The sequence below is a fragment of the Capricornis sumatraensis genome, chromosome 2 (assembly GCF_032405125.1).
Source record: "Capricornis sumatraensis isolate serow.1 chromosome 2, serow.2, whole genome shotgun sequence".
Taxonomy (NCBI): domain Eukaryota; kingdom Metazoa; phylum Chordata; class Mammalia; order Artiodactyla; family Bovidae; genus Capricornis; species Capricornis sumatraensis.
In genome coordinates this window covers 200,748,386-201,024,748 of record NC_091070.1, presented here as the reverse complement: position 1 = coordinate 201,024,748, position 276,363 = coordinate 200,748,386, and the positions used below count along the sequence as shown (strand labels likewise).

The window sequence follows — 276,363 nt, the reverse complement described above, 5'->3', positions numbered from 1 at the left end:
AAGAAACTTACTCCTTGGAAGAAAAGCTATGACAAACCTAGACAGCACATTAAAAAGCAAAGACATCACTTTGCTGACAAAGGTCTGTATAGTCAAAGCCATAGTTTTTCCAGTAGTCATGTATAGATGTGAGAGTTGGACCATAAAGGTTGACCCCTGAAGAATTAATGCTTTTGTACTGTGGTGCTGGAGAAGACTGTTGAGAGTCCCTTGGACTGCAAGGAGATCAAACCAGTCAATCCTAAAGGAAATCAATCCTGAACATTCACTGTAAAGAATGATGCTGAAGCTGAAGCTCCAGTATTTTAGCCACCTGATGCGAAGAGCCAACTCACTGGAAAAGACTCTGATGCTGGGAAAGATTGAAAGCAGAAGAAGGAGGCAACAGAGGATGAGATGGTTAGATGGCCTCACCAACTCAATGGACATGAGTTTGAACAAACTCAGGGAGATGGTGAAGGACAGGGAAGCCTGGTGTGCTGCAGTCCATGGGGTCATGAAGATTTGGATATGACTAAGAGACTGAACAACAACAACAACAACAACTATTGTATTGCACCCAGAAATTTGAAAACTGGTGCTTTAGAACATATACCTAGAAGCAGAATTGCTGGAACATAGGATAGGATACGTGCATCTTCAATTTCAGTAGAAAATATTTCTTTTTCAAACTCCTTTTTCCAGTTTACATTTCCACCAGCAGTGAATGAGAGTTCCCTGGCTCCACATCCTTGCCAATGCATAATATCATTAGATGTTTCAATTTTGTATAACCTGATGAGTGCAAAATTATTATTTTTGTTATAGTATACATCTTCTGATTATTGAGATTCGGCAGTAAAAAGATGTTTATAAGCTGCCAGGGGACGCTAGTGGTTAAAGAACTGCCTCTCAGTCCAGGAGACATAAGAGACACAGGTTCTATCCTTGGGTGGGGAAGCTCCCCTGGAGGAGGGCACGGTAATTCTCTTGCCTGGAGAATCCCATGGACAGAGGAGCCTGGTGGGCTACTGTCCATGGGGTCAAAAAGAGTCAGATATGACTGAAGCGACTTAGCATGCATGTATGGACTGAATTTGTCCCTGCAGAACTCATATGTTGAAGTCCTAACTCCCAATGTGATGGTATTTGGAGAAGCACCTCAGATTAGGTGTTAATTTGGATTAGATGAGGTCATGAGGATGGGGTCCTGATAAAGGGATTAGTGCCCTTATAAGAAGAGATACCAGTGGGTGCTTGCTCTCCTTCATCCCACCCACACATGCACATGATAGAAAGCCATGTGACTATTTAGTGAGAAGGTGGCTAACCAGCCCTGATTTGCACAAAGAAGCAGTTGTAAGAGTCTCTGGGGGAACCTCTGGACCCAGAGATGGAACCCACATCTCATGCATCTCCTGCATTGGCAGGCAGATACTTTATCACTAGCACCACCTGGGAAGCCCATGGATTGGGATAAGGACCCAGTTTTTTCCCCATATGTATAACCAATTATCACATTATTTGTTGAATATTTCATATTTCCTCACTAATCTTAAATACTAGTTCTCTACCATATTACGTTTCCCTTGTGGCTGGAATCAATTCTCTATTCAGTTCCATTGGTCTATTCATATATGCCCTACTGCTTTAATTACTATAGTTTTGTAAGTCTTGATTTCTGGTAGAAAAAGTTTTCCCATCTTGTTCTTCTTCAGTGGTGTCTTGGCTATTCCTGGTTCTTCCAAATAGATTTTAGAACCAGCCTGTCAAGTTTCATTTCCACCAGCAGTGAATGAGGGTTCCCTGGCTCCACATCCTTGCCAATGCATAATATCATCAGATGTTTCAATTTCGTATAACCTGATGAGTGCAAAATTATTATTTTTGTTATAGTATACATCATCTGATTATTGAGATTTGGTATTTCAGTATTTCAATAAGCCTATAGGACAATTTGGAGAGAATTAACATCTTTATAATACTGTATATTTTTATCCATTAATAAAATTAAATTTTAGAAACATAGTTTTGTAATTGTATTCAAAAGGATCTTATATGTCTTTTATTGAATTTACTCCTGAGTACTTTTTCTTTGTGCTACTGTAAATTATATGTTTGAAGAAAATATTTATCTATTTATGTGGCTGTGCTGGATCTTAGTTGGCAGAGGGGACATTTGATCTTTAAAGTTGCAGCATGCAAACTCTTTTTTTAAATTTTTATTTCTCTAGTTAGTTAGTTACTTTGGGCTGACTGGGGCTTCATTACTGTGAGTGGGCTTTCTCTAGTTGTGGCAAGTGGGAGCTGCTCTTTTAGTTGCAGTGCTCAGGCTTCTCATTGCTGTGACTTCTCTTGCTATGGAACACAGGTTATGGGGCTAACTCAGATTTCTCTCCCATCTACAAATTAGGCTACTTCATTGCCTAACTCCCAGGGGTACAATGCATGCTTACATTATAAGCCATACTTAGAAATTTATAGCTTTTAACCTATATTTTAAAGGAATAAAACCTGAAAAGCCAGGAATGAAGCAACTGAAAAACTTGAGAAATTGATAAAAAAAGAAAATAGAATAAATTCAATGAAAGCTTAAAAAAAGAAATAATAAAATTTTTAAAAATTGGTGCAGTAGGAAACAAAGATATAGTGAAGAGAATGTGAAATTTGCAGTTTATGTCTGACTCTTTGCGATCCCATCCACTGTAGCCTGCCCAGCTCCTCTGTCCATGGAATTCTCCAAGCAAGAGTACTGGAGTGGGTTGCCAGTTCCTTCTCCAGGGGATCTTCCTGACCCAGGGATTAAACCTGGGTCTCCTGCCTTGCAGGCAGATTCTTTACCAACTGAGCCACTAAGGAAGGCCCTAGTGAAGAGGATAAACCAAACCAAAAGTTAGGTCTTTTAAAATAAAAAGATTCATATATGTGTGGCAAGATATATCAAGAAAAAAGGAGGATGCCATAAATAAATAGTATTAAAACTAAAACAGGAGCGATAACTATGTACATATATACATGAAAGTGAAATTGCTTAGTTGTGTCCTACTCTTTGGGACCCCATGGACTGTAGCCTACCAGGCATCTCTGTCCATAGGATTTTCCAGACAAGAGTAATGGAGTGGGTTGTCATTTCCTTCTCGAGGGGATCTTCCTGACCCGGGGATCAAACCTGGGTCTCCTGCATTGCCTGCAGTGGCTTTACTTCTGCCTGCAGAGGCTTTAACCTCAGATGAGGCTTTACCTTTATCTAAGCCACCAGGGAAGCTCTCTATATACACATAGTTATATATAATTATATTTAAATATAATTTATATTATATAATAAATTTATGTATATATGTATGTGTGTGTGTGTGTATATATATATGTATATATATATATATACCATCATTACCCCTACCATAGTTTGGCCTGAGGCATAACAACAGGGAGGGAACACAACCCTGCCCATCAACATAAAATTAGATTAAAGATTTACTGAGCATGGCCCCGGCCATCAGAACAAGACCCAGTTTCTCCCACAGTCAGTCTTTCCCATCAGGAAGCATCAATAAGCCTCTTATCCTTATTCATCAGAAGGCAGACACAATGAAAACCACAATCACAGAAAATTAACCAGCTGATCAAATGGATCACAGTCTTGTCTAACTCAAAGAAACTATGACCTATGTCGTGTAGGGCCACACAAGATGGACAGGTCATGGTGGAGAGTTCTGACAAAACATGGTCCACGGGAAAAGGGAATGGCAAACCACTTCAGTATTCTTGCCTTGAGAACCCCATGAACAGTATGAAAAGGCAAAAAGTATGACAGTGAAAGATGAACTCCCCAGGTTGATAGGTGCCCAATATGCTGCTGAAGAGTGGAGAAATAGCTCCAGAAACAAAGAAGAGATGGAGCCAGAGTGAAAACAACGCCCACTTGTGGATGTGACTGGTGATGGAAGTAAAGTCCAATGCTGCAAAGACAATATTGCACAGGAACCTGAAATGTTAGGTCCATGAATCAAGGTAAATTGGAAGTGGTCAAACAGGAGATGCAAGAGTGAACATCAGCATTTTAGGAATCAGTGAACTAAAATGAACCAGAATGGGTGAATTTAATTCAGATGACCATTATATCTACTACTGTGGGCAAGAATCCCTCAAAAGAAATGAAGTAGCCCTCATAGTCAACAAAGGAGTCCAAAATGGAGTACTTGGGTCCAACCTCAAAAATGACAGAATGGTCTCAGCTCATTTCCACGACAAATCATTTCAATATCACAGTAACCCAAGTCTATACCCCAAGCACCCATGCTGAAGAAGCTGAAGTTCAATGGTTCTATGAAGACCTACAAAATCTCCTACAACTAGCACCCAAAAAATATGTTCTTTTCGTCATAGAGGACTGAAATGCAAAAGTAGGAAGTCAAGAGACACTTGGGGTAACAGAGAAGTTTGGCCTTGGAGTACAAAATGAAGCAGGGGAAAGGCTAACAAAATTTTGCCAAGAGAACACACTGGTCATAGCAAACACCCTCTTCCAACAACACGAGACAACTCTGCACATGGACATCACCAGATGGTCAATACCAAAAGCAGATTGATTGTATTCTTTGCAGCCAAAGATGAAGAAACTCTATAAAGTCAGCAAAAACAAGACCAGGAGCTGACTGTGGCTCAGATCATGAACTCCTTATTGCCAAATTCAGACTTAAATTGATGAAAGTAGGGAAAACCACTAGACCATTCAGGTATGACCTAAATCAAATCCCTTACAATTATACAGTGGAAGTGAGAAATAGATTCAAGGGATTAGATCTGATAGACAGAGTGCCTGAAGAACTGTGGACAGAGATTCTTGACATTGTACAGGAGGCAGGGATCAAGACCATCTCCAAGAAGAAATGCAAAAAGGCAAAATGGTTGTCTGAGGAGGCCTTACAAATAGCTGAGAAAAGGAGAGAAGTGAAAGGCGAAGGAGAGAAGTGAAAGGCAAAGGAGAAAAGGAAAGACATACCCAACTGAATGCAGAGTTCCAAAGAATTGAAAGGAGAGCCTTCCTCAGTGATCAGTGCAAAGAAATAGAGGAAAACAATAGAATGGAAAAGACTAGAGATCTCTTCAAGAAAATTAGAGATACCAAGGGAACACTTCATGCAAAGATGGGCACAACAAGGAAAGAAATGATATGGACCTAACAGAAGCAGAAAATATTAAGAAGAGGTGGCAAGAATACACAGAAGAACTGTACAAAAAAGATCTTTATGACCCAGATAATCACGATGGTGTGATCTCTCACCTAGTGCCAAATATCCTGAAAGCAAAGCCAAGCGGTCCTTAGGAACCATCACTATGAACAAAGCTAGTGGAGGTGATGGAATTCCAGTTGAGCTATTTCAAATCCTGAAAGATGATGCTGTGAAAGTGCTGCACTCAATATGCCAGCAAGTTTGGAAAACTCAGCAGTGGCCACAGGACTGGAAAAGGTCAGTTTTCATTCCGATCCCAAAGAAAGCCAATGCCAAAGAATGCTCAAACTACTGCACAATTGCACCCATCTCACACGCTAGCAAAGTAATGCTCGAAATTCTCCAAGCCAGACTTCAAAAGTACGTGAACCATGAACTCCCAGATGTTCAACCTGGATTTAGAACAGACAGAGAAACCAGAGATCAAATTGCCAACATCCACTGGATCATCAAAAAAGCAAGAGAGTTCCAGAAAAACATCTATTTCTGCTTTCTTGACTATGCCAAAGCCTTTGACTGTGTGGATCACAATAAACTGTGGAAAATTCTGAAAGAGATAATTTAAGATTTGAATTAAATTTAATTTTTACCTGCCTCCTGAGAAATCTGTATGCAGGTCAAGAAGCAACAGTTAGAACTGGACATGGAACAAGGGACCTGGTTCCAAATTGGGGAAGGAGTATGTCAAGGTTGTATATTGTCACCCTGCTTATTTAGCTTATATGCAGAGTACATCATGAGAAATGCCAGGCTGGATGAAGCACAAGCTGGAATCAAGATTGCCAGGAGAAATATCAATAACCTCAGATATTCAGATGACACCACCCTTATGGCAGAAAGCAAAGAGGAACTGAGGAGCCTCTTGATGAAAGTGAAAGAGGAGAGTGAAAAAGCTGGTTTAAACCTCAGCATTCAGAAAACTAAGATCATGGCCTCTGGTCCCATCACTTTATGGCAAAGAGATGGAGAAACAGTGGAAACAGTGGAAGAGTTTATTTTCTTGGGCTCCAAAATCACTGCAGATGGTGACTGCAGCCATGTAATTAAAAGACGCTTACTCCTTGGAAGAAAAGCTATGGTAAACCTAGATGGCATATTAAAAAGCAGAGACATTACTTTGCCAATAATAGTCTATCTAGTCAAAGCTATGGTTTTTCCACTACTCACGCATGGGTGTATAGTTGAACCGTAAAGAAGGTTGAGTGCCGAAGAATTGATGCTTTTGAACTGTGGTGTTGGAGAAGACTCTTGAGCGTCCCTTGGACAGGAGGGAGATCAAACCAGTCCATCCTAAAGGAAATCGTCCTGAACGTTCATTGGAAGGACTGATGCTGAAGCTGAAGTTCCAAAACTTTGGCCACCTGATGCGAAGAACTGACTCAATGGAAAAGACCCTGATAGTGGGAAAGATTGAAGGCAAAAGGAGAAGGGGATGACAGAGGATGACAGGGTTGCATGGCATCACCGACTCGATGGACTTGAGTTTGAGCACTCTCTAGTAGTTGATGATGGACAGGGAAGTCTGGCGTGCTGCAGTCCATGGGGTCCCAAAGACTCAGACATGACTGAGGAACTGAACGGAACTGATATAAATGTATAACAAATATATGTAATGGAATGTTACTCAGCCCTGAAAAGAGTGAAATAATGCCATTTGCAGCAACATTAATTGACCTAGAAATTATCATATTAAAGTGAAGTAAGTCAAAGAAAGACAAATATCACATAATATCACTTATTTGTGGAACTTAAAAAAACATGATACAAATGAGCCTATTACAAAACAGACCCACAGACAAGAAAATAAATTATTTGCAGATTATTATTTACACAGAAGAATCCAAAAATTCTAATAGATAATTTTTTAATTAATAAGGGAATTAAGAAAAATTTTTGTCTATAAGATCAATACACAGAAGGAAAGAGAACTGACTAGGGAAACATAATTAACTTACTTGGTACTAATGGTTAAAGCCTCAAGCTCTGAAACCAAATGCCTGAGTTGAAAAATTTGACTCTGTCTCTTACTAGCTGTGTGACTTTTGGCTTGTTACTCAATTCTCTGTGCTTCAGTTTCATCATTAGTAACATGAATTGAATATCTATCTACCTTATGGTGGTGTTATAAGTATCAAATGAGTTAATGCATATAAAGTACTTTTGCCATTTTCAGGAATAAACATTGGCTATTACTTTTCTTACAGATCTTGTCTCTGTTGGTTGAAATGTGTGACCATGAATTTATAGTGGTATCAATCTACCCGTTGAATAATTTTCCTTCAACAGTGCTTCACAGCCTGCCTGGGTGCAGAAAATCAACCATTTGAATTTATGTAAAGGTACCATGAAAAGAACACGGGTCAAGGACCTTGAGGATTTTAATGAAATAGCGGTTGAATGAACTAGAGCAGTCGTTCTAAGAAGCCCCAGGAAACTAGTTCAATGGAGCATGTCAACATGTTCCAGGCCCTCAGATAAGTCCTAGGTCTACTGTTTGCTGAGATTTTCCTTTTGGTAACTTTCTATTTTTGCTAGATGAACTGAGGAAGGAAGAGAAATGAATCAAGATAGTGAACTTTATTTATTCATTTATTCAACTAATATGTAATGAGAGTCCACAATGTGCCTGGCACTTTGGGTTGTGGCAATAAAGCAGTGAACAAAACAAAGTTGTTGCTATTGTGGGATTATGTTATAGCTGAGGAGGCAGAAAATAAATAAATGAAGAATGTATGGTATGTCAGGGGATAATAAGTGCTATGAAAAGTAAGGGAACAGAAGGTGACATACTGAGTTCTCTACTGTTGAAAGTCTTTGAGGCACATTCATGTGTCCATTACAATTATAAAGTCATGCAACATGCCACAATCAAGATAAAAATTATTTCCATCACTCCATAAACTGAAGTAATTTTCAAAGATTTGTTTTTCCTTATTTTCTAACCACAAATATTTCATTATCTCTAAAGTCCTTCAGCAAATTGCTTGATGAACTTCTGGGACCAATTATCATAGTCAATTTCAACAGCTTAATATATGGTTTCCATTAATAACTGAATTCATCATGCCAAAGAGGCAGCTTTTTCACTCCCACTGGGCAGTTCAAGGATCAGAATCTTTGTAATATATAATCCCTTTTGGTATGGTGAGTAGACTTTAATACTTTCACACCAATTAGTCTTTGGCTTCCACAGGGATGGAAGTCATTGAACCTTCCAGATCCCTCTGGATGACACAGCTAATGTCAGTTATCAAGAGAAGTGCAGATGTGAGTCATTATCAGCCAACAGTCACAGCAGCTGGGGGATGGTTGCACTAGCTTAATAAAGAAGGTCTGTGACATCATCAGCTCTGCCCAATATCACGTTCAATTGTCACAAGAGTCTATCAATCCTATCCTCTTAATGTCTCTTGCTATATTCTCATTACCGTTGGGTTAGTTCCCATGCTCTATCATCATTTAAAAAAATATCATCTATTTTTGTCTGTGCTGGGTCTTTGTTATTGCACTTGGGTTTTCTCTAGTTGCAGCGAGCAGGGGCTACTCATAATAGTGGCTTCTCTTGTTGCAAAGCACAGGCTCTAGGCATGTGGGCTTCAGTAGTTACAGCATGAGGATTCAGTAGTTGTGGCTTGCAGGCTCTTGAGCTCAGGCTCAGTAGTTGTGGACACAGGCTTGGTTGCTCTGAGGCATGAGAATCTTCCCTGACTAAGGATTGAACCTGGATCCTCTGCGCTGGCAGGTGGGTTCCTAACCTCTGGACCACCAGGGAAGTCCCGCCATTTTTTGCCTGCAAAACTGCATGCCATTATCATCTCTCGGATTATTACAATAGCATCCTAACCAATCTCCCTCTTATAGACCTTAACTTTAATCTGTTCTCTACAGAGCAAGCAAGATGATCCATTTCAAACATCTTTTAAGTGTTTTCATGACAAAAACACATGACAAACTAGGAATAGACGGGAGCTTCTCATGACCAAAAGAAAAAAAAAACCCACACACACACAACAAACTAGGAGTAGAAGGGAACTCCACCTATTTGATAAAGAGCATTAACAAAAAACCCCATGGTTAACAGCATTAATAGTGAAACACTACTTTCCTCTTAAGATCAAGAATAAGACAAGGATGTCTCCTCTCATCATTTCTATTCAACATTCTGCCGGAGGTTTAACCAGGGAAATTAAGAAAGAAAAAAAAAAGGCATCCAAACTGGAAAAGAAGTAAACAGTTTCTATTTGCAGATGACATGATCTTATGTAGAAAACCCTATACAATCCCCCACACACACTATTAGAACTAATAATTGAATTTGGCAAGATTGCTGTATACCAGATCAATGTGCAAAAATCAATTATATTTCCATACACTAGAAATAAACAAAATAAAATAACTCCATTATAATAGCATCAAAAATAACAAAATACTTAGGAGTAAATTTAACAAAAGAAATATGTGTGTAACAAACTACAAAACATGATTGAAATAAACTGAAGGAGAGCTGAATAAATGGAAAGATGTCTTGTATTCATGATCAAAAAACAATCTGTTATAATAGAGATACTCCCCAAACTGATCTGAGATTCAATGATATCTCTATTAAAACAAAAAACAAAAAAACAACTGGTTTCTTTGTGGAAATTGACAAGCTGATCCTAAAATTCATATGGAATTCAAGGGACCAGACTAGCCAAACCAATTTTTAAAAAGAAAAACAATGTTGGAGGATTTACATTTTCCAATTTCAAAACCTGCTACTAAGTTATAGTAACTAAGATAGTGTGGAACTGGCATAGCATAGACATATAGATAAATGAATAAAATTGAGAGTTCATAAATAAATGTTTGTATCTATAGTTAATTGATTTTCTTTACTTTCATTTTTAATGACATTTATTGTCTTCTTTTTAATTTCACTAATCTAGAGCCAGACATCCTGGAATGTGAAGTCAAGTGGGCCTTGGAAAGCATCACTACGAACAAAGCTAGTGGAGGTGATGGAATTCCAGTTGAGCTCTTTAAAGTCCTGAAAGATGATGCTGTGAAAGTGCTGCACTCAATATGCCAACAAATTTGGAAAACTCAGCAGTGGCCACAGGACTGGAAAAGGTCAGTTTTCATTCCAATCCCAAAGAAAGGCAATGCAAAAGAATGCTCAAACTACCACACAGTTGCATTCATCTCACATGCTAGTAAAGTCATGCTCAAAATTCTCCAAGCCAGGCTTTAGCAATACGTGAACCGTGAACTTCCTGATGTTCAAGCTAGTTTCAGAAAAGGCAGAGGAACCAGAGATCAAATTGCCAACATCCGCTGGATCATGGAAACAGCAAGAGAGTTCCAGAAAAAACATCTATTTCTGCTTTATTGACTATGCCAAAGCCTTTGACTGTATGGATCACAATAAACTGTGGACAATTCTGAGAGAGATGGGAATACCAGACCACCTTTCCTGCCTCTTGAGAAATCTGTATGCAGGTCAGGAAGCAGCAGTTAGAACTGGACATGGAACAATAGACTGGTTCCAAATAGGAAAAGGAGTACGTCAAGGCTGTATATTGTCAGCCTGCTTATTTAACTTATATGCAGAGTACATCATGAGAAACGCTGGACTGGAAGAAGTATAAGCTGGAATCAAGACTGCTGGGAGAAATATCAATAACCTCAGATATGCAGATGACACCACCCTTATGGCAGATAGTGAAGAGGAACTAAAGAGCCTCTTGATGAAAGTGAAAGAGGAGAGTGAAAAAGTTGGCTTAAAGCTCAACATTCAGAAAATGAAGATCATGGCCTCTGGTCCCATCACTTCATGGGAAATAGATGGGGAAACAGTAGAAACCGTGTCAGACTTTATTTTTTGGGGCTCCAAAATCACTGCTGGTGGTGACTGCAGCCATGAAATTAAAAGACGCTTACTCCTGGGAAGAAAAGTTATGACCAACCTAGATAGTATATTCAAAAGCAGAGACATTACTTTGCCGACTAAGGTCCGTCTAGTCAAGGCTATGGTTTTTCCTGTGGTCTTGTATGGATGTGAGAGGTGGACTGTGAAGAAAGGTGAGCACCGAAGAATTGATGCTTTTGAATTGTGATGTTGGAGAAGACTCTCGAGAGTCCCTTGGACTGCAAGGAGATCCAACCAGTCCATTCTGAAGGAGATCAGCCCTGGGATTTCTTTGGAAGGAATGATGCTAAAGCTGAAACTCCAGTACTTTGGCGACCTCATGTGAAGAGTTGACTCATTGGAAAAGACTCTGATGCTGGGAAGGTTTGGGGCAGGAGGAGAAGGGGACGACAGAAGATGAGATGGCTGGATGGCATCACTGACTCGATGGATGTGAATCTGAGTGAACTCCGGGAGTTGGTGATGGACAGGGAGGCCTGGCGTGCTGTGATTCATGGGGTCACAAAGAGTCGGACACGACTGAGCGACTGAAGTGAAGTTTTAATTTCACAAGCGATATCTGTTCACTGCAAATAATTAGAAATACATAAAAGCATAAAGTAAAAAGTAGCAATCACCTATCATCCCCTCTCCCCAGAGACAACCACTATTAGCATTTTGATATATTCGTCTCAGTGTCCATGCATTTTAAAAAATTTTTATTTATTTATTTATTTCTGCGCTGGGTCTTCATTGCTTTGTGTGGGCTTTCTCTAACTCTAGTGAGTGGGATCTGCTCTTTATTGGGATGCGCTGGCTTCTCACTGTGGTGACTTCTCTTGTTTCAGAGCACAGGCTCTAGATTCTTGGGCTTTAGAAGTGGCAGCATGCAGGCTGTAGGGGTGGTGGTGGTGGTGCAGGCTTCAGCATTTGTGGCACACAAGGCCCAGTAGTTGTGGTGTTTGGGCTTAGTTGCTCTGTGGATGTGGAATCTTACTGGACTAGGGGTCAAACCATGTCCTCTGCACTAGCAGGTGGATTCATATCCATGGTGCCACCAGGGAAGTCCCATGCATTGTATTTTTAATTGAAATATATTATGGTCAGTTGCTTTTCCACAAAGATGCCAGGACAATTGAAAGGGGAGAGAAGAGTCTCTTCAACAAATGATTCTGGGACAACTGGTTACTACATGCAAAAGAATGAAGGTGAACTTCTCCCTCACACCACATACAAATTCAGCTCAAAATGGAACAATGATATAAATTTGAGAGCCACAACTCTCATATTTTTAAAAATTTATTTTTGGCTGTGCAGGGCCTTTGTTGCTCTGACCGGGCTCTCTCTAGTTGCAGCGCAAGGGCTTCTCATTGCAGTGGTTTCTCTTGTTGGGGAGCACAGGCTCTAGGTATTCGGGATTCAGTAGCTGTGGTGCACAGGATTAGTTGCCCTGCTGCATGTGGGATCTTCCCGGACCAGGGACTGAAATATAACATCTTAAAAGAAAAATAGGCAATTCCCTGGTGGTCCAGTGGTAAGGACTCAGTGCTTTCAATGTGGGGACCCAGGTTCAATTCCTGATCCCTGGCCGGAGGGAAAACTAAGACCTTCCAAGTCACTTGGCCAAAAAAGAAAAAGAAAGAAAACATAGGCACACATTTTCACATTTAGTACTCTTGCCTGGAAAATACCATGGACGGAGGAGCCTGGTAGGCTGCAGTCCATGGGGTCGCTGAGTCGGACAGGACTGAGTGACTTCACGTTCACTTTTCACTTTCATGGATTGGAGAAGGAAATGGCAACCCACTCCAGTGTTCTTGCCTGGAGAATCCCAGCCTGGTGGGCTGCCGTCTATGGGGTCGCACAGAGTCGGACACGACTGAAGCGACTTAGCAGCAGCAGCAGTAACACTTTAGATGTAACATCAAAAGCACAGGAGACAAAAGGAAAAATAGACAAATTGGACTTCATGCAAATTTAAAACTTTTGTGCTTCAAATGACACTATTAAGAAAGTGAAAATAATTAGGGATGAGATTTTCATATGCCTAATGACCATGTGCACACAAATAATGTATTATGGACACTTTACATAATCCGATCTATGCAGCATTGTAATGGATCATGTGACCCCTTATAAGATCAAGAAGGAATGCTGTCTTTTAAGGAATTGTCTTGTTGATGTTAGGAGAATTTTTCTCTTTATGGTTGGGCAAGTATTCCTGCCACTGGGGAAGATTTGGTGATGAAAAACACAGATACACAGGAGAAGGTGATGGCACCCCACTCCAGTACTCTTGCCTGGAAAATCCCATGGATGGAGGAGTCTGGTGGGCTGCAGTCCATGGGGTCGGGAAGAGTTGGACACGACTGAGTGACTTCACTTTCACTTTTCACTTTCATGCATTGGAGAAGGAAATGGTAACCCACTCCAGTGTTCTTGCCTGGAGAATCCCAGGGACGGGGGAGCCTGATGGGCTGCCATCTATGGGGTCGCACAGAGTTGGACACGACTGAAGCGACTTAGCAGCAGCAGCAGCAGCAGCTCACAGATACACAATGGACAGTGCAGGGAGAGAGGAGGCCAAAGTACAGAGAAAGTTTTTTGGTTTTCAAATTTCTCTTGTCATGCCATTAAAAAAAAAACTTTTATTTCACACTACATGTTACTATTATTATGAAATCATAGATTTTTTAAATATTTGATTTGGTTCAACTCAGTGAAGTTATTATTCTTGCCAATACTCAAATTATACCATTAGTTGGAATCCATTTCTAATTAACTCCTGAATCATTTTGACATACCGCCAGTAGTTTTTGATAATTTTCTTGCTTTGGGGCACAGCAAGATATTTCAGTCTCAGCATTTCTTGTCTGAGGCCTGGAAACCAGCAACTTATCCAAGGGGCTCTAGATCGTTTCTTTTTGTTTATTTATTTATTTTGGCTGTGTTGCACGGCTTGTGGAATCCTAGTTCCTTGACAAGGGCTGGAAAATGTAGTCAGTGAAAGAGTAGAGCCCTAACCACTGGATTGCCAGGGAATTCCCTCCAGTTTGTTTTTAATGAGAAATGGTATTTAGAAACTGCAGTCTGGGCATCAGTTCAGTTCAGTTCAGTCGCTCAGTCGTGTCCGACTCTTTGCGACCCCATGAATCGCAGCACGCCAGGCCTCCCTGTCCATCACCAACTCCCGGAGTTCACTCAGATTACGTACATTGAGTCCGTGATGCCATCCAGCCATCTCATCCTCTGTCATCCCCTTCTCCTCCTGCCCCCATTCCCTCCCAGCATCAAAGTTTTTTCCAATGAGTCAACTCTTCGCATGAGGTGTCCAAAGTACTGGAGCTTCAGCTTTAGCATCATTCCTTCCAAAGAAATCCCAGGAGATCTCCTTCAGAATGGACTGTTTGTATCTCCTTGCAGTCCAAGGGACTCTCAAGAGTCTTGTCCAACACCGCAGTTCAAAAGCATCAATTCTTCGGTGCTCAGCTTTCTTCACAGTCCAACTTTCATATCCGTACATGACCACAGGAAAAACCATAGCCTTGACTAGACGGACCTTAGTTGGCAAAGTAATGTCTCTGCTTTTGAATATACTATCTAGGTTGGTCATAACTTTTCTTCCCAGGAGTAAGCGTCTTTTAATTTCATGGCTGCAGTCACCACCTGCAGTGATTTTGGACCCCCCAAAATAAAGTCTGACACTGTTTCCACTGTTTCCCCATCTATTTCCCATGAAGTGATGGGACCGGATGCCATGATCTTCGTTTTCTGAATGTTGAGCTTTAAGCCAACTTTTTCACTCTCCTCTTTCACTTTCATCAAGAGGCTCTTTAGTTCCTCTTCACTTTCTGCCATAAGTGTGGTGTCATCTGCATATCTGAGGTTATTGATATTTCTCCCGGCAATCTTGATTCCAGCTTGTGTTTCTTCCAGTTCAGCGTTTCTCATGATGTACTCTGCACATAAGTTAAATAAGCAGGCTGACAATATACAGCCTTGACGTACTCCTTTTCCTATTTGGAACCAGTCTGTTGTTCCATGTCCAGTTCTTACTGTTGCTTCCTGGCATACATACAGATTTCTGAAGAGGCAGGTCAGGTGGTCTGGTATTCCCATCTCTCTCAGAATTGTCCACAGTTTATTGTGATCCACACAGTCAAAGGCTTTGGCATAGTCAATAAAGCAGAAATAGATGTTTTTCTGGAACTCTCTTGCTTTTTCCATGATCCAGCGGATGCTGGCAATTTGATCTCTGGTTCCTCTGCCTTTTCTAAAACCAGCTTGAACATTAGGGAGTTCACAGTTCACATATTGCTGAAGCCTGGCTTGGAGAATTTTGAGCATGACTTTACTAGCATGTGAGATGAGTGCAATTGTGCGGTAGTTTGAGCATTCTTTTGCATTGCCTTTCTTTGGGATTGGAATGAACACTGACCTTTTCCAGTCCTGTGGCCACTGCTGAGTTTTCCAAATTTGCTGGCATATAGAGTGCAGCACTTTCACAGCATCATCTTTCAGGATTTGAAAGAGCTCAACTGGAATTCCATCACCTCCACTAGCTTTGTTCGTAGTGATGCTTTCCAAGGCCCACTTGACTTCACATTCCAGGATGTCTGGCTCTAGATGAGTGATCACACCATCATGATTATCTGAGTCATGAAGATCTTTTTTGTACAGTTCTTCTGTGTATTCTTGCCACCTCTTCTTAATATCTTCTTCTTCTGTTAGGTCCAGACCATTTCTGTCCTTTATCGAGCCCATCTTTGCATGAAATGTTCCCTTGGTATCTCTAATTTTGTTGAAGAGATCTCTAGTCTTTCCCATTCTGTTGTTTTCCTCTATTTCTTTGCATTGATCACTGAAGAAGGCTTTCTTATCTCTCCTTGCTATTCTTTGGAACTCTGCATTCAGATGCTTATATATTTCCTTTTCTCCTTTGCTTTCTGGGCATCAGAGGGAGCTAATTGCTACTGTTAGCACACAGGTGGGTTTAGTCGCTCAGCCGTGTCCTACTCTTTGTGACCCAATGGACTGCAGCCTGCAATGCTCCTCTGTCTACGGGATTCTCCAGGCAAGAACACTGGACTGGGTTGCCATACCCTCCTCCAAGGGTCTTCCCAACCCAGGGATCGAACTGGGATCTCCTGTATTGCAGGCAGACTCTACCGACCAAGCCTCCAGGAAAGCTGTTAGAGCATACCTTATCTTAAAAAAGATACAGAGTTGTTAGTACACGGTTTGGATAACATCACTGCTTTCCTCAGATGGTTATATTAAAGACTAGGGAACGGAGACTTTACAATTTCATATAGAGAGAAGGAATGGAAACCCACTCCAGCATCCTTACTTGGAAAATCCCATGGACAGAGGAGCCTGGCAGGCTGCAGTTCATGGGGTTGCAAGTTATTAATCAGAAGCTCCATGTTGTTTGTTTTTCTATTTTTCATTTCTCCTGAGAAATAAAAGTTTGAGCTGGAAATGAGGAGTACGGAAGAAAAGTGCTTTTAGGTATGAACAGAAAATTTGTTGTAGAATTACCAGAGACAGACAAAATGGAATTTCTTATATTAGACAAAGAAATATATAACCTTGAAATGCAGAGGAGATAGAAGACATCTCAGTGGTTCCTTCAGGAAGAGGGCTATGGAAGAGGCAAATTATAGGAAGTACCTACTACCTCTTTTTGTTGCCTAGTCCACAAGTGTTCAATTATTCTGCAGAGTCACTGTATATACTAATTTGGCAAGCTAATCAATAGAGAATAAAAGGTTAGGTAAATAGCCTATTTATGAATGAGAAGAGAACTGAATTCAAAGTTCACAGTCCACCAGTGTCTCTACTTCCCTCAAAACTTAAAGCGTCTTAGATCTTGATTGAGGACGTCTGTTGTTTAGTTGCTAAATCGTATCTGACTCTTTTGCAACCCTATGGATTGGATGTAGCCATCCAGATTGGTCTGTTCATGGGATTTCCCAGGCAAGAATACTGGAATCGGTTGCCATTTCCCCCTCCAGGGGATCTTCCCGACCCAAGGATTAAACCCGGATCCTCTGCATCAGCAGGCGGATTCTTTACCGCAGAGCCGCCAAGGAAGCCGTGCTTGAGGACTGTGCTCAGGTGTTTCAGTCGTTTCTGACTCTTTGTTACCCTATGGACAGTAGCCCACCAGGCTCTTCTTCCATGGGATTTTCTAGGCAACAATACTGAAGAGGGATTGCCTTTTCCTCCTCAAGGGGTTCTTACCGACCCAGGGATCTAACCCGTGCCTCCTGTATTTCAGGCAGATTCTTTACCGCTGAGCCACTGGGGGATATCCTGATTGAGGACTACTCTCCATCTAATTCATGTTTGGTTTTGACCTTTGTTTAATATTCATGGCTTTATTTTGGTTATGAGAACAGAAGATGAATGCTGGCTGAACATTTTGTGATCTAGATATTTCCTCTAGGGGTCACTTTCAGGGCTTCCAAGGAGTTGTGTTTATCCAGGGAATCACACCTCAAACAGGATATTTTTCCAACTGGGTCTTTTTTCACAAAGTACTTTTCAAAGACAGTTGCTTATTTCAAGGCAGTAGTTCTCAACCATGTCTGCTTATTAGAATAACATGTAGAGTTTTTATAACAATACTGTGCCTAACCCCCAGAGACGCTGATTAAATTGGTTTGGGGTAGGGCACAGGCTTTTTAAGTTCTAAAAAGTCACAGGTGATTCTAATGTGCAGCTAGAGTTTAGAATTGCCATACTAAGAGTAAAAAACCTAAGGAATTTCGGGTTAAAAAAAGGTAGCTTTGATAACAGGGCAAGAAAGATATGCATAGAGGACATTATATTCCAAACCATTTGATTATATACTCCATCAGTAAGATATTTTAAATTCCTTCCAAATATAGGTATATTTATTGTTCTGTAAATTATATATAGCAATCACTATAAAATTAAAAGATGATATAACTATGATAATTTTCCCCCTATTTGTTAGCCATGTAGCTTGGCATGCAGAATCTTAGATCCCTGTCCAGAATTTGGACCTGTGTCCTCTGCAATGGACTCTGTATCTTGACCACTGGACTGCCAGGGAAGTCCCTAAAATATGACAATTTTTTTTTAAGTTTTCATTTCATGAAGAATGGTATTAAAAAACTCTAACTTCTTTCTACTGGAAGCAATGAAAGAAAGTAGACTTAATCCTTCTTAAATATCTTGATTAGTTATCTTGTGCAACAGTAACTCGAAGATCTAGTTCTAAGTGTTATTCATTTATATACTTGATTTTAATGGATATTGTAGTTTAAAAAGATCATTAGGAATAGGATCTATGAATCCTTTCCGTCTTGACACTAAAGATGTGAATCAGTTCAGTTCAGTTCATTTGAGTCGCTCAGTCGTGTCCGACTCTTTGCGACCCCATGAATCACAGCACGCCAAGCCTCCCTGTCCATCACCATCTCCCGGAGTTCACTCAGACTCAGGTCCATCGAGTCCGTGATGCCATCCAGCCATCTCATCCTCGGTCGTCCCCTTCTCCTCCTGCCCCCAATCTCTCCCAGCATCAGAGTCTTTTCCAATGTGTTAACTCTTCGCATGAGGTGGCCAAAGTACTGGAGCTTCAGCTTTAGCATCATTCCTTCCAAAGAAATCCCAGGATTGATCTCCTTCAGAATGGACTGGCTGAATCTCCTTGCAGTCCAAGGGACTCTCAAGAATCTTCTCCAGCACCACAGTTCGAAAGCATCAATTCTTCGGCGCTCAGCCTTCTTCACAGTCCAACTCTCACATCCATTCATGACCACTGGAAAAACCATAGCCTTGACTAGACGGACCTTAGTCGGCAAAGTAATGTCTCTGCTTTTGAATATACTATCTAGGTTGGTCATAACTTTTCTTCCCAGGAGTAAGCATCTTTTAATTTCATGGCTGCAGTCACCATCTGCAGTGATTTTGGAGCCCCAAAAAATAAAGTCTGACACGGTTTCTACTGTTCCCCCATCTATTTCCCATGAAGTGATGGGACCAGATGCCATGATCTTCGTTTTCTGAATGTTGAGCTTTAAGCCAACTTTTTCACTCTCCTCTTTCACTTTCATCAAGAGGCTCTTTAGTTCCTCTTCACTATCTGCCTTAAGGGTGGTGTCATCTGCATATCTGAGGTTATTGATATTTCTCCCGCCAATCTTGATTCCATCTTGTGTTTCTTCCAGTCCAGCGTTTCTCATGATGTACTCTGCATATAAGTTAAATAAGCAGGGTGACAATATACAGCCTTGACGTACTCCTTTTCCTATTTGGAACCAGTCTGTTGTTCCATGTCCAGTTCTTACTGTTGCTTCCTGGCATACATACAGATTTCTGAAGAGGCAGGTCAGGTGGTCTGGTATTCCCATCTCTCTCAGAATTGTCCACAGTTTATTGTGATCCACACAGTCAAAGGCTTTGGCATAGTCAATAAAGCAGAAATAGATGTTTTTCTGGAACTCTCTTGCTTTTTCCATGATCCAGCGGATGCTGGCAATTTGATCTCTGGTTCCTCTGCCTTTTCTAAAACCAGCTTGAACATTAGGGAGTTCACAGTTCACATATTGCTGAAGCCTGGCTTGGAGAATTTTGAGCATGACTTTACTAGCATGTGAGATGAGTGCAATTGTGCGGTAGTTTGAGCATTCTTTTGCATTGCCTTTCTTTGGGATTGGAATGAACACTGACCTTTTCCAGTCCTGTGGCCACTGCTGAGTTTTCCAAATTTGCTGGCATATAGAGTGCAGCACTTTCACAGCATCATCTTTCAGGATTTGAAAGAGCTCAACTGGAATTCCATCACCTCCACTAGCTTTGTTCGTAGTGATGCTTTCCAAGGCCCACTTGACTTCACATTCCAGGATGTCTGGCTCTAGATGAGTGATCACACCATCATGATTATCTGAGTCGTGAAGATCTTTTTTGTACAGTTCTTCTGTGTATTCTTGCCACCTCTTCTTAATATCTTCTTCTTCTGTTAGGTCCAGACCATTTCTGTCCTTTATCGAGCCCATCTTTGCATGAAATGTTCCCTTGGTATCTCTAATTTTGTTGAAGAGATCTCTAGTCTTTCCCATTCTGTTGTTTTCCTCTATTTCTTTGCATTGATTGCTGAAGAAGGCTTTCTTATCTCTCCTTGCTATTCTTTGGAACTCTGCATTCAGATGCTTATATCTTTCCTTTTCTCCTTTGCTTTTCACCTCTCTTCTTTTCACAGCTATTTGTAAGGCCTCCCCAGACAGCCATTTTGCTTTTTTGTATTTCTTTTCCATGGGGATGGTCTTGATCCTTGTCTCCTGTACAATGTCACGAACCTCACTCCATAGTTCATCAGGCACTCTATCTATCAGATCTAGACCCTTAAATCTATTACTCACTTCCACTGTATAATCATAAGGGATTTGATTGAGGTCATACCTGAATGGTCTTGTGGTTTTCCCTACTTTCATCAATTTAAGTCTGAATTTGGCAATAAGGAGTTCATGATCTGAGCCACAGTCAGTTCCTGGTCTTGTTTTTGTTGACTGTATAGAGCTTCTCCATCTTTGGCTGCAAAGAATATAATCAATCTGATTTCGGTGTTGACCATCTGGTGATGTCCATGTGTAGAGTCTTCTCTTGTGTTGTTGGAAGAGGGTGTTTGCTATGACCAGTGCATTTTCTTGGCAAAACTCTATTAGTCTTTGCCTGCTTCATTCCGCATTCCAAGGCCAAATATGCTTGTTACTCCAGGAGTTTCTTGACTTCCTACTTTTGCATTCCAGTCCCCTATAATGAAAAGGACATCTTTTTTGTATGTTAGTTCTAAAAGATCTTCTAGGTCTTCATAAAACCGTTCAACTTCAGTTTCTTCAGCGTTACTGGTTGGGGCATAGACTTGGATAACTGTGATATTGAATGGTTTGACTTGGAGACAAACAGAGATCATTCTGTTGTTTTTGAGATTGCATCCGAGTACTGCATTTTGGACTCTTTTGTTGACCATGATGGCTACTCCATTTCTTCTGAGGGATTCCTGCCCACAGTAGTAGATGTAATGGTCATCTGAGTTAAATTCACCCTTTCCAGTCCATTTTAGTTCGCTGATTCCTAGAATGTCGACGTTCACCCTTGCCATCTCTTGTTTGACCCCTTCCAATTTGCCTCAATTCATGGACCTGACATTCCGGGTTCCTATGCAATATTGCTCTTTACAGCATCAGATCTTGCTTCTATCACCAGTCCCGTCCACAACTGGGTGTTATTTTTGCTTTGGCTCCATCCCTTCATTCTTTCTGGAGTTATTCCTCCAATGATCTCCAGTAGCATATTGGGCACCTAATGACCTGGGGAGTTCCTCTCTCAGTATCCTATCATTTTGCCTTTTCATACTGTTCATGGGGTTCTCAAGGCAAGAATACTGAAGTGGCTTGCCATTCCCTTCTCCAGTGGACCACATTCTGCTATATTAGCTATCTATTGCTATGTAATAATTATGTCATGAACTTAGTGGCTTAAAACAACACACATTAATCATTTCATAGTCTCGAAGAATCAGGATCTGGGCCATGGATTAGTTGGATCCTCTGTTTCAGAGTCTCACAAAGTTATAATCAGCTGTCTTACCAGGGCTGTCGTCTCATCTGAGGCTCAATTGGATAGGGACTCGCTTCCAAGCTCATGTGTTGTTGGCTGATTCAGTTTCTTGCAGGCTGCTAGACTGAAGGCCTCTGATTCTAGCTGGCTGTCAACAGGAGAACACCCTCAGCTCTTCGCCAGGTGTTCCTTTCCGTACGGCAGCTTGTTTCTGTCAAGCCAGCAAAGGAACTATCCTCTCCAAGCAAGACAGGTACAGTCTTATGTAATGTAGTCATATAAGATAACCTTTGCTGTATTCTATTGGTTAGTAGCAAGACTTATGCACATCCAAAGGAAAGGGGTCACATAAGACAGTGAATACCAGGAGGCAAGTATCATGGAGTCCACCACAGAGTCTGTCCACCACATTAAATAAATATCTAAATATAAAAGTGAAGGAGGGAAAAGGGAAAGCTATTTTTCATGGTAATAGGTGTCGACCGAAGAAAATGCACAATCGAAAACTTGAGAATTAGGTTTTATTCGGTGGATATCTGAGGGCCTCAAGCCTGGGAGGCAGTTTTTGAGATAGAGCTGAGGGACTGTTCCCAGGTTATATAGGAGTTTTTGCAACAAAGACTAGGTAGTGAAAACATAAGATTACTGCTGATTAAAGAAAACCCGATATCTGAAGTTAATGAATTTAATGCTTTTCTATGTATGGGAAGCTGCAAGAGGCTGAGCTCACTGAAATCATTCCTCTGATGTGCACCTTAACTCTCTAGAGAGACTATTCTCTTCTTTCTCATCCTGAGTGCCCTCAGGGTGTACCACTGGGGTGGCTGCAGTGGCTGAGGGCTTGGCAGCAGGCAGCCTATTTATCTCCATCCTGAGTTCTCACAGGGGTTTCCTTCGGGGTTGGCTGCAGTGATAGCTACAGTATCATTTGTTTACTGAGAGGGTGGCTGACATTTTTCATTCACACAGGCCAACTAATCAATGTAGAAGGAATAATAGACAAAAATCATTGTTTTCTAAACATCATAGCAATAAATGATATAAATAAGAATAATCAATGGAATAAACACATAAAAAATGTTGGAGAAAAGGACATTTGCATAGTTTCAAAGTATCTCCTCAGAGACTTCTGCTTCCAACCATAATTTACCCTCTGGCATAAAAAAATCCAGAAATCTGAACAAAATATTTGAAACATTTTTCAGATGTTGGAAAACAGGCAGAACAAGAGAGTTATCCTTGAGAGAAAGGAAAAAAACAATATGAGCTCCAAAATGGCCCTGAGATTTCCGTGGTGGTTCAGTGGCTAAGACTCTGTGCTTCCAAAGTAGAGAGCCAGGATTTATTTAATCCCTGGTCAGGGAACCACAAGCTGCGACTAAGAGTTTATATGCTGCAACTAAAGATCTTCCATGCTGCAACTAAAACCTGGCACAACCAAGTAAATAAATAAATATTTTTTAAAAATAATAAAATAAAATTATCCCAGCTTACTTCATGGAGTACATTTCCTGCCACAGTTCAGCATTCTCCCTGAGTTGCAGAGACAAAGTTGAGAATTTGAGGAAGCCAAGGTGGACAGAATTTTCAGGATAAAGCACCAGAGAGGATAGAGCAGCAAAGAAAAGAAAGAGGTGAAAAGGGTGAGCAATATGAAAACCTTCAGAAGGTTCTCCTCACATCTTCATCTGGGTACTGATCAGTACATGTGCATAAGAAAACTGTCTAAGTCATGGAAAAATCCTCATCTCACATAGGCCAGAAACATTCTATGTCCCAAAGAGTCAGAATATGTCATCAGGTAGAGTACAACAGGAGTATGTCAAGGCTGTATATTGTCACCCTGCTTATTTAACTTATATGCAGAGTACATCATGAGAAATGCCAGGCTGGATAAAACACAAGCTGGAATCAAGATTGCAGGGAGAGATATCAATAACCTCAGATATGCAGATGACACTACCCTTATCGCAGAAATCGAAGAAGAACTAAAGATCCTCTTGATGAAAGTGAAAGAGGAGAGTGAAAAAGTTGGCCTGAGGCTCAACATTCAGAAAACAAAGATCATGGCATCTGGTCCCATCACTTCATGGCAACTAGATGGGGAGACAGTGGAAACAGTGAGAGACTTTATTTTGAGGGGCTCCAGAATCACCACAGATGGTGATTGCACCCATGAAATTAAAAGACACTTGCTCCTTGGAAGAAAAGTTATGACCAACCTAGATAGCATATTAAAAAGCAGAGACATTACTTTGTCAACAAAGGTCTGTCTAGTCAAAGCTATGGTTTTTCCAGTAGTCATGTATGGATGTGAGAGTTAGACTATAAAGAAATCTGAGAGCCAAAGAATTGATGCTTTTGAAATGTGGTGTTGGAGAAGATTTGAAAGTCCCTTGGACTGCAAGAATATCCAACCAGTCCATCCTAAAGCAAATTAGTCCTCAATGTTCATTGGAAGGACTGATGCTAAAGCTGAAACTCCAATACTTTGGCCACCTGATGTGAAAAACTGACTCCTTGGAAAAGACTCTGAAGCTTGCAAATATTGACAGCAGGAGAAGGGGATGGCAGAGGATGAGATGGTTGGATGGCATCACAGATTCAATGGACATGAGTTTGAGTAAACTCTGGGAGTTGATGATGGATAGGGAGGCTTGGTGTGCTGCAGTCCATGGGGTCGCAAAGAGTGGGACACAACTGAGCGACTGAACTGAGAGTACTCAGATAATTGCTTCACTTGTGTGGCAATATTAGCCCTGGAGTAAAAGTTGCTCTGGTCCCAGGTAAGAAAGCTTAAAAGCAAGCCTTGAAAGGAGCAAACTATTTCTTCAAAAAAGCTCAGGAATATTTATAGGAATACAAAAAATATCCGGCAGCCAATAATTGATGAAGTAAGGCATCCAACCAAAAATTACCAGTCATGTAAAGAAACAAAGACTATAACTTATAGCAAGGAGAAAAATCAGTCAGTAACCAACAGATCCAGAAATGACACAAATGATAGAATTAAATAGACAAGGATATTAAAATTATTGTAACTACACTTTATTTCATATGTTCAAAAAAGTAGAAGGAAGCATGAGAAGGTTAAACAGAAACATGGAAGATATAAAAAAGTCCCGATAAACTTCTAGAGGCAAAAAAAGAATGAAATGGAAAAATACAGTAAATAAGATTAACAGCAGATATTGCAAATTAGTTGACCTGAAGATATAGCGATAGAAACTAGCCAAAACGAAATAAAGACAGAAAAAAGACTGGTAAAATAAGGCCATAAGCACAAGCTGGAGCTTACAAGAATTCAGTGAAACTCATATCACTTCTCATTGTCTCTTACCTTGATGACATGTGTACCCTGCAGAAACCTTGAACAACACTATCAACACTTCACTTAATTGGCATTTATAAAATTCTATACTCAACAGAATATAAATCAGCAGAATAGATATTGTTTTCAAGTGCACCGAGAACATTTACAAAGATAGACTGTATTCTGCACTTTAAAACAAATCTCAGTAAATGTAAAATGATTCTTATCATTTAGAATATGTTCTCTGACCATAAATAAAATTAAATTAGAAATCAACAGAAATAATCTAGAAAATTCTCTATTTGTTAACTAACATATTTTAATAACACATGGTTTAAAGAAGAACTCAAAAGGGGAATTAGAAAACAATTTGGACTTATGAAAATGAAAATACACATGTCAACATATGTGAGATACAGGTAAAACAGTTAACATGGGTAAGTTTATAGCACTAAATATTTGTATTAGAAAAGGGAAAAACTTTCAATGGCCCAGGCTTTCAGCTTAAGAAAGTAGAAAAAGAAAAACAAATTAAACCCAAAGTAAGCAGAAGTAGGGAAATAATTAAAATAAGAGCATAAATCAATGATATAAAAAGGAGAAAAACAATATAGAAAATTGATGAAACTAGAACTGAGTATCTAAGGTAAATAACATTAATATTACTTCAGGCAAAGAGATCAGAAAAAAACGAGAAGACATAAATTACCAATATCAGAAATGAGAGAGAAGGCATCAATCAGTTCTTATAGATATAATTATAACACTGTACGGAGACAATATGAACAACTTTATGCAAAATTTTTGATAACTTAGATGAAACGTATAAATTCTTTGAAATACATTAACTACCAAAAAGTGAAAGTGAAAGTGTTAGTCGCTAGGTTGTGTCCGACTGTTTGCGACCCCATGGACTGTAGCCCACCAGGCTGCTCTGTCCATGGAGTTCTCCAGGTAGGAGTGCTGGAGTGGGTTGCCATTCCCTTCTCCAGGGGATCTTCTGGACCTAGGAATCAAACCCAGTTCTCCTGTAATCCAGGTGGATTCTCTGAGCCATCTGGGAAGACCAAATGTCACACAATAAGAAATGTAATGGGACTTCCCTTGTGATCCAGTGGTTAAGACTCCATGCTTCCACTTCAGGGGGCACAGATTCAATCCCTGGTCAGGGAACTAAGATCCCGCATGCCCAGGTGGTGCAGTAAAAACAAACAAACAAAAAAATCCATTATTTTATTGAAGCACAATTGCTTTACAATTGTACTCATTTCTGCTTTACAGCAAAGTGATTGTTTTACATATAATATTTTTCATATTCTTTTCCATTATGGTTTATTATAGGCTATTAAGATATAGTTCCCTGTGCTATACAGTAGGACCTTGTTGTTTTATAGCCTTTATTCATTTTATTTCTCAAATTATCCCAAAATTGGTCAATGAGAATTCCTTCAAACTGTCTCCTTGTGTTGGTGATAAGGAACTGTGGCTAATTTTAGTTCAGTTCAGTTCAGTACAGTCGCTCAATTGTGTCCGACTCTTTGTGACCCCATGAACTGCAGCACGCCAGGCCTCCCTGTCCATCACCATCTCCCGGAGTCCACCCAAACCCATGTCCATTGAGTCTGTGCCATCCAACAATCTCTTCCTCTGTCATCCCCTTCTCCTCCTGCCCTCAATCTTTCCCAGCATAAGGGTCTTTTTAAATGAGTCAGCTCTTCCCATCAGGTGGCCAAAGTATTGGAGTTTCAGCTTTAGCATCAGTCCTTCCAATGAACACCCAGGACTGATCTCCTTTAGGATGGACTGGTTGGATCTCCTTGCAGTCCAAGGGACTCTCAAGAGTCTTCTCCAACACCACAATTCAAAAGCATCAATTCTTCGGTGCTCAGCTTACTTCACAGTCCAACTCTTACATCTATATATGACCACTGGAAAAACTGTAGCCTTGACTAGACGGACCTTTGTTGACAAAGTAATGTCTCTGCTTTTTAATATGCTATCTAGGTTGGTCATAACTTTCCTTCCAAGGAGTAAGCATCTTTTAATTTCATGGCTGCAGTCACCACCTGCAGTGATTTTGGAGCCCAAAAATATAAAGTCTGACACTGCTTCCACTGTTTCCCCATCTACTTCCCATGAAGTTATGGGGCCAGATACCATGATCTTCGTTTTCTGAATGTTGAGCTTTAAGCCAACCTTTTCACTCTCCTCTTTCACTTTCATCAAGAGGCTCTTTAGTTCCTCTTCACTTTCTGCCATAAGGGTGGTGTCATCTGCATATCTGAGGTTATTGATATTTCTCCTGGCAATCTTGATTCCAGCTTGTGCTTCCTCCAGCCCAATGTTTTTCATGATGTTCTCTGCATAGAAGTCAAATAAGTAGGGTGATAATATACAGCCTTGACGTACTCCTTTTCCTATTTGGAATCAGTGTTGTTCCATGTCCAGTTCTAACTGTTGCTTCCTGACTTGCATACAGATTTCTCAAGAGGCAGATCAGGTGGCCTGGTATCCCCATCTCTTTCAGAATTGTCCACAGTTTATTGTGATCCACACAGTCAAAGGCTTTGGCATAGTCAATAAAGCAGAAATAGATGTTTTTCTGGAACTCTCTTGCTTTTTCAGTGATCCAGCAGATGTTGGCAATTTGATCTCTGGTTCCTCTGCCTTTTCTGAAACCAGCTTGAACATCAGGAAGTGTACTGTTCACGTATTGCTGAAGCCTGGCTTGGAGAATTTTGAGCATGACTTTACTAGCATGTGAGATGAGTGCAATTGTGCAGCAGTTTGAGCATTCTTTGGCATTGCCTTTCTTTGGGATTGGAATGAAAACTGACCATTTCCAGTTCTGTGGCCACTGCTGAGGTTTCCACATTTGCTGGCATATTGAGTGCAGCAATTTCATAGCATCATCTTTCAGGACTTGAAAGAGCTCAACTGGAATTCCATCAGCTCCACGAGTTTTGTTTGTAGTGATCCTTCCTAAGGCCACTTGACTTCACATTCCAGGATGTCTGGCTCTAAGTGAGTGATCACACCATCGTGATTATCTGGGTCATGTAGATCTTTTTTGTACAGTTCTTCTGTGTAATCTTGACACCTCTTCTTAATATCTTCTGCTTCTGTTAGGTCCCTACCATTTCTGTCCTTTATTGAGCCCACCTTTGCATGAAGTGTTCCCTTGGTATCTCTAATTTCCTTAAAGAGATCTCTAGTCTTTCCCATTCTATTGTTTTCCTATTTCTTTGTATTGATCGCTGAGAAAGGCTTTATTATCTCTCCTTGCTATTCTTTGGAACTCTGCATTAAATGGGTATATCTTTTCTTTTCTACATTGCTTTTCGCTTCTCTTCTTTTCACAGCTATTTTTTAGATCTCCTCAGACAGCCATTTTGCTTTTTTGCATTTCTTTTTCTTGGGGATGGTCTTGATTCCTGTCTCCTGTACAATGTCATGATCCTCAGACCATAGTTCATCCAGCACTTTGTCTATCAGATCTAGTCCCTTAAATCTATTTCTCACTTCCACTGTATAATCATAAGGGATTTGATTTAGGTTATATCTGAATGGTCTAGTGGTGTTCTCCACTTTCTTTAATTTTAGTCTGAATTTGGCAATAAGGAGTTCATGATCTGAGCCACAGTCAGCTCCCAGTCTTGTTTTTGCTGACTGTATAGAGCTTCTCCATCTTTGGCTGCAAAGAATATAATCAATCTGATTTCGATGTTGACCATCTGATGATGTCCATGTGTAGTCTTCTCTTGTGCTGTTGGAAGAGGGTGTTTGCTATGACCAGTGTGCAGTCTCTTGGCAGAACTCTGTTAGCCTTTGCCTGCTTCATTCTGTACTCCAAGGCCAAATTTGTACTCCAAGGCTAATTTAATGAAAAGTAATAATTAGTGCCACAATTCATCCTGTATTGATTACTATCAGGGTTTTTCTTCATTTGGATTCTCCTGAAAGCAGACCTTGAGACAAGGATTTGAAGTCAGATAGTTTCTTTGGTTGATGATCCTCAGAAATACAAATTAAGAAGTGGGGAAATGACCATGAAGGTTGTGGGTACATGGTAGAGAGAACTGAAGCAGTGGGGAGTGGGCTGCTTTATCCCAGTGCCCATTCCCAAACCATGCTTGTCTGGCCAGGAAGGGATCTTGGCCTAGCGGATTCCCAGATTCTGGGTTTAAGGTCTGGTCCCTGGTGGGAGTTTTCTTTCATTCTGCGGCAAGGATCTTTCTTTGCTCTCCAATCTGGGCAGACGCCTGCAGTCCTGGGCTTGACCATGGACCTGGGAAGGGCCTACTGTGTCTTGCATGAATGCAGATGCTAGACTCATACTAAAGAGAAGCCCAGGAATATTGAACGTTGAGCTGGAGGAGCTGGGGTGAATGCAAACGTTGTCTCATTCCATCCCCTTTCTCCATTCAGTGGCCCCTACATGTGAAGGTCTGGAGTGGATTCCAGGGCTCGGCAAGGAACTGGTCTATACTCTCTTCCCTCCTGCTCGACAATCTTTAATGACAGCAATGCCTCTGCCCCTCAGGTGGCCAAGCCTGTCTCATCACCCTCCTCTCTGGTCTCCTTACCCTCCTCTCTGGTCTCCTCACCCTCTGGTCCCAGCTCCAGAAAGACCTCTGGAAGTGAGGAGTACCCAGCTCTCTCTCAGCTTCAGAGGCCCCTTCAGTCTCTGGCTGTAGGGTAACTTGCAGGGATAAGCTGGCCACAGGTGAGTAAGTCAGGGGGCTCCAGTCCAGCCTCAGCCATGGGAGGCCTGCCTTGCCAACACTGGTGTGCCTTTAAAGACCCACATGTCATGTGGGGGCAGAGGTTGCCAGTCAGCTGCTGTCCTCCCTTCTCCATCAGCCGATTTGTCACTTGGGTTTTCACTCTGTGTATTTCATGTCCAGCAGCACTTGCAAGAAGGCATGGTCCCTTGAAGTCCCTCCAGGCCTGGATTTTAATAATTAAAGAGGATGGAGGATCCCAAGCAGAGGCCCCCCAGGACCTGGGTCTCCCTCTCTCACTTTGTCTAGCCTCCAGGCCTGTTTGTTGTGCTGATGAGCTGCTGGACCCTGGGTTCACGGGGAAGGAGCTCTGTATTCGTCCACCCAGCCCAGTAAGCCAGATATCCATTTGTAGTTTTCTTGACAACTGAGCATTTCTCTTCTGTACAGAATCCAAAAGAAACTTCCTATAATTTGAAAAAAAAAAAAAAAAAGAAGTGGGGAAATGAATCAGGGAAGGGAGAAAAGCCAATAAAGGGGTGTATTCATGAACAAATTACTACTGTGAGCAAATGGGGCTCAATCCTGCTGAGGACCCTCTGAAAAATCACCTAGAATGTGCCCCAGAACTGTCCCACACAGGGACAGAAATGAGGGGCTATTTACTCACCAACTCTCTTAGAACTACCCCTAGATTTTTAAATCCCAGCACTTCCATCAGAAGTTTGAGTTGATAAGAGGGCCCTGAAACTGTTCACTTCAGGTGAGCTCAGAGAAGGCAGAAGAGGTTGTGGGACAAGGGCATTCACAGAATGTACTGCAGGTTATTGGTTGCAGGTGCTTTCAAAAGACAGCACAGGCAGATACATTTTTTTTTTAATGAATGTTAATATTTCCAATTCAAAGTGAACATTACATTTTTTCCTTCACCTTAGAATTTTGTATTGTATCTCCTTTCTCTTATACTGAAAATCTTAGTTCTTAGTAACATTAATATTTACTTGTTTTATTCTGTAATATACTTTATTAGATTCAAATTAAAAATCATTGAATAGCATTTAAGATTTCTTTGCAGTGTATTTTTAAAAATTATTATTACTATTATTTTGGCTGTGCTGGGTCTTCGTTGCTGCGTGGGTTTTCTCTAGCTGTGACAAGCCGAGGTGTGGTGGAGGGTGGCGGGATGGGATGGTGAGGGGTATATGTGTGGCTACTCTTCCTTGCTATGCGGGCTTCTCATTGCAGTGGCTTTTCCTATTGTGGAGCACAGGCTTAGCTGCTCCAAGGCAAGGGGAATCTTCCCAGATCAGGGATTGAACTGATGTCTCCTGCGTTGGCAGGCAGATTCTTTACCACTGAGCCATCAGGTAAGCCCCTGCACTTTCTGTTTCTTTGGCAAGCCTTGCTACTTGTGGGCAGAGAAGGCAATGGCACCCCACTCCAGTACTCTTGCCTGGAAAATCCCATAGATGGAGGCTGCAGTCCATGGGGTTGCTAAGAGTAGGACATGACTGAGCAACTTCACTTTCACTTTTTTCGCTTTCTTTCAGGTTCTTAGACTTTCTAAGGTTTGACATAGTGGACTCCTGCATTTCTAAGTGTTCCTATATGTCTCTAGGAAGGGAGCACTGAGAAACGAATTTAGGAAAGGAAATGGAAGAGAGAGAATTTTCTGGCTTTGGAGTCAGACAAACCTGAATTCCAGGCCTAGCTGTGTCACTAACCAGTTATATAACCATGGGAAAATCACTTAACATCTAAGCTTACATGGCTTCATCTACAAAATGGATATGACACCATCTCCTAAAGGTCCAAATGAGGCTCAAAAAAGATAATACAGTCAAAGGGCCTCATAAACTCTTTGTCCCTGTGCAAACACATGACATTGTTATTGTGAAGGCGATTGCTTCCTGTATGGCCAAAGTGGCTAGTGAACTTCTGGTACGTGAAACATGCATCTGCTCAGACTCCGGCTGCTGTGCTGGGACCCAGGGAAGTCAAACTGAGTTTCTGCCTTCATCCAGTTTATTTGTAACTTGGCCCTGCTCCAGCTTGGACTGGCATTGAATACAAACTGTGCAGGATGTTCTGCCTGGCCAATGTGGACCTCCTGAGATAAGGGGTTAGAAAATCATTATCTGGATCCAGTACATCCTAGAGAAGAGCTTCTTGGTTCTGGGCTCTTGGCTCCAGTTTTTGAGCTGCCACATCCCACTCCTGACCTCACTTCCCTCTGCTTTCTCCATTTCCTGTCTCGGCTTCCCTTGTTCATACTTACCAGTGTATTCTTTAGGCACTGCCTGAGCTGTGCCTGGCTGGACCATCAGTCATTTATTTAGCCTACCACTCAGTCTCTATAAGTCTGGCCCCAAGTCTCTATAAGGGCTGCCTGAAAAACTTGCTTCTCTAATTTCTCCCAGATCTAGGATCACAGGGCAGCTTTGAAGGAGAGACCACTGGGCTTGGTACATGCTCACAGGCATACACACAATAACACTTGTCCATTGCATTCACATCATTTACATGCATAGAGACTTACACATAGATGTGATCACATATATTCATAAATACATACTGACACAAATACCTTAGGTCAGAAAGTCTAGGTGGAGAAGGGAGAGTGATAGGTTCTGATTCCCTCTTACTCCCCAAAGTCTGAGGCAGATATATAGAAATTTATACAAAGAAGGACTTGTCATTATGAGGAATATGCCTTTTTGTCTTTGATGACTTCTTTCGTTAACTGAGATCATAAAAGTAACAAAAGTTGCTTTTATTGAAGGTACATCTGTGTTCAGTACTGCCTTAGCCCCTTTCCCTCTACTTCTTTGCATCAATCACTTAGGAAGGCTTTCTTATATCTTCTTGCTATTCTTTGGAACTCTGCATTCAGATGCTTATGTCTTTCCTTTTCTCCTTTGCCTTTCACTTCTCTTCTCTTCTCAGCTATTTGTAAGGCCTCCTCAGGCAACCATTTTGCCTATTTGTTCTTCTTTGGCATGGTTTTGTTCACTGCCTCCTGTACAATGTTACAAACCTCCATCCACAGTTCTTCAGGCACTCTGTCTATTAGATTTAATCCCTCAAATCCATTTGTCACTTCCACTGTATAATCACAAGAGATTTGATTTAGGTCATACCTGAATGGCTCATAATGGTTTTCCCTACTTTCTTCAATTTAAGTCTGAATTTGTCAATATTCAGCAATAAAAATAAAGAGTTCCTGATCTGAGCCTCAATCAGCTCCTGGTCTTGTTTTTGCTGACTGTATAGAATTTCTCCATCTTTGACTGCAGAGAATATAATCAATCTGATTTTGGTATTGACCATCTGGTGATGTCCATGTGTATAGTTGTCTCTTGTGTTGTAGAAAGAGGGTGTTTGCTATGACCAGTTCATTCTCTTGGCAAAATTCTGTTAGCCTTTGCCCTGCTTCATTTTGTACTCCAAGGCCAACCTTGCCTGTTACTCCAGGTATCTCTTGACTTCCTGCTTTTGCATTCCAGTCCCTTGTGATGAAAAGGACATCTTTTTTGGGTGTTAGTTCTAGAAGGTCTTGTAGGTCTAGTCAAGGCTATGGTTTTTCCAGTGGTCATGTATGGATGTGAGAATTAGACTATAAAGAAATCTAAGTCCTGAAAAATTGATGCTTTTGAACTGTGGTGTTGGAGAAGACTCTTGAGAGTCCCTTGGACTGCAAGGAGATCCAACCAGTCCATTCTGAAGGAGATCAGTCCTGGGTGTTCATTGGAAGGACTGATGCTAAAGCTGAAACTCCAATACTTTGGCACCTGATGCGAAGATCTGACTCTTTTGAAAAGACCCTGATGCTGGGAAAGATTGAGGGCAGGAGGAGAAGGGGACGACAGAGGATGAGATGGTTGGATGGCATCACTGACTCAATGGACATGAGTCTGAGTCAACTCTGGGAGTTGGTGATGGACAGGGAGGCCTAACATGCAGCAATCCATGGGGTCGCAAAGAGTTGGACACAACTGAGCAACTGAACTGAATTGAATTGAGGCTCCAAAGCTTTCCTAAATGTACCCATGTCTCACAAAGATCTGATGTACACCACGCTCCAGCCCTTTTGTGGCAGATGCTGTTGGTGCCCTGCCCTTCACCTTTGACCTTATCACTAAGGGCTCTCTAACAAACTTCCACCTGCCTGCATCTGTATTTCTGCTGAAGGTTACACAGCCCCTGTGTCTGGCAGGCTGGAAATACAGTGGTAGGTGTGTGTGGAGGAAATCAATATCTTCTGGAGTAGTCCTCAACCAATGACTGATGGAAATTGGTGTATATAAGACCCATTTCCTCATCTTTAGCATCCAATTCCGAGGCCTGCATTTGATATAATTTCCCAGTTTCTGCATGGGGTTAAGCTCCAGTCACCCACAGTGATAGCTAGTTTGATCATTTGTTCACTGTAGACCTCCCTCCCTCCCTTCCTTTTCTCTCTCCTCACTTTACTACCAGTATTTCCTGCACAATCTACTAAACTACTTGGTCTTGAATTCTGTCTCTCAGTGTCTGTTTCTAGGGGAATTCAAATTAAGGCATCCACTTCAAGGAGATCGGTACCTATAGCAGTCTGTGACAGTGCCTCCATTAATCTCTTTCATCCCAGGAAACTCTTCATATGTGTTAACTCATGCACAAAGAGTACACACCAGCCCACTGATTCTACCACAATCCAGACTCTGAATTCAGTTTGGGTTTAGCTGGGATATCATGCTATACCTGTAATACGAGGCAACTGAGGGTCAGAGAAGGAAAGTGATATGCTTCCTTCTGGCTGTATTTGTGCTGAGGTTTGGTATATATGGGCTTAATAGTAGCTGAGGGGCTGTTGATAGTTGCTTCTGGGTGGAAGCTTTAAATGTGGAAACAGATGGGTTGCTGTATCACATTGCTGCCCTTAATCCTAGCAGCATGGTGACCTGAGGCTGAGGTTTTCAAGAAGACTTTACTAAAGGCTTGGAGTTCCCTGGTGGCCTAGGATTCCAGGTTGTCACTGCTATGGCCTGGATTCAATCCCTGGCTGGGGAACTGAGATCCCGCAAGCCATGTGGTACCACTAATAATGAAAAACCCACTACATTAAAAAAAGAAAAAAGACTTTGCTAAAGTCTATCAAGACTTTAATGACACAGGAAATAAACAGAGTAACATAATATTAGATCATCTGTCTCATAAAAAGTAATCTGTTCTCTTCACTCAAAGATATCTGTTCCCTTTCAAACTCTGAGCTCCCTCCATGTGGTATTCAGGACATAATCTATGCCTTATTGACCTGCCTGAGGCTGGTCACAGAGTTTCCATCTCCTGGACACGAAATCATCATGACTTTCCAACTGGGGTGACAGACTTGCAGTTTGTATCAAAATATATATTGACTATACAGGACATAATCACAATTCATCTATCGATGTCCTTGTATTAATACAAAGTGAGACCTAAAGCAAGTGTCTGCTTTTCCATTCTTGATTCAGCTTCTTTGTCAGCTCTGCATACAATGGCATTGGGTGTCTCAGAGGCCATTTGGCTCTTCATTTGTCTTGCTGCAGGTTTGTCTGTTTCTCTTCTCCATCACTGACCAAATGCCCAGATTTTATAAGCAAAACTGTAATGGGCCCATCATTTCTGCCTACCTTTCATTTATCCTGAGGCACTGAGGAAGATTTATCCTACCCTGTGGTGTACAGACTTCTCTTGTTGAGGAGCACTTCCTCCAGGGTCTCAGTACTCGTGGTACACAGGCCCACTTGCCCTGGGACATGTGATATCTTCCCAGATCAGGAATCGAACCTATGGCCCCTGCATTGGCAGACAGATTCTTAACCACTGGACCACCAATAGTCCTGGAGTGGATTGCCATTTCCTTTCCAGGGGATCTTCCCAACCCAGGGATTGAACCCGGGTCTCCTGCATTGTAGACAGACGCTTTACTGTCTGAGCCACCAGGGAAGTCGGTAAGTCCCATAGATGGTGTTTAATAAAATTATTTTTGAAGGAATAGATGAATGAATTTAATAGTAAGTCTCTTTTAAAAAGCAAGTGGAGGAAATTACTAGAGGAAGAGTGAGTCTTAATGGTCATCATTTAGTGAAGGAGGACTGGGAATGAGTGAGGTCAAACAAGTGGAGTGTGACAATGTTTGGGAAGCCCTGAAGACCTAGTGGAAGCAGAGCCACTCAGATGTGCTGACTATTTAGTTCTCTGCATTATTTCAGAACAGGCCCAATATTCAAAGCTTGGCTAGAAGTACACACTTTCTCTTAAGCAGAAATCTGAAAAGGACCCTGAAGATCTTTGAATCCACCTTATCAGGGCATAAGAAGGCCATCCTTAGAGAATAATGGTTAGAGTGTTAGAGAAGAGGTTCTCAAGGGAGACAACTGGCTCCAATACGCTTTAGCCCTGGTAACTAATGCTCTTGGCTGTCCAGCAAGCTTTCCTATTCCCTTTGCTCTTTTTGCCATAGGACACACAACTCAGCCACTTCCTTTCATAGTATTCCATCTCTCTGGATCAGTGATTGGTTTACAGGGGACAGGTGACAAAAGTAAAGCTAATCAGAGTCCTTTCTTGGCTTTACATATAGAAGAGAAGTCTTCTCCTTTTTTGGTTGCAAGTTCTTATCTGAGATAATGTTAAGCCTGGGGCTGCCAGCTACCAGCTTTCCTACAGTGCGGGGAGACTGACAGGGGCAGGAGAAAAACAAAGTGAGCGCAAGAGTATCAAAAAATAAAAATGCCTAGCATGTAATAGGTACTTTAAAAATGGTAGTTGCTCTTCATCATATGCCTTGTAAATTAAGTCCTCAGTCAAAAACCTTTTACTCTTTTAAGTTTTGGAATAACACATGGTTCTTTTTAGGCCTCTACTTTGCCTACAGTCTCTATTTTTAAATTTTCCCACCCAGGGAGCTCTGAGGAAATGTCAGGAAAGCAAATCTAGCAGGGAAGTTTCATAGAACTGAAGACACAGAGATGATAAACATAGGGACTTCCCTGGTGACCCAGTGGTTCAGTGGTTAAGACTCTGCACTTCTAATGCATCGGGAATGGGTTTGATCCCTGGTAGTTGGAGAACTAACATCCCACATGCTGTGCGGCCAAAAAATAAAAATAAATAAATACATTAAAAAAAAAAGACAGAGACTATGTCCTCATGGAGTTGATATTTAAGAAGGGTAAAAGTCATTAGCATGGATAATGGAGTGCGTGCATGCTTAGTTGTGGCCCTGTGGACCTATGGACTGTAGCCCACCAGGCTCCTCTGTCCATGGGATTCTCCAGGCAAGAATACTGGCGTTGGTTGCCATGCCCTTCTCTAGGGCATCTTCCTGACCCAGGAATCAAACCCACGTCTCCTGCATTGCAGGCAGATTCTTTACAGCTGAGCCATGGGGAAATAGTAGACATCTTTGGGGGTGTATTTTCAGCTCCCAGTGATTTATCCTTCTCTGAGAACAGAGGGAATCTATTCATGTCATCACCCTCCTTAGTTCAGTCTCAGAAGAAGGACCTTGATTTGTTGGCCACTGTTTATTGGACCAGGGTAAACACCTGATCAAACTAGGTCAATTATATTGTCTTTCTTACGTAGGAATTATGGTTTAGGCTGATATCTTGAATAGAAGGAGTGTGAAAATTGAGGAACTGTGTCAAGGCTGTTACCCTCCAGATGAACTAAAGAACAGAGAATACCAGTCTGCAGAGAGAGAATGAGGCTGAGTCGTGGAGAGACGTAGAGATAAGAGACAGAGAGAAAACATTCCTGGACGATTACATTGCACATTCTGGTGCTTTCTGCATTCCTTCTTCTTTATTCTAGGAAACAGTATTCTTATGACAGCTTATATATTTTCCTTAAGCTAAGTAGGTTTCAATTATTTGCATTCAAAAGCTTACTGTAGCTTTACAGTTAAGGGGATGGTTGCATAAATATAGATATTTTTTGTACAATAGATTATCAAACTGCCATTAAAAATGTTTTAGAGGACTAGTTAATGACATGTAAAATGCTCAACAGACAATAACAAATAAAAGTATCAGGATTTAAAATTTTCTGTATGTAGAAAAAATTTTGCAAACACACAAAACTTTTAGCAATGGCTACCCTGGAGTAAACTTTCAATTTGTACTTTATATAATTTGGTTTCATTTTAATTTACACTTGTAGCATTGTTTATATAATTAAGGTCATGTTAGAAGCATTTTCCACACTGCTATACAAATATTTTGTAAATGCTATTATTTTAGTGGTTGCATAATATTGTGTTTTAAGAGGGTATCATACTTTATAAAATCAATCCTCACTATTTATTGTTTTTAATACTTTTAACTATTTTAAGCAGTGCTGTGAAATACATTTTCAATGCACAAAGGTTATTTTTTTCTATATTTTGTATTATTTGCCTAGGATATTTTTTCAGAAGTGGAGTCATTAGAGCGGAACATTTCTACAGTTCATGAATAATTTTGGTCATGAAGCTTACTCTGGAGGTTGTGTCTACTTCCTTGCCATCTGAAACACAGATGATAGCCCAGTTTTAACTAACAAATTGCCTAAGCAGCCAGCCTTCTTGTTAGTCTAATGGGTTAAAAAAATACTAGTACATCTCTGTTTTGATTTGCATTTCCTTGGTGGCTAGTAAATTAGAACATTTTTTGTGTTTGTTAAATCCTTTACTTTCATCCTTTGTGAATTATCTGTTCCCTATGCTCTGCTCTTTCATTCATTAGAAACATTGTGATTTTCATATAGATTTCCATGGAATCTGTGTGAAACTAAGAATCTGTTGTTTAAAACTATGTGACAAAGTATGCAGAGAAGAATCAACATCATTCAGGCCAAAGTTACTGTTTATGATAACTCAATTGGAGTCAACCACCAATTCTTCTTTCCTATTCTTTTATCTTTTTGATTAGAAGCAAGAAACTTTGAAGTCATTCTCAGCTTCTCCCTTTCTTTCATCATCGCAGTCCTTAAGACAATCAGCCCCCGATTATTCCTTGAATCTCCCTTATCTCTAACTCTGGTACCACCACCCTAATTCAGTCTTTGTAGTAAACATCTCTTGTTTCATCTGTCAGACATCTCCTTTCTTGTGGGAATTGTCTCTCTTCCAATTCTATCTTCACAGTTCCTGCTGGAGATTGCAGGTTTATATTTGAACTTGGTTGCTTGTTTCTGGTTGATTTGTCTAGGGGCAGCCATCAGGCCCAAACTGGGCCAGTGAGTTTCTTCTTATCTTTTTATATTTAGGACCAAGAGATTGAGGTTAATCTCTCTTCAGTGACTATAGATATTTAATATTGTTGGCCATATTTTCTGTTACATGAATTGGGGAATAGAGAAAGCCAGATCAGAACAAGAAAAGAATATTAATTCAATACAGAGAAGAGTAATGAGATAAAGAAGGAGGATCTACAATACTACATACTGCAATCTCTTTCAAGAGCAATTTGTTGAACTCTAGTTCAGTGTGATCACCTGAGTTAAGACTCTTCCAATACATTCTCTTTATCAACTAGGAATGTATGCAATTGCAAGCAATTAACATGACTTAACTACATACAAATTTAATTTCCTCCCATAAAAAGTTTCATGGAGATAGGCAATCCAGGATAAGAGCAGCTGTACCAGGTTACAAAATATCATAAAAAACCGGGCTTCTCTGTCTTCCTATTCCATTATCTTTAGCGTGAGAAGAGATAGTGACTGTACCTCCCAGAGTCTGCTTTCTTATCATGAAGAGACGGAAAGACAAAGGACAAAGGCTGAAGGAATAAGCATACCTCTGGAAGTCTAACTCTAAAGCTTTCTTTTATTCTCTCATTGGCCAGAACTGAGTCATAGGGCCACCTCTGAGTACACATTATCCCCACTTGCACTCTAGAAGGGTAAGAGCTTTTAGCTACTTTTAGCTACTTCGTTTCAGCTACAATGCTGCACCAGTCCAGGTTCGATACAAAACTGGGATTCTCTTAGTATGGAAGACAGAGGAATGAATGTTGGATAGGTAACTAGCAGTGTGTCCCATGTAACTTTTGCTTGTCTGGTTGACTTAGGTTTTGATCACATGCAACCAGATAAGTTTTAACTAATTCAGGGCTTACTGTCTTGCTCCTGGATTTACTGTTTAGGGTCCCCACTAGTCTCCCTGTCACTAATTTCCACTTTGCTTGAAATGATAATGCTGATGTAGCCAGCCTTTCCGAAGCATGTCTCTGAGCCTGGCTATTCCGTTGCCTATCTAACTTACTGCTCCAGGAACTCTCTAGGCCCGGTGTTCTCCTTTCCTGTTCTTTGATACATGATTCAGTGGCATTAATTCCCATGCTTTATACACAATACTGATGTTAATTGTATCTGCCAGGGTCCTGTCAGAGAAACAGAGCCCATGTCAGCAGCTAAATAGAAGGAATTTAATATAGGTAGCTAGTTACAAAAGGGTCTGAAGTGAAACAGAGGATGAGTAAGCAACTCAGAAATTAGCAACAGCAGGAAATCTCTACCATTCCTAGGGCTGAAAGGTCAGAAGAGGAGGTTAACAGAACCCATGAGCTAAGACCACTCAGTGGGAGCAGAAACCACAGAGGGAAGGACCCTCTGGAAGCTGAGATAGGAAGGAAGGGACTCTGGTGAGATGTGACCATGGAAAAGACACGGTCAATGTTGGAGATGCTGCCTGAAGCAAACATCTCTTTCCACTAACCAAAAAAAGAAGACTAGGAAATTTTAGAAAGATAATTTGCATGAGCCAATCCTCTGCAAGACAGAACAAAGTAGAGGAAAGGCAAGAAATGAATTTGAGACTAGCAGTTAATAGTGGCTGAAGTTTACAAAGATGTTTGTAAGTCTGTTAGGATTTTTTTTAAAAATCTAACTTTCAAAGGATAAGGCTTTAACAAAACAAACAAACAAACAAAAAAACCCAGAAGTAACATGGCCAAGTAGATTTTCATATCATTCACTCAATTATTCACTGGAAGTCCATGGAATTCTCCAGGCCAGAATACTGAAGTGGGCAGCCATTTCCTTCTCCAGGGGATCTTCCCAACTCAGGGATCCAACCCAGGACTCCCACATTGCATGCAGATTCTTTACCAGCTGAGCCACCAGGGAAGCCCAAGAATGCTAGAATGGGTAGCTTATCCCTTCTCCAGCGGATCTTCCCAATTCAGGAATTGAACCCCGGTCTTCTGCATTGCAGGCGGGTTCTTTACCAGCTGAGCTAGCAGGGAAGCTTGCCATTAATTGCTGCAATATAGGCCATATTTTAAATTTGCTTCATCTTTGGAACATAGCTTTATGTTCTTCTGGAGATTCTAATAGCCTTTCTTTTTTCTTGTTGAATTAAGACACTAGCTTCCCTGTTACTTCAGGGAAGTTTCATTACAATATCAATGGAATTTTTCATCTTCATGACCATGTAATCATTTTGTTAGGGGAAGCACCCTGACTGAAACCACCCACCCTGGTCAGGCACCATAGTAACCATTTGCATGAGTTGTTTTAGGACAGGAGGTCCTGGTAAAGAACACGGAACTAATAAGCCACCACCAACCGGAAGAGTTCAGGAAAGGTAAAAAGGAGACACCACATGTCCAACCACCTCCCAGAATCCTTCTCTCTGGCATCCATCTTGGCTGAACAAGGTGTGCACCACCAGGAAGGACCCTGAGTCAGAATGATTGGCTAAGGACAACCCGGAAACTAATCCCATCACTGTAAAACCTGAGACTTCGAGCCATGTGGCAGAGCTGTTCTCCTGGGTTCCATTACTCCACCCGGGTGCCCTTTCCCAATAAAATCTCTTGCTTTGTCAGCACATGTGTCTCCTCGGACAATTCATTTCCAAGTATTAGACAAGAGCCCAGTTTCGGCCCCTGGGACGGGTTCCCCTTCCTGCAACAATATGAACAGAATTCATTCCATTTTAACTTTTGACTTCTCAGTCTATTAATATTTTGAACAATTGCATTTTAAGCCTCTGTTCAGTTCAGTTCATTTCAGTCGCTCAGTCGTGTCCGACTCTTTGCGACCCCATGAATCGCAGCACGCTAGGCCTCTCTGTCCATCACCAACTCCCACAGTTCGCCCAAACTCATGTCCATTGAGTCAGTGATGCTATCCAGCCTACTGTATAACAAAGTCTTGATATTTATTTTCATTGTACTTTTATGTTAGTCATCTATTTCTTCCCACATCCTCATCTTTTTGGTAGTATCACTTTTTTTTTTCTTTTTTGCTGGAATACACATTTGCGTTAAAGTTATATATATTTTTTCAAGAAGAGTAAGAAGACAACTTTAAAAAAATTCTGATTTATTACATATGTATAAGTGTAGCTAATAAGTAGTTTTACATTTGAGCTTGTTTTCTGAGGGAAAAAAAATATAATTAAAATGAGTAGGTGTTAGCTATCAAGACTTCCCCCACCTAAATACCAAAATAAGGAGTCTAGAGCATGAACTCTCCAAAGCAGGTTCTTCTTTTATTCTCAGGATGTATTCTGAAGTAAAAGGGAAACTAGTGGGTGCTTATGGAGAGAGAGAATGATGCTAAATAGTGCAGCCGTTCTCAGACAGTGTTTCAATTAATATTTTGATCTTTGCTTCCTTTCTCAGGAAGCTTTTTGCTCCTGGTTATTCCGTTTAGAAATTTCCTCTCTTAGAAAGTCTATTTTCACCTCCGTTTTAGCCTTTTCTGTTCATATTCTGGACTGTGGCTTCCTCAACTCTAGTTTAATCTATCAATATGATTCTATATGCAAATGAAAGGGTTTTGTTTTTTAAAATTTATGTATTATTGGGAGACGTCGCTGGTGGTCCAGTAGTTAAGAATCTGCCTGCCAATGCAGAAGACACAGGTTTGATCCCTGGTCAGGGAGGATTTCACATGCCAAGGAGCAACTAAACCCATGAGCCACAACTACTGAGCCTGTACTCCAGAACCAGTGAGCCACGACTACTGCACCCTCCTGCTGCAACTACTGAAGTCTGTGTGCCTAGAGTCTGTGCTCTGAAAGAAGAGAAGCCACTACAATAAGAAGCCCACACACCACAGTGAAGAATAGCCCGTACTCGCCACAGCTAGAGGGTCCATGCACAGTAATGAAGACCCAGCACAGTTAAAATAAGTAAATAAATAAAAAAAATTATTTTAAAATTAAAAAAATAAAAAAGAAATTATGATTAATTTTGTTAGGCATGATAATATGATTATAGCTCTGTTTTTAAAGTCCTTATCTGTAGAAATATGTCTTGAAATTATATGCTGACTGGGATTGCCTTTAAACTCTCCAGGAAAAAGCAAAAGATGTGGAGCAAAAACAAAACAAGAATGGTAAAATGTTGATAATTATACAGACTGGGTGGTAGCAGTATGTGGGATTTCATTATATGACTTTCTCTAAAAATAGAAGTAGGAAGTAAGCAGACATATAATATGCAACTGAGATATCAAATAAGATGAGAATTGATCAATGGTAAATATTGGTAACAATATGGTAACGACATGGTAAAATATTGATGATATGGACCAGTGAAGTTTTGGTGGAGTGGTCGTTGGAGGAGGCTTAATTGGAACGTATTATTTAAGAGGGAATGGACAAGCTGACTATATAAACACATTTTGGAGACAATGTGAACAATTTGGATGTAGCTCAGATATCAGATAAGTTTAAGGAATAGTGCTGCTTATTTTGTAAGAAGTGATAATGATACTGTGGCTAAAAGATTTTCCTATTTTTTTAAGTAGTACATTTGAGTATTTAGAGTTGAAATGGCATACTATCAGGGATTTGCTCTGAAATATACAACAAAGAGAAAAAAGAGATAAGATGAAGCAAATAAATATGGCAAATGTTCGTATGTATAGAATATTTTGATTGCCCACACAAAGATTTGCTATATTATTCTCTCAATTTTTGTGTATGTTTGCAATTTTTATAATTTTATAATAAAAAGACTTAGGGACTTCCCTGGTGGTCCAGTGGTTAAGACTCTGTGATCCCATGCAGGGGTGAGTGGGTTCCATTCCTTATAGAGGAACTAAGATCCCATGTGCCTGTAGCCAGGCCAAAAAATAGACTTACAAATAAGACAGAGGGGAGGGACTGGAGAGAGTGTATATAGACAAATATTCTTAAGACATTTAGCTACATAGAGAGCAAAAATTATTAAGAGTAGCTGGTGGCAGAAGTGAGGAAAAGAGAAATTTTAAGTATCTGTTGGAGTGATAGGAAAGAGATGGAAATTTATAATATAGGAGAGAGTGGGTAGCATTTTGTGAGTGATATTCTTGAGTAAATGGCAGAAAATGGAATTATTGTACAAGTGGAGGGCTTGGCTTTAGAGAGGAACATGGATAATTCATCTATGATAACAGAAAGAAAAAGAAAACATGTGAGTGCAGATGCTGACAGATGAGAAGATGTGATGATGGATTCTGTGAAACAGAAAGCACGAGGATGGGAGAGAACTGGGGGTTTGGTAAAGTGAAAGTGAAGTCACTCAGTCATGTCTGACTCTTTGTGACCCCACGGACTATAGCATACCAGGCTCCTCTGTCTGTGGGATTTTCCAGGCAAAGGTACTGGAGTGGGTTGCCATGTCCTTCTCCAGAGGATCTTCCCGACCCAGGGATCAAACCTGGGTCTCCCGCGTTGCAGGCAGATGCTTTACCATCTGAGCCATTTGGTAGGAAGTTATGAAGTCATCCTCTAGGAGAGGGGAGAGTGAATGAACTAGGGACATACAGTGTGATTGTTGGGAAACAGTAAGGCCCACTTGAAATGTATGGTTATGGCTTTACCTCATGGTCACACATTTTTTCCAGCTTCGTTCAGCTGAAACAGTTCATACAAGGCAGAGGCGCAGGATGGATTTAATCATGGTTTTGATTTTGCCAAATGAGTATACCAAAAAGAGAGGAACAGAAGAGTGAACATTTCTGTGAGCAAGTAAATAGGAATGACTGTGAAAGTCAAGCTGAATAAGAAGGGAGAAAAGTTCATTAAAGACATACCTCTTGAATATTTTTCCATGATTTCTCCAGAGGAGTGGGGAACGAGTCAGCCACATGACCTCCTTGGTGCCTACAAGTCACAGCATGACCTGTCCTGCAGTCTGTATGAGGACACTGAGAAGCAGGATGTTAAAATCAGCATCGTGAGCATGTTGGTAAACCAGCCTCCAACCACTGAACCCAGCTTCCAGGGGTTCAGGTCCACTGGGAGTGGACTCTGACAAAGGCTGTCAGGGTAAGGACCTGTCACCTCCTTGTTGGCCTAGTCTCTACCTTAGTGAGAGGTGGCATGAGAATCAAGGGTGTGTGAGTGAAATAATGAACTTCTTTGAAGGCGGAAAAAAAAAATTAGCTAGAGGAGGAAATGTCATAAAGAGATGGAGAAGGAAGGATCAGAGAAGCAGGAGGTAAACCCAGAAGGTTAAAGCCAAGAGAAGAAATTAACTTTTTATGAAAGAGACAGTCAGTCAACCATGTCAACAATTGCTGACTACTCTAGTAAAATGTTTAGAAAGCTAGAGCTAGAGAGACATAAAGCGACATCACTTTTGGGTAGAGAGCTCTGTCTAACTTGAAAAATTGTAAAGTGTGACAGTTGTCAAAACTGTCTAGTACTGGGTTACAAATTGAGGAATAGAAAGCAGAAATTAATAGACCCTCAAGACATAGACTTAAACCCCTATAAAAGTTGAAATCTTTCCTTGGACTACAAATTCACCAGCACAAAAGATCATGTTTATGTCAATTGGTTCAACAAAGGTAAGTCCTCACAGGTAGCAGGCACTTTGAATGTTTGTTGGATGAATGAATTCAGAAATAAATGAAGGTAACACAGTAAAATGTACAGAACATGAGCTCTGGAGTTATTTGCCTGGCTAGTGTCTACTCATCCATCAGACGAGCTTAAACACGATTTCTTCAGAGAATGTGACCTAACACAATGCCTAAAATAAGAGAAATTCAATAAATTTACACTGCTAACAAATGCCCAGGTGATATTGTGGTTACTGCTACTCTAGAGCAATGCTTCTCAACTCTCAGATTAAAAAAAATTTTTTTTAATTGCATCAGTTCAGTTCAGTTCAGTCATGTCTGACTCTTTGCGACCTCATGGACTTCTGCATGCCAGGCTTCCCTGTCTATCACCAACTCCAGGAGCTTGCTCCCCAAACTCATGTCCATCAAGTCAGTGATGCTATCCAGCCATCTCATCCTCTGTCATCCCCTTCTCCTCCTGCCCTCAATCTTTCCCAGCATCAGGGTCTTTTCCAATGAGTCAGTTTTTCAGGTGGCCAAAGTATTGGAGCTTCAGCTTCAGCATCAGTCCTTCCAATGAATATTCAGTACTGATTTCCTTTTGAAATCAGTTTGGTTTGATCTCCTTTCTGTCCAAGGGACTCTCAAGAATCTTCTCCAACACAACAGTTCAAAAGCATCAGTTGTTTGGCACTCAGCTTTCTTTATGGTCCAATCTCACATCCATACATGACTACTGGAAAAACCATAGCTTTGACTCTGTGGGCAAAGTAATGTCTCTGTTTTTTACTATGCTATCTAGGTTGGTCATAGCTTTTCTTCCAAGGAGCAACGGAAGAAGGATTTAATTTCATGGCCGCAGTCACTATCTGCAGTGATTTTGGAGCCCAAGAAAATAAAGTCTCTCACTGTTTCCATTGTTTCCCCATCTATTTGCCATGAAGTGATGGGACTGGATGCTGTGAACTTAGTTTTTTCAATGTTGAGTTTTAATCCAGCTTTTTCATTCTCCTCTTTCACTTTCATCAAGAGGCTTTTCAGCTTCTCTTTGCTTTCTGCCATAAGGGTGGTATCATTTGCATATCTGAGGTTAATAATATTTTTCCTGGCAATCTTGTTTCCAGCCCAGCAGTTTGTGCTTCATCCAGCCCAGCACTTTGCATGATGTACACTGCATATAAGCTAAATAAGCAAGGTGACAAATACAGCCTTGACATACTCCTTTACCAATTTGGAATCAGTCCATTGTTCCACGTCCAGTTCTAACTGTTGCTTCTTGACTTGCAAACAGATTTCTCAGGAGGCAAGTGAGATGGTCTGGTATTCCCACCTCTTTAACAATGTTCCACAGTTTGTTGTGATGCACACAGTCAAAGGCTTTGGCGTGGTCAATGAAGCAGAAGTAGATGTTTTTCTGGAACTCTATTGCTTTTTCTATGATCCAACGGATGTTGGCAATTTGATCTCTGGTTCCTCTGCCTTTTCTAAATCCAGCTTGAACATCTGGAAGTTCACGGTTCACGTATTGTTGAAGTCTGGCTTGGAGAATTTTGAGCATTACTTTGCTAGTGTGTGAGATGAGTTTGAACATTCTTTGGCATTGCCTTTCTTTGGGATTTGAATGAAAACTGACCATTTCCTGTTCTGTGGCCACTGCTGAGTTTTCCAAATTTGCTGGTATACTGAGTGCAGTACTTTTACAGGATCATCTTTTAGGATTTGAAAGAGCTCAACTGGAAGTCCATCACCTCCACTATCTTTGTTCATAGTGATGCTCCCTAAGGCCCACTTGACTTCACATTCCAGGATGCCTGGCTCTAGGTGAGTGATCACACCATCGTGATTATCTGGGTCATGAATATCTGTTTTATATAGTTCTTCTGTGTATTCTTGCCACCTCTTCTTAATATTTTCTGCTTCTGTTAGGTCCATACCATTTCTGTCCTTTATTGTGCCCATCTTTACATGAAATGTTCCCTTCGTATCTCTAATTTTCTTGAAGAGACCTCTAGTCTTTCCCATTCTGTTGTTTTCCTCTATTTCTTTGCATTGATCACTGAGGAAGGCTTTCTTATTTCTCCTTGCTATTCTTTGGAACTCTGCATTCAGATGAATATATCTTCGCTTTTCTCCTTTGCCTTTCACTTCTCTTCTTTTCTCAGCTATTTGGGTGAGAAAAGAAAAGGCTTCCTCAGACAACCATTTTGCCTTTTTGCATTTGTTTTCCTTGGGGATGGTCTTGATCACTGCCTCCTGTACAATGTCATGAACCTCTGACCATAGTTCTTCAGGCTCTCTGTCTATCAGATCTAAACCCTTGAATCTATTTGTCACTTCCACTGTGTAATCGAAAGGGATTTAAGTCATGCCTGAATGGTCTAGTGGTTTTCCCTACTTCTTCAATTTAAGTCTGAACTTTGCAATAAGGAGTTCATGATCTGAGCCATAGTCAGCTGCTGCTGCTGCTGCTAAATCACTTCAGTCAAGTCCGACTCTCTGCGACCCCATAGATGGCAGCCCGCAAGGCTCCTTCATCCCTGGGATTCTCCAGGCAAGAACACTGGAGTGGGTTGCCATTTCCTTCTCCAATGTATGAAAGTGAAAAGTGAAAGTGAAGTTGCTCAGTCGTGTCTGACTCTTAGTGACCCCATGGACTGCAGCCTACCAGGCTCCTCCGCCCATGGGATTTCCCAGGCAAGAGTACTGGAGTGGGGTGCCATTGCCTTCTCTGCATAGTCAGCTCCCGGTCTTGTTTTTGCTGACTGTCTAGAATGTCTCCATCTTTGGCTGCAAAGAATATAATCAATCTGATTTCGGTGTTGAGCATCTGGTGATGTCCATGTGTAGAGTTGTTTCTTGTGTTGTTGGAAGAGGGTATTTGCTATGATCAGTGCGTTCTCTTGGCAAAACTGTTAGCATTTGCCCTGCTTCATTTTGTACTCCCAGGCCAAACTTGTCTGTTATTCCAGGTATCTCTGACTCTACTTTTGCATTCCAGGGTTCTGTGATGAAAAGGGCATCTTTTTTTGGTGTTAGTTCTAGATGGTCTTGTAGGTCTTCATAGAATCGTTCAACTTCAGCTTCTTCAGCATTAGTGGTTGGGGCATAGACTTGGATTACTATGATATTGAATTGTTTGCTTTGAAAATGAACAGAGACCATTCTGTCATTTTTGAGATTGCATCCAAGTACTGCATTTGGACTCTTTTGTTGACTATGAGGGCTACTCAGTTTCTTTTGAGGGATTCTTTCCCACAATAGTAGATATAATGGTCATCTGAATTTAATTCGCCCATTAAGGTCCATTTTAGTTCACTGATTCCTAAAACGTTGATGTTCACTCTTGCCGTCTCCTGTTTGACCACTTTCAATTTACCTTGATTCATGGACCTAACTTTCCAGGTTCCTATGCAATATTTTTCTTTACAGCATCGGACTTTACTTCCATTACCAGTCACATACACAACTGGGTGTTGTTTTCCCTTTGGCTCCGTCTCTTCATTCTTTCTGGAGTTATTTCTCCACTGATCTCCAGTAGCATATTGGGCACCTATCGACCTGGAGAGTTCATTGTTCACTGTCATATCTTTTTGCCTTTTCATACTGTTCATGGGGTTCTCAAGGCATGAATGCTGAAGTGGTTTGCCATTCCCTTCTCCGGTGGACCATGTTTTGTCAGAAGTCTTTACTATGACCTGTCCGTCTTGGGTGGCTCTGTGTGGCATGGCTCATAGTTTCATTGAGTTAGACAAGGCTGTGGTCCATGTCAACAGTTTGGTTAGTTTTCTGTGATTGGTTTTCATTCTGTCTACGCTCTGGTGAATAAGGATAAGAAGTTTATGGAAGCTTCCTGGTGGGAGAGACTGACTGTAGGGGAAACTGGGTCTTGTTCTGATGGGCGGGGCTGTGCTCAGGAAATCTTTAATTCAACGTTCTGTTCATGCATGGGGCTGTGTTTCCTCCCTGTTATTTGGCCTGAGGCCCAACTGTTGACCCATGACTCCACCAGAGATTCCTGGACACTCACAGGAAGTCTGATTCCATCTCTTGTGGGGATACTGCTCCTTTGTCCTGGCTCCTGGTGTGCACAAGGTTTTGTTTGTGCCCTTCAAGAGTCTATTTTCCAAGTCCTGTGGAAGTTTTGTAATCAAATCCCACTGGCCTCCAAATTCAAATTCCCTGGGGGCTTCCCTGATAGCTGGGCTGGTAAGGAATCTACGAGACCCCAGTTGGATTCCTGGTTTGGGAAGATCTGCTGGAGAAGGGATAGACTACTCACTCCAGTATTCTTGGGCTTCCCTGGTGGCTCAGCTGGTAAAGAATCCGCCTGCATTGTGGGAGACCTGGGTTGGATCCCTGCGTTGGGAAGATCCCTTGGAGAAGGGAAAGGCCACCCACTCCAGTATTCTGGCCTGGAGAAATCCATGGGGTCGCAAAGAGTTGGACACAATTGAGCAACTTTTACTTTCACTTTCATTCATTCCCTTTGCTGGATCCCTAGGTTGGGAAATCTGTTGTGGGTCCTATGTTTTATTGCACAGGTTGATATTTTTTGAAATACAGTAAAAACAGCTTAAAAATGAGATAACACAAACACAGTTTATTACTATTAGATTCACAGACATAAAATTACTCAGCCAAACTGCTCTAAATGTTTTTTAAGAGCTTGCTCTCAGTTTCTTTACTTACCATTTTATAGACCAATACCAGTTAGTCAATAGGCTCGAGTTTAAGGACCACACTTGGAATATCTCTGCTCCCGATGATCTGTAATTTATTTCTGCTCTTAAGACTCAGGAATGTATGTTTTTAAAGATAATGTTACAATTATAAAGGTAACCACTGGAAGAACTAAAAACTAACTACAGACTTTCAAGTTAGCAGAAGGTTCATGCAACAAAGCAAATAAAAAAACTTTACTATATGATTTATATTTGCTATATAGTAAAGTTTTTTTATTTGCTTTGTTGCATGAACCTTCTGCTAACTTGGAAGTCTATAGTTAGTTTTTAGTTCTTCCAGTGGTTACCTTTATAATTGTAACATTTTCTTTTATTTCTTGAGACTTTATCTATTAACTCTCTGCTCTCAGCAATGACAAAATTACTATTCTTCCACTTTTCATTTCCTTACTTTCCCCTTTAACATGTAATTTTAGTGAGAAACATTATTTTAAAAGTTCTCCTGAAGATTATCTATATACCTTTAAAGAACCTTCAAATAAATGTCTGTCTCTCTTATTAGCTTTAAACTATCTCTTTTGCTCTCCTAATGAGAAAAGATGAGGAAATCCAATTTCTTTACCTATTTTTCAACATCTATTATATATATAATAATACATATTATTTCATGTTGCCACAGATTGTAATATTTGTGCTTTGAATTTTTAAGGCCCAGAGTAAGTCTGAAACTGCCATATCTTTGCAATGATGGAGTTTAACATGTTTTAAAACCTGTAGGCTTTCTCCCTTTTCGTTAACTAACTTTTCATTCATTCTCTGAACCTTAAATATTTGGCTCCATCCTAGACTCTTTTAATCTTTTTCTTCAATCATATACTCTGAGCATTTATATATATATATATATATATATATATATATACGCACACACATATATCAGTTCAGTTCAGTCGCTCAGTCACGTCCAACTCTTTGCGACACCATGAATCACAGCACACCAGGCCTCCCTGTCCATCACCAAATCCCAGAGTTCACTCAAACTCATGTCCATCGAATCGGTGATGCCATCCAGCCATCTCATCTTCTGTCGTCCCCTACTCCTCCTGCCCTTAATCTCTCCCAGCATCAGGGTCTTTTACAATGAGTCAACTCTTTACATGAGGTGGCCAAAGTATTGGAGTTTCAGCTTTAGCATCTCCACAACTTCAATTTCCATCTACTGCTCCCAAATTTTTAAGCAATTTTTAATAACTTTAAGTAATTTTAAAATTGTATAGAAATTAATATTTCTTCAGTTGGTCCCTTTCTCTTTGGCCCTGCTACTATAAAACTCTGACAAGTATCTGATCATGAATAAGGGAGGGCAACATGGCTCAACCTTGTATGGAATCGTTTTTAGAGAAGTTCACAGTTTAGCAACCAAAAATAACTTCAAAATGATGCAAGTCCTTTGCAGGCAATGCTTGGGAACTGGGAAGACGATTTGTAGCAATACTCATTACAGCTCCTCTTCCTCTCCTATCACTTCCCTTACACCCACAATACTCCCACTTACCCACACAGCCTTGTTTTCTTCTATCTGCTTCCCTACCTATCTTCCTCCTACTTTTCTCCTTTTGCTCCCCTTCTTTCCATGTAGATTGACTCAGCTTCTTGAACTAAGTTTTGCTTCTTTTATCCCTTTAATTATTCTTCCTATTTATCATTCTCCTTATCCTGAATTCCCAAGCCCAAAGAAGCAGTCTGGCATCAAAAGAACTCTCTCGGCCAGGGGAAAACTCAGGGGTGGGAGAGAATTTTGTGAGCATTTGCCTGTTAATAATTTTCATTCTGAAAATTATATATATATATATATATATATATACACATACTGAGAGCATTCCCTGAACTTTAGATCCATAATGCATCCTGTTTATCTCACGTGTGGATGCATGCTCAGTCACTCAGTTGTGTCCAGCTCTTTGCGACCCCATGGACAGGCAGGCTCCTGAGTCCAGGCAAGAACACTGGAATGGTTTGCCTTTTCGTTTTCCAGAGAATTTTCCTGACTCAGGGATCCAAACTGCATCTGCCACATCTCCTGCACTGCAGGTGGATTATTTACCCGTGAACTACCAGAGAAGCCTGTTTATCTCATAGATACCACAAAATCAACATGTCCCCAAACTGTACTTCTTTGTAAAGTTTATAAATTCATTTGTTCGATATTTCTCTTCCATGAAAGATTAAGCAACTGTTTGTTGAATGTGTGAATTGATGTGTAAATAAAATTATGAAACTTGTTCTTTCTTCAGTATTCTCTAGGACAGTGAAAGACACCACTGTCCATCTGGTTATTTAAACCATGATCCTGAATATCATCCCTGATTCATCCCATTTGCTCATTTTCCCTCTCTGGCTATTCATAAAACCCTGTAAACTGTACAGAAGTTAAAATTTCTTCACTCTGTCCCTTTCTCTCTAGCTCTACTATTATAAAACTCTGACAAGTACGTGATCACTTTTACCTGTTCCTTTGGAATAGACTCTTAAGGGGTTTCTGGTCTCCACTTTTATTCCCCTTCAATATACCCATTGAAGACATGTCACTCATAGTTCCTGACAAGTCTACCATCCCTCTTTATGGAAAATTCTCTCTTCTCACACCTCTGTCAAGGGGTAGTCCTAAGCAACCATGTTCTGTTCCACATGATACCATCTTCCCAATTCCTTGACATTGTTAATTAAACCAGGAAGGTACTCCTAACTGGGACTTCCAGGTGGTGCTAGTGGTAAAGAACCCACAAGAGACATGGGTTTGATCCCTGGAGATAGGAACGACCCCCTGGAGAAAGGCATGGCAATACACTCTAGTATTCTTACTTGGAAATCCCATGGACAGAGGAGACTGGTGGGCTACAGTCTATAGGGTCACAAAGAGTCGGACACAATTGAAGCGACTTAGCACAGCATACCCCTAACTAATGTGTAGGTTACCCAGCAGCTATTAAAGTAACTTGACAGGTAAAGTTTGGCCACTTAGTTTCTCATCTTTAGACAAAAGAATTAGAAAACAGGGAATGAATCGAACATTAGAAGTAATAAACAAAGTTTTTAAAATTGCATAAAGAGTCCAGTTAGCACAAAAGAGGTAATGACAAAGATAAAATTTTGCCTAAATAGAAATATTGGTAGATAGAAGTGATGATATAAAGCAGTAATACATAACAGAGGATAAATAAGGTGGTTGCTTCTGGGAGGAAAAGCAAAAAGACACATGAATTAAAGCAGAGATCAAGAGAGAAACTTAGTCATGGTAATGACAGAGCATGGAGTAAAATGCCCTACATTCCTGTTGCTGAGGGTCCTAGAGATGCTTCCTGTTCCAAATTTCCTAAGAGTCCTGTTTCCTTTATTGCTGAGTATATTCTAATGTATTTAATATGGCTTCAGTTTCCATCTGTAGCTGGTGCCCTGCTTGAGGTTACATTTGGATCCATCAGCTCTAGCAAAACAGGTACTAAAAATCATCATATTAAGTGATGACGATAGAGGTTTTGTTACATGTAATAGATAGCCCAAATTATAGTAACTTAAGATAGAGGTATATGTCTCTCTCACATAACGCTACAGGGGGCAAGACTGGCAGGTCTGATCCATTAGATTATCTTGGATCTTTCTACATTGTTGCATTGCCCTCCCTTAGATGTTTTCTTATCTGTGTGGTCCAAGATAGGTTACTACCATGACCACTTTCCAAGCAACAACCTAGAAAAAGGAGAAAAGAAGACAGGAAAGACATGACTTTTCCCTTTTAGACTGTAATTCAAAGGTTATGCTCATGCTCACAGCTCACTGGTCATAGTCACATGGTTACATTCAGCCACAAAGAAGGCTGGAAATTTTCTTTATTCTAGGTGACACGTGTCTACTAATATGAAAAGGGAAGAATGGATATTTGGTGACAAGTGTCTGTTTTTGCCATAATTGTAATAAGGAATCTTTGTAGTTAACTCTTAGAAAGAATAATGTGGGCCCCTTTGAATCTCCTAGGAAGTCTTTCATAGAAGAGTAGAGAATGTTAGTATCACTGAAAACAGCCTTTTCCAAAAGGGTATGTAATGATACCTTGGCCCCTAGAAGCATAAGAGTATCCTCCCTTAGGAGGATTGGCAAGCAATCATTGCCTAGGGAAAAGGGGCATAATTAGATACTCTCTCTTTTGAGTGTTTAAGAGGAAGAATTGCAGATCCCTAGGATGTGGGCTCCTTTGGAAACTTGGCTTGGCTTGCTTGCTTCCCTGGCAATTGATTGTGCTGTAGAAGGAAATAGAAAACATATACCACTAAGAGCTTCAGTTGTGGGAACTGTGACCTAGGCATCTTTGGCTGAGCTGGGCACCAAGGGAATGGGCTTGTCCTCTCTCAGAAAACTTTGCTGAACTGGGAGGACCTTGTTATGTGGTCTGTATTAGTCTGCTTGGGCTGTTATAACAAGGTACCTTATGGAACTCTGTGGTGGTCCAGTGGTTAGGACTCTATACTTTCACTGCCCTGGACCAGGGTGGAGCCCTGGTTGGGGAACTAAGATCCTGTAAGTTGCCAAGGAGCAGCTGAAAAGAAAAAAAAAAACACAACAAACATTAGACTGGATGGCGTAAACAATAGCAATTTATTTTCTCACAGTTCTGGAGGCTAAAAGTCCAAGATCAAGATTCTGACTGATTCTCTGGTGAAAGCTCTCTTCCTGGCTTGTAAGTACCCACCTCTTTGCTACACAGTCACATGTCCTGTTGTGTATATGTGCACAGGGTGGGCGTGAGCAAGCACCCTCTGGTGTTTCCTCTTACAACTTAGAACTTACAGGATCCTAGTTCCCCAACCAGGGATCCACCCTGGCCCAGGGCAGTGGAAGTGTAGAGTCCTAACCACTGGACCACCACAGAGGTCCATAAGGTACCTTGTTATGACAGCTCAAGCAGACTAACAAAGACCGCATAACAAGGTCCTCCCCGTTCAGATAATACTCCTGTTGGATCCAGTCCCCAACCTTATGACTTCATTTAGCCTTGATTACTTCCTCAGGGGTCCAATCTCCAAACATAACCACTTTGGTAAAACTTTAACATACAAATTATGGGAGGACACAGACATTCACATCATAACATAGTCCCAGGATACAATGATGCTACTGTGGAAACTGTACTGATCTTCCTGGAGTAGAATTTCAAAGATAGCTACACTCTTTTTCTCTTTGAATCCATTACCCCTTGCCATGTATCTTTAGTCCTTTTCCACACTGACTTGCTTTGGCAACAACTTGCTTTGTGATTTATGACTTGCTTTGGCAATGGCACAATTGCCAATGCAACACCAAGGAAGTCTTAAAAAGTGCTTACACATTGAGGCTTGCTGATTTTTTTCTGTTCTTGGGACCCCTATACTGCTGCCATGTGAAGAAATTCAATTTAGTCTGCTGGATGATAAGATATGTGACTTAGTTGGCTCCACTGCTATGGCCAACAGCCTGAAAACTGCCAGATGTCTGAGAAAGGCCATTCTAGATTATTAGCCATCCATCAATCCTCAGCTAACTGCAGATGCACTTGCAAGCCAAGCAGTGGTCAGCTAAACTGGTCCAGGCCATAAGAAGCACCCAGCTGATCTACAGAATTGTCAGCTAAATAAATGCTTGTTGTTTTAAGTCACACATTTTGAGATGGCTTATTATATAGCAATAGACAACTACCATCCTTACCTTTAGAATATGTAGGAACTTTGGAGTTCTTGCATGAGAAATAGATTTAAGGGCCTGGATCTGATAGATAGAGTGCCTGATGAACTATGGAGTGAGGTTCGTGACATTGTACAGGAGACAGGGATCAAGACCATCCCCATGGAAAAGAAATGCAAAAAAGCAAAATGGCTGTCTGGGGAGGCCCTACAAATAGCTGTGAAAAGAAGAGAGGCGAAAAGCAAAAGAGAAAAGGAAAGATATAAGCATCTGAATGCAGAGTTTCAAAGAATAGCAAGAAGAGATAAGAAAGCCTTTTTCAGCGATCAATGCAAAGAAATAGAGGAGAACAACAGAATGGGAAAGACTAGAGATCTCTTCAAGAAAATTAGAGATACCAAGGGAACATTTCATGCAAAGATGGGCTCGATAAAGGACAGAAATGGTCTGGACCTAACAGAAGCAGAAGATATTAAGAAGAGGTGGCAAGAATACACGTAAGAATTGTACAAAAAAGATCTTCATGACCCAGATAATCATGATGATGTGATCACTAGTCTAGAGTCAGACATCTTGGAAAGTGAAGTCAGGTGGGCCTTGGAAAGCATCACTACGAACAAAGCCAGTGGAGGTGATGGAATTCCAGTGGAGCTATTTCAAATCCTGAAAGATGGTGCTGTGAAAGTGCTGCACTCAATATGCCAGCAAATTTGGAAAACTCAGCGGTGGCCACAGAACTGGAAAAGGTCAGGTTTCATTCCAATCCCAAAGAAAGGCAATGCCAAAGAATGCTCAAACTACTGCACAATTGCACTCATCTCACACGCTAGTGAAGTAATGCTCAAAATTCTCCAAGCCAGGCTTCAGCAATACGTGAACTGTGAACTCCCTGATGTTCAAGCTGGTTTTAGAAAAGGCAGAGGAACCAGAGATCAAATTGCCAGCATCCGCTGGATCATGGAAAAAGCAAGAGAGTTCCAGAAAAACATCTATTTCTGCTTTATTGACTATGCCAAAGCCTTTGACTGTGTGGATCACAATAAACTGTGGACAATTCTGAAAGAGATGGGAATACCAGACCACCTAACCTGCCTCTTGAGAAATCTGCATGCAACTCAGGAAGAAACAGAACTGGACATGGAACAACAGACTGGTTCCAAATAGGAAAAGGAGTACATCAAAGCTGTATATTGTCACCCTGCTTATTTAACTTATATGCAGAGTACATCATGAGAAACGCTCGACTGGAAGAAACACAAGCTGGAATCAAGATTGCTGGGATAAATATCAATAACCTCAGATATGCAGATGACACCACCCTTATGGCAGAAAGTGAAGAGGAGCTAAAAAATCTCTTGATGAAAGTGAAAGAGGAGAGCGAAAAAGTTGGCTTAAAGCTCAACATTCAAAAAACGAAGATCATGGCCTCTGGTCCCATCACTTCATGGGAAATAGATGGGGAAACAGTGGAAACCGTGTCAGACTTTATTTTTTGGGGCTCCAAAATCACTGCAGATGGTGACTGCAGCCATGAAATTAAAAGACGCTTACTCCTTGGAAGAAAAGTTATGACCAACTTAGGCAGCATATTCAAAAGCAGAGACATTACTTTGCCGACTAAGGTCCGTCCAGTCAAGGCTATGGTTTTTCCTGTGGTCGTGAATGGATGTGAGAGTTGGACTGTGAAGAAGGCTGAGCACCGAAGAACTGATGCTTTTGAATTGTGGTGTTGGAGAAGACTCTTGAGAGTCCCTTGGACTGCAAGGAGATCTAACCAGTCCATTCTGAAGGAGATCAACCCTGGGATATCTTTGGAAGGAATGATGCTAAAGCTGAAAGTCTAGTACTTTGGCCACCTCATGCGAAGAGTTGACTCATTGGAAAAGACTTTGATGCTGGGAGGGATTAGGGGCAGGAGGAGAAGGGGACGACCTAGGATGAGATGGCTGGATGGCATCACGGACTCGATGGACGTGAGTCTGAATGAACTCCGGGAGATGGTGATGAATAGGGAGGCCTGGCGTGCTGCGATTCATGGGGTCGAAAACAGTCGGACACGACTGAGCGACTGAACTGAACTGGACTTGGAGTTCTTAAATAATTAAGGAGGAGATACTAGACTTCCTGATAACTTGACATGAGGGGCCTGAGTGACTAGAAAACAGAAAAGAATGTCATCACATGTATAACCCCAAGATTATTGAGCAGTTTGTATTTGTTATACATCTAAATAGTGGTAGCTCTCACTTCTGGGCTCTAAACCAATTCAATCAATAGTTCACTGTACATCCTTCCATAGATATCTCATTGGTACTTAACAGCAAATACATCTAAATGATCAATCATAATCTCCTTCAAACTTCTTTACTGTTCCATATATCAGTTGTCCAAGCCAGAATCTTGGAAATTATTCTCAAATATTGTTTCTTTGTCTCTACCTAGATGAATCAACAGTTCCTATTGTTTCTGCTTTCTGAATCTCTAAAATTCATTCATTTTCTTTCATCAGGACTATCACTTTCTTAGTACTTGTCATCATCACCTCTCTCCCAGATCATTATAACATTATCTTAATTAGGCTAGCATAGAATTTGCTAGTGGAATGGATGTGAAATGTGAGAGAAAGAAAATATTCAAGTATCATTCTGAGGTTTTGGCCTGAGAAACTGAAAAATATATTGGCTTGTCATTTATTAAACTGGGGAATATAGGAGTAAGAGTTGACTCAGGCCAGACTGTGCCACATGGCCATCTCTGACAGATAAGAGGCTGAGAAACTAAGTAGCTGAGTGTATTAATTTTCTATTACGGGGTAATAAATTACCATAAACTTATCAGTTTAAAATAATACACGTTTATCTCACAATATCTGTGTATTGTGAGTCCAGATATGGCTGCGCTATGTTGTCATCTGGAGAAATTTGCTTTCAAGCTCACGCAGGTTGTTGGTAGGATTAATGTCCTTGTGGTTGTAGGTTCCTTTGTTTTGTTTTTCTTCTGGCTCTTGGCCAGAGTTGCCCATAGCTTCTAGAGGTTGCCTGCAATTTCCTGCCACGTGACTTTCTCTATAGGCAGTTCAGAATATGGTAACTTGCTTCTTCAAGCCATTAGAATGAAAATGAGAGTGGGTCTGTTAGCAAGACAGAGTCTTGTACAAAAATAGAAAAAAAAAAGAGTCTTATACAATGTAATATAATATAATCACAAAAGTGATATACCATCTTTGCTATTTAAAAGCAAGTCACAGGTCCCACCCACCTCAAGAGAAGGGGATCACACAAAGGGTTAAACTGGAGAGGAGGTGGATCATGAAGGCAGCCTTACAGTGTATGTGCCACACTGATTTTTCCCAGTCCTATAGTGGAAGGTAAGCTGTTGAAGTAGAGCTCTGGTCCCTAAGTTGCCAAGGCTGAGTCAGGGAATTCTCTTGCCAGAGATTGTGAATATGGAATGATGCAATTAGAGAGAAGAGAAGGTTAGAATCCCTTTGTACAGGTATGTGGCAGCAGCACATTGGCTGCTGGTGGTATGGGAGCACTGGTGACAGCACTGTCCTAAAATTGTCTCTAGTGTGTTCTCTGGGGTGGTTCCTTGTTTCTTGCTAGTTTCATAAGCCTGATCCTCCAATTTCTGTTCTGTGAACCCTTCTATATAGTCGTCTAATAATTCCCCCTTAGGGTAATCAGAGTTTTTTTCTGTTTGTAACTGAGAATGCGTCAGACTCCGTAAATGCAGGGAAATATAAACAGTTGGCATAGTGAAAGTGAAAGTCGTTCAGTCGTGTCCGACTCTTTGTGACCCCGTGGACTATACAGTCCATGGAATTCTCTAGGTCAGAATACTGGAGTGGGTAGCCTTTCCCTTCTCCAGGGGATCTTTCCAAACCAGAGATCAAACCCAGGTCTCCCACATTGCAGGTGGATTCTTTACCAGCTGAGCCGCAAGGGAAGCCCAAACAGTTGGCATAACTATAAATAATTGCAGGTGGCTCAATGATAAAGAATCTGCCTGACAATGCAGGAGATGCGGGTTCTATCCCTGGGTCAGGAAGATCCCCTGGAGGAAGAAAGTGCAACCCATTCTGGTATTCTTGCCTGGAGAATCCCATGGGCAGAGAAGTCTGGTGGCTTACAGTCCATGGGGCTGCAAACAGTCGGACATGACTGAGCAATTAAGCACACATACACACAAGAGTTAATAGGAGAAGATGGCATAGACAGAGACCAGATTTCAGATATCCTTGCCAATCATACTAAGTTCAGTGGTAGACTTCATCTTGAAGGTCATGGAAACCTATTTGACTGTTTTAAGCAAGAAAGTAACATGTTTTTTGAAGATTCTTGTAAAGGCTTATTGGAGGACGGGTTTGAAGAGAAAAGGTCTGGATGTAGATGAATTAGAAAGTTTTCCTAGTCAAGTAGGTGAGAGAAGATAAGACTTGAAGTGAGGTAGTACTAGTATGATGGAAAGAGGAGCCAGATTGGAGAGATGGAAAGGTTACAGAAGAAGCAAGACTTGTTCATCAATTGGATGTGGGGACAGGAGGGGGAGGAAAGAAGTATAGGATGACTTCTAGGTTTCTGGTTGAGGCAACGAGAGGTGGATTGTGGTGAGAAACGGAAATAGGGAATACGAAGAGCAGATTGACAATTGGCTGTAGAAACATTGGTTGTGTGTATAGGCTTTGATATCTGATAGACCTTGGTCTGAGTCCTGGCTCTGCACTTATTAGCTGTGTCATATTGAGCATTTCATGTAACTTGAACCTCAGTTTCCTCAACTGTAAACTGGAAATAATACAACTTACCTCTTGTTCACATATGTGTGAATTGAATGCACACTGTCTGGTATCCAGTGAAAGTGAAGTCACTCAGTCGTGACCGACTCTTTGCGACCCCACGGACTGTAGCCTACCAGGCTCCTCTGTCCATGGGATTTTCCAGGCCAGAGTACTGGAGTGGATTGCCATTTCCTTCTCCAGGGGATCTTCTCGCCCCAGGGATTAAACCCGGGTCTCCCGCATTGTAGACAGACGCTTTACCATCTGAGCCACCAGGGAAGTCGTTTTGCTATAATGTTAATTATTACTGTCTTTCAAAAAAGGTTCATGGAGGAGGCTCAGGAAAAAAAGGGTGACCCCTTAAGGAAATGCTTCTGTGAAAGCATTCCCGTCAAGTCAAAAGAGGAAAAATATGGTGCTGTGGCAGACCAGAAGCCAGAAGGAGGAGGCCAGACAGGGCTGAGCTACAGCCACATTGCTGAGCAGATGAGTCACTGAAAGTGGCAGGCTGAGCTGCCCAGGCCACAGCTGGACTCGCGGTGGCCAGGCTGGACTGGGCGATAACGTAATTACTTCGTTGTCAGTGGGGAATCATGGCGATGTTCTGGAAGCTTGTCTTCCCTTTCCCCTTGAAGGAATCTATTGCTTCTTCCCCTTTTATAGGACTTTCCACATCCTGTCTTACTTTTTGGAAGCAGCAGGAAACCGTGGAAAGAGTCAGAAAAGCCAGAATTTGAGTTCTGTCCAGCTTACTCAGTGACCTGGTGCATGTCACTTCTCGTCGGTCTTCTTATCTGTAACAGGAGAATGAACAGACCTGCCTTCAAAGTGTGATGTGACGATCAGATGACAGTTGGTTGGCAGATGCTGAACAAAAAGGCATGCATCCGTGTTCTGTTCACTAGTTGTCTCCTTTATCTTCTTGCTGCTCCTGGTCCTTCTCCACCTACTTCCTTGAGGACGTTGATCAGTTCTAATTCATTTTCGATTCGCACCACTTAGCTTGGCCTGGCACACAATTTCATGAATGGACGAAAGAAAGAATCAATGAACCGTCCGCGGCTACCACAGGCGCTTCGGGGCCCCGCCCCCTTCCGCTCTCCGCCCCCTCCCTCCCACACCATGCGGTGGGGCCAAGGGCGGGTCTCTCGCGACCGTTCGCTGGCGCGTGCGCGGGAGACGGCGCGCGGCCGGAGGTGGCGGGCGGGCTCCCGGTGCGCGCGCGCGAGGGGAAGGGAGGGGCGGGGCCCGGCCAGAGGCAGGCGGGCGGGCGGCTGGCTGTGCAGCCGGCGGCGGCGGCGGCGGCGGGTGACCAGCCGAGCGTGTGCCGGCTGGGACAGGACGAGGCTGCGGCGATGCTGCCTCCTGCGTAAGGAGCGCCGAGGAGGCCGCGGCCCTTGAGGCCCCAGAAAGCGCGGAGGAGCTGCGGGCTGCGATCGGTGGCTTCGGGTGCCCGCCGGGCCATGGTGGCCGCGGGAGGTGGTTGGCGCGGTAGCGCTGCGGCCCGGGGAGGTGCGGGGCCGGGACAGTCGCGGCGCTGACGCCCGCAGGGCCCAGCCGCAGATATGAAGCGGAGCCGCTGCCGCGATCGACCGCAGCCGCCGCCGCCGCCGCTGCCGCCGGCAGCCGGCCGGGAGGATGGGGCTCAGCGGGCGGCGGAGCTGCCCCAGCCCCAGCCCCTGCCCCCGCGCCGGCGAGCGCCGCCCGGGAGGCAGCGACTGGAGGAGCGGACCGGGCCCGCAGGGCCCGAAGTCAGGGAGCAGGTAGGGCTGGCCGGGGTCTCGCAGGGAAAGGATGGGGAGGGGGAGCCTGAATGGGACTGATGGGGGAGGGCTGTCTCCGGCGGGAAGATTTGGGCTGGGGGAGTTGAAGGGGTGGGGATTGAATTGAAGTTGGGCAGGAGGAATGGGAGTTCTAGAGAGGCAGAAAAATGCGGAGTGGAGAAATGGAAGTATTAGTCTGGGGTTGAATGGGAAATGAGAGCGTAGGGATGAAAAATGGTCCTATGGGCGTTTGAGGTAAAGGGTTCTGGAGGAGAAGAAGAGACGCCGGAATGTGGGCTGGGAGTGAATGAAGTGCAAAGAGTAGGTTTACTAAAGGGGTATGGAGGAATTATCCAGAGGGGCAAAAAATGTAAGGTAGGGACAGTCAGTGTGATATAGTAAATGTTATCTTATTTTCTCGAGGTTGCCTTGACAGTTGTGAAAAAGATGTCATTCCTAAGCATTCTCTGGTTTGGCCATCGTTATAGTCTTGTTGGAATATGTTCCTAGCCATTGTTAAAGTTCTCTCCAGTAATGATTCATTTCTCGAGAAAGCACTTTTTAAAACATGTGCTTTGGGGATGCATGTGTGCAATCCAAAGGAAGTACTGTGAGCAGAGAATTCATAGATTTAGTCTCTGCCTTATAGGAGTTTACCACTGAAAATATCTTAGTGGGAAAACATACAAAGAAATGCAAAAAGTTCGTGGAGTTTCTGAATGGACAGGATGTGTTTATATATTAATTTTTTAATCAAGTGTGGGTTATTTAGAAGTAGGGGATAAAGGTCAGTTTTATGAGGGAGAAGTTGTCATTAGTAGCTGTAGGAAGTTCAGTGAGTACCTGCATGGTCCTTGATCTTGTGGGATTTACAGAAAAATGTATTGTAGTAATGGACTCCAGTGACAGCTTCCCTTTTGCACATACTATTCAAGACCCTACTGACTTCATCTTTGGAGATCTGAAGGGTCCTGGGTCCTGTTAGGTCTCCTGCCTAACAGGAGACCTTTCCTGTATGTTAAATAAGTATTTTCCATAGACATCATTATTATATAGTTTCAGTGATGCACATGTTAGCACTTGGACTTTCCCCCACTGTTGGTTTTTTATCTTGTATTCTCCACCCAGTGCTGAGTAGACTGTGCTATTGCTATCTTTGCCCTTACTTTGAGGCCGCTGAGCATTGTCCTCTTACTGTAATTTTCTCTCTCAACCTTGTCTTTTATATTCTCTGCAGTTCCTATTCAAAACATTTTAAAATGTACTTAAAACCCAGATCCTTTCCTGACTCAAGTTTACCTGGTCCAATTTACCTTATCCAGTGCTTCACTGAGGAGTTCAAGGTTACTTGATTTCTTCCCCTTTATCTCAGGATTTCTGTGTTCACTCATCCTTTTAAATCTCAAAGAAGGAAGTACTTATCCTCTTCCAGGCTAATTTCTCTATGTTTTTGATTTCATTACATCTTATCTTCTGTAGGCCCTTGTTGTCTTATACCTCAAATAAAAACAAAACAACAAGATTTCCATGAGTTTTGTAACCTACTTAAGCTACTTTGTAATCTCATTTTTGCTAACCAGCAACCTTCTTGAAAAATGAGTTTTTATATTCAGGAGTCTGAGAAAGCTCCAGGAGATGGTGAAGGACACAGAAGCCTGGCATGCTGCAGTCCATGGGGTTGCAGAGTTGGGCACAACTGAGTGACTGAACAACAGTTCACTGTCTCAGCTTCTTCACCTTATATACATTCCTCATATATTTGGCTTTTACACATAAACTCTCCCCAAACTGATGTCTTCAAGGTCATCAGTAACTTGTATGTTTGTTTATTTACTTTTTAATTGTGATGTGACTACAGAGTGCAAATCAAAGGTTCATTCAGCCCATGAATTTTTATAGAATGAATACACCTATGTCAGATAAGGATGTAGAACATTTCCAGTACCCTAGAATGTGCCTTTGTGTTTTCTCCCAGGTATTACTCATCTCTAGAGGTAACCACTCGCCAGCCTCTATCAGCATGGATTAGTGTTGCCTCTTCTGAACTTCATATAAATTAAATCATTCAGCTTAACTCTTTTATGACTGTACTCTTTCATTCAGCTGTGTCTGTAAGATTCATCTATGTTGTTTCTTTTAGAAAAAGCTTGTCCTTCTTCACTGCTGTATAGTTTTCCATTGTGTAAATGTACCATGATTGATGCTAAAACTTCCTTTTTTTAAGTTGAAAAATAATGTGTGGCTATTTGTTGAAAGTTTTCATTGTGAAAGAATTACACGGAAAGATTTGCAGCAGTCCTGGGGACCTTAAAATGACTAAATCTGATAACCTCCCTCTTCTCTGACCTCTGTGAACTATTGGTCACTCTTGACCATGTGTTTCTTTTGATGTTTTCTTCTCTTTTGTCATAATGTCTTTTCTACTCCTGTTTCTCTGACTGCTTCTTGGGTGTCTTTTTCTGTTTTCTGGCGCTGTCCCCAGTATGTTCCTTGAGGATGTGTTTCCTCTCTGTCCTTAGCTTTTTCTTTTTCTTTTTTCTGGTCATGCTGAGGCTTACAGGATCTTAGTTTCCCGACCAGGGAACCCAGGCCCCTGCGTGTGAAAACACTGAGTCCTAACCACTGAACCAACAGAGAATTCCCAGCTTTTTTCTTTTATCCTTTGTTTTAAAATTTTTATTTATTTATTCACTTTTGGTTGTGCTGGGTCTTTGTTGCTGCTCAGGCTTTTCTCCAGTTGCCGGGAGTGGGGATTACCCTCTAGTTGCCGAGCATGGGCTTCTCATTGGGGTGGTTTATCTTGTTGCAGAGCACAGGCTCCAGGGTACATGGGGTTCAGTAGTTGCAGCTTATGGGCTCTAGAGCATGTGGGCTTCATTAGTTATGACGTGAAGGCTCAGTAGTTGCGAGTGCAGGCTCAGTGGTTGTGGCACACTGGCTTAGTTGCCCCTTGGCACGTGGAATTTTTCCTGACCATGGATCGAATCCATGCCTCTTGCATTAGCAAGTGGTTTCTTAACCACTGGACCACCAGGGAAGTCCACAGGTTTTTTTCTTAATTGTATTTTGTTTTTTAACAGGTTTACCCTATTCATGGCAAGTACTTAGGATACGGAGTAGGGTCTACATGCTGTGCTTAGTCGTTCAGTTGTGTCCGACTCTTGTCGTGGGAATTCTCTGGGCAAGAATACTGGAGTGGGTTGCTATGCCCTCCTCCAAGGGATCTTCCCAACCCAAGAATCAAACCCAGTTCTTTGCATTGTAGGCATTCTTTACCGACTCAGCCAAAGGGTCTGTAGTTCTCTTTGTTCATGACATTGTGTTACAGAGCCTCCTTATAAAGTCGTCTGAGTCTCTAGGCCTGACCTCTTTTCTTAGCTCTATATTTCCATTTCTAGCCTTTCCACCTTTCTAACATTTCCACCTTAGACTTTCAGCATTTGTGATCTTAACATTAGTGGTTTTCATAATTTGATAGAGTCTTGAAATTCCATGACTTGAAATTATTTGTTGAAAACTTAAAAATTTTCAATTTTGTGTGTTATGAGATGGGATGGATTATTCCATTCATTCAGGGAGTAAAAACCTAGCTGATCACCAAGGTATCTACCTTTCAGAAATGACTTTGTTCTTCATTTCTCCTGACATGGAATAATGCTGTTATATGTTATACCATGCTGGTATTTAGGAATAATTTCTGAACAGGATGCAGAACTTGGATCTCTGGATGAGTGGCTTACTGTATCATTGAAATATCGATAGATTCCATTGTTCTGTTTCGAATTGCGCTTCTCCCTGTGTCTTCCCTTTCTCTGGTCCTCAAACTTGAAATTGTATCTGTGGTCTTTGTCTTTTCGCTCTCCCTTGACCCCCTTACCCAGATTCTGCTGATTCTGTCTTCATGATATCTTTCAAATCTTTATGCTTACTGTCATTACCTTAATCTACACCATTTATAAACTTTTGTCTTGGTTGTTGTAATATCTTAACTGCGTTTACTCTGCTTTTAGCCTTTTAACCTCTAATTTATTCTGTATTCTAATAAAGAAGATTGGAACTCCTTGCCTGTCTGAGTTGCAATAAGTATTTTTAAATGATCAATTCATTGCTTTATCTTCAGAAACTTTCATTAGCTTTTTAATAGCATAGAATAAAGTTTGAAGACCTTGGGATTCAAGGTCTACTTGAAACATCACTTTTTATTAGAATCAGTTAGAAGCCCCTTCTCTTGGTTCCCAATACTTTGCTTTGTATCCATTGTAGCATACATTATTGAAATAGCTTATCTCTCTTGTTAGCAAGTTCTTTGAGGCCCAGATTCTTTCATTTACTGTTGTATACCTAGGGCCTAGTATGGTATTTGAAACATAGTTATTAGTCTGAATACTTATTAGAAACATGGATGTGTGCTGGCACTTGAAATATATCCTGAGCAATATGCTAATTGGTTGTCAGTCTCTCATCAGAGAAAAAACTCCTCAGAGGCTGTCTTAATCATCACTGTACCAGCCCTTAGTGTTTTAACTGGTACATAATGGGCACTCAGTAAATATTTGTTTCCTCCTTAGGCACTTTCATATTTTTATTTTAATTAGTTATCTATCTGAAAAACTTTCTTCTCAGTCTTTGCCCATTGAAATTCTACTCAAGCTTCCAGGCCTAACTCATGCCACAGAAACTGTTCTGTGAAGTTGCTTTTCTATGATTGGGCTGTCATAAATAGCCCTTCTGTCCTTCTGTATTCATTTTATATTATTTCATATTTGCTTTTAAGTTGTAAATTATTGAGGGTGGGAACTATATCATCATTTTATATACCATAATACATAATCAAGGCCTTTGTCACAATAGGCACAATAATTATTTACTAACTGAATGAATGAACGAACAAGAAATGATTCAAATATTTTGAATTTGGGTGAGTTGAGTAATAACGGTAGTAAGAGAGAAATAGGTAAGTAAAGAAAATGAGACATTTTTGAAGATGGAAGACGATGGAGTTCAATTTTACTTTCTAGAATTCTCTCAGCACCATTAAGGAATTTTCAAAATTTTTTTTCATGAAAATCATTATTTGGCACTGTAATGTTATTGTATAGTCAAAGTGAAGTGAAAGTTGCTCAGTCATGTCCAACTCTTTGCGACCCCATGGACTGTATACTGTATAGTCCATGGAATTCTCTAGGCCAGAATACTAGAGTGTGTAGCCTTTCCCTTCTCTGGGGGATTTTCCAAGCCCGGGGATCATACCAGGTCTCCTGCATTGCAGGCAGATTCTTTACCAGCTGAGCCACAAGGGAAGCCCAAGAATACTGGAGTGGGTAGCCTATCTGTTCTCCAGAGGATTTTCCCAAACCAGGGATTGAACTGGGGTCTCCTGCGTTGCAGACAAATTCTTTACCAACTGAGCTATCAGAGAAGCCCAAAAGCACAGGGCAGAAAATACACAGAGGGAAAACTGCATGTATTTTTTAGGGAACTGTAATTGATTTGGTTTTGTTGGAATTTGAACTTGGAGGTGTAGATGATGAGTTTAGAGCCTAAAAGAGCCTAGATGGTAGAAGATCTTTACTACTGTTTAAAAAGAGTAAAGTAGGGGAGTAGGATGGTCTTACTTGTTTTTTAACCTGGGTTACTCTGGCAGCTGTGTGGAGGATACAGTGTAGGACATGGTGATTAAGACATGGGCATTTGAGAATTTTTCTGAGTTTTCCCAGGGGCTTTACAGGTGGCACAGTAGTAAAGACTCTGCCTGCCAGTGCTCGAGATGTTGGTTTGATCCCTCGGTTGGGAAGATCCCTGAGAAGGAAATGGCAACTCACTCCAGTATTCTTGCCTGGGAAATTCCATTGACAGAGGAGCCTGACAGGCTATATCAGATGCAGTTGAGCAGGTACTCACACTGAGTTTTCAATGGAAGATGTGTGCTTAGTTGCTCAGTCATGTCCAACTCTTTGTGACCCCATGGACTATAGCCCGCTAGTCTCCTCTGTTCTTGGAATTCTCCAGGCAAGAATACTGGAGTGGGTGACCATTCCCTTCTCCAGAGTATCTTCCTGACACAGAGATCGAACCTGAGTCTCCTGCATTGCAGGTGGATCCTTTATCATTTGAGTCCTTGGGGTGCTAGTGATAAAGAACTCGCTTGTCAGTGGAGGAGACATAAAAGACTTTGATCCCTGGGTCAGGAAGATCTCCTTGAGGAGGGCATGGCAACCCATTCTAGTATCAGTATTTTCGCTTAGAGAATCCTGTGGACAGAGGAACCTGGGAAGCAGCTGTCCATAGGATTGCAAAGAGCTGGACATGACTGAAGTGACTTAGCACGCACCTACTCCAGTCTGACCTCTGCAATGACAATGAGTTTTCAATACAGAGTGTTTGTTAACTCTTTCCTCCCATCTTGTCCTGAAGTAATATAAGTAAGGGCCAGCCCTGAAAACCTATTACCTTTGGGAGATTTGATTTTGTCAAAGGTCCTGGGAGCAGAGAGCCTGGGATGATTGAAGCAGGTTGGACAGTTTTCCCTGATGAGCGTAGGACACATCTGTACAGATTTTTCCCATCTTTGTTTTACTGGATGCCTCTTAGCCTAAGATCAGCCTAAAAGCTTTTTCCACCCCAGTTACTCATGGTGACCTATGATTAGGATTATCAGAGACAGCTTCATACTGCAATCCGTATGCCTCCTTCATTGCGGTCTTAGCTACTATATGGTTCTTTGCTAAATTTGCTACCTAGTTTTGTACTTTTTGGTAAAACCCCCATGGTACCTTGGTAATTATCTTTTTTATCAGCAGGTATTGGTTGTTTTTCTTCTCTTATATATGTACTTGGGGTTCCAAAGAGGTTTGAAAACCAGGTTGTTGGGTCAAGGGCTAGCCCTGGGGGTGGAGGAAAAAGTCCTCAGGGGAGAGCAGAGACTTAGGTGTCCCTGGGAGTCAGGACTTACACATGATGCACTGTTAGTCCGACATGGTTGACCACCTTTTTGTTTCAGTGTTGTACCTCATTGTCAACTCCCAAACTCTTTTCTCTGCACTATAGCCATATATACAGTGGTGATGTAAAAGTCAAAGTCGCTCAGCTGTGTCCGACTCTTTGCGACCCCATGGACTATACAGTCCATGGAATTCTCCAGGCCAGAATACTGGAGTGGATAGCCATTTGCTTCTCCAGGGGATCTTCCCAACCCAGGGATGGAAACCAGGTCTCCCACATTGCAGGCAGATTCTTTACCAGCTGAGCCACCAGTGAGGACCCTATATAAAGTGGAAATATAGTAAATAATTGATGAGGAAAATTGATATCAACCTGAGCTTCCTGCTTCCATGTTCATTGGGCATATTTCATCTTTACCAGTAATAGGTCCACTTCTAAAATCTTAGTTTAGAGCTTACCACACTCTGACCTTCACATCATCTTCTGTTTCTGTAGCTCGCATTCATTCATCTCCAAAAATTGTTCAAACTCTTTGTAACCTCTGGTCTGTTGATTTTTGTTTTTCCTAAATCATCTTTCATTGTTGGTCACCTCATGCCTCTACTTTCCTCCTTGTCCAACTAAGTATTTCATGGGCTATCATAATTATTCCTGTGTATGTACCTTCAGTACCTTCTGTCATACCTGTCATACTGGAGAAAATCCCAGCTGTGATTAAACCAACTCTTCTATGGTACACTTGTATCAGATAATAAAAGAAATAAGTAAAATATGTAGTGTGCTACAGAGTGATAACGGAGAAGGCGATGGCACCCCACTCCAGTACTCTTGCCTAGAAAATCCCATGAACGGAGGAGCTTGGTAGGCTGCAGTCCATGGGGTCGCGAAGAGTCAGACACGACTGAGTGGCTTCCCTTTCATTTTTCACTTTAATGCATTGGAGAAGGAAATGGCAACCCACTCCAGTGTTCTTGCCGGGAGAATCCCAGAGACAGGGGAGCCTGATGGGCTGCCATCTATGGGGTCACACTTAGCCGGACACGACTGAAGTGACTTAGCAACAGCAGCATAGTGTGATAAATACTATGAAGGAAATAAAGCAGGAAAGGGGGACATAGAGTGATGGGAGATTTTATGGCTTTAAATAGCATTATTATGAAAGACATCTCTTTGGAATGAGATGTTTGAGTGAAGACCTGAAGGATGTAAGAAACAGGCATTTCAATTTTGAGGGAAGAGTATACTTGGTAGAGGTAGAAAGCTCCTTAGGCTGGAAGCATACCTTTAGCTCCAAAATATTGTTTGAGGAACACCAAGGAGCCCAAGTATGGCTAGAGTAGAGTGAGTAAGAGGAAGAGTAGTAGGTGAGGTCAAAGGGGAAAGATGGGGAGAGGAGGGCTGAATTGTGGAGAGTTTCAGATGGGTAAGTGTCTTACAGGGTAAGGTTTTTGGCTTTTGTGCTGAAGGAGATGAAAAACCGTTGGAGAATTTTGAGCAGAGGAATAACGTGATCTGACATTCACTTTAATCCCATCTGTTTGACTACTCTAAGGAGCACTGGCTGAATGGGTATGTGGAAGCAGTGAGACCACTCAAGAGACTCTTGCAGTTATTCAGGCAAACGAGCAAGGGATATGAAATAATTGTCTGTGATTAAGAGAGTGCTTTTTTTTTTTTTTTTAAGAGTAAAACCACTTGAAAGAGTTGTCTGTATCTTCTTTCATTTCTTCTGCTCTTACTCTTTCCTGCACCCATTCCAGTCAAATCAGGCCTTAGTCTCCTAATTCCACTGCAGCACTTTTGTCAGGGTCATCATTGGTCAAATCCAGTGGCCAGTTTTCAGTATTCATCTCACTCAACCTGTTGCTTTTGACATGGTTGATCATTCCATCATTTGGCTCCTGGGACCATGATCTCTTGGTTTTCTTCCAGTCTCACCAGTGCTTCAGGGAGCTTAGTATTTAATCTGCTTCTATAGTCTGCTCTCTCTCCTGATGTAATCTCATTAGATTGTATTACTTTGCATTTCATCTGTATGCTGTTGATTTCCATGTTTTTTCCTCTAGTCTTGACTTGCCTCTGAGCTCTAACTCCTTTTTTCAGTTGTGAGTGTAACATTTCTATTTGGGTAACTAATAGACCTTTCAAACTTAATGTGTCCAATGTTGAACCCTGTTTTTATTTCCTTTTCTGCTTCTCCCTCAGTCTTTCCCATGTCAATAAATGGCACTATCATTCAAGCTATGACAAACCTAGACAGAGTATTAAAAAGCAGAGACAACACTTTGCTGACAAAGGTACATATACTCAAAGCTTTGATTTTTTCAGTAGTCATGAACAGTAGTAGTGAGAGTTGGGCCATAAAGAAGGCTGAATGTTGAAGAATTGATGCTTTTGAACTGTGGTGCTGGAGAAGACTCTTGAGAGACTGTTGGACTGCAAGGAGATCAAACCAGTCCATCCAAAAGGAAATCCGTCCTGAATATTCACTGGAAGGACTGATGCTGAAGCTGAAGCTCCATTACGTTGGCCACCTGATGTGAAGAACTGATTCCCTGGAAAAGCCCATGATGTTGGGAAAGATTGAGGGCAGGAGTGAGGGAGGAGTGACCAGAGCGTAAGATGGTTGGATGGCATCATCGACTCAATGGACATGAGTTTGAGCAAACTCTGGGAGATGGTGATGGACAGGGAAGCCTGGCGTGGTGCAGTCTATGGGTCGCAAAGAGTCGGACACTATTGAGCGACTAAACAACAAAATCATTCACTCAGAGCAAAATATGGAAGTTGTTTTGGATTCTTTTCTAAACCTCATATTCCACATTCAGCCCATCAGTTCTGGTTGGTGCAGTATTCAAACTGCATGAGACTTTTCCCTACTAGTTCCATCAGTAGTCTAATATTAGCCTCTTTCATCTTCCATCTGGGTTACTATAAAAGTCTCCTAACCTGTCTTCCTGATTCTATTCTTCTACCCTCCCCCCCCAACTATGATAATGATAATTTGTACACAGCAAGAGCAGTATCATCCTGTAAAAGTTAAAGTCAAAATCTGTCACCCTCTCTAGTCGAAAGTGGCTTTCCATCACAGTTAATCAAAGTTGAAGGTGCTTGCTTTGTCCTATAGGTGCCTACGTGATCTGCCTCTAGGCCTTCTCAAACCTCATTTCCTTCACTTCCTCTTGTTACTGTGCTCTAGTCACAGTGGGTGCCTTGATGGTCTCAAGATATATTAAGCATGCTCTTCCCTGAGCTCATTTTAAAAATTATTTGAGGACTTCTATACTTGGTATTTTTCTCTACCTGAGGTGTTTTTTCTCTGGATATGTTTTTATGACTGGCTTCCTCATTTCATTTAGGTCTCTGTTCAGATATCACCTCCTCAAAGAGGCCTTCCTTGATCAGCTTTTTTAAAGTAGCACTCCTAGTCACTCCTGTCCCCTCTTTCTATTATGTCCTTTATTCACCTGTGACTGTCACATATTTGTTATTTATTGTCATTCTCACATATTAGGATATATGCTTCATGAGGATATGAATTTGAATTGGTTTTTCCTTACTGCTGTATCTCCAGTTTCTAGACATGTATATTGGAGATGCTAAAGAAATACATTGAGTGAATGTATAGTGATTAAGTCATTGTCTGACCTTAGAGTCCAACTCTGTGACCTGATGCAAGTTACTTAAATTTTTTAAGCCTTAATCACCCCATGTGTATGTAGTGGAGATAATTTCATTACCAATTTCTTTGTTAGGATTTAATAAATTTATCCATGTAAAACACTTACTACAAAGCCTGATACCGATGAGTGCTCAATAATGGTTAATTATTATATTTTTAGGATACATGCATAGAATATGTGAGTATAGGGTCCATGTTTTTCAGTGTTCTTATCTGGTTTCAGAAAGAAATAGAAAAAGGTATGTCTTGACCTTTGATTTGTTGGCATTATTGAACTGTCCTTTTATTTTGTTCAGCTTGAAAAAGCGGCTTTAATTTGTATATTTTTCCTTTTAGCCCACTGGGCTCCTCTGTCTATGGGGATTCTCGAGGTAAGACTACTGGAGTGGGTAGCCTGTCCCTTCTCCAGGGGATCTTCCTGACCCAGAATCAACCCGGGGTTTCCTGCAGGCGGATTCTTTACAACCTGAGCTACCAGGGAAGCCCTTAGGGAAACTTCTGTGAATTTCTTTCTAAGTAACTGGTTTAGAATGTGTTATAGTCTCCCTAGGCTTTAGAATGAATTTAATAGCAAATATGGACCAAGGAAACCACATTTTAAAATTCTGTGATATTGTTTTAGTTGTTTACCAGTATTAATGTTATGTTCACCCTTCTTAAGGGCAGACCTGACAGCAGACGCACAGATCCTTTAACCTTGGATTTGTTGGGAGATGAATAAGCCACGTAGCTTCTCTGCCTGTATTTCAGCAAAACAGGGACAATATAGATATAGGAATACTTGTTTTTAAATTTTATATAAATTATTTATTATATGTATACTTTTGCTCTCTAACCTTGTTCCACTCAGCATTGTTTCTGAGTATTATATGTCCCAGATCAGCACACTTTTTCTGTTAAGGGCAATATAATAAATATTTTAGGCTTTGTCATACTGTTTGTTTCACGACTACATACTCAACTGTATTGTTGTAGCATGATAGCATCCCTAAGGCAATATGCCAATGAATGAACTTATCTATATTTCAATAGACTATATAGAGACATTGAAATTAGAATTTTATGTAATTTCCATATTTGTCATATTGAGAATACTATTGTACAAAATCTTGTTCTGTTGTTTTCCAACTATTTACAAATGTAAAAATTTCTTTTAGCTCCCTGGGTAGACATAAGCAGACTGTGGGTAGGACACGGCCTACCAGCTGAAGTTTACTTACCTTGATCTATGTTATCTTAACACATTTAGATTAATTTCATCAATTTTAAACTGCTATATAGCATTCTTTTGAAAGAATAATTTGTAATATGTAAACTTTTTTTTTTTTTAATTGGACTTCCCTGGTGGCAGGGAAGTAAAGAATCTGCCTGCAATGCGGGAGACCTGGGTTTTATCACAGGGTTGGGAAGATCCCCTTTAGGAGGGCATGGCAACCCACTCCAGTATGCTCACCTGGTGAATCCCCATGGACAGAGGAGCCTGGCAGGCTACAGTCCATGGGGCCACAAAGAGTCGGATAGGACTGAGTAGACTAAGCACAGCACAGCACACATTTTGTTATAATAATGGACCATTAGGTGATTTCCATTTTCCAGCGCTACAGTAAATATTCTTGTACTTATCTCCTTGTGCACATGTGCAGGAGTTTCTCTTACAGGATATTGTTGCCAGATTGCTTTTTTCAGTGTTTGTACCTGTATGTGCTTTGACCACTGATGTTTCGCTGTGTCCTTGACAACTCTTGGTGTTATCACTTTTTGTTAATTTTCTAGGTTTAGATGGCATCTCAGTGCTTTAAATACATTTTCCTGATTATTAGCAAGGTTGAGAATCTCTTCACAGATTTAGTATTTACTTGGAAGTTTTGTTTTCTGTGACTTCCTTAGTTATGAACTTTGTTTTTCTCATAAACTGTTTCTTTTTATTTTTCTTATTGATTGTTGTTGAGTTTTTTTTTAAATTGTCATTTAGAAATAGAATATGGTGAAGAGGTATTGTAGGGAAAGAGCAGATTAGCCAAGATAGCAGTGATGAGACTCTGGACCCACAGCCTCTCGCTCTCGCCCCATGTTTTGTAAATACATGGTTATGTAACAGCTGAGGTCACTTATAGCCCTGCACATGCACTTCACAACATACCCCCTTGGCCACAGGCCACCTTTGTCCTGCAAACATCTATAAGCTCCACCTGAAAAGCCCTTGAGGCTGCATTATGTCTGCATCTGCTAGGTCAACCTCAAGAGAATACAGTGTGTCTGCCTTACGGCTGTTGCGCTAGCCCGGAGAGAATAAACATGTCTGCAGTTCCTTGAGTTTTCTTCCAGCTTCCCCACTTGTGCCTTGCCTACCCTGGGTTCAGCAAACAGTGAGATACAGGGAGATAAATATACTTTAGGTTTGAATTCTCTTAATAGATTAGTAGGTTTGGATTTGAAATGGGGATAGCAGTGTCTATTTAACCATGTTGTTCTTATGGTTATAAATTGCCTAGTTTGTATTGGAGCTCACTAAATGTTTGTTTCTATGTTTTTTATTGTGTTTGTTCTTTGTCACTACTGTAACTTTATGTGTAGCAAAGTATTCCTTTTGTAGCAGATCACTTGTTTTGTGAATTTTCTTTTCTTTCCTCCTCCTTTCTTTCTTTTTTACTATTTAATTGTTTATTGTCAAATACAATAAGTACAGAAAAGCAGTCAAAAACAAAAGGATAATTTAGTGAATTATAAAATGAATGCCATTAATCAAGCAGAATTTTACCATCCATTCAGGAAACTCTTCTTGCTGTGGCCCTCCCAATCATAGTCCCTCTGTCTCTGCAAAAGTAATCAGTATTCTGACCCAGGGCTTCCCTGGTAGTTCAGATGGTAAAGAATCTGCCTGCAATGCAGGAGACCTGGGTTCAGTCCCTGGGTTGGGAAGATCCCGTGGAGGAGGGCATGGCAACCCACTCCAGTATTCTTGCCTGAAGAATCCCATGGACAGAGGAGCCTGGTGGGCTATACAGTCCATAGGGTTACAAAGAGTCAGACCCGACTGAGTGACTAGGCATAGCACAGCACGTTCTGACTTAAGCCTTTCTTCGTATTTCTCTTTAAATTTGCATCTAAGACATTACAGTTTAGTCTTGCCCATTTTAAAAAACTAGATGTGTTTGGCTCTTTTAATTTATACATTTTCCTTTCATCTCTTCTTTAAAGTCTGTATGTTGAAAAACCTTGGAACATTTGACCTGTAGTTTCCCATAGTCTAGATTCATAGTTATGGTGCATTTCAAAATGCTTCAGGTCCTTTGTATTGCCTGCAAGTTACAGCTGGATAGAGAGGCTTAATCAGTCTCAGGTTCAATTCCTTTGGCAAGATTTTGGGTGGTAGTGTGTTCTTTCAATAGAAGGCACACGACGTCTGCTTTTTGCTCTTTGATTGGGGGTCCCCTGTACATAATGAAATGCATCTTTCTCACTGTTTTGAATATTTTCTCTTTGTTGCTGGCTTCAACAGTTGGTAATGACATGTTTTGACTCAAATTCTGTTTGAGTTTGACCTACTTGAGGTTCATTGTGCTTCTGCACGTGTAGGCTCATATCTCATCAAATTTGGTAAGTTTTTGGCAGTGACTTCTTCAGGTATTCTTCCCATTTCTCTCTTCTTCTGGGAGTCCCTTAATGCATATATTGTTTCTTTTGAATATGAACCCCTCATCTCTTAGGCTCTCTTCACTTTATTCTCTTCTTTCTTTTTGTTCCTCAGACTATATAGCTTTAATTGTCTTGTCCTCGAGATTGCTGATTATGTCTTTGCTTTCTCAGATTTGCCATTGAACCCCCTACTGAACTTTTCATTTATTTATTGGTTTTCTTATTGCTAGAATTTCTATTTGATTCCCTTTTATAATTTGTCTTTTTGTTGATAGTCCTTGTTTTGTTCATACATTGTTTTCCTGATTTTCTTTAATTCTTTGCAAATGTTTTCCTTTAGTGATAGGAGCTTATTTAAGACAATAGATTTCAAGTTTTCTGCAAAGTGGAATACTGGGCTTCCTCAGGGATGTTTTCTGTTAATGTATTTTGACTCTTTTGAGTGGACCATACTTTCTTATTTCTTTATACGTCTTGTGTTTTTTTAAAATTATTTTTGTCGAAAAGTAGAGATTTGAATATTGGCAACTCGGGAATACAGTGTTTCCCCTTTCCCCAGGTTTTGCTATTTTTTGAATATTGAAGGCTGTAGTTGTTCATGTGTCTAGTGAATTTTCCCAGCCTTTTATGTAGCAATTGTATTTCTTGCTGTGTGTGATACTGAAGTCTCTGTTCCTTAGCTTGTATTTTGATTAAGATTTTCTGGATTGCCAGGAGCTAAGCAAACAAACAAACATACAATCAATATGTTTGTTTTACAAACATACAAACAATCTGGTTTTTGCAGATTGACTTTTTGAGTCCTTCGGCCTTTAGCCAGACTTGTGTTGAGTCCAGGGATCAGCTTGAGATGAAAGCTTAAATTCTTTTCAGTCTTTCCTGAGCATGCATTTCACCCTGGGCGTTCTAATTTACTTTATATACACAGGTGTTTGTTACTACCCTAATTTCCCAAAGAAACTCACCCTTTTCCTGCCCAGATCTCAGGTAGTCAATTGTATGTCTCATTGTTAATCCTTTGCCCAGGTGGCTGTGGGTGTTTGGGTCATCTTACGGGGTTTTAAGCAGTGCTTGCTGCTTATCCACGTTGAGAAGATTCCAAGTTAGTTGAAATAGAGAGGAGTTCCTTGTGTCAGTCCTCCAGGTAGCCCCCAGGTGAGTTAGAACAGATGTAATAATGTACAAGTGAGATCTCCTCTTGTCCTTCTGGTACCAGGGGCCAGGGTCCCACTCTGGGATCCCAACTGATGTCTTCACGATTGCCTCCACATCAAGGAATGAGTAGGGTGAGGGCGAGTGAAAACGCCACAGAGCTTTCCCACCATTTTTAGGTTGACTTCTTGATTCAGTTCTCATGGTTGTTGTAAATCTTCCATTTCCCAGAGTCTGACAAAAGTGGTTCTGTCAGTTTCTGCCTGTTTTTCAGTGTTTCTCTGGGGTAATTTTAGGTTGGGAACTGTCTACTCCACCATTTTGCCTATGTTGTTTTTCACTTGATTTTAATTTTTATCTCCGTAATGATGAATGATGTTGAGAATGGTGTCATTTGCCATATTTGCTTTTTCTTTGCTGAAATGTCTATTAGGTTTCTTTCTTGCTTTTTTTTTTTAATTGGCTTGTTACTGAATGTTTTCTCAGATATGTTTTGCAAATATTTTTCCTCCTATGTGATTTGTTTTCACTTTTTAAACAGTATCTTTGGAAGAGTAGTTTTTAAATTTGATGATGTCTATAAATTTGTTCATTTTTAAACTTATGCTTTGTTGTGTTATCTAAGAATGCTATCTAACTCAAAGTATAAAAATTTTACTCTTGTATTTTCTTTTGAAGTTTTATACTTTTAGATTTTATAGTTAGATTTATAGTCCATTTAGAGTTATTTTTCATACATTGTCTTTGATATGCCTGAGGCATGGGTCAAAGTACTTTTTTATATTTTTTTTGTATATGCACATCAAGCAAAGGTTTTAATAGAGATTAAGAGAATGTACTTTGATTAGTGTGGCGCCTGAGTTTGACTCTTGGCAGGGTACGTCAGGAAGAATCCGTCACAGTATATGGACTTCTCTTCACCTATTAAATTACCATTCATATGGGATAAGACAACTTGTGTTGCAAGCCCAGGTTTTTAGCCTGATAGACAAGTTTTTAGTGTGTAGACTTCAGTTTTTTAGCTGTGAAGCCTTTGATTACATCTAATCCTATGATACTTACTCCTTGGAAGGAAAATTATGACCAACCTAGATAGCATATTGAAAAGCAGAGACATTACTTTGCCAACAAAGGTCCATCTAGTCAAGGCTATGGTTTTTCCTGTGGTCATGTATGGATGTGAGAGTTGGGCTTTGAAGAAAGCTGAGCGCCGAAGAATTGATGCTTTTGAACTGTGGTGTTGAAGACTCCTGAGAGTCCCTTGGACTACAAGGAGATCTAACCAGTCCATTCTGAAGGAGATCAGCTCTGGGTGTTCTTTGCAGGGAATGATGCTAAAGCTGAAGCTCCAGTACTTTGGCCACCTCATGTGAAGAGTTGACTCATTGGAAAAGACTCTGATGCTAGGAGGGATTGGGGGCAGGAGGAGAAGGGGACAAGAGAGAATGAGATGGTTGGATGGCATCACTGACTCGATGGACGTGAGTTTGAGTGAACTCCGGGAGTTGGTGATGGACTGGGAGGCCTGGCGTACTGCGATTCATGGGGTCACAAAGAGTCGGACACGACTGAGCGACTGAACTGAACTGAATCCTATCCTTGTGTGTTTGTGTTAGTCGCTTAGTCGTGTCTGAATCTTTGTGACCCCACAGACTGTTGCCCAACAGACTTCTCTGTCCATGGAATTCTCCAGGTGAGAATACTGGAGTGGATTGCCGCTCCCGTCTCCAGAAGAGCTTCCCGACCCAGGAATTGAACCCTGATCTCCTGCATCACAGGCAGATTCTTAACTGTTTGAGCTACAGGGAAGTCAAGGAAGGAAGTCCTATCCTTAAAGCATAATATAGTATAAACACAGCACTAGCCTTGTGTATAAAGTTAGCTTGAGATTTGCTTTAGTATTGTGGGGGACGGAGATAGTTCTGACCAAGGGAGGGAGGATTCTGTGAGGACTCAAGAGAAAGCAATAAGCTCTAGGGTTGGGAGGAGCATGTAGAGATTTTGTAGTCAGGCAATTTTCAACCTTTTATTTGATAGTTGAAATTTACATGTCATATAGTAGGTATGTTATTGTTACAGTGTTGCTACAATAGATAAATACAAATTATGTGTGATTTCTGGCATGCAAGCTGTAATTCTGCCTTTCAAAAAATCTCACGTAAGAAACAACATTGTAACATAAGTGAACCGATTTTATTGTAGTATTGACCAGGAACTTGCTTTCATTTAATTGAGAGTATACTGATTGAGTACTTTAAATCAATTTCAAGTAATTTGTGACACAATTCTCACAGTTGATCAACATGTGTGTGTGTTGGTGGAATCATACTGAAAGTTTTTGTTTAGTTTGGTGGTTCTCAAACTTTAGTGTGCTTTGGACTTACCTAGAAGGCCTGTTAAAACACAGATTGCTGGTCCCCTCCCTGAGATTTTCCATTTTAGTAGATCTGGCGTGGGACTCTAGAATTTGCATTTCTGACAAGTTCACTGCTGATGCTGATGTTCCTGGTCTGGGACCACATTTTCAGGATCACAGCTTAGGCCAACTTTCACCTTACTTTTTCAGTATTCTAGGGGCAGAGTTCGTCCTTTTTAAGATAGCCTATTCACTGTTAGGCAGTTCTTCCTATAATTAAACCTACTTCTCCTTTTGTTATTTTTGTCCAGTATTTCTAGTTCTGGCCTGTGAGGTAAGAAGTTTACTCTTCCTATAACAGAGGAGAAAGCCCTCATGTAGATGAAGAAAGTTATTCATGTCTCCTTTATTTAATTTCTTTCATGTTAAGCATTTATAGTTTCCTAATAATTATTGGAAGAATATTGTAATTTGTAGTTACGTTAATACTGCCATAAGAGTTTTTTATTTGTAACCTTGTTTCTCTTCCTGTATTTTCTGGGATACTATCCAGGCCAGAATCCTGGAAGTCATCCTAGGTTCCTTCCCCTCCTTAACTCCCTATTTTGCCGAAAAATCATTTGATTGTAGAAATGCTAGGAACCAGATAGAAATTTGATCGAGTTTAAGCAGAAGGGGGCAGCTTAAGGGTACAGTAATACGCTATTGAACCTGCAAAACATGTGATTTGACTGGATCTCTCATAAGCGACTAGAAATGGGAACTAGAAAATTGCAAGAAGTAAGTTAGTTTGGAAGGTATATTATAGAAAGGAAGTTCCTCTTCCCATGCCCCTTTTCTTTCTCTCTTAGACCATGTGTTTTATTTGCTTCATTCCCTTTTCTTGTCTTTTAATAAATTCTTCAGTAAATCCAATAATGTTCTACTGTTTTAAAAAGTTAAGTCTAACTACCATATGTACAATAGATGGCCAGTGGGAATTTGCTGTATGACCCAGGGAACTCATACCAGGGCTCCCTAACAGCCTAGAAGGGTGGGAAAGGCTGGGAGGTGGAGGGAGGTTCACGAAGGAGGGGACATGTATACCTATGGCTGATTCTTGTTGTGGTATGGCAGAAACCAACACAATATTGTGAAGCAGTTATTCTTCAATTAAAAATAAATAAATAAGTCCAGTCTAGCTAGCTGAGCAAGAGAAGCAAGGTACAGAATAGTTCATAAAGAGTGAACTATTTATGTACTCATCTCTGTTTGAAGCCTGGATAGTAATTATCCTGGGGAGATAGTGTAGTGACTGAAAGGGAGCACAGGGGGCTTTCTAGAAAGTGCTTGGTTATGTTTCTTTTTCAAAAATCTTGATGGTGGTTACATGGATATGTTTAACTTGCAAAAATTCTTTTAAGTTATATGCTTAGTTATATGTACATTTTTGAAATGAGTAATATACTAAAGTTAAAAGGATGTCCTGGTTTAAAAGTTAAATTTCATTTCCTCTTTAATCAACATTTCCTTCCCTTTGCAGAGTTTTGATGGGGAGACTTGGAATAAGAAGGTGCATAATCTGCTTTCATTTTTCCTCTCCGCTGGCTTCTTTTCTTTAGTATGCTATAGGGAATAGGGAGATTGAAAAGGATATGACTTTCTTTTACCTGATGCTGATCTAGTCCTGTTGGTTGCCAGTCCTTTTGTGCCTAAGACTAATTGTTCATCCATACAGTGAAGCAGGCATCCAAGTGCTGGCTGTCAGGTAGCTCATTTGTAAGTTATTTTGGGAGTATTTTCCTTTCCATTGCCTTCATGTAGGATATTCCTTCTCCTTGGTACCTGGTAAGGCCTCCTCACTTCCCTCCATCCACAGCTGCTTGCTGGAGTGCTGCCTTTATGAATGGCCAGCCCTTTTAGATGGGTTACCAGCGTTAGTGCCCAAACCCTGATTTCTTCATGGTTTCTACTTGATGCAGAAGTACTGTTTCATCCTTGTCACACCACTTGGTGGTAATATAGGCTGCTGCCATGATGCTTTCTCTTTTTGCATTGACTTCTTCCAATTCCCCTTTCTTCCTGCTCACTCCTGATGCAGTTGCCTGGACACATCAATTGCTTCAATGGTTGTTGTTGTTTAGTTGTGCTGCTGCTGCTGCTGCTAAGTCGCTTCAGTCATGTCCGACTCTGTGCGACCCCATAGATGGCAGCCCACTAGGCTCCTCTGTCCCTGGGATTCTCCAGGGAAGAATACTGGAGTGGGTTGCCATTTCCTTCTCCAATGAATGGAAGTGAAAAGTGAAAGTGAAGTTGCTCAGTCGTGCCCGGCTCTTAGTGACCCCATGGACTGCAGCCCACCAGGCTTCTCCGTCCATGGGATTTTCCAGGCAAGAGTACTGGAGTGGGTTGTCATTGCTCAGTTGTGTCCAACTCTTTGTGACCCCATGGACTACAGCACTCCAGGTCTCCCTGTCTCTCACCATCTCCTGGAGTTCACCCAAGTTCATGTCCATTGACTTGGTGATGCTATCCAATCTTATCCTCTGCTGCCCTCTTCTTTTGCCTTCAGTCTTTCCCAGCATCAGGGTCTTTTTCAATGCTACCAATAATGGTACGGTGCCTTACTATCCCCCATATTCTTTTATCCATTTACTATCAATATTAAAAATATTTTCTTCTCGGGACTTTCCTGGAGGTTCAGTGGTTGGGACTTTGCACTCTCACTGCTGAGGGCCCAGGTTCGATCCCTGGTCAGGGAACTAAAATCCTGCAAGCAGTGCCGTGTAACAAAAAACAAAACAACAACAACCAAGATAACAACTTTCCCCCCTTTCTCTTCAGCTGTTTTTCATCTTCACTCTTTTTATGCTGGAGTATTTGTAAATTATATTCTGGATAACCACTACCAACCAGTATTTGTGCTTTCCTGTGTGTGAACCCGCCTGTCACAGTATGTAAGACCAGAGGCTTTAAAAAAAATCTTTTCTCGAGGAGGTAGACGTTTCTCCGTTTCCTGTGGCTTTTAGTATTGCCCTGGTATCAGATATTTGTGTCTTGTTTTTAAAATGGCAGGTAATGTACATTTCAGTTATTTCTCCTTATGCTTCTCTTTTTTTTTTTTTTGTACTGTCCAAGTCAGATTGATGTGCTGCTTATCTCTGTTTGTTGTAGCTTCCTTCATTGAAATGTAAAAGATAGGCCTCACTTGCCTTTTTAAAAAATAATATTTTCTCATCTAATGCTGCTAATTAGGTGAGTGTTTGCTTTAGAATGTCTGCATCTTGATGCTTACTGGTGAGGAGGAAGTGGCATTGGGATGGAGTGGGATGGGCTAGACTAAAGGTAAAGGGAAGGCACTTCATACTGTCTGTGTTGCCTCCTTTATACTATTATACTTTTTCATTGAAAACATATATTTAGCTCCTATTATAGAAACATAAGGTCTTCCCTGGTGGCTCAGATGTGAAGAATCCTCCTGCAAAGTGGGAGACCTGGGTTCCATCCCTGGGTCAGGAAGATCCCCTGGAGGAGGGCCTGGCTACCCACTCCAGTATTCTTGCCTGGAGAATTATAAACATATGTATTATAGACATATAAAGAAGGCTCTGAGTTTTACTTCAGCATTAATTGAATGTTAGGGATATTTGTAACTTTGTGTGACAGGTATTTTATTATTTATGATTTTTTAAAAACTGAAATATGCTTTTCTTTATTGGATATACTGTGACTAAAAGGAGAAAAGTAAATAAGCTTAAGTAGACATGTACTCATTATGAATAATATATCCTGTCAAAGTGCCTTATTGTGTCACCTTGAAATCTCATCCCCTATTTTTCCTTTGGGATTTTGTAATCAATGTCTCACATCATTCATGGCATACTGAAACAGTTGTCACTAAGAAATTTGTTTCTGGCTTCAGCTATTCAATAGGAAATATAAAATGTTGGCAGTTTCTAACTGTAATGAATGTTGTAGAGATGTTTAAATATAAAGTTCTTGCACTTTCAGAAAAGACATTAAAGATTTATGTGTTTTACTTTTTTTCTTTTTTCCTTTGAAGGATGTGATAACTGGACGTAGTCCCCTGCTCTTCAGGAAGCTTAGTAATCCTGACATATTTTCATCCACTGGGAAAGCTAAACTTCAACGACAGCTTAGTCAGGATGACTGTAAGTTACGGAGAGGAAGCCTGGCCAGTTCTTTGTCAGGTAAGTATCTAATTTTTTTTTTTTTTTTTAAGAGTTTTGGGACTGTGTTGTCAATGTTTAAGGGTGTATTAACTTGGCATCCTGACAGCTTCTTCTGTGGTAATAGTCTTCTATAGAACACTTGTGAGTAATGCTGTCTTCCTTTCTTTGCTGTTTCCTCATGGCATCTCTGAATGCTAACCTCATGAACCTGCTAGATATTTTTTGATTGACCATTATTACTGGTTATTCCCTTTCAATATGATTTTTGCTCTGTGTTTATTTCTTCAGACTTCACAAACTTTGCTACTTCTCCTTTTCTTTTTTTTTCCTATTTCTGAAATCCATTCCGAAGGCCATAGTGTCTCCCTACCTCTTCCATAGAAAAGTTTTAAAAGATTCCAAAGGAAAAATTAATACAAGGAAGTCATGCCTAAATAGGAAGCAATTAAAACATGGTGTGGTTTTAAGCAGTGAATAGAGTATGAAAAAAGAATCTATTTGACTTAAGTTGAAGAAGGAAAAGGAGTCCTATTGCATTCCTTGGCCTATAGTGAACAGTATCAATTTCTTTTTACTTTTGTTCCTTTTCAGGGCTATTCCTTTGGTTTTCTCTTCTCACTCTTCTATTGAGACTTTTATTTTGGCTCTCTTGTTTTAATCACATAGAGCTGTTTCTTATTTGTTTCTTTTTCCATAGTGTTCTGCTCTTCTTTCAAGGATGTGTTTTATCTTCTCATTCCCTATGAGTAAATAGATTTTTACTCTTTTAATTAAAATTTTCTTGAAGTTTTCTTTTGTTTGGCTCAGCTGTGTCTTCACTGTGGCACACGGGGTCTTCTCTAGTTGCAGAGCGCAGGCTCTGCAGGGTGTGGGTTCTCTAGCTGTGGCATGGGCTTAGTTACCCTCTGGCATGTGGGATCCTAGTTCCCTGACCAGGAATCGAACCCAGGCCCCCTGTAGTGAGAGTGCTGAGTCCTAACCACTGGGCTGCCAGGGAATTCCCTCTTTATTCTCATTTAATGGAGTTTCCAGGGGGACAGAAGATACAAATATGTGGTCATTCAACCATCTTTAACTGGGAATATTTCTTAAAAATAGGCTCTTGAAATCATTGTAAGAATAATAATTAGAATTTTAAAGAAGTTTTTTTCCCCTGAGTTATTTGTTTACTAAAGGGCTAGTTGCTCCATTTGTTCATATTGTTCCTTTTGTTTTAAGCTATTTGTGTTCCTCAAATTCTTGACATTTCTTGGTAAGCTTCAGGCCCTTACTAGTGTATGGCCATATGGGTTTTGTCTGCTGTTGTGTAAGTCTCTTTCCCCATTAGGCACTTATTTTGAAGAGGGAGAGAATTGTGATACTAGCCTTTGGATATGTGGATGGGAAGTTAATAAACTAATTTTCCTTTAGGTTATATAGCTACTCATCTATCAGCAGATCGCCTGGAGATCTTGGCAACATTTGCAGAAGGAAGAAAAGAAACTAGGCAGGCTCTACTCCGGGCTTGTGGAGGTTTTCAGTAGAGAACCAGTATTATTTTTTGTGGAGGGTTTTATGGAACGACTTCTCATTAAAGCATGCATTTGAGAGCAGACTTGAGAGAGAGCTAGATTTTTTTTTTAAATTTTGTTTCTGATGAAAAATGTAAAATATGCCAGTTATAAAAAATTTGAGTGCAGTAACATGCTTCATGTTAAAGTTGAAAATCTTTACTTTTTTCTCTTTTCTCTCCCTCCAAACCATTTATATATACTCCATTATATTTAATATACATTTAAAATCTTATGTAAGTATATAAACTTTATTTTAAAAATAAAAATTAAGATCGTATGCTATATACTTCCTTTCTGCTATTTTCACTCAACTGAGAACATTGAACAGTTTCTCCTGACTGCAGTGTTGAGCTGCCTCATTATTTTTAATGGGTTCAGTATGTCATTATGTGGAGATATTATAATTTAATTTGTAGTGATCATTTATTTTATCCCCCATTTTATTATAGTGAGAGCATTGCTAGGGTTAACTTTCTGGTCTACTTTTGCATTCCTACAAATGGAATGCTATGTCCAGACTTACTCAAATTAAAATTATAATAGGTTTTGCTAAATTGCCCTCCAAATAAGTTCCATCACATTTTGTTTGCAGTAAAAGGGTATGTTACAGCGAAAACAAAACCCAGACCTACTTTTTGCTTATACCTCTTTATAAGAGTGGTTATTTCTGTGATGAATAGAATTTTGCAGGAAGAAGAAGAGTTTTTAAGTAAATTGGTGATCAAGTTAAAGCTAGGTGAATATGCAGGGTAGAATATTGAAGTTGAATGAGTGAATGGGTTTGGAAAAGGAGATGAGGCCAGGAAGATAATATGGATTTATGGAGGATCTTTTTAGAGTTTTAAAAGTGTAACTTAGGACTTCCCTGCCAGTCCAGTGGTTAAAGCTCTGTGCCTCCCCTGCAAGGGGTGTGGGTTCAGTCTCTGGTCAGGGAACTAAGATCTCGCATGCCACGTGGTGCTGCCAAATAAAAACAAAAAACCCTAAAAACAAAACTAAAAAAGCAACAAAAAGTGCGGCTTAATTCTTTAAACAGTAGAGAGTCATGAGAAGGGGATGACAAGACCATATTTGTTTTGATTAGATCACTAGCACCAATGTGAAGAATGGTGTGAGGGAAGGGGTTGGAATAGGACTTGAACCTCAGCTAGAAAGTCATTGCAGTTCTAGGTGCTCAGTCTTTATAAATGACTTTCTTGCAGTCTTTCAGTGGGATTAAGGCATTCAGTCAACCTGGACTGAACACATGGAATCTGGCAAGAGCAGCAGAGATTCAGTGTTTGTCTTCTGGAAACCTAAGGGCCAAACTTGTCTAGGAGAAGCTTTCAGCTCCACTCTTACCACACTGAGTTGATGAGAAACTAGGTAGGATGGAAGGGACTGGAAAACTCCTAGCCTTCTAGGTTGGGTGTTAGGTTGGAACAAGCCTGTTAGGTTGGAAGTTGGGCCCTGGCATGGTGGTGGATATTAAAGAGCATTAAGAAGCATCGACTCAGTTCAGTATTCCACTTGGATTTCTCACCACCGCCAACATAGGTGGAGTTTTTTAGAGGGCTACAGATCCTAAAATGGATGTGGAGGGGCTTCACTTTTCTTTGGATCAATGTACTTTTAATCCATTTGCTGTCATTGAATTTTTTTCATTTCGTTAATTAATAATTTGTTAATTTCCCAAACATTGTGTTTGAAGGTAAGCAGCTGCTCCCCTTGTCTGGCAGTGCACACAGCAGCGTGGGGCAGGTGACTTGGCAGTCTTCAGGAGAAGCGTCTAACCTGGTGCGGATGAGGAATCAGTCCCTCGGACAGTCTGCGCCTTCGCTTACTGCTGGGTTGGTAAGTGTTAGTACAGATGCTCCCTTGCTCTCTGAACAGATCCTTGATTGTCTTTTGTCATTACCACAGCTATTTTTTTTCCTTTAGAGTTTGGCTAGATTAATTTCTCAAAGCAAACAATGGAAAAGAATGGAATTTTATAGAGTATATTCTGAATGTGCTCTCATGCTGTCACTGGTACTGACTATGTAATGAGAGTCAATAAAAAGATTCAGTATGATTTTAACTTTAATGAATAAATTTCCTGAGAAAGAGCTTTCTTATGGAAATGATTCTAAATCTTGTGAAGTTGTGTTGCTTCCGTATATAGCTCTGTGGTATACATATTTAGTACGTGTGGATAGGGAACATGTTTTGCACAGAGTAGGCACTTCAGTATATATTAGGTGAAAGAATGAGCTTCTTCTTTGTCTAGCTTTGTATAGTAGACAAGACCTAACAGGTTAAGCTGTATAGTCTGGGCCAGTTGTTTTCTTGCCTGTTGTTGCGTCTTGTACCCTTTTACCCTCAGTGGCCCTGCCTCTTTACTTAGGGAATCCGTTGACTTTCTATTGATCTCAACCCTCTTTCCTCTATCTGTAAGACAAGGCAGACTAGTAATTTGCAGGATATGATAACAGAAGCATGTTCCCATTAAGATGAGTTCATCTACTCTTTGGGACCATAAAGCTTTTGGGTTGGCCTATAGGGAGTAGAAAGCTTTGTTCATTTGTTCATCCAAGAAAATGGGGATAGGGGAAGAAGTCTTCTTATAGCAGTGGGAAGTTAGTTTTTGGATCAAAAGATTTCTTGATATGACCTGAGGTTTGTGATTTTAGGCTATAGAGATAATTGGCATCATTTGTGGAACTTCCCCAACTTTTTATTTTGAAAATATCAAACTTACATAAAAATGGAAAGAATGGCAATTAAACTTGCTTAGATTGACCAATTTGGTTGTAACTTTATATTTTGTCACTTTTGTTTTATCTGTGTGTATATGTATATATTTTTTCCCTGAATATTTCAAAGCAAGTAACAAACATTATGCTATCTCACCCTCAAGTATTTTTCCTAAGATCAAGGGAGAGTCTCCTAAATAACCACAATATATAACGGACCCTTGAACAACAGGGAGTTGAACTGAGTGGGCCTAATTATATATGGATTTTTTTCCCATTAATACTACCAGATCCGTGGTTGGTTGAATCCTGGAATGCAGAACTGTGGATAGGGAGGACCAGCTGTAAATTTATACTTGGATTTTCCACTGCATGGGGTTGAGGAGGGATTGGGAGATGTCAGCACCTCCAACCCTTGTGTTGTTCAAGAGTCATCTATATTACCAGATCCGAGAAGTTTAACATAAGTTTAATTTTAAAAAATTCAGATTTCTCTACTTGTTTTCAACATGTCTTTTAAAGCCCCACCTCTCTCCTCTTTTAACCTCTGAAACTTAAAAAAATCCATGCACCATCATAGAGATTTTGATCCAGTGGGTTTGGAGTGGTCCCAGGCATCCGTATTTGCCTTAAATGCACTCTTTTGAGAACTGCTGCCATTAAGGTAAAGCTGAATGTTTCATTTTAAGGTGGTTTGTTGCAGAGGAAATTACTGGACTGAGTTTGCTGAATTCCTAGCCTAACAATTGAAGTAGAATATTCCTGAATTAATTTTTTTTTTAAAAAGCTTATTGAAATATAATTCACACATTATAAAATTACTCATTTAAACCGTACAATTCAGTGATTTTTAGTATATTCATAGATGCAGCCATCACTGGAGTCAGTTTTAGAATATTTTCATCATATCAGGAAGAATTCTTAGACCCTTTAGCTATCATCTTATTTTCATCTCTCTCTAGCCCTCAGTTCAGTCCAGTTCAGTCGCTCAGTTGTGTCCGACTCTCTGTGACCCCATGAATCGCAGCACACCAGGCCTCCCTGTCCATCACCAACTCCCGGAGTTCACTCAGACTCACGTCTATCGAGTCAGTGATGCCATCCAGCCATCTCATCCTCTGTCATCCCCTTCTCCTCCTGCCCGCAATCCCTCCCATCATCAAAGTCTTTTCCAGTGAGTCAACTCTTCGCATGAGGTGGCCAAAGCCCTATGTAACCACTAATATACTTTCTGCCTGCATAGATTTACCTATTCTGTCCATTTCATATAAATTGAATCCTATAATATGTGGCCTTTTGTAATTGGCTTCTTCCATTAAAATGATGTTTTTAAGGTTCCTCCATTGTGTAGCATGTATTAGTATGTCATTCCTTTTTACCACTGAAAAATATTCCATTGTATGAATATACCATATTTTATCTGTTTGTCAGTTGATTGACATTTGGGTTGTTTTTTCCTTTAGACTATTAAGAATAATGAACATTTGTTTACAGTGTTCATATGGACAGTTTTCGTTTTTCTTGGGAGTGGAATTACTCGGTCTTATGATGACTGTTTAAATGCAGCAGTGTTTGATAAACTGCGGTGTACGATGATTTTGGTTTCTTCACATCTTCATCAGCATTTGTTATTGTCGTCTTGATTTTAGTCATCCTAGTGGTTCTGAAGTGATATCTGTGGTTTTGATTGGTGTTTTCCTAATGACAGTAAGCATCCTTTTATGTGATTATCAGCCCTTTGTATATCTTCTTTGAAGAAATGTCTATTCAGACTCTTTGCTCATTTTAAAAATTGGGTTATTTGTCTTTTTATGGGTGTGTAAAATAATTATTTCTCTAGAACTGAATCTAGTTATGTCTTTCTTCCCAGGGATCTGCCTTTTATTTCCTCTTGTGCTTTTCTTCCTCAACAATTTACTTACTTATGGTAACCTCAGGTTAGTTCCTCCTTTTCCATTCTTGTAATCAAGGATTTCCAGTTGAATATTTTATGTTTGATGGCACATTTGATAGTTAGTGTTGAATACTTTCCTTGCTTTGACTTACTGTACACTGAATATACCTTGATGCCACCCCAGCTTCTGTGGCATTTCTAAAAAAGTCTGTCTTATAATGTTTTCTTGTTGTTAATAGAATTATGGCCAGATACAGCCCACAGACCCATATACAGTCCACAGACCCAGCCTCCAGAGAATTTTTGGGTCTACAAGATTCACATATAACAAAAAACCAATTTAAAAGTAATAAGACAACATTTAATAGAATAAGGAACTAAGGGGACAGGAATTGTTCTGGGTGTAATGATTGGGGAGATAATTTGCAAGAGGTTACATTTGACCAGAGTCTGGAGAACGATTAGCCAAAAGCCTGAGTGTAGCAACTATTTTCATTTTGAGGCCATCTGGGTGATTGTGTTTGTGAGGAGATTTTTGGACTTCTCCCTCATTTCCTAGTATCTATTGAGAGGATTTCTCTGAATGTCCATTTTCCCTGTATATGTAGAAACTATGATTCCAATTAGTGGTTTCCAAAGCATGTATAAAAAGAATCATCCAATCATATTACTATATTGTATGTTCCTAGGCATAGGGAAAAACTTAGATGGCATCTTGTCCAAGATTAGTTATTCATCTTAAAATATTTATATGGTTTGATCCCTTGTTTGGGAAGATTCCTTAGAGAAGAAAATGGGCAACTCACTCCAGTATTCTTGCCTGAAAAATCCCATAGACAGAGGAACCTGATGGGCTACAGACCATGGGTTGCAAAGATTCAGACACGACTGAGTGTGGCACATATTTGTTCAGGAACCGTTGACCAAAACCTCCTACCTAGGGCAGGCACAATGATATGTGCTTGCCTGAATTGTCTCACAACTGGAGGTTCCCATAAAGAACTCAGTGCTGCTCCCCAAAACCAACCTGGAGAATTTGGGAGGGCCAAAAGGAGGAGGGAGGAGATGGTGTGTCCTGCCAACTGTCCAGAAGCCCTCACACTGAAATTCATCTTGGCTGAGAGATGCACAGGCCACCAGGAAGGACTCTGAGTCAGATGAAGTTTGGGCCAAGCAAGAGGATTGGCCGGAGACAACCCGGAAACTAATCCTGTTACTGCAAAACCTGAGACTGCGAGCCATGTGGCAGAGCAGTTCTCCTGGGTTCCCTTACCCTGCTGCTCTCCACCTGGGTGTTCATTCCCAATGAAGTTTTTTGCTTTTTGCCAGCATGTGTCTCCTTGGACAGTTCATTGCCAAGTGTTGGACAAGAGCCCCACTCTTGGGCCCTGGAAGGGGTCTACCTTCCTACTATATATATATATATATCCTTATATACTATAAATTATATGACACATATATCTTATATAACATATGATATATAACATATATATATAACATATAACATATATATAAGAATATATATATAATCTTTAAAGTAAGGTTAATTTCTGCTTTGCTTTCTCATTAATATGCCGAGAAGTATCTGCAACTTTGATCTTTGTCTAAGACATACTCATCTGTTTATTCTGCCTCTGTGTTCCCCTAAACCAGTTCTTCAGTTGTTAACTAGCACCATGACCCGCCTTCCCTGCCCCGATAGCCCAAAACCAGAGTCCTGGAAGTCTATTTTGACTCTTCCTTTCCCTTACTCTCCCCACTCCAATCACCCAATGAATCCTAGTTCCAAACATTTCTAACATGTCTACCTTTTTTCACCTTAGACTTTTTTCACCAGTCTAAGCCACATCTGCAATCTCTTTGATCATTGCTGGGATCTCATTACTGTTAATTCATTCTTCCTTTCTAATCACTCTCCACTCTAAAGTCTATTCTTTCAAAAACAAAATCTGATCTTGTCTATTCTTTTTTCTTTTAGTTTTACCTTCTAAATTTTCATTTGGTTAAAATTTATCCAGCATCAATGTTTAAAATGTTTCCATAGCTTCCTGTAACAATTATCATAAAATACAATAATCAGTAATTATTGAGTGGATGAATTTTCATTCAGTTCGGTTCAGTTGCTCAGTTGTGTCCAACTCCTTGTGACCCCGTGAATTGCAGCACGCCAGGCCTCCCTGTTCATCATCATCTCCCGGAGTTCACTCAGACTCACATCCATCAAGTCAGTGATGCCATCCAGCCATCTCATCCTCTGTTGTCCCCTTCTCCTCCTGCCCCCAATCCCTCCCAGCATCAGAGGCTTTTCCAATGAGTCAACTCTTCGCATGAGGTGGCCAAAGTACTGGAGTTTCAGGTTTAGCATCATTCCTTCCAAAGAAATCCCAGGGTTGATCTCCTTCAGAATGGACTGGTTGGATCTCCTTGCAGTCCAAGGGACTCTCAAGAGTCTTCTCCAACACCACACTTCAAAAGCATCGATTCTTCGGTGCTCAGCTTTCTTCACAGTCCAACTCTCACATCCATACATGACCACTGGCAAAACCATAGCCTTGACTAGACGGACCTTAGTCGGCAAAGTAATGTCTCTGCTTTTGAATATGCTGTCTAGGTTGGTCATAACTTTTCTTCCAAGGAGTAAGTGTCTTTTAATTTCATGGCTGCAGTCACCATCTGCAGTGATTTTGGAGCCCAAAAAAATAAAGTCTGACACTGTTTCTACTGTTTCCCCATCTATTTCCCATGAAGTGATGGGACCAGATGCCATGATCTTCGTTTTCTGAATGTTGAGCTTTAAGCCAACTTTTTCACTCTCCTCTTTCACTTTCATCAAGAGGCTTTTTAGTTCCTCTTCACTTTCTGCCGTAAGGGTGGCGTCATCTGCATATCTGAGGTTATTGATATTTCTCCCGGCAATCTTGATTCCATCTTGTGCTTCTTCCAGCCCAGGGTTTCTCATGATGTACTCTGCATATAAGTTAAGTAAGCAGGGTGACAGTATACAGCCTTGACGCACTCCTTTTCCTATTTGGAACCAGTCTGTTGTTCCATGTCCAGTTCTAACTGTTGCTTCCTGACCTGCATATAGGTTTCTCAAGAGGCAGGTCAGGTGCTCTGGTATTCCCATCTCTTTCAGAATTGTCCACAGTTTATTGTGATCCACACAGCCAAAAGCTTTGGCATAGTCAATAAAGCAGAAATAGATGTTTTTCTGGAACTCTCTTGCTTTTTTGATGATCCAGCAGATGTTGGCAGTTTGATTTCTGGCATTAGCAAATTGTCAATGAGAAATTGAGACCACAGATGGAAAGATGAGGCTTGGATGATTTTTCTCTGAAATCAGCCTATTGGTTTCAAGTAATTTATACTGAGGTTGACCTAACCCATGAAGAGTGCCAAACATTCAGATTTTAATAGAAGGGCTATACATACCAGGAATCTCTTAATTGATAGCGTTTGACTAATTCTTTCTTTATTGGCAGACATGACCTTCTCAGGACTGACGCATGCGTGCCAAGTTGCTCAGTCGTGTCTGACTCTTTGCGACCCCATGAACTGTAGCCTTTTAGGCTCCTCTTTCCATGGAATTCTCCAGGCAAGAATACTGGAGTGGGTTGCCATATCTTTCTCCAGGGAATCTTCCCCACCCGCAGATCGAACCCACGTCTCTTGCATCTCCTGCATTAGCAAGCGAACTCTTTACCAACTGTGGTTATAGGAATTGTCATTTACAAAGAATGGCTCTTTCCATCATCGTGTTCCTAGTTGACATGTAACGTTGTACCTGGTACATAGTAGGCAATGTATAATTACTCACTGAAGGAGTAAAGGACTTTTGGAATACCTTTGCTAATATTACTGCTGGTTGGATTAACACTTGTTTGAAATATAATGTCCACAAAAGAAGGTTGATTTAATGTGTTGGTACCAGCCTGAAATGATGTCGCACAGACCTCTATTCTTGTCCTTGTCCTAATTGCCATTTTAATCAATTTCTTGGATAAAGACACTGAAGAAATTACTTATTACATATGCTGATGCCACATTTCCGTTGTTGAATGTTAAATTCAGTTAGAGCCTCACAAACAAATGACGGTTCAAGAAGAACCAACACAATGAGATTTAACAGAGAAAAGTCACCTTTGAAAAGCCAAGCTCAGCACTGGATTAAAGGACTTACCTGGTGGTACATTGAGTAGGAATCTGCCTAATGCAGGGGACATGGATTCGATCTCTGGTCTGAGAAGATTCCACATGCTATGGGCAACTAAAGCCTGTGTGCCACAATTACTGAGCCCACGCTCCAGCTGCAATTGCTGGAGCTTGTGTGCTCTAGAGCCCATGAGCCACAACTAATGAGCCTCTGGTCCACAACTACTGAAGCCCACATGTCCTAGAGCCCACAAGCCACAACTGCTGAATCCTTACAGTGGAAGCATGGAATTCTAACCATTGGACAGCCAGGGAATTTCCTATTATTGTTTTTATTTATTTATTCGGTTGCATTGGGTTTTAGTTGTAGTGCGTGAGCTTGGTGGTTGCAGCCCAACTAAGCATGGGCTAGGTTGCCTCTCGGCATGTGGGATCTTTGTTCCCAACCCATGATCAAAACTGGATCTCCTGACTTGGAAGGTGGATTCTTAACCACTGGATCACCAGGAAAGTCCCTGTTATTGTATTCTTAACCTAGTGTTTCAGACCTTTTTTGAGGTGACATAATTGGGGTATGCTTTTGAGGTAACTGAGAATCCAAGGGACTTCCCTGGTGGTCCAGTGGTTAAGACTCTGGGCTTCAGTGCAGGGTTCAGTCCCCTGTCAGGTAAGTAAAATCCCAGATGCTTCATGGTGTGGCCTAAAAAAGCAATCCAAGATACTCCTTATAACCTTTGTCCGTGTTTCTCAACTCGTATGATTATTCTTTAATTTTCACACATGGCTTCAAAGAGAAATACCATAGTTTTCAGAGCTGTATATGGTTGTGTCACCACCACCACCAAAATCATGATACAGATAAAGAAAATCATGGTATGGACATTTCTGTCACCCTGAAATGTTCCCTTGTGTCGTCCCTTTACAATCAATTCTTTCCCCTGCCAGCCCTTGGCAAACACTAACCTGCTTTCTGTCACTGTGATTTTTTTTTTTTTGGTCTTTTCAAGAATTTCTTGTAAATGGAATCATACAGCATGTGATCTTTTGTGTTTGACGTCTTTCACTTACCATAATGGTTTTGAGATTCATCCACATTGTTTTTGAGCATTGGTAGTTCCTTTTTATTGATGAAACAATTCCTTGGTCTGGGTATATCAGACTTTGTTTATTCACCAGTTGATGATCATTTGGATTGTTTCTTGTTTTTTGCCTGTTGTGGAGAAAACTGCTATGAAAGTTTGTGTACAAGTATTTATGTGGACTTATGCTTTCATTTCTGCTGGAAAAATACCTATGAATGAGATTCCTGGAATATATGTCAAGTGTATGGTATATGTTTATCTAGATGAGAAACTGGCATTTTTGCATTCCCACCAGCAGTTGTTCCACATCCTTTTCAGTACTGAGTATTGTCATTTTAATTTTAGCCATTCTAATGTGTGCGTAGGGGTATCTCATTGTGGTTTTAATTTGCATATCCCTGATGACCAGTGAGGCTGAAAAGCAATTCAGCCTCATTAGTCATCAGGGATATATATATATATACTTTTTTTTAAATAAATTAAGTTTTTATTCAAAATTAAAAGCAGAATTTTAAAGAAACTTTTATAAATTACATAAAAGAAAGTTAAGAGGGACAATCACAAGTCTGCAAAAATAATTACAAAAGTATCTAAGGCAAAAAAAAAGAACCAGTATCTAAGGCAGCATGAATACAGACCATGTCACAGCATGGTGACCTAACTGTGATATAAATAAGACGTAACTAACATTTGTACCAAGACCAGAATTTTTTAAAAAAGCAAAACATAACTTGAGAAGCTTAGTTCTGCATTGAGCTTCACTCAGATCCTTAATGGGTTTACACTATGTCATTGTTTTAAACACATCATGTCAAACTATAAATTACATAGATGTGATTGTTTGAATTACTTGTTCAGATCTTCTGTCCTTTAAAAATTTTAGGTTGTTTGTCTTCTTATTATTGAATGGTATGAGTTCTTTGTATATTCTGGATACAAATTATTTATCAGTTCAGTTCAGTTCAGTCTCTCAGTGGTGTCCGTCTCTTTGCAACCCCATGAACCGCAGCATACCAGGCCTCCCTATCATCAACTCCTGGAGTCCACCCAAATCCATGTCCATTGAGTTGGTGATGCCATCCAACCATCTCATCCTCTGTCATCCCCTTCTCCTCCTACCCTCAATCTTTCCCAGCATCAAGGTCTTTTCAAATGAGTCAGCTCTTTGCATCAGGTGGCCAAAGTATTGGAGTTTCAGCTTCAGCATCAGTACTTCCAGTGAATATTCAGGACTAATTTCCTTTAGGATGGACTGACTGGTTGGGTCTGTTTGCAGTCCAAGGGACTCTCAAGAGTCTTCTCCAACACCACAGTTCAAAAGCATCAATTTTTTGGCACTCAGCTTTCTTTATAGTCAAACTCTCACATCCATACATGACCACTGGAAAAACCATAGCCTTGACTAGACAGACCTTTGTTGACAAAGTAACGTCTCTGCTTTTTAATACGCTGTCTAGGTTAGTCATAACTTTCCTTCGAAGGAGTAAGCGTCTTTTAATTTCATGGCTGCAGTCACCATCTGCAGTGATTTTGGAGCCCAAAAAAATAAAGTCAGCCACTGTTTCCACTGTTTCCTCATCTATTTTCCATGAAGTGATGGGACCAGATGCCATGATCTTCGTTTTCTGAATATTGAGCTTTAAGCCAACTTTTTCACTCTCTTCTTTCACCTTCATCAAGAGGCTCTTTAGTTCTTCTTCACTTTCTGCCATATGCTAAGTATTTCTCCCTGTCTGTGGTTTATATTTTCATTTTCTTATCACTGTTTTATACAAAAATCTATATATAAAAATAGGCAAAGATCAGCTGTATTTCTCTAACACAATGAAATTGAAATTGCTATTTATAATTGCTTACAAATGAAATAAAGAGAAATTTTGAAAAGTTATTTGCAAGACCAGTACATTTTATTTTTTTTAAGACCAGTATATTTTAAAGTACAAAACATTACTGAGAGAATTTTAAAAAGACTTAAATGATTGGAAAATATATGTTTATGGATTGGAAGACTCAGTGTCATTAAGATGTAATTCTCTTATTGATCTATAAATTCAGTGCACTTCCAATCAAAACCCAAGCAGTATTTTTCAGAAATTGACAACATGATTTCACATTTATATTGAAATGGAAAGGGCCTAAAATAACCGAAACAATATTAAAAAAGAAGACCAGAGTTGAAGGAATCATCCCACCTGATTTTATGAATCTCTATAAAGGAGATCAGTCATGGGTGTTCATCATTGGAAGGACTGATGTTGAAGCTGAAACTCCAATAGTTTGGCCAGCTGATGCAAAGAGCTGACTCATTTGAAAGGACCCTGATGCTGGGAAAGATTGAGGGTAGGAGGAGAAGGGGATGACAGAGGATGAGATGGTTGGATGGCATCACCGACTCAATGGACATGGGTTTGGGTGGACTCCGGGAGTTGGTGATGGACAGGGAGGCCTGGCGTGTTGTGGTTCATGGGTTACAAAGAGTCGGACACGACTGAACGACTGAACTGAACTGAAAGGTACACTAATCGACATTGTGATCTTGGTATAAAGATAAACACACAAATCACTGAAACAGAATTGAAAATGTAGAAATAGACAAATATGCAGGGTAATTTAATAGTAAAAGATAGTCATTCCAACAAATGGTGGTAGAACAGTTTACATGCGGAAACAAAATGCACCTTGATCCTTACCCCATGCTATATATAAAAATTAAGTTGAAGTGGGTAATTGACAGTTGTAAGAGCTGAAGTTATAAAGCGTATAAAGGAAAACAGGAGAAAGTCTGTGATTTGGGATGAGGCAAAGGTTTCTCAGGGCACAAAAAGCACAAGCCATAAGAAGGAAAAAGTGTGATTTTATCAAGTAGTATAAAATATTGAAGTGTTCAATGTATTAAGAATTGTAGGAGTACATGTTTTAAAATTGCATTCACTGCCTATTAATTGAGAATCCCTCTCCTTCCACTCTTGGTTTCTTTCTTTTTTGTAAGAGGAATGTGTTTCTGATGCCACCTAGTGTCTTTTCAAAGGTATGAGAATAAGGTTTCATCAGTTCAGTTCAGTCGCTCAGTCGTGTCCAACTCTTTGCGACCCCATGAACCACAGCACGCCAGGCCTCAGTATTCATCACCAACTCCCAGAGTTTACCCAAACTCATGTCCATCAAGTCCGATGCCATTCAACCATCTCATCCTCTGTCATCCCCTTCTCCTCCTGCCCTCAGTCTTTCCCAGCATCAGAGTCTCTTCCAGCTCTTCGCATCAGGTGGCCAAAGTATTGGGAGTTTCAGCTTCAACATCAGTCCTTCCAATGAATACCCCGGACTGATCTCCTTTAGGATGGACTGGTTGGACCTCCATAAGACCTTTTAAAATAAAAGCTGGGAAACTTTCATGAGATTTCAACAGAATATTAGCAGTCTGATTGCTTGTTCTCAAGAATATTTTTGAGAAGCCAAAGAATAGGCTAATTATCTTACCTGAACAAATTTTGAGCTGAATTTTATAAACATTTTTATATCTTTGTGATAATTTGTAAAGAATGTAAGATGTACAACTTCAAAAATAGTGGTTTCCATATTTAAAAAAAGCATTTAAAATTTAAAAAATTTTAGATAAATTAGTTAATTCATTAGGACTATTGGAAGACATCTTATTGAATTTATTAAGAGTTAGAATTAATGACAGTGTTTATGCAAGTATTTCATAAAGAAAAAAGGATTATTAAATCACCAGTTAAAAGTTATAGCTACAGATTTTGTTCTGTTTTGTTTTTGTTTTAAATTTTTTACAGAAAGTCTTTTAAATTGTACCATTAATGCTGTGTATTGCTGTGTATAAGTGTAACAGTGCTGAGGAAAGATTGAAAGGTGTTGATATTGGTACATTCTGTCATGTAAAGAAAATAGAATTACTGGAGATATTTGAATGGGAGTAGGCTTCCCTGGTGGCTCAGACAGTAAAGAATCTGCCTACAATGCGGGGGATGTGGGTTTGATCCCTGGGTCTGGGGAAGATCCCTGGGTTGGGAATATCCCTTGGAGAAGGGAATAGGGAATGGCAGCCCACTCCAGTATTCTTACCTGGAGAATTCTGTGGAGAGAGGAGCTTGGCAGGCTACAGTTCGTGGGGTCTCAACAAGTTGGACATGACTGAGTGACTAACACACACATACGCACATTTGAGTTGGGGTAGAGAACTAATCTTTACTAGACCTTATACTTGGATTCTTTTACATATGTTATCCTTTATTTTCTCTGGAACATAATTTTCTTCTTGTAAGGTAGACATAGTTACCTTATTTTATAGGTGAGGAAATTCAGACCTGCAGAGAGATATAAATATTTGTGGAATGGACAAATAAATGAGGTACCCACTATGTATCACCACTGTACTGGATGCTGGTAATTCAACAGTGAACAATACAAAGTAAAGTACTTTGCTGTAGGCTAGTGGGTGAATATTAGAATAGGGATTCAAAACTGGGTCTGACTCTGAGGTCTGTTTCAAGACTTGTAGGTAAGTAGAGAGGAAAGTCTTCAGCAAGTTGGAAAATTTGAATTGCATTTGTTTGCTTTGACTTGATACTCTATTTTCTCAACTATTCAGATACTGAAGATTTTAATCAGGATTACATATAGGTAAAATTTTACTTGATTTTGATTACATAAAAATTTATCTTTTAAGTTAAAAAGACTTTCTCTTCTTTGGAGTATGCAAATGAAGTTGAAAATATGTTTAATTTTATTCTCCATAAAATGGTTCTGGCTGGAAAAGGAACAGACAAATTATAATAAAGAGATATAGGCAAGAAGTGAAATGGCAATATATACATAGCGCCTTTTCCTTGATAATAACCTGGTGCTGCTACCAACCCTAGGCCTGAAAGGGTGAGGGGAGGAAGTGACCCTTGGAACTTGGAGACAGAGGAGGCTGTGTACAGAGATGACCTGACAGCATGACTTGTCATTGTATGATACAGCCTAACACAACCCTGCGGTGACTAACCCTGGAGAAAAGTCTCTGCCACTCTCTCCCTTACCATCTGTTCTCTCTCCCATCTGCTGGTGCTACCTGTTGGCTGAACCCATTTGAATGAAGAGGGCAAGGGACGTGGTTCGTAACGAGCCTGCATTTGGGGTACAGTGAATGATCTGGAGCGACAAATGGATGGTATCTTGTACATCTTGCAAATATTTTAAACGATGAGCCTATTTATAATTTTGACTATGAATTATGTTAAGTTATATTACAGTTTTATTCAAAGCACTGCTAATTTTCTTTTTGGTAAACCTTTTTTTGAGTGTGTCTTCATCCCAGAAACCTTCTCTTGTAGTTCAGAAATTCTGTCATTATACAGTTCTCTCTGGTTCATTAAAATAAATGTAAATGTAGCATTTACTCTGCCTTAAATTTGTGTGTGTAAAAACTTAAGTTCTTTAAAAAAAATAGCAAATAGCAGTTATTTTGTAAACTTTTCATAAATTCTGTTTTCAAATGGGAAATCAAAGTACTTGATATGTTTCTTGGATTCTTATTTGGAATATATTGTTCCCCTTGCCTAGACTGTTCAGTCAACTTCTGCGCATCTTTTAAGATTCAGTTCAATGATTCCCTCTATTCTGAAGACTTTTGTGACTCCCCCATCCTGAACAGAGTTTTTAAACTTTATTTTTAGCACAGTTAAACCTTATACAACCTTTCTTTCTCTATATAGGTGGTAGGCTCCAAGAATGTGAATGAAGATTGAGAGTGGTTAAACTAGTTGCCACCGATAGAAGATATATTGCTTTGTACAGATTGCTTTACTTTCCTGTAATGCTTTTTCTTTGTAAAATGGGAATAAAAAAAAATCTAAAATAGTTATTCTTTTTTTGTCTTAAATGAATTTGTAGATGTAAAGTTTAGAACAATGCTTGGTACATAGTAAACTCTAGGAGACATTAGATAATGATATGATTATTGTTTAAATCTTCTCTCACCTGATAGTCTTTACGTGCATGTTTCTCTTTACACTTGGATTCCAGACCATCGCACAATGCATAGCACGTAGTGGGTTCCTGTAAACGTTTGCACAGTGAATTGGTTTTGAGTATTCTGATATTCTTATTGTATTAAACACTTAATTTCTAAAATTGTGAATAGTTGTTTTACTGAAAGCGTTAATGAAGATTACTTTCAACATCCTTCTCTCCATGAACATGCCTCTTTATTTTTCTTTCCTCAGGGTTAACATTTGTAAATATTTGCTGGGAATCTTGGTAGAAGATTCCATCTATCACTAGATTCTATGTAGTTTTGAAATTTATTTTGTCTGTGCTGGGTCTTCATCGCTGTGCACAGGCTTTTCTCTGGTTGTGGCAAGCGGGAGCTTCTTGCTAGTGGTGCCCAGGCTTCTCGTGGTGGTGGCTTCTCTCTGTTGCAAAGCTCAGGCTCTATGGCATGTAGGCTTCAGTGGCTGTGGCACTCAGGCTTAGTTGTTCTGCAGCATGTGGGATCCTCCTGAACCAGGGATTAAACCTGTGTTTCCTGCATCGGCAGGCAGATTGTTAACCACTGGATCACCAGGGAAGTTGGATTATAAACTTTTTGATAGCAAGGTTAGTTTCTTAAAAATTTCCTTCCATTCACTGCCTCTTGCAACAGCCATCTAACATAATATTTGCTGTTTATCTGTAGTAGTTGAGTCAACAAACGTCAGGTGAAATGAGTTTTTCTAAACATTATCTGCTTATGGTGTATAACTCAGGTCTTTTTGTGGTATATAACTCACAGCTTCCAAGTGAGTTGTCATGCTGCATTTTTGCAATGTGTCTTTTCTCATCTGTAGAATATCTAGAGTACAAAACTGGTTCAAGAGTGTGCAGACTGGTGGCCTTGAAAGAGAGGAATGTTAAGAAAGAGTAGTGTGCTGTGCAGAAAAGAGTTAATAAGGCCTGAGACTGCTGTCCTTAAAAAGGCATCCAAGATTGGCCCTCGGTTAGCATCTGGAAACGCATGGTAAACTGCTTCTTACACTGATAAAGTTTTCCTAAAATGATAAGAGTGACTGGCTGTGTTTGAACTATCCAAAGAATGTGAGTATCTGTTTTCCTGGAGGCCTGGAATTTTGGTATGCAGTAAGCAGAGTGTACCTACGTAACCAGCTCCAGTAAAAACCTGGAGCATTGAGTCTGATGAACTTCACTAGTAGGCAGTACTTAATGTGCGTTGTCAAAATCTGTTGCTGGAGGAATTAAATGTGCCTGTGTATCTTCACTGGGAGAGAAGTCTTGAAAGCTTGCCTCCATTTTCCTCCAGACTTTGTCATGTACCTTTTCTCTTTGCCGATTTTGTTTTGTTTCCTTTTTCTGTAGTAAGTTTTAGTCATGAGTACAAGTATATGCACAGTCCCCTGAGTCCTCCTAGAGAGCTGTTAAACCTAGGGGTGGCCTTAAGGGTCCCTGACAAAGGTAGCCTTTGAAGGGTCTGTGGAAATGGCCAAAGGTAGCTCCCCAGATTTACATTAATGGTTGGGGTCGAAGATTGTTTTAGGTGCAGTTAACTTTAGATCATTGCATAGCACCCAAGATTGAGCCATCCTATACTCTACCACTGCCCCAGAATTGGCATTATTTGCTTTTTACTCTGAGGATGACATTACTTCTGCCATGTCCTCCTGTTTTTTTATGGCACATAAAACAGATGGAAAGACCTGGGCTCTATTTTCTTGATCTATTACCTCTTTGCAGCATATTTTATTTTCATTATTTTTATTCAGTTAATGTTAAATATATGGCCACTGTGTTGAAGTATTATACTGGGAGCTGTGGGTGATTAAAAAATAAAAATAAGACACAATGCCTAAACTGCCTGTTTCTTTCGTTCTTTCCCCACCCCCCGTACTTCTCCCAATCTTAATATAACCCTCTTCTGTTTTTCCTTTGTCTCAGGATTTCCTGATTAATATTTTCTCTTTGTGAATATATTTAACAGTTTTCCTGGGCAGTTAGGAAAAAAAAACTGTTTTGGGTGGGATGAATTGAGAGAGTAACGTTGACATATATACACTACCATGTGTAAAACAGAGAGCTAGGGGGATAGCCTGGCACTCGTTGGTGACCAGGAAGGGTGGGATGGGGGGCCGGTGGAGGGAGGCTCAAGAGGGAGGGGATAGATACACACACACACACGCTTATGGCTGATTCACATTGTATGACAGAAACCAGCACAACATTGTAAAGCTTTATTTAAGTATAACCTCCAATTTAAAAAAAAATTGTCTTGGAATTTCCATCTTATATCCCCATACTTGTCAAATTATTTTGTACCACATAAAATGACAACCAAATTTTGGAGCCCATGCTTGTGTGTGGGTGTGTAGAGTAAATATGATTTACTACTGTGCTAAGTGAGGAAGAATTGTAGGAAAAATTGTGACTTAAAATATTCCATCAGTGTTTAACATATGAAATGCATATATAATAAGCATCTTTATAGTAATGTAAACACTGATAAGTTAAGGTGAACTTGTGGTAATCCAACTGATCTGTGATCTATGTGAAACTAATATGCAGATTTCAGCTTAAGCTGCTTAGTACCTTGAAGCATGTCTTCATCTGTTGTAGACCCTGTGAAATAATCTTGCTCTATAGAATGTTGTAAAGTTAGAGGTAAATTGACCAAAGTATACATTCTCTGGGCAGAGAGCTATAAAACAGACATAAATCAGGGTAATGTATCTATGGATTTTCAGGGTCCCTTCCAAAATCTCATCTGGTTTAGGTTAGAACTGAAGCATGCTATATCTGCCTATTGTCTGGATTTTTATTCAGCAAGTAATGTTTTTTAGTATCCACATGGTGTCAGGATTTGGGATGAATGGGCTTCCCTGGTGGCTCAGACAGTAAAGAATCTACCTGCAATACTGGAGACCTGGGTTCAATCCCTGGGTTGGGAAGATCCCCTGGAGGGATGCCTGGGAACCCACTCCAGTATTCTCGCCTGGAGAATTCCCATGGACAGAAGAGCCTGGCAGGCTACAGTTCTTGGGGCCACAAAGAGTCGGACATGACTGAGCAACTAAGCACAGCACGTTACAGCTGAGAAAGTAATATATATAAGACATTGTCCTTATTCTTAGAGCACTAAATAATAATTTCTGTATAATTGTTATAATAGAAAGCTGTGTGGGTATATTTTGGGCACAATAGGTAGTGATCAGTTCTGAATGTGGGTAGGAATGAAAAGCTTAATAATGATAACGCTTGAGCTGGATTTTAAAGAATGATTAGAAATGATCAAAGGATGGTAAGAGTTGGTAAGAGGTGCCTGTGGGCAAAAAATAACTTTTTTAGGGAATGAAGGAAAACTTGATGGAAGAGGCCTGGAAGGGTAAGATTTAAACATGAAAAGCTTTGGGCAGGGAGAAGGCCTTTCTGGAATAGGGAACATGAGATAAAGGTATGGTTGTCTAAAATCCTAGAAATAGCAAGTAGTTCATTTTGGCTGGAGCGTAGTTTATGTATTCATATTGTATGGCAGTCACTGTGTTTAGTGCTGACTGTGTCTTACTGACTAAGACAGACATGATCCCTATATTCATGAAGTCTAAGGGAAGAAATGGAGTGGTAGATAAGGCTGTGAACAGTAGATGGGTTAAATTAGATTAAAGAGCAAAGGAGGTTGGGTGTTAAAGGAGGCGTTAGGATCTCATTTTTAGGTAGTGGAGAGCCCTTGAGGATGAATAGACTGAGAGTTTTGATTAGGGTACCGGGGCATCATGAGGTGGAGGGAGTCTTTTGTGTAGATGAACAGACTGAGAGTTTTGATTAGGGTACTGGGGAGTCATGGGGTGGAGGGAGTCTTTTGTGTAGAGGTGATAGCTAGAGGTGAGAGATTGCAGATAAAAAAGTGGGAGAGTGGTTGATGTGGTGGGAGGAGGGAGATAGTATATTTTAAGTCTCAGGGTGTTTCTTAACTGAATGAGGGTCTGACCATGTTCTTTACTCCCTATGTACATCTCTTGCTTTCCTCATCAGTTTCTTTCACCTTTCCCCACTTTCTTGACTGTTATTCTGACTCCTCTTAATTGGCTTATTTATGAACTATGTTTCAGATTTTTTCTGGAACTAGAGATCTAATAGTTATCCTCTGCTTAGAAGCCTCCAGTGATTATTCTTACAATTACAGAGTCTTGATAGATCTTACACAGTGATTTCATTAATCAAAAATCAAACAAACAAACTTCCCCCACTCTCCCCAAACACACTCACAAGATTATGTGAGCCAGGGCAGGTCTGGGTAGTAAAAAAAAGAACTCTGGCCATAAAGAGTTGTTTTTAAAGCTCAGGAAATTTGTGCTAGTGATAGAGCTTTAAGAGTCAAAGAATCGTCTGTATGAAAATGGTAGTTGAAGCTGTGAATGTGGATCAGTTCACTTGAGAAGAACATCAATGGATTAAACAAGACAGACCTTTAGGGGAATCACACTTCTGTTAGATGTTGATTGGCTTTAGGACATGGATCGTGTCTTTCTGAATTTAATCTTTTTTGACCTCTCTGTGCCAGTTTGTTGTGCCAGGTGCTGGGTGCACAGAGAAGAATGAAATATAGTCTTTGTGCTTAACAAGATCCCAGGCTTTCAGGACAAAGAGAGATGTGTAGTGAACAGTGCAGAGCAGAGGATGCTATTGGGGAGTGAGAGAAATTGCTGTTGAGCCTTGCATTTTCATAACTGTTTCATTATGTGTCACTCAGTGTGATTAGGAGGTTAAGGTTTTTGATCTTTTTTTTTTAGGCAGTGTAATTGATTTGTGAATGTTTTATATTGCTGTGTTTAAAGAAGAAAACAACTATCCTTTCAAGAGATTAGTTGCATCTGTTGTCCTTGATTGTAATTTTTGTGTCAGTTCAGTTCAGTCGCTCAGTCGTGTCCCACTCTCTGCGACCCCATGAATCGCAGCACGCCAGGCCCCCCTGTCCATCACCAACTCCTGGAGTTCACCCAGACCCATGTCCATCAAGTCAGTGATGCCATTGCCCCCTTCCCTTCCTCCTGCCCCCAATCCTTCCCAGCATCAGAGTCTTTTCCAATGAGTCAACTCTTCGCATGAGGTGGCCAAAGTACTGGAGTTTCAGCTTCAGCATCATTCCCTCCAAAGAAATCCCAGGGCTGATCTCCTTCAGAATGGACTGGTTGGATCTCCTTGCAGTCCAAGGGACTCTCAAGAGTCTTCTCCAATACCACAGTTCAAAAGCAGGATGCTGTTATATAGCTATAAATGTCGATGAAAGAATTAAGTTATTATCAGCACTATCAAAGTGTTTAAAATGTATTTTGCTACAAATGAATGAATCTGGGTGTTTTGTTTACCTGGTATGACTGTATGGAATTGTGGTCTGTTGTCTTCTGTACTGTGACTCTTCATCTGTAGGGATTAAGAGCATCTCTGTCTAACAAAACTTTTTACAAGACATTGTATTGGGTCTTCTATAGTTGTTTATGTTCCTGATTATGAATGCAAATGTAAATTGCTATACTGTGCATATTAAAGGGATGGATAGGCATCTGATCTAGCCTTCTTGTAGATTTATGTGCTGTTATTCTACTTGGTACTTGCCTACTTATATAAACAGTCAGAGATTAGCTAAAGGATAGTTGTATCTTTCCCTTAGAAGTAATTTATTGGAGATATTAATTAGTATTTCCACATCAACTAGCATTTTTTAATAACAGGGCCAATTTTGAAGGGGTAATTTACCACATGATTAAAAATAATAACATTTGTTAAATACATCTTATGTGCTAGAGGGTATGCTGAGTATTTGAAATGGATTAGATTTATTTAATCCTTATACCAGCCCTATGAGATAGGCATGATTACAATGATTGATTGCAATGTATGAATTGAGGACGTGGAGATTTAAAAGTGGGTAACTTATCCAAGTTCATGCAGATGGTTCATGATAGAAATATGGTTTGAAAGCTCATGTCTCTTTTTGTAGAATGAATGCTCTTAATCTCTGATAATGTGTCTTATTATTTTGTGATCATCATATCTGGGAAACTTTTCTGTTGGTTTCATTTGAACCACTTTTGTTGAGAAATTATAGAGAAGCCTCTCCTTTAATGTTCTATAACAACTCCATTTTCTCCTCTAAAACCAGAGAGAAAAAAAGGTTAGAGCAGGATAGATTTAACTGGACCTTCTGTATTTTTATTTGCTAAACCTAGCAACCCTAAACAGGGAGGGACTGCAGAACAGTAGACTTCTTTTTTAACAGATGTGGTATTGGTTTCCAAACTTTGCTGCACACTGAAATTATTTGGGAATCTCCAAAACACTGATGCCAGGCTCTTGATCTCAGATACTCAAATTTAACATGTGTGGGTGTGACTTGGAGATCAGGATTTTTTAAAAGCTCAGGTTGACCGTAATGTGCAGCAGAGTTTGGGGATCACTGAGATATGGGAAACTCAAGGTTTCAAGGAACTTCCAAAAATCCCTACACAATGTTTTTTTAATCTTTTCTTCTTTTAGCAGATATTAAACATGCTGGAATAAATACCCATATTCATATATCCTTAAATACTGATGCTTCTCACTCTCTAAAATAGATCTTTTAAAATGGGGTTGCTGAATCAAAGATTATTTGCATATTTTACTTTAATAGGTATTATTGTTTTTAATAGTTTACCTTCTACCAGCAATATCTGAATATACCTGTTTTCTTAAATTTCTTTGTTGCTGCTGTTGCTGCTAAGTCACTTCAGTCATGTCCGACTCTGTGCAACCCCGTAGACGGCAGCCCACCAGGCTCCCCCGTCCCTGGGATTCTCCAGGCAAGAACACTGGAGTGGGTTGCCATTTCCTTCTCCAATGCATGAAAGTGAAAAGTGAAAGTCAAGTCTCTCAGTCGTGTCCAACTCTTAGCGACCCTGTGGACTGCAGCCTACCAGGCTCTTCCGCCCATAGGATTTTCCAGGCAAGAGTACTAGAGTGGGATGCCATGGCCTTCTCTGAATTTCTCTATTAGATATTAAAACTCTTGTAATTTTTGCCACACTATGTTATTTTTTAAAAATCTTTACTTCCCAGATTATCCATTTATTCATTCTGTCATCCAACTTGATAGTCTTTGTCTTAACTGGAATATTTAGTCTGTTTTCTCTTATTGGAATTACTGATATATGGCCATTTATCTATTGCCTTATTTTGTGCTATTTGTCCATCTTCTCTGTATTTCTTTTTTTCCTGTTTTCTTTTGTTTGGATTGGTTAATTCTATCTCTTTTTAGTCTTACCAACCCCAGCTAGTTTAGAAATTTTGCACAATTTCCTTTCTTTAACTTAGTAATTACCACATGTACCTTGCAGCCTGGTTATTTTTTATTGTCTTCCCCCAATGAATTCACTTTAGGACAAAATTTTTTTTTAATTTGTTAATTTTTTAAATTGAAGGATAATTGCTTTACAGAATATAAAATTATTTACAGGGCAACAGGTCAGGAACCAACAGTTAGAACTGGACATGGAACAACAGACTGGTTCCAAATAGGAAAAGGAGTACGTCAAGGCTGTATATTGTCACCCTGCTTATTTAACTTATATGCAGAGTACATCATGAGAAACACTGGACTGGAAGAAACACAAGCTGGAATCAAGATTGCCAGGAGAAATATCAATAACCTCAGATATGCAGATGACACCACCCTTATGGCAGAAAGTGAAAAGGAGCTAAAAAGCCTCTTGATGAAAGTGAAAGAGGAGAGTGAGAAAGTTGGCTTAAAGCTCAACATTCAGAAAATGAAGATCATGGCCTCTGGTCCCATCACTTCATGGGAAATAGATGGGGAAACAGTAGAAACAGTGTCAGACTTTATTTTTTGGGGCTCCAAAATCACTGCAGATGGTGACTGCAGCCATGAAATTAAAAGACGCTTACTCCTTGGAAGAAAAGTTATGACCAACCTAGGCAGCATATTCAAAAGCAGAGACATTACTTTGCCGACTAAGGTCCGTCTAGTCAAGGCTATGGTTTTTCCTGTGGTCATGTATGGATGTGAGAGTTGGACTGTGAAGAAGGCTGAGCACCGAAGAATTGATGCTTTTGAAGTGTGGTGTTGGAGAAGACTCTTGAGAGTCCCTTGGACTGCAAGGAGATCCAACCAGTCCATTCTGAAGGAGATCATCCCTGGGATTTCTTTGGAAGGAATGTTGCTAAAGCTGAAACTCCAGTACTTTGGCCACCTCATGCGAAGAGTTGACTCATTGGAAAAGCCTCTGATGCTGGGAGAGATTGGGGGCAGGAGGAGAAGGGGACGACCTAGGATGAGATGGCTGGATGGCATCACGGACTCAATGGACGTGAGTCTGAGTGAACTCCGGGAGATGGCGATGAACAGGGAGGCCTGGCGTGCTGCGATTCATGGGGTCTCAAAGAGTCAGACCGGACTGAGCGACTGAACTGAACTGAACTGAACTGAACTGAATGTAGAGACACAAGCACAGAGGATAGACTTATGGACATGGCAAGGGTGGGAGGAGGCAGGAAGGAGAGGGTTCAAGATAAAGACTGTTTTTTATATATCTGTATCTTCAGTATACTCTGATGTTAGGGTTACTTGTATTGGTTTTAAGTAACCAACACCAAATAAAACCATCCATCATATAATGTTTACTAGTAGCAACCATAGTAAATTAATTGCTGGGAAGGGATAAAGGAAGGGAAAGTCACTCAGTCATGTTCGACTCTTTGCGACCCCATGGGCTATACAGTTTGTGGAATTCTCCAGGCCAGAATACTGGAGTGGGTAGCCTTTCCGTTCTCCAGGGGATCTTCCCATCTAGAGATCAAACCCTGGTCTCCCTCACTGCAGGCAGATTCTTTACCAGCTAGCCACAAAGGAAGCCCGAGGAGGGGTAAGAGGAGATTCAAAGAATTATGTGTATCCTTTTGAGATTATAACTTCTAGCTGGGGGTATAAAATGAAGATACAGGGAAAGCTAACTAAATAATCCGTGATAATAGAGATTCATATTCCCTAATCTGAAACCATTGAAAGTAGATATGTTTTAGAATTCAGATATTTTTCTTTGTACTTTAGCATATACTATATATTACCTAACACAGGAGCAGGATCTGGGGTGCTCAAGTCATCAAACACATTATATTTCTATCTCAAAACGTGAATATTGAGTGGGTGTAAATAAACATTAAAGTTGCCTTAGTTCAGTTTTGCTGCTAAATTATTTTTGGTATCAGTTGCTTTAAACACACTTTAGATTTTAAAAGAACTTCTTAGATTTTGGAATTGGAGATAAGGGATTGTGAACCTGTATATTGCCAAGTGATGGTATATCATTTACATACTTTAAGAGAAGTAGGAAATCTTTGTGGTTCAGGTGATAAGGAAGAAAAGACATCACAGAGGTAATAATTTGAACTTGATCTTGAGGAATAGCTAGATCTTGAGGAATAGCTAGAAAGAGTTTGAGAATATCTGTCTTACAAGAATAGTTAGGAAGAGAACAGTGGGACTGCGGACTGATTAAGATATATCTAGTTTTGTGTCCTGACTCTGTCCCTAATTATTTTGTGACATTAAGCACGCAGACTTTTCCTTCCTTCTACTTCTGCTTTTCCTTTCTTCCTTCAACTTCCATCCTGTCTTTTCTTTTTCCTCACTCTCTCCTTGCTTCCACATTTTCCTCCTTTCTTACTTTTCTGCTTCATGTTATACATTTATAATAAGATGTTATTTATAAAGTACTTAGCACAGTATTAGACATTTAGGTACCAGCAAATGGTAGTTATTATTTGGAAAGCATTTCACAAATTTAAAAATAGAGTTTTATTTAAATTTTATTGTTTGTTCTTCAAGACATCTTGCTGAAGAACATAGTGTATTATTAGCTCTGGAAATTGTGACATAGTATGAATGTACTACTCAAGATGATTAATGCTAAATTTATTTCTGATTCCACTGTTTTCCCTGTTAAATCACAAATGCCTATACAAAGTGTACTTTTTCCTGTTTCATCTGTTATTTGTAGAGAGTCTCAGAACATTTCTTGGCATCAGTTGGGCAGGGTTATGTGATTGTGATAATATTTTGTATTGACTGGAATTTTCTGCTTAGTTTGCCTCTGTGTAGGCTGCTTTTTTTCGGTCTTAATGAATATATTTTCAGTCCTTTTTATTGTTTAGTTGCTAAGTCCTTTTGACTCTTTTGTGAACCCATGGACTGTAGCCCTCTAGTCTCCTCTATCCATGGAATTTCCCAGGCAAGAATACTGGCGTGAGTTGCCATTTCCTTCTCCAGAGGATCTTCCCAACCTTGGGATCAAACCTGCATCTCCTGCATTGGCAGGTGGATTCTTCATCACTGAACCACTTTTCAGTCCTTCGAGGCAGCATTCAGAAGTTAGCAAATGAATCTAGGGAGGAGTCAAGACATCAAGTCAAAATATACAAAATAGACATTTTCCCCTTCAAAACCATTATTTCATGAGTAAAAATTCCAAATGATAGAATAAGTTTAAATAGGTTCTAAGTATTATATAAAATATAATACACATGTATTTACACATGTTTTTCTACTCTTGCCATGGGCTTGAGTCTTTGAAAGCAGAAAGGAAGATGACTTCATTTAGTAATGCAAGAGGCTGTACAGTTTATATCTGAGCTCACACTGCTAGGAAGACCATCTCTTTATGTTTTCACTCTGATGCTTAAGAAGCTTACAAAGTATTTCCCTCCCTTCCTCAGTCAGATGTACCTAACTCTGGCTTTGTCAGTCAGCTTTCTAGACTGTGGTTTTACATATGAAAGAGTTAGAAAGTAATAGTCTTCTCAAATAGAAAGTGGTGGTCAGAGTTTCCCATTTGAAGGTTGTTACTAGTGAGTGAACCCACTCTAGTATTCTTGGCTGGAGAATTCCATGGACAGTGAAGCCTGGCGGGCTACAGTCCATAGGGTCACAAAGAGTAGGACACGACAGAAGCGACTTAGCATGCATGCACACACTATTGAGGGTGGAATGTAGGCAACCATTTATAACTCTTTAGAAGCAAATTAGTTAGGAGAATGGAATTTAGACATACTAAAATGATAGTCTTGTTCCTTCTTTAATATTCTTCATCTTGTAAATGGTGTCACCATCTTGGTAAAAGATGACATCCTTGATTGTTCTGTTTTTCCCATGTTCAGTCCAAGAGCTAGTCTAGTTGATTCTCTGTATGGAATACACTCTGAATCTGTGTATTTCCCTTTTCTCCCAACTCTGCCAAGCTTTATTGCTGGAACGCTGCTCCACCCCCCCCCCACCCCCCCGCCATTTCTCTAGTCTAAACTGTTCCAGTAACTTACTGGATTTCTCTGCATTCTATTCCCTTGACCTACTTACAAATCATTCTTCACAAAGTAGTTAGCACATTAAGATAAATTTTAAACGATTTTTAAAGAAAGTAGTACATTAAAAAAAAAAGTATATCAGGTACTTCCCTGGTGGTCCAGCGGTTAAGACTCAGCACTTCTGTTACAGGGGATGCAAATTCGATCTCTTGTCGGGGAACTAAGATCCTGCATGCTGCTCAGTGCAGCCAAAAAATAAAAAATAATATAGATCAGATTATGTCATTCTTTTGCTTAAAATTACCCAATAGCTTCCCTTTATACAATGAACTCTAAACTCCTTATCATGGTCTACCAAGTTGCTATATGATCTGATCCCTGCCTACTTCTCTGAACTCATACAGCAATGTTCTTCTTGCTATATTCCATCATAGTCTTCTCTCTGTATAATGGACCTATTCCCACCACAAAGCCTTTGCAATTTAAATTTTTGCTATAGCTGATAGGTGCTTTTGCCTGAACTTTTAATGACTGTGTCTTTCAAATTTCATTTCAAATGTCATTTCTCCCCCATCACACGTTGTTTTCTTCATAGCATTTAACAATGTGTATATAAGTATGTATGTATTTATTTACATGTTTTTATTTGAAAATATAAGCTTCCCTGGTGACTCAGATGGTAAAGATTCTGCCTGCAGTACAGGAAACCTGAGTTTGATCCCTGGGTTGGGAGGATCTCCTGGACAACTAAGTGGCAACCTTCTCCAGTATTCTTGCCTGGAAAATCCCATGGACAGAGGAGCCTGGTGGGCTACAGTCTATGGGACGCAGGAAGTTGGACGCAGACTATCATAGCATACTTGAGGATTTCTGATTTTTGCCTTGTTCATTAACATCCTGATTGCTCTGCTTGGTGGAAGGACAAATAAGAAATGATGGGAGATTTTGTTCTTTATAATGTCTAGTGCAGACTGTCTTTGCATGAGTGCTAAGTTGCTTGAGTCATGTCTGACTCTTTGCAACCCTATGGACTCATGCAACCCATGAAGCTCCTCAGTCCATGGAATTATCCAGGCAAGAATGCTGGAGTGGGTTGCCATGCCCTCCTCCAGGGGATCTTCCAACACCAGGTGATCTTTGCGACACCAACTTATGGATGACACTTCTAAAGTAGTGTACCATTTTACATTTCCACCAACAGTGTATGAGAGTTGTAGTTGTTCCACATCCTTGCCAGTGCTGACTCGTGTGAGTGTTTTTAACCATAGCCATTCTAACAAGTTTAATTTGGGGTTTTAAAGTCTTAGAATCATTCTGTCAGATGAATTTTTTAATAGATATTTTAATTAATTGAACTAACTAATCAATGTTGCAAGGTAGTTTATGGCCCTTATAAAAATTACTCATGCAGTAGGGTATCTTAAAATGAACAGTGTAGGAATGGATGTCAGAAATGCTAATGTTAAAGAATAAAGAACCTCTAGGAATATGGGGTCGCACAGAGTCGGACACTACTGAAGCGACTTAGCAGCAAGAGCAGCAGCAGCAATATGGCAGACTAACCTAAAGGTGAAGAGTCCTTCTGGTCTAAAGGCATAGAAATGCTGGATAAAATATACTTAAAAATAATAAATACCATAGAAAACTACAGCTGAGCACAGTTAAAAAAAAAGAAAAAGGAAAACCCCCATTTGCCAATATCAGAAGGAAAATTAAAAGCCAGACTAATAATTCTTTCGTAGTCCATGGTGTGCTTGGATTTGTATATGAGCCTTAGAGTTTGGGGTTGGTTAAGAACTTTTTTTGTTGTTGTTTTGGTTATTTTTACACAAAATACATGCTTTAAAAATAATACTTTACTGGAGTATAATTGGCATACAATCGGTTGTACATTTTAAAGTGTACAGTGTAAGTTTTAGCGTGTGTATACCTCTGTGAAACCACTGTCCCAACCAAGATAATGAATATATCCATCACTTTCTAAAGTTTCCTCTTGTTCATCTGAGAACCTTCCCTCCTATACTTCTCTCTCCTGTTTACATACCCAGGCAACCACTCTTTAGCTTTCTGTCACTGAAGATTAATTTGCACTTTCTAGGTTTTTGTGTAAGTAGAATTATCCAGTATGTACTATTCTGTTTAATTTCTTTCACGTATTATAATTATGTTGAGCTTGATCCATGTTGTGCAAGCATCAATAGTTCATTCCTTTTTATTGCCGAATGGTATTTCATTGTATAGCTATATGAGCTTTTTTAAATCCTTTGACCTGATGGTGAACATTTGGGGTTTGTTTCTGTTTCTTGAATAAACTACACTGTGAACATTTATGTAGTATCCTTTGTGTAGGCATATGATTTACTTTCTCTTAGATAAATTCATAGGAGTGGAGTGGCTGGATCATATGGTAGTTGTATTTGAAACTTTTAAATAACAACTAAACTGTTCTGAAGTAGTATGCCATTTTGCATTCCCACCAACAGTGTATTAGAGCTCCAGTTGTTCATGTCCTTGCCAGTGCTGACTAATGTCAATGTCAGCCTTTTTAACTTCAGCCATTCTGACAAGTGTGTCATGGAATCTCATTGTGCTTCTAATTTTCATTGTCCTGGTGATTCATGATGTTGAGCATCTTTTCATGTACCTACTTGCCATCCAAATAACTTCTCTGGTGAAGTTTGTTGTAGATGTTCTCCATCAGGTTGAGGAAGTTTGCGTCTTTCCCAGCTTACTGATAGTGTTAACATGAATGGATGATGTATTTTGTCAACCGCTTTTTTGCATGTATTGAGATAATAAAGTTTTTCTTTTTTTAGTCTGGTAATTGGTGAATTGTATTGATTTGTTTTTTTTTCATTGGCTGACTTTGAAAAAAGATTTTTTTGTGGGGGTGGGGAGTGGTGCTGTATTGCAACCAGGGATTGAACTAGGGCCCACAGCAGTGTAAGTGCTGCCTTAACTACTGGACTGCCAGGGAATTCCCTCATTGATTGACTTTTAAATGTTAAGCCAACCTTGCATTCCTCACATTAACCCTATTTGGTCATAATGTATTGTCTTTTTAATATATCATTGGATTTGATTTGCTAAACTTATTACATTTATTATCCTAAAATGTATTGTCTTTTTAATATATCATTGCATTTGATTTGCTAAACTTATTACATTTATTATCCTAAGGGAGATGTATGGCTTATAGTTTTCTTTTTTTGTAATGTCTTTTGCCTGGTTTTGGAGTCAGGATAGTGCTGACATTATAGAATGTGTTTGGAAAATATTCCCTCCTCTTTAGTATTTGGAAAGAGTTTTTGAAGAATTTGTTTGTTTTAATGCTTGGTAGAATTTAGTATAGTGAAGTCACTTGCAGCTGTCATTTTATTTGTAGGAATATTTTTAGACTACAAATTCAATTGTTTTACTAGATATAAGGATATGTGTATTCATACTTTTTATATTTCTTGAGGGGGATTTGGTGTTTTATGGCTTTTAAGGAATTTATCCATTTCATTTAAATTGTGAAATTTATTGGTATCAAATTATAAATCTGTCATCCTGATCTTGGTAATTTTTTTCCTTCTTTTTTTCCTAATCAGTCTGAATAATGGTTTATCCATTTTCTCAAGATCTACCTTTTGGTTTAATTGATTTCTCTTATAATAAGAAATTTATGTCTGTATGTCTATATTTTCTACTTCATTGATTTCTGCTCTCATCTTTATTGTTTTGTCTGCTTATACTGGATTTTATTTATTCTTTCTAGTTTCTTGAAGTGGAAGCTGAGGTCATTTCTTTCCTAATAGAGGGGATTTAATAGTAGTAAACATTTCTCTCCTTGTACTAATGCTTTAGCTACATCCTACACATCTTTGACTTGAGTTGTTTTTAAATTTTCACTCAGTTTAAGTTACTTTTCAATTTTCTTTTTAATTTCTCTGAATGATGAGTTAGTCATGGGTGTTCTCAAATACAAGAGAATTTTAAAATATCACTTTTGTTCTTTTCTAAGTTATTTCCATTGTGGTCAGTTACGTATATGACTCGCCTTTTAAGATTTATTGGTTCATATTTTACTGTGTTGAATATTGTCTACCTTCGTGAATGTTTGATGTGCACTTGAAAAGAATGTATATTCTGCCACTGTTGTGTGAGTCCTATACAAGTGTCATTTAAGTCACGTTGGTTGATAGTGTTTAGGTTTTTTTTTTTTTTTTTTGGTCCTTACTGCTTGCTATATCAGTTGTTAAAAGAGTATTTTGGAATCTCAAGAGAGGAAGGAGGTCAATGCATGTGCTATCTATGTTTTTATTTTTTAAGTCATTGATTTTCTAGCTTTGATTTTGTACTAAATTACTTCGGACAGTTTTCACAGTGAAGATCATTTTAGGTCATCTAAGCCTTTAAGGTGAGGGAGATACATAATTTAGGAATTAGAATTTAGTGATAAGATTTCCAGTTTCTATAAAAGTTTTTATTTATTTATGTCAGTGTTTAGATTGAGAGACTGAATTTTTTGGCATATCTTTTGGAATGTGAGTATGACTTTTAGTTTTATCCTTTAAAAAAATAGGGAAAACAAAACCTCTAAAAACAGAATATAAAGGAATAAAAGAGTGCTTTTCTGTTTTTGAAAGTTGTTGGAAAGTTTTCTGTTTTTGTTTTTAAGTTTTTTGTTTTGATAGTGCAAAATTTACATTGTAATATGCAAAAGACATAAAAATGATACTGCTTTTCTATTCTGTGATTGCTTATAACTTTTGCCTGCCTTTTAAAAGATGACATTAATTTTTTCAGTTTCAGCCCATTTTCCTCACCATTTGACCTCTGTTAATTTTCAGCCCCACATGAAATAAATTACCTGATCTGAGGGACTGAGATTGCTTCTGGCAAACACAGTTAATGGGCTGTTTTTCAAAAGGGGGCACAAAACTTCAAACAGTAGGTCCCTCAGATATATGGGCATCTTGGAAACAAAGTAAAGTGCATTCATAGGATACGATAAAATGGAAATATAGAAATCAAGTTTCAGCTGGTTTATTTAACTTTCTATTTTGAAATAGTGACAGTGTTTCCTAAGGTTTGAGTGAGGAATCTTAACTGTAAACTCATGCATACTGTGAAATGGGGATATCATTAAAATCATTGTCTTTTTACCTTGAGGAACATATTTTTCCTCATTAAACAGGCCTATTTTGAAGGAATTTTACTTGGCTGGCTGGGTTTCCACTTAAACAACAAATTAAAAAGAATCCTTTGTTGAGGACCTGTCATGAACTGTAGAGGTTCCAGGTTCTATGCTTTATACTGCGTGCAGTACTGCATGCCTGGAGAAGTCTCCTCCAAGATTGCCTTTAGGACTTGGGTTTTACAACCAGAGTTAATTTTTTCATTGAGCTTACGTTGGCTTTTTTTTTTTACCATATAAAGCTCGTTATAGATTTCCTCATAGGGTTAGTCATAAGATATTTTATTCATGTTCGGATAAATGAGAGGTTGATAGTTGTTGGAAAGTGTATGGTTGCAACCTATTCTGAGAACTTATGTATTAAATTTTAATTATTTCTCCAGATGTTCTAGTTTTTAGTTAGTTATTACCAAGTAGTCTTTTTATTTTTTTTATTTTTTATTTTTTATTTTTAATTTTAAAATCTTTAATTCTTACATGTGTTCCCAAACATGAACCCCCCTCCCACCTCCCTCCCCATAACATCTCTCTGGGTCATCCCCATGCACCAGCCCCAAGCATGCTGTATCCTGCGTCAGACATAGACTGGCGATTCAATTCTTACATGATAGTATACATGATAGAATGCCATTCTCCCAAATCATCCCACCCTCTCCCTCTCCCTCTGAGTCCAAAAGTCCGTTATACACCGCTGTGTCTTTTTTCCTGTCTTGCATACAGGGTCGTCATTGCTATCTTTCTAAATTCCATGTATATGTGTTAGTATACTGTATTGGTGTTTTTCTTTCTGGCTTACTTCACTCTGTATAATCGGCTCCAGTTTCATCCATCTCATCAGAACTGATTCAAATGAATTCTTTTTAACGGCTGAGTAATACTCCATTGTGTACATGTACCACAGCTTTCTTATCCATTCATCTGCTGATGGACATCTAGGTTGTTTCCATGTCCTGGCTATTATAAACAGTGCTGCGATGAACATTGGGGTACATGTGTCTCTTTCAATTCTGGTTTCCTCGGTGTGTATGCCCAGCAGTGGGATTGCTGGGTCATAAGGTAGTTCTATTTGCAATTTTTTAAGGAATCTCCACACTGTTCTCCATAGTGGCTGTACTAGTTTGCATTCCCACCAACAGTGTAGGAGGGTTCCCTTTTCTCCACACCCTCTCCAGCATTTATTGCTTGCAGATTTTTGGATCGCAGCCATTCTGACTGGTGTGAAGTGGTACCTCATTGTGGTTTTGATTTGCATTTCTCTGATAATGAGTGATGTTGAGCATCTTTTCATGTGTTTGTTAGCCATCCGTATGTCTTCTTTGGAGAAATGTCTAGTTAGTTCTTTGGCCCACTTTTTGATTGGGTCATTTATTTTTCTGGAATTGAGCTGCATAAGTTGCTTGTATATTTTTGAGATTAGTTGTTTGTCAGTTGCTTCATTTGCTATTATTTTCTCCCATTCAGAAGGCTGTCTTTTCACCTTGCTTATATTTTCCTTTGTTGTGCAGAAGCTTTTAATTTTAATTAGATCCCATTTATTTATTTTTGCTTTTATTTCCAGAATTCTGGGAGGTGGATCATAGAGGATCCTGCTGTGATTTATGTCTGAGTGTTTTGCCTATGTTCTCCTCTAGGAGTTTTATAGTTTCTGGTCTTACATTTAGATCTTTAATACATTTTGAGTTTATTTTTGTGTGCGGTGTTAGAAAGTGATCTAGTTTCATTCTTTTACAAGTGGTTGACCAGTTTTCCCAGCACCACTTGTTAAAGAGATTGTCTTTACTCCATTGTATATTCTTGCCTCCTTTGTCAAAGATAAGGTGTCCATATGTGTGTGGATTTATCTCTGGGCTTTCTATTTTGTTCCATTGATCTATATGTCTGTCTTTGTGCCAGTACCATACTGTTTTGATGACTGTGGCTTTGTAGTAGAGCCTGAAGTCAGGCAAGTTGATTCCTCCAGTTCCATTCTTCTTTCTCAAGATTGCTTTGGCTATTCGAGGTTTTTTGTATTTCCATACAAATCTTGAAATTATTTGTTCTAGTTCTGTGAAAAATATGGCTGGTAGCTTGATAGGGATTGCATTGAATTTGTAAATTGCTTTGGGTAGTATACTCATTTTCACTATATTGATTCTTCCGATCCATGAACATGGTATATTTCTCCATCTATTAGTGTCCTCTTTGATTTCTTTCATCAGTGTTTTATAGTTTTCTATATATAGGTCTTTAGTTTCTTTGGGTAGATATATTCCTAAGTATTTTATTCTTTTCGTTGCAATGGTGAATGGAATTGTTTCCTTAATTTCTTTTTCTACTTTCTCATTATTAGTGTATAGGAATGCAAGGGATTTCTGTGTGTTGATTTTATATCCTGCAACTTCACTATATTCATTGATGAGCTCTAGTAATTTTCTGGTGGAGTCTTTAGGGTTTTCCATGTAGAGGATCATGTCATCTGCAAACAGTGAGAGTTTTACTTCTTCTTTTCCAATTTGGATTCCTTTGATTTCTTTTTCTGCTCTGATTGCTGTGGCCAAAACTTCCAGAACTATGTTGAATAGTAGCGGTGAAAGTGGACGCCCTTGTCTTGTTCCTGACTTTAGGGGAAATGCTTTCAATTTTTCACCATTGAGGATAATGTTTGCTGTGGGTTTGTCATATATAGCTTTTATTATGTTGAGGTATGTTCCTTCTATTCCTGCTTTCTGGAGAGTTTTTATCGTAAATGGATGTTGAATTTTGTCAAAGGCCTTCTCTGCATCTATTGAGATAATCATATGGTTTTTATTTTTCAATTTGTTAATGTGGTGAATTACATTGATTGATTTGCAGATATTGAAGAATCCTTGCATCCCTGGGATAAAGCCCACTTGGTCATGGTGTATGATCTTTTTAATGTGTTGTTGGATTCTCCAAGTAGTCTTTTTAACACTGTATTAATATATGGTAGAGAAGTTAATGAAATGTTCTTTATGTCCTTTCTAGGACAGGAAAACCTCCTTCGTCTGTTCTGTTTAGTTAAAGCTGCATGTTCTAGGTGAAACGGGTTCAAGTTACTACTGTGTATTTTCTGAGCAGGTTACATCCCCTTCTTGGGTCCTAATTTATTGAAGTATAAAATAAGGGATTTGGTTCAATCATAACAACTGTTTCTAAGTCAACTTTATTCAATATAAACTGTTAATTTTTCTTAGCAGTCCCTATGTCTAAACCCTTCCGTTCCTGGCTGCTGTATTTACTAACCTCCCAATTATTCCTCCCCTCTCTTGTTGGATACTGTCATCAGGTATAAGTCTTCCTATTCCTATCATTATCTTTATTATCTTTATCTTCAGTGACCATGTGGATCCTCCCACATGGAAGGATTCTGGCATCACAGTTACCTGACTTCATCATTATCATCATTCTAGCCTACTTATGCACCCTCTTCAGGACCATACTCTGTGCCTTGGAATACTTCTGACATATTTTCCCACTAAAGTCATAAGGCTGGATAACCTGCTTACCATGACTGGATAGGTTTTCAGCTCCCTCATTTAATTATTCTTAGAGTATAACAGTTCTTAGGCTTATCAGCATCTCTATTAGACTCTTCTAATTTTTTCCTATTCTTTAATCATTTTGCCTAGATTCCATTAACTCTTTAGTTAGTCTTTTGCCCCATTCTTTGTTGATCCATCTGGTAAATTTGTCTAATAGAACTTTTGCCTTTGTGTGTTACTGTAGTTTACTGAAGAAAGCCTCACATGGATGAGATTGGTGGCTGGCCCTATAAAATTATGATGAATAATGTTTGTTAGTTCTCAACATTGCTTGCCAGTCCTTTTTCTTTTTTGGTGGGGTCCAGTGTCCTCCTGTTGATGGTTGTTCAACAGCTAGTTGCAATTTTGGTGCTCTCACAGGAGAAGATGAGCACACCACCAGTCCTTTTTCTTTAAGCGATCTTCTTATTCTCCACATTATCTCTTTCGAGTTCTCTTTGCTCCTCTCAAATCTCTATTCTCTTTGCTGACTTCCTTCTTATTTCACAGGGAAAATAGCTATACTTGAAAACGTTATTAGCTTCTTTACCACTAAGATTATAGATATTTTGTTACCTTTACCTGCTTTTTCTTGTGTTACAATGGAAGAAATATTCCTCTTCTGATCTCTGTAAATGCTGCAAATCCCATCCATTCCTTTTCATGAATAACTTCTTAAAGAGAATTGGCTGTGAAGGATAGAGAGGTGTTAACTGGAAGGTAGAAGAGCTGTCAAGATCTGCCATCTTTATTTCCTCATTTCCTGCTCACTCTGTATCACTTCATGGCAAGTAGATGGGGAAACAATGGAAACAGAGACAGACTTTATTTTCCTGGGCTCCAAAATCACTGTAGATGGTGACTGCAGCCATGAAATTAAAAGACGCTTGCTCCTTGGAACAAAAGCTATGACAAACCTAGACAGCATATTGAAAAGCAGAGACATTACTCTGCCAACAAAGGTCCGTCTAGTCAAAGGTATGGTTTTTCCAGTAGTCATGTATGGATGTGAGAATTGGACCATAAAGAAAACTGAGCACCAAAGAACTGATGCTTCTGAACTGTGGTGTTGCAGAAGACTCTTGAGAGTCCCTTGGACTGCAAGGAGATCAAACCAATCAATCCTAAAGGAAATCAGTCCTGAATATTCATTGGAAGGACTGATGCCGAAGCTCCAATACTTTGGCCACCTGATGTGAAGAACCGACTCATTGGAAAAGACACTGATGGTGGGAAAGATTAAAGGCAGGAAGAGAAGGGGATGACAGAGGATGAGATGGTTGGATGTCATCATTGACCTGATGCACACGAGTTTGAACAAGCTTTGGTAGTTGGTGATGGACAAGGAAGCCCGGCGTGCTGCAGCCCATGGGGTTGCAAACAGTCAGACACAGCTGAGCGACTGAAATGGAGGAACTGTAACCCATTGCTGGTGGGCTTCTGCTCCTCTTACCCATCTACCTCTGAAACTCTTCTTATAGAGGATACCAGTGACTTCCAAGTCAGAAAATTTAGGGGTGTTCTTGAGATATGGGTCTCTTGGCAGCATTTGTTACTGTTACCCCTCCTTTGACACTCTTTTCCTGGCTTCTTTAATAACATTAGCAGTCTTTATTTTCTTTTCATCTCTCTGTTTATTCCTTTTTAGTCTCCTTCAATTTAATCAGCATTTGTAAATATTATTTTAGTATTAAAAATGAAAGTTTAGGGCTTTCTGGTGGTCCACTGGTTGAGAATCCACCTGCCATTGCAGAGAACCTTTCAGTTCTTGCCCTGGGAACATCCCACATGCCACGGAGTGGCTAAGCCCATGCATTGCAGCTACTGAGCCCATGTGCCCTAGAGCCCATGCTCCACAACAGGAGAAGCCACTGCAATGAGAAACCTGTGCGCTGCAATTAGGGAGTAGCCCCCTGCTCTCCACAAAGCCCATGCACAGCAACAAAGACCCAGCACAGCCAAAAATAAATGAATCTTTTTTCAAAAATGAGAGTTTATTAGATTAGAGAGAAGAAAGCAAAATTGGCATGAATTTAGCCAAAACATGAGGCTTTCAAGAAGCCAGGTTGTGGCAGGAAATTTTAGGTAGAGTGCGTTCTATTTTGTCTTTAGAAATATTGAGAAGGGTTAAGAAGCATCAGTATATGTTGCTTAAATTACTCAGCAATCCAATAAAGTACATGATTGTATTCCTGTTTAACCGCAAAGAATATGAGATGGAGAAGAAGGATGGACGTACTCAGGAAGCGGTGCATTGTTCTTTCTCATTGGAAGGCTAAGGTTGCAGCAGGGTAGTGTGGAGATGAAATCTGTTGTTCCTGTGTTACAGAGAACATAGGAAGGGGTTTGTTACTGCATTTTTTGATTAGTGAGGACTGGTTAAATATTTCTAAGCTGTGTATACTTTAGATAACAGAGACTGTCTTGGCCAAGCGCTGGTAATCCTATAACATTTGTTTCAGTGACCAGATGGCAATTGGCCCTGGAAGCCTTTTTTGTGGATTTCCCAGTGACGTGAATTGAGTGCTCTTTGACACTCCTTTTTTGCGCTTTGTCATAATTCTCAGATGGTATCATGATTACTTGTTTGTATTTGGCTTCCCTATTGGATTTGAGCTCTTCTGAAGTGGAATTATTAGTTTATGGGTAATGTAAATCTTAGTAATTTTTCCCCACTGCCCATCTCAATATATGATTCCTGAATTAGTAAATGAATGAAGAGTTTGAATTTTTAATCTCTGGCCTGAACAGTTTATCAGAATATATCATTTCTACTTCTACAGGATTAGAGACTCATTCCTACTTCCTCTCTGCTGTTGAATATGTTTTAGTTAATAAAATCTCTTTTGATTGAAAGGTTCTGTAGCTTTAAGAGCTGTGACTTTGCAGACACTCTTCCACTGGATAACACACCCTATGCAAATCAGCTGTCTGTTCGGGTCTTGTGTTTGTTTTCCCCATAGACATAATCCATCCATTAGTTGTTTAAAGCAGCAGATGGAAGGAGTCCATGGAGATGTGGATTTATTAGCTCTCACAATGAAAGACCACACTGGTTGTGCTCCAGATTAGAAGGTTTTTGCTGAATGAAAGAGAAGTGGATCCTGTTTTCTGTGCTATTTTCAGCAGTGTGGCTAGCTCTTGTGACTGGAGTCAGTTGTAAGAAAGACCAGAAAAAGATTTTGTAAATAGACCTTCCTTCAAGCCCCAGACTGTTCGGTGCAGCTACCATAATTATAGGAGGGGCAGCTTTTTCTCCTTGTTGGGTACAGACTGAATCTGTCCTAGAGTTGTTGCTATATTTACTCCTGAGAGTAAAGGTATGTATAAAGCATCCTGAGTCAGGGTGTATACATACTTTTAGTTGTCAAATTAGGAAATTTGGATTAATAATCTTCTGAAATCCTTTGGAGAGGGAATAATCTGTGTGTGTCCTTCGAAGAACTGTGACTGTGAGTCGATAGATAATGTATTTAACTCTCTTCCTAAGGATGTACTGCTCCCTTTGCTAACAGTTCTTTTGTGACTTATTAGAAGAATCACTCACTTGCCCTGATTTTCCTTCCCCTGTGTTTACTAGAATTCTGGGAACTACTGTAAAATCGAAAAGTTTAAAACATTGCTTATGGAGTGTTTAAGCGATAAAATCATATGAGAGCTAACCTTTCACTCTTGAACTCTCTTTATTTTATATATATATATACATAATATATATATTTACAACCTATATATGTTAAAAAGAGACTTGAATCATCTTTAAACCTGGTTGAACTCTTGCTTTGAAAATAACAACCGGTGACCCAAGAAACAATTCTGAGATTATTGAAGTCCGGGTAAAACTAGATTTTTCTCACGCTGTGCCCTTTTAGAGGTCTGTTAGAATGGGGAGCTTTTCCTGTGACAGTACTGTCAGCAATGAATAGATGAATGAATTTGTCCATGCTCAGAACTCACCACACGTGTACAAGCCCCCTCCAGGACATAAAAGAGCATGGAGACTGACCTTAGCAATGATCTAAGCTCCAGAGGAAAGAGGCTTTCGTGACTGTCCAAGAAGTGAAGACCAGCGTATCTAGAGATAAAGAAACAAAAGAGCCTGTGACAGTATTGAAAGAATCTGACATTTGCTTTGTCTGTACAAAGGATGAAAAGAATTTTGCCGACTTAGTCAAAACAATAACTGGTTTTATATCAGCCTGAGCTCAAAATAGAGCCTCAGAATAATATATTTTTCTTTGTATTTCTGAAGAATTATCTTTTTAAAAATGTACGTGGCGTGGTTTTGTTTTGGGAAAGGAAAACGTGACACGGATTTTATAAGCTTAGTAGCTGTAGGTGGAGACTCTCTTGTTTTGTGTGCCAAACCTTTTTAATAAGCAGTGAAGTCAGGATATTAAAGATTGGAATTTTTTTCAGGGAGCTTTGTCCTTTTCTTGGTACTTCAGATGTTTTCAACCAAAAGGGGTATGTATAGAAGAGAAAAACAAATGGGAAAAATTTCCCCCTTTTGTGGTGGTGATTCAGATGAGATTTGTCTGGACTGCTGTGAAGAAAGATGTGGCTGTGATGTGAGGCAGTGATTGTGTACTCACGCTGGACTGAGAGAAACCTGGTTTAGCGGAGTGGTGGGCACAGCATGGGGAAAGCTTGATTGTGTGCCTCTTTCCCCAGCAGTAAGCAAGTAGGCTGTAGTGGCTGACTGTCTGGAGAGTGGCTTTTGTTGGTCTGCTATCTATTATGGATGATTCCAGTATTCTACAAAGGAGAGGGTTACAGGTGAGTAACAGAAAGCCTTTTTTACTAATCTCCTTCCTCTTACTGTCTATTGAAAATATACTGAACAGATGGTTTCAATTTTATTTAATTCATTTGAGGCAGGGGAGAATGCTACTAACTTCCTCTGTATTCCATTATGTGTAACTTATAATTAAAGGAATCATCTAAGACCTTTCTACTTTAATAGAAAAATTTTGCTGCTTAGGTTTACTTACCCAAGTGGACTAATTGAGTCAGACCCATGCATACCTAGTTTTGGACACCAGACGTTTCTGACAGATTGTCTATAGTAAACATATTCTGTTCCTGACCACTGTGCCTGCCCGTCTTTCCCTTAATTAATTCAGTTATATGTGTTAATATATGTTTAACCCTACAAATAGTTTTAAGAACTTTTCTAAATTATCACTTTGCATACATAATGTAATGTAACCATATGTGATAACCATGTATCTGACTCCTATTTTGGAAGCCTTCTCCTTCCTAAGTCACGGATAATTTTGGTACAACAAGAAGTAAAATATAACAACAAGGGGGAAATATATTGGTAGACAACCTTCAGCTGAGTTTTAATGAGTACCTTTAGCACTAAAAGAGTACATATTACAACTATTTCAGTTTTGATGATTAATTTTTTTATGCTTTGTAAAGTAGATCATCTTGGCTTAGCCTTGAAAAAAGTGTGCTGCTTGGGCTTACTTACATTATGTTGAGTGGAGCAATTAAATCAGACCAACACACGTCTAATTTTGGACACCAGACATTGCTGACAGATTGTTTACAGTTCATTTAGTTCATCATTGAATGTTTTAAAGGATTGACGTAAAGGTTTCAGTCAACCTATGAAGTTCTTATCATGAAATGTAGCTATTTCTCTTGTTTTTATTTTGTGTTTTTTTGACATTTGTAAAGCACTTTTTTTGACAAAGTACCTAAGGTCTTTTTATTTATTCTTAATTGCCATTATTTTGGTTTCTTTAAAGTGCTCAGAAGGAAAATGTATAAAATTGGTAAAATTTAAACAAGTGATGATATTTGTAGCTCTTCTTATTTGTGCTTCTGGTTAATGGCATTGAAGGCACTCAGAGCCTACTGGGAGCACCCACTGCACCTTCAGCAGCTGTTTAGTACCATCGGGCTTTCAAAGTCAAAGCCTTGTTTAATTTCTCCTTTTTAGTACAATTGGTTCCATAAGATTTGGCATTTAATTTCTTGGAAATATTTTGAGAAGTAGTTATAAAGTACTCAGAAGACCTGTAATAAACAGTGATGTGTGTTCAAGTAGCTGTTAATAAAAAAAATGGCTGGCTTGTAAGAACATTTAATTGCATTACCTATTTATATCTTTATTTCTCTTTAGTTTCCAGGATTCAGAAAGGGAATTCTGGTTTTTGGATGGGGAATATTTTCAATTATTGTGCTTGTTTTTTGTTAAATCAATTATTTCCTTCCTAGTGACTGAGTCAGTCTCTAATATCTGCTACCCTGTTTACTGATGCCCTTCCTCTCAGTTCTTTGTTTCTATCTAGCAGGAGTTCCAAATTGCCAGATCACAGAGCACTGTCAAGTGTTTCCTTACAGCCTCTTTTTTTTTTTTTTTCAGTTGCAAGTTTATGCTTTAGAAGGGGCTTCCCTGGTTGCTCGGCTGGTTAAGAATCTATCTGTAATGCCAGAGACCCCGGTTTGATTCCTGGGTTGGGAAGATCCACTGGAGAAGGGATAGGGTACTCACTCCAGTATTCTTGGGCTTCCCTGGTGGCTCAGCTGGTAAAGAATCCGCCTGCAATGTGGGAGACCTGGGCCTGATCCTTGGGTTGGGAAGATCCCTGGAAAGGGGAACAGCTATCCATTATCCACTCAAGTATTTTGGCCTAGAGCATTCCATGGACTGTATAGTCCACAGGGTTGCAAAGAGTTGGATAGGACTTACGAACTTTCACTTTACTCTCTAGAAGACTGCACTGGAACATCCTGAAATAGAAGTAATGCTTGAAAAGCAGCAGTTTAGATTATTTGTTTTAAACAGGTAAATTGTTAACATAAAACTTTAAAAGCTGATTTTAGATTTGTTTACATAAACACATAAAAGCTAAAGTGTACCCAGTGGTCCGGGCTTCACTGATAGCTCAGCTGGTAAAGAATTTGCCTGCAATGAAGGAGACCTAGGTTCGATTCCTAGATCAGGAAGATCCCCTGGGGAAAGGATAGGCTACCACTCCAGTATTCTTGGGCTTCCCTGCTGGCTCAGCTGGTAAAGAATCCACCTGCAATGTGTGAGACCTGGATTGGATCCCTAGGTGGGGAAGATTCCCTGGAAAAGGGAAACGCTATCCACTCCACTATTCTGGCCTGGAGAATTCCATGGACTGTACAGTCCATGGACTTGCAAAGAGTCAGACACGACCAAGCGACTTTCACTTCACCCAGTGATCCAGATAATCTACTGGGTAACCCAGAGGAGATGAAAATCCAAATGAATATCTGGGCCTTACTAACAGCTTTTTGGTGAACAAGTTAGACTTCTTAAAACTTTGCCAGAAAATCAGTGAAGATGCAGTCTACTTTGATCATCCAGTTTTCTTTGCCAGGTTTCCTGAGAGATATCTTTGCAAACCCATGGACTTTAGCCCACCAAGCTCCTCTATCCTTGGGATTTTCCAGGCAAGAATACTGAAGTGGGTTGCCATTTCCTACTCCAAGTGATCTTCCCAGCTCATGGATCGAACCTGTGTCTCTTATGTCTCCGGTACTGGCAGGGGATTCTTTACCCCTGTACCACCTGGAAAGCCCTGAGAGATACCAGTATAGTAAACAGTGCATTCACTGTGTGCCTGTTTTGTTTCCTGCATTGTTAGACTCTACATTACCTCAGTCAGTCATCATGATGTTGATGACAAATACATATTATCTGCATTTTCAGGTACAGATAATTTTAAAGAAGAAACAGAAAGTTGATTCAAATTACAGTTCTGTCCCATGCTAACCATATAACCATGGTCAAATTTTGAAAAAACTCTCAATGCCTCTCTTTAAAATTAAAAAAATATTGAATTAGCAATATGGGAAGAGGGGAGGAGAGGATGAGGTGTATGGAAAGAGTAACATGGAAACTTACATTACCATATGTAAAATAGATAGCCAACAGGAATTTGCTGTATGACTCAGGAAACTCAAACAGGGGCTCTGTATCAACCTAGAGGGGTGGGGATGGGGAGGGAGATGGGAGGGAGTTTCAAAAGGGAGGGCATATATGTATACCTATGGCTGATTCATGTTGAGGTTTGACAGAAAACAGCAAAAGTCTGTGAAGCAATTATCCTTCAGTAAAAAATAAATGAAAAAATAGTGAAGTATGGTTGATTTGTAGTATTGATATTAGTTTCAAGTGTACAGAATTCAGTATTTTTATAAATTATACTCCATTAAAAGTTACTGTAGAATGCTGGCTATAATTCCTTGTGGTATACAATATATCCTTGTTCCATATCTAATTTATACACAGTAAGCTTGTATCTGTTAATCTCATACCCCTCATTTGCCCTTCCCCACTTCCCTCTCCCCTTGGGTGACCACAGGTTTGTTTTCTACATCTGTGGTTCTGTTTCTGTTTTGTGTATACTTTCATTTGTATTATTTTTTAGATTCCACATATAACTGATACCACACAGTATTTGTCTTTCTCTGTCTGACTTTGCTTAGTACATTTGAGAGTAAAAGGCAAGGGCTGCAGCAGGAAGACCAGTTAGGAGACTGTTGTGGTCCAAAAGGCAAGAATGATTAACAGATTGGAAGAGAATGATAGCATTGGAGGCTTTCTGATTGGCCTTTCTTTTTCAGATATGTGAAGCTCAGTACCTTCTCAGGGACAGACAGCTTGTAAAAGTGACTGGGCTATAGATATAGATCAGAATAAGCTGAACTGAAAGTAACAGAAAAGTTACTTTATGTGGTTGAAGTATTAAAGAAATACATTGACTCACAAGTATGGAAATCCACAGGTTGGATGGGTTTCACAGTTGGGTGATCTTGAGTCTTTTGCTCAGCTAGTGGCTTCTTTTTCAACTGGCTTCCTGCTTATTAATAATAGAAAAAAAGATCTATAGTGGTTTCAGCCCACACATTCACACACTACAGCACCCCTGGGTCCTTTTAGACATCTGGGAGATTATGTGTGAGCATTTTTCTTTTAAACTGGAGGGGCCTCCATCCTGTGTAGGGACTGACATTTTACTTGAAGAGCAGTTGAGGTTTGAGTCTTCCATATGGTAAAAATCGGCTGTCATCTTACTGCTGCTTTTGGAGCAGCTGCAGTGTGAGAGATTTGAGATTGCAATTCCTTGTGAATGGAAGAAGATGCTTTTCTTTTTGTGCTATTTCCCAGTCAACTTTATGGAGGTTATTTTAACTTTGAAGGGTCACCTGACTAGCCACCATATACAAACTTTTATTATCAACTCTTTTAGTGTCATCATTTCTGTAACGTGGTAAGTAAGTATTTGCCTGTAAGGCAAGCAAAGTAATTGCCCATCATTGTATAGAGTCCAGATTTTGAATTGAGAATATGCTGTGCCTTCAGGCAAAAACTGTGTTTAATGTTTCTTGATTTTCTACCTTTGATGTTCAAAAGTGCAAGTGCCATCATTCAGGGGTACCTGGTTTGGAAAACATATGATAGCATAGTACATGCTGGGAAGCATTATTGTTCACAGAGCTTTCTTGGGATTTTTAATTTTGAAAATTATGACTATCCTAATAAGTTATGATCATCATACAAGATGCAATTCAGTTTAGATTTTAGTTTTAAAAACAAAAATCTTTAAGAACCAACTAGATTTCAAACATTCTTTTTGAAAGTTATTTCATTTTTAAAATGATAGCGACAAATGAATAATCATGTAACCTAATAATTTCCTCCTGGTGTTCTAAATTTTGTTATTCTTTATGTGGAAAATTTGATAAAATAAGAAAAATTGCAGTTGTACTCATCAATCCTTAGTACCATTACATATTTTCATCATGTCAGTAAATTGGATGCCTTTAAAAATTGAGTGATTTATCTATATGCTTTCTTTTTTTGCTCTGTGCTTTATAGTATACTCCTATGTTACAGTCAAAACAGACTTTTTTTGGATTATTTTTTCCATATTCATTTATGTTCTCCAACAGTTTCTCATTCTTCAGTGTTGTTCTCTCCTTTCTGCGCTTATCAACCTCCTGGTCATCTTCCCCATGTAGCAACTAATGTCATCGTGGATAATTTCAACATCTTTGCAGAAAGTTGAGTCAGCCTCAGAACTTTAGAGTTCTCTTCTACTTCTTAGACTTTACTCTTTTAACAACATACTTTCACTAACAGTGCATATTTTTATACATGGAGTTATTATGAATAGGATATCTTATAATATTCTAAAATTACAACCCCTTATCATCTCTGAATTGAATTCTTGTGTTCTCCTGTGTGAATCAGGATCACAGTTTGAAGGACTGCAGACCACTTCCTGTAGATGTGTTTTACTTGACTAATTTTGTAGATTTTAAGAAAAATTGACCATCAAACGTTTCTCATTTTATATTTTGTTGCTTCATACATTTACTGTATTGTATAATTTTAAGGCTCTCATCTTTTTACTTTTTAACAGCTCTGAAATGATAGTATGTTACTTTTGATGGTTTGCTATAGTTTAATTGACAGTGGTTATTTTGTTTTGCTTAATTTTTTTTTTTTTTTGGCTAATCCCTAAAATAATGGCATCTGTTGCAATTAGTAGTTTTTGAGATTTGATGAAATATGTTACCTTACTGGCCCCTGAAAGTATTTGATTTTGCAATATTTATATCTCAGAGACCACTGTTGTTCTTAGGTTCCTCTATTTCTTTTTCTAATGTGTTGAAGATCTCTGTTTTTTTGAGTCTTTGGTTTTCTTTTAATAAGCTGTTACTAGTTTGATGTGTTTCCTTTCTGTATTATTTGAGATCTGTTTCACTAGTTTTTCTAAAACCAACTATCCCTTTATTTTAACCTTTCCAGTGTAATTTTTCTCTTGGTGTATCTGTTTCTAATGGCATGCAGTAGCTTCTTTTTCTCCCCCCCGTCTATACTGATAAACTTGTCCATTTACATTTGTCAGACATGGTTTCTGCCATACTATTTCTTGCATTCCATGTCCTGCATGTCCATGCTTTACTGCTCTGATTCTTCTTTGCCATTTAAAAATACTGATTTGTTTTTTGGCTTGTGTTCTTGTTTGATTTTTCTAACTCTACTGGTGAGTTAGAACAAATTCAGGTTTTAACCCCCCTCCTGAAAAAGAGACTCCTTCTTTCTCATCAACCCCTCCAAAAATACATGCTATTCTTTGTTTAGCATTTTAGTTCTTTTCAAAAAATGCTACAAGTTAGTCATTTCTATTTATTGTTGTTATTTTATATAGTCAGTACTTATTGAAATTTATGTATCTTCGCTAGTTTTCTTGTTTAGTATTTCTTTTTGGGTCTTAGGCTTCTTATTGGGGCTTCCCTGGTAACGCAGACAGTAAAGAATGCCTGCAATGACCTGGGCTCTATCCCTGGGTCAGAAAGATACCCTGGAGAAGGGAATGGCTACCCCACTCCAGTATTCCTGCCTGGAGAATTCCATGGACAGAGGAGCCTGGTGGGCTACAGTCCATGGGGTCACAAAGAGTCAGACATGACTGAGTGACTGACACTTTAGCCATTATCTCTTCAGATTTTGTAACACTTGCATTTACTTGTTGCCTTCTGAGATTTGAATTGGACATATGTTGAACACAAGTGCTGGATGCAGAAAAGGATATACTCTATATTCCATGTAAAGAAGATGTCTAAAAAGCAAAACTGACCTATAAAGTTGAGAAATCAAGATACTGGTTTTCCTGGGGAGTGCAGGTAGTGACTGGAAGAGGGGACATGAGGATGCTTCTAGACTGATGATTATAATTCGTTTTTTAAAAACCTGGCTGTTGGTTACACCAGTGTGTTCAGTTTTCCAAAATTTGAGTTATATGCTTACATGCATTTTTTCTATCTTTAATAGTATATTTTAAAAAATAATAAAATATTTCTTGTCTTCTTTCATCCAGCTGGTCACTGAAATATAGGATGGTATTGTTATCAGCAGTGGATTCTGAGGGGCCCCTCGAGTAGTTTTTCTTCACTCCTGCTGTCGTTTCAAACAGTGTTATTTATGTGAGGCACACTATGTGAATTTACTTATAAGTTCTGTGAAGAGATATCTAGTTTTTTAACTGTGGAGAATACCCTCTCCCCCCACCCCCACCCCCTGTGCTTTTATATGTTAGCTGAGAAGTTGTCTCCAAAACCCAACCATCTAACCACTTCCAATGGAGTGGAAAGTTGAGTTACGTTTCTTGAAAGTGAAAGTTGCTCATTCATGTCCGACTCTTTGCAACCCCATGGACTGTACTGCTCTTGCTAAGTCGCTTCAGGTCGTGTCCGACTCTCTGAGACTCCATAGATGGCAGCCCACCAGGCTCTGCCGTTCCTCGGATTCTCTGGGCCAGAATACTGAAATGGGTAGCCATTCCCTTCTCCAGGGGATCTTCCCAACCCAGGGATCCAACCCAGGTCTCCCACATTGCAGGTGGATTCTTTACCAGCTGAGCCAGCAGGGAAGTATTAATTTCCTTTTCTGGGAAGGGTGCTGCTACTTAGTAGAAGAGGAATGAATGAATATAAGTGAGAATTCAAATAGAAAATGTGAAGGGGATTCTGACTAGGAGCTGCCTTAGGCAGAGATAGCTTTGATCACAGTCATCTCCATGCTGGTGGCTATTGATAGAAAGGACAATCGCCAGCCTTGTACTCTTGGCTTGCATATTTACTTGTGGGGGTAGTGGTTATTGCCTTTAGACACTTGGCTTTTGTCTTTTTTTTGGAAATACTTTATGAGTTTTGTCATTGTGAATAATGAGTAATGCATATAGACAGTGATTCCTCATGTAAGCAGCACCATCTTGTTTTGTGTGTAATACCTTTAGAAGCTTACTTTGTGGAAAAGTGAGAGGGAGTGAATAGTTATTTCTTTAGAATTTAGTATTACAGCTTTCTTTGCCACTGAAGAATATAGTTCAAGAAAAGAGATACACATCATTTTTGGCAGGCAGTGTCAAAGTATGATAACTTGAGGGATCTAAAATGATAATAAAAATTGCAGAGACTCTAAACAATATATCCTTGAGTTTTGGGAGCAGAGTTAGTATTTGGAGAATAGCAATTCATCCGTTAGCTTTTAAACTCTGTTGGAGGTGGGTCAGATTAGAACAATGCAACTTATTATTAATGATAATTCAGACTGTCAAACTCTAAATTTTTTTTTTTTTTGAGTGGGGAGGAGTTTTTTTTCAGAGTAATTTTAGGTTTACAGCAAAACTGAGAGGAAGGTCAGATATTTCTTATGTTATTTTTTGCCCCCCCACACATATATAACCTTCTCCATTACCAATACCATTCATGAGAATGGTACTTTTTGGTTTGTTTTTTAACCAAGGCTGAACCTACATTAATTTCATTTTAATCACCCAAAGGCCTTAGTTTACTTTAGGATTCACTGTTGGTGTTATATATTCTGTGGGTTGGGACAAATGTATAATGACATATATATGTCATTATAATATACAGAATATTTTCACTGCCCCAAACGTCCTCTGTGATCTGCCTGTTCATCTCCCCCTCCCCCAGCCTCTGGCAACCACTGATCATTTTACTGTGTCCATAGTTTTGCCTTTTCTAGAACATCATATAGTTGTAATCATACAGTGACCTTTTCAGATTGATTTCTTTCGCTTAGTAACATGCATTTAACTTTCCTTCTTGCCCTTTCATGGCTCAATAGCTCATTTCTTTTTAGTGCTGAATAATATTCCATTGTCTGGCTATACTGCAGTTTATTTATCTGTTTACCTACTGAAGCACATTTTGATTGTTTCTAGGTTTTAGCCATTATTAATATAGCTGCTCTAAACATCTATGTGGAGGTTTTTATGTGGATATAAGTTTTCAGCTCCTTCAGGTAAATATCAAGGAGTGCAATTATTGGGTTAAGAAATAAGAGTATTTTAGCTTTTTTAAAAAAATCATTTATTTTTTAATTGAAGGATAATTACTTTGCCGTATTGTATTGTCTTCTGCTATACATCAACAGGGATCAGCCATAGGTATACATATGTCCCCTCCCTCTTGAACCTCCCGCCCCATCCCACCCCTGTAGGTTGTCCCAGAGCCCTGGTTTGAGTTCCCTGAGTCATACAGCAAATTCCCATTGGCTATCTATTTTACCTCTGGTAGTGTATATGTTTCCATGTTACTGTCTCCATTCGTTCCACCCTCTCCTTCCTCCCTCCACCCTGTGTCCATATGCCTGTTCTCTATGTCTGCATTTCCATTGCTGCCCTGTAATGGGTTCATCAGTACCAGCTTTCTAGATTCCATATATGTGTGTTGATATCTGATATTTGTTTTCCTCTTTCTGACCTACTTCACTCTGTATAATAAGCTCTAGGTTCACCCACCTCATTAGAATGGACTCAGATGCATTCCTTTTTATGGCTGAGTAATATTCCATTGTTTATATGTACCACAGCTTCTTTATCCATTCATCTGTTGATGGGCATCTAGGTTGCTTCTGTGTCCTAGCTGTTGTAAACAGTACTGCAGTTAACACTGGGGTACATGTGTCTTTTTCAATTTTGGTTTCCTCAGGGTATATGCCTAGTAGTGGGATTGCTGGGTCACATGGAAGTTTAATTCTTAGTTTTTAAGCAACCTGTGTACCATCTTCTGTAGTGGCTGTATCAATTTATATTCCTATCAACCTTCCAGGAGAATTCCCTTTTCTCCACACCCTCGACTCTTAGCGACTCTTAGCATTTATTGTTTGTAGATTTTTTGATGATGGCCATTCTGATGGGTTTGAGGTGATACTTCAGTGTAGTTTTTGATTTGCATTTCTCTAATAATGAGTGATGTTGAGCATCTTTTCATGTATTTATTATCCATTTGTATGTCTTCTTTGGAGAAATGTCTGTTTAGGTCTTTTGCCCACTTTTTAATTAGGTTGTGTGTTTCTCTGGTATTGAGTTTGAATGAGCAGTTTTTATATTTTGGAAATTAATCCTTTGTCAGTTGTTTAATTGCTATTATCTCTTCTCATTCTGAGGGTTGTCTTTTCACCTTGTTTATAGTTTCCTTTGCTGTGCAAAAGCTTTTAAGTTTAATTAGGTCCCACTTGTTTATTTTTGTTTTTATTTTCATTTCTCTAGGAGATGGGTCATAGAGGTTCTTGCTATGGTTTATGTCATACAGTGTTCTGCCTGTGTTTTCCTCTAAGAGTTTTATGGTTTCTGGCCTTACATTTAGGTCTTTAATCTATTTTGAGTTTATCTTTGTATTTAGTGTTCAGTTCAGTTCAGTCCCTCAGTTGTGTCTGACTTTTTGCGACCCCATGAATTGCAGCACGCCAGGCCTCCCTGTCCATCACTCCCGGAGTTCACTCAAACTCACGTCCATCAAGTCAGTGATGCCATCCAGCCATCTCATCCTCTGTCGTCCTCTTCTCCTCCTGCCCCCAATCCCTCCAAGCATCAGAGTCTTTTCCAATGAGTCAGCTCTTCACATCAGGTGGCCAAAGTACTGGAGTTTCAGCTTTAGCATCATTCCTTCCAAAGAACACCCAGGACTGATCTCCTTTAGGATGGACTGGTTGGATCTCCTTGCAGTTCAAGGGACTCTCAAGAGTCTTCTCCAACACCACTGTTCAAAAGCATCAATTCTTCGGCACTCAGCCATCTTCACAGTCCAACTCTCACATCCATACATGACCACAGGAAAAACCATAGCCTTGTCTAGATGGACCTCTGCTGGCAAAGTAATGTCTCTGGTTTTTAATATGCTATCTTGGTTGGTCATAACTTTCCTTCCAAGGAGTAAGCGACTTTTAATTTCATGTATAGTGTTAGGATGGAGAAGGCAATGGCACCCCACTCCAGTACTCTTGCCTGGAAGATCCCATGGATGGAGGTGCCTAGTAGGCTATAGTCCATGGGGTCGCTAAGAGTCAAATGCAACTGAGCGACTTCACTTTCACTTTTCACTTTCATGCATTGGAGAAGGAAATGGCAACCCACCTTAGTATTCTTGCCTGGAGAATCCCAGGAACGGGGGAGCCTGGTGGGCTGCCGTCTATGGGGTTGCACAGAGTCGGACACTACTGAAGTGACTTAGCAGCAGCAGCAGCAGTGTTAGGAAGTATTCTAATTTCATTTTTCTACACATAGCTGTCCAGTTCTCCCAGTACCATTTATTGAAGAGACTGTCTTTCCCCATTGTATATTCTTGCCTCCTTTGTCAAAGATAAGGTGCCCATAGGTGCATGGGTTTATCTCTGGGCTTTCTGTCTTGTTCCATTGGTCTGTATTTCTGTTTTTGTGTCAGTATCATACTGTTTTGCAGCCTTGTTTTATTGTGAAGTGAGGAAGGTTGATTCCTCCAGCTCCGCTGTTCTTGCTCAAGATTGCTTTGACTATTCGGTGTCTTTTGTGTTTCCATATGAATTGTAAAATTTTTGGTTCTAGTTCTGTGAAAAATGCCATTGGTAATTTGATAGGGATTGCATTGAATCTGTAGATTGCATTTGGTAGTATAGTCATTTTCACAATATTGATTCTTCCAACCCAGGAACATGGAATATCTCTCCATTTGTTTATGTCATCTTTGATTTCTTTCATCAGTGTCTTAGTTGTTGCATGTGGAATCTTCTGTTTTCGTTGTGACATGAAGGCTCTTCAGTTGCAGCATGAGAGCTCTTAGTTGCAGCATGTGGGGTCTAGTTCCCTGACCAAGGGAATCTGGGTCCTCTGCGTTGGGAGCATGGAGTCTTAGCCACTGGACCACCAGGGTATGACTATGTTTATTTTTATAAGGAACTGCCAAACTGTCTTCCAAAGTGGCTGTACTAATTTGCATTCCCACCAGCAATGAATGAGATTTCCTGTTGCTCCATATCCTCACCAGCATTTGGTGTTGTCACTGTTCCAGATTTTAACCATTCTTATAGGTGTGTAGTGATGTTGTTGTTCAGTTGCTAAGTCATGTCCTATTCTTTGTGACCCCATGAACTGCAGCATGCCAGGCTTCTCTGTCCTTCACTATCTCCCAGATTTTGCTCAAATTCATGTCCATTGAGTTGGTGATGCTATCTAACCATCTCATCCTCTGTTGCTCCCTTCTCCATTTGCTTTCAATTCTTCCCCATCATCAGGATCTTTCCCAGTGAGTTGGCTCTTTGTGTTAGGTGGCCAAAGTATTGGAGCTTCAGCATCTGCCCTTCCAATGGATATTCAGGGTTGATATCCTTAAGGATTGATTGGTTTGATCTCCTTGTAGTCCACAGGACTCTCACAAGTCTTCTCTAGCACCACAGTTCGAAAACATCAGTTCTTTGGCACTCAGCCTTCTTTATGGTCCATCTCTCACATCCCTACATGACAAACAGAAAAGCCATGTTATTGTTCATTCGTCAAGTTGTGTCTGACTCAATGTGACCCCGTGGACTGCAGCACACCAGGCTTCCCTGCCCCTTACCATCTCCCAGAATTTGCTCAAGTTCGTGTCCATTGCATTGATTTTGCCATCCAACTGTTGCTATCTTCTTCTGCTTTCAATCCTTCCTAGCATCAGGGTCTTTTCCAGTGAGTTGGCTGTTTGTATCAGGTGGCCAGAATATTGGAGTTTCAGCTTCAGCATCAGTCCTTCCATTGAGTATTCAGAGTTGATTTCCTTTAAGATTGACTTGTTTGATCTCCTTGCTGTCCAAGGGACTCTCAAGAGTCTTCTCCAGTACCACAGTTCAAAACCATCAATTCTTGGGCCTTCTGCCTTCTCTATGGTCCAGCTCCCACAACTGTACATGACTACTGGAAAAACCATAGCTTTGACTATATGGGTTTTTGTTGACAAAGTGATATCTTTGCTTTTTAACACACTAGGTTTGTGTAGGTTTTTCATAGCTTTTCTTCCAAGGAGCAAGTGTCTTTTAGACTGTAGTCACCGTCTGCAGTGATTTTAGAGCCCAAGCAGGGGAAATGGGTCACTGTTTCCATTGTTTCCCCATCTGTTTGCCAGGAAGTGATAGGACTGGATGCCATGATCTTAGTTTTTTCAATGTTGACTTTAAGCCAGCCTTTTTACTCTCCTTGTTCACCCTTGTCAAGAGGCATTTTAGTTCCTCTTCATTTTCTGCCATTAAGGTGGTGGTATCTTCATATTGGAGGTTAATATTTCTCCTGGCAGTCTTGATTCCAGCTTGTGATTCATCCAGCCTGGCATTTACAGACAATGTATTCTGCATAGAAGTTAAATAAATAGAGTGACAGTATACACCCTTGTCGTACTCCTTTCCCAATTTTGAACCAGTCACTTGTTCCATGTGAAGTTCTAATTGTTGCTTCTTGATGCATACAGGTTTCTCAGGAGACAGGTAAGGTAGTTTGGTATTCCCATCCTGTTTTTGTTTTTGTTTTTTTAAGAATTTTCCAATTTGTTGTGATCCACACAGTCAAAGGCTTTTGCATTGTCAGTCAAGCAAAAGTAGATGCTTTTCTGGAATTCTCTTGCTTTCTCTATGATCCAATGTATGTTGGCAATTTGTTCTTCTACGTTTTCTAAACCTTGTACTTCTGAAAGTTCTCGGTTCATATACTGCTGAAGCCTAGCTTGATGGATTTTGAGCATAAACTTTACTAGCATGCAAAATAAGCACAATTGTTCAGTAGTTTGAAAATTCACTATCTCAATATTATTTTGATTTGCATTTCCCTGATAACATATGATATAGAGCATCTTTTTATATGAAAAAACCTTAAGCTTTTAAATGTATTTTCTTCTTTAGCCTTGGAGTAGCTTTTATGAAATAGGCAAAATAGATGTTTTTATCTCAGGTGTGCAGATAAGAAAAATTAGATTTAGAAAGGTTTAATGACTGACCAGGATTTATGAGCAGAGTAAGTAGTAGAACTGTGTTAAAATATTTTTTTAATCAGCCCTGAGTTCTTCATACAATGCAGCAATATCTTGTTAGGATCATTAAACTGTTTTTACTATTCTTCACATTCATATGAGAACAACACATATCATCTGTGTCAAAATTTATAGAATAAAATACTTTTTATACCTTGTTTTATTTGACCTTTATAAGCATGAAGTCTAGCCCTTGTTGTTTTTTAGTTGCTAACTTGTGTCCAGCTCTTTTGTAACCCCTTGGACTGTAGCCCTTCAAGCTCCTCTGTCCTTTAGATTTCCCAGGCAAAAACACTGGAGTGGGTTACCATTTCCTTCTCCAGGGGATCTTTGCAACCCAGGGATCAAATCCACATCTCCTGCTTTGCCATTGAGCCACTAGGGAAGCTCCTGTAGTCCTTAGAAGGAGGTAAAATTCCAGGCACAAGTTACATGTTATTGAGAATATGAACCTCATTTTCATAAATTCAAATTTTGTGCTCTTTTCCATGTTTCTTAATATTATTGCATAATGTAAATATTCTGTCATTGGAACCTGTTCTCAGGATGAGGACATCTGAATTTAATAAAAAAAAGAGGAGTGAAATATTTAGAGTTTGATAGGCATACCATATCTCCATATACACTCATTTCCCCCTTAGTTTTTGACCTCAGGATACACCCACACTCAAGTGTGAATAAGTGGAGCTAAAACACCATTATGCCCAGAGCAGCAGTAATGGTACATTTGCTATACAGGAAAGGAAAGTTTTTGTGCATCCCAGCAGAATGGTTGCTGCCAGAGGAAAAACCTTGTATTTGGGAATAATGGTCTTTTAAGGCCACTTAATAAATGGTATAAAAGGGGATTTCCTTGGTAGGTAATGGCTTCTACTCTTTCCCATCCTGAAAACTTAAAAGAAAAACACAATAAAAATCAGTCAGTGGAATAGCTCTCATCCTGAAGACAGTCAGTAAATAAGTGATAGCAGAGCATATCCTTTCTCCAGTAAAGCCTCTTTTGCTGACATAATTGCATTTGACAGTTTCCATCAATATAACTCCAATGAACAAGACCCTATGTGAGCCTTATAATGATGATAGTGATAATAAAATAGTAAGTAGCATTCACTTACATTACTCATTCATTGATTATTCATCAAATGTTCATTTGGTACCTACTAAACCAGGTTTGTGCTGGGTACTAGTAATATAATTGTGAACAGGACTGATCTCTCCTTCTCCAGCTAACAATCAGTCTGAGAAAACAGACAAGCAACTAATTGCAGTAAAGAGCTGGAATTAAATAGAGGTAGGCTGAGGAACTGGCACCCCACTCCAGTACTCTTGCCTGGAAAATCCCATGGATGGAGGAGCCTGGTGGGCTGCAGTCCATGGAGTCGCTACGAGTTGGACACGACTGAGCGACTTCACTTCCACTTTTCACTTCCATGCATTGGAGGAGAAAATGGCAACCCACTCCAGTGTTCTTGCCTGGAGAATCCCAGGGACGGGGGAGCCTGGTAGGCTGCTGTCTATGGGGTTGCACAGAGTCAGACACAACTGAAGCGACTTAGCAGTAGCAGCAGCAGACTGAGGAACAGAGAAGGCAATGGCAACCCACTCTAGTAATCTTGCCTGGAAAATCCGACAAATGGAGGAGCCTGGTAGGCTGCAGTCCATGGGTCACTAAGCGTCAGACGACTGAGTGACTTCACTTTCACTTTTCACTTTCATGCATTTGAGAAGAAAATGGCAACCTACTCCAGTGTTCTTGCCTGGAGAATCCCAGGGATGGGGGAGCCTGGTGGGCTGCTGTCTGTGGGGTCACACAGAGTCAGACACGACTGAAGAAACTTAGCAGCAGCAGCAGGCTGAGGAAACTGTGTGTAGGGAAATCGTCTTAGAAGAAATGAGGTTTAAGCTAAGATCCGAGAATGTATAAAAAGACCAAAGGAACAATCAGAGAGAACTATAGCTGTGAAGCCCTACAGGTGTGTGTGAGAGCGAGTACGGCATGTTTAACAGATCAAAACTCCAACAAGCCTGAGAATTGTGCAAATGATGATAGAAAGGAAGACAATAGCAGCTAGGTAGTGCCCTCTAGGGACTTTAGACTATACTAAAGGACTTTAGACTTTATCCATTGAAGGGTTTTAAGAAGAGAAATCACCTAGTCATTTCTGCATTTTAAAAAGATCTTTCTGACTGCACTATTTGTTTTGTTAAATTCATACACTATCACTTATAAAATAGATACTTATTACATGATATTTGCATTAATAGGGCATTAGGAATCAAGGGGGACAGAACTAAAGTGAAGTCATTTGGGAGGGTGTTACAGGATGATGCTGGCTTGGACTAGTGGACATAGCTGTGGAAGTAAAGTGAAACTGACAGACTAAAGATAGATATTTTGGAGGTAGAATTGGCAAGGCTCAATGAATAATTGGATGTGTAGGGTCAGAGAAAGTGAAGAAGCAGGAATACCTCTGGGTTTGATGGTACCGTCACTGAAATGAAAAACAGAAAAAGGGCAAGACTGAATAGAAAGATAAGTTTAGCTATAATTGTAAAACTATATATAACTATATAGTTGGAGAGAGATCTGGGATAAAAATACAAATCTGTAAGATATGTGTAGAGAAGAGTGTTTCCAGGGAGAGCTTTAAAGACCATCAACATTTAAGCATCTTACATATTGAAGAAAGAGGCTGCAAATGATAAGAGGCAAAACAGGGGAATGTAGTTTAATGGATATAAAAATCATTCAAGACAGAAGAATGACTGATACTGTTAGATGCTACTGAGCAGTCAAGTCTGGAAAAGAAGTGAAGAGTGAAAAAAAAGGGGGGGAGCTTTCTTGGTGACTCATCTGCCTGAGTAGGTAAGGAATCTGCCTGTAATGGAGGTAGACCTGAGTTCAACCCCTGGGTCCAGAACATCCCCTGGAGAAGAGAATGGCTACCCACGCCAGTATTCTTACCTGGAGAATTCCATGGACAGAGGAGGAAAATGATGAAGAAAGAAGCTGCAAATGATAAGAGGTAAAACAGGGGAATGTAGTTTCATGGATAGAAAAGTCATTTAAGACAGAAGAATGAAAGATACTGTCAGATGCTGCTGAATAGTCAAGTACAGAAAAGAAAAGTACACTAAAAATGTGGTGAAGGTTTTACATGAAGACGTTGGTAACCTGGCAAGAATGGCTTAAATGGGGTGGTAAGGAGGGTGAGGGAAAAATGGGGTGCTAGTGTCTTGGGATATCTGCATTGTGTTGAAGAAAATAGGAGGCAATATGTTGGAGACAGTGAATGTAGATAGTTCATTCAAGAAATGTGACTGAAGGAGGAAAAAACATTTATAAGGCTAAGTTGTTAAAGAGAGGTGTACAGTGATTCAGGGAAAATTTTTTTCTTATATCAAGGTGGGATAGACTGGAATGTGTTCAGAATGTGATAATCAAACAATCATGAAGGATAGAGTCCAGAGATAACTACTAGTAGGTTCGAGAAGGCTGAATGGAATAGGCTTCACCGGAGGTTGTAATGTATTGTCAGTTATTACCTCGTGCTTTCTAAGAGTAAATGATGAGTCAGAGAATTTATGGTTATTTGCCTAAATGGGTGCTTTTCTTGCCTTAGCCAAATTTCCTGATTAGGCAGCTTTCCTCCTCAGCCTGCTGTGAATATTCCCTGGGAAAGGGAGGTTAGGGAAATCATTGTTCATTGGACTGCTTTTATCTGATTGGAGACCTTACCTTGTTTCACTTTGCCTTAGGCCTGTCTTTATGGACAGCTTGGCACTGGAAGTACTGATCTGGAGCCCTGGGCATCCATCTTGAAAATGTAGGCTTTTGTGTAGGTGCAAGGGTTAGTGAGGATTGGAGAAGGGATGGATTTCCATAGATTCATTTCCTTGTCTAAAAGTGATTCAGAGAGGGGCACATAGGCATTTCATAGAATTTTTGTTTATTGTTTGTTTGTTATTCTATAGTAACTCAGTCATGTCTGAATCTTGGTGACCCCGTGGACTGAATCCCATGAGGCTCCTCTGTCCATGGGATTTCCCAGGCAAGAATACTGGAGTGGGTTGCCATTTCCTTCTCCAGGTGATCTTTCTGACCCAGGGTTCAAACCTGCATCTCTGGTGTCTTCTGCATTGCAGGCAGATTCTTTACCACTGAGCCACCAGGGAAGCTTGTTTATTGTTACTGCCCCCAAATATATTAATAAACCCACCCCGTGTCACCTATTTAAACTATTCAAAAAGCCAGAGCTGTCATGTAGATTCAAAGAATGATATTCCCAATTTTACATATATCGTTTCAGAAAAAAGAAAGAGGACACTCTCCTAGCTCATTTTATGAGGATAGTATAACCGTGATGCCAAAACCAACAAGACAGCTTGAGAAGAAAAAGTACATAGCCCAGTTTTATTTATTAATGTAGAAGCAAAAAGTCCTAAATAAAAGCCTCCAGATGCTGGATGTTTTATTAGTGAAATAATACCAGTCTTAGACAAACTCGTTCAGAAAATAGAGAGGCAGGAACACTTTGCAGTTGGTTTTAGGAGACTGGCATAATTGTGATACCAAAATCTGACAAAGGGATTATAGTAAAAGAAAACTGGAGGCCCTTATCCCTTATGAACATAGGTGTAAAAATCATTAATAAAATATTAGCAAAGATAATCTTATGGCATATTTGACAAAGTTTGGTTTAACCTAGAAGTGTAAGATTAGTATTACCCCAAATACTAATATTTGGGGTAATACTAATTTGGGGATAATCAAATATTACCCCCACATCAATTCAAAATGGATAATGAACCTAAGCATAAAGGCTAAAACCATAAAGCATTTGGAAATAAAATGTAGGAAAATATTTTTTGTGTCCTTGGCACGGACAAAATTTTCTTAGACAAGATACTAAGAGCACTAACTATTAAAAAAGGAAACTGGCAAGTTGACCTTCATCAAAATTAAAAACTTTTGCTCATAAAGGTACCACTTAAAGGAATTTCCTGATGGTCCATTGGTTAGGACACTATGTCTCCACTGCAGAGGGCATTAGTTCAATCCCTGGTCAGGAAATTAAGATCCTGCAAACCGCATGCTCCCCATCTCCCAAGGAAAGAAAGACACCAATTGATAACTCCAGTAGGCCAGCCATAGGCTGGGAGAAAATATTTATCAAAGTATCTAACAAAGGACTTATATCTAGAATATGTGAGGACCTCTTCTACTCAGTAGTAAAAAGATAAACAGTTCACTTATAAAGGTGGCAAAATATTTTATGTAAGAATATGTACTGATTGTAAGAAACGCCGCGGGAAGAAAGAGCCCCCTCTATGGACCGTTGATCAGAGCCTTTATTGGGTGGTCGCTCTCGGGCAGAACTCCTGGGGGCGGGTAAGCAAGGAAGCGAAGGGAGTCTGAGAGGTATCAGGGGTGGGGAAAGGTTTTATAGCCAGGGCCGGGCTCCCATATAAGGAAGAAAGCGCGGGCTCAGCGGTGATTGGTGTCCAAGGGCTCCTTGTCGGCACCTGATTGGATGGCTTGGTTGTTGGCCCGCCTCTGGGACTTGTCTGCGGCACTTTTCCGGGGCATGCCTCAACACGTCTGGGCAAGCCTCAACATGCCTGACCTTTCATCCCGGCCTTTTTGATATAGGACAAGGGGCGCTGATTCTCTCTGGCTACTTCCTGCTGAACGGGGGCGACGAGGGGTAGGGTATGGCCGGGATGACAGGGGGCGTCTGCCGTTAATTTTGTCACGGAGTGTTTGTTGGAAGCCCTTGGTACTGCTGTCACAGCACCATCAGCTGGACTGTGTTGAGCCGTTGTTTGATAAAGGCCAAAAGCTTATTTAGGATACAGGGCCCGAAAGTCAGGAGCAGCAGGAGAATGATGAGTGGTCCCATTAGGGAGGATAGCAAAGTTGTCAGCCAAGGGGAGCTCTGGAACCAGGACTCATACCAGCCCTGCTGGGCCTCCCTCTCTCTCTTCCTGCGTTCTAATCCCTCTCTTACTTTAGCCATGGACTCTCGAACCACCCCAGTATGATCAGCGTAGAAACAGCATTCTTCTTTGAGGGCTGCACAGAGGCCCCCCTGCTGCAAAAAGACCAGGTCTAGTCCTCTGCGGTTTTGTAATACCACTTCGGAAAGGGAAGTCAGGGACTTTTCTAGGGCCATCATGGACTTCTCTATGCGGGCGATGTCTTCGTCAATTGCGGCCCTCAGGGTGATCAGGCCCTGATGTTGTGTGGTCAGGGAAGCAATGCCCGTGCCCGTCCCAGCTGCCCCCAGGGCGAACAGCATTGCCAGAGTAATAGCTGTAACGGGCTCCCTCTTATGTCTAGTAGCTGGGGTGTCTCGGTCCCAAAAGTTGTAGAGGACCTCTTCTGGATGGTATGTAATCTTGGGCACTACCACTACCATGACACAGAATTCCCTGCTCTGGTTGAAGACAGCCAAGTGGAGACAGGGCGTTAGCCCAGTCTGTGAGCATATCCACCACCCCCCGGTTTCGGGTATGACGTAGGTCTTATTGGTGAAATTGGTATCATCGCCAGTCTGGGCGCACAAGGTTTGTTTATCTGTAGGGACCGTGCCTAAGCAGGTCCCCGAACCCCATACTTGTTTCATGGTAAGGCCCACCTTGCGGTCTCCCCAAGAGCACTGTGGTGGGTTGGAGAGAATGGATAAGTTGTAGGTAGCATTTAAGCCCACGGCCTCGTAGTAAGGTGGACGTAGGATGTAGCAAAGCCAGCAGGATTGGGTCGCGTTAGGATTGGAGTGGTTGAGGGCCTCGTAGGTTTCTTTGACCAAGGCCCACAGGGGTTCCTGGGTCTCTGGTGGGTCAGTCCAGGTCAGCTGAAGGGAGGGGGTGAGGGTAGGCGAGGCCACAACATTTGTGGCGTTTGTCCCCCGTGGTGAGGGGCTGGGAGGTGCAATAACCTGGTTGGGCCCCACAGCATGGGCCTGAACAGGTTGCAGGACTTGCTGGACATATAGCGTTGTGCTTGGGGCCCCCCAGCTATCATAGACCTGTATTCCCCAGGCTAGCCCGGAGATCCATCTGTTTTCAGTCCATCCTTGCTGTGTGAATGATAGTCTGACTAAGTCACAGTCGGGGCAGTACTTTGTGAATCTGCGGTTCCACATGTCCTGGGTGATGGGATTTACGAAGGACATATTGATCAGGTCTGGCTTGGTCACCGACCATTTCCAGTACCCATCGTTGGAAGTGACACAGTCCCAGGATTTACAGTAGTGGCTCACCATTCCCCCACAGGTCTTTATGTTTTCCCGCTGATGTCCCGGGCAGGCATAAAACCCAACCTTTCTGAGATATGCCCGGGCCCATGAGGTCTCGGTTAGCTGTTGGAGGTGAAAGTATAGGTCAGGCCGCCACTTATCTCTTGGTTGGGTGGCTGTGGTCCGGTTTAGCTCTTCGTAGGTCTCTCCATTTTTTAAGATCCAGTTGACCTGAAAGGACTGGTGGGGGTTTTGGTTGGTGTGCCCCCCTTTTTCCAGGACCCCCAGTACCCCCAGAGTAACCCAGAGTAGAGAGCCCCGCATTGTTCCAAGGTTGGGGTGAAAGGGGTGCGGCGGACAACCAGCCTCGGGGGTCCCATAAGGATGGAGCTGGTAACCAGGTCAGGATGTCCCAAGGGAATAGCACCCCAGGAGTAGGAAGCAGGTGACTAGGTATGTGAGGTCCAGGGACAGTCGAAGAGTGAGGGACCAATCGCGGGGGGCCGCGGCCGCTAATCCAATGGCAAAAAGTATGGCCAGAGCTGTACTCGTCAGCAGCCACAGTGGGTGATGCCAGGCCAGCATCGGATCGAATTGGACTGTGGTCTCTCAGTTATTCAGGAATCGACGACAGAGGGGTTTGGGTGATGGTCAGTTTGGTCGGCCCCGTGAGGGTGGAGCGGTAGGAGTGATCGGGAGAAGTGGTCGGGGCCGGGGCCACCCCTGTCTCTGGGAGACCCGTGGGAGCTCGTTTGAGTCGGGTCAGGTGGTACCAGGGCTCGTGTCCCAGGAGTTTGGCAGCTGTAGGAGTGGTGAGGATTACAGTTTGGGGTCCCGTCCAGCGAGGCTGTAGTGGGCGGGGACTCAGGGTTTTTAGCAGTACCTGATCTCCTGGGGCCAGAGGCCGGGTGGGCCCCTCGTCATCTGTTGGTTGTGGCAGGACCCGGTCTGCGTGTTCCCTCAGCAAGGATCGTAGGAGGGAGAAGAGGGGGAGGTACCCCGCGAGTGGGGGAGCCTCTCCCTCTGGGAGGTGAGTCAGGAGATAGGGGCTGCCGTAGAGCAGTTCAAAAGGGGTCAAACCTGTTTTGGAGTGTGGTGTGGTGCGAATGCGAGTGAGCGCCAGAGGAAGGAGGTCGACCCAAGACAGCCACAGTTCTGAGGCAAGTTTGGTCAGATGCGTCTTGATGATGCCGTTCACCCGCTCTACCTTGCCTGATGATTGGGGCCGATAGGGGATGTGGAGATCCCAGTCGATACCCAGGGCCGCAGCCACCTGCTGAGAGATCTGCGAGATAAATGCAGGCCCATTGTCAGACTGGAGAGAGTTTGGCAATCCAAATCTGGGAATGAGATGGGCCGTCAAGACCTCCGCCACCGCCGCTGCCGTCTCTCGGGCGGTGGGGAAGGCCTCGACCCATCCTGAAAAGGTGTCCACCAAGACCAACAGACAGCGGTAGGTTCGATGTCCGGGCATGTGGGTGATGCCAATCCTGCCCGGGCATATGTCTCCTCAACTGGTGAGTCTCCTGTGGGGGTCGGAGTCCTCCCTGAGGAGAGGTGGAGGCGCATGTTAGGCAGGAGCGGTGGACGGCATATATGGTCTGTCTGAGATGTAGGGGAGAAAAGACAGGGCTGAGAAAGGAAAAAAGAGCCCTTGGTCCGACGTGGAGGGTATTGTGGATTTGGGATATTATGGCCTTAGCCCGGCGCTCAGGAAGCACCGGTTTATTATGGAGTAGTATCCATCCCGACGGGTGCCTCTGAGCCCCTTCTTGCGCCAGCAAGGCTCTGGCTTCCTTGCTTGAATAATCTGGGTTGAGGGTGGATCTCAAAGTCAGCAGGGGCTCGGGAGCTTGTTGTAAGGTAATTTGTCGACCCACTTGATCTGCCATATTATTACCCAGAGCGACAGTGTCATGGGTATTTTGGTGTCCCTTGCAGTGTATGATAGCGACCTCTTTGGGCAGGGATAAGGCATCTAACAGTCGAGTAATGTGGGGGGCATTACAGATGGGGGATCCTTTAGTGGTCAGGAAGCCCCGTTCTTTCCAGATTGCCGCGTGAGAATGGGCAGTCAAGAAGGCATACTTGGAGTCTGTGTAAATATTGGCCCTCTTTCCTTCTGCTAGGTGTAAGGTTCTAGTTAGGGCTGTTAGTTCAGGCTTCTGAGAAGTCGTCCCGGGTGGCAAGGGCTGAGCTTCTAGGACTTCCCGGGTGGTTACCACAGCATAAGCCGCCCTTCGGTTTCCATTGGGGTCGTGAGTCTGAGTGAACTCCGGGAGTTGGTGATGGACAGGGAGGCCTGGCGTGTTACAGGGGGAGGTCGTGGGGATCAGGAGACCCTGTCTTATGAGATGGTCGATGATGGGCTTTAGCCCCCTGAGGTTGCGAGTAGACAAAGGAAACTGGGACCGGACTGGGAAACAGGTGGGGTCCCTTAGCCGGATGAGGACTGGAGGGTGGTGCCGAGCCACCACCGGGACTCGGGTGTCCCAGACCTCAGGATTAACAGAAAACGTTGGAGGGTCAACAAGTAGCATTAGGAAGGCCCCTGATGTGGGAGCCGATCCTGGAGCTAGCTGAAGAGTAGCCTTCAGCTTAGCAAGTATATCTCTTCCCAAGAGAGGAGTAGGGCAGGAGGGGATGACCAGAAAGGAGTGGGTAAATAGACAGGAATCTAATTGACAGGACAGTGGTTGGGTTTGGAGCGGACACGAGGGTTGGCCGTCAATGCCCATAACCGAAACCTGGGAAGGACGTAGAGTGCCTCCGAAAGAGGGAAGGACCGAATAGGTAGCCCCCGTATCAACCAAAAAATTGATGGACTTACCCGCTACCTGGAGTGTTACCCTGGGCTCGGCTTGGGTTATTGGGGTCCCCGAGTCTGGGCGGCGTCAGTCACCGTCGAAGCTCAGCAGCTCCAAAGCCGGAGGAGGGCAGGAGGTCTCCCTGGGGCGCTCTGGTCCCCGGCCCCTAGAGGTCGAGGCCCGAGAGGCCTGGGGACAGTCAGTAGCCCAGTGTCCTCGTCGTTTGCACAACGGGCACGGCTTGGAAGGAGGCCGCGGATTGGGGCACATCTTGGCCCAGTGCCCTTCTTGGCCGCACTTGAAGCAGGCCCCCGGAGGGGGGTTTTGGGGCCCCAAGCCCGCCGCCGGCCGCAGGGCCACTACCAAGGCCTGGTTTTGCTGGTTTAGGAGGCTTGCCTGAAATTCGGCCTTTTGCTTGAGCCTTGCCTTTCGGCTGGCCTCAGCAGTTTCCTCGCGGGCATTGTAGACCTTAAAAGCCATTTTTACCAGGTCTCGGATAGGGGTCTGAGGGCCGTCCTCAGCCTTGGCCAACTTTTTTCAGATATCGGGGGCAGACTGGGAGATAAAACAATCGGCCAAGGTGGCTGCCCCAATGGGGGACTCGGGACAGCCTGGTGTATTGGACAAGGGCCTCGGTCAGCCGATTAAGGAACATGGCTGGGTTTTTGTTGGGACCCTGGGTCACCTCATCTAGTTTGAGGAGGTTTACAACCTTATGAGAGGACGTTTCCATCCCATCGAGGATACACTCGATCATATAGCGTACTCGCAGCTGGCCGCCACCCCTTTCCTGGTAGTTCCAATCAGGGTCAGTGTCAGGAACCGCCTGGGCCCCCGGGGGGCGCTCGGGGGAGGGGTTGGCATAGTGCCGCTGGTCGGCCTGAGCCTTGGCAGCCGTCCAGATGGCCTGCCTCTCTTCGGGGGTGGTGGTAGACCCCAGGATGACATATATGTCCTGCCATGTCAAGGCGTAGGCGCGGGTCAGACCAGTAAACTGCTTAATGTACTGAGTGGGGTTAGAGGAGAAGGAACCCAGTTTGGCCTCAATCTGTGCTAAGTCTTGGAGGGAGAAGGGGACATGGACTTGGGCTAGACCCTCAGCTCCGGCTACTTGTCGAAGAGGGAGTAGCCGGGCTGGGGGAGGGGGAGGGGAGACCCCCGGAGGGTTGCTGTGGGAGCGAGTGTGGGAGCTAACCGGGGAAGGGGAGGGAGTGACGGGGGGAAGAGGAGGATACAAGATAGGGTTAAGGGCCGGAGGATCCGGGGCCGGTGGTGGAGTCTCGGGGGCTGGAGCGGAGGTAGGAGGGACTGGAGTGGAAGGGGAGGGGGCAGGAACCAGAGTGGAAGGGGTAGGGGCCGTGGGAGAGGTATAGGGAGGAGGGGCCACCAGATCTTCCGGGGGAACAGAGAAAGCAGAGGACTCAGAGATGGGAGGAGCTGGTTTGGCCCGGGAGGGTGGAATCGAGGGAGCCATGATAAGCAGGATTTGGCGGGGAGTGCACGTGGTGCACAGGGTGGGGTGAGAGCGCAACGCCCAAAAGGCCTGAACATAGGGGACCTCAGACCATTTTCCTGGTCTCCGGTAGTAATTATCTAAATCACGGAGGATGTCAAAGTCAAATGTCCCTGTGGTTGGCCACTGTGAGCCATTATCTAGAGGGTACTGAGGCCAGGCTTATGAACACAGAAAAGTGAGCTGCTTGGGGCGGATATATCCCTTTATTCTTAGAGTCCGCAGGTTAGCCAGCAGGCACTCTAAGGGGGTGGAGTATTGGGGATCGGGTTTGGAGGCCGTCGATCCCATGGCGACCACAGAGCGTGGAGGCAGCCCTCGCTGCCCGAACGTCTTCAGACGTGCCAAGGGAAGCTGGAGGTCCGTGCAGCCGTTCGGAACGTCTTCCTCACGAGCTGGGGACCGGGAAGGGCTGAAGCTGGAGGTCTACTCAGCTGCTGGGGACATCTCCCTCACGAGCTGGGGACCGGGAAAGGCCGAAGCCGGAGGTCTACTCAGCCTCTGGGGACGTCTCCCTCACGAGCTGGTGACCGGGAGGGCCCAGTAAGTGCGCACCTGTTACCAGGCCCTAGGAGGTGGTTGCCAGGGAGGGCGGGCCCCAAAGCCGAAGGGACTTACCCCGTATCCTGCCGTCTGGGGGGTTGGTCAGCCTCCTGGGTCTGGGGCTACCGCGGCGGTGGAGCTCGAGGGGGCCTCTACGGCGAGTGCTGGAGGCCCTCACCTCGAGCCCCACGTTGGGCGCCAGATGTAAGAAACGCCACGGGAAGAAAGAGCCCCCTCTATGGACCGTTGATCAGAGCCTTTATTGGGTGGTCGCTCTCGGGCAGAACTCCTGGGGGCGGGTAAGCAAGGAAGCGAAGGGAGTCTGCGAGGTATGAGGGGTGGGGAAAGGTTTTATAGCCAGGGCCGGGCTCCCATATAAGGAAGAAAGCGCGGGCTCAGCAGTGATTGGTGTCCAAGGGCTCTGTGTCGGCACCTGATTGGACAGCTTGGTTGTCGGCCCGCCTCTGGGACTTGTCTGCGGCACTTTTCCGGGGCATGCCTCAACACGCCTGGGCAAGCCTCAATATGTCTGGGCATGCCTCAACATGCCCAACCTTGCCCGACCTTTCACTGATGACTAATAAGCATGTGATATGCTCAACACTTATCAGGAAAATATCAATTAAACCCACAGTGAGATACCAATACATACTCACAAGAATGGTTAAAATTTAAAATACTGATATCATGTAAGTGGGATGAATGTAGAGCAATTCTTATGTTATTAGTGAGGGTAATCTATATTAGCTAGAATGTGAAGCAATAGAAACTCCCATACATTGTTAATACAAGTAAAACATAGTATTAATACAATCACTTTAGAAAAAGATCTAGTAGTTTCTTATAAACTAAACATATACCAATCCTATAACCCAGCATCACACTTTAATTTACTCAAGTGTCGGGAGTTTGGGAGATAGGTTTGGAAAGGAGAACTCTTAGAAAGTGTTGATTCAGTTCAGTTCAGTTCAGTCGCTCAGCCGTGTCTGACTCTTTGTGACCCCGTGGACTGCAGCACGCCACGCTTTCCTGTCCATCAACTTCCAGAGCCTACTTAAACTCATGTCCATCGCGTTGGTGATGCCATCCAACCGTCTCATCCTCTGTCATCCCCTTCTCCTCCTGCCTTCTATCTTTCCCAGCATCAGGGTCTTTTCCAATGAGTCGGTTCTTTGCATCAGGTGGCCAAAAGTATTGGAGTTTCAGCTTCAGCATCAGTCCTTCCAATGAATATTCAGGACTGATTTCCTTTAGGATGGACTGGTTGGATCTCCTTGCAGTCCAAGGGACTCTCAAGAGTTTTCTCCAACACCACAGTTCAAAAGCATCATTTCTTCGGTGCTCAGTTTTCCTTATAGTCCAACTCTCACATCCATACTTGACTACTGGAAAAACCATAGCTTTGACTAGATGGACCTTTGTTGGTAAAGTAATGTCTCTGTTTTTTAATATGCTGTCTAGGTTGGTCAGAGCTTTTCTTCCAAGGAGCAAGCATCTTTTAATTTCATGGCTGCAGTTACCATTTGCAGTGATTTTAGAGCCCCCCAAAATAAGTCTGTCACTATTTCCATTGTTTCCCCATCTATTTGCCATGAAGTGATGGGACCAGATGCCATGATCTTCATTTTCTGAATGTTGAGTTTTAAGCCAACTTTTTCACTTTCCTCTTTCACTTTCATCCAGAGGCTCTTTAGTTCTTTGCTTTCTGCCATAAGGGTGATGTCATCTGCATGTCTGAGGTTATTGATATTTGTCCCGGCAACCTTGATTCCAGCTTGTGCTTCATCCAGTCCAGCGTTCTTCATGATGTCCTCTGCATAGAAGTTAAATAAGCAGGATGACAATATACAGCTTTGACATACTCCTTTCCCAATTTGGAACCAGTCTGTTGTTCCATGTCCAGTTCTAACTGTTGCTTCTTGATCTGCATACAGATATCTCAGGAGGGAGGTAAGGTGGTCTGGTATTCCCATCTCTTTAAGAATTTTCCACAGATTGTTGTGATCCACACAGTCCAAGGCTTTGGCATAGTCAATAAAGCAAAAGATGTTTTTCTGGAACTCTCTTGCTTTTTTGATGATTTGTCAGATGTTGGCAATTTGATCTCTGGTTCCTCTGCCTTTTCTAAATCCAGCTTGAACATTTGGATTGGAGGGGAAGGTAAATTGGTATCATCATTTTGGGAGCAATTTCTGACTCAGTTCGTGCCACATCTAAGTGTATACTACCAAGAAACTTTTTATACATGTGGATGACAAAACATGTATAGTATGTTTATAGGAGCATTGTCTTGTTGGAGAAGAAAAACATGGAAAGAAAATTAAGTTTCCATTTACTGGAGAATCAATAAATAAATATTATAAAAATTTATAGATTGGACCACTGTACTATAGCTGTATGAACTAAAGTGAAATATATTCACATGGGTGAGTCTCCTAATTATAGTGTAGATTGATGTCAGCTGATGAATATATGCAGTGTTATAAGTACATAATTTAAAAATATATAAAACAATGCTAGTAATTATTTAAGGATATATATAATAAAAAATAAAGACGTATATGGAAAAGATAAACAAAAAGTTAAGATAGGTGTTAAGTGGAGACTAGTGGGAGGTGGGACTTGGTCAATTTGGAAAGCATGTCACAGGGGCCCAACTTCTATTGTAGGGGTTATTTCTCCTGCCAGCGGTGTGTATCATTATCTCTATTGTATTATTTTCTATAATTTATTTGTTTAAAATATTTTATAATTAAAGAAAATATTTCATTTCATTCCTTTCATACCCATAACTAATGATATGAATCCTTCACAATTTATCAGCAGTTGGTGGTTGGCCCAGTGAGTACCTGGAATCTACAGTGGCCTGTTGGTTCCATCTAGTGGTGAAATTGCTGCAGGTGTTCTGTGAAACATCTTCAGTAAGGAAGAATGAGATGATAGTTAGCCAGACTGCTTAAATTTTATTATTTCACTAAAATTTAAGAGACAAAGGAAAATGTTGTTTTTCAGAGCTAGTGAGTTTTTGCCATTATTAAAATGATGCTAGAAATCTTCTAGGACATAGAGCACAGACTTTAGGACTCAGATGGGTTCTTCTTTCTCTCTAACCTGTGTTTGTGATTTGTTTTTCAGAAGGAGCTGAGCCTTCCAAGAAGAGGCAGCTTGTAAGTAGATGATGATTATGATTGTGATTATGATCTCCTGCTCAGGAATCCCTCCTGGGGACTGTTTTCAGTATCACTCAGAGTATTCATGAGTCCGTTTTTCTGTGGACTCTTTGCTGGGCCAGTGAAACTAGTGGGCCAACCAACTTCTCTCACTGTGTTTGTCAGCTCTTCCACTCTCTCTCATCACTCCCTACCCCAAATCCTCTCCTCTGTCAATTTTTGTCTAATATTTGAGCAAAAGCCGCCACTTAAATATCCATCACAGTCTTATGCTTGTGCTCTGGAGTTTACTGAGTTTAGTAGTCATGCTTTTTGCGAATGTTAAAATTGAAGCTCTTAACATCTGCGTCTGTCCCATAAATGGTACTAGGGAGAGGTCAACAAGTTGAGGCAAACAAAAGCTAAGTTTGGGATCACGGTTGGAATGGGGCTATTGTTTACCTGTTTGTTCCATTCTGGCTTCAGGGCCCAGGGAAATTCATTAATGATCTTTGTCCCAGGATTTTAATTTCTAATATTTTCTTGGCCTGCTTTTTCCCTCAGGAGTTCTTTTGGGGGTAGTACTGCAAATTTGGCTAATCAGGATCATTTAGAATGCTTATTATGCAGATTAAAAACAAACATTTAAATAATAAAAAGCAGTTAGAATGCCGATTCTGAACTTATTTAAATTAAAATCTCCATGTTGGGGCCCAAGAGCCTATATTTTTTTGCCCCTGCACCCACACCCACCATGATTTTGCTAAGAAATCAAATTTGAGAAACAGTAAGGAAATAGGGCTATGTTAAAACAATGGCTTTGAAATTTTTCCTTACAGAAATACATGAGGCATAATTATGGAGGAGGACACAACAGTATTCATAAATATTTATTAAGTATACTTTGTACATCATATATGTTTAAAAATGTGTGAAACACATGGTTTTTCTCTTACTGTCTTTCTGGGATTTTGCTTTGTAAAAATGCTCTAATGATTAAATTGTCCTCTGAGATTCTTATAAAGTCCTTTTGGCTGCTTTATGAAAGCTCACTGTTATTTGATATACAGAGACTTGAGTTATAAGTCAGAAAACTCCTAGGGGTCAGTCTTGGCTATGTCACTTAATTAACTTTGTACTGAAGAGGAATCGCTTCACCTCCTCAGTTACTTTATCTATAGAATGAACATTTTGATTCCTGTTTTTCTTCTTTTTTAATAGTTATTAGAAAGGCAATATGTGTGATAGTGCTTCATTTTTTAGTTTTAGTTTAAGTGCATGTTACTTTCAGAATTCTTATAAATATATTAGATTAAATTTGGATATATTTTATTATTTTAGAGTCACCTTTCTGTCTTTATTTCTAGAATGAATCTCAGTTCTAGGTTCTCAGGTGTCCTGAGTCGTCTAAAAACTGGGCAAGAGTGTTGCCAGGACTCTTAATGGATGCACTTAATGATGCACTGAGTGGGTATATATAATTGAAAGAGGGTGACTTTTCAGCATCACATTCAGCAAATATTTGTACTTGGTGACTTTCCTATTATTTCTGGCATTTTTTTATTCTTTAGGTTCCTTTTTGGGGAAGTTCTCTGAGCTTTGCCTTTGCTTCAGGTTAGGTGAAATGAAAGGCCTGAGGTTGGTCACTTCTTTCAAGAATGTATACCTCTAATGAATAGTCTGCAGAGAAGGAAGGATATCCTGTGCAAGTGATTTTTGTTTGAAACTGGAGGAAATTTTAGATCAATTTAGCTTTAGAAACATTTCTTGGTTATTTTAGTGGTATCTAAAGTGAGGCCTATTCTAACTACCTTTAAATATTGCCATGCTGAGTGTCTTGTAGGATCTTAGTTCCTTGACCGGGGATTGAACTCAGGCTCTGACAATGAAAGTACTGAGTCCTAACCATTGGATCGCCATGGAAATTATCCAGAAATACTTTTAATACACTAACTCACATTTAAACAGTGGTTCATTCAATAAATTCATAATAATACCTGCTGTTTGTTGGGTACTGCTCTAAGTTCTGAGGTTATAAGCTTCAATTAGATACATTTCTCTATTTTGGGAACTTAGAGTTAACCAGAAAAATAATTTAATTTAAAAAAATCATTAGTATTAGAGGAGTAGAAAGAATTTTACTCTGGAAGGAATCTTAGAAACATGGATACTAATCCACACTTTGCCACTAACAAGTTATATATGGTTTTAACAGGAACTATCATTTCTAGGCTTGAAATGCTTCACTTGTAAATGAAATGACTGGTTCATCTGAACTCTGTGCTTAGTCATCTTCCCAGATAATGGTAGCTCCATGGTACCTCTTCTGCAAAGAGCTGGGCATGTCTTTGTACAAGTGTGTAGTAGATGGCAGAGGGTGACTTACCATCTTCAACAGAGAAACCAGGAAAGTAAGGGTACCTTGCTTTTTATATGTGGCATTGGTAAGAGTCTGATTTGATTCCTTTGAATGTCCATAGCTGTTGTCCCAGTACCGTTATTGAGTAGTTGTCTTAGGTTTTAACAAGGTCACTGGTTGCTCAGACTATAGGGAGAGTAGGAGCGAAAGCTGGAAAGTAAGTGAGGATACCATTGCAAAATTCAGTCAAGATGATGACTACTTAGCCAGAGTGGTAGCAGCTTAGATGGTGAGAAGTGAATGGATTCTGGATGTATAAAAGGAGAACTGTCAATATTTGCTGATAGTTAATTTTGATATATGAGAAAAAGAGAGATTGAGGTTGATGGTGAGGTTTTAAGGCTGAGTAGGTAGATGCATATGGTTGCCATTTACTTGACAAGATCAAGAATATTGTGAGTGGAGCAGGGATTTTTTGTTGTTGTTATTGTTGCTGTTGGGATGGGCAGGATGGCGGTTTTTGGAGGAATCGCAACTTTGGTGCTTGCTTGACATTCAAGAAAGAGTGTTGATAAAGACATTGCATATGTGAATCCTGGGGGTCAAGGATGAGATCTGATCTGGAATTATACAGTTAGGGATTGACAGCATATATTAATAGATGATGATTTAAGTTATGGGATTGAATAAGATAAACTACTGAAATGCTACTTAAGTGTAGTCAACTGACAGGTGATGATCAATGAACTGCTTTAGTACAGAAGTTTAAACAATTTGACATTGTTGTGACCTTCAAGCATTTGATCATTTTTCTGTTATTTTGTATTTGTTGTGTTTTGCAATGATTTATAAATGATGGAAATTTCACTTGGTCCTTCATCACAGCTAGTTTGAGAAGCACTGACCTGTTGAGTTAGTGAATCTAGTCAAAAAAGAGATCTAAGGACTGAGCCCTGGGCCTGTTCAGCATTTGCTTATTAGGAGACAAGGAGAATATGTCAGTCAAGAAGCCTGAGAAAGGACATCCAAGTGAGGTTGCAATAAAACCAAGAGAGAGTGGTGTTTCCAAAGCCAAAAGAAAGTGTCAAGGCTATGTAAAATGACAACTAAGAATTGATTTTTGAGTTTAGTAATAGGGAAGACCCAATTGGTGACCTTGGCAAGTGACATTAATCAGAGGTGGGTCCAAAGCTTGATTTGAATGGATTCAAGACAGAATAGGAGACAGTATTACCTCTGTACTATTTGTATTTTAAAAAAATGTCTAATTTGAATCTAATGTATGAAGAAGCAGTCAGAAAAGCTCAAATTGAGGTGATAATCTGTAAAACTGCTGGCCTGAACTCTGCAAAAATGTTGAAGTTGTAAAAGACCATAAACACTAAGGATGTGTTCTAGCTTGTTGGAGAAAAGAGGCCTGGTGAATAAATGTAGTTCTTGATTGATTTTTGGTTGGATCCTGGACTTTTAAAAATAGCTGAAGGATATTATTGGGACAATTAAGGAAATTTGAATGCGGACTTTGCTTTCGATGAAAAGGTGCGAATATTAAACTTTGTTAGTGTGACAATTTTGTGGTTGTTCCTTGTTCTTATAGCAAGGTCATTAATTGTGGAAGTATTTGAGAGGGGAATTATTATGATGTTTATAGCTGACTTTCAAATGATTCAGTTAATTAACAAAAAGTGTGTGTCTTTATGTGTTAGAGCAAGAGAGGGAGCAAATGAGAGGGAAAGAGAATGGAGGGAAAAAAATCAATGTTAAAGTTGTTAAAGGTAAGTGAAGCATATACAGAGTTTCATTTAATTATTCTTATTTCTTTTCTGATATTTTGGGGGAGGAGGTAGTCTATACTATTATTTCAAAGTGATTTGCTGAAAAGAGGATTTTAGAAATTAGGTGATGACCTAAATCAAATCCCTTATGATTATACAGTGGAAGTGAGAAATAGATTTAAGGGACTAGATCTGATAGAGTGCCTGATGAACTATGGACTGAGGTTCGTGACATTGTACAGGAGACAGGGATCAAGACCATCCCCATGGAAAAGAAATGCAAAAAAGCAAAATGGCTGTCTGGGGAGGCCTTACAAATAGCTGTGAAAAGAAGAGAAGTGAAAAGCAAAGGAGAAAAGGAAGGATATAAGCTTCTGAATGCAGAGTTCCAAAGAATAGCAAGAAGAGAAAAGAAAGCCTTCAGTGATCAATGTAAAGAAATAGAGGAAAACAACAGAATGGGAAAGATTAGAGATCTCTTCAAGAAAATTAGAGATACGAAGGGAACATTTCATGCAAAGATGGGCTCGATAAAGGACAGAAATGGTCTGGACCTAACAGAAGCAGAAGATATTAAGAAGTGGCAAGAATACACAGAAGAACTGTACAAAAAAGGTCTTCACGACCAAGATAATCACAATGGTATGATCACTCACCAAGAGCCAGACATCCTGGAATATGAAGTCAAGTGGGCCTTAGAAAGCATCACTACGAACAAAGCTAGTGGAGGTGATGGAATTCCAGTTGATGATGCTGTGAAAGTGCTGCATTCAATATGTCAGCAAATTTGGAATACTCAGCAGTGGCCACAGGACTGGAAAAGGTCAGTTTTCATTCCAATCCCAAAGTAAGGCAATGCCAAAGAATGCTCAAACTACTGCACAATTGCACTCATCTCACATGCTAGTAAAGTAATGCTCAAAATTCTCCAAGCCAGGCTTCAGCAACATGTGAACCGTGAACTCCCTGATGTTCAAGCTGGTTTTAGAAAAGGCAGAGGAACCAGAGATCAAATTGCCAACATCCGATGGATCATGGAAAAAGCAAGAGAGTACCAGAAAAACATCTACTTCTGCTTTATTGACTATGCCGAAGCTTTTGACTGTGTGGATCACAATAAACTGTGGACAATTCTGAAAGAGATGGGCATACCAGAGCACCTGACCTGCCTCTTGAGAAACCTATATGCAGGTCAGGAAGCAACAGTTAGAACTGGACATGGAACAACAGACTGGTTCCAAATAGGAAAAGGAGTACGTCAAGGCTGTATAATGTCACCCTGCTCATTTAACTTATATGCAGAGTACATCATGAGAAACGCTGGGCTGGAAGAAGCACAAGCTGGAATCAAGATTGCTAGAAGAAATATCAATAACCTCAGATATGCAGATGACACCACCCTTATGGCAGAAAGCGAAGAGGAACTAAAAACCCTCTTGATGAAAGTGAAAGAGGAGAGTGAAAAAGTTGGCTAAAGCTCAACATTCAGAAAATGAAGATCATGGCATCTGATCCCATCACTTCATGGGAAATAGATGGGGAAACAGTGGAAACAGTGTCAGACTTTATTTTTTGGGGCTCCAAAATCACTGCAGATGGTGACTGCAGCCATGAAATTAAAAGACGCTTACTGCTTGGAAGAAAAGTTATGACCAAGATAGCATATTGAAAAGCAGAGACATTACTTTGCCAACGAAGGTCCGTCTAGTCAAGGCTATGGTTTTTCCACTGGTCATGTATGGATGTGAGAGTTGGACTGTGAAGAAGGCTGAGCGCCGAAGAATTGATGCTTTTGAAGTGTGGTGTTGGAGGAGACTCTTGAGAGTCCCTTGGACTGCAAGGAGATCCAACCAGTCCATTCTGAAGGCGATCAGTTATGGGTGTTCTTTGGAAGAAATGATGCTAAAGCTAAAACTCCAGTACTTCGGCCACCTCATGCGAAGAGTTGACTCATTGGAAAAGACTCTGATGCTGGGAGGGATTGGGGGCAGGAGGAGAAGGGGATGACTGAGGATGAGATGGCTGGATGGCATCACTGACTCGATGGACGTGAGTCTGAGTTAACTCCGGGAGTTGGTGATGGACAGGGAGGCCTGGCGTGCTGCGATTCATGGGGTCGCAAAGAGTCGGACACGACTGAGCGACTGAACTGAACTGAACTGAACTGAACTGGAAAGGTAATGGAGTTGAGTATTTTTCTCTCTTTTCAAAGTATAAATAGGAGATATATCTTGTTTGTATGTCATTGAAATTATCCAGTAATCAAGGAGATGTTCATGCAGGAGTGGAGAGAACAACTGCTGGAATATTCTTAATTAAGCAATAATGGAGGCCATCTAAGTACATGTGGAAGTATTAGCCTTAGACAGGGTGTTGACAGTTTGTCCCCAGCAGCCTCAAATACCTCATTTTATTTGTAAAAGATTATGCATATAAAATGTATGGCATAGAATCTTCAATTTAGCACTCAACTATTTTTATTGTTAGAGTGTTTACTGCAGTGCCTGTTTAATTAGTATACTTTGAAAAAGTGGTAGCTGTTTATTACTGTTTTTATTATTAGCAGGCTATAATTACCTGTTAAAAACAGCAAATTCTTCAGAAAAACAAATTAGTAAGATCCTAAACCAAGTTAAACGAGCAATAGGGTGCCTTAGCAAAGTCACAGGCGATTCATGGTTGGTTTTGATCACAATAGGAAGAAAGCAGCTAAATCCCAAGATGGGGAATGAGAACATCCAGGCCTGCAATGATACAGACTTTGTTCGGACAAGTTGGTTATGAAAGTTTTTTGGCCTGGCTTGTATCATTTATTTTAGATGTGGCTTCCTGAAGTAAAATTGTTTTCATTTTTAGAAAACTATTTCATATTTAAACCCATTGGGGTATTATTTTTTTTTTATTATTGCATTGAAAAAATCTAGTCTAGAGTATCAGACCTAGAGGAGCTGATAGCTTTGTTGATAGTGTACATATCTGTGGGAAAATGATTGAAAGAAAATGAAGTTCTAAAGCTATTTATATTTATTTACCCAAGCCATAGGAATATTGTGTTTTGCTTTTTTCTCAGTGGAAACAGCTCTGAACGACTTCCCTTGCCTGAGTCTGTGGCAGAACCCCCTCTTAGCGGTTCCTATCAAATAGGATTTTTTTTTTTTTTTTGGTTTGTGAATCAGCACCAATATCTAGGCCCTATTCTTAGGAGCTCAGTGTCAGTAGTGTTTTAGTCTTTAGTTACCCGGAAAGTTAAGCTTTTCTTATAGATATTACAACTCAAGGTAATTGTCCTTATATTTCTTGAAATGTTTTTATTTCTTTGAGGCTGTGAGCAGTCAGTAGAGATAAGAACAAACTTATCACTTAGGAGTGAAAAGGTAGCTACAGCACCTGTCATAGTGTGTGTGTTGCTCTTGGTAGCCTTTATTAAACTTGAGTCCTTGAGGATAGTTACCTTTGCAGTGTTGACTTACTCATTTGATCAGTGGACTAGGACATCAGATATTGGATGAAAGTGGGAGAGTCAGTTCTTAGGTAGGTTGATGAGAAGTCTGTGGTCCCCAAGGAGGAGAAAGGTCTGGGGTTCTTGAGGAAGAGATAGGGTTCTGAAGTTCTCAAGGAGGAGAAAAGGACAAATGTTTTTTCTTTAAGCTCAGAGCTGATGATTGTGCAACAAAACAACTCATCTTACTCAAGGATATGTTTTCCCTTAAAGTCTGTTCAATTCAGTTCAGTTCACTCAGTCGTGTCCGACTCTTTGGGACCCCATGGACTGCTGCACACCAGGCTTCCCTGTCCATCACCAACTCCCAGAGCTTGCTCAAACTCATGTGCATCAAGTTGGTGATGCTATCCAACCATCTCATCCTCTGTCATCCCCTTCTCCTCCTGCCTTCTGTCTTTCCCAGCATCAGGGTCTTTTCCAGTGAGTCAGTTCTTCTCATCAGGTGGCCAAAGTATTGGAGTTTCAGCTTCAGCATCAGTTATTCCAATGAACATTCAGGACTGATTTCCTTTAGGATGGACTGGTTGGATCTCCTTGCAATCCAAGGGACTCTCAAGAGTCTTCTCCCACACCACAGTTCAAAAGGATCAATTCTTCAGCTCTCAGCTTTCTTTATAGTCCACCTCTCACATCCATACATGACTACTGGAAAAACCATAGCCTTGACTAGATGGACTTTTGTTGGCAAAGTAATGTCTTCTAGGTTTGTCATAGCTTTTCTTCCAAGGACCAAGCGTCTTTTAATTTCATGGCTACAGTCACCATCTGCAGTGATTTTGGAGCCCCCAGATATAAAGTCTCTCACTGTTTCCACTGTTTCCCCATCTATTTTCCATGAAGTGATGGGACCAGATGCCATGATCTTAGTTTTCTGAAAGTTGAGCTTTAAGCCAGTTTTTCACTCTCCTTTTTCACTCTCATCAAGAGGCTCTTTAGTTCTTCGCTTTCTGCCATAAGGGTGGTGTCATCTGCATATCTGAGGTTGTTGATGTTTCTTTCAGCAATCTTGATTCCTGCTTGTGCTTCATCCAGCCCAGCGTTCCTCATCATGTACTCTGCATATAAGTTAAATAAACAGGGTAACAATATTCCCAATTTGGAACCAGTGTGTTGTTCCATGTCTGGTTCTGTTACTTCTTGACCTGCCTGCAGGTTTCTCAGGAGACAGGTAAGGTGGTCTGGTATTCCTGTCTCTTTAAGAATTTCCCACAGTTTGTTGTGCTCTATACAGTCAAAGGCTTTGGCGTAATCAATAAAGCAGAAGTAGATGTTTTTCTGGAATTCTCTTGCTTTTTCTATGATCTGACAGATTTTGGCAATTTGATCTCTGGTTCCTCTGCCTTTTCTAAATCCAGCTTGAACATCTGGAAGTTCACCGTTCATGTACTGTTGAAGCCTTGCTTGGAGAATTTTGAGCATTACTTTGCTAGCGTGTGAGATGAGTGCAATTGTGTGGTGGTTTGAACATTCTTTGGCATTGCCTTTCTTTGGGACTGGAATGAAAACTGACCTTTTCCAGTCCTGTGGCCACTGCTGCGTTTTCCAAATTTGCTGGCATATTGAGTGCAGCACTTTCACAGCATCATCTTTTAGGATTTGAAATAACTCACCTGGAACTCCATCACCTCCACTAGCTTTGTTCATAGTGACGCTTCCTAAGGCCCACTTCACTTTGCATTCCAGGATATCTAGCTCTAGGAGAGTGATCACACCATCGTGGTTATCTGGATCATGGAGATCTTTTTGGTTAGTTCTTCTGTGTATTCTTGCAACTTCTTAATATCTTCTGCTTCTGTTAGGTCCATACCATTTCTGTCCTTTATCGTGCCCACCTTTGTATGAAATGTTCCTTTGCTATCTCTAATTTTCTTGAAGAGATCTTTAGTCTTTCCCATTCTGTTCTTTTTCTCTATTTCTTTGTATTGACACTGAGGAAGATTTGTTTTTAATCCTTGTTGTTCCTTGGAACTTTTGAAAGTGACAAATAGATTCAAGAGATTAGATCTGACAGACCGAGTGCCTGAAGAACTATGGAAAGAGGTTTGAGACATTGTCCAGGAAGCAGTGATCAAGAAAAGTGACCATCAAGTACGGACCATCCCCAAGAAAAAGAAATGCAAAAAGGCAAAATGGTTGTCTGAGGAGGCCTTACAAATAGCTGAGAAAAGAAGAGAAGTGAGAGGCAAAGGAGAAAAGGAAGAACCTTGCTATTCTTTGGAACTCTGCATTCAAGTGGGTATATCTTTCCTTTTCTATTGTTAGTTCTAATCCTGTTATCTTAAAAATGTATATTGTGGGAGTGGGTCTGGTAAGACCTTTACAACCTTGAGACATTCTTTTGATTTACTGTAATAACCAATTGAAAAAGTATATAGCTCTCTTGCTAAGACTAGTGAGGGGGGCGCACTCTCTATCCCCCTTCTGATGTCTTTGTCAGAAGCTTTCTTTGTCCCTTTTTATTCTTTAATAAAACTCTGCTACACAAAGGCTCTTGAGTGATCAAGCCTGGTCCCTGGTCCCGAAGCTAAATCTTCTTCTTCGGAGATCCCGAAGCCGAAATCGTTCACCATAAGCTATCAATGCCAGGTGTCTGCAATGGTAGTCAGTGGGCAGGGAAGGCTTCCTGGGGCTCAAGGATTGGATGTATCAAACTTTAGTTCTGTGAAACTGACATGTGAAACAGTATCATGTACTTTCCCACTCTGATGCAACTTGATGGTATTTGTCTAGATGAATGCTTCAGGAGAATGTGCTAAAAAGAGGTACCACCTGCTACACATTGTAAATCCTTTGTGTGTGTCAATAGTGCCTGATATAAGGCTTTAGTTTCTCTGTGGACTTTGCAAGTCAGGAAATTTTGATACCTGTAATAACTTTGAAGGCCAGAGTGATAGCTTTGTGTTATTTTTAATAGTCTATTTTTTAAAATTGGGCTTATAGAGAAAATGGTCTTACATAGGCTCTCTACCTCCCGGGGGGGAAGGTAGGGATTGGCAGAGATTGGAAGGAATGGCACAATAGTTACTACTGATTTCCCAGCAGGAGCTATTTTGTTGTTAAAAAATGAACATGGTTTGTCAGTGAGCCATAAGTGTATAGACACAAGACCTGAAAATGGAAAAGTTGTGAGAACCTGTATGTTACTCTTACGTTGAAACTAGTTATTATTCTGATCATTTGCACATTTATGTCTCTTGACCTTGCAACTACTATAATGTATTTGAATATCTCAAAGTCAGCTCAGCGTTAGCATTTATAAAACCGAGATCATTGTCTTTCTCAGAAACCTACTCCTCTCTTATTTTCTAGCTTACTAAACGGTACTACTTCCTCAAGATCGAAAACTTCATTATCCTTGTTACCCTTCTCTGCCTCATTCCAGCTCCTTTATATTGTACTATACCTCTAAATAGCGCCAATTCCTTCTCGTTTCTACAAGCGCTTGTGTGCCTAGATAGTCCAAGCTGTTGTAATCTGTTGGCTCTGCTACTCCTGTAGCTTCGAACTAGTCTTTGTCTAGCATTGTTTACCCTCCAGTACACGCACCCATCATAAAATAGCCAGAAGAAGGTTTTTAAAATACAGATTTGATTATTTGATGTTTATTTAAATTCATTTAGTGTGTATTTGTATTACTCTTAAGAGTAATAGTCTTAGGATCACATCTGAAACTCTTGACATGGCCCATGAAACTGTCTGTACAATCTGGTTCCTATTTTTGTCTCTATATTTTGCACAGTGTGTTCTCTGTACCTGGAATGATCTTTTCTTCATCTATACCTCCTACTTAGTCTCAGCTTACATCTCACTTCCTTATGAAAGGCTTTTCTGATCTCATCTATACCTTGCTGTCCTTAGGCCAAGTTGGGTTTTCCATGATGTACTTTGATCAAACCCTCTACTTTTCCTTCATAGTTCTCATAGAAATTGTAGATGAAGAATTATTTGTCTTTCATCTCTCAATGGATTGTCTATTAGTCTGGTTGGGTTGCCATAACAAAATACCATAGGCTGAGGGCTTAAACAACAGAAATTTATTTTCTCATAGCTCTTGAGGCTAGATGTCCAGGAGGATCACAGTGCCAGCCTGGTTGGTTTCTAAAGAGAGCTGTCTTCCTGGCTGGCAGATAAAAGGCCATTTTCTTACTGTTCTCACTGTATACTCACATGACCTTTCCTCTATGTGTGTATGTGTATAAGGGTGGGGAGTGTAGAGAAAGGGAAAGATCAAGGATCGAGCTCCTCCTCTTCTTATAAGGTCTCCAGGCCTATTGGATTAGGGCCCCCCCACTCTTATGAACTCATTTAACTGTAATTACCTCTTGAAGATCCTATCTCCAAATACAGTCAGTCATTGGGGAATTAGAGCTTCAAAATAGGAATTTTGGGTGGGGGACACAATTCAGATCATAGCAGATGGTAAGCTCCATTAGGTCAAGATCACATTTATGTGACCTAGGGCAAGAATATAAATGGAGATAGAAATGTAAAAGAGTTTTAAGTAAAGCTATTGTGATGCTGGGAGGGATTGGGGGCAGGAAGAGAAGGGGATGACAGAGGATGAGATAGCTGGATGGCATCACCAACTCGATGGACATGAGTTTGAGTGAACTCCAGAAGTTGGTGATGGACAGGGAGGCCTGGCGTGCTGCGATTCATGGGTTTGCAGAGAGTCGCACACGACTGAGCGACTGAACTGAATAAACTGTAAAATAAGATATGTTCTATCCTTCTATCTTGAGAAATATAGTTTCATAATAACAAATTACAAAAAAGTGTGAAACTATTGTTTTCTTAAGGTGTTAAATATTTTATTAGTATTTAATTTAATATTATTATTATTAATAATGAGTACCAGGCACATGCAATGGCCACTTCAAAAGAGAAGTGAAAAAAGGACAAATTTGTATGTAGTAAAGAAATACTGAAATAAATTTATAAGTGGTTACAAACCTGGATACTTCTGTGGGGAGAAGGGAAGTCAGTTGAACCTATACTATACAGAGCTGATTTGCATTTCTATAGAAAGGAACTATTTTGTATTGCTGTCAGTTATCTGTAATTTAGAGAGTTGTAAAATGGCACAAAGGCAATAAAAGGCTAGAATCAAATAATTTAATCTCTAAACAATGCATAGTTTTCAATCTGAAGATTATTACTGTTTTTTTTTCTTTACTTACACCAAGTTTTCTGTCTTTCTCTCACTCTTGATTAAATCAGTCTCATATACTATTCCTGATCATAAAACAAGGTTATTCTCATTAAATATGGCCTAGTTTTTTACACAGGGATAGCAATAAGGTTAATTTCATGTTTGGCCTTCTTAAATTTGCTTTGCTGGGAATTTTATAAAGAATCTCAGATTGAACTTTTTAAAGCTGCTGTTATTTGTATTTCGAGGCTAGAGAGCCAAACTCAAGAAATTCTTCACCAGATTTCATCTGTAATACCTATGAATTTGGGTGGATTCTTTTTTTCAAGGTCCTTAAAAATGTCTTAAGGGTCTTGGGTCTGCCAGGAAGTGACCTGCTGGACTCTGTAAAACCAGGCCTGTTTTCCTGATAGCATTTTTTATGTATTGAGTCCAAAAATTCAACCATAGTCCTTTAAAAGTGGCCTGTTTTACCTGATTAAATAAGTATCATTCTCAAATATGACATTTTAGATAAACTCTTAGTTGCATAACCTTTTTTTACAATTATGTTTTAAGGGAATTCAGTAAGTAAATTTAGTAAGACTTTCTCAAATCTCATTGGAATCAGTGAGAATCAGATACAATTCAGAAATGTTTCCTTTTACAAAAGCAAATTATTAAGAATTTAGATAGATTAAGAAGAAAGAGTAGGCTTCCTTATATACCCAGAAAATATACCTTAAGACAATATTCCAAACAAACTGCGGTCATCCCTCATTAGTTCATTCAGCCTTAGTGTAATTAATTTTCATTTCACTAGATCTTAGATTAGTAGTCTGCTTCTTGAGTTACGGAAATTCTGACTCAGTCCACTGTAGTGGTCTGAAAATTTTCCACAAGTGATGGCATCAGAAACCGGTACCCAAAGAGTCTCTTCTTTGAAGTGTCGATAGTTTGAAATACCTACTACAGTCTTTTTCCAAGGAACTCTGAAACAATTATTTGTTGAAAACACAGACTTTGGCTTGTAGTTGATTGTAAAGCCTTGAACTCTAGCATCACTTAGAAAAAACATATCTCTTGGTCAATGACAGCTGTGGTCAGTTTATTATTGACAGTTTTTTAAATGTGAATGGTGTGATGAGAGTTTACAACAAGAACAATCCAACTAACAAGGGAATTAAGTTGTTTCTGTAGCATACAAAATAAGAATCATAAAATCAACTCAAAAAAAATTTAGCAAAATGTCTCTGGGGGTAGTTTTTTCAAAGAAGACAGTGGATATTACATCTGATTTATAAAATATGAATGAACATACCTTTTACAGAGAAAAAATTCTTGATATGTAATATGTAATAATCTTTTGACAGGGAACATGCCAGGACTAAGCTACAGATATCAAGTAAAAAGATTTAGTAAGACTGTAATAAATGGTAAACAGTTATCGGTATACATTTATAAAATTCCACTGGCCTAGAAGAAGCTAGATTTAGATTTTAAAAGTAAGGCTTTTAGCAAGTAAGCATTTTATGTGATAACTGAAATTAAGACTGCAAAAACTAAACTATTATTTCCTAAAATCTAGCAAAACACTGTGAGGACTCATAAACAGGAATACATTATGGGATAAATGCATGCTCAGTCACTCAGTTGTGTCTGACTCTTTGTGACCCCATGGACTGTAGCCCACCAAGCTTCTCTGTCCATGGGGTTTTCCAGGCAAGAATACTGAGGGGGTTGCCATTTCCGACTCCAGGTTATGGGATAAAAGGGCATTGACAAATCTCTAGAAACTTCCCATAATTATACAGTTTCTGGAATATTTATATTCATAGCATTTTAGCTGTATAAATTTAAACTAGGGGAGGCTGAGTATCTTTTCTGATTTGACAGGTTTTTCCATGAAACTCATCAATAGTAAAATGCCAGATAAACTAAATAAAAGGTAACACAGTTTTGAACAACCTCAGGTTTTCCATGAGGAACCTTATTTTGTTTGTTTTCTTAAATAATTAAGGAAATAATAAGTCAACATAAAGTAAAGGAAGTTATTTTATTATGATATAAAATATTTGCTATCTGGGCACATTACACAGGAAAAAAGAATAAACTTTAATAAGGTAGGTGAAAGCAATAAACAGTAAGCCAGGGAAACTGGCCCATCAAAATTGGGCAAACTTTGCTAAAATTTTAACCAGTTTATAGCTTTTCAGATTCATAATATGGTATTTATAAGCCACAGCAAACAAACATCACTTTCCCAGTTTTGTTCTGCTTCATATTCTGGAACATATTCACACTTTACTTGAGGACAGTTCTTAGGGGGTTGTCAAATCAGATTTAATTTTATAGTAATACTAAAATGATACTAACATGTAATGTGTTTATCATTGCTATCTTCAAGTGAATCAGTACATAACACATTATTAAAGTGTCTGAGGTAATTAGATTTAGATGAAGTCCCGAGAGTGTCCTTCTAAGAAGAGGGTGAGAGCAGAGAGTACTTGTGGCTCTCCACTTCCACTGCCAGCCCCCTCCTTCTTTCCCTTCTCTTGCTCTCTCCCATGAGCTCACGGTGAGAAGGTGACTGCTGGTTATAACTCAGGAAGTGAGCCCTACAAGCCAACAGATCTGCTAGCATCCTTTTGTTTTGTTTGTTTATTTTGGCTGCTCCAGGTCTTACCTGCTCTGTGGGCTGGCTTCTCATTGCAGTGGCTTCTTGTTGCAGAGCACAGACTTTAGGGTGAGTGGGCTTCCATAGTTGTGGCACACAGGCTTAGTTACTCTGTGGAATGTAGAGTCTTCCTGAATCAGGGATCAAACTCATGTCCCCTGCATTAGATTCTTCAAATCTGCTAGCATCTCAATCTTGGACTTTGCAGCCTCCAGACTATGAGAAGTAAATGTCTGTTGTTTAAGCTAAACACACACACACATACAAAACCTTGCAGTTTCCATTTGTAGTAGTTATTATTGATAGTTATAATTCATACAAATAAGCTGTTTGGGTGTCCCCAAAAAGTTTTCTTGATGAATTTTGAGAAATATATATGAAACTGTGCAACTCAAATTGGGACTTGGTTGCGTGGCCAGGACTCAAATCCAGCCAGAACCTAGACTGGGACTTGAACCCACTGTCTTCTAATTCAGATCACATACTCACATACCAAATACCAAGACTTCATGAAGTTCAGGTTATTTATGTCTCATCGTGAAAAGAATTCAGTGAGAGACACAATGATAGGTAAGAAGTAGATTTACTTAGAGAGTATATGCATTTCATAGACAAAATGTAGTCCATCTCTAAAGGTAAGAGCTGGTGCTAGGTCATGGGGTTGTCTTGGAAAATGAGAGTGGCCGTGGAAGAAACAGATTCCACATAGAGTGTGGGCCGTCTCGGAAGGCAAGAGGCCCTGAAACATGGCAGAGTTAGTTTTTACGGGCTGGGTAGTTTCATAAGCTAATGAGTGGGAGGATTATTTCCACCGTTTTGAAGAAGAGGCAGAGATTTACAGGAATTGGGCCCTGCCCACTTTTTGGCCTTTTTATTGTTGGCCTTGAAACGGCCATGTTGCTGGCAGGTATGTCATTTAGCATATGTTAATGTATTATGATGAGCATATAATAAAGCTCAAGGTCTAGTGGACGTTGAACTTCTGCCATCTTTGACCTAATCAGTTCTAAACATTTTGTCCTGTCTTCAAGGGCTATGTTGTTCTTTTACAATAGGACTGCGAAAAAGAATGTAAAGTGTGTTTTTATTTTATGTTGATTATGTACTGGATTGATATTGTGAATGTCAGTTCCGTTCAGTTGCTCAGTCATGTCCTACTCTTTGGGACCCCATGGACTGCAGCACGCCAGGCTTCTCTATTTGTCACCAACTCCTGGAGCTTGCTCAGACTCATTCCATCAAGTCAGTGATGCCATCCAACCATTTCATCCTCTGTCGTCCCCTTCTCCCACCTTCAATCTTTTGCAGTATCAGGGTCTTTTCCAATGAGTCAGTTCTTCCCATCAGGTGGCCAAAGTATTGGAGCTTCAGCTTCAGCATCAGTCCTTCCAATGAATATTCAGGATTGATTTCCCTCAGGATTGACTGATTTGATCACCTTGCTTCCAAGGACTCTCCAGAGTCTTCTCCAACACCATAGTTCAGAAGCATCAATTTTTTGGCGCTCAGCTTTCTTTATGTCTAACTGTCACATCCATACATGACCACTGGAAATAGCATAGTTTCGATTGACTGTATGGACCTTCGTTGGCAAAGCTTTTCTTCCAAGGAGCAGGCTTTTTTTTATTGTGAATAATAAAAGACGCTTGCTATAGTATATTGTGAATATACTAAGTTAAATATATTAAAAATTGTGTTATTTTGACAATACTAGCTTCATAAACTTTCTTCAGTCATTTTGTTTTCAGATTAAAAAGCATTTTTTTATTTGGCTGCACCGGGTCTTAGTTTGTAGCATGCAGGGCCTTTGATTTTTTTTTTGTTGAATGCAGTATTTTTAGTTGTGGCATGAAAACTCTTAGTTGCAGCATGTAGGGTCTAGTTCTCTGACCAGGGATCAAACCCAGGCCCCCTTATTGGGAGCTCAGAGTTTTAGCCACTAGACCACCAGGGAATTCCTTAGATTTTTTTTTTTTCTTAAATTAGAGGGTATTTGTTCTGCTACAGTAGTAAAAATTGGAATTGGTTTAAAAAAAATTCATAAAGTAGTACATGGATTTAGAAATGAACCATGAGCTTCACATGTCAAACTTTGTAATGGAGTCTCATGATAAATTATTCTTGTCACAGAAGATATTACACAATATTTTAATATCACCTTATAAATTGCTATCACTTATGTTGCAATTTCACCATCCCTTAAAACAATAGCTAGGCAGCCATCGAACATGTTTTAAGATCTCCTTTAATGTTTTCAGTGCTGGGATAATAAAGAAAACCAAAAATAGCAGTACGTTCAGAATAACTTTGATCTGTAGTGGTCCTAATAAAGTAGTCTATGGAAATTTGTTGGTGAATCTGCTTCATAGTCATGCGTGGTGAACAAACTCTAAGGTGGCCCCCATAGCCTCCTCCTCCTATTAATATTTTTGCATAATCCTATTCCCTTTGAGTATGGCAGTACCTGAAACTTGCTTCTAACCAATGAAAGAGTAAAAGTGATAAGATGTCATTCATGTGACTATGTTATGGTATATAAGACTTTGTCTAAGTTAGTAGACTCACCATAGAAACTGTCTTTCTGGCTTCTTGAAGTAGGCAACCATGTTGGGAAAACCCATATGGCACGGAATGATGGTAGCTTCTAGGAGCTGAGGTTGGCTTTCAGTTGATATCCAGTAAGCAGCTCAGGCCTCAGTCTAGTAGCCACAAGGAAATAAATTTGGCTAACTACCTGATTGAACTTAGAAGTGGATTCTTCCTTAGCCAAGCCACTGTATAAGAATGTGGGGTGACACAGCTTATCTAGGTCCTTTGCTTAGGCATTGTGAGACCCTAAGCAGAGAACCTGGATAAGCTGTGCTTGAATTCTAGACTCATAGAAATTGAAATAGTAAATATGTGTTGTCTTAAGTGGCTATGTTTGTGATAATTTCTTATGCAATAGAAAGAGAATACATTATGCCAACTTTTTCCACTTTCTTGCTTTAATTTCCTTGTATTTTATTGCAATGTTACTTTCATCAAATCTGCTATATGAAAATTCTTTTGACTAAGATATGTATTTTAAAAATTTTTTAATATTTATTTGGCTACATTTTGGCTGCATTGGGTCTTAAATTGCGGTACACAGGATTTTCCTTGCCTCATGTGAAATCTTTCCTTGTGGCACAGGGGCTCAGTAGTTGCAAAGTCCCAAATTAGTTGCTCCACAACATGAGAGATCTTAGTTCCCAAACCAAGGACCAGACCCATGTCCTCAGCATTGCAAGGCAGATTCGATTCCGAGGCAAACCATTCAATATCATGGTAATCCAAATCTATGCCCCGACCAGTAATGCTGAAGAAGCTGAAGTTGAACGGTTCTATGAAGATCTACAAGACCTTCTAGAACTAACACCCCCAAAATATGTCCTTTTCATTATAGGGGACTGGAATGCAAAAGTAGGAAGTCAAGAAACACCTGGAGTAACAGGGAAATTTGGCCTTGGAGTACAGAATGAAGCAGGGTAAAGGCTAATAAAGTTTTGCTAAGAGAACACACTGGTCATAGCAAATACACTCTTCCAGCAACACAAGTGAAGAGTCTATACTAACTCTTACTTGTTATAGTAAGACTTTAAATTTTAAGACCAATCTAAGGGCTTGGGTAGTAATATCTCATTGTGATTTTAACTTGCATTTGTTAGATGAAAAATGATGTTCAGTTCAGTTCAGTCGCTCAGTCGTATCCGACTTTTTGCAACCCCATGAATTGCAGCACGCCAGGCCTCCCTGTCCATCACCAACTCCCGGAGTTCACTCAAACTCACGTCCATCGAGTCAGTGATGCCATCCAGCCATCTCATCCTCTGTCGTCCCCTTCTCCTCCTGCCCCCAATCCCTCCCAGCATCAGAGTCTTTTCCAATGAGTCAACTCTTCACATGAGGTGGCCAAAGTACTGGAGTTTCAGCTTTAGCATCATTCCTTCCAAAGAAATCCCAGGGCTGATCTCCTTCAGAATGGACTGGTTGGATCTCCTTGCAGTCCAAGGGACTCTCAAGAGTCTCCTCCAGCACCACAGTTGAAAAGCATCAATTCTTCGGCGCTCAGCTTTCTTCACAGTCCAACTCTCACATCCATACATGACCACAGGAAAAACCATAGCCTTGACTAGACGGACCTTTGTTGGCAAAGTAATGTCTCTGCTTTTGAATATGCTGTCTAGGTTGGTCATAACTTTTCTTCCAAGGAGTAAGCGTCTTTTAATTTCATGGCTGCAGTCACCATCTGCAGTGACTTTGTAATAACATAAAGCAACCAACAGTTGTAAGTAATTACTAGATTCTACTCTAAGCGCTCTATATATAATCACCAAGTAGTCCTCTTCACAGCTCTATGATATGCATGCTATTATTCCATTATTATTATTGTTGTTATTATTATTAAGTAGCCTGGGGTTGGGTATTAGAGAATGGAGAATATTGAGTAGGAACTTAGAACCTCGCCTTAACTGCATGGCCTCAGCTTGGGGTGGAGATAGACAGAGGCTAGTTTGCTAGATATGGGAGTGTGGGCTTCTGTGACTGACCCTGATATCATCATGAGACTTTCCCAAGTGGGACTCAATACTTGTTGAGAGGTGGTAGAGATCTGAGAGAGTTTCCGTTTTTGTTATAGAGAACAGGGGATTCTGGGAAGGAACTGTGAGAGACAAATGATTGGGCTGGTACATGGAGAGGGACAGTGAGTGTCTGTAGCTGCCAGGTGGGGTAAGTTTGGTTGGGAAATTAGAGCAGTGGCTTTCAAATTTTTTATAGACTATGACCCTCAATAATAGATTTTACACTGTAACCCATGACATGTGTTTGCACTTATAAATAATACATATTTCAGTAACAGGTGTTATAAACACAAATTTCACTAAATAATTCTTCCCCTCACTTTGTGTGAAGCACTCTGATATTTTCTTTTCTGAAAATTCTATTTCCCTTTTAAGAAAATATTGGTCCCGACTTTCTAAATTGATCTCATGACTCACTAAAGAGTTGTGACCTGCAGTTGAAAAAGCACTGGTTGGAGTATGAGTTAATCTTTTGGATGTTATCCTAGAAGAACAGTTTGACATACTTTGTCATCCATATGAATGAGAGGATCTCATCCGAGTTGGCAGGTGCTCTGAAGCAGGGGACCAAGATTTTGCTTAATTTTCACTCCTTAGCTGTCAGTGTTTAGCTCAATAATTTATTTGCTTTCGTCAGATGGTTTCCTATGTGTTTGCAGTTATCTTCCCCTTTAGATTGAGAGCTTGCCCTCTTGAGGGGGCAAGACCCATGATAATAGCTAATAATTCTATAGCACTTCCTCTGTGCTAAGCACTTTTCTGTTTTACATATAATAATCTTCCCTACAGCCCACCTATTAAGCACCTTACCTATTTTCATTCTATAGGTGGGGAAATGTTCAGTGACTTACCCTTCTTTATAGTTCTTCTGCAGCTTACCTCATATAGTATCTGCCATAGAAATTATTTCATTAATAATTTATGGATGAAATTAAACTAAGTAGTTTCTAGGCTTACTTCTCTTAATTTGACTTATGGCTATTCTTACCAGATGGTTCTTTAAGTGACCGGAGAGTAATACCAGTTGAATTTAAAATGATGCTGGATTTTGTCTGAAGAAGTACAGAGTTTACTTAAATTGGTTTCTGAGCCCTAACATTACAAATCTGTCGTCCTCCATGAGGTCTGGGCTTGAGAATGAATAACGTTGCAGAAATGCCCACATATTCTTAGCTCATTATTTACTGATTTGGGATCCTTAATGTGCTTTGTTCCAGTCCGCTAGCCACTGCAGCAGCTGTTCCAGCCTGATCCACGCCTCCTGAGTTAATAGTATTTCTGTCACAGTGTGAGTTTTCAAGTTGGTATGTGCAGTCTCTGCCAGAGTCCTCACTGTTGCCAGGCTTCAGGGCTGGAGGTTGTGACTGATGTGTCGGGGAGGGGATTTGACGCTTGTCACTGCGGAGGAACGAGGTGCTCCCTGGGACTCTGATTTGTTCTGGGCTGAGTGTGAATGATGTCAGGCAGACAGAGGACAGCTGATTCATTCGGGGTCTGGGGCTCCTCACTCTGCTTCACTGCTGCCTTTTGTGCTCTTAGGATTTTTTAAGGGGGGGTGTTGCTGAAAATCATAATTTTGAAGAAAAGTACTTTAATTTTTTCTCTTAAATTTGGAAAGCCTTTGTAAGTTTCCTTTGGCTTATGCCTGCATACCTCTTGTGTGAGAGAACTTCCTGCCAAGATTCCAAGTGGGAGAGGGCAAAAGCTTGAGTAGCCAGGAAAATGATGAAACGGAGGAGAGAGAGACTGGGAGCACCATGCCTGCGGATCCAGTAAGGAGGCTGGGGTCTCTGAGTGGAAACTGGCAGGTGTCAGGAAAAGAGCTAATGCCAACTAACACACCTTCATTTGCTTGGATAAAGACTCTGCTTTGGAGATGCCTGTCAGGAAGAGGGCTGGGCTGGCTTCGTGAATTCAAGGTCAAAACAGTGGTCCCTGGCAGAGGTATACGGGGTTTCTAATTCTGAAAACTGAGTTAGATGTCTTTTAGAGATTCTTAGGTACTTGGGAAGCCGGGCTAACAATGAAGACTTTTTTCCCTGCCTTGCAAGCAAAAGTGTATTTAAAGTAAGTGTCAAAGCCCCAGTGGATGTGAGAAACAAATGGAAAGGAAAATATCTCCTCTTTTGACTAGAGAGGGTATTGTATTTCTGCCCTTGGCCTGTCAGCTCAGGACCTCAGATCTGCCCTTGCAGATCCAAGCCTGAGTCTTTTAGTATGGGAATTTTATTTCTATGTAGACCAATATAGGAATAATACTTAGGTAAGGATTTTGAAGCTGGGAAATGGAAGAAGACTTCCACTCCAGGGTAGCTTTCCCAAGAGATGCTCAGGCTTATTTAACGAAGAAGTATTGAGTGAATTGATCAGCAAATTAGGGAACCAGGGAAAGAGGGAAAGGAGCGCCCTAGAGTTCATTCCCTTTCAGTGATCTGTCTCGAACAGCCTTTGCTGTAACAGAGCAGAGGGGATGCACTTCAGATTTCCTTCCCCTGAAGGGTAGTGGTTACGTGAAGACAGCACAGCCTACTCAAGTAGGCAGACTTTGTCAGTGGGCTTCCTTTGGGTTGTTGCCCTACAGTGTTAGCAGATGCTCATTGATTGAACTGATGATTCTACCAGACCTTGGGAAATCAGACTTGTTTGAAGTATAAAATTGGAAAGATTGACACACTTAAAAAAAAAAAAGGTTTATTTCCATATTAAACCTACAAAGTAAATGACCACAATAGAGAAACTTCATCAATTAAGAAAACATAGGGATTAAAAATCATGGTCTCCAAACATTAGTATACTGGTAATTTTAATCATTGTATCTGTTTTAGTGACTTTGAATTTGGATTAGGAAAATGCTCCTTGAGGATCTGGGAAGTAGTTTATCAATCTCTTCCCTTTTTCAAACATTCCTTTTTCGACTGCAGCCCCAGAGTATAACCAGTTTGTAGAGTGGTAATTAAGAGCAAAAAGAATGAAATTTGGTTTTCATAGACTTTTTTAAAATTTTGAATTATATATTCGTCAGATGGCTAAGCCTCATCTTATGTGATAAGATTTAAGACTCCAAAATTTTCTATAAGCAATGTTATTCAGGTTAACAAGAAAAGTGTATGTTCTGATTAACTCTAGCATATATGTACTGTTGACCTTGTTGTGTGTTCTGATTAGCTCTAGCTTATATGTACTGTTGACCCTTAAAACCACAGGTCCACTTACACCACAGATTTTTTTCAATAAATATGTGCTACAGTACTATACAATGTACAGTTACTTGAACCTGCAGATGCAGAACCTCAGATATGGAGTGCTGACTATGAAGTTGGAGTGACAGCTGTGAAGTTATAGACAGATTTTCAACAACTTGCATTGTTCAAGTGTCAACTGTACTAGGGAACTAATTTTTTAAATTTAGATGTCATTTAGAGTTCTTTAGAAAGGTGGAAATTCTTTTTTAAAGTGAAAAATTAATATTTTTGCTTATAATTTAAAAATATATTGAAAAATTTTACCATCCTATTATATCTTCATATTTTGTACTCATCTGAGAAATATGCTGAAGCCAGCTAGAGGGATAACATACAGGAAGGTGGAGATTTCTTTTGAATATATGTAATTAAATACAAGTAGAATGTCATCAAATCCAAACAGGTAGCAGTGACAATACAGGAAACTAACATCATTTTAAAACAGGTGCTTATGTGATACTTGTTTTTTTCCTATCTTGGAAATAAGATATTGTAGTTAAATATTGTATTTGTATAGAAAGCTATACCACTACTATACAAATGCTGTGTGTCTGTCAATTATTTTTCATCATCTGTGACATGTCTATTATATATGATTAAAAAATAGAAATTCATATTTACCATCTGTCTGTGTTCAGTCTAATGATCTCACTGTCTTCTTTAGTATTTAACACATTAAGATGGTTAAATTGTTTTTTTTTGGGAAAAAAGTAACCTGCAAAATGAAAATTTAAATAGAAGTAAAATTTATTATATATAGTGAAATAACATTATTTGGTGTACTCAGAAAAAAGTTAGTTAAACAACTTGGTATTATTTTAGATGTAATCTAACAACTTAAACTATTAAGAATGCTTTATTTTTATTGACATATATATTTCTCTAGGAAATTTTAGTCATTGAGCACAACATATTGTCTGTTGCTTGTTAATTGATGAATTGTAGTAAATTTACAACATTTTCACAGAAGCCAACCTAAATACTTTGAATATCCAAAGCTTAACTTTTTGTTTTTAATTCTGAGGAATAAGTTTTAGTCTCCATGGTCATTCTGTGCCAACATTGGTACTGGGCATGATATTAATATCTGAGAATGGTTTTTGACCACTTACTTTTCTTGAGCCTCTTGCATAAACTAACCCACTTTGATTGGATGTTTCTTTTTGGCTGAGAAATTACCACTGACTCTGTTTTTCTCTGCTGTGGTACATTGTCAGAATCTCTGCTCTTTGCCGAGGATCTGAAGTGAACCGGCACATACTTTCTCCCACGTCGGCTCCAGCCTGGTCCCTCTCTAAAGTCCCCTTTAGTGCTGATTGTGCTCTGGCTACTTCTCCTCTTGCCTTTTTCCTGAACACACACGCCCACAGCAGTCCTGGCAGTCCCTGTTCCAGCCGCCCACTGCAGTGGAGGTAAGGAAACCTACTGTGATGAACGTGGGCCTTAGCGATTGCTTCTGGCCTGATAAGTAAAACCTAGACCTTTCTCCTTAATAATGGGGAGAAACTGCACAAAAGTGAGGGCTCATGTGAGAGGAATTTCACAGATCTCTGTTACATGCAAACTTAGGGGAAAAGTAGTGTGGCATATCAGTAGTTAGATAATTGTGTGTCCATCTCAACCAGTGGACAGCCCTGCGACCACCCCATAGGAGAAACACAGCATGACAGAATGCTAGAGCTCTCTGAGGGTTAAATAGTCCAAACCCACATTTTACACAGAAGGAAAATGAGTCCATACAGTATGCTGGGCACTGTTTTTCTCATGAAGGACTGTGATCACAAAGGAGTAAAGTCCCTGCTCTCAGTGAGCTTAGATTCTAGTGGAGGGAGGCAAACAAATTAGTGAGTAAATATATAACAGATGGACATAAATGATACTGAGAAAATACAGTAGGATAAGGGGGATGGGCAATGTGGGATCCAGGGGTTGACATTTCATGTAAGATGGCCAGGGAGGTCCTCAGCAATAAGTTGACATTTGAGGAAAGACCTGAAGTAAGTCTCAGGGCCAGAATAGTGATATCTGAAGGAAGAGCATTTCAAACAGAGGCAGCAGAAAGTGCCTAAGACCTGATCTAAGAGCTTGCTCTGTGTGTTCTTTGTATAGCAGAGTCCAGTGAAGCTTGTGTGGAATGAGTTAGGTGGTGAGTGGGAAGAAAGGAGGTGTGAGATGTAGTGGGGAGCCAGATAAAGTCGAGCTTTAAAACCATGATAAGGATGCTTATTCTTTTACTGAATGAGTTGAGAAGCTATTGAATAGATTAAAGCAGAAGAATGCCATGATCCACCTCAGATGAAAAGAATCACTATCACTGTAGTTAGAAGGCTCCTGGTATATTCTAGGTCAGAGACAGTGGTTTGAACCCACGATGGTGCAGGTGGTAAGAAGTGTGGATTAGATGCAGAATATGAGAAAATGGTGAGTTAAGGATAACTGAAGATTTGGTGCTGAACAGCTAGAAAAGTTTGGGAGAAGGCGATGGCACCCCACTCCAGTAGTCTTGCCTGGAAAATCCCATGGGCGGAGGAGCCTGGTGGGCTGCAGTCTATGGAGTCATGAAGAGTCGGATACGACTGAGCGACTTCCCTTTCACTTTTCACTTTCATTCATTGGAGAAGGAAATGGCAACCCACTCCAGTGTTCTTGCCTGGAGAATCCCAGGGACGGGGGAGCCTGGTGGGCTGCCGTCTGTGGGGTCACACAGAGTCCGACATGACTGAAGTGACTTAGCAGCAGCAGCAGCAGCAGCAGCTAGAAAAGTTTAGTTATCATGAACTGAGACTGGAGAAGTGCAAGAGATCGCTAATTAGACATTCAGTTAGAGATATGTGAGGTCTGGGCTAAAGAGATGTAATTAGAAATTATTATCTTATAAATGAATCATTAGGTTTGTGAGATTATCCAGTGAATATAGAAGGAGGAAATGTTAATGGATTGAGCCCTGGACTGGGGCAATCTGACTTTAAGAGATTGGGGAAACAAGGAACTATCGGAGGAAAGACTAAAAAGGAACAGTTCTTCAGGAAGGACTAAGAAACCAATTGAAAAATTTTTTCAAGTAAGAGGAAGGTATGATTGATCAATAGGTATTTGATAAGCTTTCTGTTAGGGAGAAAAAAATGTGGCAAAAGACAAATTTAAATAGAAGCAAAACTTATTATACAGGCTTAAGCGACATTATTTGATATATGAACTCAAACTCCAGAGACAATTGAGGGAAGTTTAGACTGACATAGGACAGCATTAGAAGCTGATTCCTCCCTGAAATCACCTTATTCTGGAGGTACTAGACCTTGGTGCATGAGACTGAGAAAAATTGTAGGTTGGGTAGCACCCACAAGCTAAGGTGTACCCCATCTTGGCGCCTGGCTTAAAGTACTAGGCCCCCTCACCCCCTGTTTTCTCAGCTGTGCCATGTGGCTTACAGAATCTTGGTTCCCCAACCTTACAGTACTGGCCCGTGACACCTGTGTTCTTAGGACACAATCTAAGGCAATATCTTATAGCTTTAGGATTGACAACTCGTTAAATTCCCCCCCAACACCACCCCACCAGACTTGTCCACACGTCTGGTCACTGTATTAGTGTTTTATTCCATTCTTTTTTTGTATCTCTCATATGCATCATACCAGTTCACTGATACAGCAAGATAATTTTACCTTGTTGTTTGCTGGCTATGTTTGTATTTCTTTAAATGTTCTTGAATTTTATTCTGAGATGCAGTTAAATTATCAGAAAGAAATAGTTTGATCCTTTTAAGGGTTACTTTTAGGGTTTGTAGATGGTCCCAGAGCAGCATTTGGGTCTAATTTTTTCTTTATATGGAGGCAGTACTTTCTAAGTACTATATTTGATGACCATGCATTGTGATTTTTTCTACTCTGGCTGGTGGGAGCATTGTCCATTCCTAGCCCTATGTGAGCTCTGGGAAGTACTTGTTTCCTTCCCCACCTCACTGGTCGGGACTGAAGACTCCAGAAACCCCCTGCTGAGCTCTCTCTGTACAGTTCTCTCCTTTCTGCCTTTCAAATCCTATCCACCGTAGCCCCTCCAAATTCTCAGTTTTGCCCCCCTCACCTCAGGGAGATTGCTGAACTCTTCTTAGGTAACCCCTTCTTGTGTTGCTTCCTAGGAATTTTTCCCAGGTGGTGAGCTAGAGCAATCTTAGGACTTACTTTGGGGGCAAATTTAGGGCTTACTTTCTATGTTTCCCTTCTGTGCAGTGTTTAAAACTGTTGTTTCATATATTTCATCTTTTTTTTTTAATGTTTTTAAGGCATAAGGGTAAATTTGTCTCCATTTCTCCATCATGGCAGGAAGCAGAAATCCATTCTCCTAATAGTTTGAACTCATACTTCTATCATCAGAAATGAAGATTGCCTCATGAGATGACTGATTAACTGATGTATATGTTAGATAAACGTAGTAGACGGAGGACAGATTTTTTGTTTTATCTTGCTTGGTCAAGAAAAGTTGAGAAATGAAACAGCAGGTAATATTTGTGGAGCAATACTATATACTAAGCATTTTTCTAATGTTCAGAATACTCTAGTGAGATGGTAATATAAGCCCATTTTATTGATGAAGTGAATAATCCAAGTCAGTTTATTTTATTGATGAAGGCACTGTGGTACAGAGAGATTAAGGAAGTTACTAGTAACCAGTTGTTGTTCAGTTCGGTTGCTCAGCCGTGTCCGACTCTTTGCGACCCCATTGACTGCAGCACACCAGGCCTCCCCCTCCCTGTCCATCACCAATTCCTGGAGTTTGCTCAAACTCATGCCCATTAATTCGTTGATGCCATCCAACTATCTCATCCTCTATTGCCTGCTTCTCTTCCTGCCTGCAATGTTTCCCAGCATCAGGGTCTTTTCTGATGAGTCAGCTCTTCATATCAGGTGGCCAAAGTATTGGAGCTTCAGCTTTAGCATCAGTCCTTCCAGTGAATATTCAGTATTGATTTCCTTTAAGACTGACTGGTTTGATCTCCCTGCAGTCCAAGGGACTCTCAAGAATCTTCTCCAGCACCACAGTTTGAAAGCATCTATTCTTTGGCACTTAGCCTTCATTGTGGTCCAACTCTCACATCCATAGATGACTACTGGAAACACCGTAGCTTTGACTATACAAACCTTTGTTGGCAAAGTGATGTCTCTGCTCTCTAACATGCTGTGTAGGTTTATCAGAGCTTTTTATTCTGTGGCTGCAGTCACCATCTGCAGTGATTTTTGGAGCCCAAGAAAATAAAATCTGTTACTACTTCTACTTTTCCCCCATCTATTTGCCATGAAGTAATGGGACTGGATGCCGTGATCTCAATTTTTTGAATGTTGAGTTTTAAGCCAGCTTTTTCACTCTCCCCTTTCACTTTCATCAAGAGGCTTTTTAGCTTCTCTTTGCTTTCTGCCATTAGAGAGGTATCATCTGCATATCTGAGGTTGATATTTCTCCTGACAATCTTGATTCCAGCTTGTGATTCATTGAGCCTGGCATTTTGCATGATGTATTCTGCATATAAGTTAAATAAGCAGGGTGACAATATACAACCTTGATGTACTCCTCTCCCAGTTTTGAACCAGTCCGTTGTTCCATATCTAGTTCTGACTGTTGCTTCTTGACCTGTACATAGTTTCTCAAGAGGCAGGTAAGGTGATCTGGTATTCCTATCTCTTTAAGAGTTCTCCACAGGGTCTTGTGATCCACTCAGTTGAAGGTTTTTGCATAGTCAGCAAAGCAGAAGTAGGTGTTTTTCTGGAATTCCCTTGCTTTTTCAATGATCCAACAGATGTTGGCAGTTTGATCCCTGGTTCCTCTGCCTTTTCTAAATCCAGCTTGTACATCTGGAAGTTCTCAGTTCACGTAGGCAGTGGGAAGTTCTCAGTTCACGTAGGCAGTGGAAACTGGCATTCAGCCCCAAAGGATCTTGCTCTAGTATCTGTAGTCTTAACTCTGCTATAATGTTTCTAATGAAATGTGCTATTGTGTGTTTAGTTAGTAAGTAAACAAATTCTTAGGACTTAATAGTGCCCCAGCTGAGTACCATTCTAACTGTTTAAAAATCTGTAAATCATTCAATCCACACACCAGGTTTGTGCGGTAGGGATTATTGTTATGCTTGTTTTGCAGATGAGAAAACAGAAGTGCAGAGAGATTAAATAAATTACTTGAGATAAAACAGATGGTAAATGGCAAAAGTGGATTAAAACCCAAGCCGTCTGGCTCCAGAGATAGTGTTCTCAACAACTATACTGTTCTGCTTCCCCATCTAAGATACTTCTTTCATGTAGTGTGTTTTGATCCTAAGTAATTTTGTGAACCCAGGTCTTCTCTTTCCCCAGGGTAACCTAGTCATGACATTATTATACAAATCTGCTCATACTCAGGAAGTTGGTATTTCTAATCCATTTTCACTTCCATGTCATTATCTTTATTTCCTTTTAAAAACCTCTGTCCTTCTTTTAGGCATGTGTCATTCCATTTTATTCTTTTACCCACGTTCATTGTTGTTATCCACTAATTTAGTTTTGTTCTCTGAGTTCACATTCTGAGTCTAGGACAGAATGAGTTTTTAATGAACACAATGATGAACCTAAATTCTACAAAATTGTTACCATTTTTGCACATTAGTACATGTGCCTAATGAACATGCTGTTGTTTAGCAATTGAGCAAATATAAGCTGAAAGAGAAAAATGATTCTAGTAAACAGTATGAATAAGTGTAGAAAATTCTAGAGCTACTGGCAGTGAATTTAACTTCTATTTAAAAATAGATGACCCAGGAGAGATCTAGGATCTACATACTGCCACCATGCAGTCAGTGGCCATGTTAGAATGTCTTTTACTTCCACAGAGTATACTATTTTTAGGGCTTCCCTGGTGGCCCAGACGGTAAAGCGTCTGCCTGCAATGCAGGAGACCTGGGTTCGAACCCTGGGTTGGGAAGATCCCCTGGAGAAGGAAATGGCAACCCACTGCAGTACTCTTGCCTGGAAAATTCCATGGACTGAGGAGCCCGGTAGGCTACAGTCCATGGGGTTGCAAAGACTCAGACACGACTGAGCAGCTTCACTTTCACTTTCACTTTTCATACTATTTTTATGGGCTGAATTGTATCCCCCTAAAATTCATTTGTTGAAGCTTTAAACCTCCAGTTCTTAGGAGGTGACTGTACTGGGGGATAGGATTTTCATGGAGATAATTAAGGTTAAATAAGATCTTTGGGATGGGCTGCAATATGACTGGTGTACTTATAAGAAGGAAGCTTCCTTGGTGGCTTAAGTGGTAAACAATCCATCTGCCAAGCAGGAGACATGTGTTTGATCCCTGGGTCAGAAAGATCCCCTGGAGAAGGAAATGGCAACCCATTGCAGTATTCTTGCCTGGGAAATTCCAGGGACAGAGGAGCCTGGAGGGCTATAGTCCACGGGGTCTCAAAGGAGTCGGACACGACTTAGCGACTGAACAACAACAATAACTCAGAAGAAGGGGTTTAGACTGGACACAGATACAGAGGGAAAAGACAGCCATTTATAAGCCAAGGAGTGAGGCCTCAGATGAAACAACCCTGCTGACACCTTCTAGCCGCCAGAACTGGAGGGAAATAAATGGCTCTTGCCACCCAGTGTGTGGTACTTTGATATGGCAGCCCTGGCAAACTGACACAGCTATTGAGGCTTTTGGTTGTATTGCCCAAAGGGGCTAGAAATACTAGTTAGAACTGGCACTGCTCAGAATCTTAACCCTTTTTATTGAGTACTGCATCTTAGTGATATATTTAAGACCTCACAGATTGTTGTCCATAGTAATTTGAAGGACAGTAAAGACACAGGTTTAAAATAATGACCTTTCGAATTCTTATAGTACATTTCCATTTGTTCCTTGATGAGAAGGGATGGGTCTGTTACAGACAGGTCTTGATGCTATCTTTCAAGTGTCCTAGATGGGTATGGTCAACCTTAAGGGGCATAATAAATGTGATTGTGATTTGGGTTGAATTGACCTCAAACCTTTAGTCAACTTGTACCTCTTCTAAGAATGTGATTCTAGCTTACTGAAGGGCACTGAGACATGGGTATTGTATTGTTGATATAACCTTATTTGAAGGAGTTCTAGATATGGTCCTTGGTGTAATTGATGTCCCTAAAGACAGCAGGAAGCTGTGTCTTGGGCCATTCATTGGGATTTTAGACCTCCTGGGGATAGAAGCTTGGTGTTGGCAACTCCCTGGAACACAGAATGGCTTAGGTTTTGATTCAGTTTTGAGTTGCCATTGTTTTCGTCAGCCCTAAAGTGCAGCAAGAAGTGCTCATTAGAATGAACTTTGTATAGGAAGAGTTCTAGCTGTAGCCTACTTCCACTGCATAGAAATTCTTTTTGTATAATCTCTAGTGAAAAAGTTATTCTTTGGTTGAACATCTTCAGCAACGAAGAAGTTCACCATTGAAGTTTGCAGCCAGTACTAATTCAGCCCTCTGGCCCTTCCTGTGTCACATTTGTAAGAAGCTTTCTGTAGACTTTAGTGGCAAAGGACAGGTGTTGCTTTGGGCGTCCTCCAAATCTGGGCAGCCTTTGAAACCCTTTTTTGGTAGTGTCAAGATTGTTTCCTGCCAAAGAGAAAGCACTATTTTCATTTACCAACACCTGCTTGTCTTATCTGTCTTTCTTTAAACAACTGCTTTTCAAAGTAACTCTAAAAGAGGAACGTCTCCAGAACTTGTTCTTATTCTGGCCCTGTTGTAGGCAAATCACTTCCCTTTCTGTCTCAGTTTTCTACATTATTAAACTGGGGATAGTAATAGACTTCGGGTATCACTGTCAGGATTAGATAAGTCAATACATGTAAGATTGTTCAGAATAACAGCTATTGTTGCTATAACAGTTATTTTGCTGTCTTTGTTAGAAAATTCACATGTTGCTAATCCTCACTTATTTTTTTGCTTCTATTATTTTTCTTTTTGCTTCCTTTTAGTTTTCTCATATTCTGATTTTCCCTTGAGTAACTCTAGGTATCACTTATCATTATGTTCTGCCCTTGGAAGTTTTGTTACTGGCTAAGATGAGGCAGTGGCAGCTGTGTTCTCTCTTGCCTTCTCACGCAGGCTCACTAATTATTGTAGCTAAAACTGGCCCTCTGGGGCACACCAGGACATGGAGTAAAATGAGTAAAAATTTAGTCATGAGTAAATGAGTAAACCGAATTACATTCTCTTGTGGGCCATTTCTTGGCAGTGGGAAAAGTCCATTGAGACAAGCTTAAGGTGTTTCATTCCTATCTGCCACCCCCGCTCCTGTGTAAGGGAAAGAACAACTTGAGAGTATATTCAAATGTGATTCTCCTGTTAGGGAAGGGGTAGTCCTTTTTTAAAATTTTTTTATGGAAAGATAAAGTAATGGAGAATACTAGCTGTGATTTAACCTCAGGGAACTGTATGGCAGAGAATTATAGATCTTGGCTTCAGTGACTCTGAATAAATATATAGTTCTATCAGGCAACATGCCAAAGGCTTGCTCTTGAATTAAAAGCAGGAAGCTGAAGGTTTCTAGGGTATTTCTGTTTCTAGAAGTAGGAAAATTTTGTTTACTGGAAAACTTACTCTCTCTTTAAAATATTGTATTGTGGAAAATCTCTATAATATTCCAAAGTAGAGAGAATAGTCTTATATCCCCACTGTAAGTTGTGTTAACAACTCATGATCAGTATTATCTCATCTACATCCCTCCTATTCCCTCCCCCCCAAATCAGTTATTTTAAAGCAAATCTCATGTCATTTCATCTGTAAATATATCAGTTTGTATCTCTAAAGGTAAGAACTCTTACCTTGCAATATCATCAAATATCTAGTCAGTGTTCAAATGTTTTATGACAGTTTTTTTTTTTTTTAATCAGTATCGAAATACGCCAACACAGTTTGTTTGATTACTGTATCTCTTAGGGCTCAGTTCGTAAAGAGTCCATCTGCAATGCAGGAGACCCCAGTTCGATTCCTGGTTCTGGAAGATCCATTGGAGAAGGGATAGGCTACCCACTCCAGTTTTCTTGGGCTTCCCTTGTGGCTCAGCTGGTAAAGAATCCGCCTGCAATGCAGGAGACCTGGGTTTGATTCCTGGGTTGGGAAGATCCCCTGGAGAAGGGAAAGGCTACCCACTCCAGTATTCTGGCCTGGAGAATTCCATGGACTGTATAGTCAGTTCATGGGATCGCAAAGAGTCAGACATAACTGAGCGACTTTCACTTTCATCTCTTAGGTAGGGTGACCATATAATTTATTATCTAAACTAGGAAGCTTTTAATAATGAAAGGGGACTCTATTAACAGTTATACTGGGATATCAGGCATGAACCTGGGTTATAATGGACAAATTGGGGTGTCTGGTCATTCTACCTTTAACTTTCTTTGGTTTTCCCATCCTCTTTTTCATTTCCTTTCCTTCCTTGTATTTAATTTGTTGAAGCAACTGAGTTGTTTGTCCTTGTTGACTTTCCCACATTCTGGATTTTCCTGATTGCATCCCTGAGAAGTTATTTAACATGATCTTGTGACCTCTATATTTCCTGTAAACTGTAGGTTAGATCTGATTCTAATTTGATTTGGGACCCTGGAGAAGAATACTTGACAGAATTTGGTGCAGTGTACAGCTATTAGGACTCAGGTCATGTCAGGTTTCTCCCTTGTTTTGATAGTAGTGGTCTTTGATAATTATTACTTACATCCATTATTTTATTATGAGTTTGCAAAAAAGGTGATGTTCCCATTCCTTTTCCATTTATTAGTACAGTGTTTACACGAAAGGAATTTCCCCCTTTGTTATCTATTTGTTACCCTAAGGTACAGGCTTCCCAGGTGGTGCTAGTGGTAAAGAATCCACTTGCCAATGCAGGAGATGTAAGAGACACTGCTTCGATCTCTGGGTTGGGAAGATCCCCTGGAGGAGGGCATGGCAACCCACTCCAGTATTCTTGCCTGGGAATCCCATGGACAGAGGAGCCTGGTGGTCTACAGTCATTCCTTAGGGTCGCAAAGAATCAGATATGACTGAAGTGACTTAGGACACATACTGCACCCCAAGGTACAGTTAGGTACTCTTACTCTTTCTTTATTTTTTTAAAGAAATTTTATTGGTTGGTTTACAATGTTGTGTTAGTTTCTGCTCTACAGCAAACTGAATCAGTTATACATATACATATACCCTGGAGAAGGCAATGGCAACCCACTCCAGTACTCTCGCCTGGAAAATCCCATGGACGGAGGAACCTGGTAGGCTGCAGTCCATGGGGTCACTAAGAGTTGGACATGACTGAGCGACTTCCCTTTCACTTTTCACTTTCACATGCATTGGAGAAGGAAATGGCAACCCACTCCAGTGTTCTTGCCTGGAGAATCCCAGGGACTGGGGAGCCTGGTTAGCTGCCGTCTATGGGGTCGCACAGGGTTGGACATGACTGAAGCGACTTAGCAGTAGCATACATATACCCACTCTTTTTTAGATTCTTTTCACATAAAGGTCATTACAGATTATTGTGTAGAGTTACCTGTGCTATGGGCTTCCCAGGTGGCGCCAGTGGTAAAGAACTCACCTGCAAGTGCAGGAGACTAAGAGACCTGGGTTCAATCCCTGGGTCGGGAAGATCCCCTGGAGAAGGGCATAGCAACACACACCCATATTCTTGCCTGGAGAATCCCATGGATAGAGGAGCCTGGTGGGCTATACTTGTGCTATACAGTAGGTTCTTATTTGTTATCTATTTCATACATTGTTGTTCTTCGGTTGCTAAGTTATGTCTGACTCTTTGTGACCCCGTGGACTGTAGCACGCCAGGCTTCTCTGTCCATCACTATCTCCCTGAGTTTCCTCAAACTCATGTCCATTGAGGCAGTGATGCCATCCAACCATCTCATCCTCTATTGCCCCCTTCTCCTCAATTTTTCCCAGCATCAGGGTCTTTTCCAATGAGTCAGCTCTCCACATCAGGTGGCCAAAGTATTGGAGCTTCAGCATCAGTCCTTCCAATGAATATTGAGGGTTGATTTCCTTTAGGATTGACTGGTTTGATCTTCTTGCAGTCCAAGGGACTTTTAAGAGTCTTCTCCAGCCCCACAGTTCCAAAGCGTCAATTCCTCAGCTCTCAGCCTTCTTTATGGTCCAACTCTCACATCCGTACATAACTACTGGAAAAAACCATCACTGACATTTTATGTATAGGAGTATGTATATGTCAATGCCGGTCTCCCAATTTATCTCTCTCTCTTCTTTACCCCCTAGTAAGCATAAGATTGTTTTCTATATCTGTGTTCCTATTAGGTGCCCTACTTTTTTTTTTTGCCACACCGTGCAGTATGCAGGATCACAGTTTCCTGACCAGAAACCAAGCCTGTTCTCCCTGTAGTGAAAGTGCAGAGTCTTAACCACTAGACTCTCAGGGACGTCTCTAGGTACCCGTACTCTTGAGTCAGCTTGGACTCTTTCCTGGACCTTCAGCCTGACGCCCGAGGGTCACACACATCCTTGATCAGTGTTTTGTAACTATTGCTCTGTAGTGAAGAATGTCACACACTTCCTTGATCAGTGTTTTATAACTATTGCTCTGTAGTGTAGGTTGTTTAGCCAGAAAGGTGCAGCTGGAGACTTTTGTCTCTGTGAAAGCCCTTAGGGCTTGTCGTTTTAGTAGCTGTTGACTGAATGTTCAGCTGAGCCAAACCTTGGCTTGCTCTTTTGGCTCCTAGCAGTCATCCTTGGACAGGCGCCTTGTCGTATAGACTCCGAGGTGGTAAAAGCTGATGTAGGTGCTCTGAGAGATAATGACTGACCCAGGGAGCAGGAACCCAGTAGACTCACAGCTGCAGAAGATAAACGTTATTTGTTAAGCTCCTTTAGGAGGGCCTCTTGTAGCAGCTTCACTTTCATGCCTGGGGATGCTACAGGAGGAGGGGCCCCTGCTTATCCTGATTGCCCCAGGGACTAGGGTCCCTTTTCTGGTCTTGATAAATAGGAAGCTCAGTCACTTCAGTCGTGTCTGACTCCCCACAGTCCCATGGACTGCAGCCTGCCAGGCTCCTCCGTCCATGGGATTCTCCAGGCAAGAACACTGGAATGGGTTGCCATTTCCTTCTCCAGATAGATAGGATAGGTTGGGGATTAGAGAGTCTTTCTACTGAGAAACTAGTATACTAGGGGAAGATTTAGAGAACACAATTAATTTTCATGATGATTCTAGGCACAGAATTAATTTTCATGGTATGTCTTTAGGATAAATTCCTAGAATCGGGCATGCTGAGTTGAAGAATAAATGCATATGTAGTTTTATAATTTTTAGACTTCATTCTTTTTAATGGCTGAATTAAAAAGAATGTGTTGCGTGTTTATTTTCTCTTTATCCATTCATCCATTCAGTATCTTATAATTTTATTTATAAAACATGTACATTTTTCCCTATTCAACTGTTTTTTACTTTTGTAAGTTTTGATTCATTAATTTTTTATGCTATTCATGTATATTTCTGATGATCTAAAACATTCTATATTTGCAAGTCTTTTTTTAGATTTCTATTAATTAATTTTTAACCTCTGGAAATTCATCTTCCCATTTTTAATTTTATTGGTTGGCTTTCTTAGCATTCGATTTCAAGTGTTTTGGTTATTATTGTGACTGGTAATTTATTTTCTTTGTAGTTATTGCTCACATATGCAAGTCTGACAGTTTCCTGTATTTCCATCTTATCCTCAGCTTTTTGAGTCTTTTTTTAAACTTTCATTGGCCAGAGCTTCTGGTATTAGGTTCAGGGGTAGCAAGGAGAATAGGCACCCTTTTGTTTAGTTTTTGTTTTTTCCTTGGCCTTAAAAGGAATGTGTCTTAAGTTTCTCTCTTGAGTATAATAATTTTATTTTAGAGTAAAGATCTCTTATAAAATTAAGAAAATTTCTTAATTTTTCTTTAAAACTTTCTTTGAGTTTTTCTTTAAATCCTGTTAAACTTTATCAAATACCTTTTCTCTCTCTTTTCTCTCCAAAATGTTTCTGCATTTCAAACATACAATATTAAAAATCATATTTGCTAGTATTACTGATTCTGATCAGTATTACTGATCTGAAAAGTCATCAGAAAAGTCTAAATATTGGAAAGCTGTCAAACTCCTGACATAAGTTCAAAATTCTGATTTTTACTTAAAAGTTTGGATTTTATCATTGGCAATAAATACTGTCAGTTGTTTCTTAAAATAATAGGCTTATTTTGTTCATGTCAAGGAACTCTTTGCAAAAACTTAAGTCTGAGTTACTGTGAAATGATGTTCATGAAAAAAGTGGCTCACAACTGAACCAACAGCACAAGTATCTTCTTTAAGGCATTCATTGTACTTTGATAATTGAGGAGTAAGTAGTGTTTTATGTATACTTCTTATTGTATCACACAGAGTATTTGAGAAATAGTCAAGATTTAATACAATTACTAATTTTTATTGTTTTGCCAAGTACATTCTGAGTCAATCTAGTTTAAGATTTTTTTTTTTTAACTGCAAGTGAGTGGTGGTGAAGAATACTGAGAACATTTTAGTTGCATTTATGCTGAGGTGCCAGAAGTTTTACCCACTATTGCTGTTGTAGTATTACTTAGAATTAAAACATATATGCTTATAAAGGAAATGGACCTATAATTTTCATAGGGTGTTGTTATTCGTCTTTGAATTAAAGTTATACTGATGTCATAAAACAACTTAGGCAGCTTTCCAACTTATTCAGTTTTCTAGTACAAGTTTATAATAAGCCAAGGATTACTTGTTGCTTCTAAGTTTGTTAATTATCTCCTGTAGAGAGCTACTTGGCTTGTGGTGGGAGTCATGTGGTGATGCACAATAAATTCTGTAATGGAAGATTATATAAAATTCAGTGCCAGTGTATGGAAACCAATCTTTAATTCTGCCCTGGAGAACTCAATAAGGGCTTAAGAGAGAAGGAAGTTTCTTGAGTTGGGAAGAGAATAATTAACATATACTTGTCAGGTAAACATTTGAAACAAGGGTAGAAGGAGAAGCAATAGATGTGCATAATGGCATGGGGTTGTTTAGTGTTGCGGTGTTGACCATCTAGAGGGTGGATTTGTGGGGAGGTGATGATGAGTAGAACAGATCGGCAGGGGGTGGCCATAGCATGAAGGGCAGTGAATGGCATGCTAATAACTAATTTAGGTATTTATTTATTTAACTGTGACAGTTGTCAGAGAATTTTGAGCAGAGGTGTGAGATGATCACTTGCTAGTTTCCTTTAAACTATGACGGCCTAGAATAGAACCATGGTTGTACCAATTAAAATGCAGTGTAATTATTGTGATTACATTACTGGTTGCGGCAAATTTCTTTTCCTGCCCCAACTATCCCTTTCTTCTTCACTTTACTTATGTGTAAACCACTGTCATTTTAAATTTAATTTTTATTTTGTTGAAGTAATCTATCTACCTAATTTCAAAAGCCATTGACTTCTTTAAGGCTTATAAGAGAAAACTAAATATTCTCTTATCCCACTCTTACCATCCTTGATTTTTGCTTCTCAAAATTAAGTAAATTATTTCATCTGAAAACAAAAAAGAAAAAAGCCAAACAAAAAATAATTTCATCTATAATCAATTCAATTATGACTTCATAACTGTTATCCTAGTTGAATCATTGTATGCTGTGATTATATTTATTTTACAACTTTTTGTTTTCTTGGGGGTAATAATTACCTCACTTTTTCATTGCTTTATATTTTATGCAGAATTCATTTGCTCATCCCTGAATTTTCCATCAGAAGTGTAAAATGCAGTAGGTTACACTAGGTGATCTAATCCTCCCTCTCACCTTCCCCTCTGCATCATCACCCCTAGAACCCTCTCGTCTTCTGCTCTAGGCTAGGCTGACTGTTCTCGAGTCTTCTTGCATAGGTGGCATCATGGTATTACCAGTACCTCTTTCCACTGTGGAGTCTAATACATTCCCCTGATTTTCTGCCTTCCTCTTAGTCATATCCTTCATTTTAGTAGAGCATAGACACTCAGATTCTTTTTTTTTTTTTTTAAGGTACCTCTTATAAGCGGTATCATATTATAATTATCTTTTTCTGGGATGAAACCCATGTTCCCTGTATCGCCAGGAGGATTCTTGTCCACTGTATCACCAACAAAGTCCTAGATTCTTTTTTTAAAAGGCACCTATGTTCAGTAAATGTTGCCTGAGCTCTTTTCCTTCACATATCTAATTTTCTTCAGCTGCAAGCCTCTGAAGGCCAGTGTTTGATTACATTCATTCCAGCACTTGGCCCAGAAATCTTGCAATTAATTATCACTAAAAACGACTGGGATATTGAGGTTTGATTACTGAAAGTTGGGGCTTGGCTCTACAAGTGGCCACTGTATCCATGGCTGCCTCATAGAAACAGGACTGTGTTCTGATCGTCTCTATTACGGAAACTTGGGCGCAGGCCAGACAGCTGGGCCATTTATTGAGGGAGGAGGCAGGAAAAAAGGGTTGTTACTAATTCAGGGTTTAACCTGGATATTGAACAAACATATGGAGTGACTGCAAGATATTTTGTGATTCCCTTTAACCACTAACTCTCAAAGAAACTGATCTGGAAATGTAACCTGGTAGTGGGCTTCTTATTTGGTACTTTCAAAGAAGTTTGGAAGCATGGGAACTAGTAAAGGCAAACCAAATATACCACAACTTCCCAGATACTATGTAATCAGGGATAACGTAAGACAACTTCATTTTACCAAGGCTCATATTTGTAGTAGAAGTGTACTCCATTCAAAGAAAAAATATCTCTAGTCTCATTGGCCACTTTCCTTTGATCACCAAGAAATGCACTTCTCTAAGAATGCATTACAGGACTGTTCTCTCCCATTCATTACTCATCCAAACAATAATATCTCTGTGTTTCAGGTTCCTATCTGTATAAATAGGGTTATAGTAGTACCTGCTTCATAGGGTATGAGATACTACATACAGTGCTTTCAACAGTGCCCAGTTAGCACTTAATAAATACTAGCTATTATGATTATTGTTTTAAATGCATAGGTAAATTCAGTAGAACGTGAGGAAAATCCCAATAGGCCTAAATCTAAGCGTGAAAACAACACCTAACAGTGGAAACCAATGTTGGAACTTCCAAGAAACAGGCCCAGGGAGGAAGCTATGTTGTATTATATTAGTCCTGATATCTTTTAGGGGAAAGAGGATGAGGCCTTGGGCTTGTTTAGGATAGGGAGACTCTAAGTTAGGGTAGAGTTAAGACCTCATGTATAATTAGGGCTCTTCAAAGGGCCTTACCCTTAGTGTAGGAATGGACTGGGAAAAATTTTGTCCATTGACACGGAGAGATGAAATGAAGTTCTTTACCTTTGGCCACCTCATGTGAAGAGTTGACTCGTTGGAAAAGACTCTGATGCTGGGAGGGATTGGGGGCAGGAGGAGAAGGGGACGACAGAGGATGAGATGGCTGGCTGGCACCACTGACTTGATGGACATGAGTCTGAGTGAACTCCGGGAGTTGGTGATGGACAGGGAGGCCTGGCGTGCTGCGATTCATGGGGTTGCAAAGAGTCGGACATGACTGAGCGACTGAACTGAACTGAATCTCATCTGGGTTTTAAATAGGTTCTTAATAAGAAAGAAGAAAAAGTCTATTTGAGAATTTTAAACTATAAACCTTTATTCAACTGAATTTGGGACCTAGAGTTTATACTATACATTTAGCCTTAAGAGCTGATTCTAGGCTGTAAAGAACTCTGACAGATCTGTCCAAAACAAATTCAAAGAAATTTTAAAGACATACCTTCAAACCAGGTAGCACAATATTCCCATGAAGCCACACTAATGGTGAGTTTATAGTACAAAATGATAGACTATACAAGGAAGCAGGCCACTATAAGTGAAAATCAAGAGAAAAAAGGAACAGTAAGATTAGATCCCTATGAACTTAAAAGTAGCATTATGAATAAAAACCATAGAATAAGTATATGTAAAGTGAATAAAAATGTAAATGGAGATAAAAATGAGAGAACAAAAAATGTTTAATTTTAAAAGATCAGGCATATTTCCAAAAAATGCTAATTAGAATTTAAGGAATTAAATACACTGCAACACTGAATTTGAAAACTCAGTAGTCAGGTTATATAGTAGAGCTGTAGACAAAGCTAGAAAAATTTTATCTAAAGTGCAGCACAGAGATGGAAAAGGTGTAAAATATGAATGAGAACTAAGAAATACAGAGGATACAATAACAGGGTCCAACGTAGAAAATAGAGAAATGGGGAAAAGGCAGTATTTAGAGATAATGACTGAGACCAGAATTGATTAGAAACCAAAACAACATCATGGAGCACAAAAGGTAAAAATAAATCTTCGTCTAGATACACTGCAGTAAAATTTCAGAACCAAAAGCAGAGGTCTTAAAAGAACTAGAGAACCCTTAAGAATTCACAAAAGCGAAAGGCGCTCCTGTGAATGAGTTCAGCAAGGACATTTACCTAAGGAAATTGAAAACATAATGTACACACAGACACACAGCTATTCATAACAACATCATTTAAAATAGCTAAAAAGTAGAAACCACCCAAGTGTCAGTTTATGAATGGATGAATAAAATGTTTGTATATTTGTCACACCACAGAGTATTATTCAGTCATAAAAAGAAATGAAGAACTGACAAATACTTCATTGTGGATGAAACGTGCTAAGTCGAAGAAGCCAGAGTCAAGACCACATGACATATGATTCCACTCATGTGAAATATCTAGAACAGGTGGAATCCACAGAGACAGAAGTTCTTCAGTGGTTGCCTGGGAAGAGGGGTAGGAAAGATGGGAATGGAGAATGACTGCTTTATGGTACAGGGTTCTTTTGGGATAATTAGAATGTTCTGGAATTAGCAGTGGTGGCTGTACACTTGTGAATGTATTAAAAACCACTGAATTGTACACTTTCAAAGGTTGAATTCTGTAATACGTGTAAGTAAGTAAGTGAAAGTCGCTCAGTCATGTCCGACTTTGTGCGACCCTATGGACTATATAGTCCATGGAATTGTCCAGGCAAGAATACTGGAGTTGGTAGCCGTTCCCTTCTCCAGGGGATCCTCCCAACCCAGGGATCAAAACAGATTTCCTGCATTGCAGGTGGGTTCTTTATCACCTGAGCCACCGGGGAGGCTGTGAGATGTGAATTATATCTAAAAAAAATTGTGGTTTAAAAGAAAAGCAGCCAGAGAGAAAAAAAAATTAACCACAAAGGAACAACAATCCTGAGAGCAAGCTTCTCAGCAGCAATAACAGGAGCCATAAGACAATGGACTGTCTTTAAGGTATTGAGAAAAAAGGTACTCTCAACAAGAGGCTATAGAATTCCATACTTGTGGAAGTCATTGAGAAAACTAAAGCCATCTTCAGACAGACAATGAAATTGAGAAGGTTTATCAGTGTTAGATTTTCAGTGAAATAATTGTGAAGAAAAGAAGAAAGTCGTGAGATCCAGGAGGGAATGCTGACCAAAGAAATTGGAAATACAAGTAAATCAATGCAAGCAGTTACTGTATGAAACAATAATTACTAATTTGGTATTGTAAAAGCAAGATAGACCTGAAGCACTGGACCAAATAACATGTATATTAGAAGGGGCAAGGAGAACTGGAGTTAAGATCTAATTTTGTTGAGAAGGGAGGGTTGAGATGCCAGCTATCCTTAGACCTAAGACTTAGACGCCTGTTGAGACAAGAATTCTTATTAAAGTTTAGTAATAATAACTGTGTTTAAAAAAATGTATAATTTCCAAACCAGTAGAGTAGGAGTTAAAAAATACTTTATTAATCCAAGAAGAGCTGCCATCCCCCCAAAAGGCAAAATAAGGTGGATTCTTGGGGCAGGTCACAGTGTTGCACAGGGAAATGTGGAAGGTGACATTGGAGGAGGTAAGGGGTATCTGCCATGGTATAGGTGGGGGAAGGGCATTCCAAGTGGAGGGAACAGTTGGTGCAGTGGTCCAAGTAGCTTGGTGTCTCCATGTGAAGTTAGCAGCCTTTGCGAGGTTTTGGGCAAATGAATGAAATCATCTGATGTATGTTTTAAAAGGATCACAGTGGCTGCTTGTGTTGAGAACAGACTGGCAATAGAAGATAGGAGTAAATTAGAGAGACTAGTTAGGAGGCTGTTGAAATAATCCAGGCAGAAGACATTTATGGACATTTATGTGGATTTATCTCCAAGCAGCACCCTTTGTTGACTGAGAGAACATGCATTTTCTCCCGCTCTAGCTTCTTGGGACTTCCCTGGTAGCTCAGCTGGTAAAGAATCCGCCTGCAGTGCAGGAGATCTGGATTCGATCCCTGGGTTGGGAAGATCCCCTGGAGAAGGGAACAGCTACCCACTCTAGTATTCTGGCCTGGAGAATTCCATGGACTGTATAGTCCATGGGGTCGCAAAGAGTCAGACACGACTGAGCGACTTTTACTTTACTAGCTTCTCAGTCTTTACAGGGACATCATCCTAGTTGTTACTCTGAAATAGCACCTGGAAGTGCATGACCTTAAATGGGTCCAGATTCTTGTCTATTTTATTGACCACAGTTAATGAAGCAGAAGTGGTCTTTTCCACACTCTTAATACAGAAAGGAAATAGCCATGTAGCAGTCAATTCATTACCCAGTACTTAGATCCCTAGCAGCAGCTGGACTTCTGGAACTGAGAGGCTGGAGATTAGAGGCACCGAGGGGTCTGCAGCCATGTATCCTACTGTATACTCCTTCAAACTGGGAAACAGACTTCCTGAATATTTGATTTGAGTGCCTGCTAGTTGCTGAGGGAAGGGATTTTTGAAGGCCGGGAAGTCTCCAAATATGGTCACAGTTCAGCAGTTTCACAGAGCTTGCACAGAGTGCCTTAGTACTTGCTCCCACTATCCATGGTGGGGTGACCACGGTGGAGCAAGTCGTAAGATAAAGTACTAGACCTTGCTGTGAGTGACCAAGTGACTGGCATGGTAGTGGGCAGCAGTCCTTGCAATGGGCAGCAGAGCATCAGCTCAGGGGCTTCCAGGTTACCTTCCATCAGCTGAGAGTTGGTATGGCTGACTCTGTAAACATCCGGTACCTTAATCTTCTGGAATGGAAAAATGAAGACCCGCCCTTTATCGTCGAGGATCCTGGGGAAGTGGCCAGTGCTTGTTGAAATGGAAAAATTAGGCAGTTCTTGCTTTGGATCTCAGCTGAGTCATGACATCCGTACCAGGGTGTCTGACCTTTTTTTTCTTCCCCTGGCAGCTGTTGCAGATTTGCCAAGTGAGATTATATGTACCTTCATAAAAAGGCGTGTGGCCTAGAAATGTGATCTTTAGTGTTTTGAATCTAATTCAAATTTTAATAAGACCATGACAAATGAAATGAGAATCAGTTGTCTGTCCCTGCCATTTCAAGAGATCTTTGTTTTCATACAAAAGAAGTTTGGACATAGTTTGGATATACCTTACACACGTCAGGTGTATAAGTGTCCTCTTTTATTGTAATTCTTGTAACAAATTATACTCATCCATTCATCCACTTCACAGATTCATTGAGAGTCTGCCATGTGCCAGGCAGAGTTCTCAGCACTGCGAAATATAGCAATAAACAAAGCCTGTGCAGACCCCTGATCTCACAGAGCTTAAGATTCTAAGACAGCAAACAGAATGAATGAGAAATGCATAGTATGTTAGATAATAGCAAGTGCTGTTGAGGAAAATATATCAGGAAAGGAGGAGAAGAGTATCTGGGAGGGTGGATGTTACCATTTTAAATAGAATGGTCAAAGGAAAATCCATTCAGAAGACTGAACTTGCACAAAGACCTGAAAGAGGAGGGAGCAAGTCATGAGGGAAACGGGCAAAGGAAGCCTCCTTTGGGAAAGCCCTGAGGCAGTGGTGCACTTGGCATGTTCTAAGAGAAGTGAAGAGGCCCGTGTGGCTGAAGTAGAGGGAGCATGAGGGACAGAGGTAATGGAGATCCAGGCCATGTACAGCTTGTTGGCCATTGTAAGAACATTGACTTTTACTCTCCCTGAGACAGAATTTTAAGCAGAAAAGTGATTTTGATATTATTTACATTAAAAAATATATAGCTTTATTGACGTGTGGTTGAAATATAATAGGCTGTACATATTTAAAACGTACAATTTGGGACTTCCCTGGTGGACCACTGGTTGAGAATCCACCTTGTAGTGTAGGGGGCATGGATTTGACTTCTGGTCTGGGAGCTAAGATCCCACATGCTGTGGAGCAACTAAGCCCATGCACCACAACTACTGAGCTCGCCTGCTCTGGAACCTGTGTGCCACGATTAGAGAGCCTGTGGACCTCAGTGAAAGATCCTACATAAGGCAAATAAGATTCCGCTTGCCCCAACTAAGACCCGATGTAGCCAAATAAATAATAAATACAAATGAATGGTGCAGTTTGATGGATCTTGATATATGTATGTGTCTCTGAAACCATTTGTACAATAAACATTCAAGACAATAAACATATCTGCAGCTCCCGGATGTCCTTATGTCTCATTATAATACGTCCCCTGCCTTTGGTCAAGAAGCCTGTTATCTGTTGTCTGTCCGTATAGGTTAATGTTTTCTTAAATTTTATGTAAATGGAATTGTTCAGTATGTACTCTTTTATGTCTGGTTTCTTGATTTCAGCATAATTATTTTGAGATTCATTTATTGTGTGTATCAATAGCTCATACATTTTTGTTGCTGAGTAGTAGTCCATTGTATGGATATATTATGATTTGTTTATCTGTTCGTGAACATTTGAGGTGATTTCTAGGTTTTTGGTTGTCACAGGTAATAAACAGCATATGGTCAGGTCCTGCTCTTTTATCCAATCTATCAGTCTTCGTTTTAGCTGAAGATATATTTAGAACATTTGCATTTTATGAGATTATTAATGTAATTGATCAAAGTGAAAGAGGAGAGTGAAAAAATTGCCTTAAAGCTCAGCATTCAGAAAACTAAGATCATGGCATCCGGTCCCATCACTTCATGGCAAATAGATGGGGAAACAGTGGCTGACTTTATTTTTCTGGGCTCCAGAATCACTGCAGATGGTGACTGCAGCCATGAAATTAAAAGACGCTTACTCCTTGGAAGGAAAGTTATGACCAACCTAAACAGCATATTAAAAAGCAGAGACATTACTTTGCCAACAAAGGTCCATCTAGTCAAGGCTATGGTTTTTCCAGTAGTCATGTATGGATGTGAGAGTTGGACCATAAAGAAAAGTGAGTGCCGAAGAATTGATGCTTTTGAACTGTGGTGTTGGAGAAGACTCTTGAGAGTCCCTTGGACTGCAAGGAGATCCAACCAGTCCATCCTAAAGGAGATCAGTCCTGGGTGTTCATTGGAAGGACTGATGTTGAAGCTGAAACTCCAACACTTTGGCCACCTGATGTGAAGAGCTGACTCATTTGAAAAGACCCTGATGCTGGGAAAGATTGAGGGCAGGAGAAGGGGACAACATAGGATGAGATGGTTGGATGGCATTACTGACTCAATGGACATGGGTTTGGGTAGACTCTGGGAGTTGATGATGGACAGGGAGGCCTAGTGTGCTGCGGGTCATGGGGTCACAAAGAGTCGGACACGACTGGGTGACTGAACTGAATTGAATGTAATTGGATTTAAATCTATCCTCTTGCTTATCGTTTTCTGTTTGGGCCAGTTATACTTGTGCTTTTTCTGCCTTCCTTTAAGTAAGTAAGTAAGTAAGTAAGTAAGTAAGTGTTAGTCTCTCAGTTGTGCCTGACTCTTTGTGACCCCATGGACTGCAGCTCACCAGGCTTCCCTGTCCATCACCAACTCCTGGAGCTTTCTCAAACTCATGTTCATCAAGTTGGTGATCCCATCCTCTGTTGTCCCCTTCTCCTCCTGCCTTCAATCTTTCCCTGCATCAGGGCCTTTTCCACTGAGTCAGTTTTTCCCATCAGGTGGCCAAAGTTTTGGAGCTTCAGCATCAGTCCTTCCAACAGATATTCAGGGTTGATTTCCTTTAGGATTGACTGGTTTGATCTCCTTGCAGTCCAAGGGACTCTCAAGAGTCTTCTCCAACACCACACTTCAAAAGCTTTAATTCTTCAGCGCTCAGCTTTCTTTAGGATCCAACTCTCACATCCATAGTTGGCTCCTGAAAAAAACCATAGCTTTGACTATACGACCTTTGTTGGCAAAGTAGTGTCTCTGCTTTTTAATATGCTGTCGGTTTGTTTTTCTTTCAAGGAGCAAGCATCTTTTAATTTCATAGCTGCAGTCACCATCTGCAGTAATTTTGGAGCCCAAGAAATTTTAGGAGCCCAACTTCTATACTTTATTTTTCTTTTGCACTACTTGCGTTAGTGTTTAAAATGTAAAATTTTAACTTCCAGTTTATCTTGTTGCTACTGCTGCTGCTGCTAAGTCGCTCAGTTGTATCTGACTCTGTACGACCTCATAGATGGCAGCCCACCAGGCTCCCCTATCCCTAGAATTCTCCAGGCAAGAACAGTGGAGTGGGTTGCCATTTCCTTCTCCAATGCATGAAAGTGCAAAGTAAAAGTGAAGTCGCTCAGTCATGTCCAACTCTTTGCAACCCCATGGACTGCAGCCCACCAGGCTCCTCCATCCATGGGATTTTCCAGGCAAGAGTACTGGAGTGGGGTGCCATTGCCTTCTCCGCTAGTTTATCTTAAGGTAGTATTATACCACTTCATATTTAATGTAAGAGCCTCACAGTCGTATACTTCCATTCTCCCCTCCCAGCCTTGGTGCTATGGCTATCCTGCATGCATTTTATATCTACAGATGTTGTAACCTAGACAGCATATTAAAAAGCAGAGATATCACTTTGCTGACAAAGGTCCAAATATTCAAAGCTATGGTTTTTCCAGTAGTCATGTATGGATGTGAGAGTTGGACCATAAAGAAGACTGAGCACTAAAGAATTGATGCTTTCAAATTGTGGTGTTGGAGAAGACTCTTGAGAGTTCCTTGGACTGCAAGGAGATCCGACCAGTCAATCCTAAAGAAAATCAACCCTGAATACTCACTGGAAGGACTGATGCTGAAGCTGAAGCTCTAATACTTTGGCCACCTGATGCAGAGAGTCAACTCATCGTAAAAGACTCTGATGCCAGGAAAGGTTGAAGGCAGGAGGAGAAAGGGGCGACAGAGAATGAGACGGTTGTATGGCACCACTGACTCGATGGACATGAGTTTGAGCAACTCCAGGAGATAGTGAAGGACAGGGAAGCCTGGCGTGCTATAGTCCATGGGGTCACAAAGAGTTGGACACAACTGAGCAACTGAACAACAGCAACGAACAACAGTGTTGTAAACTCCACAGTAAATCATTGTGTTTCCATTAAAATTCAAGAAGAGATTTGGGTTTTTAAATTTTTTTTTGGCTGTGCCCAGAGGCTTTTGGGAATCTTAGTTTCTCAATCAGGGAGTGAACCGGTGCCTCTTGCAGTGGAAGCGCAGAATCGTAACCACTGGACTGCCAGGGAAGTCTCAAGAAGAGATTTTAAAAATAAAAAGAGAAAAATGGTTTATGTTTACCATTTTTGGTGCTTTTCTTTGTGCAGATCCAGATTTCCGTCTGGTATAATATTCCTTCTGCCTGAAGGACTTTCTTTAACACTTATGATAGTGCAGATCTGTTGATAATGAGTTATTTCAGCTTTTGTGTGTCTGGAAAATATTTGGACTATCTTTTTTGAAAGATATTTTCACTTGGTATTGAATTCTAGGTTCAATGCTTTAAGACATTTCTTCACTGTCTTCTGGCTTGCATCTTTTTCCAAGCACAAGTTTGTTGTCATTGTTATCTTTATTCTATTGTGTTATGTAATTTTTCTATCTGGCAGCTCTTAAGATTTTATCATCAATTTTAAGTAATTTGACTGTGATATGCTTTGGATACTTTTCTTCATGTTTCTTGTGCTTGGGGTTCATTGAGCCAGTTAGATCTGTGAGTTTATAATTGTCAAGTTTGGAAAATTTTCAGCACTTATTTCTGCAAATATTTTTTCAGCTTCTCCCTCCCTCCCTTTCAGGGACTAATGACACAGTGGTTGGCAGCAGTTATTGCACAGCTCCCTGGTGCTCTTTCCATTTAAAAGTTCCCTTTTCTCTGGCAGTGAAACATGTATATTACCATATGTAAAACAGATGAGCAGTGCAAGTTCAATGCATGAAGCAGGGTACTCAGAGCCCATGCTCTGGGACAACCCAGAGGGATGGGGTGGGGAGGAAGGTGGAAGGGGAGTTCAGGATGAGTCACATGTACACCCGTGACTGATTCATGCCGATGTATGGCAAAACCCACCACAATATTGTAAAGTAATTAGCCTCCAATTAAAATAAATAAATTAATTTTAAAAAATAAAAAAAGTTCTCTTTTTTCTGTTTCATTCTGCATAGTTTTCTTCTCACTGTATCTAGGATTGCGAATCTTTCTTCTGCAGTGCTTTGTCTCCTGTTAATGCCATCCTGTTTAATTTTCATCTGAGACTCTTAATCTCAGAAGTCCTATTTGGATTTTTAAAAGTATCATCCATAATCTCTCCTTAATATGCTTACACTTTCCTGTGCCTCACTGAAAATATAGGGGCTTCCCCGTTGGTCTGCTGGTTAAGAATCCGCCTCCAATGCAAGGGATGCGGGTTCAATCCCTGGTCGGGAAACTAAGATCCCATTTGCTGCGTGGCAGTTAAACCCGCACATCACAACTAGAGAGAATCCTGCATGTCCCAACGAAGATCCACACAGCTAAAAATAAATAAATAAATATTTTAAAAGGAAAAAAAAGGATGTTTAGAAAATATGGAATATAGTTATAATGATTTTATTATTTCTCTTCTACTAATTCTGTGTGTGCCTCTCTGGGTCTGTTATTTCTACTCTCTCCCCTACTCCCCGACACCACATCATGGGTCATATTTCCTACTTTTTTCCATGCCTAGTAATTTTTATTATGTACCAATCACTGAATTTGACTTTGTATTGACAGAGGTTTTTTTTTTTTTTTTTTTTTGCTTCTTTCAGTATTATTTTTGAGCCTTATTCTGGGGCACAGTTAAATTACTTGGAAATAATTTGATCTTTTAAGGATTGCTTTTAAGCTTTGTTAGGTAGGACCAGGTTAGCATTTGGACTAATTTTTCCTTCCTAATTCCCTGTGAGTAACCAGGTTTCCCCCCTCTGTCTGGTGGAAACACAAACTGTTCCCAACTCTGTTTGAGTACCAGGGAGTGATTCCACCTGCTCTTTTTCTTAAGGAAGTTTCTTCCACCCCAGGTTCTGTGCAGGCCATCTTCTCTCTGTGCTGTTACGGGCATGTCTTTCCAGGCAGTAAGCTCAGGCAGTTGTAGGATTCACCTTGTTTGTTTCCCTTCTCTTTAAGTGATCACCATCCTACATTGCTTGTTGTCTAATGTCTAAAAACTGTTTCATTTTTTCATCCTGCTTGGAAGAATAAAAGAGAATTCACACAAAACCACATTTGAGCTCATGGTTCTTATGGAATGGGTAGAAATGTGTAAGTTAAAGAGGGAGGGCATGCCTGTTGAAGAAGATAGTGTGAGCCCTAGTACAGGAGACCTTGGGTATCTTTCTGCTCAAGATCCCCTCGGTCCAAATAAGCTTTCTAAGGGTTGATGTGATTTCATAAGTACATTCCATAAAATATGACAAACCTAGACAGAGTATTAAAAACCAGAGACAACATTTTGCCAACAAAGGTCCATCTAGTCAAAGCTATCGTTGAACTGAACTGAACTGATAGGTAATAAGCCAATAAAGGAAATAAAATGGACTCACAGTAGCTTTGACCAGAAGGGGCACTTGGGGACTTTCTGGGGTAATAGAATCACTGTCTTTTGTTTTGGATGTGTTATATAAATGTGTACAGTTGTCAGGGCTCATTGACCAGAACACCTAATTGAATATAAATTGAATCCCAATTTGTTTTTTAGAAGAAGTTATAACTGTTGAATGATGTTGAGAGGTTACATAAGACAAGGACTGAGAATTGACTGTTGTTAGTGATGACCTTGATAACAGGCAAGAAAGATGTTGATTATCTAGTCTAGCGTGGGTTAAATAGAGAACAGGAGGGCCTTCCCTTGTGGCTCAGTGGTAAAGGAGTCACTTCCCAATATGGGAGATGAGTTCGATCCCTAATCAGGGAGGACCCCATATGCCTTGGAGCAACTAAGACCATGCTCTGCAGCAAGAGAGGCCACCACAATGAGAAGTCCCCGTACCACAGCTGGAGAGTGCCCCCCCATCCCTCTCCACAACTGAAGAAAAACCTGTGCAGCAACCAAGCCCCAGCACAGCGAAAAGTAATTTTTTTAAAATAAAGAGATAATAGGAAATGAGATATGAGGATAACAAGTACAGAATTCCTACATGGACATTTTCCCAAACAGGGGAGCAAAGTTGGGAGAGGTCTATGAAAGTTTTTATTCTAATTTTCTTGATACGTAAGAAATGACAGCATGTTTTTATGATGATGAGAATGACCCAATAGGATGTAGAAATTCGTGTTATAGGAGAAGGAAGACAGTGGAGGTACAGACTTCTTGAATAGAGAGTCAGGGAGTTGACTTTCATAGCAACATGGTCTTCTGCTATTGTTGATGGGCAAGTCAGTGTATGTATACAGATTCAGGCTGATAGATTTAAAAAATATATTTATTATTTGTTTTTAACTGGGTCAGATCTTAGTTGCGACATTCTTTTGTTGTGACACACGGGCTTTGGCTGTGGCATGTGGACTCCAGAGCACACAGGCTTAGCAGTTGTGGCACGTGGGCTTAGTTGCCCCATAGCATGTGGGTTCTTAGTTCCCTGACCAGGGATCAAACTTGCGTCCGCTGCACTGGAAGGCGGATTCTTAACCACTGGACCACCAGGAAATTCTCCAGGTTAGTAAGATTTTTTGGAGCAGAAATATGTAGTACTTCTTTTTGTTTTGATTCTTTTTACCCCTAGTTGAATAAAAAGCCAAGTCAGCGATGAGGATAGGTTTTGGGGAAGGGAAGAAGTACTGGAGGTTTGGGGAGAAGATGTGAATTAGTCTTGAGATGTGAGTTGTCTTGGAGAGAGAGTGTGTTACCTAAGTAGACGTAGTATGGATCCACTTGATATTTATCATCATAAACATAAAGAAACACCAGCCAACATGATTTTGGATTTTTCTTCATTCACGGTTGGCCGCCAGAGTGCAGTTGCAAAATAGATGGAAAGTTGGGTTTAAAAGGATTGGAATTTTCACCAGAACTGTGGTGTCCTGGGGGATAGCAAGGTTTCAGTTAGAGCCAGAATTGAAACTGAATGTTGAGAAAATACGTTAAGATAATAGTTTGCTGATGACAGACTGAGTTCGGGGAGGCATGGTGTAAGCTTTCTTTCTTTCTTTCTTTTTTTTTTTTAAGATTAAGGAGTAGAGGAAGACTGTGTCAAATTAGAGATGGAAGACTTGGGCCTTTGGTGGTAACAGGGGGTAATAAGGGCATGTGAGATGTGATCGGATGATTCCTGATGGTTTCTTAGGGACGGGTTCGTGTCATTTTTAATCATAATCTCTTGAGATTGATCACAATCCTTCCAGCGATTCCTTATCACATTTCCAATAGTTCTTTACAGCAGTCTGGCAGCCCTACCGAGTCTGGCTGCAGTCTATACCCATAGCTTCTGTAACCTACTTCTTTCCTTGTCATCGTCCCCTCCTGCCACCTACTTGAGTTCTTTGCTGTTTCTTAAACATTCTGTCTCTTTCTTCATGTCACTGTTTACTGCCATTTGAGGACAGAGATTTTCTTTTGTTCTCTATGGCTTCCCTTGCACCTGGAATGGTGCCTGGAGTGCAGTTGATGTTCAGTAAATATTTGTTTGAAAAACAGTGAAAGTGAAGTCCCTCAGTCGTGTCCAACTCTTTGTGACCTCATGGACTGTAGCCTGCCAGGCTCCTCCATACATAGGATTTTCCAGGCAAGAGTACTGGAGTGGGTTGCCATTTCCTTCTCCAGGAGATCTTCCCGACCCAGGGATTGAACCCAGGTCTCCCACATTGTGGGCAGACGCTTTACCACCTGAGCCACCAGGGAAGCTCTAAATACTTGTTTCGATGAATATAAATGACCAGGTTTCTTTAATGCCTTTAAAAGATGGGCTAACTTTCAAATAAATTTAAATATATTTTACATAACAGGGTGAGCATGAAATGACTTTTCAACATGATTTGACTTTCTTCAAGCACTAGAAAAATCCTCAGGCATTAAAATGTAAAGGAAAGCCAACTTTGTAGAAGGAACCCAGCCCTGCTCTGGAATTTATGGTGAAATGACACTATTAATTAATTGATTAAGCAGTTTGTCAAAGATAAATTCCATAGATTTAATAATTTAATCTTTATGGCAAGAACATTAATTTTTATGAGAGATGAGAATATTTATGGCTTGTGTTTTTTGTTTTCTGAATCAGACTTGCAGTGGTCACTCTTCGATATATACCATTTAGTGCATGGTTATTACATTTAGGGAACTCCTTGGATATTTGCTTGGGAAGCAAAACCTGCACATTGGAAAAGTGTAGTGGCAATACAAGAAAAAGTCAAGACAGTGTGAAAAGTTATTGCAAGATGGAACACAATAAATTATGAAACCTCACTGTACAAACAGTAATTGCTAACCCAGTTTAAAGTGTTACACTGCTCAGCTCATGAAATGATGTGACTTTGTCTCTTGATAGCCACTTAAGTTCTATGGGCCCATGATGCAACCCTGTTATAACTGATATTTGTGTTTTCATTGCAGCTGTCGGACAAGTAACCGTAAGAGTTTGATTGTGACCTCTAGTACGTCACCTACACTACCACGGCCGCACTCACCACTCCATGGCCACACAGGTGAGTGCTTAAAGATTAACAAAAGTGGAATACAAGAGTGGTCACAGATGCCCAATTTCTTTCCTCTTCTCACTGTGTGAGGTTCATCATGTTACAATATATTGTTTCTTCACTTGGCTGGCTGAAGCAGACAGAACTCATGGGCATGCTTTCTATGGGAGAGTGTGTTCAGTCTGTTTTTGACTCTTAGTTAGTTCTTGCCTTGACCTGTCAATATTCCTTTTGGTCTTGTGCATGTCTTGGGTCCACCACCCCTGTTCTGGTGTGTTGAGAGTGTGTTATGACTCCGGTCCTCTGGGACCATGTGATGAGGCCTCCATTAACATTTTGTCCTACCTTGCCCAAGAATTAGGGCTTACACAGATGGTTTTCTGCCTCATAGGACTCCTAATAACTTTCCCTCTGTTAGAACAGGAGTCAACAGTAGTGGGAGAACTGTTTGTTTCATGTTGACATTTACTTCAATTCCAGTATGTGGAATCACTGATCTCATGCATTCATTTGGAATATGGACTCTTCTAGGCAGTATAAGGACTGATGTACTTGCATCTGACTAAGGAATATATAAAAATTATGAGGCAGAGGACCTCATTGGAGTTAGCCCCGTGTTTTAGTTTAGACATGTATTCTTAAATCCCAGGGGAGTCAGACCCGGGGGCTCAGCTTTGTGGAAGGAGTTGCTCTACACTGTTCGCTGCTATGCTGTTTACAGTGGAAGTTCCAGACCTAGGGATAATGGAAATAGAACAGGCTTGGACCCATAGGAAGCCATTGCTGACTGGATTTGATAATCTACAAGCCCTGTCTTGGGCAATAAAAAGGTACCAAAGTAGTGAAACAGTATAGCATTAAACCAAATAAGACAGGTCTGTTCCACTTGAGTTTGTCTCCTTGCTTATAGTTCAGTGTGTCTTTGGAGAATGACTCTGAGGATGAATGGGGAATAGTTGTTTGAGCACCCTAAGAATCAAGTGATTCTGAAACTGATCTGTGTCCTTGAGATAAGGGTCTCACTTTATCAGACTCACTGAGATCCAGCTATTCAGTGTGCTCATGACCCTTTTCCAAGAATCAGTAGAATTCTCAAACACTATACTGACCCTAATATGAGAAGACACCACCAAGAGCACGGGGAGACCCAGGGAACTAGACCTGCTTGGCTTTTAAAGCGGACCTCTCGTTGTGCATAGGGACTTTTCCCTCAAAATGGACTGGGGTAGGTGTTAGCTCAGGTAGTGCATTCTAACCATGAACTTGGTAAAAACTCAGCATATATCTGACTTGGACTTTTTCGTCATGTAGAAATTAATTTAGCACTTCCAAATCTTGAACATAGTATCACAACTGTAATGTGAATGCCAGGCAGTAATTACTACTTGCAGCTTCTCTCTGATATGATTATCTCTTCATTTAGATTGCTGACAGAGTTTAGGACTAAATCTTCCCTACTCAGAGACTTTGATCGAGAACATCATCTGGCCTTTTCAGCCTGCCTGGGTCTGCGGACTCTAGCTTTATGTTAATACATATAACATGCTTGCTGCTGCTGCTGCTAAGTCACTTCAGTCATGTCCGACTCTGTGCGACCCCATAGACGGCAGCCCACCAGGCTCCCCAGTACTCCATAAATGTTAGCTATCATCATCTCTCTTAAACACTGCAGAAAATCTAGGTAGGCCTCAGATCCAGGGAGGAAGAACTGATGTTAAAACCTAGTTCATGACTGTAGACTCTTTACTTAACCCAATGTTGAGAAAGATCAAACTTCATATCGGATTAATTCTAAAATCTTATACATCCTGATATTTGGATCCACAGAATATTCTAAGACTCTTTATTTTCACTTTAAAGTCTGGAATGTGTTAAATAATATGGGGTCTGTTGAGTTGAAAGTAGGTTCATTTCATACAGTTTAGTTCAATATTAAATATTTACTAGGTGACAGAGGATGAGACAGTTGGATGGCATCACTGACATGGGTTTGACCAAACTCAGGGACATAGTGAAGCTGGCTTGCTACAGTTCATGGAGTCACAAACAGTTGGACATGACTTAGCAACTGAAGAACAACATATATAACTAGATTATAACTGTACGTAAGGTCAATTAAGCAGGCACTTAGCCGTTCTAGAAGTGGAACCTTTCTAGTTCATTGTGTTTTTTTTCTTTTAATTGATAAACTTTTTTAAGAGCAGTTTTAGATTCATGGTGAAACTGAGCAGATGGTACAGAGTTCCCATATACCCTGTCCCCACACGTGTAACCACCTTCCGCACCGTCAATATCCAGCACCAGATTAGTACATTTGTTACAGCTGTTGAACCTGCATTGTCGCATCATTATTACCCAAAACCTCTAGTTTACATTAGGGTTCACGCTTCTGGTGCATTATATGAGTTTTGACAAATGTATAGTGACATGCATCTATCACTGTTGTATCATGCAGAGGAGTTTTATTGCCCTAAAATCCTCTGTGTCCCATCTGTTCATCACTCTGTACCCCAACTCCTGACATCCACTAATCTTGTCACTGTCTCCATAGTTTTGCCTTTTCCAAAATGTCATGTAATTGGAATCATACAGTATGTAGCCTCTTCAGATTGGTTCATTTCTCTTAGTACTATGCATTTAGCTTTCTTCCATATCTGATCATGGTTTGACAGCTCATTTCTTTTTAGTGCTGAATAATATTCCATTGTCTGGACATACCACTCTCACTCACAGGTTTTCATGTGTACATAAATTTTCAGTTCATTTGGTTAAATACCAAGGAGGGTGATTGCTAGACTGTATAGTTTTATAAAGTGGCTGAACCATTTTGACATTCCCACCAGCAATAAATGAGAATTTCAGTTGCTCTACAGAAACTTTCTAACTTTTGGTATTGTCAGTGTTTTTTAATTTGGCCATTCTAATACATTTATAATAGTACCTGGTTGTTTCAATTTGCGTATCCCTAGTGATACATGGTATTGAAGATTTTGTCATATGCTTACTTGCCATCTGTGTATCTTCATTGATGATGTGTCTGTTCACATCTTTTCCCTACTTTTTAATCAGGTTGTTTATTTTCTTATTGTTGAGTTTTAAGTGGTTTTTTTGTATGTTTTGGATAACAGTCCTTTATCAGATGTCTCTTGCAAGTATTAATATTTGTGGCTTGTTTTCTCCTCTTGCAGAGTAGAAGTTTTTCATTTTACTCTAGACCAGCTTATCAATTATTTCTTTCATGGATTGTACTTCTGGTATTGCATCTAAAATGTCATTGTCCTGTCTCAGGTCATCAAGGTTTTGTCCTACGTTATATGCTAGGAGTGTGGTCTTGTGTTTTATGATTAGGTCTGTGATCCATTTTGAATTAATTTTTATGAAGATTTGCATCTGTTCTTTTTTTTCAGGTGGCTGTCCAGTCATTATAGCACTGTTTGTTAGGAAGAATGTCTTTTTTCTATTGTATCACTTTTGCTCCTTTGTCAAGCATTAGTTAATTACATTTTTCTGGGTCTGTTTCTGGCTCTGTTCTATTCAGTTAATCTATTTGCTCTTCCTCTAACATCACAAAGTTTTGACCACTGTGGCTTTAGAGTAAGTCTTGAGTTTGGTAATATCAGTCTTCCAACTCTGTTCTTCTTCAGTATTGAGTTGGATATTCTGGATATTTTGCCTCTGCATATAAACTTTAGAATCAATTTCTCCACCCGTAAAATAATTTGCTGAGACTTTGATTGTGTTTGTATTGAATCTACAGATCAAGTTGGGAAGAACTGACATCTTGACAGCGTTGAGTCTTCCTATCCATGAATGTGGAAACTCTCTACATTTAAGTAGTTCTTCTTTGATATCTTTCACCTGAGTTTTTAAATTTTCCTCATGTAGATCTTGTACATTTATAACTTGTTAGATTTATACCTAATTATTTCATTTTGGGGGTGCTAATGTGATTGATAATATTTTTAATTTCAAATTCTACTTGTTCATTGATGGTATAAAGTGTTGACTTTTGTACATTAACCTTGTATCCTGCAACTTTGATACAATCACTTTCTTGTTTCAGAAGGGTTTTTGTTGATTTTTTTCCCCCAGATTTTCTACATAGGCCATTATGTCATCTGCAAACAAAGACAGTTTATATACTTTCTTCCTTCCCAATCTGTATACTTTTTAATTCCTTTTTTTTAGCTTATTGTATTAGCTGGAATTTCCAGTATGATGTTGAAAAGCAGTGGTAGAAGATATAGTCATGCCATTTTTCTGATTTTGGCAGAAAAGCTTGAAGTTTCTTATCATTAAGTATCAATGTTAGCTGTATTTTTTTGTAGATGTTCTTTATCAAATTGAGGAACTTCCCTTCCATTGCTAATTAATTGAAAGATTTTTTATAGATGGATTTTAGACTTTGTCAAATGCTTTTTCTGATCTGTTGATGTGATCATTTGATTTTGCTCCTTTAGCTATTGGTGTAATGGTTTACATTAATTGATTTTCAAATATTGAACTAGCCTTGCATACCTAGGATTAAAACCCTCTTAGTTATGGTGTATAATTCTTTTTATGCATTGTTGAACTGGATTTGTTAATTTTTTGCAGAGGATTTTATTTCCATGTTCATGAGAGATACTGGTCTTTAGTGACTTTTCTTATAATGTCTTTGCCTGGTTTTGGTGTTTGGGTAATGATGGCCTCATAGAATAAGTTAGAAAGTATTCCTTCCACTTCTGTCTTCTTGAAAAGATTGTGGAGAATTGGTATAATTTCTTTTTGAATGTTTGATGGAATTCACAAGTGAACCTATCTGGGACCTGCTGCTTTCGGTTTTAGAAGATTACTAATTATTGATTAAATTTTTAATAGATATTAGCCTATCCAGATTGTCTGTTTCTTCTTGTGTGAGATTTGGCAGGTTTTAGGTGTATTTAAATCTGGGTATCAAATTTGTGGGCATAGAGTTGTGCATAATATTCCTTTATTATCCTCTTAATGGCCATGGGGTCGCAAAGAGTCGGACACAACTGAGCGACTTCGCATACAATGGCCATGGAATCTGTAGTAATACAGTATCTGTTCTGATGTTAGTGACTTGTGTCTTCTCTGCTTTCTCCCTTAGTTAGCCTGGCTAGAGGCATGTCCATTTTGTGGATCTTATCAAGAACCAGTTTTTGGTTTTGTTGATGTTCTCTATTGATTTCCTGTTTCCAGTTTCATTGATTTCTGCTCCAGTATTTTTTCTTTTCATCTGCTTATGTTAAATTTAATTTGCTCCTTTTCTGGCTTCTTAAGGTGGAGGCTTAGGTGATTAATCTTAAATCTTCCTTAATTAATTAATCAAGATTCAATTTTTATTTTTTGGCTACAGCACGCAGCATGGGCATGTAGGATTTTAGTTCTCTGACCAGAGATTGAATGCACGCTCCCTGCATTGGAAGCGCAGAATCTTAATCACTGGACGGCCAGAGAAGTCCCAAAATTCAATTTTTAAAGGTTATACTCCATTTACAGTTACTACGAAATATTGTCTATATTCCCCCATGTTGTACAATACATCCTTGTAGCATATCTTTTTTTTTTATTCGGCCACATCATGCATCATAAGGGGTCTTAATTCCCCTACCAGGGATCAAACCCGTGTTCCCTGTAGTGGAAGCCCAGAGTCTTAACCACAGATTGCCAGGGAAATCCCTCTTGTAGCCTGTCTTATTTCCAGTAGTGTGTACCTCACGCTCCCTCACCCCATTGCCCTAACTTGATAAGTTGTATATTCATTTTTATTTACTTAAAAATACTTTAAATTTTCTGTTAAGATTTCTTCTTTGACCTATGTGTTATTTTGAACTGTGTTGTTTAATCTTCAAATATTTGGGGGTTTTCCCAATTGTCTTTCTGTTTATTGATTATTAGTTTAATTCTACTGTGATCTGAAAGCAGATGGGTGAATTCTTTTCAATTAAATTTGTTGTTGTTGTTGTTGTTCAGTCAAAAAGTCATGTCTCACTCTCACACCCCATGGACTGCAGCACACCAGGCCTCCCTGTCCCTCACCATCTCCTGAAATTTGCCCAAGTTCATGTCCATTGAGTCTGTGATGCTGTCCAACCATCTCATACTCTGCTGTCTTCTTCTCCTTTTGCTTCAATCTTTTCCAGCATCAGGGTCTTTTCCAATGAGTCTGCTCTTCCCATCAGGTGGCCAAAATATTGTAGCTTCAGCTTTACATCAGTCCTTCCAATGAATATTCAGGGTTGATTTCATTTAGGATTGACTGGTTTGATCTCCTTATTGTCAAGGAGCTCTGAAGAGTCTTCTCCAGCACCATAATTAAAAAACATCAGTTCTCAGTGTGCACCTTCTTTATGGTCCAGTTCTCACATCCGTACATGACTACTGGAAAAACCATAGCTTTGACTAGACAGACCTTTGTTGGCAAAGTGTTGTCTCTGCTTTTTAGTACACTGTCTAGGTTTGTCATAGCTTTCCTTCCAAGAAACAAGCGTCTTCTAATTTCATGGCTACAGTCACCATCCTCAGTGATGTTGGATCCCAAGAGAGAAAACTGCTTCCACTTTTTCCCCTTCTATTTGCCATGAATGATGGGACTAGATGCCATGATCTTAGTTTTTTAATGTTGAGTTTTAAGCCAGCTTTATCATTCTCCTCTTTCACCCTCATCAAGAAGCTCTTATAGTTCCTCTTTGCCTTCTGCCATTTCAGGGTATCATCTGCATATCTGAGGTTGCTGATATTTCTTCCAGCAATCTTGATTCCAGCTTGTAAGTCATCCAGCCTGGCATTTTGCATGATGTACTCTGCATATAAGTTAAATAAACAAGGTAACAATATACAGCCTTGTCGTACTCCTTTCTCAATTTTGAATCGGTCACTTGTTTCATGTAAGGTTCTAACTGTTGCTTCTTGACTCACATACAGGTTTCTCAGGAGATAGGTAAGATGGTTTGCTATTCCTATCTCTTTAAGAATTGTCTACAGTTTGTTGTGAAACATACAGTCAAAGGCTTTAGCATAGTCAATGCAGCAGAAGTAAATGTTTTTCTAGAATTCCCTTTCTTTCTCTATGATCCGACAAATGTTGGCAATTTGATCTCTGGTTCCTCTGCCTTTTCTAAACCCAACTTGTACATCTGGAAGTTCTTGATTCAAATACTGTTGAAGCCTAATTTGAAGGATTTTGAGTATTACCTTGCTAGCCTGTGAAATGAGTACAATTGTCTTGTAGTTTGAACATTCTTTAGCACTGCTTTTCCTTGGGATTGGGTTTCCCCAAAATGTCTGGAATGTACTTACTTCCACATTCTTTTGATTAGTGTTAGCAGATCTCTTTACTCTATCCATTTGCTTTTAATTTACATGTGCCTTTATATTTTAAAAGGCTTCCTTGTAAAATTACACTTAGTTGGGTCTTGTTTTTATTTTTTTTAATCTATGTACCAGTCCCAATCTTTTTAATTTAGACTATAAACCTATATGCAGGTCAGGAAGCAACAGTTAGAACCGGACATGGAACAACAGACTGGTTCCAAATAGGAAAAGGAGTATGTCAAGGTTGTATACTGTCACCCTGCTTATTTAACTTATATGCAGAGGACATCATGAGAAACGCTGGGCTGGAGGAAGCATAAGCTGGAATCAATAACCTCAGATATGCAGATGGCACCACCCTTATGGCAGAAAGTGAAGAGGAACTAAAAGCCTCTTGATGAAAGTGAAAGAGGAGAGTGAAAAAGTTGGCTTAAAGCTCAACATTCAGAAAACTAAGATCATGGCATCCAGTCCCATCACTTCATGGGAAATAGATGGGGAAACAGCGGAAACAATGTCAGACTTTATTTTTTTGGGCTCCAAAATCACTGCAGATGGTGAGTGCAGCCATGAAATTAAAAGATGCTTACTCCTTGGAAGGAAAGTTATGACCAACCTAGATATGGCTCAGAGGTTAAAGTGTCTGCCTGCAATGCGGGAGACCTGGGTTCGATCCCTGGGTCAGGAAGATCACCTGGAGAAGGAAATGGCAACCCACTCCAGTATTCTTGCCTGGAGAATCCCATGGACAGAGGAGCCTGGTGGGCTACAGTCCACGGGATCGCAAAGAGTCGGACACGACTGAGCGACTTCACTCACTCACTAGATAGCATATTGAAAAGCAGAGACATTACTTTACCAACAGAGGTCCGTCTAGTCAAGGCTATGGTTTTTCCAGTGGTCATGTATGGATGTGAGAGTTGGACTGTGAAGAAAGCTGAGCACTGCAGAATTGATGCTTTTGAACTATGGTGTTGGAGAAGACTCTTGAGAGTCCCTTGGACAGCAAGGAGATCTAACCAGTCCATCCTAAAGGAGATCAGTCCTGGGTGTTCCTTGGAAGGACTGATGCTGAAGCTGAAGCTCCAATACTTTGGCCACCTGATGGGAAGAGTTGACTCATCGGAAAAGACCCTGATGCTGGGAGGGATTGGGGGCAGGAGGAGAAGAGGACAACAGAGGATGAGATGGCTGGATGGCATCACTGACTCGATGGACATGAGTTTGAGTGAACTCCGAGAGTTGGTGATGGACAGGGAGGCCTGGCGTGTTGCAGAGTCAGACACGACTAAGCGACTGAACTGAACTGAACTGATAAATGTTTAAGGTGATTATTGATATAGTTGGGCCTCCCAGGTGGTGCTAGTGGTGAAGAACCTGCCTGCCAATGCAGAAGATGTAAGAGATGTGGGTTTGATCCCTGGGTTGGGAAAATCCCCTGGAAGAGGGCATGGCATCCCACTCCAGTATTCCTGCCTGGAGAATCCCATGGACAGAGTAGCCTGGTGGGCTACAGTCCACATGGTTGCAAAGAGTCAGAAACAACTGAGCGACTTAGCACGCTCGCATTGATATAGTTGTTGTTCAGTTGCTCAGTCGTGTCCAATTCTTTGTGACTCCATGAACTGCAGCAATGCCAGGTTTCCCTGTGCTTCATCTCCTGGAGCTTGCTCAGACTCATGTCTATTGAGTGTGATGCCGTCCAACCATCTCATCTTCTGTCACCTCCTTCTCTTCCCGCCTTCATCTTTCCCAACATCAGGGTCTTTTCTAATGAGTTGGCTCTTTGCATTGGAGCTTCAGCTTCAGCATCAGTCCTTCCATTGAATATTCAGGATTGATTTCCTTTAGGATTGACTGGTTTGATCTCCTTGCAGTCCAAGGGACTCTCAAAACTCTCCAACACCACAGTTTAAAGGCAGCAGTTCTTTGGTGCTCAGCCTTCTTTATGGTCCAGCTCTTTGATATAGTTAGATTTGTGTGTGTTAAGTCGTTCAGCTGTGTCCGACTCGCTGCGAACCCATGGACTGTCCATGGACTTCTCCAGGCAAGAATACAGGAGTGGGCTGCCATTTCCTTCTCCAGTTAGACTCGTATCTACCATTTTTGCTACTGTTTTCCATTTGTTGCCTGTGGTCTTTGTTCCTGTTTTTGTCTTCTACTCTCTTCTGGTTTTAATGGAGCGCTGTATATGATTTATGCTTCTCTCCTTTGTTAGCATATCAGCTGTATTGTCCTTTATTTTTTCTGTGTGTCTGTGTATGTTTTAGATTTTTCAGAATACATTCACAGCTGATCCAAATCCACTTTCAAAAAACATTATACTGATTCAGAAGTAGTATAAATTCCTTATAATAACAAAATAATCCTAATTCCTCCCCTCATCCTTTGTTTCATTGCACTCATTCATTTCACATATCCATTAGCATAAAAACATGGATAGAATGTTTTTATGAATACATAGTTAAATGTGTTTTTGCTATTATTATTTTGAACAAACTGTTATCTGGTAAATAAAAAATATAAGATATCAAGGTTTTAATTTTACCTTTACTAATTTCACCCCTAATGCTGTTCTTTTATGTAGGTCCAAGTTTCTGACCTATATCATTTTACTTCTCTTAGAACTTTTTTATTTGTTTTTTTTTACCACATGGCACAGCTTGCAAGATATTAGTTCCTTGACCAGGGATTGAACCTGGCCTGGGGCAATGAAAGCTCCAAGTCCCAACCACTGGGCTACCAGGGAATTCTCTTAGAACTTTCAACATTCCTTGTAAGGCAGGTCTGTTGGCAACAAATTCCTTCAATGTTTGACTGTCTAAGAAAATCTTAGTTTCTCTTTCACTTATGAAGAATAATATTGTAGAGTACAGAATATTAGGTTGGTGGGTTTTTTTCCCCTCTCAGCTCCCTTGTTTGCATGATGTCTGAGAAGTAGAATATAATTCTTTTCTTCTCTGTAGATAAGATCTTTTTACCATCTGGTTTCTTTCAAGATTTTTTTCATTGTCTTTGATTTTTTTTCTAAGTTTGAATATAGTATGCTGGGTATAGTTTTTTTGGCATTTAATCCTGCTTTGTGTTCTCTGAGTTTCCTGGATCTGTGGTTTGGTGTCTGACATTGATTTGGGTAAATTCTCAGTCATTAATTGTTTCAAATATTTCTTCCGTTTTCTTCCTGTGTCATTTCCATTACACAAGTCTTACACCTTTTGTAGTTGTCCCACAGTTCTTGGATATTCTGTTCTATTAATTTCAGTCTTTTTTTCTCTCTCTCTTTTTAGTTTTGGAAATTTCTAGTATCATTCCTCAAGGTCAGAGATTATTTTCTCAACTGTGTCCATTCCACTAATGAGCCTTTCAAAGACATTCTTATTAATTTTCTTATTGATGGACATTATAGCAGTCTGGGCCTAATTAGGAGACAGAAACCACACAGTGATTTAAACAGATGAAGTTTATTAGAATTATAAACTGTGACAATAAAAGAAGAGCAGAACTGGCCCGTAGCCACTGAGCAATCAGCGTGGCAATCAGCACGGCAGCTCTCCAGAACACTTTACAGCAGCCAGCATCCGGGCCTGCACAGAGGGTAGGTGGCATGGAGTATATTATATCCCTCAGGAACAACATGGGAGACAAACACTAGGGTATAAAGAGTGAACCAGGCAAGCAGAGGCCATCAGGGCACTAGTGTGGGCATGCCTGGAGCATACAGTGTCGTTTCAGGGAGGACTATGGAAAGGTGATCACTAGGTCAGGTTAGGATGCAAGGCTGACAGCATGTGACTAGGTCAGCGCACCCCTGCCTGTCCTCACTGCCACACTACTGACGGAAGGTATAGTCGCTGGGACTGCACCCTGAGCTGCTTCGTTGTACAGTGTCCCTCCAGCGCCCTCTACTAGGAAAGTTTAATGTGTTTGCTCTCAATGAAATGCCTAAACAAGCAGAAGATATTAAGAAGAGATGGCAAGAATAAGCTATACAAAAAAGATCTTCATGTCCAGATAATCACAATGGTGTGATCGCTGACCTAGAGCCAGACATCCTGGAGTGCAAAGTAGAGTGGGCCTTAGGAAGCATCGCTACGAACAAAGCTAGTGGAGGTGATGGAATTCCAGTTGATCTATTTCAAATCCTAAAAGATGATGCTGTGAAAGTGCTGCACTCAATATGCCAGCAAATTTGGAAAACACAGCAGTGGCCACAGGACTGGAAAAGGTCAGTTTTCATTCCAATCCCAAAGAAAGACAATACCAAAGAATGCTCAAACTACCACACAATTGCACTCATCTCACCCGCTAGCAAAGTAATGCTCAAAATTCTCCAAGCCAGGCTTCAACAGTATGTGAACCGAGAACTTCCAGATGTTCAGGCTGGATTTAGAAAAGTCAGAGAAACGAAAGATCAAGTTGCCAACATCCATTGGCTCACAGAAAAAACAAGAGAGTTCCAGGAAAACATCTACTTCTGCTTCATTGACTACACCAAAGCCTTTGACTGTGTGGATCACAACAAACTGAGGAAAATTCTTAAAGAGATAATTTAAGATTAAAATTAAATTTAATTTTTACTTACCTCCTAAGAAATCTGTATGCAGGTCAAGAAGCAACAGTTAGAACCGGACATGGAACAATGGACCTGGTTCTGAATCGGGAAAGGAGTACATCAAGGCTATATTTTGTCATCCTGCTTATTTAAATTATATGCAGAGTACATCATGCAAAATGATGGGCTGGATGAAGCACAAGCTAGAATCAAGATTGGCGGGAGAAATATCAATAACCTTAGATATGCAGATGACACCACCCTTATGGCAGAAAGCGAAAAGGAACTGAGGAGCCTCTTGATGAAAGTGAAAGAGGAGAGTAAAAAAGCTGGCTTAAAATGCAACTTTCAAAAAACTAAGATCATGGCTTGATGAAAGTGAAAGAGGAGAGTAAAAAAGCTGGCTTAAAATGCAACTTTGAAAAAACTAAGATCATGGCTTCAAAAAACTAAGATGGGCTTCCGGTCCCATCACTTTATGCAAAGAGATGGAGAAACAATGGAATCACTGAAAGACTTTATTTTCTTGGGCTCCAAAATCACTGCAGATGGTGACTGCAACCATGAAATTAAAAGACGCTTGCTCCTTGGAAGAAAAGCTATGATAAACCTAGACAGCATATTAAAAAGCAGAGACATTACTTTGCCAACGAAGGTCCGTCTAGTCAAGGCTATGGTTTTGCCAGTGGTCATGTATGGATGTGAGAGTTGGACCATAAAAAAAAGTGAGCCCCGAAGAATTGATGCTTTTGAAGTGTGGTGTTGGAGAAGACTCTTGAGAGTCCCTTGGACTGCAAGGAGATCCAACCAGTCCATCCTAAAGATCAGTCCTGGATATTCATTGGAAGGGCTGATGCTGAAGCTGAAACTCCAATACTTTGGCCACCTGATGAGAACTGACTCGTTTGAAAAGACCCTGATGCTGGGAAAGATTGAAGGTGGGAGGAGAAGGGGACAACAGATGATGAGATGGTTGGATGGCATTACCGACTCGATGGACATGAGTTTGAATAAGCTCTGGGAGTTGGTGATGGACAGCGAGGCCTGGCGTGCTGTGGTCCATGGGGTCGCAAAGAGTCTGACAGAACTGAGCAGCTGAACTGAACTGAAAGGAATTATCTTCTCTGTGACAGAGAAGGTATTAAAGGATGAATTTTAGAAATATCTGATTGATAACTAGCACAAATATTTAGATTGTTTTCAGTTCTTCACTATTTTATTCAGTGTTGCAACAAACATCCTTCTTCATATTCTTTTTGTATATATGCATCAGTCAGTCCGTTCAGTCACTCAGTCATGTGTGACTCTTTGCAACCCCGTGGACTGCAGCATGCCAGTATATATATGCATAAAGACTGTCTGAGAAAAAAAAGACTGTCTAAAAATGTGTAGGATGAACTTGCTGAATCGTATTTTCAGAGTAAGATTAACAGGTCAGTGGGTGTATTTATATGATGTCTGTTCCATGTCATCTGATTCTAAACTGGTGTAGTGGGACTAAAAGTGTGTCTTCCTTAAGCCTTCAGCCCCTGTCATGCAGGGTCAAGAGCAATCTCCAGTAACCCACTCCTCTTTACTCCCTAACACTTCCAGTCTTCCCGTCTCTTATCTGTCTTGAATCCACTATGGGCTAATTTCATTATGCCTGGCTGACAGGAACCCCCAGATATTTGAGCCTTCTATCTCCTACACTCCTAGTTCCTGTAAATCTCTGAACATTTCCTATTCTGACCTTTTTTTCTCATCCCTCTCTGACTCTGAGGACTTCCAATGTACCGTTTGGACTCAGTCCATCAGTCTAGTTCTAATGAACTCCTGGGGAAGAAGGAAAGGTTAGAATACTGGCTGTCTGCCGCCCTCTTTCCCCCTCCCCTGACCTCTGATCAGTGGGCCTGAAAGGGAGAGTAGATGTTCTTGTCTTTTCAGTATTGTCCCTCTCTTCTTCCTAGTGCCCCAAAACTTTGAATCTCATACCATTAAATACTATCACTTATCATTAAATACCATCATTGCAGCTGTAAATATCTTAGTTCTTGACTCACTTTTACTCTTCAGTTCTAACTCCTCTGTTATTCTTGATAGTTTGAATACAGATATGTTGAGGTTCTTTTCAGTGCTTAGGACTTGCAGTTCTTTGAACCTATCTTCCAGTGAGTTTCTCCTCCAAACTTCCTTGGTCACATATGCCCTGTACCATATATTTAGACTTTGTTTCCATAATTTTAGTTTCCTTCTTCCCTCTCTCCAAGTACTAACCCAGTCTTTCTCCTATGCCATCAGAAATATCCCCCAAAATCAGTCATTTGATTCCAGGACCTCAGGTCCTTGGAACCCTTAAATATGTTAAGTTTGAGATGCCTTTTAAGCACTGGCATGGGCATGTCAATATATTAATCTTGACTTCAAGAGAGAAGTAGGGCTGGAGAGTGCCTGGCAAGAGAATATGAGGAGCCAGCAGGGTACTACCCCATGTTTAAGGCCCAGTGGTACAAAGGGGAGGGTGAAAGCAAGCAGTCATTACTTGAGAAAGCTGCAAGGAAATCTGTGCCCACAGGGACAGTCAAGTTTCACCTAATTTGTTAAGGGCTATACTAAATGTATGTCCAGGATGTATGGAAATACAAAAGTAAAGATATGCTGGCATTTTAAAAAGACCAGTTAGAGGCCCCGGCCTTTGTCAAGATGTAAGCAAGGGAGTACTAGAAGGGAAAAGTTATGTGGTCAGATCAGCTGGAATTAAAACTAATTGTCTCCAGATTTCCTGTTCAGATGATTAATGAGTGATGACACCCTTAAATGAAATTGAAGAGAATAATAGATTTAGGGGAAGAAGAAAGAAGATCCCAGAAACAAATCCATATATATGTGGCCATTTGATATATGACAGCGGCAACATTGGAACAATTGGACATTCATATGGGGAAATTGAAAGACTTAGCTCTTACTTCACAAAAATCAATTCCAGGTGAATGGTAAAAATTTTTTTTCAGCTTCTATAAGATATAATTAATGAATAAAATGGTAAGATATTTAAAGTACACATATGAAAATTTGATATACATGAATTGTATATTTAAATGTGAAAACCCAAACACTAAACTTTTAGAAGATATACAGTAGAACATATTTATTTTTTAAAAAGGACAGAAAGAGAATTGGTAATGCATACAGCGAGTTTTTTGTAAAGGACATACAAAGATAGTATGATTGGAAAATGGCCAAGGGACTTGAACAGGTAGTTCACAAAAGCAATCTAAATGGCCAATAAATATGTGAAAAGATACTTTAATCTCATTGGTTATTATGGAAATGCAAAATAAAATCACAGTGAAATACCATTCTATTACCATCAAACATGGCTTAAATTAAAATGACAGAACCAGGTGTAGATAAGTATATGAAACAATGGGAGCTCTTAAGCATTACTGGTGGAACCATACATTGGTAATCTATTTTGCAAAAACAGTTTGGCATTTTCTTAGGTGAGTTTAAAAACAAACTAGAGCACAAAAGGTCACATATTGTATGGTTCCGTTTCTATGAAATGTCCAGAATGGGTGAATCCATAGAAACAGAAAGTAGATTAGTGATTGCCAGAGTCTTGGGAGTGAGGGGAATGAGGAATGACTGTTCACAGGGGCCGTTTCTTTTTTGAGTGATAAAAATGTGCTGGAAGTAGATAGTGGTGATGTTTGCACAACTTTGTGAATGTACTAAAACTGCTACACTGTGCACATTAAAAGGAATTTTATTACATGTGAATTGCATCTTTTTTTTTTGGCCACACCAGGCAACTTGTGGGATCTTAATTCCTTAACCAGGGATTGAACCTGGGCTGGCAGTGAAAGAACAGTGTCCTAATCACTGGACCACCAGGAAATTCTCTATATCTCAACTTTTTTAATTGAGAAAAACTAAACTCAGGTATTAAGGATGCCTGTTTAGTTGGTAAAGCTGTAAAGAAATGATTGCCATAAAAGTCAGGGTGTTTACCTTTAATGGAAAAGGGGAGGGGCTTTGACTGGAAAGGTTTGACTAGAAGAAGGCATTTTGGAAGATGGCATCGTTAACCTGGATGGTATTTATATAGGTGCTTGCTATATAATTATATTACTTTATTACTAGTTAAACTGTGTAAATGAAGCAACTGGTTCAAGGTCAGCTGATTGCTCTGCCAACTGAAAAAAATGCACAACGTGAGAGTTGTGAGTTAAGTTTTATTTGGGGCAAAATGAGGACCAAAATGAGGACTGTAGCCCAGGAAATAGCATCTCAGATAGCTTGGATAAACTGCTCCAAAGAGATGGGGGGGAAAGGTCAGTGTATATGTGATTTTGGTGAAGCAGGGAATAGATGCAATCAAGCACATATTTTTGCAGAAGTTTTCTGCCAGTCTTGTTAAGGTTACTGCTGGTCACGAGGAACAGTCATCACCAGGAAGGATTTTAGTGCTTTTCTAGATATGAGGAGGTGCATGAACTGGACTCATAAAATTTTCTCTTGAAAATACCTAACTATATGAAGACCTGTTCTGCCAGATTTTCCCAGAACACAGATTGCCTCATTTCTGATCTCCACCCTGAATTCCTTTCAGGGGATGTTGATGATCAGCAGTGCAGTGGCTCATACTTTGATCCTTGTAGAGGTAGATGGCAAGTGCCAATTTGTAGGTAACAGCTCCCAGTTCTATTTATCTTTTATTATAGCTTGTTTCTCTGGGATGGATGACTGCTTGTCTTTTAACAATTTCTTCCAGCTCCTTGGTGAAGTTGAAAAAACCTGCTTCTTGGGGTGCTGGGTTTTCTATCAGATTTTTTCTCCTTGTTGAGCAATTTCTGACTGTTTTCAAGGATAAGTTACTTTCAATGATGTAATTTTTTTCCCCTAGAGCCAGAATTGTGGATGTAAGTCAATAAGAAGAATCAATTTAATTATTGTCTTCAAAATGTTCACATCTTGATCTTCCCTCAAAAGAAGACCAATTCAAATTATACTGATTTTATTCTGTCATAGTCTTCATACTAGTGATTTTTGGTCTCTTGATAAAATGAATATTGGAAAGTAGAGAAAAAGGCACAAACATTTTAGACCTTAGCTTCTATATAATAAATAATTTCTATGGTCTTTATCCCAGGTTCCTGGCACAGAGCTTCTAAAAACCTTGGAATTTTCTGAGAAAGTCTATGCCAGTGAAGTAACTCAAGGTGTCCCCCTAGATAGCTCCAGGATGGAGTCTTGTCACCAGGAAAACCAACCACATAAATAGAGAGTTGGAACTTTGGTTCAGCCCCACCTCATGAGGAGGGGAAGGAGCTGGAGATTGAGTTCATTGTTTAGCCAGTGATTTAATCAATTGTTCTTACGTAGTGAAACTCCAATGAAAACTGTAGACACCAAATCTCATAGTAGCACTATAGTAGCACTTCCTGGTTGGTGAACACATTTATTGTGCCAGGAAGCAGGACGCACCCAGATTCCACGAGGAGGGTGCACAGGAGCTCTGTGTTCCTTTCCTGATTTCACCTGTGTGCATCCTCTCTAATAAAATGTAATGATGAATATGAATATGAATTCTGTGAGTTGTTCTAGTGAATTATTGTAGCTGGAAGGAAGGCAGACATGGAAACCTCCAGATTTATAGTCAGTAGGTCAGAAGTACAGGTACCTCCCTCCTCCCAAGATAAATGGCTGATGTAGAAAGTGAGGCAGTCTTATTAAGGACTTTGCCCTTAACCTGTTGGGTCTGTACTAACTCTTTGAGGTTGGTGTCAGAATTGAAGTACACCCAGTTGGTGTCAGAATAGTATCTTTTTTGAAAAATATGTTGGAGCCTGGCCATTTGGGAAGAATACTTGTTATAATCAGTTTATTATTTCATCAGCTTCCAGGTGGTAGGAATCCATTGTTATTTACCCCTGAAACACGGATGCTTTTTACCAGAGATTACGGTCTCACACCTAGAGGCCTGATTTTGGATATGTCCTGGCGACGACTCCCATTACTTGCAAGCCATTTCCATTCTGTGATCTTGGCAATGTTTGGTATATAAGACATTGAATTGTGAACCAACTCTAAAATGTTCTAATGAACAGATGTGTAAACCTTGGTGGTGGTGGTGGTGGTGGTTTAGTTGCCAAGTCGTGTCTGACTCTTGCGACCCCACGGACTATAGCCCACCAGGCTCGTCTGTCCATGGGATTTTCCAAGCAAGAGTACTGGAGTGGATTGCCATTTCCTTCTCCAGGGGATCTTCCTGACCCAGGAGTTCAACCTGGGTCTCCTGCATTGCTTCCCTGGTAGCTCAGATGGTAAAGCGTCTGCCTACAATGCGGGAGACCCGGGTTTGATCCCTGGGTCGGGAAGATCCCCTGGAGAAGGAAATGGCAACCCACTCCAGTACTGTTGCCTGGAAAACCCCATGGACTGAGGAGCCTTGTAGGCTATAGTCCATGGGGTCAGAAAGAGTCAGACACGGCTGAGCGACTTCACTTCACTTCTCCTGAATTGCAGGCAGATTCTTTACTGACTGAGCTATGAGAGAATGATAAATTAATAAGTACTTACCTCATTGACACTGAAACAAAGATGTATACCATATGGTGCCCTTAATTCTGGTAAATGCCATCAAGTGTTCAAATATAGGCAAGCAGAGGAGAAAGAGGACATACATAGTTCAGGTTAAATAGGCTTTCTTTGTTTTTAAATTGATTTCTTCAGTTATCTTTGTGATTTTCTTTATTCTGGGTTTCATTTGCTCTTCTTTTTCTAATTTCTTAAGATAAAAACTGAGGTCATTGAACTGACTTTTCTTCTTCTAAAAATATTTATTTACTTGGCTGCGTCCAGTCTTCATTCCATCGTGCAGGATCTTTCCTTGCAGCTAATGGACTCTCTAATTGTGGCATGGACTCAGTAGTTGTGGCATATAGGCTTGGTTGCTCCATGGTGTGTGGGATCTTAGTTCACTGACCAGGGATCGAACCTGCATCCCCTGCATTGCACAGCAGATTCTTAACCTCTGGACCACCAGGGAAGGCCCTCATTCTTTTCTAGTACAGGTATTTATGTAGTGGTATGTTTTTCTTGCTATCAAACTGCTTTAACTGATATATTTTCATTTTTATTTAGTTTAAAATGCTTTTCTAATTTTGCTTTGCATTTCTGCCTTCATCCACAAGTTATTCTGAAGTGTGTTGTTTAGTTTGCAAATATTTGGAGATTCTCCAGAGGTCTTTCTATTAATGATTTCTAATTAAGTTTCATTATGCTCACAGAACATACTTTGTATGTCTTGAATTCTTTAAAATTTATTGGATCTTCTTGTTTTATAGGCCAGAAGATGATCTTAGTAAATGTTCCATGTTTACTTGAAAAGAATGTGTTTGGTAATGTTCTTTAAGTGTCATTTAGGTCAGGTTGGTTGATGAGTGCGCAGGTGCTCAGTTGTACCTGAGTCTTTGCAGCCCCATGGACTGTAGCCCACCAGGCTTCTCTGGTCATGAAATTTTCCAGGCAAGAATACTGGAGTGGGGTGCCAGGATCTTCCCGACCCTATAAATTTCCACTCAAATGATGAAAATTTGGCTCCAACCACCCATTATCCATATATATTTAGTTTTTCAATTCCACTGTACACAGTACCAGTGTCAAAATTGTTTTCCCCATAGTCCCACGGGAAGCATCTTTATAGACTGGAGTAGAGTATGTATATCTAGTTCCTTTTGCCTTTAGACTCCATTCATTGTCCATCTTTTTATGACTTGATAACTGATTTTTTTTTAGTGCTGAGTAATTTCATCGTCTACAGGTACCACAGTTGTATTCATCTACCTACTAAAGGATACATTGGCTGCTCCAAGTTTTGGCACATATCAATAAAGCTGCTATCAGCTTCTATGTGCAAGTTTTTATGTAGACAGAAAGTTTTCTGCTCAACTGAGTAATTACTTAGGAATACAGTTGCTGGATTATACAATAAGACTGTGTTTAGCATTATAAGAAATTGCCAAACTATCTTCTAAGGTGGCTATACCATTTTGCATTCCTACTAACAATGAAAAAGTTCCTGTTATTCTACATCCTTATTAGTATTAGATATTGTCAGTTTTTTAGCCATTCTAATAGATGTGTATGGGCATCCCTTTATGGTTTTAATTTATGATTCCCTATGAAAAATGATGTTGAGCAACTTTTCATGTGCTCGTTTGCCATCTGTGTATCTTCGTTGGTAAGATGTCTGTTCAGATCTTTTTCGCCCTATAAAATTGGTTTGTTTCTTATTGTTGAGCTTAAAAGTTCTTTGTTTATTTTGGATACAAGTCTTTTGTATCCAAAATACAACATGTTTTGCAAATATTTTTTCCCAGTCTATGGCTTGTCTTTTTTATTCTCTTAACAGTGTGCATTGCAGAGCAGCTTTTTATTTTAATGCAGTCCAACTTATTAATTTTTTTCATTGATCGTGCTTTTGGTTTCATATCTTAAGAATTCATCACCAAAGTTGGGGTCACTTCCTTTTCCCCTATGTATCTTCTAAAAGTTTGATAGCTTTGTGCTTTATATTTAGGCAGATGTTATAGTAGGATCATTTATGTGACCCATGTTGAATTAGTTTTTGTGAAAGGTTGTATCTAGATGATTCTTCTGTGGGTTTTTTTTTGCATACAGACATCTGATTGTTCTAGCACCATTCACGGAAAAACTATCTTTTCTCTGTTGAACTGTGTAAGCTCCTTTATCATAGATCAGTTGAATATGGTTGCATTTCTTTATCTCTGGGTACTCTGTTCTGTTCCATCATCTATGTATCTGTTCTTTCACCCATAGCACACTATCTTTTTTTTTTTTTTTAAAAAAACACAGATTTCTTTTATTGGATTTTTTGGTCTTTTTTACGGAAAAAAGTTCCATTATATATTGCAATTATTTTTTAAGTAGATAAATTAAGACTTTTAGTTGGAGTTTCAATATCAAACTCTCAAAAATTAATGGAATGAATATACAGAGGAGTACGATAGAGTAGACCTGAAAAGCACTATTAACCAATTCAACATAAATAAGACTTATTTTCACACAACAGTAGGATACAAATTCTATTCAAGTTCCCCTAGACTATGAACTAGGAGACGCTGGAACATATCCAGGGGCATAAAACAAGGTGCAGACATTTGATAGGCTAAAGGTATTGAAATCACAGAATCTGTTCTCTCATCACTATGGGATAATGTTAGAAGTCAATATCAAAAGATATTTGAAAATTACCAACATATTTTCAAGTACAACATGACATTTACCAAGAGAAATCTTTGACTTAGCCATTGAAAGCCTCAATGAAGTTAGAAGACTGAAAAAACGCAGAGGGTGATTGCAGAGAAGAAAGCATTTAATGAGAGATTAATATCAAAGTGAGAAATTAATATCAAAGATACTCTAAAAAATCCCATGTATTTGGGATTCCACTTTTAAATAATGAATGTATCTAAGAAGTCATAACAAGGAAAATTAGAAAATATTTATAATAGAATAATAATCAAAAGAGAATTTATTAGAATTTGTTGCATACAGCTGGAACTGCTCAGTGCAATTAAATATAATGTGGGCTCTTAAATAACGTATGAAAACAAATAATGGACACTAGCATAAAGTTTTGTGAAACTTGAACAAAATCTGTACTTCAGTTAATAATACTGTATCACATGCTAATTTCCTGCCTTTTTTTTACATAGTATTTCTTTATATTGTCAGAATTGAATTAGAAATTTCAAGCTTCATTCAGATTTTTTTAATCTCTAAGACCATAAATTTTCCAGATTTTTAACAGTAATACTGGATACCAAAATACGTGGAACTATATCAAAGTTTTGAGTGAATAAAAATTTAAAATTTAGCATTCTATTCACACTAAGTCAAACAAGTGAAATCAAAATGTCATACATTTTTTAGCCACGCAAAAACTCATAAATTTTCTAAAATATATATATTATACATACTCTCTATATATTTATGTATATAGGAACTTTACTGCTACATTTGATAAAGGCTTGAGAAACAACAAAAGAGATGGAGAAATTGAAAAACAAACCAAATGAAATGGGAGTACTGAATATGAAGTAGAAAAAGTGAAACAAACTAGATAAAAGTGAAAGATCATAATGTAATCCAGTTGTTTTTAAACATGGCTGCTCATTAGAACACATCTGGAGCTATGGAGAAAAAAAGTAATACCTGGGCATTTGTATTTTTCAAAAAAGTCCAAGATAATTCTGAAATGCATCTGGATTTTATAATTTGATTACAGGTTTTTCTATTAAATGGTAGTTTTAGTAATAAAGAATTCTGTTAGTTTCTGTTGACTAATAATGATACAGTGGTATTAAGCAAATAATAGTTACATAACCACAATAGTAAAAAATGTTTATCAGTTTTCACAATCAATAGCCGGATGAAAAAATAAAAAGATAACTACAATTGCAAGCTATAATGGAAACATGATTAACCTAACAATATAAAATAATTACATACAGTTTGAGAGGTTAAGTAGAGTGATGTGGTAAGTGGAAGTGCATACATGCACATGTTTTCATCCACCCAGCAAGTTTTCATCTTTCAGTTGATGCATTTAATCTATTTGCATTTAAGGAATTAGCAATATGTATGATCCTATTACCATTTTCGTAATTGTTTTGAGTTTATTATATGTAGGTCTTGTCCTTCTCTTGTGTTTCCTGCCTGGAGATGTTCTTTAGCATTTGTTGTAAAACTGGTTTGGTGGTGCTGAATTCTCTTAGCTTTTTTTTGTCTTGTCTGGAAAGCTTTTGATTTCTCCATCAAATCTGATTGAGAGTCTTGCTAGGTAGAGTATTCTTGGTTGTAGGTTCTTCCCTTTCATCATTTTAAATATATCATGCCGTTCCCTTCTGGCTTGTAGAGTTTCTGTTGAGAAATCAGCTGATAACCTTTCGAGAGTTCCTTTGTATGTTATTTGTTGCTTTTTCCTTGTTCCTTTTAATATTTCCTCTTTGTCTTTGGTTTTCTTCAGTTTGATTACTATATGTCTCAGTATGTTCCTCCTTGAGTTTATCCTGCCTGGAATTCTCTGTGCTTCCCGGACTTGGTTGAGTATTTCCTTTCCCATGTTAGGTACATCTTCAGCTATTATCTCTCCATGTATCTTCTCTCTTCTCCTTCAGAGCCCCCTATAATGTGAATGTTGGTGTGTTTAATGTTGTCCCAGAGGTCTCTTAGGCTGTCTTCATTTTTTATTTTTTTTCTTTTTTCTATATTCTGTTCTGAGGTGATGGTTTCCACCATTCCGTACTCCAGATTACCCATTCATCTGCCTCCATTCTTCTGCTCTTGATTCCTTCTAGCGTATTGTTCACCTCTGTTTGTTCTTTAGTTCTTCTAGGACTTTGCTAAGCATTTCTTGCATCTTCTCCATTGTGTTTCTGAGATCCTGGATCATCTTCACTGTGATTTTTCTGAATTCTTTTTCTGAAAAGTTGCCTGTGTCCACTTCATTTAGTTGTTTTTCTGAGGTTTAGCTTATCCCTTCATCTTAGACATCACCCTCTGCTTTTTCGTCCTGATTAACTTTCTGTAATGTGATTTTCTTTCTAACCACTGCAAGACTGTAATACCACACTGTCTTGATCTCTATAGCTTTATAGTGAATCTTGAAATCAAGTTATATCAGTCCTCTAACTTTATTGTTTATTTATTTATTTTTAGTATTGTGTTGACTTTCTGGTTACTTTGCCTTCCCAGGTAAGCTTTAGAATCCTTTTGTTTATATTTGCAAACTAGTTTGGTGGGATTTTGATTAAAATTGACTCCATAGATCTGGGTGGGAAAAGCTGACTTCTTTTTGTAGAAAAATAATTTTATTTATTTACTTCTGACTGTGCTGGGTCTTCGTTGCTGTGCTGGGCCTACTCTCTAGTTGTGGGTGCAGGCTTCTCATTGCTGTGGCCTCTCTTGTGGTGGAGCACTGGCTCGAGAGCACTCAGGCTTCACTGGCTCAGCAGTTGTGGCTCCTGGGCTCTAGAGCACAGGCCCAGTAGTTGTGCATGGGCCTAGTGACTCTGTGGTATGTGGGATCCTCCTGAACCAGGGATTGAACCCACGTCTCCTGCATTGGTAGGTGGATTCGTCACCACTGTGCCACTAGGGAAGCGCTGAACTGACAGCTTAACAACGTTACATCTTCCAATCCATGAGCAAGCAGTATCACTTCATTTATTTAGATCTTTGACTTCTTTAACCAGTTTTATTTATAGCATATAAATTGTATACATATTTTATTAGATTTATATGTAAGCATTTCATTTTTGTGTTAATTGTATAACTGTTTTTAATTTCAGCTACTAATTCTTCATGGCTGGTTATGAAGGAAAGCAATTGACTTGTACGGTATATTAGCCATGTATCTTGTATCTGGTGACTTTGCTATAATTGCTTATTAGTTCCAAGAGTAATTTTTTGGTTCTTACTGACTCTTTAATCTCTACATAGACAATCATCTCATCTACAGTTTTATATCTTACTTCCCCATCTGTTTACCTTTTGTGTCATTTTCTTGTCTTGTTGAACTAGCTAACACTTCTACTATGATGTTGAATAGGAGTGGTAAGAGGGGGCACCTTTGCCTTGTTCTCAGTCCGAGAAGGAAATCATCCACTTTCTCACAGTGAAGTCTGATTTTAGCAGCATAGCTTCTGTAGATGTTCTTATCTACAGAAGTAGATAAGATGTTCTTATCTACTTTGGGGAAGTTCCAAATTTGGGGAGGTTCCCCCCTGTTTTTAGTTTGCTAAGAGTTTTTATCAGGAATGGGGGTTAGATTTTGTCAAATGCTTTCTCTGTATTAGTTGATGCACTTATGTGTTTTTATCTCTTTAGTCTGTTGTTGTAGCTTATATTAATTGACTTTCAAATGTTGGACCAGACTCGCATACCTGGAGTAAATTCCAGTTGATCATGATATATAATATTTTATACATTGTTGGATTTTATATTTCTAATGTATTGTTGAAGATTTTTACATCTGTGTTTGTAAGAGATACTGGTCTATAGTTTTCCTTTCTTGTAATGTCTTTATCTGGTTTTGGTATTGGGGTAACACTGGTCTCATACAACAAGTTAGGAAATATTCTTTCTGCTTCTGTTGAAAGAGATTGTAAGTAGTTGGTGTTACTTTTTCCTTAAATGTTTGGTAGAATTTATCAGTGAAATATCTGAGATCAATCTTTTCTTTTTTGCAATATTATGAATATCAATACTTTCTTTAAGAAGTTCTTTCTTTTTTATCCAGTCTTACAATCTATTTTTAATATAAATTTATTTATTTTAATTGGAGGCTAATTAATTTACAGTATTGTATTGGTTTTGCCATACATCAACATGAATCTGTCACGGGTGTACACGTGTTCCCCATCCTGAATCCCCCTCCCACCTCCCTCCCCGTGCCATCCCTCTGGGTCATCCCAGTGCACCAGCCCCAAGCATCCTGTATCATGCGTCGAACCTGTACTGGCAATTCGTTTCATATATGATATTATACATGTTTCAATGCCATTCTCCCAAATCATCCCACCCTTTCCCTCTCCCACAGAGTCCAAAAGACTGTTCTATACATCTGTGTCTCTTTTGCTGTCTCGCATACTGGGTTATCGTTACCATCTTTCTAAATTCCATATATATATGTTAGTATACTGTATTGGTGTTTTTCTTTCTGGCTTACTTCACTCTGTATAATAGGCTCCAGGTTCATCCGCCTCATTAGAACTGATTCAAATGTATTCTTTTTAATGGCTGAGTAATACTCCATTGTGTATATGTACCACAGCTTTCTTATCCATTCGTCTGCTGATGGACATCTAGGTTGCTTTCATGTCCTGGCTATTATAAATAGTGCTGCAATGAACATTGGGGTTCATGTGTCTCTTTCAATTCTGGTTTCCTCGGTGTATATGCCCAGTAGTGGGACTGCTGGGTCATAAGGCGGTGCTATTTCCAGTTTTTTAAGGAATCTGCACACTGTTCTCCATAGTGGCTGTACTAGTTTGCATTCCCACCAACAGTGTAAGAGGGTTCTCTTTTCTCCACACCCTCTCCAGCATTTATTGCTTGTAATCTCTATCTTTTAATTGGTGCCTTGTAGCTGAGTTGGTAAAGAATCTGCCTGCAATGCAGGAGACCTGGGTTTGATTCCTGGGTTGGGAAAATCCCCTGGAGAAGGAAATGGTAACCCACTCCAGTATTCTTGCTTGGAGAATCCCATGGACAGAGGGGCCTGGCAGGCTATAGTCCATGGGGTCACAAGATTTGGACACGACTTAGTGACTAAATCACCACCACCACCATACTATTTCATTTACTATTGTTGTTGATAATGTTTTGGTTTCAATCTATCATCTTCCTGTTTATTTTCTTATTGTACCATCTGTTTTTTTTCTTTATTTGCTCTTTCATTTGAGACTGAGTGTTTTTTAATTTTATTTTATATCCTCTATTGGCTTATGAGCTGTAACTCTCCGTTATTTAGTAGTTGGATTAGCATGTATAATATACATTTTTATCACCATATTAAACCACTTCACATGTAGCATAAAAATAATACTATTCCGTTTCTACCCTCCCAGCCTTTATACTGTCTTCAACCTTTTTATTTTCATATATGATATAAACTTCACATTACCTTGTTATTTTTGTTTAAACATTATTTTTTAAAGACAGTTAAATAATAAGAAAAAAATCTTAGATATTTTCCCATGTAGTTAACATTTCCAGTGTTCTTCATTCTTTTGTGTAGATCCATATTTCCATCTGGTATTATTTTCCTTGTGCCTAGAGGACATTTTGAAACTATTTCTTGTAGTGTGGCCTTCTGTTGAGGATTTTGTTTGGCTTTTTTTTAATCTGAAAATATCTTTATTTCACCTTTTTTTTTTTTTAAGAATATTTTCACTGGTGCAGTGACTTTTGACACTAACTGCCCAGAACTGGGCAGAACTTAGGTTATGGCCACAGTCCTCCACAAGACTGCCATTACTTTAGACATCACTGGCATGATTGGCAGTTCCCAGGCCACTCATACTTCTCACCAACTGGATACAAGTTCGGTGTTCCCACTGCCTCCTCAGATTTAATAATTTGCTAGAATGACTTGCAGAAATCATAAAAGAACTATATTTACAAATACAGTTTTATTATAGCAAAAAGGATATATTAAGAACCAGCCGCTTAATATATCTCTGTAAAAATAGAGACACTTAAGGTGAAGTCTGGGAGGGTCCCATGTGTGAAGTTTCTGGTGCCTCTCTCCGTGAAGTCTAGATGCTTCGCTCTCCTGGCACACTGATGTGTAACAATATGCAGAGTATTATTAACCAGGAATGCTCATCAGAGCTTTGGCGTCCATAGTGCTTTCTGGAGTTTCATTATATAAGCATGATTGATTGATTCATTGGCTATGTGATTGAACTCAGTCTCTGGCACCCCTGGAGGCCAGAGTAGTATCAGATGGCTTAAAGCTTCAGCTCTCTGTTCCCTTGGTTCCTCATCTTATTTGCATAAACTGTCTGGCCCCACCATGAATAACGAAGACACTCCTATCACTTGGGAAATTGCAAAGATTTAGAATCCCAGGGCTGGGGGAGCCTGGTGGGCTGCCATCTATGGGGTCGCACAGAGTTAGCAGCAGCAGCAGAGGCACCTTCCTAGGAACTGGGGACAAACGCCACCAGGTTCTTTATTACACAGTAGCTGTGTATAGAATCCCAGGTTGGTAGGATTTGTGTTTTTTCCCATTAATTTAAAGATGTTATTTCATTATCCTTTTGCATTATTTTCAGTGAGAAGTCTACTATAATCCTTGTCTTTATTCCTGTCTAAACATGTCTTTCCTACCCTTCTCAATCTGCCTCCCAACTACTTTTAAGATTTTTGTTTTTATCATGAGTTTTGAGCAATATGATTCTAATGTGCTTTGGTATATATTTCTTCCTCTTTCTCTTAGAGATTCTTAGATAAAATGGGTTTATAGTTTTTTCCATCAAATTTAGAAAACCATCAGCCATTATTTCTTCAAATATGTTTTCTGCATCCTCCACTCTCTTATCCTTTAAGGATTATGATTCTGCTTGAAGTTGTCACACACCTCAGTGATGTGTTGGTTTTTGTTATTGTTGTTATTTGCAACTTTTTTTCCTTTTAGTGTTAGGCATTTCTGGCATGTGTGTGTTCTGTGAATCCCTAGCTTTGCTGTGAGCTCCTGGAAGATTCTTCATATTCTTTTCAATAACCATCACCACACCTGGTCCTTGGAAGGCTGGTCATTGTTTGTAGGATATTCATATTCAGGGCAGATTGGTGGTTTTGGGAACCAACAAAGGGCATCTAGCTTTACATATCAGGGATCAAACTAAGTCCTACCTGGATGGAGGAGCCTGGTAGGCTGCAGTCCATGAGGTCGCTAAGAGTCGGACACGACTAAGCAACTTCACTTTCACTTTTCACTTTCATGCATTGGAGGAGGAAATGGCAACCCACTCCAGTGTTCTTGCCTGGAGAATCCCAGGGATGGGGGAGCCTGGTGGGCTGCCATCTATGGGGTCGCACAGAGTTGGACATGACTGAAGCGACTTAGCAGCAGCAGCAAGGAAACAGCTATTCTAAATCACTTTTCTCACACCCTGGTGACATATGCTAGCCAGGAGGTAGGATAAACCATAAGAGGTAGCCCTCAACCCACAGGAAACCCAGAGCTGGTACTGAGTTGAGAGCAGATCTCCTGCATAAGGTTGTGCACCTCACTGGGGCTCCCTGGCAAGGGGATGAGTAGAAGCTGAAAATGCCTCTTCTTCATTAGTTCTCCTAAAGAGAGTGTCTTTATATAACTGATACAGAGGTACTGCACGGGGTAGGGAGCCGTTGTTTGAGAGACTGATTTTTCTAAGATCAGTACTGTGCTTAGTCGTTCAGTTGTGTCCGACTCTTTGTGACTCCATGAACTGTAGCCTGCCAGGCTCCTCCATCCTTGGGGATTCTCCAGGCAAGAATACTGGAATGGGTTGCCATGCCTTCCTCCAGGGGATCGTCCCAATATTGCAGGTGTTCCACATTGCAGGTGGATTCTTTACTGTCTGAGCCACCCGGAAGATCAGTATAGAAAGACATTGAGTGCCACCCATGCCTGTTGAATGGAGATAATGAGAAACTCATGGGCAGCTTCGTGGCACTTTGGAACATCATACCCTATACAAAAAATAAATTGTCCAAGAGGAAACCAGGGCCTGCTGAACTATCAGGTCCCTGGGTAGCTGCTGTTTCTCATAGCTAGTGTGTGTTCATAGAGGTGAGCACAGAAGTGGGGTGGTGGGTGGGGACTAGCTGAGTGATCAGCACATCATGGAGTGTGGTGGTTACTTCAACATGGTTTTTTGGGTAGAGACATGTTGACAGCTTCTCCTAAATACCAACCCCCAGCTGGCAATTGGACCACAGAAGTATGGCAGGCTTAGATTTGGCAATTGTGGTTCTTAGCACTAAGGTAAGCATACAATTTTTTTTCCCAATTTATTTTAATTGGAGGCTAATTACTTTACAATATTGTGGTGGTTTTTGCCATACATTGACATGAATCAGCCATGGGTGTACATATGTTCCTCATCCTGACCCTCCTTCCCACCTCCCTCCCCATCCCATCCCTCTGGGTTATCCCAGTGCACCAGCCCTGAGCACCCTGTCTCATGCATCAGACCTGGACTGGCGATCTGTTTCACATATGATAATATACATGTTTCAATGCTATTCTCTCCAATCATCCCCCCCTCGCCTTCTCCCACAGAGTCCAAAAGTCTGTTCTTTACATCTGTGTCTCTTTTGCTGTCTCGCATATAGGGTCATCGTTACCATCTTTCTAAATTCCATATATATGCCTTAATATACTATATTGGTGTTTTTTCTTTTGACTTACTTCGCTCTGTATAATAGGCTCCAGTTTCATCCACCTCATTGGAACTGATTCAAATGCATCCTTTTTAATAGCTGAGTAATATTCCATTGTGTATATGTTCCACAGCTTTCTTATCCATTCGTCTGTTGATGGACATCTAGGTTGCTTCCGTGTCCTGGCTATTGTAAACAGAAGCACACAGTTTTGTTCAAAGCTTCTGAGTGATAAGTTTACAAGTTGTAGGGGACATGTGAAAACTAACAGAGAGATGGAGATAATTCCTACCCTGTGAAAGGGTTGGGCATTCTTTGCAGACTTGGGGACCACCACTCTCCTAAGTCCCCACCTGAGAACTTCATTTTCCCCTAGACACACATATTTCTGGGTTAGCCCCTTGGATGCAGTGTGCAGAATATATGTGCAAGAGCCTTTCAGACCAGCAGTCCCGTTGCCCTTTGAGAAGTGTTGAGTGTTTGGCTGTGTGCTGTGCCCTGAATGAGTTCAGGACTTTGCGAAGTTGGGTTACCTTGACTAGGCAGATTGGAACCTGAGGTGTTCCAAGGAGGACGGGAAATTGTCAAGTTGCTGCTAGATCAAGAACAGATGTCTGAGAAGCATAGATGGGTTATAGGCAACTTGGGAACAAGGGAAAACCCTCTGGGCTACCAAACTTTTGCAAAGAATCATTAAACTAATGGTGGGCCTGGAAAAATAATCATATGTGCTCATTGCCGACGCTAGGGGATGGTTTCTTTTCTAAAGGTTATCATCTCAGCCTTCCCCAGAAGCAAACCTCACAGAGGATTTCTTTTACTTTCCCTGTCTACAGGTAACAGTCCTTTGGATAGTCCCCGGAATTTCTCTCCAAATGCACCTGCTCACTTTTCCTTTGTTCCTGCCCGTAGGTAAGTTGATAGACTCTTCTGTGACTAACATGTGTGGTATTTGCATGAATGTCAGTTAAATGTCAGCTTCCTCCTTTGAGGTATTGCCCTTCTAAGTGTATTACCTTCGATCTGCCAGCCATCAGAATTCTTTTCCTGCTTTCCTCGCCCAGGTCATAATTATCTTATTCAACCTTTGTTTTCCAAACACCATAGGTGTTTGCATTTGAGTGTTCAAATGGGCAAGCAGATATTAGAAGTGGATTTATTTTACAATCTTAAACAGAAACCCTTGGTTTCCTGAGGGTATGTTCTGAAACATTATACTCTTGATTGAGAGCTGTGCTAATGAAAAGATGGACTCTCCTCCCAGGAGGACCCAAAGTTACACTTTTCCTCCTCTAACTCAGCTAGTTCCAGGGAGCTGGAAGGAGCCATTTATGCCTCTCTCCTTGAGGATAAAGAGACTACCAGGTCTTCACTTATACTCCCATGAATTTAGAAAGATTTGGTGTGATGAAAAGCCATGATTGTATTCCTCACATTTCACTCATTTCCAGAAGTGATATGAACTTGTCTCCAGCACATGGGAACAGTCTTGACAGTTCAGCCCACTGCCTGGCCTCTGGAGAAGTACTGAGCTGATTGACATGAGTCCATCCAATCCATGTGTCCAGTCTTCTTATACAAATTATTTACTTTTCAGAACATCTCTACAATTCTTGCTTGGCAGAGTTCGTGCTCTTTGATTTTATTTTTAAAGCTATTCTTGATTAGAGCCAGTCTTTGTCATTAAGACCTCCAGAAAAGGAGTGCTTTCAGTATAGCAATATGCCGGATGGATGCATCTGCTTTTCCAGCCCAGCTGAAAGTCTCATTTGTCCCAGACTTGCTGCCTCGATTGTGTGTGAACTCTGCCTCAGAGCTGGGACAGCAGGACCTAGGACTGTCCTCTATACTGAGTCATTTCCCGTTCATTCAGTAAATATTTACTGAGCACCCAGTAAGCCCAGGCACAGACTGGGTACTTAGTGGGAACTGGACACACAGAGCCCTTGTTTTCTAGAAACTTAGTGGAGTTAGTAGAGTCTGTGCACTTGTTGTTCCCTTTGAAGGAACACTGTTCCCTCAGGTCTTTGCTTACTTAACACCAGCTCTCCAGAGAGGCCTTCCCTCACCATATAGTATAAAGAAGTCCCTCATCATTCTCCAGCAGGGCATCCAGTTCGATGTTCAAACTAGTACTTTTCAATGCCTGATACAAACACCCTTGGGTATCCAGAGGGAACTGGTTCCAAGACCCCAGTGGATACCAAAATCCACAGATGTTTAAGTCTCATGGTATTTGCATATAACCTGTGTACATCCTCTTCTGTACTTTAAATCATCTCTGGATTACTTATAATACCCAATACAATGTAAATGCTATGTAAATAGTTTTAAATACAGTGTGAATAGTTGCTGGCACCCAGAAAATTCAGGTTTGTCTCTGTGGAACTTTCTGGATTATTTTTTCCCTAAATATTTTTGATTCACTGTTGGTTGAATCTGCAGATGCAGAACTATGGATAAGGGGGGCTGACTGTATTTTCTTATTTGCTTTGTATTTCCTCGTAACCAGAATCAAAGCACCTTTAATAGAGATGCCTAAATATGTTGCAAATATGTCTGCTGGTATATAATAAGCACTCAGTTGGTGCTTACTGATTGAATGAGTGGTGAGGAAGAATCATGAACAAGCAAACGAACAAGTATATAGTTACAACCTATGATAAACACCATAAAGGGAAAGAATATGATGCTGCCTAAAAGAGTAGGAGGGGAATGAGGCTGGAGAGTCTATACTGGGTGGTCATGTAAGGCCTCTAAGAAGAACTGACCTTTAAGCCAGCCTGAAGGATAAGAAGGAGGCTGCCGTGTTGAAAGTGAGAACACAGGTATGTAGACCAATCCAGGCAGAATAGCTTGTTCTGTTGGTGCCCTGTGCCTGCGTCATTGTGTGGGCTTTAGGAATAGATCAGCTGGAAACTTTGAGGCTTGATATTACCACTGAGAGCCACACAGGTCTGTGCTAGGTGGCCTAAAGTTTGAGTCGAAGACAGAAAGCTAGGCTGTCCTCTTACCAGACAGAGTCGGGAAAGCAGTTAGGTATTGATAGGGGAGGGGAAGAAGATGTCAATCCGGCCAAACAGAGTCCTCAGAAATTGTGTTTCCTGTCACTGAAGTCCAGCACGGGCTTTATAGCATTGCATTAGTTTGGAATCTCACACAAAAGACAGATGTAATGAAACTCTAGGGGTATACCTGTTAGTCATACAATTCCACTTCTAACTTTTGCACATTCCTAAACAAAAGGTTTGCCTCTGCCAAGCTAGACCAAACGCCAGGGGTCAGACAGATCAGTCTCTCTGGTTCCCTTTGGTTCTCACTTTACTGTGTGTCTTTCCACCACAGCCATGGCCACAGAGCAGACAGGTAATGGTGGACTTGGCGGGGAGGGGCTGGGAAACCGCTGTGCATGGCCAGGCAGTGTGGCGTGTGGTCTTGTGCTTGGTGAGAACTGGGTGGGATGCGTCTTCTCTGACTGTGGGTTTGGACATTTGGCCTTTCATTTCTAGTAAAGAGGCCCTAAGGGAGCGCTCTCTGCCTGCTGGAACCAAGGCTCCATGCTCATACGCTTAGAGGCAGGATTTGATGAATAGTTCCAAGCTTCTGAGTGAAGAGACAAGTCAGCCTCATTCCCACAGCTTTGCTTGGTCACCCAGTGGATGACCCAGCAGAGGACACAGAGGCCTCCTCATAGTGGCATTTCTGACTCTGGTGGTCCCTGCTCAGTTTCTAGGAAAATGGCTGCCGTGCAGTTGGTTTCCATTTCCGTGTGAAGGAGGAAAAGTCACCTGTGGAGAAGTGTATCTGACAAGGGTTTGGGAAATGCCTCCCTGAGCTAGACTAGCTCCATTTTCACTGAGCTCTGTTTTCCAGGAATTGACTTGCTTTCTTGTGTAGAGCTCTCGGGGCCAAGCAGAGAGGTCAGAGAGAACATCATGTTTGAGCAGGCTCATCTCAGAGACTAGGTTCCAGCAGGACTGGCTGCCTGGGTGGAGTGAATTTTGAGTTGTGTGCATGTGGCATGGAACCCCCGGCTGTCCCCTAACAGAACCTAGTAGGAAAAGCTGCTCAGTGTTGCTGGGGGTGGAGGGGAGTGCTTCCAGAAGAAAAGCCCTGGCAAGATTGATTCCTTTTTTGCTTCTTCCTCTCATGCCTCACCCCACCCACTGTTAACTGTGAAGCCTGGAACAAAACAATCCACCCTGATCTCTGGGTCTTAATGTTTTCTCTGAAGATTGAGAGTATTGAACTTAACTTCTAAAGGTCCTCCATTGCTAATGTTCAAAGAAGTTTTCCTCTAACTTCAACCAGAGCAGGTTACACCCCCAAACCCGACAAGAAAGAACATTTGTTACAGTACATCTTGTTATCCAGGAAAGAATCACTTGTCCATGTTATAAAAGCGTCAAGCCAAATATTTGCTTGATCTTTCTTCTCTACAGCAAAGCAGGTAACTGTGGTTCTCTGTAATGAGAGCTTCAGGCATATCCTCTAAAGAGCAGCTGGAAGCCTGCCCCAGAGTCTCATATACAGCCAAGGGTATACCACCTCACTCCTCATTCATCAGGTTGCTGTCACTCTTTGGCAAACATTCTCAAAGATTGGATTTATCAATCCTGATGGGTCCTGGGTAGCCTTTGACTATTTGCTATCTGTTGATTCATACTCAGACCCAAGTGGTAGTTTCATTTCTTCCTGGTTATCAACCCCGTGGCCTGGGGCACCCCAAAGGGCCCTTCATGTAGAACCTTTAGGAAGGGAACTAGCATTTCAGTGGCAGTTCTCTCCATGTGATGTAGCCTTTAGTTGGGATCCTCTGTCATTGCCAGAAGTGAATAAGCTGAGAGTGTAAAGATGTTTATTTCAAAACCATAGTATTGTATAATAGATGTTCTTATTTAAAGTTATGGACTCCTTTATAGTCAGAGATGTCTGTCTTTCAGTGGAAAATATGGAACAATAGGCCCCATGAAGGAGAGAGATATGAACGCATATGCTGGACCAAACAGTACAGTCTTGAGACAAGAAAGAGTCCACCAGTGAATTAGTTGTCCCCAAAAAACTGATCAAAAGACAGGCAGGTCCTGGGCTCAGGGTGGGGTCTGGTAGAAACTGCCTAACGTTCATTTCTTACATAGGACTGATGGACGGCGCTGGTCTTTGGCCTCATTGCCTTCTTCAGGCTATGGAACCAACACCCCTAGCTCTACTGTCTCAGTAAGTAGCCTGTGGCTGTACTTCCTTCACCCTACAGTGTTGTGAAATGGTTCTCAACTTTTTCTCCAAAGCCCAGCTCAGAGAGGTTGTTTGGGATGAGGCTGAGCGGGGCAGAAGTCTGGTGGCCCTTAATAGCCATAGTCAGATCCATTACATGCCTTTGGAAAGAATTAACCAGCTTGTTTCGGAGCATCAGTTATTCCTAGTGGATTCCGAGGGGAACTTGAGGATGGACTTTTACTTTGCCCATGAGGCTGGGCACAGGGACTCCTAAGCACCGTTCCCTTGCTCCCCTATTTTATTTCCAGAACTGCAGTCAAGAGCAGATAACCCCTTCCATGTCCCAAAGGACATGTATCCTCTAACTTTTTCACTTTTCCTTTCAAAAACTTCTAAAACTTCTTAGAGAAGATTTTAGCCTAAAACACAACAGATGTCCTATTGCTGCTGTGCACAACTGATGCTAAAATGAGACTTCTCACTGAGCAACTTTTAATTGAAGGCAGGATGACACATTGGCAAACACTTTCTGCAAAGGGCTGTGTTTCAGGCTTTGCAAGCCACAGACTGAGTGACCCATTTCCCTTGTATTCCACCATTCTTTAGGTCTTCTCAGCTCAGTTTGTCTATATTCATAAATCCAAAGCAGGTAAAAGAAGTTACTCTTTTTTTTTTTTTTTTTGCTGCATCTCACAGCCCGTGGGATCTTAGTTCCCTGACCAGGGATCCAACCCATGCCTTCTGCAGTGGGGGTGCAGAGTCTTAACCACTGGACCCACAGGAGAGTCCTAAATATTACTCTTAAATTAATCCAAAGATCTCACTGGTCTTTCGGCAGCTGTTAGTTACAGATCTTTCCCTAGTAAATATCCCTTCCCATAATCCTTTACTCCACCATGATTTTTTTAGACCCAAGGTAAGTGTCATGTATTTATTATGTATATATATTCCTGTTCAAAAAATTTTAATTGACCCAACCCATTGCTTCAGCTTATTTTATTGAAATACCTTAAAATACCAACTTTGCTTCACGTTAGTTGCAGTTGAGTGAGGATACTTTTTTACAGTTTCTGTCCAAACCATTTATTAAAAAACGTGACCAAAACAGAGCCCTGGGAAAACCTCCCACCAGCTGTTTACGACTTTATTTATTATAGCATTCCATGAGAGAAGTGTGCACTGTTAGTCAAAAAAATTCTGGTTTCTCACTTGGTATTAAGGCTTACGTGTGGCCTCAGAGTTCTCTCAGTGTGGTGCTGCAGCTTTGAGTGTAAATGGATTTAAACATTTAACTCCAGATCCTTCATCAGTTGGTGAGCAGAATTGAGCCAGGAGCGTTAGACTGGCTGCTGTTGTAGCCAGCCTTGTCGGGTAAGGGGGTGCTCACTGACCAGGACTGCCACAGCAGTGGCTGCACTGTGGGCTGCCTCTCATAGCTCAGCTCACTCCCTCTCGTCATCTCCTGTGACTCCAGTAGGCTTAGCTTCAATCTCAGTCACAGGCCACGTTTAGAACTCTTACCTATTTTCAGGTCAAGTCTAGTCTTTGGGTTGCAGATCTGAAAATAATTTTGTTCCCTGCTGAATTTTCCTGCCTATTGGTATCCCTAGAGCCTGGGTGCAGTGGTCACAGCCTCAGCAAAGCCAGTTGCCCTCTGGTTAACAGCCTGAAGGAAGCATTGCTGAGCTCCCCCGGGGCTCTCCAAGGTGTTGTAGAAAGGAGAACTTACCAGGATGTCGTTTTGTAGGCCGAGCATCCCTAGGACCTTGCCAAAGAAGCCAGGAAGCATGACTTATTAATTACTTGCCATTCCAACTAGCCAAAAGCTTCACGAAAGTAAGGGGTCCTTGCAGAAGAATCTGCTTTTTGTCACCTAAAGAGGACCCCTAGGGAGTCGAGGAGCTCTCACACCTTACGAATGTCTGGGTCTGACCCCCTGCAAAACTCAGGAAGGAGGAGAGTATCTCGGCTCCATCAGGACTGAGAGCCCTGAGGGGTGGAGATGGACAGGATCATGCCCTGTGGAGGGGAATCCGCTGTGGGCTGACTTCAGGTTTACATTGACTGGGGGCCCCTCACCATTCTCAGCCCACCTCCGCTCCTGGCCTGCCTCAAACTTGTCTCTAATGCTTTTTTTTAATGTCCCTCTAGTCATCGTGCTCCTCTCAGGAGAAGCTGCACCAGTTGCCTTTCCAGCCCACGGCCGATGAACTGCACTTCTTGACGAAGCATTTCAGCACAGAGAGTGTGCCTGATGAGGAGGGGCGGCAGTCCCCCGCCCTGCGGCCCCGCTCCCGCAGCCTCAGGTGAGGGGCCCTCCACCTGGTGCCCTGGAGCTCAGCTTGTCCTCAGAGCCTAGGAGTTGGCACACTTGCTCCATAAAGGGCAAGACAGTAAATATTTCACACTTTGTAGGCCATACCACCTCTGGCAGCTACTTACTCTGCTGTTGTGTGGACTCATCCACAGACATTATGTGAACTTTATTTATAAAAGCAGGCAGCTGGCCAGATTTGGTCTGTGGACCATAATTTGCCAGCCTCTGGCCTAGCACATGGGCACAGCTCGAATGAGTCAAGCCCAGGGAGGCCCAAGCCCTTTGGCTTTGGGTACAGTTCAGCTCCCCCCACCACTCCCTGCCCCTGAGAGGTACCTAACGATGCTCTTAGGCAAGAAGAGGGGTTGGCAGTAGAAAATGTACTGTGGACTCTTCAGTTACGGGAGAGTAATGGTATCATCCCTTCTGATGGTTACCTGGCTAAGAACCCAGAGGCCCAGAATATATAACTCGGCCAACTGAAAACATTGCTTCTGAGGACACTTGTGGCTGACTCGGGGAGAAGCCCATCGCAAAAGAAGAACTAAATGGCCATCTCAATCAGTCTCGTCTCCCTGAATCACTAGGGCTCATCAAACCAATCAGTCCTTAACCCCTGATTTCTCTGTGTATTCTATGGATTAAGTCAGCTCTTCTCTTTGGCATTAGATGGTAAATCTGTGCCAGAATTCCAGGTTCAAGAAGAAGGTGGAAACTGCAATGAGCAGGGCTTTCAGAGATGGAGCTCAGCTTTCCAGGGCCCCTGAGAAATACTAAATTGGCCGACATGTTGAAGGTGGGGGCCAAGGAGTAATGCCTCCCATGAAGAGTCCCCTCGGGTAATGTTGGCACTGCAAATGTCAGGGAGTGAGCTGAGCCAGACCACAAAGGCTGGTTCAAGTTTAGGTTGAGGACAGTAATGACTGGGACTGCAGTGCACAGGGTCAGACGTTCAGACAAGGGAGCATGGAGCCCAGTGCCACAGAGGAATGCCCGAATGTTGGTGCTCCTCACAGTCCACACAGAGACAGGGGCACCTGTTAGACCATCTGAGATTGAGAGGACGGCAGTACCTCTGGGAATCCCTGAGGATTACTCTTAAAATGCTTGGTAATGTACATTAATGCAGCAGATGGACCAGGGCCACTGCAGGGAGGAAAGGCAGAGAAGAGCAGCTCTGGACTCAACTGGGATCACAGGTCGGGGGCATCAAACTGGGCAGGACCCAAGTAGCCACTCAATTGTGTGGCTTAGACTTTGAAATCCTTTACGAGGATATAATCACATGTAGGCCAAAGTGGAAGATTCAGATGGCCCAGGTATACAGTCCTCAAAAGGCTGGCGGGACCAGCCTCATTCATCCCCCAGGTAGAGCTAGGTCAGCCCCACTGGCTGCAGCTTGTTTGGGAAAGATACAGTTATACACTGTCTTCTTCTAGTTGTTTTGATGATTGGTAGCTTGATTTGATCTGATTCCTAGAACATGCTAGAGGTGTGCCCAACCCCACTGGCCAAAGCAAGGAGGACCCAGAGAGTCTTGTTATGGGGGTGGGGATCCTAGAAGAACCACCTGTGACTTCAAGAGTGGTCTCCTCCTGTCTAGGCCTTTTCAGGCCCTGGCAGAGGTCTTTGTGAAGGCCAGGCCTCTTACAGGAAGGTAGTCTAGCTCCAAGTAACACCATTTTGAGCTGAAGAAAGTGTACTGACAGCTCCAGGAAAAAGGAGGCTCTGGAACTCAGCACTCCTGAAGGTGGGAGTGTATAGGTGCTGCAGATGGTGGGCAGGCACGGGCTCTGGGGATGGGCCTTTTTCTCCTCAATGTCCCTAGCACTAATGTAACACACTTCTTTCTTTCTTATTTAGTCCTGGACGGTCACCAGTTTCCTTTGACAGTGAAATAATAATGATGAATCATGTATACAAGGAAAGATTCCCCAAGGTAAGGATCCAGATTAAAAGAAATGGTAATATTTCAAGGATGCCGCCTCCAGCCAGCCCCACTGCAAAGACCAGAGGTGGGAGGTAGCACCGTGTCTCTGGAGGCAGCCAGAATAGGAGGGCACAACACGGCAGCTACCAGACTGCCAGAGAAGAGGAGGGACAGAGGACCTGGAAGTCTGGGGACTGTGCTTGCAAGCCTCTGTTTCCCCACTCCCCACAGAAAAGGGGTGTCTAGAGGGAAATGTCAAAGCCATATCCTACCACATGTTAATGTGGAAGGAAAGAGCAGAGATCTTGGTTCTAACCCTCCAGTGAGGATCCATGAGTTGGGATCCCCCAGAAGGAGATTTGCCCTCTGAGAGCACCTTCATTCAAGGCAGATTTCTAAATTTCCCCTGCCATGAAATTGGCCAGAGGGAGCATTAAGGTGGGAGACAGAGCTCAGAGTTGCTATTCACAACTAGACTTGTGTTTTCAAGTGGGGAAATGCCAAGAGGGGAGGCGACTTTCTGTCCTGAGATAGTTGGGAAGTGGTCTTCATCGGTGCAGTTTGATGGTGAACCTCCTCGTATGTGGAATGAGAACCTTATTTTGCAGTTGCATTTCCTTTTGAAGACCACATGCCTAAACCCTGTGGTGTGGCTGCCTAACGATAGGCCTTGCCCCTGCAGGACAAACCAGCTCTGGAGAGAGGGAACCAGGGCCAGGTGGACCCCTCTTCATGACGGCAGCAAGCATGAGGTCTTCAGGCCTCTTTCTTCATCCTCCATCTAGGCCCCCGGCTCTGCCTGTTCATCTGTATCAGGGCTGGCAATGTGTGCTTTCCTGCTCCTCCAACGTGTCCTCTCTCTAGCCTCAGGGCGTCTCCGGGCACACATGGCAGGCTGAGGGGGCTGTGCCACCCTTGTGCTTTCCTTCTTCGCAGGAAGCGGAGCAGTGAGGAAGGGCAGATTCTGGGAGCAGACCGACCGCGTCCAAGTCTGCCTCCCGTGTGTGTTAGTCTCGTGCCCCGGGGCAGATGATTAACTTCTCTGAACTTCGTTTGCCTCATCTGTAATTTGGGATAAGAAGAGAATCTCTCTCATAGGGAGCTTGTGAAGATTAATGAACATTAAATTTTTCTAACTGTGCGCAGGACACAGTAGCACTCAGAAGTGTTAACTGTTATTTCCCTGCTGCTCTGTGGTCTGCACTTTCTAGCCTTTGAGTGGGCCCTGGAGAACGAGAGCAAAGCAGAGGGGCAGAGTGACAGTGTGGAAATCATTCTGTTGTGCTTGGTTCTTTATTAAAAAATTTGGGGGTGTGTATAGTGTTTGGAAATGCACCACATGTTTCCTCCTCCTCCTTATGTATTAGGTGTCGTGTTATTCTAACATTCCATGTTTGTGTGTCCCCAAGTCATTCATGTAGGATGAAGTGATGATAGAGGAAATATGTTGATTCCTTCCACTCCCTCCTACCTCCTCTCCCCTCCCACCACCATATATATATGTGTGTATATATGCATAAACCAAAAATGTGTGTATACATACACGCACATACACAAATATCCACCTAAACACACTGAAAATCAGAAATTGCCACCTGGTGGGCAAAGAAAAGAAAGCCAAGCCCCAGACAGGCAGGAACTTGTTAGCTCACGTATGTTCTTTCGACATTCATGTGCAGTTAGGTCCCCAAGAGGCTTCTGAGCCAAACCCCATGCTGCTCTACTGGGGATCCAGGTCCATGAGCCAGCAGATTCACAACTTGAGTAAATACTCTCTGAACATCTGCTTAGCTCACTTGGGTCCTAAGTTGAAGTAAGAGCATCCTGAGATAATCAGACTCCCTGTGGCTTGAAGAAGTTCCCAGTTTGGAGACAGATTTAGAAACCAGCAGTGTCCACACACCAAGTTTGTATAGTTGGGGAGTCCAGTGGAAGCACAGAGGAAAAGAAGCCCTAGTTTTCCTGGAGGAATCAAAGACTTCCCAGAGGAAAATGATGCTTGAACTGAGATTAGAAGGAGTCATAGGAGTTTGCCAGGCAGGCTTGGCAGGTGAAAAAGCCACACACAAGCAACAGCATAAATGGACAGAGGCATGAGGCAGCATAATGAAGGAGCGAAACAACAGAACCCCAGTGTCCTTAGAGCCAGAGAGCATGCCCTTTAAGGAGTGGAGAGGTGGACAAGGCCAGATGGGAGAGGGCCTTGACTGAATGTTTGACTTGACTTGAAGGCGGCCTTTCATGTGTCCAGTCATCGGGTTCCCCAAGTGCAACATGAGGAAAGCAGGATCACAGAGCTTGTCCTCAGGCTATGACCAAGCCCTTCAGGCTTAGCTCCAGGTGACCTGGCTCAGGAGGAGAGAGTCACTTGTCCTCTTTGACTTGCAGGCCACTGCACAAATGGAAGAGCATCTAGCCGAGTTCATCTCCTCCAACACTCCAGACAACGTGTTGCCCTTGGCTGATGGAACCTTGAGCTTTATTCATCATCAGGTGATAGAGATGGCCCGAGACTGCCTGGACAAATCCCGGAGTGGCCTCATTACGTCACACTACTTCTACGAACTTCAAGAGAATCTAGAGAAGCTTCTGCAAGATGTGAGTGTCCTTGTGCAGAACTCTGGTGAACGCTCCATGTGGCAGGGGTTATTGGTCCTGAGCTCAGATTAAAGTGGTCACGGTGCTCCCAGCCTGCTTGCCACCTCTTGCTGGTGTGGGGGGCCCACCTCACGTGTCCTGCTGCTGCTGCTGGACTTTGGTTCCTCCTTTGTCCCCTGCATTTCTGAGAGAAGCCTGTTTAGTATCAGAACTCAGTGCTATGAGTTTTTTCCTTTTCTAATTCCAGTCACCCTGCCCGAGGTTCCAACACTGGTAGTGTTCATAAATATTTGCTTAGGAAACTTGTAACCCAAAGCCAGAAAGGGGCCCCAGTGGCTGCCGTGGGCTCTCGTTTGGTAGACACACTGGTCTACCAAAGGCCCTGGCAGAGGTCTTTGTGAAGGCCAGGCCTCTTACAGGAAGGTAGTCTACACTGGTGTAAGCAGAGCCTTGAGACCGCCTCTTCTCAGCCGAGATAAAGCAGTCCTGAGGACTGCTCTGTGGGTTTATCTGTTCGCCGATACTCCCTGTACATAGTGAGAAGTTCTGAGACCTGGTGCTCCCGAGCGTGAGAAGTCTCCGGGAGAAGTAATCCAGAGGCCACTGAGTCCTCGCTACTTGGTGCTCCACTGTTGGCTTCCTCTCCACCTCTCCACTTGGGTGATGGGTGCTTCTCCGCAGACCACAGCTGTCCATATCACACCATTAGCACAATTTAGGGGAGGAGATGTGCTGTCTCCCTGGGGCTGGGCTCTTCATGTCACTAGAGTGTTTCCCAGGCCAGACCCAGTTACCTCCAGACCCATGCCTTCTCACCAACTGAGCTGAGAGCCAAGGCTGATAATCAAATGGACTCCAGTGTGTTAGTCCAGAAGTTAGGAGCAGGAAGGTTTTCTTTTTTTTTTAATTTAGGAAAAAGTTGAATCTAGAGAAAGGATCACGATCATTGCTGTCAGATACTGGAAGTCTTCTCGTATGTAATAGATGCATAGCTTTTCTGTCCCCTAAAAGGCAGACAAGCCCAGTGGACAAGAGTTACTGTGAGAAAGGTTTTGATTTTAATAGATGAAGAAGTTCTTCCTTAAAAGTGTCTTTCTGATTTTAAAAGTATTCAGACATTGCAGAAATACGAGTTTTAAAAAGCTGAAGTCCCATGAAACATCACTGGCAGCTGTTTGTTTCCGTTCAAGAATAACATTCTAACAGTTCTGTAACGATAGATAGGAATCTGGGACTGAGATATCAGGTAAATCAACCAGACTTCCAAGGTTGCTTGTACGTCTAAGATTGATCTTCTGGAATGCTAAAGTCAGAGTCCTGCCCAGAAACTACAGGCCTTTTCCAGACTCATTGCCCCTGGAAGTAGGAAGAGTACTAGACACGGAGCCAGTGCAGTCATATGTTCTGTCGTTTGCTAGGCCCTAGGAATGCAGAAAAGAAGTTCAGTGCAGGTCTGGCTCAAGGAATTCGCCTTTGACGGGGGTGTACAGACCCATCAATAAGAATTACAGTAAAAATAACAGCTATTATTTATTGAAGTGTCCTGTGTGCCAGACATCACACTGAGTGCTCTATGAATTACCTCACTTTTGTTTTTTGTAGTAAGTGTGATTGATGAGCACTAGCTAGAGATGAATTCTGAGCACAGAGGAGGATATGCTGACTTTGTGGAGAGTTCAGGAAAAGTTGGATCTTGATGAGGAGGTAGGAGTTCACTGGACTTAGGAAGGAGTACAAACAACCTCTCAGAGGTGTGGAGGAACTTGGTACATTCTGGACATTACAGGTAAAGTAGTTTGACATGACTAGAATGAAAGATGCCTGCGGGGAAACCTTGGTACATGAATATGCTAGTTACTGCACTAATTTAACTTCACAACAGCCCTGTATGGAAGGTGCTAATATTATTCTCTAAATAAACAGATGAGAAAACCAAAACTTAAAGGGGCCAAGCTAGCCCAAGGTAACTTGTTTCTTGCGTAACAGAGTTGGAACCCAAACCCAGGTTATTCATTCCAGAGCCTAAGGTCTTACACTTTCAAACACTCAGTCAGCAAGCATTGACGTCTGATAAGAGGCACCTATGCTAGGCTTAGTACGTGAGGGAAAAAGAAAGACACAGGCTGTCTATTCACAAGGCCCAGCAGCATAGCTGTAGAGACAGTTAATTATAAGACAACATGCTAGTACCATGTGCTATGAGCAAACAGCTAGGAGAACGTAGAAAAGGGAGCTGTTACTTCTTGTTCTTCGTGTGTGTATGTGTGTGTGTCATGGAGCAGGGGTCTTAGATGAGCCTTCACACAGTTGATATTTGGGCTGCACCTTAAAAGAGTGAACACAATTCCATCAAGTGCCCAGCCTCTCTTCTCATTTAATAACCAGGTTTTTTGTTGTTGTTGTTTTGTTTTTAAATGGTCTTCATTTGCTATATTTCTTTCCTTGCAACCTATTCACTACTCAGCGTCCTGCCTTCCACTTTCTGTTCCCATATGCCACTAAAACTGTTTCAGGCAAAAGTCCCCAAAGAACTAACTGGCCAGTTGCCAAATCCTGTGACCTCTCTCAGCCCTCCTCTTTGCTTGCCTCTCTGCAGGAGTTTGCACAGTGAACAAACCTCTCCTTGATCTCCCCTCCCCCTGGTTGTCGTGACACTGTTCTCTCCCGTCTTGCTGCCCCTTCACAAGTTCTCTTAAATTCTGGTGTTCTGAGGAGCACCCTCCTGAGCATCCATGCTCCCGTTCTCCTTCTTCACTCTGATCAGTCCTGTCAGCTCCCATGTCTTCAGCTGTCATCCATCCACTAAGGGTCCCTGCCCACCTGCATTCTCCTGAGTTTCAGATCCTTCACTTTCCTTCTCACATTGGCTGGTATTCTTCATTGCAAGTAGTAGAGCCACCTCAGAACAGTTTATTATATAAAGACTGAAAGGGCAGGTCCTAGAGAATTGAAGACAGCAATGCAACCAGGCTTTCGGAAGGGACCAGAGCTAGAAATGAGAACCTGTGGAAAGCCCAGGAAGTGTCATCTTCCTCCGGCCCACTCTGTTCTCTCTTTGGTAGGTATGCTCATCCTTTTCCCCAGAAGTGGGTTATACAGTTCTGTCACCCTGATATTAACCGTTGTTGTTCCATCCATCTTTCAGCACCTATATCCCCTCTGGTCAGCTGTTGGAAGTGGGAGGGAAAGTGCAGCCACACAATACAGATTCTAGAAGTCAGAGCAGTTTCCAGAAAAAAGAAGCTCTCCTGGGCTGAGCAAATACCTGAGGAAGTAGCTGGTGTAGTACCTCAGATTCTCCAGGTCCAAAACAGAACTCTTTTCCACCTACCTGCTTTGTCTTTAAAGCTAAAGGGAATATGTTCTCTACCTATCCTTGGGGCTTCCCTTGTAGCTCAGTTGGTAAAGAATCTGCCTACAATGCAGGAGACCTGGGTTTGATCCCTAGGTCAGGAAGATCCCCTGGAGAAGGAAATGGCAATCCACTCCGGTATTCCTGCCTGGAGAATCCCATGGACAGAGGAGCCTGGTAGGCTACAGTCCATGGGATTGCAAGAGTCACGACTTAGCAACTTAACTACTACTGACTACTACTACCTATCCTTACCTAAATTGCCTATCTTTTTATATTATCTGTTTCATTTAGGGGTTCACTGAAATTTCCCTAAGATTGGAGCTGCAGTTACCATCTATTGCCTCTCGCACCCCTCAGGGCTGCTCTCAGATGACCCAGTCTGTCCATTTCCCTACATTCTTACTTCCTTGATTTATGCCTTTTTCGTCTTCACTATTGCCATAGCCTGCTGGTGGGCTTTCCTCCTTTTAGACTTGCCCTCTTTCAGGCACCATCCCCACTGCAGCCAGAGCCGCTCTCTGAAGTCCCTGCTGCTCGCCTCGCTCTCCTGCTTTGAGGTCTTTCTGTTCCTTACAGTCTGTCTGTGATGGAAAGCATCAGTGAAGGCTCCATTGAGAGCTGCCTCTTGAGCTGGGGTCTGGTAGCTAAGTGAAGCCTGCTGGATGGAGAAGCAGGTAAAGCGGTGTGTCCGTGTGACATTCCTGTGTCATGCAGTGTTCACCAGCTCACGTGGCTCCTGCTCATGGCCCTCTGACCCCTTCTAAGGTCTCTGCTTTGCAGAGCTCTCTGTACTACAAAGTGCTTCTCCCCAGAGTCGGCTCTGTTCAGGCCAGTCCTGCTTCGCTCCGCCCGCAGATCGCTCAAGCTACCTTTGTCTTCTCTACAGGCTCATGAGCGCTCAGAGAGTTCAGAAGTGGCTTTTGTGATGCAGCTGGTGAAAAAGCTGATGATTGTCATTGCCCGCCCAGCTCGTCTCCTGGAATGCCTGGTGAGTGGGCTCTGGGAAGGTTGGGGTGGGGGGTGGTGGCTGGAGGGGAGGGAATAGGGACTGCAGAGGAAGTATTCTGCTAAGAGCAGAACTGTGGGGGCACCCACTGCCATTTCTGCTGCTGAAGTCCTTATTTAAATATGATGTGCAAGCACTGGGGGAGCAAATAAGTCCCTGAGGAAAGGTGGACACCCCTGAGGAGAGTGGTGGGGAGAGGTTTCATCTGCCCATCCCACACTGAGCAAGCCCAGGTTAGTGGGGGCCCCAGGGCTGAGGAGCACAGGCCAGTTTTGTTTGCACAAGTTGAGTCCACCCTTCATTTGATCATTCAGTGACACTTTACTGAATGCCTCCTTCATTCTAGACACTGGAGGTACAGGTATAAATAAAGCAGAATCCTGATCCCATAATGCCTCCTCTGCAGCAGGGTTAGAATTCATCTTGAATGCCTTAGGTATAAGGCCTGAAGATGTCCAAATAATAGTTATGATATTGGCAGAAGTGTTGTGAAGGGGGAAAATCCAAGGTGCAATGGGAACATGGGGAATGGGGAAGGACGTGCCCTAGTCCTTCTCAGGATGGACAGGAATGAATGTTGAGTGAAGGCCCCCTGGGGAACATGAAGCTTAGTCAGTGACTTGAAGGATAACTGTGAGTTTGCCAGGGGAGAGCTGTCAGAAAGGACATTTGATGGAGTACGGGTGTGTCTGAAGAGCTGGTGAGGGAAAAACTTGGGAGGTGGATCATGACAGGACCATGAAGTGTGCGGGTTCTTGGCTTAGAAGTTTGTGTTTATCTGTAAGGCCACTGGGAGCCATCAGGAAGTTTAGGTAAGAATGTGATGTGGTCAGATTTACTTTTTAAAACTTTGTAAAGGTATAATTTACATACAATAAAATATATCCTATTTGGTTATACAGTTCAGTGAGTTTTAACAAATCTACACCTGTCTAGTCACTGCCACAGTTGAGATGGAAGATATGTCTCTCACCTCAGAAAATTCCCTTTGTGGCCCTTTGCAGTCAGCCACTTTCCCCTCCCCACCTCACCTCCCACTCCAGACAGCCACCTATCTGCTCTTTCACTACGGTTAAGTTTGCCTCTTATACAGTTTCATATAAATTATATCATGCAGTATGTTCTGACTTCTTTAGCTCAGCATAATTTTGTAGCAATTCATACATATTATTCCATGCAGTAGTAATTGGTTCCTTTTTATTTCTGAGTAATACTCCATGAGATTTACTCCTGAGAAAGATAACTATGGGCACAACACGGATAGTGAATTGGGGGAGAAGGCAGGATGAGCCAGGGACAGTGGGGCAGAGGCTCTTAATACAGTTCATGTGAGAGAGGCACGCCGTGAACTAGGATGGTGGGAGAGACCAGATAAAGAGAGCTGGGTAGAGGGGGGTTTATGAAGTAGACATTCTGACTAGACAGGGATGGAGGAAGAAGAAGGTAACAGAATTTCCCAGTCTGGCTTAGATTTTACCCAAATAGGTGGTGGTGGTGTTTTCTAAACCCCTGAGAACAGAGGTAAAGGAAAGCAGTGGAGGCTGGGGTTGTGGTGACCAGAGGGCCGCTCCTGCAACAACATGAAGTCTGTGGTTAAACAGCGGCTGGCAGTTAAGTCTGGGCTTGTGCAGTGGTTTTGTCTTTCTCCCTACCTCTGTGGCCATGGTCAAATCCATGCAGCTCTGTGAGACTTGACTTCCTCCCCAAGATCATAGAGGTATCATCAGGGCTTAGCGCTGAGTATGACACTTAGTAGGCACTCAGTCAGTGAGGCCCTCATTATTCTGTGCTCTGGGCAGACAAGGACTTCTGTGCTGTGTCCATATGGCTCTCTAGACCCCAGGACACAGGGATTGCTCAGTAGATGCCTGACAGCATGGGTGTGTGCCACCAGGGCTGTGTAGTGTGATTGAAGGTGGGCCAGGACTGCCCCTCTGCACTAGGTATGGGAAGACTCCGGACAGTGCTGTGTCTGGCTGGCACAAGGCTTTGGACCAGCAGATAGGCAGAGCTCTCTTGAAACTGAAAGCTCTAAGTCGTCTTGCTGTAGAAGACAGCAGATGTTTAGGATGTCCAATCTGGAGGTAACCTTTAAGACAGCTTTGTCCCCATTGGTCCCTGACTCATGATGTTTCTGGGGATTCTGGGGTAGGGGTGTCCATCACAGAGAGGAAGTCTTCCTATTCCTCCTGCTCTGGGTAAATGCCTTAAAGCCATAAAGGCCAGCAGCCTTTGCTTGTAGCTCTCACCACTGACTACCTCTCTCCCCGGTACAGGAGTTTGACCCTGAAGAGTTCTACCACCTGTTAGAAGCAGCTGAGGGCCACGCCAAAGAGGGACAAGGGATTAAATGTGACATTCCCCGCTACATCGTTAGCCAACTGGGCCTCACACGGGATCCCCTAGAGGGTGAGCATGCAGCCTCGTGGCTGCAAAGAGGCCCCACAGCCTACACGCTCTAACAGCAGGGAAACCATTGGAAGAAGAGAGTTAGCTGGACAGGGACACAACACAGCCTCAGAGGCCCGAGGGCTGTAGGAAAACCCTGTGTTCTGTGTCATAAAAGAGCCACTCCTTTGAGATTGTCCACATCTGCCTTCTGACACCCAAGCAGAGTTGTCTTGGGCACACCTGGGTTGGATTTAGATCCTAAAGGTCAAAAGAGGTCAACACAAGGACCCAAATCACATTTTCAAAAATGGTCACCTCATCTGCATGCTTGCCTCTCCTGCAGCCACCTTACAGGTCTGCCTGTGTCTTGGGGTGGTCCCGACTCTGGGCTTCACCTTGAGCCTCTCGTAAAGGTGGGCGTCTGAGTCCCTTGTCTCTAGTCGTCCCGCCCCTGCCTTTCCTACTTCCCGGCCTCATCCAGCAGAGCAGAGTCTTGGCCGGCAGGACGGGGGCCGGCTACCAGCTTCAGGCCTGTTTTCAGCTATTGTCCCGAGTTTGAGGGAAGCTTTATAGAATTTTCCAGGCCTTTTGAACGGCACTGGACTTAGAGAGATACGAGTGGCAATGTTATTTGGCAAACAAGTCCAAAAGCTGTGACTCCACTAAAGCCAGAGCCGCAGATCACCTCCCAGACCGGTGCAGGGAGCATTTGTGCCCCCGCTGTACTCGTCTGTCCTGTGGCGCGAGCCGGGTGGCCGAGAGGCCTGAGGTTGCCACGCACACTTTTGTCTTGTGTCCTTGCTTTGTTTCTAGAAATGGCCCAGTTGAGCAGCTATGACAGTCCCGACACTCCGGAGACAGATGATTCGGTTGAGGTAAAGACTCTGAGCTCTTGCCTCAACCCTGGGGCCTGAGCCCTGTGGAGTGTGGGCTGTGGGTTCTCTCAGAGACTGTGCAGGAGGGCCAGCGGACAGGGCGGTCACCGCACGGGCTGAGGGCTGTTCAGCTCCGGGAGGAGTCGGGAGGCTCCGGCAGGGCTGAGCGGGGCAGACACTGGGGCACAGCCCCCTCAGGTGTGTGCACTCTGACGAGCATGCCTGCCCCCTGCCTTTTCCCTTGTCTTCCAGGGCCGTGGGGCATCTCTGACATCGAAAAAGACACCCTCTGAGGAGGACTTCGAAACCATTAAGCTTATCAGCAATGGCGCCTATGGGTAAAGGCAGGGGTCGGGTGTGGCCGGCACTGGAGCTCAGTTGGCCCGTGGGCTCTTCTTTCTGGAAGTGAGTGGTACCTGGTCCTTTGGGCAGCAAGACTGTCCCTCAGGATGGCCCTTCTCCCTCCGTGAAGCCTCCTAGGGAGGCGAGAGTGCAGTTCCCTCTGACAGCTGAGCGTGGTGGCTTTCCTGGGCAAGAGCCCCTCTTCCCTTGGGGGCACTCTTCCACTCATGAGCTCTGAGGAGGGGTTGAGCTGTGTCCTCAGGAACTCAATGAGCTCACAGGGCAGGCCCTCGGGTCCTTCTCACTGTTGAACACCACCTGCCCCTCTGTTCCATACACTGATAAGGTGCGAAAGGAGTCAGTTTGACCCCCAGGCTGGCAGTGGCGGAGGGCATAGCCAAGGGCCGTGGGGAACAGACAGGCTTTGCTTCCAGGGCCGTGTTCCTGGTGCGGCACAAGTCCACCCGGCAGCGCTTTGCCATGAAGAAGATCAACAAGCAGAACCTGATCCTGCGGAACCAGATCCAGCAGGCCTTCGTGGAGCGGGACATCCTGACTTTTGCCGAGAACCCCTTTGTGGTCAGCATGTTCTGCTCCTTTGAAACCAAGCGCCACCTGTGCATGGTGATGGAGTATGTGGAAGGTACTGGGGGACAGGTGGCCTGCTTGGGGGCCAAGGCACAGTCAGAGACAGCCCTGATCAGGGCCCAGCAGCTTTGGGGGGGTGTGGCATTTCAGGGCCCAGCTTCCCCACCTGTCCTTGGCCCTGGTTTCTGCTTTAGGATCATAGAGACCATTTGGCCATGGCGGGCACCAGGTGCCGTGCCTCTCCCAGGGAGAGGCTTCTGGAGCAGTAGCTGCCATGAGGCTGCCCACGTCAGGCAGAGAGAGAGGCACTCTGGGACGGGGTGTCTATGCCCCTCAGCTGTAAAACCTGTGCCCAAAGCCTGCACAGCCCACAGCCTACTGGCACCACACAGGACCGAGGAGGCAGCAGAGCCACCCACGCCCAGGATCAGTCGCTGGGAGGATTGCATCTGGGCCCTCAGGAGAAAGGCAGGCTGCCACCCTGACAGATGACTGTAGAGGGGCACCCCTTAAAGAGCATACAGCATGCTCAGGTTGGCGCAGAGCAGCATGGCAGAGCACAGCTGCTCCAGTGGCCTTCCCCTCCCTTCGTCAGGGCTGTGCACAGCTTCCAAAGACATTTTGCCTAAGTCTTGAAGTTGGGAGCAACACTCCCCTTTTAATTCCCTGGGTATGTGCTGGGAGTTTACAATGTTACTTTACTCGAAACTAAAGGGCTTCCCTGGTGGCTCAGAGGTTAAAGTGTCTGCCTGCAATGTGGGAGACCTGGGTTCCATCCCTGGGTCGGGAAGATCCCCTGGAGAAGGAAATGGCAACCCACTCCAGTTTTCTTGACTGGAGAATCCCATGGATGGAGGAGCCTGGTGGGCTACAGTCCACGGGGTCACAAAGAGTCGGACATGACTGAGCGACTTCACTTCACTTCACTTCAAAGGACAGCCAACAGGAAGGAAATAACACATGCTGAAATATCACCCAGATGTGTTTATAATAAACAGGATTCCCATCCAAAAAATAACTTAGTCTTGTCCCAACAAGTCAACTTACAGGCATAGAGGCCTGGGTTCCTTCCTTCTTTGGCCTGAACAGTGGCCTTGACCGTCCCTGGCTGATTCCTCTTGCTCCTGCTCCGGCCCACAGTCTGTCTCCCACCCACACCAGCAGCAGGGGTGCTAGAATCACCATCTCTAGCACCGGGGAGTTTGGTGAGGCCATCTCCTCTGGGGCCTCTGAGACCATCTGGAGCAGGGCACTGGCTCCCTCCTTCATGGTGGCCTGGGCTTGTTGCAGGAGGAGACTGTGCCACGCTGCTGAAGAACATCGGGGCCCTGCCAGTGGACATGGTGCGCCTGTACTTTGCAGAAACCGTGCTAGCTCTGGAGTACTTACACAATTACGGCATCGTGCACCGTGACCTCAAGCCTGACAAGTATGCCCACTTTTCGAGTCCCTTGTCTAGGGTCTCCCACTTGGGTCTCAAGATAAATGAAGGCAGACACAGCATGTTTGAATTTATCTCAAATGGCTACTCATGTGGTTGTGCACCCAGGCTTGGTACTCTAACCCCTGACTATCCCCAGATGCGAAGAACATTGACAGCAAGGTCCGGCAAGGGCATTGTAAGGCCTTGGTGACATCAAAGAATCACTGAGGAGCTCTACCCAAGAGCCCAAGCAGAAGCAAAAGAACCCACACATCTAGTAGATGGCAGAGCAAGTGGGCTGACATCTGCTGGCATGTGCTCTCTGCCAAGCACTGTATTCTCGTCCCTGATCTATAGCGCTTAAGTCCAGTGTGGGTGACTCTCTCATGCTGAGGAGCAGGATATACAAAGACACACACAGGTGTGAGGAACTACAAATAGTACAGTATGGCTGAAGCTGAGACTGTTAGTTAGAGTAGTGACTGAGGGGCAGGGATTGAACCATCAAGGGACCTTTTATTTAGTTTGGGTTGAGTTTTAAAGGGTCCTGGAGAATCTCTGACCCAGGGCTTCCTTGGCTCAGACAGCAAAGAATCCACCTATATTGCGGGAGACCAGGGTTCGATCCCTGGGTTGGGAAGATCCCCTGAAGGAGGGCATGGCAACCCACTCTGATATTCTTGCCTGGAAAATCCCCATGGACAGAGAGAAGCCTGGTGGGCTACAGTCCGTGGGGTTGCAAAGAGTCGAACACAGCTGAGCGACTAAGCGCAGAATACACACAGAGAGCCTCTGAAGGATCTGTTAACCACCAGGTGATGCGCTCAGACTTTGGTTTAGGTTTAGGAAGATCACTGCCCATGGAAAGAGGTGGTGAGACCACAGCAGTAGCCTAGGCCCCAAACAGCAGTGCCTGCCCTGGAGAAGAGTTGGGCGGGAGAAGAGAGGGGTGGGGAAGTGGGAAGGAAATGGTGAGGCTGGGATGGGAGAGCAGGCTGAGACATCTTCCATGTTTCCATCTTGAGGCTGGGGTGATAAACCTCTGTCATGGAAAGCGGCTTTGACATTAGACAGACTGCATTCATAGCGCTCCTTAACTCTGTGAGCTCAGGTCAGTGAATTAATTCTCTTTGAGCTTCGTGTTGCTCCTCTTGGGGATGATAATACCTGCTTTGGTTGTGTTATTCCTCTGTAAGACCTTTCATGAGCCACAATATTTTTATAAACAATCGCTAAAGCATTTATCACAGAGCTCAGTACGTAAGAGAAACTCTGCTTTTCACTGAGAAGAGGACCCATTTGGACCCATTTGGGCGGGGGGCTGGGCAAATGTGGGTTAGCTGCTCATGCCGAGTGCAGTTCTCACCCAGCCAGAGCTGCTTGTTCTCTCACAGCTGCCTGTCGCCCTGTCTGAGTGAGGAAAGGGGGAGTATGCTAAAGTCAGCACTCTTGGAAGACCAGGAAATAACTCCAGACATTTGTTTCTCTGGTTTCCCAGCCTGCTGATTACATCCATGGGGCACATCAAGCTCACTGATTTTGGCCTTTCCAAAATCGGCCTTATGAGTCTGACTACAAACTTGTACGAGGGCCACATTGAAAAGGATGCGCGGGAGTTCCTGGACAAGCAGGTAAGAAGGATGGTTGAGAGCTTGGGGGTTGAATTCCAGGCCTCAGAGTAAGGACTGGGAGCCGCATGCTTTCCCTGAAGCTCAGTGTTAAGACTGAGAGCGCCTGTCTTTTCCTCCTTGTGGTTCCAGGGATGTGCTGAGAGGGAGCACCTTTGGAAACAGGGTGGCCCATGAGAATCAAATGGATAGAAAAGCCAAAATCATCTTCCTCCTGGGGCTTGGGAGATCGGTCTCAGGACCGCTGACACTCAGAGCCGACACTAGGTCGGTCCTGAGGCTCCTGGCCTCAGTGAAGGGCAGAGCTCTCCCAGCGCCTATGTCCTGAGAACACAGCTCCAAGTTTCCACTGGGCTGCCTCTGAAGAGTAGCCTCTGGGCGTTTCCTGATTTGACATTTCGGGTTGTGACTGTCCACAAGTCGCTGTAGTAGTCAAGTGGCCATGGGGTCTGTTCTTTGGGAGGCTCGAGGGCAGAGACCAGATGTAGGCACCCCATGCCGAAAGGGATAGAACTAGATGTTTCAGTTAATTAGGAAATATGTAAACTTACCGCACCGATAGCGCCAGCTCTGGTGCCCTGGGGCTCCTGTCACTTCTGCTCATTAACCAGAGTGCGATGAGTCTTCATTCAGAGACTTTCTGCTCCAAGAAGCGGGAGCACCCCCACCCATCCAGCCACCATGCCAGGTGCTGAGCCCCCCAACTTCTCTGTGCCCAGGTGTGCGGGACCCCAGAGTACATTGCACCTGAGGTGATCCTGCGGCAGGGCTATGGGAAGCCGGTGGACTGGTGGGCTATGGGCATCATCCTGTACGAGTTCCTGGTGGGCTGCGTCCCTTTCTTTGGAGACACTCCGGAGGAGCTCTTTGGGCAAGTGATCAGTGGTAGGTACCATCACCCCAGCCCACTGTGAGGACAGAATCCAGATCCACAGATATGATTTACACAAGCATCTGTGAGGCTTACAAGTTCTTGCTCTGAATTCTTATGTGTGTGTTTGGTGTGCTTGCTTCAGATGTACACGTGCACACCCTGTGTGTCACCTAGCACTTGTTCTGATCACGTTTGTGATCCCGCATATGTGCATGGGTGTACCTGTGCTGTGAGTGTGAGTTCTGTGTGTGTGTGTGTGTGTGTGAGTGAGTGTATATGTGTCGGGAGTATAAAGGCAGGGTGAGCTGGAGATTAGAGCAGGGGACACCACTGCTTTTCAGTGGCTACTCTGGATCAAAGAACCAGCCGTGGTCGAGGATGTGGGAGATTCCCCCAGAGAGAGAGGAACTTGTGCAACTTGAAGTGGGTCCCAGGCAAGGCTTTCACGGCTCTGGGCCGGGCCCTTTATACCTCCCCATGGCGTATCCTATCCTAGGACCCTCTTCTCCAGCTCCCCACTCTGCCCACGACTTCTAAGACCTTCTCTAACCCACTCCTTCCCTTGTCACCCCGATGACTCTTCAGATGAGATTGTGTGGCCTGAGGGGGACGATGCTCTGCCACCGGATGCCCAAGATCTCACCTCAAAACTGCTCCACCAGAACCCACTGGAGAGACTGGGCACAGGTGGGACAGGCCCCAGTAAGGGAGGGGCGGGGCTTTCCGTGTAACTGGGAGGTTCAGGCTTCAGATGTGGGCAGTGCCCCTGGTTCCTGACTGCCGTGCTCCCTGTGGGCAGAAGAGGAAGATGTTGGAGCTGAGGCCTCCAGGCCCAGCCTCTCGGGAACTAGGTTCTCACTGGATATGCTGACCTGGACTCCACCCGCCCAAACCATCCCTGTCCACAGGCAGTGCCTATGAGGTGAAGCAGCACCCATTCTTCACTGGTCTGGACTGGACAGGGCTTCTTCGCCAGAAGGCTGAATTTATTCCTCAGCTGGAGTCAGAGGATGATACCAGCTACTTTGACAGTAAGGCCACTGGTGGGACAGGGAGGTGTGGGAATCCTACCTGTGCCCAGAGACACGTGTGTGCCCAGAGACACTTGTGTGCCCTGAGCTTGGTATTGGGAGTCACTTCTCCAGGCCCTCCTAAGGTCTGATAGGGTTGAAGGAGGCCAGCACCAGGGCCTCTGAAAGGCACTGCCGTGTGTGTCCCAGCCCGTTCAGAGCGATACCACCACGTGGACTCGGAGGATGAGGAGGAAGTGAGTGAGGATGGCTGCCTTGAGATTCGCCAGTTCTCGTCCTGTTCTCCAAGGTTCAACAAGGTGCGACCGGTGCAGCCCCAGCTGGAGAACTGGGAGGACCAGACCTGTTGAGGGACGTGCTGGGGCCACCTAAAGGGGTGGGGGCTGGCGCCGTCTCCAGGAAAAGAGGGGAGAGGGCCGCACCTGCACGGAGTGGATGCTTCCAGGTCTACTCAGGGCCCTGAGGTATGAGATGCCAGGGTGGGGCCAGGTCAGACCAGTGGAATGGCTGTTTTCTTGAATGTTCATCAGCTGTGTACAGGGGAGGAAAGGGGAGACTTAGCTCCAGTTCCTGGGCTTCAGGCGCCAGGGATCCTTTGTGGCCCGTGGTGTGGTGGTTGGGCATCCCGGCAGGTGTCCTGTGCCCGCAGGTGTACAGCAGCATGGAGCGGCTCTCGCTGCTCGAGGAGCGCCGGACGCCACCCCCCACCAAGCGCAGCCTGAGTGAGGAGAAGGAGGACCGCACGGACGGCCTGGCGGGGCTGAGGGGCCGCGAGCGGAGCTGGGTGATCGGCTCCCCTGAGATGTGAGTGCTCAGAGCTGGGCCAGGGTGGGCGGCACGGCCATCCGTGGGGCGGTCACCGATGACGGGGAAGGACGTGATGCCGTGAGGGGCCTTCCCGCGTGCGGCTCCCGGAGGGAGGTTCTGTGAGCCGAGCCCCCGAGGAGGCCTGGGCTGGAGGAGGGAGGCCGCCGGGCCCTCCACCCTCGGCCTCGTGTCTCCCAGATTACGGAAGCGGCTGTCGGTGTCCGAGTCGTCCCACACCGAGAGCGACTCCAGCCCTCCACTCACAGTGCGGCGCCACTGCTCGGGCCTCCTGGACGTGCCTCGCTTCCCGGAGGGCACTGAGGAGGCTGTTGGCGCCCCCAGGAGGCAGCAGCAGGAGGGTGCATGGCTTCTGACCCCGTCTGGAGAGGGGGCGTCTGGGCCTGCCGTGGAACGGCCGGCCGAGCGGCGGCTGAAGCTGGATGAGGAGCCTGCTGGCCAGAGCAGCGCCCCCAGCCCAGGTGCGGCCCCGCGAGTGGAGGGCCTGGCTGGGGTGCTGCGGGGGGCCCGGAGTGGAGGCTCAGCTGCACAGTGGACCCCATTGCTCGCTTGGTCCACAGCCATGGAGACCCGAGGAGGCCGCGGAACCCCACAGCTGGCGGAGGGAGCCACAGCCAAGGCCATCAGTGACCTGGCGGTGCGCAGGGCCCGCCAGCGGCTGCTCTCCGGGGACTCCATAGAAAAGCGCACCGCTCGCCCCATCAACAAAGTGATCAAGTCCGCCTCAGCCACGGCCCTGTCCCTTCTCATTCCTGCCGGTGAGGCCCCCGGGAAGTGAAGACCAAGGTTCATAGCAAGGGCCTTGGCCTCTTTATGGGTCTGTGGCCAGGGCTCTGACCCCAGCAGGTGTGTCTGTGTGTTGTGTTGAGGAGCAGGTGTCAGAAAGACTGTGTGTCACTGCTGTCCGTTTGTTAACGGAGTGAGGATCAGTCTCGGGTTGTGTGTGTGCACACCAGAAGGCAGATAGCACTGTGTGGCAAGTGCAGGCTCCAAGGCAGAGAGCTTACATTCAGATCCTGGCTCCATCTCTAAAGGGCCCTTGATCTTGAGGAAGTTGCTTAACCCCTTTGAGCTTCAAATTCCTCATCAGAAAATGTGAATATCCATAATGGTAGCTCATAGGATAATTGTGACATTCAAGTATGAAGCACTTGTATGGTCCCTAGTACATAAAAGTAAGCGCTCAGTAAATGCTCGCTGCCATTTTCCATCACCTCCTGGGTCTGTGAGGGTCTGGGCACATGAGGGGGCTTTGCTACTCGGAGGCTGTGGGGAAAACAGGCCTGGAGGCAGGCTCTGTGACTAGAGCTGTGTGGGAGCAACAGCCCAGATGGGCTGGGCTCAAGCGTGGACCTGCTAAGTCCCAGCTTCTCCTTCTCCAGAGCACCACTCCTGCTCTCCACTGGCCAGCCCCATGTCCCCACATTCCCAGTCATCCAACCCATCATCCAGGGACTCTTCTCCAAGCAGGGACTTCCTGCCAGCCCTCAGCAGCTCACGGCCCCCCATCGTCATCCACCGAGCCGGCAAGAAGTATGGCTTCACCCTACGAGCCATCCGTGTCTACATGGGTGACTCAGATGTCTACACCGTGCACCACATGGTGTGGGTATGTCGGGCCATCCAGACCTGTTGTCCCCCAACTTCATCACTCCTCTTCCTTCCTCTTACTAGGGCCTGTCTGTCCCTGCCCACACCACCCTCCAGGGTCAAAGGGTGGGGCGGAGAGGGGTCACAGCTTGATGAGCAGAAGTAGGCCCACCCTTCATGCCCAGGCTCCAGACTGAGGACTGTTCTTTCCCCGGCACAGCACGTGGAGGATGGAGGTCCAGCCAGTGAGGCAGGGCTGCGTCAGGGGGACCTCATCACGCACGTCAATGGGGAGCCTGTGCATGGGCTGGTGCACACGGAGGTGGTGGAGCTGATCCTGAAGGTCAGTGCTGGGAGTGCCGCCTGCAACCCCTGCATGACCCCAGCCTTGAGTCTGTGACTGGCTGTAGGGGAGTGGGGCACACGCACAGCTGGCACTTAAGATAGGCACCCATACACATGGGTGTGGCTGGAGCAGAGGGTTTTCCCTGGAAGGTGACACCCTCCTTGATCAAGGCGGGGATCCTGCCGAGCTGTGGAATTGAAGACAGGCCTGTGAGCCTCTTCTCTCTCTTCCCAACCCTGAGCCACTCGGGCTCCAGTGGAGCTGTTTCCTGCTCTGTGAAGAGGGGAGGCGGTCCCTGTTTCAGACCTGGTGCTGCAGAGGCAGAAACTCATGCTGTGGACAGCCGTGCCAGGAGCGAGGGACCGGGGCAGGAACATGGCCGCGGCCTTAGTCTGGGCGCATGCTTTGTTCCCCAGAGTGGAAACAAGGTGTCTATTTCAACAACTCCCCTGGAGAACACGTCCATTAAGGTGGGGCCTGCTCGGAAGGGCAGCTACAAGGCCAAGATGGCCCGAAGGAGCAAGCGGAGTCGGGGCAAGGATGGACAAGAAAGGTGAGCCATACTCAGCCACGGGGGTCCACTCTGAGCCACGCCAGGGCTGGTGTGCGCCGGGCACCCCAGCCCCGGGCCCAGTGTGTGCTGTGCCCCGGTCAGAACTCAGACCACCTCTGACCTCATCTCTGCAGCAGAAAAAGGAGCTCCCTGTTCCAGAAGATCACCAAGCAGGCATCCCTGCTCCACACCAGCCGCAGCCTTTCTTCCCTTAACCGCTCCCTGTCATCCGGCGAGAGTGGGCCAGGCTCGCCCACACACAGCCACAGCCTTTCTCCCCGCTCTCCCACGCAGGGCTACCGGGTGACCCCTGAAGCTGTGCACTCAGGTATGGAGGGTTCCCCGCAAGTCGCAGAGCAGCCCCTTGGAGGTGGCAGAGTCCTGGGGCCTCTGTGCATCTCACCTATCCCTCTCCAAGGCTCTTTCTCAGCCCACCCCCAGCAGATCCAGCAGTCCTGGGGAGGAGGTGACAGGCGAGGGATGACCTCATGTCTGTAGCCCAAGCTCTGGTTCCCTGGTGGGGTCACCTTGATGATCTGGGATATTCCAGGGCTAAGCCCTGTTTTTCCCCTCAGTCACTTCTAAGAGCTAACTCCTCTACCTCTGTGTGTGTGTCTGTCTGTGCAAAGTTGGGGGGAATTCATCACAGAGCAGCTCCCCCAGCTCCAGCGTGCCCAGTTCTCCCGCCGGCTCTGGGCACACACGGCCGAGCTCCCTCCACGGTCTGGCGCCCAAGCTCCAACGCCAGTACCGCTCTCCACGGCGCAAGTCGGCGGGCAGCATCCCGCTGTCACCACTGGCCCACACCCCTTCACCACCGCCAGCAGCTTCACCTCAGCGTTCTCCATCACCTCTCTCTGGCCACGGGGCCCAGGCCTTCCCCACCAAGCTCCACTTGTCGCCTCCCCTAGGCCGGCAACTCTCACGGCCCAAGAGCGCGGAGCCACCCCGCTCACCACTACTTAAGAGGGTGCAGTCGGCTGAAAAACTGGCGGCTGCACTGGCTGCTTCTGAGAAGAAGCTCGCCACTTCTCGAAAACAGAGCCTTGACCTGCCCCACCCCGAGCTAAAGAAGGAATTGCCCCCCAGGGAAGTCAGCCCTCTGGAGGTAGTTGGGACCAGGAGTGTGCTGTCTGGAAAGGGGGCGCTGCCAGGAAAAGGGATGTTGCAGGCTGCTCCCTCACGGGCCCTAGGGACCCTCCGCCAGGACCGGGCTGAACGGCGAGAGTCGCTGCAGAAGCAGGAAGCCATCCGGGAGGTTGACTCTTCGGAAGATGACACTGATGAGGGGCCTGAGAACAGCCAAGGTGTTCAGGAGCCAAGCTGGGTACCCCACCGAGAAAGGGGCCAGGATCCACCCCTCAGAGGAGCAGGAGAGGGTGAGGAAGACGCCTTCTTGCCCCGGGATCCCAGGGGCCAGGGCCCAGCGGTCCCAGGCCTACTGACAGGGGTCACACTGGGATTTCCCAGAATGGAAGGCCCTGGTATCCCCCAGAAGAAGCTTGGGATCCTACAGGCTTTTGAAGAGGGTTCCAGCTCCTCGTCCTCAGCCCCCAACCTGGGGAAGGCTGGCCCCACAGATCCCATCCCCGCTGAAGGCTGCTGGAAAGCCCCGCACCTCCACACCCAGGCACTGACAGCACTTTGTCCGAGCTCTTCAGGACTCATCCCTGCCAGTTGCTCCACTGCCTCCACCCCTGGAGAGCTGGGCCCACGGTCCTGGAAATCCCTCTTCAAGGGCCCTGACAGGGCATCCCCAGCCGGAAAGGCAGCAATGGAAGATAGGCCAGCCAACTCCCAAGATTTGGAAACTGCAACTCCAGGCCACCCTACAAACCTGTCCCCCAGACAGGAGGGGAAGTCATGGCCACCCAGTGCCCCTGGGCTGGCCCATCCACCTCATGAGGTTCCCAGCCAGAGCTGGCTATGGGAGTCTGAGTGTGCACAGAGAGAGAAAGAGGAGCCAGCACTGGTCATCACCAAAGTGCCTGATGCCTCAGGTGACAGGAGGCAGGACGTTCCATGCAAGAGCTGCCCCTTCACCCCGGAGCCTGGGCCCAGCCTGCTCCAGAAGGGCCAAGACCCAGGGGGCCCTCAGAAGCATCAGGACTTGGCATTGGCACCTGATGAGCTTTTGAAGCAAACATAGAACTTGTTTGCCATTTCTTGCACTCGGTCCTGTGTAATACACACTCTTGGAAACTATCTTTATGTCTTTTGCTTGCTTCTTTCCTTCAGTCCATACAAATGTAACGTAAGGTCCTCTGGTGCTGAGAATATGATGGTGAATGAGACAGTTCCCACTGTCCTGGGAGCCTAAGCCGGCGAGGCTTCCCAGACACTGTGGGGTCTGAGCTCAAACCTGAAGGATAGATGATAGGTAGTAACTTGCTAGAAGAGTGAGAATTTAGTGTGAGAATGAATGTCCAGAGAAAGCACACATTATTGCCCATATATCTGGTACAATCAAAGAACTAAAATTAATTCAAACTGGTCTTGAGTCTAGTGAGTTAGGCTAGGGCCATATCTAAGAGTCTTCTAGGAATCTAGACTTTCTCTAGGTGATGGGGAACCAGTAGCTGTAAATATTCCTGCTTTCTAGAGAAGGGAACTCAGGTTTTTCAGACATTAACATGGGCAAGATCATACAGCTTGGGCAGAGCTAAGATTAGAATCTAGGTCCTCTTGACTCTAGAAGTCATATTTATCTCATTTGGAGTGCCTCTTAGCTAGTAAATGAAGAAAAGAGGTAGAGGAAGGTGAAGAGTTGAACTTGGGCTATCTTTGAGGTACTGTGGGTCATCCAGGAGGTCGGGTGCATGTGTCTGGAGTTCAGTAGGGAAACTCAGACTGAAGACAGAAATCTGAGCACCATCAGTGTATCAGTGGTAGTGTACTAGCATTTAAGGCAAAGACAGACTTGGAGGAAGCAGCCAGAAGAGTCATAAAATCCAAAAGGAGTTTTTAAATGGAAGGAGAAGTTATTTGGTAAAATGCTGACAGAGAACTGCCTTTGGATTAAGTCACAAACCCTTAATGTTTGTCGCCAGTGAGCCCTTCCTGGGCTATCATCAGGGAGGCCTCAGCACTGGAGATGGACACTGCTGATGTGGGCAGCCGCCATGGGTAGAATGCACTTGGTGAGTGGCTGGTGTGGAAGGGAGGACGAGGATGGAGTTGGGAGATGGCATCACAGGAGCAGGGCAGGGCCATGGGGGAGTGCCTCCATAGAGACAGGACTTGCCAGACTGCCGTCTTCCCCTAACTGTTCCACAATCCAATACCTAGGTCAGGAGAGGCCTGGAGGCAGGAAAATGTACTGGCTGGGCTCGTCACCCGCTCTGCTGGTCTTTGTCTCCCAGCATGGGGAAGGCTGTGGTCGCCAGAGGGCGCTCTCTGCCTGTGGTGGCGGATACCTGGTCCCTCCCGGGCCCCTCACACTCCCTCCGTCCTTCTGTCATGCACTGATGGCCCATCCTTGGCCAGCCAGTCTAGGACACTGGGAACACAGGAAACGAGTTGCCTGTGGCAGCCCCCTGTATGTCAGGATCTGGTTAGAGGCACCATACCAGGTGGAGGAGGGGCGGCACAGCTCGCAGCTCATGGGAGAGAACTGCCCCCAAGCCAGGAGGCTGGGAATGGGGGGAGGAAGGGGTTTGGGAGGAATGGGCACAGAGGTGCTAAGCATCCTGTGATGCTTAGGGCAACTGCCCCAAGTACCAGTGGTGCTTCCCTTGAGAAACACTGCCAGGGGGGGTTCATGTTTGGGAACACATGTAAGAATTAAAGATTTTAAAATTTAAAAAAAAAAATTAAAAAAAAAAAAAAGAGAGAAACACTGCCAGATTAGCCTAACAGAAATGAGCTTCTGGAAGGTAATTGCAGGGAAGTGGTATAATCGTATTTAGATTTTAGGCATCGCTGGATGCAGTGTAGAGAGGTTCAGGGCAGGGGTAAGCAGACCAGGGAGAAAATCATGTAGTAACCCCTGCCAGTGTTCTGGACCAGGATGCCAACAGTGAGGAAGGTCCCCAGAGGGAAGGGGCATGTAGGGAGCCAGGCACACAGACCTGGCAGCCATCAGCCAGGAGATAATTAAATCCACAAGCGTAGACGGGGACTGTACAGAAGACCTGTGCAAAAGGAAGAGGTCCAAGCCCTTGGGGTTAGCTGAGGAGGGAGCCAAATGAACAGAGACCCAGAACTTGGAAGAAGCCAGGCCATTTTAAGAATTTTGTGATTTAGAGCAATTGAAAGTTATTTAATGGTTTTACACAAGTTCAGATTCAGATATCTGGGGCATGGGGGTGGGGAGCAGGTGGTTTGGTTTTTTTAGTTCCCTAGCCAGAGACTGAATCTGGGCCCCAGCAGTGGAGGTCTACGTCTTAGTCCCTGGTCTGCCAGGGAACTCGCCGGATTAGAATTTTGAAAAGATGAATCTGGTTGCTATGATGAGAATGAATTTGAGGAAGCAATAATCAAAGAAGGAAAGCCTTCCAGTATTAAGGCTAGAGATGGTGAAACAGTGAAATTGGAGAGAAGTGATGCCTTTGATATTTGGAAAGTAACACTGATCCGGGTTGGTGGTGGGTTTTATGTAGATACAAAGCAAAGGTATCAAAGATGACTACATAACGAGATGAAATTATGTACTTCCATTCACTGAAATATGAAATAATGAAAAAGAACCAGGCCTCAGTGGTGACCCTGCATTCAGCATTCTGAGTATGAGGTACCTCGCAACATAGTCTAGGCAGGAAAAATGAAGACAGACATAATTGGCCAAGAGATAGTAGGTGACTTCATGGATATGGATAAAACTGCCAAGAAAAAAGCATAAGTGAGAAGGTGGCCAAAGGAGTACAGTGAACTTCCTTGGTGGTCCAGTGACTCAGACTCCACGCTCCCAATGCAGGGGGCACAGGTTCAATCCCTGGTTGGGGAACTAAGATGTCATATGCTGCATGGTGCAAAAAACTTATTTTAAAAAGGAGCAGAGATGCAGGAGGAAAACCAGATAAATGATCATGGAGTCAGTGGCAGAGTTTTTCATGGAGAATGGTCGTCACAAATGCCGGTTACCAAAGACATCAAGGAGAGCAGTTTCAGATAGCAGTGGGACCTGGACCGAAAAACTAGAGGAGTGAGGAAATAAAGACAAAAACTTAAATGTCTTTAAAAAGGTTTCCCCTGAAGAGATAAAGGATTGAGTAGTGAGTGAGAGATACCCAACCAGCTGAGAGGAAACAATAGATAAACTCATGGGAGAGTCCTGAGAAGATGAGAGAAAAAGAGGAGCCAAAATACAGCTGGAGAGACTGGCTTTCAGGAGGAGGAGGGCTAAACAGGTGAGAGGGAGAGCAGTGACGTGGCTGTGGACTGCTGACAGGTGTGGTGGTAGAAAGGTCAGGGCATTCATAGCCAAGCATGTTTCCTCTGAATAAACTCCTGTGGGACATCCAAGGGGCCGGTGGCACTATCCAGCCAGCAGGTGGAGTCCAGGAGAGAGGACTGGGCTGGAGATAGGAGTCTGAGTATCCCATGCTGAGAGTGGGAAGAACTCCTGGAATTAGGGGAAATTATCCATGGTTTCTAGCACTGGCCTTGAGGGTGCTCTGTAGCTAAGTATAGCTGGGAGGAAGAATATAGGCAAGGTCATTTAGAACAACAGATCAGCACCTGTCAGTCTGATCTGCAGTTCAGTACGTGTGGGTGGGGCCTGAGTGACCGGGATAAGAACCAAAGTGCCTGTTGCCCAGGGTGGTGGTCATGTTTGCTGATTATGTTCCCAACACGTAGGGACCTCAACAAAGTGTTGTGGTAGGAGGGTGACAGGGCCTGGGGCACAAGAGGACACACTGTAAGTCAGCCCACATCCTCTACCCCCACAACAGAATGTGCAAACACATTCTGGGCAAAGAGATATGATGAGAATCAACTCAGTGGGCTTTCTAATAGGAATGGGGTGGCGATGAACGGGCTCCAATGTTAAATTTTCTCAGGGCTAGTTTCTGAGTCCCCCAGGGTTGGTGGAAGCATTTTTGTAGCCCCAGTTCAGCCCCAGGACCGATCTTCTGGTGCTCATGGGAGAGAAGGTTTGGCAGCTTCAGGACTTTTCAGTACCCCAGTCCTCTCCCTTTTGCCCCCACCCCAGCCCACCTCTCCATAGCATGAGAACAAAAGGTGCTTTATTGCAATGTCTTTATTGCATTACTGGAGCAAGTTGGCCAGACTGTCCCCTCTTGGGGAAGGTAAAAAACAAAAAGACCAAAAAGTATCTCCCCTCGCCTTCCCCCCACCCTCCCCCACAACTGCACAGCAATGTCTGAACACCCCTGGTGACAAGAACAATTTGCAAAAGTGGTCTAGGAACTACATTATGAACTGTCCCAACACAAGACATAGAGTTGGCTTCCTTGTGAATCAGATATTTTTACGTAACTACATGAATTTTTTTGACTACATCAAAGACAACAGAAGAATAGGTTTTTCACAAGTAACAACAGGGCACCAAAGTCACATGCTGCATTTTGTAAGGAAACAAGGTTGTTTTTCGTCACAAGTGGCTGGAGCTAGAGCAAGGCTGAGCAGTTGACAGCAGAGGGCCCAGCTAGGCCCCCATCTGGACCCTCTGCTTTGAGGCCATTGAAGCCTCACAGAGAGCTAGCTAATAAGGAGTCTTAACTGGCAACAGAAAACACCTTGAAAAAACAGTAATTTGCCCAGATGCAGTTCTTGGCCCAAAAGGACCAATGAGGCTCGTTCCTTGCGGCAAGGAGACCCATGGAAGACACCACACAGGTTCTCAGAGCTTCTGCAAAGCCTGTGAGGGTCTCATCGAGGCTTGGAGACAGAGTAGGGGCAGTATCAGAAGTCCTCAATCTTGGCCAAATTAGGGGTAAGGACACTGCTCGTCTATACAGGCCTGAGCTATGGTCGAGGCTTAGTTAGCATCTGTGGCCAGATGGAGACAGAGCATTGTTCTGTGATGAAAGCTCCACCCAGGATAGATAGGCCTCTGACCAGTGTCCAGCCAGCCTCGAGCTGCTTCCATGCTGGTGGCCAGCTTCCCTAGCCAGGAAGACAATGAGCCCCTCTGGTCCTGGACTGTTTTTTTACCCTCTGACTCAATGAGACTGCACTGAAGATGCCAAGTGAGAATCCCAGGGCCCAGATCATGGGATAAGACATGGAGCTAAGTTCTGATGAAGGAGGCCAGGACCATAGGATAAAGGAGCTGCATACTACCCTCCCAGGGTTAGCAGACTGGTCCCTCTGCTATCTCCACTGGTCAAGATCAAGCAAATCGTGGCAACTAGTCAGAAAAGAGACTTTCAAACTTCTCAAATGATCCCTACGTCTTAGTTCCCACAAAGCGACAAATTCAAGAATGAAAAACAGGAAAGCAACAAACAGGTGAAGGAATGTAGGACTTAAAAATGAGTGGCCCTCCTCCACAAGCCAGCCCAAGTGTAGGCGACAGACCGCGCTTGCTTGCTCCCTATACACCCTTAATGCTGCC

General features: G+C 41.6%; 1 protein-coding gene across 3 annotated transcripts; it reads left to right on the top strand.

Moving 5' to 3' along the window:
- Positions 1-62,270: 62,270 nt before the first annotated feature.
- Positions 62,271-271,004, top strand: MAST2 (microtubule associated serine/threonine kinase 2). 3 transcript variants are annotated; one of them, XM_068963765.1, is made up of 30 exons: positions 62,271-62,468; positions 84,279-84,426; positions 87,652-87,794; positions 155,908-155,939; positions 210,049-210,140; positions 240,789-240,864; positions 243,298-243,318; positions 245,091-245,169; positions 247,321-247,475; positions 249,350-249,425; positions 251,805-252,014; positions 256,256-256,357; positions 258,652-258,784; positions 259,580-259,641; positions 259,894-259,979; positions 260,418-260,626; positions 261,862-262,000; positions 263,493-263,625; positions 264,342-264,507; positions 265,082-265,183; positions 265,405-265,527; positions 265,717-265,826; positions 266,177-266,331; positions 266,533-266,813; positions 266,913-267,110; positions 267,735-267,961; positions 268,163-268,285; positions 268,705-268,841; positions 268,976-269,169; positions 269,471-271,004. In XM_068963765.1, exons 1-30 carry the CDS (start codon positions 62,271-62,273, stop codon positions 270,988-270,990), a joined length of 5,430 nt encoding a protein of 1,809 aa, XP_068819866.1. In that variant the 3' UTR covers positions 270,991-271,004. The 3 variants fall into 3 exon arrangements, with proteins under 3 accessions (XP_068819866.1, XP_068819867.1, XP_068819865.1); XM_068963766.1 differs by lacking the exon at positions 243,298-243,318 and having other exon boundaries at positions 268,979-269,169; XM_068963764.1 differs by lacking the exon at positions 243,298-243,318.
- Positions 271,005-276,363: the final 5,359 nt, after the last annotated feature.

Coding starts and splice junctions, on each gene's coding strand:
- MAST2 (XM_068963765.1), top strand. CDS start 62,271: ATGAAGCGGAGCCGCTGCCGCGATCGACCGCAGCCGCCGCCGCCGCCG. Junction 256,358..258,651: donor CTCGTCTCCTGGAATGCCTG/GTGAGTGGGCTC, acceptor TCCCCGGTACAG/GAGTTTGACCCTGAAGAGTT. Junction 259,980..260,417: donor ATCAGCAATGGCGCCTATGG/GTAAAGGCAGGG, acceptor CTTTGCTTCCAG/GGCCGTGTTCCTGGTGCGGC.